Source organism: Alligator mississippiensis, chromosome 4, assembly GCF_030867095.1.
Source record: "Alligator mississippiensis isolate rAllMis1 chromosome 4, rAllMis1, whole genome shotgun sequence".
Classification (NCBI taxonomy): domain Eukaryota; kingdom Metazoa; phylum Chordata; order Crocodylia; family Alligatoridae; genus Alligator; species Alligator mississippiensis.
In genome coordinates this window covers 104,845,385-105,133,742 of record NC_081827.1, presented here as the reverse complement: position 1 = coordinate 105,133,742, position 288,358 = coordinate 104,845,385, and the positions used below count along the sequence as shown (strand labels likewise).

General features: G+C 44.0%; 4 long non-coding RNA genes across 4 annotated transcripts; 3 read left to right on the top strand and 1 right to left on the bottom strand.

Annotated features, from left to right (window-relative positions):
* The first annotated feature begins 12,492 nt into the window (after window positions 1-12,492).
* On the top strand, window positions 12,493-42,611 carry LOC109283649 (uncharacterized). Its single transcript, XR_002090908.2, has 5 exons — window positions 12,493-12,556; window positions 27,410-27,471; window positions 29,335-29,359; window positions 41,084-41,119; window positions 42,597-42,611. It is a non-coding gene; the product is annotated as an uncharacterized LOC109283649 (long non-coding RNA).
* A 2,111-nt stretch (window positions 42,612-44,722) lies between these two features.
* Window positions 44,723-47,972, top strand: LOC132250141 (uncharacterized). The gene is made up of 2 exons (XR_009461738.1): window positions 44,723-44,766; window positions 46,889-47,972. It is a non-coding gene; the product is annotated as an uncharacterized LOC132250141 (long non-coding RNA).
* Window positions 47,973-70,832: 22,860 nt separating this feature from the next.
* Window positions 70,833-226,634, top strand: LOC106739985 (uncharacterized). Its single transcript, XR_009461737.1, has 5 exons — window positions 70,833-71,193; window positions 97,910-98,016; window positions 113,919-113,958; window positions 114,621-114,680; window positions 223,239-226,634. It is a non-coding gene; the product is annotated as an uncharacterized LOC106739985 (long non-coding RNA).
* On the bottom strand, window positions 150,029-163,409 carry LOC106738156 (uncharacterized). The gene is made up of 3 exons (XR_002090906.2): window positions 163,206-163,409; window positions 155,457-155,529; window positions 150,029-153,553 (listed from the first exon to the last, which is right to left on the bottom strand). It is a non-coding gene; the product is annotated as an uncharacterized LOC106738156 (long non-coding RNA).
* Window positions 226,635-288,358: the final 61,724 nt, after the last annotated feature.

Sequence of the window (288,358 nt, the reverse complement as noted above, 5' to 3'; positions counted from 1 at the left end):
CTATGTTTGATTTATAGCACAGCATAACATTGCCAAGGTCAGTAATTTTCAGTAAATAAATCAAGAAACATTGGCTTAGCTTTCAAAAAATGTTACCTTTTACTGCAAGACATGGAGCCAGATTCTTCTCTCAGATACACCACTGTAAATCAGGAGTGCATCATTGCCAAATCTTGCAGTTTTATTGTAAGCCTCACAGTATTTGTGTTTTTTATAAAACCCTGGAGTCATCAAAACTTGGCTTTCATTATTTCTGTAACAAATTAATTTCTAGCTCTTCTAGCTTTTCTCCATAACCAGAAAATGCAACACTAGTATAAACTAAAAATTCAGAAACTAACAGAAACACACACATCCCACTTCAAATGCAATTTAATTTTTAAAGCCAAATTCAGGATTTTTTGGAGTCCAAGTCTGATTTATGAATGCTTGCGGTTGCCATTACTGGGTAACTCCATTTATGTCTTGAGGACACAGATGGGTCTCAGTTTTCAGTGAATTGTTTCTCTTCTAGAATTAAATGGATGAAATTGGAGTTAGTTTTTTACACAACACCTGCAACTTTAATCTTTTTCCATGTTTGTCTCTGGTGTACTTCCACTTGTCTTTATGCTTCCTAAGAGATACATGTAGGTTACAAGCTGACACTATGCTACTGATGAATGCTTCACATTTACATGGATGTAAATAAGAGGAGAATCTCTCCCTACATGGAGGAGTAAAGATGATGACATAGAAAACAACACATATCTACATAGTGCAGTTGCTTTACTATTTGCTTTATTTTGGTGCATGACATCATACAAACATAAACATAAATATTAAAGACTCTTTAAGTGGCTTCCCTCAAAATCTACTTGTAGATGATGACCAAAGTCTGCATTCTGCTTTAAATATGATATTAAGAATGTGCTTTTGTTGTTTGTCAGTCAATAGAAAACAGTAATATTTTGAAAGGAATTTGGCATGCACGGGTGTCTTTTTTTGAATGGATGTTCTGGAAATTATTTTAAGTCAATAGTCATTTGAAAGAAACTTCTGTTTATCCTGCCTTATGTGACAACAGCTTCAACGAATCAAACTGATTAGCATCTCCTAGTACCAAAACATGTATTTTGATAGAGAGGGGCTATTTAGACAAACATACAGTTCTTTACTTTTAAACATGACTAGTGGTAACTAAAGCAGATTTGCTTTTTATTCAGTAAAATAACATGATGTTTGTCTGGACCAGTCAGAATTACTGCTGCTGTACAAATATTGGCAAATATATAATTGTAGCTCTCTAGGAGGTTTTTCCCAAAAGGATAGACAGTTATAGTGAAGCTATGAAGCCCCACATCGGTGGTTGGCAAGGTTTTCTGGTTCTGGGCTGGAATGGGACAGGTCAGGTTCAAGGCAGGTCAGTGCTAGGACCTGACCACTTCCTCCACTTCTCCCCACTACCCAGCTGCAACACAGGCAAAAGCTGTCTGCTGCCAAAGCTCCCCAGCTTTGTGACCCAGATCCAGTGGCTCAGTGAGCTGGATCCAGCTTGTGGGCCATAGGTTGCCAACTGCTGCTGTACATTAGTGGTGCTCAACCTTCTGGCCCCACAGGCCAGATGAGTGGTGAGGGGCCAGGCAATGTTATGCTGCACTGTAAATCAAACATAGTGTGAACCTTTCTGAAATAGTGGATCCCATGTGCAGGGTCAAGCTATGGATCTGATCCAGTGCAGGGTTGGCATGCAGCATCAGTCTGTGAGCACGATCTGGAACACGAGCCCAGCCGCATGTCTAGCTGCAGACATCAGCCCAACATTATGTGCGTCCTGACACCACTCAACAGATCCAATAGTGGAGTGACCCCCATACTGGCCCCACCATTGCCATCACAATCTAACTTGTAGGTCTGCCCGTGTGATCACCCCATGGATCCATAAATTTGTCAGCAAGGGAGTAACAATTAATATTACTACTGCTCCCCTGATGCCAAATTTTTGGACCTGTGGGGAGACCCTCAGGCTGGCTGGCATGGCCTTCCAGTCCGGATCTGGCCTGTGGGCCAGAGGTTGAGCACCACTGCTCTACATCATTGACGATGAGGACAGTGTAGCTATGTTGACTTATATTGTGTGAGGACCTAGCTCACATGTCTGTGTTTAGAGCTAGCCTTCATGTTAAAGGAGAACTGCTATGTAATTTGGATTCGTTAACAGTAAGGGGTAAAAGCTAATGAATGTGAATGGAAGGCTTTGAAAGAAGTATAAATCAAGAACACTTCTATGAGGAAAATTAATTATTGGGAAGAGTCCACTGGAGAGGAAAAGTGCGATAGTAGGTGTCAGATACCAGAAGGAAGAAAATGGAGAGTTGGCATAGATTGGAGTGCAGGAAATAGCTGATATTTGAAACTGAATGTCTTTCTCATTTTTAACAGATGGCCCTTGCATTCAGGAAACAAGTATCTTGTGTAGGGGTGGGGCAATGAAGTAATGAAGCAATGAAGGCTATTAGCTGAATGAAGGAGGCATTGCCAGAGACTTAGCTGTACCCTGTCCAAAGGATCTTTATCTGAGTAGTGCTCCATTTCAGATTTACTTCCCCCAGGCAAGGAGATGTGTGTTCCTGCAGTGCTATAGTCTAGATAATAGCATGCTGTACAGTTACTTTGCCATTTTAGGCCTCAATCCATCAAAAAGATTTTAGCACATACTGGAGTCCAAGTTAATGGTACTAAATCATGTGCCTGAAGTTAAACACATGCTTATCTTCATTTCTTAAGAGGAGTAGGCTTCCGAGTTGGGACCTCAGTATTGTGCCTGCTTAGTGATTCTTTCTATACTGACTGTCTACAGGTGCACGTGGTTTTCTTTTTATTTTATCATTTGCTTCTTGTCAGTAAGAACTGATTTTGTTATAACTTGCAGCTAACTCTTATTTGGGGTGGCTCCTGGAGTGGTCTAAAAGTACAGGGAAAATTAAAGTTTCCTCAACTTAAATAGCTTTTAGCTTCTTTCATTCCTTGGCATCTCTAAGAACTTTTTTCCAACTACTCAGCTGGTCTAATGAAAGATATCACATCTACTCAAAGAACCTTGCCTGCCTCACAAACCAAGCTTTTGGAAGAATTTAGGAATCTTCCATATGCAATCTAAGAATCTCTTCATCTGTCGATGTGTGGAACATGGCAGCCATAACTATTGACACTACCTAAATTGTTTGGATGGGGAATCAAGGAAATTGTACCCAGTTAAATTTAAATTCCTTTTACAAATTTTTGGTACTCATATTAGAGGTTGGTTGAGGCATTTGAGTCCCATACTCTTCCCTAAAGTATTATGGGATGCACCCATATGTAGTGGAACAATCTATGCAGGCCAGGGACTCTACTGAAGATGTCCAGAGAAGTCTTCCTCTTCTCTTCAGTCTTCCTGTGTCACTTCAAATGTAACTGAATTTGAGAGGGGATAAATTGGAGCTCCCAGGCCTGAATGCTTAGTAAATATTGCAAGCAAGTGTTGCTATCATCAGTATTTTTTGGATGGTTCAAGCATAGATTGCTTGTAAGCATCTATCTCTGAAGTCCACGTTGCTCCTTATATTACTGCCCTACTCAGATAAAACTTTCATTAACTCAATGAGAGCATGAGGACCACGGCTCACACTGAATCATCTTTCTGGCTTTAGCATAAAAATATTTCTGCAAGTGGGTAGTTCCCAAGATCTCCAGGCAAATTCTTAATTCTTTGCCAGCTTGTCTGCCAGCTTACACACTAAATCTTAGAAATGTCAATGTATGTCTGGTCAGTCAGTCACAGCAAAAACACTGATCTGTGAACATCAGGGTTGGAGAAGGATTTTCTTTCTTGCACCTACCAATATCATAATACTAGGAGTTGGCGAATGGGGCACAAGCCCTGGGTGCCACCTTAGAGGGGACTTCAGAATAGAGGCCACCTTGGGAGTCTTGCCTTTCTCACCGAAGAATCCAGTATTTCCCAGAAGTTGGCAACAGTCTGCCTTGTCCCCATACTTCTTCCTCAGCCTCTTTTATTTCTGCTGAATTTACTGTTGCCACTTGCTGCAGGTGATGACAATAAATAGTATTCAGAGCAGGGGGGAGCAGCAGTAGGGAGGTGGGAGAAGGTAAGCTCCCCTGCAGCAGCAGCATCTCCTTTCTCCACCCCTGCCACACACTACCCCCGCCTCCTAATGGTAGCAGCTATTTCTAATAATGGGGAATAGCTATTGGTAAACACTAGCCCAGGGCACAAACCTTGCCAGTTACCCCTCTGGTACCTGCTTTGTACTTTTGCTGATCTAAGCTCTGGAAAGTTTATTCCTGACCTTGCTTGTTTGCTTGCAAAACAGCTAACAATTACAGCCCAAGAAGTTTGGCCTTTAAAATGCAAGATTTTTGGATATTAAACACAGTGATCAAGTTTTGTCAAAACTCTTGCCAAATTTATTACTGTTCATTTTGAACCTTTTCAGATGTTTGAAAAAAGGCAAGTACTTTAACTGACAGGAACTTCAAATTGCTAGTTTCTTCAGGCAATCAGTAAGTGCTGATTTACTGACTGGAGAGGAGTCTAGGGCCATGGACAGATACCGCTATAAAGCTTTAAGCTATAGCTTGTAGCTATAAAGAAGCTGAATGAACAGATGTGTATGCCCCCTGTAGCGCTACAAAAATCATGGAAATGCTACAGAATGTTCCTGCTTGAAACAGGAACTTCTCTGTGGCACTACGTTTTTAGCGTCATGAGTAACATGTCTAATTACATGTAGTGCTACAGGAGGTCTCTTGGTCCCCCAGCATCCCACAGTGCATTGCTCTTTCCCCCCTCCCACTGTCCAAGTTGGGGAAGGAGAGGGGCAGCAGTCGGTTGCTCACTGCGGCAAGCTGTCAGAGGGCCTATTGCTGGCCTAGAACACAGCAAATTTACTTGGGATCCCTGCTGCTGCCACCATGGTGGCAGAAACTGGTGCTGTTGTCACAGTGGTGGCAGAAGCAAAGATGGCTGCTGGTGCCATGGGGACAGTGACAGGCACCAGTGCCCAATGGTGGGCTCATTGACAGTCAACTGGTCCCTCACTCTCCAGCTGGGAAAGGAAGGCTGTTAGTGTTCGGGCTCCCTGACAGACAACTCTGGAGGCTGGCAGAATACAGAAGCACTCTTTACCAAATCCTGGCTCAACAGCATGCCTTTACAGCAATTTTTGTAGTGTTCCATCCAAGGGGCTGTGAATGTATGTACACCTCTGATAAGGCTATGTTTTTGATGCTCTGTAAAGTGCTGAGGCTTTTGTAGCATTATACTTGAACGTTTGTCCATGGCTCTTTGGGGCTAGTAATGAAAATGCTGCCTTATCTGTTCAATGCTGACCACAGGATTGCTTCTTAGTTTCTGCAAGGCATTTTAGGGACTGGTACTGTCTCGCTGAATTCAATGACCAGGTCCTCAGCTAGTGTAAACCCATTTCTGCTTCAGACTAGGTTAAAGTTTGGCTCAACAATGGGAATTTTATCTCTGATTCAGTGGGAGCAGTAACAGGCTGCTCAGGTTAAAGATTTCCTACCTTTACAAAAGGAAAATCCTATTGGCTTCCTGACTTTCTCTTTCAAAAGAGAACAATTCTTGCCTTTTTCAAAAGAGAGCAACTAAAAAGAAAAAAAAGAAGTGTTTTAAATTGGCTTTAATGAGCCATTTTTGAGCCAATGAGGTAATGATGTTAATGTTGTTTTTTCTATAAAAGATCTGGCATCCCCTTTCTATTTATTAATCTATTTTGTTAAAACAATATTCAAAAGCAGTCTGCTTTCTTATTGTGGAGGAGAGAACAGGTAGATTTTTCTGTTGGGTTCTATCTATTTTTGCAGTTTGGTGCTATCTTATTACGTTACAATTTTAAAGAAGGGCGAATAAATCATTTAAAGCTAAACTGCAGCTAGATTTTGTATGACTGCTCAGTAGAAGATTGTCCAGAATTGCAGCCCAGCAATTCAATGGAATAGTGAAGGGCTACTGCTGAGATCCTTTGACTAGAAGCACTGCATCCCACAAGGACAAGAAAGTGAGTGAGGGGAGGACATGCATTCAGAGGCCTATGGATCCTCTCTCTCTTGTTGCCAGCAAGCAGGGCAAACTGGACATACAAAGAAGAGCTTATGAAACACCCTGATTAATGATACAGCAATTTTCATGCTCCCTTGTGGCATGGTGGCTTTGCATGGCCTCCTAGAGTTAAGGGCTATTAACACAATTTAGTTCCTAAAGTTCAGTTTAAAATCTTTTTCTAGTTGAAGTATTTTGGAGGGGGTTAACTACATCTAATAACCCCTGGGCAGTGACAAATGATGATAATTTATACTGACTGACTGAAAATTAAGCATGTCCTTTGAATTTGTTACTCTGTCTCACTGCTTCCAACCCCCTGCGGCTGGTTTGCCTTGGCCTTCAGTTCTGTCTTGTCTTTTTTGATTATAAGCTGTTTGGAGCAAGGTTTGTTATTTATTATATGTTGGTACTGTCCCTAGCACAAAGTGGCTCCCAACTGGTGTGCTGCAATATAAATGTTTATCATCATCATTATAAAAACTTGGGGCTATTTTTCAAACTCATTTTTGTTACTGATTTGTTTTTGTTTGGGTTCTGCTTGTGCAATCGCTTTCCAATTTTTGAAAGATTTTGTTTTTGTTTTTATTAAAAATGGAAGGTGGCCTTAAGAATGACAGTGGGGTTTCTGAAAATTATCCAGGACATTGTTAATGTGCAAAACTTGGTATCAGTTCCTGTCACTAAATGACTGATACAGCTACTGCCATCACAACAGCATTTCTTAAGTTAAAGACTGAGGACCTGGTCACACAGCTCTTATTTAGGTGAGAATTCATTACTTGTCTAGGAAACTCCATTGACTTCAGTAGAACTATTTGGCAGTGGCAACTTTTCACATGAGTAAGGATTACGTAATAATCAGGTCTTGATAACCTTAGCTACTAATATTGTGATATAGAGCTTTTATAAAAAAAGATAAAACCTTGTACTTCTAATTACATAGGATTTTATTTCCCTAAAGAAACAAGCACTTCAAGTTGGCTCTACTGTGACTTTCTCTGCTTGCACTAAGGGGATAGACTGAAGCCTCTTCCCTAACAAAACTATCCCCTTCACACTTATATGGAAGTTAATGGCTGAATAGTCACAAAATAAAAAAAAAAAAAAAATATAAAAATGATAATGTTAAGTGGCTGACTGACCCAGCATTAGTAATTCGGGCTTGCTAACCATACCATCAGAATGCCACTGAAGAAATTTAAAACCAACCCAGGTTTAAGTTTGGATGCTCAGTTAGCTAGTAGTTGAACCCTGAAATACTAGAATTGAGAACCCAACACGAATCACACATTTAAGATGGTTACATTTTGCTCCAAATATATTTATAGAGCAATTAAGGCAGGAAAGTTTTGCTTGAATTGAACTACACTTGTAAGCTTCCTTTAGGGAAGATTAATCCCTGGATATCAAGTGCTGGTGAAGGAGTAAGATTGTTCAGGGACACTATATATTTGAGAACATCTGTATCTGCAAACATCCTTTAAGAGAAGAAAAAGAGTCTAATATAAATTTGCATGTATTTTGTATACTTGCATAAACTGAGGCACAAACCATTAGAATCATGTTTTGGCATAATGTCGAGGAAGAATGCATAGGGTTCTCTATGTGGATAGTTTAAATTAAGAGAGAAGCAAGGTAAGTAATAGGCTTTTAAACATTCTTATGCTACGAGGGACTATTTCTTAAGCACACACATCTCTCTAGGGTCATTTAAAATCCTTTTACTAAGTCTACAGCCCACACAGGCACCAGCTGAAGACTGGCTAGGTTTTCTACTGAGCCAGTAGAAAAAGAGAAAGCAGTAGACTTTACAAGTGTGCTTATCTTGGTAACTTTTTTTGATCTCATGTACTGAGGATCTATCACCTGACTGTCGCTTTAATTCAGTCAATTTCAGTTTCAATTAAGGGAAAGAAAAACTAAGTTATTTCCTCTGTAATCTGGGACTTCACTGATAGAGATTTTGGGAGTCAATACTGATAGCCGATTTTTAAGGAGGTATATCGGCCAATACCAATCTGATTTCCAATATGCAGCCTGGCACCTTGAAAAGCTGCGTCCAGCTGGTAAGTCTGTGTTGGAAGGGGAGGGAAGGGTGTGGGGGTGGCAGATCGAGGCCCAGTGGTGAAGGAGGGAATGGAGCTGGGGCAGCGACTGGGGCAGGCCCTGCCCAGAAATGGGGGGGAGGGATGCAGGACAGAGGGACAGCTTGTGCAGGGGGAACGGGGGTGGGATGGGGTGTGGCTTTCACTGCTGCGCGCACCTCAGGAGGGCATGGAGGGGGCAGGGCATGCCCCCAGATCTGTGCATGGGGTGGGCTGCAGCTGTGGGCTGGGGCCAGGGCTGTGCTGAGCTCTTCCTGGTGGGGGCTGGGCCAGGCTGCGCTTTGGGTGGGCAGTGGCAGCACTGGGATGGGGGCTATAGGGGTGGCTGCAGCCACCCCAAAATTTGCCATAGCTCCCCTTTTCATTGCTGCTGCCGCCCACCCCAAGTGCAGCCCTGGCCCCAGCCTGCAGCGGCAGCCCACCCTGCTCGTGCTTTGTGCAAATCTGGGCCCCCCCTGCAATCCCCCATGCCTTCCCAGGATGCATGCAGTGGCGGGAGCCACCCCCCCCCCTGCATCCTCCAAACAAGCCATGGCTCTGTCTTGCACCCACCCTGTCCCGCCCCAGTTGGGCAGCACCTTCCCCAGCCCCACTCCCTCCCTCCCCCTGTGGGCCTTGATCTGCGCATCCCACACCTCTTCACTCGCCCATCTCATTTCACCACAACAGACTTACTAGCTGGGTGCAGCTCTCCAAGCTGCTGAGCTGTGCTCCTCACTGCTTATGTGTTGCGCTGCAGCCGCATATGCACGGGTATTTATTGGTCAAATTATTGGCCACATCAGGCCAATTTCTAATACAGTTAATTTTCTTTATATCAGTGCTGATCTGATATTGGACCTATGTATCAGTGGACCTCTACTGTAATCTTTTTGAAATTCTCAGTGAAGTCACTGGAAACTTTGCAGTTATATCTGTGGACCAGCTCTATGTCTTCTGAAGCCAAATGTGGCGCATGAGGTATGTGAAAGCAGACAAAATAAAATTCACGAAGTGTCATTCCTTTAGTTACTTGGAACAGATTTTTTTTTAAAAAAGAGTATTTGATTTTGCTATAAATCACTTTCAACAATGAAATGGAGGGGAACACCAAATTTGTGTGGAACATAGATACATTGGGATAAAATAGAATTGTCTTTTGAAATGAGAGATTTTTGAGAGGTGTACACACACGTATTTCCTTTTTAAATTCTTCCCTCTCTCTCTCAGGCCTTGGGGGCCTATATTGCTGTAACCACAGCCTTCCATCTCCTTTTATCTTGTGCAGTCTCCTTTCACCTTGTCGCATCTTTGCCTATTTCTCCTGCTTGAATTAAAAATAAAATAATTTAATTTTAATGTTATTTGATCTTCAGGATCCTGTTTGTGTGTGGCTATGAATCCATGGAGTTTGGGGAAACAGTGGGAGACCAGAACTAGGATGGAGATACCCAGTCTTCCTAGAGACTGGACTACTGTTCCCAAAAGTGTCCCAGTAGGTCGTAGGTTGGTTCAGTACTGTTTCTTATGTGGGCAGGGGAACAACATAGTGCAAGGAAGTCTACATCAGATTTCTCCCCAAAAGCCACCTCTCATCATTTTTAATGTGTGAAGAAATGCCTTGTTCTTCTGTATTCAGCAGTTATGCTTTATGCCATATTCAGCAGATTATTAAAAAAAAATGTTGACTACTCCATTGGGTGTCTTTTTTGCATCCCCTGATGCAAAACTGCCCCTGGATATTATTTACTTATTCATTAACCCTGTGAATATTAAGTAACCTATAGTTCAGACTTACTTTCCTTTCAGTGTTTTCCCCCTGAGGACTTATTCTGTCATAAAAAATCACTTTGGGCTAAGGCCTGGCATACAGAATCTCAGACTGGGCATTTATTTAAAAAAATATTACTGGGTCTCAGAAAATCTCTGTATTGGAGATGTAAGGGTGAAATATTTTATTGTTATATGCTTTCTACTGTGCTTCTATGAAGATCTTTTCTGTTAGTGATGTCTTACTCTGCAATTCTGGCTGGTAGCTAAAGACCTGGAAACAGGTTTTTGATTCTTGTCATTATATAGAAAACACTGATGGCAAAGCTACCCATGTCTGACATTCAGATAACAGTTCCTTGCTGTTTTTTTTGGATGATGACTCTGAAGCCTGCTTCTAAGCCCTGAAAAGGAAGCATTGCACACCACATCTATACTGATATGTTATACTATACCAGCTAGTGTGTTTGCCCAGTGCAAATGGCTGTTGCTATTATATTCTGACTTTAAATTAATTTAAAGGATTATGTAACAATAAGGCTACAGTACATATTTTGAAAATATTCACCTGCCCTGGACAGAAGAAAAGCCAAGTAGCTGAAAAAATAGAACTCCAGTGGGACCACTACAGATTGTGGGAATAAAGAAGTCACTTGGAAATGGTACAAATGCACTTTGTAGGTTTCTGGTATTGCCTGATACTGGTTTAGGAAGTAAATACCTACTTTTAATCAACCGAAGAGGATTTCAGGTATGTGTGAAACAGTTAGAAGAGAACTACTGAAGGAAACAAAACTTATAATGTTAAGTTGGATTTTGTATTCTTCATGACGCTAGTCATTATTTTGACTTGACTTGAAGTTCTACATGCCCAGTCTGCACTGAAGGAAAGATGGACTGGGGCATACTGTGGAACAAGTTGACTCATAGTTTATATTGGTAGCATGTAGGAAGTTACTTTGTGTTCTGCAAACTCAAATGTAAATGCATCTGTATATTTTAATTTACCTCAAAATGTGTCCACCAGTGCATGAAAGAAATGGGAAAAGTGTTCAGAGAAAGGACACCAGTTCTCTGAAGGTCTCTCTCAGGTGAGGACAAAGGCTCAACGTAGACCCTGGAAGCTGCACTGAGGGATATGGACTGGAAGTCTAGATACCTAGAAGATTGCGCACACACATTGATAACTGAATATGATCTGAGGGCAGTTGCCTGAAAGCTGTGTGTATCATGTACTCCAGTGTATAGATTTAGCTGAAAGGGCCTGAACCTTACTGATGACAGCTAAGCAATCTGTGGGGTATGTTTGTTGGCTTATTCTGTTTTTCCCTTAGGCTTTTCTTAGCAGATAGAAGACTCTCCAGGCATCTCATCTCTCCTGCGCCTTGTCTATTAAGGCTGTCTCTTTGTCCCGTGTCAGGTTGTGTGCTGCATGTTTTGGGAAGTGGGGTGGCAGGGATAACGGGGGTGGGGTGGGGAGGGTTACAAGCAACCCATCTGCCTAGATGGAGGGAAACGTTGAACCACAGGCTGCCACCCTTTTCTCCCCTTGAGTGGGGTGGGAGAGGGAGGGCTGGTGCCCTCCAGCATCTCCCCTGCCTGCCACATCTGCATTCCCACACAGCTCGGCGCCAGAAGGGACACCAGGTACAAAGGGCTGCAAGTGGCCTATGAGTGAGAAGCGAATACATACTGGCAGCGTAAAACCCCTAGTACTGAAACTGATGCCATTGAAAACTCCTTTCCAGACATATCCCAAAGAACGGCCATAAGGCAAAGGTATAAAACGTCTAGTATTGAAGCTGATGTCACTGGGTATGTTTGGAAAGGGGTTTTCAAAGGGACGGCCAAAAGGCAAAGGTGCTTTTTAAAGTAGAGCTCATGGAACTGACATGAAGTTGCATTCAAAGAAAGGAAAGAATTGCAACTTTCTTTTATAACTGGTATTTTAATGCAGCAGCTGGCGACCTTCCTAGGCTGCAGGCTGGAGTGACTCAACCTGTGGGACGCAGGTGGAGGGGCAGGCGCCCCCAGCCAAGGGGGGAACAAACCCCTGCCACTCAAATCTGACCCCCTTGTCGCCGCCACCCCGCCTTCCTGCAGCTGTGGAGGGGCCACAACGCTCAGCCACGTTCCTATTGTAAGCCTGTGGGCAGGAAGCCCAGGAGGTAGTCGGCAGGCAGGGGTTTTCGGTGGGGTCTTTGATTAGACCCAGCCAAGAGCTGGGGGAAAGTTCTTTGTCTTGAGAAAGGGTGTAGGGGAACCTCCATGTCCCCCGCACCTCGTGAAGCCAGGTGCCAGCAGGGTCGGGGGGCTACAAAGGAGCTCCTCAAAGCGGGCGCGGGCGCGGGCGCTCCTGCGCTTGAAGTCCCGCTCGCGCCGCGCCGGCCAGTGGGAAGGGCGGCCCCAGGTGCCGGCCTCGCTGATTGGGCCTCGGCTGTTTCCTAGGCGATGGGCGGGGATTGCTGGGAGAGGAGCGCGGTGCTTTAGCCGCCGGGCGGCCCGCGGCATCCCGCTCCCCCTCCCCCGCCCCCGCCCGCCCGCCCGCCCGCCATGGGCTGCGGGAACTCCACGGCCACCAGCGCGGGCGGCAGAGGTAGGTAGGGGCAGGGGCAGGTGCTGCTGGGGCTGGGGAGGGGGCAGCATCAGTGCAGGGAGGGGGGAGACGGGGGCTTGAGAAAGGGCAGAGTCAAGGCGAAGCAGCTGTCCTCGCCGGGAAGGAGGGGAGCTGGCCCGGCTCTACAACTGCATGGACACTCGCTTTCCCTTGGCCGGGGCAGGAGGGAGAACGGCCCCGGCGCTGGGCTGTGGGGGGGATGCCCCCTGCTGCCTTTATCCTGCCAGAAAGGGGATCGTGCTCTCCCTCGCGTGCTCTCTCTGGTTTGTTTAAGCTAGCGCTTGTTCCCGGGCTTCCCAAATCCCTTCCGAATAGCGGGGCAGAGGCGGGAGCTATCCAGGATGTGTTTTGCAGAGTCTGCTGTGTAAAGGTCCCCATGCGAGGCAGGGCACTGGGAAGATGATGCCTTCCCACGACCGAAGCCCGCACCTGTACGAGGCCCAGGTCTGAAGATTTAAGGAAAAAAGCAGAAGATATATATATATATCTGTAGGCTGCATGAGGAGTGTTGGGTGTGGTGTCATCTGTAGCTGGCTTGTAGATAAGCTCCGGGTTTCCCTGCAGTCAAGTCTTTCTGTGTTTGGTGGCTGGAGCCCCAAGGGTTTTTTGGGTTTTTTTGCCCGGTTCATGGGACAATTGCACTTTTGTTTTTAGAGTCTCGGACACAGCCTGGGGATGACGAAGATCTGTGTTTTTACATTCATCTCAGTCTGAACGGCATTTTTATCCCCAGCAATATTCTGGTTTCCCTTCATAAAAAACCTGATCTGTAGCCCTTGGATGTCAACGCAAGTCACTGTATTGACTGCAGTGGTCTTTAGATCACCTGCAGAAAGCATCTGCCTTTCTAGAGACACGGTCAGTGACAGTTCAGTGTCTCAGGTAGCCTTCAAGTCTGGGGTGTAATCTCCACCCTCTTCACTTCCCTCAGAGGCTAGGAATGCCACTTTTGTAATAACTTCTTGAACCCTCCTCTACCTCCTGCTTGTCTAAGAAGCTGGCTCTTGTGCCTACATTGAGGTTTCCTTTGTGCATTCTGCATTAATAATGCATCCATCTAACTGTATCAGTGGATTGATTGTTGTTATTTTGAGACTAGATTTGCTGTTTGTGGTTGTTTCTGCTGACATAGCCCTTCCTCCCCTTCACCTTTAAAACATTTGGCAAACATTGAGCTACTTATCGAAGCACTCTAATTCCCCCCCTCCCCCCCATTCACTTTTATTTGTTGTTAGGACATCTGTAATTGCTTGAAACCATTTACCAAAGTGGAGATAGATTCAATTAGAAAAATATTGCAGCTGGTTCTGCTCTCAGTTTCACTAGATTTACATTGAGTCATCTATATTGACTTCAATGGCTTCTGATTTACAGAAGTGTGAGTGTGTAATTCTGAGCATGAATTATATTGACCCTTCATTCTCTGAGCTGATTGTAGTTGAGTTTGTGTGAAGTACTTGCTGGTCTTCTCATTAAATCCTCAGACTATATGTTCATTGTTTTAGGGGTCTGTTCTCCCATTAAAGCTTGTGCGAGTCCTGCTTATATCAGTGAGTGAAGTGAATGTGAATACATCAGAGGTCTTGTCACTACTCAAGTTCTAACAGTATAATTTCACTTGTATCACTGAGACCTGCTATAAGTGATTCTGTAAACTGCAGTCACTAGAAGTCACTCTAATTTACAACTGCTACAAGTGCATGCAGATGGGAATTACATCAAGCTAGTGACTGGTAAACGCATTTCACATCCATCATAGGCTGGATCCAGTTTCTTTGTGGGCTGGATATAGCTCGCAGGTAGTAGGTTGCCAAGCCCTGGTCTAGGCTATTTTCATTTAAGTCAGCTAATTGCCAGTTAACTTGAATTAGCAAATTTTTTTGTCAGTGTCCAGATGCGTCACAAACATTTGTTCCAGGACAGAAACGGGAAAACCCAAACAGGCTGTCATTTGAAAAAGTGTTAGCTAACTCACAATACGTAACAGATAACACTAGCAGAGTCTCCCTATGCCTGAGGAAGGGTGTTTGTGCCCGAAAGCTTGCAAAGAACTTTTCCATCTGTTTAGTTGGTCTAATAAAAGATAGCACATCTACCCAAAGAACCTTGCTGGCTAACTCTCAAAGCATTTACAAATGTGGTAGCTGAACAGTTAAACTGGGTTAAAAGCTCAAGGTTAGAACCACCCAGTGTGTGAATAAAAAGGTATTTTAGGACATTTTTAGATGTGTGAGAGATGCAATGCCAGGCGCTTTTGAAAGTGCGCTGCATCGTGTGCATTTGTATCAACAGAGAAATGCATGCCAGCACTGGGAAAATGGTGGCGGTGCGCTTTTGAACAAAAACACATTGATTAATCAAGTCTGCTCCAAAGTGCCGATCTCTGGCGTGTTACAGCACGAAAAGGTGCATGTATCAATGCCCTTAGGTCCCATTAATGCTGGTAAACTAATACCTCTAGTGATGGATTTTCTATATACATAAACACTTAAACTGGAAAGACAGATCTTTCAGAGCTGGATTCTTGTCCTAATTGCACTAGTGTAAGTTGGGTCTAACTGCTGAAATCAGCGAAGTTACAAAGGTATATGCAAGTGTTGCTATGAGTATGAAGAGAATAAATACTGGTGGTATAAAACCCCAGTACTGAATGTTATGTCATTTAAAACTCCTTTCAAAACATCGAAAAAATGGCCAAAAGGCAAACATACTTTTTAAAGTACATCTAATAAAAATGAAATGAAGTTTAATTCAAAGAAAAGAAATAATTGCAACTTTCTATTATCACTTTGGTGTTTTAAAGCAGTAGTTGGTAACCTTTTTAGTTTGCAGGCTGGAGTGACTCAGTTCTGTCAGAGGCAGGTGGACTGGCAGGTGCTAGTACCCTGCCACTGTTGCTTTTCTCTGCAGCAGCACAGGAAACCCACAGCTAGGGCTTTTGCCCACAGCAGTAGGGAAAAGTGACTGCTGCTGAAACCCTAAACCACTGAATGCCACCAAAGCCTCACATCTTCAGGCTGTCCCTGTTTTAAAGAAAAAGGGCATTTCTATTACATTATAGAAAAGTGCTGTTTATATACACATTAATGTTATGGTTGTAAAGTACCACTCACTGTATCTTGAAGAGTAACCTTATGACTGTATTACAGTCAGTAATGTCAAAGCTAGCATTGCATAACATGTAATTAACCTGGAACACTCTTTGTCATATTATCATAGAATCATAGAAGTAGGGGTCAGAAGGGACCTCATAGATCTTCAAGTCCGACCCCCTGCCTGGGCAGGAGGGAAACTGGGCTCAAGTGACCCCAGCCAGGTAGGCATCGAGCCGCTTCTTGAAGACCCCCAGGGTAGGAGCCAGCACCACTTCCCTTGGAAGTTGGTTCCAGATCCTAGCCGCCCTAACTGTGAAGTAGTTCCTATGGATGTCTAATCTAAACCTACTCTCCAACAACTTGTGGCCATTATTCCTTGTTATCCCGGGGGTTGCTAGGGGAAACAAGGTCTCCCCCAAACTCTTCTGGTCCCCCCTAGTGAGTTTATAGACGGTCTATATGTTACGAAGTCTAATATTTTAGTCAGTTTTACATCGTGGATTAGCTGTGTAGGCATGGTGCTCCACTCCTTCCTCTGGTAAATTCCCATTGAAATTAAGTATGTTTTACTTGAGTTGGGACTATGTATAATTGTGTAATCTTCCCAATGTATGCAGTAAGCCACCTTCAGTTTTTCTTGGTGGAATAACATGGCACGGGTATCAAACCTGAGGGTCAGGATGATCTACCCTAAGAGATGGGTTGTAGCAGAAACAAAATGCTTTCCTATGATACTTTTTCCAGTATGCTACTGCTCAGTATTACAGTATTAGGAAGTTAGCATCTTGTGTAGATGTGCCCGTTGTGTCATTCCACCCAACTGTTGGATAAAAACAGTGTTCTTTTTCTTTAGCACTAAAAAGACTGAGGTTGGTTCCTGGTTTGTTTTTTTTCCCTGATAGTGAAGGTCACCATAAATTTAGGCCTACAACAGTTGGTTTGAATCCAAATTTGAATTTCAATTGTTATAATGACATACTGCTCCAGACCGAGGAGAATATTTTTTTTTCTTTTTGCTGCCTTCAAACTGATATGTTAAGTGATTTTAAGTCTTCTCTAGAGGTCACCTGGCTGGGGTTGTCTGACTCCAGATGTCTTTCCTGCTTATGCAGGGGGCTGGACCTGATGATCCTTTGGGGCCCCTTCCAGCCCTATGATTCTATGAATGCAGAGGGATTAAACCTTCCAAAGCATTGGCAAGTATTAGGAAGGATCTGAGATTTAATGGATCATTAGTCTGCTGAGCCATTGCCATTTCTGTGATCCAGTAAACTGAAGTATGCATTTCTTTTCAAAACTCCCAGCAGTTCTAAGCTTTAGTTATGCATGAAGTTGATTTAGAAACATTCTTCTTATCCATATGAGTTCTTACCCCTAAGCTGTCATTTTCCTGTCTATTTTCTGAAGATTTTTAAAAACTTCAAAGTGCCTCTTTTTTTGTGCCCTTATACAATGGGCCCTTAAACGTTAATTTGTTCAGCTTCTCCCAGGTTAGCATTTTTCCCTCTGTTCCCGTGTTTTCTTTGCTAAAAATTTGCCTAAAATTGCATGTCCTTCCACTGCCAGTGGTAGGAGTAGCAGTGGTCTAAAATTTAGGACATTTGATGGTTGTGGGAGACCTAACCTTCAGTCAAGAAGGTAGAAATTGCTAGCCTGTGTAGGCTTATATATGCAAAAAAGTGGAAGTTAACCATGAAAATTGAAGTTAGTTTGCAAATTTCCCAGCAAGTCATTTTAAAATTTCTGTTCAAAATCTTAATAATTTTTAAAATTAGAGTTTAAACAGCCAATATTTCATGCCATATACTAAATTGGTACTAGATGAATATACTAAATTGGGGCTGTCTAACTGTGTGGCCAGAGGTCCCATGCCTCAGGGGTCACACCAATGGGGGCTACACTTGTGGGGACCATGCCCCTGGAGCCACAGATTGCATGCCTTCTTCCTCATGCTGTATTGCACACCAGGGCACTCTCCCTACCCCCTGCTGTGCTGCATATCCAGATGCTTGCACTTTGCTGGTCCTGCCCCCCCTCCCCCTTCCCCCATGACTAGGGACAGACATTACACATAAACTGGTTTAAGTGATCAGAAACTGGTTTACACCTGTAACAGAACAGATGTTCCATGCACATAAACCAGTATGAAAATGGCTGAAACTGGTTTGAGATAAACCTGGTTGAACATAGTATCAGACTTGAGTAATTTGGGTCAAACTGGTTTATGCAGTGTCTGTCCCAGACCCCCTGCTAGTTTAAGAAAAAATAGGCTCCCCAGCATCCTGGTATGCTCTCTGGGCTGGGCAGGGCTCTCTGCTCCACAGCAGGGCTGGCCCTTCCCTTCTACTCCCTGGCTGTAGCTCTGGCAGAGACTGCAGGCATCTGCCTGCTTTCTCCCTGCTAAGCAGGGATTATTTCCCCCACCCCTCTGCCTTATGCAGATACCTCAGCATTAGCTAGCAGACCACATGCTGTCTACAGTCCTGGCTGTGGGAGACAACAAAGGCAGACAGGCTTTTTGGAGCTAACCAACAGGTAGCCTAATGTCCTTCCTTTGAAAAGCTGTTTAAGAAGATCTTGAACTAATTGATAGAGGCTTTGTTTTCTTAATGGGTTAATAAACACTGTGTTAGGGGTGATAAACATTCCCTGATGGGCTGCTCAGGAGAGGAGGGGGCGGGCAGGGGGGACACACAATCCCTAATAAGAGTGTCCTGCTGGGGCCTGGCCATGCCTCCCCTCAGCTCAGCACTGAAAGCAGAGGGAGGGCTTCTCTAGCGCCCCCTGGCTTCTAGCCTGAGGCACTGCAGGCATGTGCCTGCATTTTTTTTCAGTTCAGAGAGGATGTCTGTATGGTTACAAACCGGTTTAGCCTAGCCAGTTTGGACTAACCTGCAAAGATTGAATCAATTCAGGCTCAGGTTTTTTGAATGTCTGTCCCTAGCCCATGTGTTTGGGTGCTCCCCCCCCAACCCTGCTTCACTGCATCTAGGTGCCCACTCTTGCCCTAAGCTTCCTGTCCATGAGCTCCCCTGCTGCATCCTGCCTCTCGGGCACTGTGGGATCCTGGGTCCTCCAACTCCAGCTCTGCACTGCACCACCTTGCTCACTGTGGTAGGAAACGGGAAGCCAGAGGGAGAGGGAGCCTAGAGATCCTGGCTATTCCTGCAGGTGGAGCAATGGGGGATTGGCAGCCAGGTGAGAGCCAGGTAGGGGCCACAATTTAACCCCTGGAGGGCTGCATGTGTACCATAGGTTGCTAGTTCAACAGCCCTGTAGTAAATTACTTTTTATTTTTCTCCACCTCTGTAGTAAATCACTTTTTTTATTTTTCTCCACCTTTCTTTGGCTCAGACCTAACCTATTAGTTTGCCCCTAATTAGGCTATATATGTTCCCAGTTATCCTCATGTAAATTTGGGTTAAACCCATTATAATCCATTGCACTTGCTCCATTTTATCATGAGATAACTGAAGATGGAGTTTGGCCCAGATTTCCTTTGTCTGTACATTGTAGTGGGAGCCAGAAAACAAGCATGTGACAAAAAACTCAGTTGCAACAATATCCGTATAGTTAGTGGTTGCATGTATGTGTTTGTGTGTGATTGTGTGTGTGGGCATTTGTTTGTGTGAAATGTTTAGTTCTTGTGTTTTTATTTTTTAATAATACCAAAACAATTTGGAAGAAAAATTCAGGGAAAATATTTGAAAAATTATTTCCTAGCCAGGTCTCATAACCAGATATCTATAACAATAGATATTTATAACAGATATCTATAACAATACTAGGGTTTTATTTATCACAGAAGAATATAAACTGTCATTCATGCAACAGCTTTCTGCATCCAGAATACTTTTACTATAATTCTACAGGAATGTTCAGTACCAAGCTTCTGTTGTTTTAAAACCTATACTAACCATCCTGATGAATTAAATTGGTTTCAAGATATGTTTCTGTCCTCTTTAATTTGCAACTGTTTTAAATGACACATACTGGTTGTGTCTGCAGTGATGCTTTTCTCAACAGAGAATGTTTTCCTTTTATAATCACTTGGGTTCAATGCTACAAATGTCTGAATGTACTTCATTTATTCCTGAGGGTGGAATCTGAACCCCCCCTCCTTCCTGCAGCTGTGGAAGGGCCAAAACATACAGCCATGGTCCTATTGTAAGTGTGTAGGAAGAAAACACAGAAGGTATATAGGGGAACTTTGTGCCGTGCACTTTGCAAAGCCAAAATTTTAGTTGTTTGCAGGGTATAGGGGTATCTGTAGAGTTTTCTCTAAGTGGTTGGAGCAGTGACATTAACATAGCTAGTGGGTCTAAATTGTATGACACCACTTGTTACAGACTTGTCAAGCTTAGAAACATAGTGGCTGTAATACTAGCACCAGAAAGATGCCTTGGGCCTTCTGTGAATGGATACCTTCAAGAGTGTTATGTATAAGTTGTCATATTTTCCCAGTGATGGCAGGAAAGAACAGCAGAACTGGAGGCAGTTCTGAATAAACAAGCTTTATCATTCTGTAAGCTTAACTCCTTAATCTTTTGAGAACTACACATGGTACCAGTGGGGTATGAAGAAAAAAAAAGGAGTGGGGTGCAAAGAAAAAGAAAAAAAGGAGCATCTCAGAATTCTAGAGGAGTTAAAACTGTCCAGCAATGCAACAGAAAATGGGAAGAAATTTAAGCAGAGCTTCGCCATATATATGATGGCCAGTGGAGCTACAGAGAAGGAAGATTCACTGACGGTAGCTATTTTTTTTAAATATAGCAAGCCCAGAAGCTCTGTCTCTTTATGATAGCCTATAACTGTCAGAAGCAGAGCAGAAAATCTATGGCACAGTAATAAAAAAGTTTGAGGAATATTGTATAGTCAAACAAAATGAAGCATTTGAACATTATAATTTCCACACGAAACAACATAAAGAATGTGAGACAACAGAGGAGTTTGTCAAAGACCTCAGACTGCTGAGACAGATATGCAAATTTGGAGACATAAAAAAAGTCTATGATCAGAGACCAAATAGTGTTGGGTATATGGGATACAAGTCTCAGGAAAAGCCTGCTAGAGGATCCCGAGCTTAATTTGGAAAAGGCAGTTAGAATGTGCCAAGTGGCTGAACTAACAAATGCCAGGCTGCAGAAGCTGGAGGGAAAAACAGAACAAGCTGAACGAGACAAGATTACAAGACTGCAAAAACCAAAGGCAACACACAAACAATACAGAAAGGAAGACCTCACTATGAAGCCGACAAGTGGAGGCCAAAGAGAATTGCTTGAAGAAACAATGGTCAGCTGCAGATGCTATGGGCGTTACCACAAACTCATGCAATGCCCTGCATTTGGTAAGCAGTGCATTTGGTAACTCTCACTTTGCAAGAGTTTGCAGAAAGGAGCAGAATGCACCACACAAGAAACAGCAGATGCATGCTGTATGCAACATGGAAAAGGAAGAATTCTTCATTGGCATAATGCAAGAAGTTCATTCTTCTGTGGATTGGACAATCACCCTGGACACCTATGGACTAATGGTAACTTTTAAAGTAGATACAGGGGCACAGGTCAATGTAATACCAGAATACATTTAAAAAAATGAAAACTAAACCTGGGTACTATGAGAATAAGAAAGTGAGACTTAAAACATATAATGGGAACATGATTGCAACCAAGGGTGTTTGTATACTGCATGTTAGACACAAGGGTAATATAAGTAAGAATTCAGTTTGTAACAGTCCCAGGAAAGCTAGTGTCAATTATTGGGTTACGAATGTGTAAAACTCTAGGTTTGATTAAGAGAATGGATGCCATTGAGAGACTAGAAAGCAAGAGCATAGAAAAAGCATTTTATGATGTGTTTCAAGGCATAGGGAAACTGTCAACTAAGCTAGAATTAAGAGAATCAAATACTGTCACCATACATGCTCCAAGAAATGTTCCCCTTGTACTGAGGAAGAAACTGAAAAAGGAATTAGATAGATTAGCTAACATGGACATAATAGAAAAAGTAGAGCAACCAACTGCTTGTGTTTATTCATTGGTCATAATAGGAAAAAAAAAAAAAAAAGATGGATCTTTGAGATTGTCTGGATCCAAAGCAAATGAACAGGTACATCAAAAGGGAATGTTTTCCCATTCCCATCAGGGAAGAGGTTTTTGGCAACATGGCAGAAGCTGTATATTTCTCCACTTCAGATGTCTCTTCTCGGTTTTGGCAAGTTCCCCTAGAAAAGAATAGCGCTAGATTATGTACCTTCAATATGTCCTTCGGAAGGTGTTGCTTTCATAGGTTTCCTTTTGGACTGTGTTCTGCATCTGAAATATTTCATGGAAAGGTACAACAAATGTTTGACGGTCTTGATGGAGCTATGATTTATATTCATGATACGTTTGTTTGGAGAAGTACTGTGGAAGACCATGACTTGAGGTGAAGAAAGGCACTAGAAAGAGCTCACAGAGCAGGTTTGAAACTGAACAAACAAAAATGCACATTCAGGATCAAAGAAATAACATATCTGGGAGAAAAGCTCACTGAAAAAGGGGTGCAAATCAATCCTGGAAGAGTTAAAGCATTAGATACATGCCACCCCTTACAGATCAGGAAGGAGTTCAAAGTTTGCTGGGAATGATCAGTTTTGTAGAGAAATAGCTACCAAACTTAGCAGAGCAGACCAAACACCTTAGATCACTCCTACAAAAGAGCGCTCAGTGGATATGGGAACTTGAAGATGAAGCTGAATTTAAAAACTTGAAGGAAAAAATAATGAAAGCTTCAGTATTGAAATACTATGACCCTAGAAGACCCATTAAGTTGTCAACAGATGCTTCTAAAGAAGGCATTGGAGCAGCTTTGCTTCAAAAGCTTGGGGCTAGCTGGAGATCAGTAGCATATGCATCTAGGGCACTCTAAGTCGGTGTCTATATGCATAAATTGAGAAAAAGTTTAACCCTGGTAAATAGCTGTAAGAAATTTAATATATTCATCTATGGGCAGCCTGTGAGAGCTGAAACTGATCATAAACCTCTGATAACTACAGCAAAGAAAGGGTCATCAGATATGCCACCCAGATTACAGAGACTCTTCTTTCAACTGCAAATGTATGATCTGGACATACAGTACATGCCAGGAAAGCATCTACTTATTGCAGATGCATTGTCCAGAGCATATGACAATGGAAAATGACACAATTTCAGACTCAGACATAGTACATGTTAATCTAATTAAAAGAATGATTCCTGTCACAGAGAAAATGTGGGCTCTAATTGCAGAAGCTACATTGCAAAAAGTGATAGCTATTTGTGCTGGTTGGCCTGGAAAACATATACCTAGCCCCTACTCTCAGTTTAAGGAAGGTGGTATCAGTACTGGATGGCATTTTGTTCAAAGGCTCATGACTTGTTGTTCCAGCAGTCCTAACGAAAGACATGTTAAACAGAATATGTGAGAGGCATCTAAGCATTGAATAATGCAGAAAGAGAGCGAGGGGTGCTTTATACTGGTTCAGCATAAATAATGACATAGAAGATGCTGTAAAGGCTTGTATAACATGCCTAAACTACAGATTAGTGCAAAGAAAAGAGCCCTTGATGGTCATGGAGAAGCCCATAACTCTGTGGTATCAAGTAGGCATTGATTTATTCATACATGCAGGAAAAAATTATGCATTAGTGCTGGATTATTATTCTCACTATCCTGAAATTGCATTGCTTGAAAACACAACAGCAAACCATGTCATAACTCGCATCAAATTGATTTTTGCTACACACAGGATTCCACAAATTGTGAGAACAGACAACGGACCTCAATTCAGCTGTCTTGAGTTTAAAGAGTTTGCAAACAAATATGGATTCTGTTACAGTACGACAAGTCCTAAATACTCACAACCCAATGATCTGGTGGCAAATGGAGTAAAATAGTGAAGAAATTGGTGAAAAAGCTACAGATTCACACACCAGTGTTTACTTGTACTCTTAAATTACAAGGCAACACCCATGAAAGATGGATTGTTCCCAGCAGAAATGCTGTTTAACAGGAAACTCAAAACCAGGTTGCCAAATCTGGCAGATGATGCTCATCCGAATGAAAAGCAAGATGTGAAAACATAAAAAAAAATTTGACAAACTCAAACAAAAATGGTAGTATGACCGGGGTTCCAGGGAGTTACCATAATTGCACAACAACGGTATGTGCTTATTTCCAATGGACAAATGTGGAAACAAAAAGCGCTAGTTTCCCGTGAAGGAGCTCTCAGATCCTACAAAGTAGTTACACTGGAAGGACTGTTGTTAAGAAGGAACAGATGACACTTGCAGCTTGTAAAGGGGAGAAAAGAAGGAGCATCACAAAAGTCACCAAAGGAAACAGAGCTAACATCAAAGCAACAAGAAACGACAGAAGAGATTGAAAATGACACAGAAGTAGAGACATATGAATGAGAAAACCAAACAAGAACTGAACCAATAAGGATTGCGAATGCGGAGAAGCTGAGAAGATCACTTGGAGCTAAAAAGCCAAACCAAAGACTAATAGAGACCTGTTAAAATGTGCTTCATCTATGGGTTGAACTAAACTGCCAATGCTAGTATTATATGGGGATATGTTACAAGTAAAGGTGTTGGCTACAAATGTCCAACTCGGGATTCTTAAAATTATAGTTTATTAGGCGGATTGAAACACTGTAATCATAAACCTTGAGGCTGGTCCCCCCCCCCACACACAGTAACAGTCTACAGAGTCAGGTATACCTATCCTACAAGCTCTGGAGTCTGTCATTGAGGCTTCTTTCAGCCTGGTGTTATCTTCCAGAAGGGGGTCACCGGCTGGTCCTTCTGGCTGGACAGGTCTGGTCGAGTTGGAGATCAAGAGGGCGCCCCTGAGGGTCGCTTTTCACTGCCTTTTATCTGTCCTTGGCAGACTTTGGTGACTTCCCAGTTTTCAGGTTTGCCCAATCCAGGGGTCGTTGACCCTCGTGGGACTTCCCCCCCCTCGGTGGCTACTGGATGGCATCTGTCAGCCCCAGGGGTCGTCCGCATGTACATGCAGGTTTGGGAGTCCATTGATGAATTTTGAATAGGGCTCTGGGAGCGGTTGATCTGGAGATACTCAGCCCAAAAGTTGGTCCCTGGCATTGATTAACTCAGGCCAGGGCTTCTAGCCCCTGATCAGTGAGGTTTAGAGATTTCCCGGTTGTTACATTGTCTTCTATTGAGTTCTTCGGTTGGTTGATCTGCAGCTTCCCAGGTGTTAATTGCTGTGTGCTACCTTGTTACACATTCAATCACTGATTCACTCCCTCTTTCAGGGGCCAGCTTGATACAGAGAAGGACAGTTTGATTCCTGCCCTTGTTAACATTGTTACAATGTATAACTTACTAAAACACATTTAGTTGAAAGTTGAAAGGTGAGGAGTATAAAATATAAGCTACAAATGCCATGGCACACAAATAGATAAAAATACCAAAATACAAGGGGAGATACAAAATGCACACAAACAAATTTCAAAACACAATTCCTTATCTTAAAGTGAAAGAAAGAGGAAGGAAGAAAAGGTAGAAGAGGAAAAACATATCCAAGTAGGGGAGAGCAACTGCAGGCAGGAGGAAAAGGGGGCTTTCTGCTACAAAGGGGGAAGGTGTGTGAATACCTTTAAGAGTGTTATGTATAAGTTGTTACCTTTGCCTAGGGATTGCAGGAGGGAACAGCAGAACTAGAGGCAAGGTACTGCTCTCTGAATAAACAACCTTTATCGTTCTATAAGCTTAACTCCTTAATTTTTTGAGACCTACACATCCTGCACCCTGTCTTTGAGGGTAAGTGTGTTCTCTTCCAGCATCTAATTCCCAAAGGCACCCTTTTCTAGGCATGTCCAGATGAGCGCAGCTGTGATATGTGGCGCCGCAAACACGTCTGCAGTGCCACATATCGCACATTCAGATGTTTTCTGCGCTGCAAGAGAGTGCTGCCCATGCATGCACTGCTTTGCTTTTTTTTTTTCCTGTGGGTTTTTTTGACCCCTGGATTGACCCGTGGGAGAAGAAAAAGCAGAACAGTGCACGCATGGGCAGTGTGTGCAGCTCGAAAGCAGAGCTACACTGCCAGCCAGGATTTGTGTGGCAGAATTGCTGCTGCTGCAGCCCTGGGAGGCCCCCAGGACCCCAGGTAAGGCTGCTGGGGTCAGCCCAGTGTTGGACCCAGCCTCCTCTACCCCACCTGGGGTAACTTGCCACATACCAAAGCGCGTGTGGCACAGGTGTTCCCCGGAGGCAGGTGTCAGCAGTGCAAGGTGCACTGCTGCTACTTGTCTCCAGGGAACCAAACATATACATCGTGTGGATGTGGCCTCTGCATGCAAAAATTGTTATCTCAATCTTTGGAAGTAGCAGGTAAATATGGTAATTTAATAACAATGTGCTACTTGGGTGTCAGAAGGAGGCCATGTCCCATTGATGACTTCTGACACACAGAATTTGAACAAGTTTAAACTAATGTGGTTTATTTATAAATGCAACAGGTAGAAAAAGATTTGCAGTGAAGGAGCAGAAGTGAGGCAGTGGGATGCTTTTTTATTTGTACAACTTAAAATACAGTCTGATTGGCTTTTAAAATAGAAACATCTGCCTGTATAAGTTAAGATGCAGCTCAGGTCTATTTTGAGATGTAACATGCTTATAATGAATGTGTAGATAATATGGTGAAAATCATCTAAGAAATTTTATAAAGGATGCCAGGATACTCATGTAAGTGGCTTTTGTCCGCAAGCTTAAAACAGTTCCAGTAAGAGAACTATTTTCATATCCACTTTAAACATTTACATGTGTTTTTTATCAGATGTTTATATTGGTATTTAAAAAAAAATGGATTAGGACAAGATTCTTCTTTCATTTTTGCCTATGCAAATCAGAAATAGCACCTCTGAAATCAGTGGTGTCTTCTTGGCTTAATAAGATTTTAACGTTTAGTGAGAGAAGAATCAGGGTCTTTAGGGCTTGGAAAACAACAATAAAAATGGAAAAACAAACGTGTCTTTCTACTTGATGCAAATTTATTTCTGTCAGTCATAATTCAGTTGGTATTTTTGTAGCAGGCACATTTTCCAAGAGTGGAGCAGAGTTGTAGCCAGGTGACACCCACCAACATCAAAGGAGTTAGGCTGCTGAAGCCCATACAATGCTTAGAACTGTTGTAGCTGTTGACTTAGAGATTTGAGTAGATCTCCTTGGACATGCCAAACATGCTATGCAGAAAAAAATCCAGCTCAAAGTTCAGTTGTTATGGTAGGCACATGTCATTCTTAGCATACACCTATTGTCATGTAGGTATAGTGGCAGTGGTCCCAGTGGCAGTACATATTGGTCTATGTGCCATTCTGCACTAATGCAGCTATACTGCTGCGGATTTTGTAGTTGGTATGCACAGAGCAGGTGTGGTGTGTCCCAGCATGGTGGAACCATGACTCGGGATGGTATTTCTTTGTGCCATATAGGCTTACCCAGGGTGATGCCAAACTTTTCGCTCAGGACTTGGGCTTCAGGTTTCACTGAAACTCGGGATAGAATCATGAAAAGGGTCACTCAAATTTCTGAACCCTTTTGCAGAACTAACTCATGTTTGCTATGGACTTGGGTTGATGTGTGATTTCGAGTGAGAACCATAGGAAACTCATGGTTCTGATGTAAGGCAGCCAAAGTTAATAGCTTCTCTCCCTTCCTTCCTTCCCCCCTCTAAATTTTTCTTTTAGATTCAGGTTTCATTTGGACCTAAAGCTCAGGCTCTGTGAACCCAAGAGAACCAGTACTTAAGGTAACTTTGTACAGCCAAGGCCCCACAGAAAGAAACTGTATGATAAAGGAGTGTGATCATACAAGGATGGAAAGAGGGGTGGATGCTTTTTGTCCCTTGAGACTAGCCTCTGAAAAGGTTCTTCCAGTAGCTTGTAAGTCACAGGGCTGGCTTTTCAGACGCGTATGTTGTTTATGAATCATTGCCAGCACGTAATGCTCGGGAACTTCAGAATGTTGCCTGTTCAAATGAAACCAGGACCTTGACAGATACAGATCTAAAGCGAGGAACTCCCTAAAACTGTACCAAGGTTCCTCTCCAGTGATGCTTTACCTGTAGGCTAATTGTTCAGCTATGCGGTTCATAGAGATCCTGGAAACAAAAGAGGCATGTGAACATGTGCAAGCCCTTTGATTTTAAATCTTTTCTAGCAATGGAGGGTAAGGGGTAGTCAAGCAATAAATAGTAGAAGCAGAATTGCATTCAGAATTGAGAGAGAGTTTGCCTACATGTACAGAAGTCAATTTTCCATACTGGTGCATGACATTGGGAAGTCTCAAAGCACTGACTGGTTAGATGAAGGTTTTAAAATTAGATTATAGACCATATATTCTTGCATACAGTAATGAGGACAGTGCTATGTTAGTGTTCTATAGCAATTTTACACAAAAAAAAAAAAGTTTTCTAAAAAGCAAAGAGCAACATGTGGGAGGAAGAATGCTGTAAAATACTTTTAGGCTGGCATCCCTAACTTCTTTCTAATGAACTTAGGTTTCTCCCAACTGCTTCCTGAGAGGAGTAGAGGAGGGAAAGGGGTTTCCAATGATTGTCTCAGTCCAGTTAAATACTTGTGCAATAAAAGTGAACTAGGAAGGCTGAGATGCACAACTGCAGTTTGCCTTACATGCAATGAAGTTTAATTGAGGCGACTTCTCCCATTTAAAAAATATTTTGAAGTCACTCACGTGTATTAAGTGACAGCTTTAGACCGCTTTAAAAATCATCACGTATATAGGCACCCAGTATTTTAAATTCACAGAAAAGATCTTTGATTGCTCATTTGAATGACATACTTGGCTGTTTAGTAAGAGCAGGAAGTCAGTCACACTTAAGTGACCCTTCCTCTTCCAGTATGTGGCAGCTGTGGTTAGAAAATCAACTTATGAAATCATGGAGCCAGATTGCAATGTTTGCCTTTTTTTTAAAAAAAAAAAAAAGAAAAAGAAAAAATAGGATAAATTAGAGAGAGCTTGTTTTATTTAGATGTCTGGAGGTTTTGATGGAGTATATCCTAATGTTTATATTATTTCAGTCTAGTTGTTTCTTAAAGCTTTGTTTATCCGGCAGTGAGAAAGGGACAGCATTTCAAACACATGCAGTGCCAAACCTATAACCAATTCAAACAGCATGTTCACAAAAAAAGTAAATAGACATTTCAAAATACTTGCTGGGTTAGCTGAGGCAACTTTATAACAGATCAAAGTCAGAAGACTGAGTAAGGCAATGCATGAAAAATCAGAACACTGAAATTTAGCTTATGTGAGAAATGAGAAATACAAATTTGTCCTCAGCTGGTATAAATAGATAAAGGTTCTTAGAAGCTTTACATGCAGTTTACCATCAATGCCCACTGATAGTCTGACCCAGAGGCCTAAGTGGGACAGACTTCAAGGGTAAAAAGGACAGTCATGAAATTAAGAATAATCTGTTTACTTGGTAATAAATATAGCCTTTCCATACACCTTCACTGTGTATTGTATGTGTATATATGTGCATGTGCAAAAGGGGAGGAGGTGGGAAGATGAATAGATGACTTTTTGTGTAATATTAGCTTAAGGTGATCATGCTGTCACAATGTAAACACATGCTTTTTCTTTACTTTAGGTACTGCAGGGACAGCAAAAGATGTGTAAGTACTTTTAATAGTTTATACAGTTTCAAAACCAATTCGGAATGATTTATAATCTCATTAGAATGACAGTTCATTTTGTTAGACTTAGTACTTTGGCTAATACCCAGTGTGGAATCAGAGCCACTCGACACTGGTTTACATGTCATCTACTAATAATTTCTACTACCCTAATAGAGACAGCAGGTTTCTAGTTTGTCTCCCTCTTGAAAGGCTTCCCCTTTGTATCTCTGACAACAGAGAGTGGTCTTTCCTCTCCATCTTGCAAGACACCTGTCTCCTGTGACTGTATCCCTTGTATTTTGTCCCCCCTCTCACCCTCCTCCCTCTTCTCCTATAGGTACCAGTACATCTCTCCTCAAAGTATATGTCTTTGGGGAATAAAACACTCATATAGATCTCCTCCACTCCCTATAAGGTATATAGGAAACACCTTGTGTACTTTTCTCTGTTTGAGGGATGCTAGGTACCCCAAGCAGTCTCCCTCTGGAAAGCAGACTTCAGCCACATTCTTAGACCCAGATGTGTTCTTTGCCACTGAAGGAACACAGTGTGATGGCTTTTCATGGTTTGATTCTTCCCCATCTATTGGCAGTATTCTTCTTTCTTCCACATATTCCTGAAGACAACACCCCCAACCCGCTGAAAAGAAGGCCCCAACCTTTTTTGCTCTTACTTCTGTCTTAGTGAAGAAGAGAAGCAGGAGGTTATCTGTTCAGAGCCTGATTTTCACCCTTGGGGCAGAAATTTATAGGAGCCATTTCACTCAACTTATTCTTCTGCCAGTGCAGAAAGCCTTTAGAAAGACTTCCCAAGGCCTCTGTTGCTTCTCTCTGTTTCAGGAGAAAGACTCTTTATTGCTAGAGTTTGTAGCCAAGTAATCTAAAAAAATGTTTGACATTGTCAGAAAAGCTTATGTCATAGCTAATCCTGAATCTACTTGAACAGCATCATGCATCTTTTAGATTTTCAGTGTCAGTAATTAGAAAATGAAAGGGCTACTTAAGACAAGTTTATGAGGGAAAATCCTCTTGACATAGTATACTAGATTATGTCCATGCCTTAATTATTTTATATATGAAGGAACTGATCTTCATTTGTACTAAGGTCCCTTTTACATTGTTCTGGCAGCATAAAACAGTCTTAGTGTCAATGTGAATCAGGCCCCAAATCCATAAAAGGCAAATAGATTTTTGTCCATTATCTTTACAAATCAGGACTGTTGTACTGTATGACACTTACCGCTAACTGGCCACTTCTACATAAGACTCTACTGAGCAGTAGCTTGTTGCTACTGTGCAGTAGTGTTAGAAAAAAAACTGTGGGGACACTACTGCACAGTAACACCAGTTACTGCGCAGTCATTTAGTATTTGGTTATGCAAGTACTAAATGACTGTGTTGTAAGAATTGCACAGTCTGCCGCTCATGTAGATGTGGCCATTTAGTACTTTTTATTGTGTACTAACCACCCACCACCCCTCCCAGCCACCCTTCCACCACACTAGCGAAGCATCCCTTAATCATATTCGCTCCTTGGAGCAGTTTGAAGTTAGTTCAACATGTGTTAGGTAATAGGATTTGGAGATGCTCCCCTCCAGAAAAGGTCTAACCTTGCCTCGCCACAGTGGCGCTTAGTATCTGCTTTACTGCTTAAATACACAGACACTAGTGCTGCACATACAGTTAGCGCATGCAGTGTTACAAGTAACAATACCCAAAGGAACTGTCAGCAATGATTGTGGTCAGTTCTGGAACTATTACTCACTCAAATAATCAGTGTAATCAATGAAATGACTTGATAGTATCATAGTAGTTGCAAATAGTAGTTGCAGGAATGGGCCTTTTAGTCAGACAACAGAAACACAAATCCACAGAAATGAGTTAGACCAGGGGTCAACAACCCTTGAGCTTTGGCAGGCTGAATTAATGGAGCTCAGGCTAAGATGTACTTCTGCCTGCAACCTGGCCCACTCTGCCAAGTGTCACCCCCATACTGTGGATTGCGTTGCCGCCAAAAGCTGTTGCCCTGCTTCTGACTTGCTTGCCACCAACCCACTTTCATCCTGGCTCTGCAAGCCAGTTACACACCCTTTGCAAGTCAGATCAGACCTGTGCGCCATATGTTGCTGATCCCTGAGTTAGAGTAATGACAGTCAGAATAGTTTTCCCTCTTTACATATTTTTAGTGCCAGATTTTTTTTAAAGAAACCAGATAAAGATTTTGGTTTGTGAAAATGAGCAAAGTGGATAAATATTTCATAGATTTCATAGACATTAGGGCTGGAAGGGACCTCGGAAGATCATCGAGTCCAGCCCCCCGCCCAAAGGGCAGGACGTCAGCTGGGGTCATAGGATCCCAGCAAGATAAGCATCCAGTTTCATCTTGAAGGTGTTCAATGAAGGTGCTTGAACAACCTCCGGCAGCAGGCCATTCCAGACCTTGGGGGCTCGGATAGTAAAGAAATTCTTCCTTATATCCAGCCTGAAACGATCTTGTAGTAGTTTGTGACCATTCGTCCTCGTCATCCCTTGGGGCGCTCTGGTGAACAAACGTTCCCCTAGATACTGGTGATCACCCCTGATAAACTTGTAGGTGGCCATCAGATCAGCCCTGAGCCTGCGCTTTTCCAGCCTAAAGAGCCCCAGGGCTCTCAGCCTGTCATCGTAGGGTCTGCTTCCCTGATCATGCGCGTGGCTCTTCTCTGGACTCTCTCAAGCTTCTCTACATCCTTTTTGAATTGTGGAGCCCAAAACTGGACGCAGTACTCCAGCTGCGGCCTCACTAAGGCCGAGTACAGGGGGAGAATGACGTCCCGGGATTTGCTTGAGAACGTCCCGGGATTTGCTTGAGAAAATATAACCAGAATCATAGGTTTAAAATAACCTTTTTAATACCTTCTCAATTTCATCAGCTAATGATAATTAAAAGTTTGTTTAAAAATGGACTTATGCCAGCGTTGGTCCTGATCCAGCAAAGGATTTTATCACATGCTTAAATTGAAGCACGTCTAGTACCATTGAATTCCTAGTCCAGTTAATTAAATGAGACAGATATTTTGAATTCAGTGGCACTACCTATGTGCTTTAAGTTAAGTATGTGCTGGATCAGGTTCACTGATGCAGCACTCTGTGGATAAAGGACTGGATGCAGGACAAGAGACCTAGCTACTATTCCAGCGTCTGCTACTGCTTTTCTGGGTGACTTTGATCAAGTCCTTTTCCTTTCTGTGCCTCTGCTTCCTTATCTGTAAATTGTTTTCTCCTAGAGTAATTTCATCTGAGGGCTGATCCAGCAGCCGTAGAGTCAATGGGAATTTTGCTATTGACTTCAAATGGAATATATGTCAGCCCCTCACCTAGAAATGGCCTAAAACAGCAATTCTCAAACTCTGACAGATTGCGCACCACCAATTTAAAATGATACAACCTTAAGTACCACCAGCAAATTTTTCATGCACATACGTAACAGAGTAGGTATTAAAATAACATCAAAACCTTTCATAATCATAAAACATTGTTTTATCAGTTACTGTAGCCATATAAAACAATTGTAAATTGGAAAAAAGACAAGTTTGTGTGGGGGGGGGTTGGGAGGTGTGTGTATGGTAGTATGTGTGGGGAGTTTGTGAGGGGGTGTGGTTGTGGGTGGGTGGGTGGGTGTGTGTGTGTGTGTGTGTGTGTGTGGGGAAGTATAGATAATGTTGGGGGATTGTGTATATGTGGGGGTTATGGGGGCAGGGTGTGGGTGTGTGGGGTTTGTGGGGTGTGAGGTAGGATGGTGGGGTGTAGGGACCCCTGCACTCCCACCATGGCACAGGAATAGGTGGGGGTGCTCAGGGCACAGGCACTAGAGCAAGCCCTCCCTTCCCTTCAGCAGTGGGCCAAAGGCTGGAGGGAAGCTGAGCTGAGGGGGACGGGGTGTGGCCGGGCCCTGGCAGGCTGCTAAGTATGATTGGGGAGGGGTTTAATCCCCTCCCTCCCCTTTGCCTGAGCCTGCTGTTCCACACCCCTGCCCCCTCCACTCCAGCAGGGAAAAGTCTGGCTGGGGGGTTGCTCCACCCCCGCCAGGCACACAGACAGGTTTTGCACCCCCACCTCTGTTAGCCAGCCCTCACTGCTCTGGCTAGAGAGCAGAGTGACAGGGCCGACCCTGCTTTGCTGCAGCAGACAGCACAGCCCAGCCCAGTGGAAAGCATGCTGGGGGACTGGGATTTAACTTGAATTAGGAAGGGGTCTGGGACAGAAGTTCCATAAACCGGTTTGACCTAAATCAGTAGGGTCTGATACTACATTCAACCAGGTTTATCTTAAACCAGTTTTGGGCACTTTGAAACTGGTTTATGCGCACTGAGTTTCTGTTCTGTTACAGGTTTAAACAAGTTTCTGATCACTTAAACCAGTTTATGTGTAACTTCTGTCCCTAGCCAAAAAGGATGGTGATTTCTCTGTGGATGGAGGATACAGTAAGGACATAATGGCCTTAAATTGCAACACGGGGAACTTAGGTTGTCTATTAGGAAAGAGTCTCACTATGAGTGTGGTTAAGCAGTGAATTAGATAATCTAGAAGGGTTGTGGAATCTCTATCCCTTGAAGATTTAAGAGCAGATCAGATGAAAATTTGAGCAGGGGGGCTGGACTAGATGAGGTCCCTTCCACCTCAGTTTTTATTTGATTCTATGAAATTATTGGCTTAGAACATAGAAGCAAAAGTAGTCTTCTGATGGGGGGGGGGGAAGCCCTGAGACTTTTTTTTTTTTGTCCATAGGAGAACTTGGTTATAATGAGACAAATTATGGCTAGAAGCGTGAAAATATGACGGAAACAAACAGAAAGATTTGGTATTGAAAAGCGTGAGCTCGCTCTGCTCGGCTCCTCCCCTTTAAAATACGGAGCGTTCATAACTACTATAAGGAAACGCTTCATAGAAATGAAGAAGTGGTGAAGGAAAAGTATGTGTTGGAAAACAAATTAATGATAATTATGTACAGAAATGTAATTTAATTTAAATAAGCAGTGACAGAGGGATGAAAGGCTACTTCCAAATGCCGGAAAAATACACAAGATTGAAAACAGTAGCTTCATCTTTCCAAGAACCATCTTGAAATTAAGAATCTGACATTGTCAGATTGTATGAAGTGCATTGAATCAATTTAAGGTGGGAGTGGAAGCTGAGTGAGAGGAATGTTAATAGTAAAAGAATGTTACAGAATCTATGGATTGGATATAAATTACTACTACAACTCTAAATATGGGGATAAGGAAAACATGGACAGATCGCCGTATTTTAAACATTTCACAGTTTTGTTTGAAAAATGGCAACTTCTTTGCACCTTAAAATGCTGTGGGATAGAGGGATGTGGAAATAGATGACTTCAGAATCACTATCACAAGTTTTAATCATAGTTTTAAATGTACCAGTAGGACAAGAGACCTCTTGGAGAAGGAGGAACTTCAGTGGAAGTGAATTTTTTTTCTAGCTAAAAATAGGATGTGGGGTTTCTGTTGCATCCATGTAGAAGCAATGGAACATTTCTCTATCTGAGCTATCCGTTTAAAAATAAGATGTTATTTTTCTTCCAGTTGATGCCAAGGTCTGAGGGATGATGGAATGACACAGATGCAGACCCCAATCGCACAGTATTGGTTGGATTCTCTGGTCAGCTATGTTCTCTTTGAGCTATGCAGATAGGACAAAACAAATTAACTATCCTGGCAATTCCCCTTGAGAATTTGCCTTAATGTGGGGGGAATTCTCACTGGTAAAATCGGTCCGTAGAGGAGAATGCCATGAAGAACGGCTGCTTGCCCCTGCATCATAGCCAGAACTCCTCCTTCTTCATTCCCTTTTGAATTTCCACATCTCTATTTGCCTGCCTCTTCTCTTTTGTAATGGATTACAGTGACGATAGGTGATTTCTCACACCCTGAGCTAGGCAATCCTAGTCCTGGACTATTTTTGTCTTAGCACACTGAGTAGAAGAGCAGTTGCAAAAAACAATTTGGCTTGTACCCATTAAGTATTACTAATTATTATTACAATTATTTAAAGGAATAATCAAAACATATACTCTGTGGATTGTAGATTGAGATTTTTCTACCCAGTCAGAAAATGTTTAGGTCCCTTCCAGCCCTAAGTACTATGATACTATGATGTCAATAATAGTCCACATCAGGGCTCTCCAACTTTTTGAATTACAAGAGGCTGCAGGTCCCTCAGCCATACAGCATGCGGCCCTCACATGAGCTACCCACCACCTCTTGCACCACACAGCATGGTGTTGCATGTAGTCTTGTGTGCACTTGGATGTGCCACGCAGCCCGCACGCTACACAGTGGGCAACTCCTGCAGAACTGCACTGGTGTGGATGCCATATGGGTTCCCTAGGTCCTCCTCTGAACCATCCAGCCATAAGCTCTGTCAGCCCCATGGGCTGCACAGCACTGCTCCAACCTGCCCCAGAGGCAGGTAGTGGAAGATGGAGGAAGGAGGGGTAGGGCAGGCATTTGGGTGGCAGCAGCAAGAAACTAAAGGGTGAACTGGTGACTGGACAAGAAGCCATGAACTTCAGCTTAGGCCCTTGAGGGCTGTATGTGGCCTGCAGGCTACCACTTGGACAGGCCTGGTCCAGATGATGCTCAATTATGAAGTATTTCTAGGACTGCGGAACATTACCTTAATAGATTAACAAGCTTTTTTCTAACCTTTTGACCTGTATTTCCTTTAGGACCAATTCTGTTGTTCCCTTGGATAAATTTTTAAAGAAGAGCCTCTGGCAGACACAATTGACATTGTCATGAGTGGGTGTTTTGTTCTGGATTAAGGGCAATCTAGAATATGGGGGTTGTTTACAGCCATTGGAGGGGGTAAAGACTAATGATTCTTTAACAGAACTGATCACTTGGAAGATTTTGGGCTTTTCAGGTGTTTCTATCTTGCACTAAAAATATGTGCCTCAATAATACCCTTTGCTTTGTGCACACAGCTACCACTGACCTGAGTGGGAGTTGTATTGGAATAAATAAATGTAGTGCAGGGCCAATAGTTTAATGGAATGGACCGTTATGACCTGATCACTGTGAATTCCACCGCTGAGTAAATTATTGTTGCATAATGGCCTATACCAATGGTTATCAACCTTTTTTTATTTGCGGACCCCAAAAAAATTTCGAGTGGAGGTGTTGGACCTCTTTGGAAATTGAGTGGAGGTGCAGGTCCCTTTGAATGGTAAGCGTGGGTATTCACATACTTTTGATTGATCATAGTAATCTTTTGCAGACCCCATAGACAGTCTGTGGACCCCCAGGGGCCCATGGGCCACAGGTTCAAAACCACTGGCCTAGACTACCCAGAGATAGGTGAGAAAGCAAACATGTCTTTGAGACTCATATCTTTGAGCCCCACAGCAGAAAGCAGGAAGGTTTTTATTACTGTCACTTTGAAGGACAGTATAGAGGTAAAGCCTAAAGACTAGCTCAATCTAGATAATGCTAAGCATTGCAAGGAACATTAAATAACAAGATGGCACTGATAAAAATATGGCTGGCTCAAATTATTCTCAGGCCTAAAAAGATTTGTATATTCCTATTAGCTATCACAACATGTGTAGGCAAACCGTTAAAGCCCTTCTGAGGGAAGAAAAACTGTCAGACATGAAATAGTTCACAAAATCTTCAGTGTTCCTTTAGTAGGTCTCTTTTGCTTTTGTCAGCTTACTCCCAAAGAGCCAAATGGAGATCTAGTAGACAGACAGGTTTTATTTTTACAGTTATTATTTTCAGCCACACGGCTGTAAATCCAGAGACGCAGCTCAGAACCATATGTGCAATCAGCCTTCTGTGCAAGTGGTGTGGGATAGATTTAGTCATCTCCTTGGCACTGCGCTCCCCAGTTTTCCAAGTCTTGCAGAGTTCTCTCTGAGCAATTAGGGGTTTGTCTGAAGAAGTGAAGAGGGACTTACAGCCCAGTCCCGTTAGCAATTTACACACCCAAGTGGCACTTGCATAGCTACAAATGTGAAATATAATTTTTCAGGACTCATGGTAGATAGAGGTGATATCTTTTATTAGATCAACTAGATTTTTGCAAAAAAACATTTCTTTAATTGCAAGCTTTCGGGCACAAACACCCTTCTTCAGGCATAGGAGAAAAGGTAGTCTTTTCTCCTATGCTTGGAGAAGGGTGTTTGTGCCCGAAAGCTTGCAATTAAAGAAAATTATTTTGCAAGATCCACAAACAGCAAAAAAGAAATGTTCTGCAAAAAAGAAATGTTTTTTTGCAAAACAGGTGGCAGTTATGTGGCTTTTAGATTCTATTCCCATCTAGGTGCATGCTCCGAGGGGCTTCTCTGCATTTTGCATTTAATATGTGTTGGATAAACAGCAGTGGGATAATTTCTGTTCCACTGGGATCCAGGCTGGGACCAGAGACCATGGCCCTCTCCTTTCTAGTGCAGTGTCAGTCTCCCCAGGTGCATTTACATGTGAAATTAAGGTAAATCAATAAACTCTGGGGCACTTTCAGCTGGAGTCAACTGCTCCCGGGTGCATGTACCCAGGACAGCAGCACTTTGAGCCAGGGTAGAGCAGACCTCGGCTGGCAGTGGGCAAATGGGGGTCAGCCCCAGGCTCTGGATGGCGGTGTCGGGCAGCAGAGGGGCTGTCTGGGACATGAGGGTCAGGCAGGAATCTGGCCTCTGGCTGGCTAGGGTGACTAGGCACAATTTATGCCTGTGGTTCCCATCCACATATGCATTGGATTGCATATAATGAGTCCACTATAAGATAGTATTGTCCCCAATAATACTATTTTATGGCAGAGTTAATTAGTTTACTGTACCCTAATACGGGCACATGTGTAGATTGTGACGCTTTACTGCAGAGCTAATTGGTCTACTCCACAGTAAAGCACACATGTAGATACACCCCACGAATTACAAAGCCAGGCTCCCTCCAGCTTGCGTTCCTTCTGGCCCTGCATACTTTCCACTCCTGGTTGCTAAGTGGCCTAGATTCACCGGGGTGGTAGAGGGTGCTTTGCCAAGTCCTGGCCTTGTGGTTGGGGCCCTTACTGCCAAGGGGTATTATTCTTTGATAGTGAGGCTTCACTAGATTGCCATTGTTGTCTGTCAAGATACTGGGGGCATATATGGGGCATTTTGTAGGGCAGGCCGGTCCACCTGGTGGCCCTTGGTTCACATATGGCTCAAGAGGCTAATGCTTGGCACCCTGATTCCCACCCAGTTTCCACTCTCTCCATTGTGCCAGCTGCAGCAGCAGCAGTGGGGGTCTCTGGGCTTTTCCAGCTTCTGCTTTCTGCCCTGTAGTGCCAGGGGACCCTACAGCTGTAGAGCTGTGGGAGGGGGCCACTGTGCATGGAAGCAGGGGGATGCCCATGCAGTGCATGGCCCAGCGGCCTGTGGCTTGCGCTGGTGTGGCTCATGTGAAACGTGGCCTTTCCAGTTGTGCGGCCCACAGAGCATGCAGCCCTCAGCTGTTTAGAAGTTGGACATCCTTGCTATAGTATATTCCATAAGAAAGAATGAACTGGACCAGAGTAACAGCAGAGGTTCCATAAAGCTATGCATCATAGCTCATTGCATGTTAAATTGACTGAAGGGGTGAATTCTTTGCACTTTGCTAGCGTTCCATCACTGAGGAGTAAGAGAGCTGCTTCTCTCTTTGTATGTTTATGTGACTACCACTTGGAAAGAAGTTCAGTGTGTTAGGTAAATATTTCTGTTCTGCAATATTTTTGCTGCACTTATTGTTCCTTCTCAGGAGGATGTTGCTGTGTTTTGTCTCTGTATTGAAGGCCACATTTTGCATGTTATCTATTTTTTGTGCCAGCATCCCATTGACTTCATTCAGTCAATAATAGGATACTGGACAGAAAGTATATTTACATTTCAAAATAAGTTATTAGTGATGGAAACATTATAAACCACTGTTTGATTCTGCAGTTCAGAATTGCCTTCTAAGGACTAAATTGTGGATTAACCACTGCTTCTGAGTAAGGAACCACCTACAATTTCATAGGCCCATGGAGAGGCCAGAGACCAAATGATAACGAAGCCTATGTCTACTCTGTACAGATAGACTATGTGTGTTAGTAACTAGGTGCAAGTACTTGGCCAAATGTAGCCTGAGTAAATGCATTCCAACAACAAAACCTTACCTGAGTGATTGTGTTCTCCCCAGGATTTTTGCATGTCCCTGTGTATGTCTATGTCCGAGTGTACATCTCATGGCTCTTTGTGCTGAGATGCTCTAGGATTCTTTCCCAATTAGATGTGTCAATTAGCTCTCCATTTGGGGGGATTATGGGAAGAGCATTGGAGGACTATCAGTATGCAAGTAAGCTTGCCTGCAACCTTACTGCAAAGTGGGTGAGTTCCAGTCCAAGCTAAAGCATAGCTTGGATATCAATGTGTATCCTAGCTGTGCAAACCAGCACAGATCCTGAGTGCAAGTAAGCAATTGCTTTACGATCTCCCAAGTGAATGAGAAGGTGGGAGTTGGAATTGGGCAAAAACCCATTGAGAAGCACAGGCTGAGTTTATAGTGTGGACATACTTTCAGGGAGTAACATTTTAGTTATTGATTTTCCTCCACTCCTGGTCCCAGTTACTTTTTCCTGCACACCCCCCTGCTTTACTTGTGTCTTGTGGTTGTGTCAGAGTTGACTGCACTTTTAGTAATAGGTTGTATACTGGATTTTTATAGGATGGGCTGGATAACGATGACCCTTCCCCTGGTGCAGAGTTGGATTTGATGATCTCTGGAGGTCCCTTCCAACCCTTCTTTTCTATGTTTCTAGGAGCTGAGTTCTGCTAGCCAATACATTGATGGTGGAGTCAGTCCATGTAGTATATGGCGGGATGTAAGATTAGCCTAAGTTAATAATAAAATATATAGTTCATTTATAAAGGACTATGTAACTGAGTTAAAATAAGATTATACCATTTTTTAAGAACCCTGCTTTAAGGAGGGGGTTAGCATTTTGTTTTGCAGAAAGGCTCTAGAAGACCTTTAGACAGGAGAGTTATGAAAATCAGTCTCTCATTTGTCCTCCTTTACATGGCAGAAATTCCTTTCTTTTGTAGAGTGGTAGCTTAGTTCCATTCCTCTAACCCAGTGATTTTCAATCTTTTTAGGCTGCTGATACCTCTCTGTAACTCCTGTGAATTGAGCAGCACCCACATTTGATAACTAATTTATTGGAGCATTAATTCCTGGCAGGACTGAGAAATGAGCTCTTAGATCCCTGTTGAAGAGCGGGGCAGGGACAATCCTATGTGTACCTTCTTGCACCAGAGCTGGCCATGGACAAGTCTGTGCTTAGCTCCTCACACAGAGGAAGTGGGGATGAGTGGGCAGTAAGGTCTTCACAGACAGGCTGGCTGGGGCAAATGTGAGCTGTGTGCTCATTCAGATGCATTTTACCTGGGCTTGGGACTGGCATCTCCAGTAAGGTGCAGTGGTTAAAGTTTATGAAAGTCTAGTTCACATTACTGCCAATCCCTATTCTTACACACATTATCGGTGAGCACTCAGTGCCCCCCCCCCCCCCCCCCCCATATAAATAGCTGTTCACACTATGGGTTAGTTGGATTAATCAATGAGTGAGCATATCTTTGTCTCCTGCTCCAAATAAACAGAAGGCAAATGCAATATTTTTAAGAAACCACCTGCTAATGAGTTGTGTATTTTTGGCATTACAGGACAGAAGAATCGGTATCAGATGATGACAAAAGGAGGTAGGTTTTCTATTTAGATTGGCTTTAATTTGAGTATCTGGGATTGAATTTTGCCATCAAAAATGGATCACCCCTTGGCCTGTCAGAAAAAAAACAACAAAGGGAGAGGAAGATGGTGAAGACAATGGCATGAAGACCCCTTTGTGGATTTCCTTCCCTTTCATTCAGTTTTGGGGAGAGGGGTTTGTCTGCCCACAGAACAGCCCGCATCCAGATCTCACAGAATCTGCTGGCAGACCAGCACCATTGGTGCAGGAGACCTTTGCCTTCAGGCTAACTGTGGCTCCTGACTCTTAGAGTCAGGCCACTAGTGACTCCCTTAGGCTGGGACTGGCCTGAAGACATTTGTATATATTAGAGGATATTCTGCAGGAAGAAGTATGTAACACTGTTGTTATAGACTGTATTGTAATATCTGAGGAATCACTGCTGGGCTGGAAAGGAGAAGAAAGATGTATGTCTCACCCCAGCTGTGCTGTTCAGACTTCCCTCTGAGCTGCAGAGTCTGCCAGTCGTCTGCCTTTCATAGTTGTTAGGGACTAGAAGGGACCTACAGATAATTGTGTCCAGCCCCCCTGCATTTGGGCAGGAAAGACTGCTGGGATCAGATGACTTCAGCAAGATGGACATCAAGACGCTTTTTGAAGATCACCAGGGTGGATGACTGTACTGTACCACCTCTGGGGGGCAGCCTGTTTCAAACCCTCGACCGACTTGTGAAGAAGTTTTTCCTTATTTGTCAGTGTCTATGTGATCAGCATAGCCTATGTATGATATAACAAGTGGATCTGACCATGCCAGACCCTCTTAAAAGTAGTTTCCCAATACCACTGATACCTTCCTTTTGTCCATCCACTGTTTGCACTTTTCTCCCCCATGGATCCTAGACTCATGGGACATTTTCTTTTGGGCTGTGATGAGGAGGGTAGATGTGGACCCTGCTCATCTTTCCATTTGCAGATAGTCCCCTTATTGTATGGCTTTGGGGAGGCAGGTGCAGACTCATTTTACAAAAAATGGTGCAGTGGTGTGCACCTTTTGTTGGTGTGCATTGTGTAAAGGACTGGGTTAAATTGTTTCAGTAGTATAAATTGCTATTAGGTTGTCTTGTATCTATCCTGATGAGAGAGTCAATCTGTGCTAGTAGGAAGCAAGAGCTCTGTCAGAAGGCATTTGCTTGCATGTAAAGGTTGGAATTTGATGGAAAATGTGCTCATTCCATAGCATGAATCCTTCCTTTAAAAAGAGGGTAATTATTTTGCCAAGCAAGGGCTCTCAATATTAATGAAAACTTACCATATTTAGAATGAAGCATTCAATAGTCAGTGGAAATGAGGGATTTAATCCTAAAACTAGTTATGAAGTACCCTCAGTTTGTCTGTCTATGGCCTTAGTAATGCTGCTGTTTAATGTAGACATCACACATAGAAGCATTTTACCTCTGTGGCATGACTTCTTCACTTGTTTCTTCATTAAGGAATTATGGGGGTGTCTATGTTGGTCTGCCATCAGATGTTCCTGCCATGATTTCCAGTCAGACAAAGACTGCACCTAAAGGTACTTATATAGTATAGATTGCATTTTCTTTGTACACTCATTTCTGCCTTTTGTTTCGGAAAGACTTGTTCTTATTCGTTTAAAATTGCCATCCATCTACTGTAGCTGAGTAATCATAAAGCAGTAATTTGCATCTTGCCGTGCTATTTTTGCAGTGCGTTCTCTCTTGTGGACAGCTTTAGCATAATTTCTTAGTGTTTTTTAGTGTTTTTTGATTAAAAACCCCTCCACTCCAAACCCACTCCAAACTGTCAGGGTTAAGAGATGGTAATATATGTTTATGGAGCTTCTCCATTCACCATTTATTGTTTTGAAGGTATTTATTGAAATTGTGCTGAATTTCAATAATAGCAAGGTAGCAAAGGCCCAATTTCAGCTTGATTTCTGCTCTCTCTTATGCTGAACCCACAGCAAATTGTTTTGTTCATTTTGTAGTTTTCAGGCAAAGGAAGAAGTGTTAGCTACACAGATACTGTACTTGCTTGACAAGATAGTGATTTAATTAGTACATTGTCATCTGTAGGGGTGAGGGAATATGAGGAAGAAGGGGCAGAGAAGAATACTTTTTTGGTTGCTTTCTTTTATGGAGTAAATAAATGTGGGTTAGAATGAAGTTGGGTTGGTCAAGAGTGGAGAGGAAGATGCCTTCCTTGGTCAGAGGCAGGAAAGCAGGAGAGAATGTGGAGTGGATTGCTTTAAATTTTTTTTGAGGGAAGGTGGTAGAATTTGTTTTGCTCCATCTTGCTATTTTAATATTTTATTCTGTTTCTGTATTTTTTATCTTGTATTGTAACCTGCCTTGAGCCTTTTTAAGGAAGGGTGGCATATAAATCTAATAAATAAATACAGTAATAAGTAAACACTGAAGTGTCTAATATTTTTTTATATTTAATAAAACACTGTTAGTACATACATGCTTGGCACGGAGCACAACAGGGTCTTAACTCCTGACTGAGCCTCTTAGGGCTGCTGCTGTATAGGTGGTTGTTGCTCTTAATTACAGTAAAGCTATATAAGCTGCATTGTTATTACTTTGGGCATTTTTACATGTGCGCTTGATGCAGCACCAGGCACTTTTAATTAGCGAGCCGCACTAATTAAAAGTGCCTGCATGTCACGTGTATTAGTGGTGCAGCCATGCGGAGAAAATAGTGGCGGGGTGCTTTGAGCTAAAGCACATTGAATGTGTTTTATTTCAAAGTGCACTGCTGCCATTTTATCAGCAAAGGTTCCCCACATACGTGTAAGTTAGGGCTGTGCAAAGCTTTGGTCGCTGATTTGATTTGGCCTGATTTGGCGGCCAGATCTCTGAATCCAAATTGAATCAGGAAACCCATTAATCTCTCTGAATTGAATCAGAAGCCTCCGATTTAGATTTAGAGAGATTCGATGATTCGGACATAGACACAGCTTTATGTGTGTTTTCTACCTACCTCGGTACCAGGTGGCTCGTGAATGCTGAGATGGTGGGGCAGATGGAACGTCTCATGGGAGCATGGGGGGACCCCAGTGCGCTCGGGAGTGGAACCAGAAGTGGACCAGGAGCATTTCCAGTCCACATCCATCACAGAGCATGCAGGGACCCACGCCCCTGGCTTGGCAACTGTTGCCTCCTGGGTCGGGGGGGGGGGCACCTGTGGAGGGGGCTGGAAGTACCTCAAGCCAGGAGTGGACCCATAAGTGGACTGAAAGTACTTCCCCACCGTCTCAGCGTTCCCTACCGTCTCAGCGTTCATGAGCCACACCTGATACCTTGATGTATGTAGAAAAAACATACGAAGCTGCATCTATGGCCGAATTGCTGATTCTCCAAATCGGAATTGAATCTTCAGATTCAGATTCGGCCAAATCAAATCGGGACAGTGATCCAAATCAAGTAATCAAATCACTCTCCTCCGAATCAGGCTGGATCTGAATTGAATATGGCCTGCTTTGCACACCCCCAGTGTAAGCATCCTAAGTGATTTGCCTTGAATATTATTATATGATGTTTTAGATATAACAGTGTTACATTTTCTAATTGTATTTGCCTTTCATTTTCCTTTTAAGATTAGAAGAAAATAAACTCATCAAGATTCAATCAGCGGGAGGTACAGTATGATTAAATGAATGCTATATACCTGGAATAACCAAGTCTAGGGCTGTCCAACTTCTGGGCAGCCAGAGGACATGTGGAACTTGGGCCCCAGACCTGGGAGTTGTGCAGAGTGGGCACCACCCCTTCCCCTCACCATGTGCACAACCCAGCTTCCACCCTGCTGTTTGCACAGTTCCACCCTGCTGGCCACATGTGCCATGTGGGCAGCTGGTCCTACAAAAGGGGCAGCCCAGCTGATCCTTGTTGCGTGGGCAGAACCCCCACCCTCTCCCAGCTTCATTCATGTACAAGCAGTCCACCTGCTGCACACAGACAGCACACGGACAACCTGGCTCCCTTTGTTTAGTGTATAACTTGCACAGCCTGGCTCCCTTCCCTTGGAGTAGGGGGCAGGATCCAGAAGCCATAAGAGCAGGGAGGGGGATTCTGGAGACCACTGCCACTAATTCTAGAGCAATGGGTGGATTGGTGGCTGGGCAGGAGTCCCTGGGCCACATGTTAAACCTTCACAGGCTGTGTGTATCTTGTGGGCTCCCAGTTAGACCGCTGTGCTTTAGTTAACAAGAATGTAAGTGACTGTACTTGATGTTTCAGGGCAGTATCAGGTGAGACTTATTTTACAGTACTGATAAACGCAGTATAAATCACCTAGAGCAGGGGCTAGGCAACTTTTTTTGGCTGCAGTGCCGAAAAAACCACAATATCTACCTTGGAAGGTGCTGGAGTGCCAACATGCCAGAGCCTGGAGCAGCTGTTTGCAGCCTCATGGCTGCAGATGGGCCACAGAGCCCAGTCTCCTTGCAGCAGGGCTTGCAGCCTCCCAGCTGCGTGCTGGGAGTAGCTTGGGCTCCATGGCTGGCAGTAGCTGCTTAGAGCCCAGGCTGGTGGTGGTGTGCCAAGCAAAATGGCCTTGTGTGCCACGCTCAGCACACATGCCGGGGGATGCTGACCCCTGACCAAGAGGCTGAAATAAGGTCCGAAAGCCTCCTGTGAGAGGCTGTGTGTCCTCCACTCCCATCTGCTTCACGGGGGCCAGGGATGCTCAACACTTCACAAAATAAGGTCAGCAGACTTGAAGAAACTTGACATGGAAGCATGTAGATTGTGACTACTGTACTTACTTTTAGTGCACAATGTCAAAGGGCTACGATGAGATTTGGCACCAAATATATATTTAGAAAGTGAAGTATGTATATGTATATATGAGCCCTTCTACATGTTCAAATTAAAGCTGGGTAGAAACCAGCTATAGATTTGTTACACATTTTTCAAGCACCAACTTTATATCTTGCTGGCTCTTTTTATAGCTGGATAGTAATTTTTATCCTGTGTTAATTGCTTTTCATGTGTGGCTGGTCTAAATGTATTGTGTGAGTAACCCATTAATTGCATAATTTATGTAACGTGTAGCAAGGGCCTATAAAAGTGAAATATTGGACTACTTCCATGGACTTGTCTTACTGATATAAATGGCATCTTTGACTTGATCTTTCAAAGTACAAACTAGGGGTGGGGTATGTTTTTCTTTTTCTTTTGACATTTTCAACTATTTTTTATTTACTTTTTTAAATTTACATTTTTCCATGGATAATTTGGATTTTTTTCAGAAAAGTTTTACTTTCTTGGTGGTGGACTTTCAACAAAACCCTCAAAATGTAGTATAGGAGGCAGGCCCTTTGCACAAGAAAGTTAGATGAAAACTCATTTTTTCATTAAAAGTCAGTTTTGACAAAGTATTTAACCAGTCTTATTGCTGAGCACACTGTTTTCAATCCAGATCTAACTGTGTGAATGATTCCCATTGACTCCACTGGAACTACTTATTTCAAGTTATGCCCTTGAAATAGGGTCCTTCTTCTACTTCCATTGACTTCTTGAGGTAAAGCATCAAGCCCTTGCTTATTGAATCAGGGTCTGATCTTGCAAAGACTTACACATGTGAGCATCTTTATACATGTAAAAGGTCCTGCTGAGCTCTATGTGGCGATGCTTATATCCATGTGTGTTTGCAAGGTCTGGCAAAAGCACAGTTAATGGGTTGTGTTTAATGGCTTTACAGCATTGTTCTTTCTCACCATCTAAAGCTGTTTAATTTCTTCCCTTCTTTTCATCAGTCATCTGCCTAGACTACTCATCAAAGTCTGAGAGAGCTGCCTTTCAGCAGAAGATTTTTATATTTATATAGCCTTCCAGATAGCAACTTCAGAGCACCAAAAATCTTAACTGTTGCAAGTTACAACTACGGGTAAAGTTTAATGTTACAAAATGGAATAAATTTTACTCTGCTGGTTGCATTATGGGACCTCCTGCTGTCATCTAGTGAAAAAGGAGTCAATGAACTCATGTTGGATATTTCTGCACAAGAGCTAACTTTGACCTGCAACATATTTCACTTTAGCCATATTGCAGATTTAATCTATTACGCCACATATTTTTTTCCAACAATTTTTTATAGCTTTTATATAGAAAATCATGATTACTGTTCACTTAATAGTTCTTATAGTATGCTATTGTATATTATTAATTTACTTCAGAGTAATATATTTGACATGTTTGCAGCTTTTTAGTAATAATGCCATTTCAAATATTTTTGCTGTGAAACTTAAAGCATAGAAGCAGACAGGCATAAGGTCATTAGGTTTTTATGGTTACTACTGTCAATTTTATACAATGAACCAAGTGATGAAATCCTGTTTTTACCTTTGAAAAGATATTATTGCTCAAGGGGAATTTATTTGAATAGGTATATTGCAATTTTTAAATATTTAAAAAAAATGCCTGTCACTGTTTCTTTCAGCTTTATCTCTTCACAAAGTGTTACAAACCTAAACAGACATTTATTTTGTGTCTTCCATTCTATGTAATATCATATTGACATTTTCTTACACAAAGATGGTAGCAATGATGTTGCCAGAAGTATCTACATTAACAACCAGGTCCGCATATTCCCCTGAGGAATTTTTATCAGTTTCCTATGTACTTCTAGTTCATCTCTAAGCTTTTCCTTATGTATGGTAAATTGTGGCAGGGTGAATGTTTTGTCACTTCATTGTATTGTAGTGTTAAATGATTGATGGGAATCTTTAAAATTCATTAACTTCATAAGAACTGTAGGTTTCCCATAAACCACCAAACTAATTGTACATTTCCATATTTCCACATGAACATGTATTTACATTATTAAAGCATTTTGCATAATTCTTTAGTCAAATTCCTTTTCTAACAGGACATTATTATGGCACATGACCAAAACAAAAGAAAAAGTAGGAACATGTGGACAGCAAAAAGAGAAGCATTTAAAGTTATACTTTGCCCTCCATGGTATGTGCATTTCTCATTGATTTCACCAAAAACCTATCAAGACTGGTAAAGGACCATTAATTATGAATCCAAAAAACTTAAAACACTGGTTTTAAGGCATATAGTAGATTGGTAGGAGAGAATCCCTTAAATCCTTTTAAGCTAAATGTTATTTATTAAAATAACTACCACTCTCATGATTGCTCTCATGTGAATATCAGCCTTTTTTTTTTTTTTTAATGCTTCCCTTTTCTCAAAGGCAAACACATACCTGACAGCTGAGCTGTAACACCTTCTAATAAGCAGTCTCTGACTTGGAAAATTAGAATAATGGATATCTGTACAAGTAAAGTAGATATTAGACATCTTGTTCTTATAAACTTACAAAAATTTCTTGATAAGAAAGAGTTGGGGCTCTTCATTAGTGTTTTAATGTAAAGTAGGGACATAACTGTTACATCACCTGGTTCCATAAGGACTGCTGATCTTTAAGCAGCTCGGGAAACATTAGGTTTATTCAGATGGCTCAGAAGTGGGCTCTGAACTATGACACAAATGTATTTTGGACATCTGTCAGTCACCCTGATACCACATTAGTTTAGCTGCAGTTCAAGAAAGCAACAAGGGATTAACTAGTACCCTGTCTGCATACTCCTGTGTTTGGGAAGAATCATCAAAAAGGTGGAGATGGCTAAAGTCTATCCATACTTGTCCTGTACCAGCATCCTAGACCACACACACGACTAAGAAATCAAGAATCAGATATGAAGTACTCTTGGGAGAGTAATATGTACCAAGAATCCATGACTTATTGCTGTTACTGTTGCTGTATGTTGCTATTTCCTGTTTTATGATGTTTAATATGTTTCTCAGAAGCTAACAGGTGTTCAGCCTCTTGCAGGATCAGCTTGTTAGTGATTTGGCCTCTGACTATATAGTTTTCTGGCTTTCTTAGCATTTTTGTTCCTCTTCATCTTTTCCCCTTCACAGCTTCTTGTACAACTGCCAAATGCTTAGGTACTCTGGATCGGATTCACAAATGGTACAGAACAACATAGCTCCCTTGACTACAATGGAGCTGCCCCATTTTGGCCAGCTAAGATCTATACCGTGTAGATGCCCTTTCATTGAATTGCAGCTTTCCAAAGACCCACAGATTTAGAAATGACACTATTATAGGGCCTCTGGTTATGACTGAGAAAAAACTGAAATTCCGACTGTAACATTTGGTTCTTCATGATTCAATGGTGCTTTTTGTGAGGGTAGGTATATTAACCTTACCATCATAGGGTGAGGGTAATACACCTACCATCATGGCCAAATTCTAATTCAGAGGACTGCGTTCTGACTATCAACATGCTCAGCCTGGTATTTCATAAATTAAAAAAAATTGGAGGAAGAATTTTTCTCTTGAATAGGGAAATGGAGAAGAATCAATGTGTCATAGATGCCAGTCATTACCCTGGATGCGTCTTTGGAAGGTATTCTGACACCATGGTGATGGAGGTAGTATATGAAACAAAATAGAATACAAAGAATAGTGAAAGGTATCATTTGTATTAAAAGGCATATTGCTTTTTTAAATGGTATTTGTTAAAAAACTGAATCAGAATTTGTTAAGAAAAAGGAGTTAAATGTTATGGTAGGTGATAATGTTGTGATGCTTCCATTGAGAAATGGCGCTACAGCATTCAGTTTTTGTTTAGCTAGTGGTAGGAACATCCTGGAACTATAGCAATTTAGTTAAGGTAACCATGGCTTCAGAGTGAGGTCAGTCTTCAAAATCTTGTGATTTGGCTTTGCCATTTTGAGACAGCCCCAAAACACTCTACCTGAGCTCACTTATAACAACCCTTTCACTAGAAAATCTCCTGAAATGAAAAAGAAAACATTGGTGCATGAGATCATTTGGACAATCTCAGCACAGCTGGGATATTTAATTTTCAGTTAACTCTCATTTATTTCAATTAAAACAAATCAAGCATATTTTTAGCTTCTAAAAACACTTGGCACTAGGTGTAAAACTGGACCTATATTTTTCATCAAGTTTTATCATAGGGGGAGTGGCCACAGGAAGCCCTGTGCCTTAGAAACAGGCCTTTGAATCATATTTCCTATTCTGTTTCTAGACTGGAGGGGTAGTCATTTACAGCTGGTCTATAACATCAAGAAAAAATTAGGCTACTGTGCAGTTACTGCTACGCCCAGAACCAGTGTCTGCATAGTCAGCGTAAGGGTGTACTTTCCCCCTCTCCCCCTTACATAGGTGTGTCACATTCTAGTTCATCTTGTCTTTTCCTTAAATGCTACAGCAGGGTTCTAAATATACTACATTGTACAGCTGTATGTATTCAGTTGAATCTATATGTTGCGAGGATACTGGAGTTCAGATTTCTTTGCTTAGACATGAAGTCATGCGGATGAATGCTTCCTCCTTGGTTTTCTCACTTTCAGCTCAGAAAGAACAGATTGTTTAGTGGAAAATCGTATATGAAGTAAAAATATATATATATATATATATATTGCCTATTATTGCTTTTGTCCTTATTAAAGCAAGCTTGGCTGTATTTTAATTGGGCATGGTTTTTCATTAGCTCAGCACCAACAGGAAGGAAGATAATGATTGGAAAGGAAAGCTGGTTCCCAAAAGAAAGCAAACAAGAGGGAGCTTGATTCTGCAGCATGGAGCGGAGGGCACTCTGGTGGAAGGAAGGGATTTTGGGGTTCTGCTCTCAACTACCAACAGTATTTATGCCTTTTTTAAAAATCTAATGGCTCTTTAGTGAAACATACATAAATAACATTGGGAACTGGACCAAGGGCTCCATTCTTCTCAGGGTAGCACCTACCTCGGTGGGCTACAAGGTCTGTTCCCTCTTGCTTATTCTCTTTTAGGTCCCATGATTCTGACATTCCCCTGTACCCAGTGACCCAGGTTCAACACAAAGGAGGGAACATGCCTTCAAAAACCTGCCTAGCCAGTACCCTGGTGATAACAGAACTTTTCTGCAACGTGGGAAGTGTTGACTTTCAACCTCTTCAGACTGAGTGGAGCCTAGAATCCAGGCCTCCAAATTTCTGGCTCAGTGTCCTATCTATTCAGACTTTGGACAAAAGGTAGGTGGATCCCCCACTCACCTTTTTGATGACTCAAGTGAATTAAGGCTAAAAGGAAGGCATCTTACAAGGGGAGATGGATTTATGGTGTTCCAGGAGCTTGAACAGGGTAGATTATATCTACATTATGGAGGCAGTCTGTCAAAGCTGGGCCCTTGCTAAGCACATATCACTACCCTGCTCCTGCCTGTGCACTCCAAACTTGGAAGTGTCCCTGTTAAGCTGTTTTGGGGTCATCCCAAGTCAGTGTTATCAATTGTGCTGGAAACTCAGGTCTTGAGAGTAGCTGCATAGAGATTCCCCAGAGTGACTTCAAGGTCACCTTTCTGGACTTGGAGTGTACACACAGGAGTGGGTAGATGAGACATGTGTGGGAACAGCCCAGCCTGTGACATGCTACCACTGCCATGTAAACCTATTCTTGAAGGGCTAAAAGCTGCTTAGGCGCCACATAGATATTTTGGAGGCAGCATAGGATCAGAGGCTTTATGTACAATTAACTTTTATTAACATCTTATTTGTGGAGATGCAGAAGTGGTACCTCTAATATGAATTTGTGTAAAATTTTATGATAGTAGTAGCTCTTCAAAATCTCATATATTTTTGAAACTTTGCATTGAATTTTTCAAAGTGTAGCTTTAATTATCTGGGTCAAATGGTAGATTTCACTCAGAGGTACCATTAAAGAGAAAGAAGGCTCACATCATACTTAAAGCCTCAGAGCAGGGATCAAGTGGGACTTTCTTCATTGGGATAAAATTCATCTCTATTCAGAGATCCCAAGCAAAGGCCTTTGTCCCAGTAAAATGTCAGGGTGAAATCCTGGCTTTACTGAAGTTGATGATAGAACTCCTGTTGACTTGATTTCACCCTGTGTCCATGGTGAACAAGACTTCAAAATATCAGGTCATAATTGAAATGACATAAATTGTTTTACTAAAGGCACGTTTACACAAGATGTTAACTGTACAGTAGGCTAATTAGCTGTGCAATAAACGTCTTGACATCTATATATGCACCCCTACTAGGCTGGAGTAAACTAATTTACTCTGCAGCAAGATAGTACTTGTAAATACTATCCTACTGTGGAGTTTTTTCCTCTGCAGCAGTGGATGTGTAGACTCTGCCCTGGCAGGCTGGTACACAAGTGTGCCAGCCAGCCCCTCTGCAGCACATTGAGCTGGGAGGAGCAGCCCTAGTCTGGCAGATTGACCCCCACAGCCCCTGTCAGTCAGAGCTGCTCCAACCTGGCTCAACATACTATGGTCCCAGATGCATGTGAAGATGTGGTGCCCGGGAGCAGTGAACTCCAGAGTTTATTCATGTGCATTAATTACACTTGTAGACACACCCTAAATCACCACAGTATCACCCTCTACCCACAAGAGCCTAGTGATTCTTAAGCAGACAAGGTTCCTTGGGTGAATTTGATATCTTTTATTAGACCAACCCAAATAGTTGGAGAAAAGTTATTAAGCAAGCTTTCAGGTTCAAAAACCCTTTGTCAGGCTAAGGAAGTTTCAGCAGTTGGTGTGTGCTCTTCCTGGATGGAAGTGATTCTTAATATACTTCCCAAGCAGTAGGTGAGTCACAGCCAGCCTGTTTTCTGAAAAGTAGACTTCCATCTAGTTCCCATAGCAATCAGATGTGACAATTATTTCAGATTGCTACTCCAGTTCCTCCAAAGTATGTGCCTACTAAAACAGCCCTTATATGGCTATAGTTCCAGAGAAGTTTATAGTGCTTCATCACTTCCAATTGACACAAAATTGAGCACTTTAAATGGATTGGTCCTGACAGAGGAGGGTCTGTAGGGCACATTTTTATTTGGCTATAGAGTTAAATAAAAGTATGCAGTGACAATGTATTTTCATCTCTATGCAGCAGTTCTATATCAGTATGGCAAAGAATCTTTAAAATATGGAATAAATAGCTCAAATTTTTTCTAGAAGAGAGCTCTGCATGTGATATGTAACAAAGCACAATTTCACCCTTTGTGTTCAACTTCCTTTCACTTATTTTACATTCGCCAAACATAGGAGTTCTTAAAGGACAGCTAAATCTTGCTTTTGGATTGGCGCTTAGTCATGTTAAGTGGACAGCTGTGTGCCTATTTGAATATTCCTTGAAAACTCGGTCCTGATTGTTGATAGGGGTCAAATGATGCATGATGGCAAAAATTATTGCATAAAATTAAATCTTGTTAGACTGTGACTATAGAAAATATAAATTAGAAATGTTTATTGAGGCAGATTCTGTAGGATGGGGATAAACAATATTACACTAGAAATGGAGTGATTAGATAGAAAAAAAAGTGGTAGATTATGCAGCACAAATGGGGATGCGAAAGTGAGCTGGAAAACTTGAATGAGGTAAAAAGGGGCTCTAAAAGGATAGGCCACCTCCTTCAATCATCTTTTGAAATTAGCTCAAGAAGTAAGTTACAGTGTTAAGGTGTTGTGGCAGGAGGAAAGGGCTTGGTTCATTGATTTGATCTGACTGAAATCATCTAGGTTGTATATCTCCCCTGGTACAGGAATTGTCTCTTTTGTCTTTGTCTACCTTGTGCGTCTATGATGTAAATATACACTACTGTTACTACTTTCATTTATGTTGCTTGCAGCATTCTGCTCATATTTAATTGTTGTAATTATTTAGGAAAATTACCTTACTTTTGAAAACCACTTTGATAGCTGGAAGTGTGACAGCACCCATCCCTGAGGATGGCAATTAGTGCCTCCTGGAGGCTCCACTAATTCTGCTCTACTTGCAGAAGTATCAGCAGCCCCCTCAGCTCTATTGCAGCTGTTGTTTAACCTACTGCCTTAAGCCAAGCCCTTTTAGTCTCTCTCTCTTACCAGCTTGCCCCTGTTAAGTGGCCTGTGGCTTTTTTTCCCCTTTTGTCTGCCTTTCTCTCATTGCTGGCCTGCATGCAGCTATATCTTTCATTCTTGAAATAACAGGGATTCTGGACCTCTGTTACAGAAGATGATAGCAGGCAAGGTAGATTGCAACACAGGCAAAAGAGAGAGGGGTGTTGAATCTTAACAATAACAAGGATAGCAGCAAATATTAGTTATGCAAATAGAATAAAAATTTGAATACAAGTTAGGGAAATGTTTAAAAGTGTCGGAATAGCTTAATAGTAGGAGAACTCAAAGATGTTTATTAAGTTAAGTGGCAAGCAATACATCTGTAAGCTATCTAGTCTTTATTACAACTCCTTTAGTTTATAGTTATGCCATCCATGTCAACATTTTTCATATAGATAATGAATTACTGTCTAAGGATTTGTTTTTTATGACAGACAACTTAATGCCTTCTTTGAGAATTAGTGGTCTAGTTGGGTAGTTCTTATTTTTGGGATTTGATTCCTATGTTAAAGAAGGCAGCAGTGAGGCTAAAAACTCTGAATTTGCTGCATACTCTTTGATGTCTGGATTTCATGACAGCTAGAGCCTTAGCTGACATCTTGGTGTCTTAAGCAACAGCTCCAACAATACAAGTTCAGAGTTAACGGGAGTCCTGAAAAAGGCTCCATTTGAGAGAGAGAGATGGATTCAAAGAGCTTACGTTCAATAGCTGTCTGGAAAACCAGGAGTAGTATATAGTAAACCAATTTTGGTAGGGAATTTAATTTTAATGCCAGTTAGGGGGAATGGAGCAACTGTAACTTTCAAAACTTTCCTGCTTAATAGATTAATAATATTTGGAGAATTTAGCCTGAACTAGCATAAGAACTTTGCTTATGATGTTATTGTTTGTATGATATTTAATTCTTGAGAGACCCAAGAATTCTAATGAAAAGAACTTTGAAATCTCAAATGTGGAAAGAATCTCTGATTTGTCGTAATAGGGCATGTCTATATGTGTATTTAAGTGCAAGTAAATTTAATGCGCATTAAGCTAGTGCACATTACGCAGTTTTTGGCATGTGTCCACATGTGCAGGGACTTGGCACTGAAGTTAGTGTCAAGTCCCTGCAAGCTTGCCATGTGCCCCAAGTGGCTGGGCAGACCCGGTACTAAAGTTAGTGCCAGGTTGTGTTTACACACACATTTTGTAGGTATCAAATTTAGGCATGATAATAGCCTAATTTAGCCATTTTTAATGCACATTAAGGGTGTGCACCTGTAATGCACATTAAGTTGGGCTAATGCACATAACGTATTTTGTGTCAATGTGCCCATAGTGTACCAAGAACAGTACCATATCTTGAGTTGTATACCTTAAATTTCAACAAGGGAAACCGATTTCTCAGGTGAACGGGGAAAAATTAATCAGCCTGCAGTCCTTCATACATGTGCATATTCCCAATCATGATGCCAGGGAGACAGGTGTAAAGCTGAATCCTAGTTGCTAGTTCTATAATAAGGACTTTCAAAATATGCATTCTTACACTTGAAAAGCTCTTATTCCTTAATATACCATAATAAGTTATAGTAATGCATAGCAACAGCCCTTTGTTTTCAGCAAAACTTCAATTTTGTAGTAAGTCCTTATGGTTCCTCTCTCTGCTTTTTTCTCCTATTCAAGGGTAATGAAAATAACAGTTATACATGATTTTTCAGTGTTACTTCCCAAAGCTGCTCGTACTAATTTTTTATTTTTTTGGCTTTAATAAGCCTCATACTTCTTCCTCAGATTCATCTTTGGACCTCTGTTTTTTGTTTGTTTGTTTGTTTGTTTTTTTTCAAACCTGTAAGGTACAAAATCACAGCCTGTTTCTACACTGCATTCTGCTTTTTGTTATGTCCTGCAGAATGAGAATAAAACACTGCCATTGGCCTAGGAGAGTAGGGAAGATTCTGTAATTTCATTCATTTACTTTGTATGAGTATAAATTATAACAAAAAGCACAAGGCAGTGCAGCATCTAATCAGTGGTTTAGTATTGGGCAATTCACATATTAGACATTACACACAGCTGAGACTTTTGTTCTGTCATTGCACTTTACAAAGGAAGCAGTTGTAACCTTCTGGAAATTTCACTAAAGCAGCTCCTTATCTTGGCTACATTTCTTTCAATAAAGTTGTGCCAATTTATACCATCTGAACATTTTTTCCCATTGAGCAGTGACTTACAACTGTTTTAGACTCAAGGTACCCCTTGGTAGGCTCATTACAACCCTCATAACATTTCGCCTCTTACTTTCCACTTGTCTTTTGACTATGAAAATATAATAGAGCAGTTTTTCTGTTGCAAAGAATTCAGAAAGACCACAACAGGTCAGAATGTTTTTAACACTATGGATTTGTATTTGAAATCTCTGGGTTTATCTTGTGAGTCACATTTGCAACACTAACATTGAATCGTGTTTGCATACCTAAGATTGTCTGGCACCCTGGAGCTCCCTTGAAAAGCTCTCAAGGTGCCCCAGAGCACTGCGGCACCCCAGTTGACAATCACTGCCATAGATTTTCTACTGGGCTGCGGCTGATCTGCATGGATCACAGGCAAGGTAAAAAGATGACTGGAAGTTCCTATCTGTATTTCTCTGTTATTGTAGTGTTGTCGCCACCAAAAGTCTGCTCTTATATAAATAGGTGGAAATTGCCTAAGAGTGTTGAAAAAGCAGCTGTGGACTGGTATGGCAAAAGAGCATCTCAGTCACCTTCTTTTTGCCGGACATACTCTACTGCCATGAAAAACAGGAAGCAGGGAGTGGAAGTAGTATACAAGTCTTTGTATTGGCTTTATATAAACCCCACATTAGGTGATCCTCCCTGGGCTGTTTCAGTAATTTTACAGTCAAAATATGCTAGCGATGAGATGCCAGGACAGTCAGGAGTGTTAGGAATAAGTTCTAAAGAAAACTTACATTTCTGTATTCATCACAGTTAGAGTCTATAGATTGTTTCCTTACGTTTATAAAAATAAGTTAAATAAAGAAATTTCCAACATTAAAATTGAGCCTAAGAAATGATTTTCCAAATTCTCTCCATCTTCCATGTAGCTGAAACGTTATGCATTTTATTCCTCACTTTTACAAACATGTCATCAGAAAAAGGTAGTGATTAAAAGTCTACCTTGTTTTATAACGGTAGTGTTTTACCCTTGCCCTGCAAAGCCATGTCATCCAGCCCGGGGCTTCTCACGGGTCTGGAAATTTGGCAGTGGGGGAGCAGCGGCTGCATCAGTTGCAGGGGAGCTCTATAGGACAGATGACATAGCCAGTGCTAATCACTGGGCCACGGCTGAGCTGGCATGTGAGATCACTGTGGCTACATCCGATGCATGGAGTTGCACCTGTACGCTGACCCTGTGTGTGGGATCCAGCCCATGGGCTGTACCTATGCCACTCATCCTGCCCAGAAGGTTGAATACCACCGGTTTAGAACATTACCTTCAAATGTTAGCACAAGGATCATTCTGATATAAGTCATTCAGTTCTAGGGCATGCAGTTATTTATATTCATCTTCAGAATTATTTAGAGGCTTTATTTTAATGAATGTGCTTGAATACTGTGATTCAATAAGTTGGCTGGCAGTACTCAAGTGAGGAACTATTTCATTTTAGAAAATAGTTTAACAATGCAAACAGTATCACTTAGTTGTGACAAAATTGTATTTTTGGACTGTAGTTAAAAGTAATTAAATTGTTTTCTACAACTTTGCTCCTTAAAGAGTTCTTTTAAAAGATGTTTGAAAACTGCAGTGTAAGCTTTATACGTATGTCATAGTTGGATTACAGTTATATACTTGTATTGTTGTTTAAGCCATGAAAATAAATCTCTCAAGATTGGCTTCTTTTTAAGACTCATTCTTTTTGAGCACAAAGGTGATCCCTTGTAACTATAGTCAAGGCTGTCTCTCCTACTGATGCAGCTATTCTCCTGTAGATAATAGCATCCTCTCTTCTCTGTGATGCTTTGAGGAGCTTGGTAAAAGCAAAATGGTTTTTCAGGTAAACAAGTACCACCGGTTGTGTGTTTACACAGCATCTGGCTCAGTTTGGCTATTATTGCACTATAAATAGCATTAAAAAAGGCTTTCAATGTTGAATCCTCAAGCAACCAGAATAGTCAAATTATGCCCTCAAAAGTTAGAAAACACCAGAATTAAGATTGATTTTGCAACTTTCTTTTTAGTCTCTAGTCCCCATATGCATTATGATACAGTCCTTAATAACATGATAACATATTCTGGTTTCCCACTGGATCCTTAGTGATTAAGTAGTTGAAGCATTTTAAAACAAGCTGCAATATGAATTCAAGTATGAAAATGAATGTTTTTTTTTCCCTTTGCAGACAAGGTTCTTTAGGTATATCTGATATCTTTTATTAGACCAACTAAAATAGTTGGTCTAATAAAAGATATCGGATTTATCCAAAGAACCTTGTCTGTCTATGTCCTTAGAACAACATGGCTACAACCTACACCCCTGAAACGTTGTTTTTTCCTTGGAATTTTGTGGAGATATTTATTTCACAGTTTGCTGTCAGCCACTTTAAAGGCAAGGCTGAAAACTTATTTATGAGACATTTTCACAAATTGGCAAAAATATTAACTTTTACTTATTTTGATGCAAATGTGTATCCAGTTCTGAACATTCAGAAAGTTCAAGTTCTTCCTTAAAAGAAATGTTCTTTTCTATCTAGTAGAGTGCAAAACTGAAAAGGCCCAATTGGGTTGTTCTTTTCAATTTCCTATGAAAATACAAAAACACGATGTATGTTCTTAGATTATTCTGTTTGGCCCTAGTTTTAATTTATTAGCAATCCAAAGCTCTTCATGTTGTTAAAATGAATTAAAATAGCCTTAAAAATAATAGGCAGGCTAGCACTTCCATTGCTTCTCAGAAATTAGGCCAAGGTACAGGCAGGATTTGCAGAAAGGTAGCTGTCGCGTTCCATTAGACAGAAGTTAACCTGTTGCAGGAGTGGCATTAGAAAGGTGTCCCATATGTTAGAAGACCCAAGGCAACCCTATTGCAGAAAACTTTACTTTCTGGAATTTGTGCTTTTAAAACTTTGCATTGGTTAAAGTTATTTACACATGGGAAAAAAAAGCCAAAAATAAATATTCTCACAATTTTTTTTTTAATGTGATTTGTTGCATATATAGTTCTAATGCTAAAAATAGGCATATGGGACTGACAGTTAATAGCGCCAGTATTAATTATGCCACATATTTGTTAGTCGTGGCTAAATTAGGCCCAGCGTTAAAAAATAGCTTCTAATTTTGAATGTCCAATTTAAATACCAGTGGGCCTGATTTTAAGAATGGAGCTTTCATTTTTCAGCACATCTGGAAAAATCCAAACCAAGCATCTAAAATCAAGTGGAGAGAAGGGGCTTAGGATATCTTAACATACAACTCAGAGCATTTGACAATAAGCAAGAAAACAAGTTACTTCAAGATAGGTCACGATGGCTGACTATTAATTTCTGCTTTAGGTTGGGGCCCTCCTCTGTTGTTTTTTTTAAGTACTTCTTTTTCTTGGTGGGAGAAACAGACATCTTAGCATTAGAAGTTATTAAAGAGCCTTTTTGTTCTGGTGTTCTGCTTTTTAAAAGTCTTGGAACCTGTCACAAGGTTACTAGAAATAGCTTGGAAATTAGGTTTTTCTGAAGGAACCAACTAAGTACTGATTATGTCCCCATTCAAAAACAGCTGTATTTATTCTTTTGTAATTCTGGAAGAATAGACACAGCCCAGCCCCTAGTTTAAGCAGTGCCCTTTAAACAGACATGGTGCAAACTTGCACACAGCTCTGCATCAGTGCTCAGTTATACACTGCTCTTGTAGGAGCTTTCCTTTTATTTAGAAGAAAGATTCCAGCTAAGCCTCACTTTTTGGACTGAATAGCTGCTTGTCTGTGAGTGCACCTGTGCAGAAAATCACTGCAGCAATTAACCTATGCTTTTTTGACTTTCTGTACAAGTCAAATCATTTCAAGGACCAAAATGAAACTGAGTTTCCAATTCTGCTTCCACTGAGATTTGGCTGGTTAGGAAGCTAGATTTATAGATGCATCTAAGCATGGAGCTTTAAACCATAATAAATAAGACTCCTTGCACATGTGATTGCTTTGCTTTGATTTTAAGGACATGAGCTCAGCTTGAAACTCTTCCGCCTGGATGCTGCCAAATGGTCGAGGTAAAAACCCCTGAGCCCCTGTCTGGTGGAGAATTCCACTGTCCCAAGAATGCAGAGTACAAAAACCCTAAAACTTGATTTGGTCAAACAAAATGGGTTTAATTTTGTGGCCAGGTTTTGCCTATTGTAAGAACTATGATTTAAAGGCTCACATATTCTCCTTCGTGACCTGGAAAAGGATTTAACTGACAAAGGAAAGAAAAATAATTTTCAGTGCCTACTTTGTGCTCAACCTTGGGTCTGGTTGGTGTTGGTAGATATTAAAAAATGTATCTTCCACAGTTCCTCAACCAAGGAAGGACCTTTGCACTCAGATCCTCAAATTGATGCACTCACATAGATTACTATTGCGGCAAGCTTGATCCAGTCTGAGATTCAACCACTCCAGATATGGAGCTAGTTGGTCAGGTTCCTCTGGAGAGCTGCCTGAATTTGTACCTGCTCCATCATCCATGGGGATTGTCACTTTGGGGGAGAAAACTTTGACAGCTCCACAAAAATAGGAGGAGCAGGAAGGTCACAAAGACCCCTCTCAGAAGAGTCTTAAGGTAAGAAAAAGGCAGAGGGTTGAGGGATGAGGGGTCAGTGGTCCATGAAGGGATACAAATCCCATGGGAAAGGAGGGGCCACAGAAATACATAAGAGGCCTCAGGTATGTGACATATGTGTAGGGGTGGTAGTAAGTGGCAGAAGCACATGAGGGTATGGTAGGGACATAAAAGAGCACAAGATTTTAGAGGTACACAAGGGGAAATCAGGAAGTCAGATGTACTTGGTGGGGTTGGATGTAGGCTAAAGATGTCCAGAGGCCCGTCATAGGATTTTGGGGACAGAAGAATATAGAGGCAATAGGAGCCCAAAGAGGATGTTAAGGATTGAAGGGTTTTCATTGGCACTTAGCTTTGTGGGGTGGGGTTGAGTCTCTGAGGTTCTTAGGGTGGATCTTTGGCAAAACCCAGGGCCCTGAAAAGGTTTGGAGTTAGGTAGTCACTGTCTGAGGGAGCTAGGGGTTTGGATGGAGGGCAGTGACTGAGATGAACCCTTCTTGGTGGGTATCATGGAGGTGCTAGGGCTTTGGGAATAGTGACTTTCTGGTCAGGGAAAAAGGAGACAGATGTTTGCAATGGGAGACCAGATGCTGGAGGACAGCTGGTTGCATGGGGTATGGGACTGAGGTAATTTGTTGCTCAGTGAAAGCAAAGAAGGGCTTAGAAGGAGGCATGCACATTGGGTGTTTACTGGGAAAGCTGGAACTTTTTTGAACACGTGGAAATTCCACCTTTCTTTTGGCTTTTGTGGTATGCAACACTTTGAGTCTTTGTTGAGTTCAGATATCTTTTAACTTCAAGAGGAACTCACAAACATATCAGCCTGAGCCCCACAATGAAACCTGGAAAAGACTGAGGGGAAAAAACAACCTTTTCCAGATGTTGTTGACCCTCAGAGAAAATTTTAAGGGTTTGAATTTAACAGCCTTTGACAGCCTCTGTTCCCAGCAAAATGAGTCCTTTACTTCAAATTGGAATACTGTCAGTAAATAAAGAATAACACTGTATTCTTTTTTGACCCCACTCCCCCCATCAGACTGAGGTTTACAACACCACTTGATTAAACTAAGACAGTCCTGGTCATTCTTGTGCTATGTCACGGTCAGGCTGGAACTTGCTAATAAATATTTAATGGAGTTATCCTTTCCTAGACTGCTTTGTCACCCGTTACTTGGTTCCTATTAGACTACTTCAGTTAGCCTTGCTTACATGTACATGGCATAACTTAGGTCTTTAGACTGTGCTAAATTTACTGAAACTATAGCTTAAGCTACAAGAATTCAAACTTAACTTAAAGGTCTACACAGCTGTAGTGTAACTAGTGACGTACTACCAGGGCATGAGCCCTGATGCTGATATAAAGGGGGTGCCAGAGTGGACTGAAAGGGGGTGCCACCTTATTGTGCTGCTCAGTCCAGGGATGTCCCTTGCTGATGGTGATAGGAATCAGTGGTACTTGGGGGTCAGGCCAGTAGGTGGGGGTTCATTTTTCTGTTCCCCTCGGTAGCCTCATGCTGCTCACAGAGGCCACTGGAGGGTGGGGGTGGGGAATCCATGCAGCCAGCCACCAGAGGGTTCATGCAGCATCTCTATTGCAGCTGCTGCCTTGCTTGTCTGGGCAGTGGGGGTACACTGCTATGCTGCTGCACCAGGTTATGCAACCAGGTGTTGCTTTCGTTACCCCTTAGTTGTTACCCCTTGTATCTGCCTAGGGCACAAACATTACTATTTATCCCTTTGCTACATGGGTCTCAGTGATATGCCAGGAATTGTATGAACCCTGAAGTCCTTGAAAGAGATCCAGGGACTATTCCAACTGCAACTGTGTAGTGGCTAATGAATTTCTGAGCCCTCTCCTCAGCTCTCCTGTATTCAACACTTACCTTTCCATACAGCAAAGTACGCTGGGGAGGATGAGCAAAGTATATAGGGCAGTTCCTTACCTAAGGAGACAGAGGGTAAGGATTGGGCATCCTAGAAGAAGTCTGGGTAGCAGGATCCAGATAGTGAGCTGGATGACTCAGGCACAGAACCACAGGAAAAGAAGTTGCGTTTTGAGGGCTAATTTGGAGGAGATCCAGGAGAGAGCAAGGAAAACCAGGTACTTTGGGTGAGGAGGAAGGGAGGCTTTGGCAACAGGACTGGGCATTTGTTTTCATTCTTTTAGAGCCCCAAAGATATTGTAGGGAATGGATGGAGCTCTATAAGGAAATGAACATGTACTGTTGGGGGAGGATTATTTTTATTGACCCCTTCTACTGAGAAGAAATGGTTTTGAAAGGGGATTGTCTGTGCAATGTCTGAGCAACTATAAGTTGCTATAGGAATGTGTGTCGCCTGTAAGTCACAAGACTCCTTTCACAGTCCAAGGTGGAAAGGAAGAATTTCCTGAGTTTAGGAAGACTGCTCTTAGTCACAGGAGGAAAAACTCCCGAAGGAGAATGATGCTTTGGAGGCTTTTGACTGCCATTGTTTTAAATGCTCCACCAGGGGGCAGTATCGCTTCAGCAGCGATTGGGTTGCTTTGCACCTTTTTTTAACTGTGCTACTGGCATGTGTTGTTGATGCAGTTCTGAATTCCAACCCCCAGGATGATGATTTTTGATGCGAATAAAAATTACGGTAAACAGTATAGAAGATTTAGATCTTGGGGTTTATATTTAGAAAAAATAATGTTATGTTTTACTGTAATGGAAAATGAGATATAGCTAAAATTAAAAAACTTTTAGTCTTTTATAGAGGTAAAAAAGAAAGTAAAATACTTTAATATAACCAGCGCTGCATGTATCTTATTTAAATGTTACATAAATATAAATGTTACATGTAATTTAAATGTTACATTTAAAATGTTACTTTTTAAAGAGTTGACTGTGGGAAGAAAGTCTGGAATATGCTTGTCACTTAGTAGTGAACTTGATTTGTTTAAATGCACTTTAGATATGTGGTGAATAGAATAAAATACGTAATAAACAGCACAGAGTGAGTAGGCTTTAATTCAAGTGACCATCAGTGAAAAGGCAATATTTATCAACAACCAGCACTCTATGGATTCTCAGATCAGAGGCATTAGCAGGGCAGCTCTTTACCCTGGCCAGGGGCTCTGCATAGGGAAGCACTGGCTGGTGAGCTGTTAACAGTGATAGGGGCATGGCCAGCTGTGGTAGCAGCTATTTTTGTGTTTTCCCCTTCCCCTCCCTGCCTCCTTCCTCCCACCCTGGCTGCCACTGCGGTCATCTCCCCTTCATTATACTGTGTTTTATGTCTCAGATACTGTGTTTGTACCAGTTCTAAGCATGGGGAGCTTGTTATGTTTCAGATACCTCTGTAAGGTCACAGTTGGCAAATGTTGGCAGTCAGCTGCGATCAGTACAGTGCATGTAGTACATTTTCATTCTGGGACATGTAGTAGATATAGTGTCACTATTTTGTTGTTGTGGTCTCTCTTAGTGACTTGTCTGCTTGCTAAGTCTCTTGCTTTTAATAATGCCCAAGTCATTTGTATCTGCTGAAACGTGATAAGAGGACATGCTTGAGTGCCTTACAGTTCTTTCTTTGTACGTGGGTCATACTTTGAGATGTGCCTAAGAAATGTTCAGTGTTCCCAACCCTGAGTTCAGCCCAGGACTGTCTTAGCCATTGGCAAATGCTAGTGCTGCCTTAACTTATCCTGGCAATAATGATCCCTGACAGGCTATTCTACTAGCCCAAGACCACCAGATTAGTATACTCTAGTCCATAGTTGGGTGGGAGGCTGACAAAGAAAACTGAGCGTGCTATAGGAAATGTTGACTCCATTTTGAAAGCAGTCCCATTTTCTTTTCATGAAGAGATACAGGGTCACAAACTGAGCCCCATTATGCTGACTTTCTGTGATACAGACACCTGTCTATTAGTAAATGGAGTGAGACCATCAATTCTATTTCACATAGGCCAATCCTTGAGTCATGGTTCCCACTTGAGCTGGATTTGAAATGGTATTGTAGAAATGAATAACTCCTACATCCCATTGCCAGTTCTCTGAGCATCCCAATCTGTCTCTGGCAGTACTGGGCATGTTTTTCTTTCTGACATTTCCCATCATGTCTGTGGTTTAATCTAGCAAACCCAGTACTGGATGAGCTAGGCTGTTTCAGTCATCGTTCAGTCTATTAATAAAACTCGCTTGTGAAATTTTTTACTGTGACACATAATGATATTAGAAGAAATAAATACAACAGTAGGAGAATTCCACTCAGTTAAGTAGGAAAAGGATTAACATAAATATTTGGGGGTACTCATTTCATGGTAATAAAACAGATTTCCATAGACATATGTCTTTTCATATCTTGACATGGACTAAATACTCTGTATATCAGTTGCCTTCCAATTTTTAAAGCTATTGAGGAGAACTGGTGACCAAACATAAAAAACTAGTAAGTGTGTTTTGGTGCATGGAAAGCAATGTCTTCAGAAGTCTGTGGAAAATCTTCCCATGTACTTTAGGTAAATTGCAGAATCTTACACTATCATTTACAAAATTGTTTGCTAGTTCACTTTCTGAACCAGTTGTTTCTTGAGTCACTTATGCATATATAATGCCTTTTACTTCTAAGCACTTTGCAGAATTGTAGTTTATACATTTAGGGAATTGCTTCACTTCACCAATCATCAAAATGGGCCCTGACTTGGGCAAAAGTAATCATCATAAAGGCATTGTAATGAATACAGAAAAAAAACACAACCCAGTATAATATAACATAATTCTCCTCCTGATGGGACAAAAGGTGACGGAGGTTAGTCATATTTCTTTGTGTAGTACTGGAAGATGCATAGATATGGTGGGGATAAGGGTGGCATAGAAACCTAGATAGGATAGGGATTATCAGGCATCATTACCCAACAGGTTAGGGATCGAGGTGAATGAAGGAAGAATAGACAAAATGTAGTAACCATATTAATGTACTTTATTATTGTACAATTGCCAGATATTGAGGAGTATTTAGTATCCTTAGTTAAAAATGAAAGCATTCTGATTCTTGTCACACTGTTCATACAGATATAACTCTGTTACCTCACTGGGATTACATCAGAAGTACACATGCAATTTAATGCAAAGCAATAAACTCTGGACCAGTTTGAGTAAAAGAAAACTACTTCTGGGTGCAGTGCCTACATGTGCACCTCAAACAGCAGCAATTTGAACCAGGTCAGAGCAGGCTGGGGCTGTCAGGGCACTAGGAGTCAGGCCTGGGTTCCAGGTGGTGATGTTGGGTGGTAAAGGGACTGACTGGGGCACGAGGGTGCTAAAAGTCCAAATCTGTATGGTTAGGTGGCAGGCAGAAATCTGGCCCCCAGCTGCCTGAGTTGACCGGGTGCAATTTATGCCTGTAGTTAGTGTTTACATGTGCATTTAATAATAGGAAATTACCCTGGCATAAGACAGTACTGTCCCTAATGTTAATTAATTTACTGGGGCCTAATACCTTTGCATGTGTAGACAGTGACACTTAATTCCGCAGCTAATTAGCCTACCCTGCAGTTAAATGCATGTGTAGACATAGCCAGGGAGAGCAGGATTAAGATCAGATTCTTAATGACTGCAAGTGGTCAGGATTCTACAGAGAAGTAACAACATCGAAAGGGTTCCTTTTGACAGGCAGAAGGACTAGATATAAAAATGCATGTACCCTGTATACCGCTAAAGAATCCCTACCCACTGCCAATACCCATGTGACATTTACTTTTACATCTTATCTTAAAGATAGTACCTCTAGTGTTATCATCTTGCATTGGCAGTTAAGCTGTTGTGATGGCTCAGTTTAACTACAAATTATTAATACTACTTCCTACCTCAACCTGGAGAGGTCCACTCATGTCATACTAGGCTTGGCCCAGATGAGTTTCTCAGAGATGATCAAAATCACAGTCTGCAGTCCTGTGTTGGCCCTCCCAATGTTCAGATTGTCAGGTGTCATTTTAACTGATCAAAGACTTGGCGACAATTACAAAACCAACCGAAATTAATGCATTTTTTTCTGTTACCTTTAGTACCCGTTGGGCACCACTGCTTCTTTCTATGAAAGTTGAAAGCAATGTTGTGTAAGTAACCTGGTAAATATTGTACCAACTAATTCTAATATCAGCTCTAAGGTGAGACCAAAGGTGGAAAAAAAAGAATAGTCAAAAGTTACCAGAATTTGCTTGAACCAGCTAAAGTTCAAACTGACTTTTATGAAAAGGACCTGCCAGCTTCGATTTCTGTTCCAATTCAGAGGCACATGCCAGGTTTCAGCTCAAAAAGGAGAGGGACTTAAAATTCACTTATATCATTTAGGTGCAGGTCCTTGAAAATATTTGTTTTGAGTAGAAACACTATCTCAAGCTTAATTTGAGATTCCAGTATACATTGGTCTGGTGTGTTCTAATTTAATCTTTTGGAAGATATTTATAAATGTACTAGTTAATTATTTTGAAACTTGATAGTGATCCCTAAAATAAAGTATGAGCAGGCAAAAGAGAAGCCATTAAGTCATATATACTGTTCTTCTAAAGTATCTGGTACTGGCCAGTGTCAGAGAAAGCTTCCTGGACTAGCAGACCACTAACATGATCCAGTATAGCAATTCTGATGTTCCTGTATTTTCTGTTGATCATCAAAATACCTTGAGTGAAAGAGAGTCTGGAGCTAAAATGTCAGAAATGTGAAGAGAAGGGAGACCACCCTGAATTTCAATAACAACTCATAATAAAATCTTGGCTTTTTAAAAGTTCCTTGGCTGCTTTCTAAGCTTGTGCTATTCCTTCAGTAGAGAAAGCACTTCCACTGTCTTTAAATCATAAAGTGTGCATTGTATTTTTATTAAGTGGTCTTTAAAGCTCTGCAATGTGCTGAATGGGAGAGAATGAGGATCACAAAAGAGCACTGAGAATAAAACTTGAGAAATTAATTAATTAGCATGCCAATGAGTGATGTAAGGTTTGTGATATTAAATTATGGTTGGATTAGCATTCTCATTTTTTTTTCTGTCGCAATATGCTCCTAAGTGCTATTTTTTGGGAACAATTATCCTGTCTTTGCAAATGCACAATCACTTTTATAGCACTCATGGCATATTTTCCAAGTTGGATTGAACTTCACAGCCACTTTTGTAAATTAAACTATTGCAGTATTTTGCAACTAGTGGGCCAGGTTCAGCTGTACTAGAACCTGAAGCCACTTCACAGCAGACCAGGCTAAGTCTGACTTTGGTTCTGTATCTTTAGGGTCAAATTGTAACCTGCGTTTGTGCTACTGTGCAGGAGGGAAATGCACAGAAGAGGGAGAGAAGACTTCTTCCAAGATCACCAAGGTTAGAGAAAGGTCTGATCCTTTCAGGGGTAAATGACATAGAGGACACAGGACCTCATTTCTACACGAGCCTGCATAGCAGGGATAGCACATCAGGGCAACAGACTGCACCCTCTGGGGCAGCAACAGCCACAGTATAGATTGTATCTGGACAAACGGTACAATTTATCCCTTAGCTGCTAAACCCGGGGAAGGGGGGATGTATAATGCTATTTGGTGGGAAAATACAAAATAATTAAGTTGTAGAGATAACCAGAAGAGAGTACCATCTTGTGGCTAGATCACAGGACTAGGGTCTGAGAAGTTTGTTGGAAGAGGGATGGGACGGGAGTGAGCTCAGTGAAAAAAGAGCATGTAGAGAAGCAGCATAAAAGGAGCTGGAAAGGACTCAAAGTTAGGTGGGCCAGACGTCCCACTGGAAATTTAGTGAGAGCAGAAGTTGGGCTTTAAGCTTTCCACAAAGCCTTTTTATTTCTATTAAGGCTAGAGAGAAAGTAAAAGTGCCCATAAACTCTTGGCTAGACACTGAGAGTCTTTCTTACTTGGAAGAGCGCTTGTTCATGAAAACCATTCCATTAGCTTTCACGAGACAACTCAATACGAGTAAGGGCTGCAAAAGCTCTTCAGAGGAGTGTTAGTTAGAGGGAACATGGGCTAGTTTAATGAACCCAATATTTTTTTTTATTTTTTTTTTGACAATCTGTTTTCTGAGGGCCTGATCCCAAGCCCATTGAAGTCAATGGGAGTCGTTCCTTTGGATCAGAAAACAAGATTTGTGCTAACGGGTGTATTTTTGTTGTTGGTTGTTTTTTGGGAGGGTTTTTCTGCATTTTTATTTCCACTTAACAGCAAATGTCTATTTTAAAAGAAGGCACAAGCAATTAGAGCTAGCGAAACTTCTCTGTGAATAAATTGCAAACAGAAATATGCTAGTGGCACAAAGGGATTGTGTATTAATAGGGACTAATTAATGGACCTAGTGTGGTGCCATAGTGGAAACAGCACAGCTATTTGTTAAATGTGAATTAGTCCCCAAAGGTGTTTGGAAGTTAGTGCCAATTAACTACTTGAATGCCTTAGAAATATGCAAATAGCAAAGGAACATTTCAGTTGGTGTGCACCATAAATCCTGCTGTTTTTGCCATTATGTACACTGAAAATAATAGCCTGATGTAACCTCTCCCCACTCCACTACAAAGCTGCAATGGATTGGTCCTTCAGAATGTGGCCATCTGGTATTTCCCTCAGTTGATCTCCACTGGTCTATATTTTGAACAGGATAGTGCATTAGGAGAAATTTCCAGAATATTTTTTAAAATGGCAAAACAAGTCTGTACTATTATTAATGACAGGAGTTGCATCTTTACCTGAGAGCTTCCTTCAGTTATGAGTGCACAGCTGACAGACCTAGAATAAAAAGAGGATCCCTGCCACAAGGGACTTGCACAAGCTCTTGTTGCCACTGCCTTCAGGGTAAAAGAGCATGACCATCTGAAGACTGCTCAATGATTTATTTCCCTAACCTAGCACCATCACCTAGTATAGAATAGGAGCATTTTCCAGTTTGTGAATACCATTTCAGCTCAGTTTATGTTGAGAGCTTTGCTGCAAACAAACAATTTGTTGCTGTTAACTGTGTCTGCCAAACTTGCTTGCAGCATATAAGCTGCAGTATCCCAGCTGCGGGGGTTCATGGTGCATCCATGGGACTGGGAGCCCTGTCAGCTGAGGGGACTTCCAGTCACAGGATCTTGCTTCTTGGCAGTGCAGGGAGAGTCCCTTGCACCAACAATAAGGTGTGATGGGATTTGGTTTGCAATTCCACAATCCTGCCTCCTGCCATGCACATGTGGCATGGCAGGACATACATGATCATGTGGATTGCATATTAGATCCCATCATGCCCATTATACCTGCATGTGTAGAGGAGTTGCCTAAAATGTTACTGCTCTGTCTCCATTCTCAATACTGATACAATGTCAACAGGTCTTCTCTGAAAGCTATATATGATTCTTTGGGGAAATAGTCTTCCCTAGTTCTATGCTGATGGAATTAGCCTGGGGAATACTGCCCCTTGCAGTGCAAAGAATCTCTCAGGTTACTTACATATTTTCATGATGTCCGACCATGAATTTTATTGGTTGGACCTTTTTGTTTCATAGGTCTCTGCACACTGGACGCTTTCAGTCCCACTGGATATGTTTGGAATGATGATTGCTGGAAAGGATAAAAAAGCAGACAATGATATAGCTTCCAGGATTTAAGACCATTCATTTTTTCAGGATCTGTTTTAGGGCTGTAATTCTGCATAGTATTTAAGTAATCCCTCTTCAGCCAAGCTGTTAAGTAGATGCCTAATTTTAAGCATATGCCTTTGTCAAAGGGCTGACTGGCACAACAATGTAACAAGACAGCCTTTTTGTTCAGGCCCTTTGACACATGATGCTAATAGTGGGATCAATATGGGTCTATTTCTAACTGGCTGAAGGACAACTGGCTGAAAGCCTGGACAGACATCATATCACCTGTCTGCTTCTATGGAAGTGAGGAGGAGCAGCCTCTGGCAGCTGACACAGAACCAGTGCAGATCAGGAGAATCCCCTTGGTGATAGCATTGGTGCTGTATTCATTTAAGTTCACAACTATAGCTTTAATTTTTTTAATCAGTTTCCCATTTGGGAAAAACAGATACCAAACAACAATAAACCAAAACATACATTTGAAATGGTCAGTGTCAAACATTTGCTTAGGTAAGAAAGTACTAGCTAACCCTCTTCTCCTTGCTGACTCCCTCCTTTTGTTACCCTTCTAAGCAAGAGACTAACATGCCACAGGTGTTGCAGTTGCAGTTGTTAATGGCCCTTGCTAACAGTGCATGGTCTCCTGGTGTGTGTAGCTGAGCTATAATCACCCCAAACTATAAACTAAGCTCTGAAGGTCATTTTGCCTTTTCTCATGGTTCTTGGTCATCCTGTCATCAGCTTTGTTGAATTGGGATAGACTGCTGGATTTGGGTCCAAAGGAGGTAATTTATATTTTCATTTTTGTCTTTGAAGTGTAGCTCAGCTTATGTTGATGATATACATTCTGATTGCCCAGAACCAAGAGCTTAGATGCATGAGTTTGTTTTAGTGCCACTACAACAGCAGTATCCTTGTTTTCCAGTTTGATTTGTACTTTTTTTTAAAGCAAAAAAGCAAGACTTCTCGGGTGTTACCTTTTCAACTATACAAACGAATCTAAATCTGGGAGTTTTTAACTAAAATGATGCTTGGGTGAATTATATTTTCCTTGTAGCTGTTGCATTTTTTTCATTTAAAAGATGTTCACTAACTTTTCATACATGGATTATCTTTATTACATAAATAGAAGTATCACTCTTTTTGAAGCCTGGCCAGACAGACAAAATGGTTTGCAAACCCTGCAGCTGGTAGTTTGTAAGGGTGTTTTTTCTTTTCATACATATCTTCAGCTCACTCACCTGTCTTTACTTTTATGTGCTTTGGAGTGGATCCCTTTGCATTCTCAGACTGGAAGTATGCCCAACCTGCTGTGAGAGCAATGTAATTGATCTTTTAACTTCTGGTCCACACAGATGTGATGATGTGGACGTGACATGACTTTAGTTTTCTTGGGGTTGTGTGTTGGGTGAGCAGGTGTGGGGTCCAGCATGTATGATCTGTTCAGCTTTACAGGCTAGCTTCTTTTGAAGAGGCATTTCAATAGGCATAGTTGTGATATTGGTCATCTGAAGCCAGGAACTTAATGAAAACCAGGCAGACAAACTGGGAGAGAACTCGGAGAAGAACAGCAAAAATAACAAAATGCTTTCAAAATTAAGACTTTTGAGCTAAAGGCAAAGAAAACTGAGCAAGCTCAGCCTACAAAGAGGAAACTATGGGCAAACCATAAACCTTTATTTTTGCATGAAAAAGTGTTACAAAAGGTACAAGGATTAAGTGTAACCTAGATGTAACAGCAAGCTCCTAATTAACTATATCCTCTTAGCACTTCATTGAATATAGCCTAGTACAAGTACATGTTTAGCAATGCCCTAGTATTAAAGCTGCATGGGGTTGGGTAGGGTGGTTGACCAGCATCAAATATTTGCTAATCCCAGAGCATGGTGAAGAAAATGACAGCCAACTCAAAGGGCAGTCATTAATAGCTTGATGTCAAACTAAGAAGTGTTATGTAGTTACGTTGTGGGGTATCCAGGGATCTGTCCTGGTTCTAGTACTTTTTAGTATCTTCATTGATAAATTTGATCAACTTTGATAAATTGGAGCAGTGGACACAAATAAGTAAGATGGAATTCAGTAAGGCAAATGCAAAGTAAAATGTTTAAAAGGACTAATGAAAGGCACAAATACAAAATAGTTAACAACTGACCAGGCTGCAATACCTTTCTTTACCCGGCAGTTATAACAGATTGCAGACACAATATGAATTAAAATTATAATATAGTTGAAAAAAGCTAACAACATACTGGGGTGTATTAACAGGAGTATTGCATGCCAGTATCACAAAGAAGTCTTACATTCTGTTCAGCGGTATTGAGGCCTGACTCGGTAGTGCCTGTTTTTGGGTACCAGGCTTCAAGAACGATGTAAACAAATTGGAAAGAGTTGAGAGATCTCACAGCCAGGGGAAATGCTGTAACCACTGGACTGAGATTTGGATTATTGCTGTATTGCTGAGTTATTCATGTTGCCTCTACCAAGAACAGTGTCAGCTCTAAATGCAGGGGTGGGGTCACAGCTGAGAATGTGGAGTTAAGTGTAGCTAGACTTCTTTTGGGCAGGGGTTAGACTGTCCATTGTCTTAGCATTTCCTACTGGCTAGTTTAGGCATCTTTCAGCTCAGCTTGCTGCCTTCTACGGAGTCCACTTTGAGGCACTTCTCTTCCCAGCCGTTGTACCGGGATCCTGCATTGAGAGTTCCACTGGGTGGCAGGGCCCCTGAAAGTTGGGCATTGCATATCTGAAAGCAGTATCTTTTGAGGTTCTACTACCTATAGTAATACTGATTAAACAGGTAGAGCAAGAAGGCCATCTTTTCACTGTGATCTGTGGTTGGAGCATGTTGGGTACATGCTTTGATGTTGGTTGGCATTTTTAAAACAGTTGGTGCTTTTTCTATTAGATGCAACTTGTGGGCCTGAATGACCTGGAATGCAGCTGTTGAAGTCAACTAGCTCTACCTAGGTGGGCTGGCATCCTCCATAATATACCATAATATATTGTGTTAATCATTATCTTGTATTCCTATTTAGCCTTATTTTAATCATAAATTATATTATGATTAAAATAAGGCTAAATAGCCTGCAAGCTGCAGCAGGAAAAATGTTGATTTAATATTGTGTACATATCAACTGTATAATTATCAGATTATTAAGGTGGGGAACAAGCTGCTGAGTATTATGGTGACATTTAGGGCTGTTTGAAACAGCACTGTTTCGTTTTGACTTCTGTGTCACCATTTCAAAGGGACAGTGTTTCATTTCACTGTTTGAAAGCACTGTTCCTTTCCCTCTTGTCAAAACTGTTTTGCTGTTTTGATGCAGCTTCGACACATTTCGACATTTCACCCATAGGCTATAATGGTGAATCATGAAAATGCCTATAACTTGGTCATTTCTTGACTGATTTGGATGAAAATTACAAGGATGGTAGCCCCTTCAGAGGGCATGAAGCCTGCCAAGTTTCAAGGAGATGGGTTTAGGGATTTCTGGGAAACTGCACCTCAGACTGTTCAAAGAAAAACTCATATCACCTGCTGGTAGCTGCAGCCTGCTGTCATCCTGTGCACAGATCTGGGTGCCTGTGCCGCCCTAGGAGGGCTGCAGGGCTGTGTCAGACTCTTCCTGGGGGGGTACGGGCCCCTGGATCTGCGTGTGGGATGACAACAGGCTGCCACTGCTAGCTGGGGCCAGAGCCAGCGCCAGCACCCGAGCCTGCCTGGCACAGACTGCACCAAGTGCCAAGAAGAACCCAGTGCTGGCGTTGGTACCAGCTGACGGCAGCAGCATGCTGCCATCCTGCGTGCAGATCTGGGGGTCTGTGCCCCCCGGGGGGGCTGTGCCGGACTCCTCCTGGGGGGAGCGGGCCCCTGGATCTGCATGTGGGATGACAGCAGGCTGCTGCTGCTGGCTGGGGCCAGGGCCAGCACTGGGTTCTTCCCAGTGCTCAGTGCATGCTGCACTGGACAGACTCAGGTGCTGGCCCCAGCTGGCAGCAGCAGCCTGCTGTCATCCCATGTGCAGATCCGGGGGCCTGTGCCCCCTAGGAAGAGTCTGGCACAGCTCTGCAGCCCACCCGCCCAGCCCTATGATCACTTCCCCAGCTCTTCTTGGGGGCACAGGCCCTCAGATCTGCGTGCAGGGTTTCAGCAGGTTGCCTACTGAAACCCTGCACGCAGGTCTGGGGGCATGCACCCCCCAGGAAGAGCTGGGGAAGCGATCGGGGAGCTAGATGTCAATATCGGAGCAGTCCTCCCCCACTCCTTAGTTTCTGTTTAGCTTCAAGCAAGCCTGGCTTTGAAACTCGAAATGTTTTGAAACGTTTTGAGTACCCTTGTTTCGTTTTGAAGCTGTTTCGAAGCCTTTTGTTTCATTTCGATTTTGCGGTTTTGAGTTTGAAATGTGTCGAAACAGCTTCAAAACAAAATGCCCATTGAAATTTTGCACAGCCCTAGTGACATCACCTTTCCTGGGGAACTGGGGGACATTCCTGCATCTCCTAATGGTTCTATTACAGTCCCTCCCTTCCCTGCAGAAAACAGCATGAATGATTAATTGGGTCCATGTATTAATGATGCTACTGATGCTAATGTCATTATGTTTCAGAGCAGGACCACATGGTAAGGTGTTTCTAGTGGAGGAGTTGGTTTATGGGTTCCATAATGATCATTGGTTCCATATGCAAGTCCCATGGCACCAAGAGGGATCTGACTATGCTGTGTGACCCCCCCAAATCCTGCAACAGTTGATCAGTCAAGGCTAGAAGTCCTCCCAGGCCTAGTAACCTGTGGTCTCATATGTTTAAGGCACACTAGTTTCTATAGTCAATTGCACATGAGAGAATAAGGGGCCTAAAATAACAGACAGCTGCAGTTAAGCCCTCAATTTGTATTCCCAGGTATGCACTGTCTTTGACTGAAGTCTGGGCTGGGACATGAACTTTCCTATAGCAAGATGCCTTTAATTGCTCTGCTACTATGTTCCTCATGGGTAGAGGAACAGGATCAAGTTACAGCATGACTGATTTAAAGAAATGGGGTTGGCCTTTAGCACTGATACACTTGATGGACTAGCATAGTAGATATCCATATTCTAAGTTCTTGAATGCTTCCTTTCTTTTCTGCTAGATACTGCTCTAAATCATATGGGTCAGTGTAGCTTTAGAAGCCGATGAAATATGAGCTGAACCATGACCTTGTAAATGAGCTTCAGTTGATACTCTGAGAGAAGAGGTTCAGGTAATATATGTATGAGAGAGGCTGGTGTTGTTAGTCCCACTTTTCCTTACAGATGAGGTTGAGTGTTTACTATAAGATGGTGGCTTGATGGACAACTTTTATGGAATGTACAAAGAGCGGAGTTATAATGGCGGATAGTTTGCAATGCACTGGAGCAAAATCTCATGCTTAGATAATGTAACAAATACTCTGCAGATTGAATGCTGAGAATCACTGTGCCAACAACCAAAATGGCTGTTGGTTGCCCTAATCCACTCATTTCATAAACATAATCCAAAAGCCCACTGAAATCAGTGGAAAGGACTGATTGACTTCAGCAGGCTTTGGCTGAGGCCCTGTATCTTGAAATTCCTAAGTCACCTGCTCCTCAAAGAATTGTTCTGGAGGTACCCATAGATGATGGTGTTTTGAAACCATAATTTTCCCTTTCAGGATAATTACAGATTTAAAAATCATTTAACATATTTGTGGTCTGACTCCAATGCCTATTGAAGCAGACTGTGTTCTTAATGCTGCCATCCATTGACTTTGGATCGCCCCTTTGGACACGCAGCACCACTGGGCCAGTGCCAATAAGATATTTTGAGGCAAGAATAAATAGCAATTAGGAGGGCATGAAGAAATCAATAACATAGAGGGAGAGGGATCTGGGGACAAATACTTAACATGTCAAATACTTAACATACTGGCTGGCTATTAAGTACATTAATTGGTCCTGGCCTGTTTTAATTTCAGTGCTATTGAGTATACAACTTGAATGTCTGTCAGGAATATAGAAACCTGACAATGTAATACTCAGAAAGCAGTAGAGAATTTCAACAATGGTATCTGTCAGTTGCTTTTGGAAATTCTCTGAAAGTGATGAAGAAAGATGGTATTTTTGGCCTTGAGATCAAAGAGATAAATTTATTTAGAAAAGTAGCTAGGGAAACAAAGAAAAAGTACTGGAATCTAACAATTTGTAGAAATGGGCCAGTTAATCTCTGAAATCCCCATAGTATCATGCTGCAAGATCCAGTAGAATACCCTTCTGTTATGGTATATTGAAGATGACAGAAAGCTATTGATACTTCCCTTGGCCTGGGGATATAAACTTGAATTGTTTTGTCTCATTACAACATGCAGTTACATCCTTAAGAGTACATTAGAAATGAATAGAGAAAAGGGAAATGTATTGCATGGAAAATTTACTGTGGCATTGTGCATAGCATATATACCCACAGGTTTTATACATTGTGTAAAACTTTAGGTTGTTTAAATGGTTAAGTTGCAGTGGTACACTTGGCTGACTCATGTTGATGGCATGTTTATCTTTAATGCTTTTTAATGATTCTGTAATTTTAATGCTAACAGACCATTCCTGTGGTTTTCTTTATTATATGGAACCTGAATGCTATTTTCTAAGTCATCTTGGCATCAGCTTCCAGCTGGATGAGAGAATTGATTGAGGGTTATAAAGAATATGCTACTGAGTACGCACAAAGTGGATAATGTTAAAGCCAATGTTCTGTAGCCACGGGGTTAACACTATTACTGGGGTTAATGAATTCTGATGTTGCTCATTTTTAATCCCTGCCTTCTGTGCAACACTGTGCTTGGATCAGAGTTATGCTATGTAGATACAAAATAGAAGGAGCTTTAAGCAGTGTGCTGTGCTGAATGGGAGCATCTGGAAGATGGTGACCATTTATATACTTGTCAGAATGTCCTTGTTTACCTTTAGAAGAAATTTGGTTGAAAGTGACCTCAAGCCAACATGGTACTGAGCACTCAGACCTTGGTTCAGCATAGCAGTTAAATATATGCACAACATTTAAACACGTAACAGGATTTAGTTTAAAGTTTAAGCATGGACTTGAGTGTTTTGGTGGTTATGCTCCCACTGGGGGCACTTTGAAGGGCCCACTAATAATATAATGCTCCACTAAAGAAAGAAATAATGTTCACATTCAACCCTGTAAACAACTGCTGTGTGCTTAATTCTATTAAAATAAAGGATCTTTTTTTCAGCTTCATTCTGAAATCTGTTTTCAGGACTTAGTCCTCTACCTATTGAAATCAGTGGTAAAAAGTCACATTGACATCACTGGGGCAGGACCAGGCCCTTCATTTTTGACAAGGAAGTCCTACAGAGCTGGACTATTTATGGGTGAATAATGTTCTCTGGGCTGAGACTGTCTAAATGTTCTGGGTGCTGGCATTCTCTGCAAGGAGCACAGTGGAAGAATGCTCCCCCTGATTAGCAGTGGAAGAGTGGCAGAAGAATTACACACTGCCTCAGGGCTAGAGTGATTTCCTACTCTTTGTAAAACCAGGCAGTGTTGTAACACTAGTTGGGTGAACAGGGCACAAGCCCCAGGTACTGCGCAAGTGGGGGGAGTATGACAGAATGGAGGTAGCAGGGCATTGCACCCTCTCATCCCCTGTCCCCTGTCATTACCCATCGCCTCTCTTCTCCCCCACCCCAACTCTGGCAGCAGGGAGAGCAGAGCAGCAGTGATCACTGGTGTCCTGTGATCTCCTCATAGAAAAATTGGCCAGCTGAGGCCTCAGCTACATCACAGTCCAATGGCTGGGGAATTAGCTCCAAGGTCAGATCCAGGGAGTGGTAATAGATGGAAGTAAATCATTGTGGTGTGCCATGACCAGTGGGGTCCCCCAAGGCTCCATCCTTGGACCTATACTCTTTAACATCTTTATTAATGATGTAGACACTGGTATCAGAAGCGGACTGGCCAAGTTCGCTGATGACACCAAACTTTGGGGTAAAGTGTCCGTACCTGAGGATAGGCTGGTGATCCAGGCTGACCTAGACAGGCTCAGAAAATGGACAGACAAAAACCTGATGGCATTCAACACCAAAAAATGCAAGGTACTCCACCTTGGGGAAAAAAACCAGCAGCATGCTTATAGGCTTGGCAGCACTACGCTTGCTAGCACCATGGCAGAAAGGGGCTTGGGGGTCATGATTGACCACAAGCTGAATATGAGCCACCAATGCAATGTTGCAGCTGGTAAAGTGAGCAAAACTCTGGCTTGCATCCATAGATGCTTCTCAAGCAAATCCCAGGATGTCATCCTCCTGCTGCACTCCACCTTGGTGAGGCTGCAGCTGGAGTACTGCATCCAATTCTGGGCTCCACAATTTAAAAAGGATGTGGAGAAGCTTGAGAGACTCCAGAGGAGAGCCATGCACATGATCAGAGGGCAGAAGAATAGGGATTATGGGACTCTTCATCCTAGAAAACCGCAGGCTCAGGAGGGACCTGGTGGCTGCCTATAAGTATATAAGGAGTTTACATCAGGATCTGGGGGAACACCTGTTCACCAGAGCCCCCCAAGGGATGACAAGGTCAAACAGTCAAAACTTCTCCAAGACCGTTTCAGGCTGGACATAAGGAAGAACTTCTTTACCCTCTAAGCCCCCAAAGCCTGAAACAGACTGCCTCCAGAGTTGATGCAAGCACCTACTTTGGAGTTCTTTGAGACATTTGGACGTTTATCTTGCTGGGGTCTTGTGACCCCAGCTAACTTCCTGCCCCTGGGGCAGGGGGCTGGACTTGATGATCTTCTGAGTTCCCTTCTAGCCCTAATGTCTGAGAGATCTATGAAACGTATGATGTAGTAGAATGGCATGCAACAGGGTTCTGATGGCTTCAATAATACCATTTTGGATGTAATGTTCTAAAAACCTTGACTATTCTTGTCTCATATTATTTTTATGTATAATATGAGACACTAGTACAGTCAAGGAGAGAGATAGATATAGATAGATAGCCTGTTTATGGTGAACAAAATGGCTGGAAATTGCCATAGAGCAAATGTACAGTTTTAACATCTGAAGCAAAACTTTCCCCGGCACCTCACTTCAGAAATGTGGTAGCATATTTTCGGGTATGTGTGCACCTTCTTAGTACAAACTATATATATTTAAATAGACCACATACCACACAGCTGCACTTGTCTGGATATGGTCTGTGATTGCATAAAGCCCCACTTTTCCAAGGACTCCTGGTCCATACACACACCCTCCATCTGATCAGTGAGGGTGAATCCTCATTTCCATCTCCATGGTCTTCTCTGACTGGTCAGGGGATCATAGCACAGACAGAATTCCCTTACCAACCCTCCATTAGTTCCTAAATAGCAAATAGCTGTTTGTTTCATCTTGTCTCGTTCAGCTCATGTGAAACTCTCATCAGAGGCTAGGAAAACTCACAAATGAGTCAGGAATGAAATCACTGGGTGCATCCAGATGAGCACACATATGCAGTTTGCAGTGCTGCAGAACCTTCTGTGACACTGCAAACTGCACATACCACACATGCAGGAATTCGCTGTGCTGCTGATTTGCAGCATGATGGGGGTGGTTTTTGACAACAGGAGATCCTGGTGTCAAAAACCACCCCACAGGGGTGTTCCCCAGGAACAACAAGCAAGGACACAAATATGTGCCACTGCTATTTGTCTCTGGGGAACACACGTTCCTGCACATGGGGATGTGTGAGAGTTACAAACAGACATAATACTACCCTAAGACATGTCTGAAGGTAAGTCAAAGCAGGAATGCTTGGGAAGGCAGATGGAGTAAATCTTCCACTTGCTATTTCAAAAAGATACTCCTATAAAACTTACAGATAAGTCCTGTGAAGAGGTTAAATAACTGCCTAGGGTCAGACAAGAAAATCTGTGTAAGAACCCAGATGAGAACACAGGAGCTAAGTTCCTGGCTCCCAGTGTACTTAAATCCCCTTTCACAACTGACCTATTGTATTTAACTTCCAAATTTCTTTCACAGCAGCTTTCCCCCTGAAGATCCTACAGTTTAATATGCTCTCTTGACAGTTCACTCATCAGTAAAATCTGTTTTACTTCCCAAATTTGGGATAAATAGGAAATATATATAAATTCATTAAAAAAAAAAATAGAATTCCCTGTAAAATGAGTTAAATATGTAGCACCAAACTAACTTGTAAAGGAATCCCAAGGAATAGTTACTCCAGGTCATATTAAACAATAGGTGTCCAAGTAAAGAGCCTGAGGTAATGGTATGTCTTGACTAAAGAAGACCCACCCTAGAACATATGAAGACGGACCCTCCATCTGTGTTCACTATGCTGCTCACATTTTCTATAGTTCTGACCACCCCTGAGCTACATTAAAACTAATACAAACACGTATATTTGTTGACCAAATAAGAAAATGTACTTACATGATGTATACAGTTTACCTAGGGCCTGCTTCCCTAATAAATTATGTTTTCTTTACTAAAAGGAAAACTATACATGAATAACTCTTCTAGAAGACTGTATAATTTATTATTCAAAACAAATTTCATAAAACAGAACACCATTTTCCCCAAATTACACACAGGAAAGAACTGAAAATGTAAAAAATTGAAATAACTCATGTGAAGTCAAACACTTGAGCATTTGCAAACCCTGACTCCCAAGCACTGCCCTATTCAATGGGTCATTAAATTAAAGATTTTTACACTATTTTGACATTATTCATTTTCCATTTAACATCCTTCACATATGGAAAAATTATGCTAAAAAATAAACCAGCAAGTGGTCTCCCCTACAGAATACTTGCAAGCATCCAGTTCTTAGGTCTGACTATTGGCACTCGAGGAATATTGTATACACAAGTTCTTTGACATAGGTTTGAAGCAGAAAATGCTTCCACATGTACACAACTAGGAAACAAGCTTGCCTTGATCTTAACATTTTGCTGTCATTCATAAAGAAGGCAGGGTAGACTTGGTACACGCATACACACACACACATACATATATACACACCCCATTAGCTTTCATGAGCCCAAGCTGATGTCATCATAACTTCAATGTTATCCACGAAGACATTTTTAGTTCCGTAATTCAGCTTTCCTATAACAAAACTACAAGATGTTTCAAACTTTATTTCTGTCTTTCTGTTTGCTAGCCAGGAATAATATACCACGAAGAATATTGCAAGAATGTTACATGAAAGAAAGTAAACTTTTGTTAAGTCTACAACAAATAGCATTTTAGCTTACAAACATACAGCCATGGCAGCTAGGGGTGCGCAAAGCGGGCCCTATTCGATTCGGATTTGGCCCGAATTGGGGACAGTGATTCAATTTGTTGATTCAACAGATTGAATCACTGTCCCCGATTTGGGCTGAATCCAAATTGAATGGGGGTGGGGGGGACGCCACGTGCTCAGTGGCAAACCCCAAAGTGAACTGGAAGTACTTCTGGTCCACTTTGGAGTCTGCCAGTGAGCACGCTGGAGGGGCCCCCTGCACTCTCCCGGCACAGTGATCAGCCACAGGGGGACCCCAAGTGCCCCCCCCCCGACCCAGGAAGCACCAGTTGCCGAGCTGAGGAGAAGGGGGGGGGCCCTCAGTGCTCCCCGGCAGACCCAGAAGTGCACTGGAAGTGCTTCTAGTCCACTTCTGGGTCTGCTGTCAAGCACGCTAGGGAACCCCCAGCATTTCTGTGGGACGCTCCATGTGCCCCAGCATTGTAGCATTCACGAGCCGCCTGGTACCTAGAGGCATGTAGAAAAAACATTTAGAGCTGTGTCTATGTCCAAATCACTGAATCTTTCCAAATCTCTCCAATTCAATTCAGAGAGATTAAAGAGTCCTCCAATTCAATTTAGATTTGGAGATTTGGCAACTGAATCAGGACAAATCAAATCAGGGACCGAAGCTTCGCACAGCCTTAATGAGTTCCCATTCAGATACTGGATACTGCTCTCACTCCAACTACAGAGAAGAAAATTTCAGGACTGGCCTCAAATTCAGGGAAGATTGTGGGCAACAGGTCAAGAAATGAAACTACCCATCACTGCTCAAGTTTTTAGCTTCCATTTTTCCTTTACTACCAGTAGATTCAGCTGTGCCAGAATCTACCCAAGATCCTGCACCATCCAGAATCACCGCAGCTCAGGGCACAGTGAGGCCAGAGCCAGATTCAGAGTGATCATGTATATAAATCATGAACATTGCACTCAAACAGCCCAACTGCAGAAGCAAGGGTAGCTGTATGCAGTGACCCTCTGGATCTAGGACAGTTAATGGCTTGTAGGTTCAAACACATCAGCCACCACCATTTGTGTAACCTAGACAGAAGCATAACTGTCCAGCTTTGTGCAAGGCTTTTTTAAAATCAAGATATCAATCTCTTCTCCCTTGTCCAGGTGATATGTCACCTGGTCATAGAAGGAGATAAGATTGGTCAGGCAAGACCTACCTGCAACAAACCCATGTTGGCTATCCCTCAAGATGTTGCCATCATCCAGTTTGTCAAGAGTGGTCTCTTTGATAAATTTTTCCAAGATCTTCCCCAGGATAGAGGCCAGGCTGATAGGGCTGCAATTCCCCGGATCTACTTTCCTCCCTTTCTTGAAGCTAGGAACCACGTTGGTCTTCTTCCAATCTTCAGGCATTTGACCTGAATGCCACGAGTTCTTGAAGATCCATGCGAGTGACTGAGCTATGATGCCTGCCAGCTCCTTAAGTACCCTGGGGTGTAAACTGTCTGGGCCAGCTGACTTGAAGGTGTTCATCCTGTCAAGGTGTTCCTTCACATGGTCTACATTGATGAAGGGTAACAATTCTCCATCACCCTGGCCATCCCGTACTGTATTGAGCAAAGCCGTCCCTTGGGGCTGCTGAAAAACCAATGCAAAATGCCCATTAAACAGGTTGGCTTTTTCCTGGGCATCGGTTGTCATTTGTCCCATTTGGATTAATGGGGTCCAATGTTACCCTTGCTTTTCCTCTGGCTCCCCACATATCTAAAAAAGGACTTTTTATTGTCTTCAATACGTGTAGCCAGCTGGAGTTCAGTCGCAGCCTTGGCTTTCCTGGTTCACTCCCTATAGGTCCGGACCAGTGCAGAATACTTATCCTTTGAGGTGGTTCCAGTCTTCCATCCTTTATAGGCCTTTCTTTTTAGTCACAGGAGGTCTGTTAGTTCCCTGCAGAGCCACGGGGACTGCTGTTCCCTTTTCCTGCCTTTCCTCCGAGACGAGATAGACATTGGTTGTGCTTCCAGGATCTCTATCTTGAGGAGTAACCACTCATCCTGAACTCCCCTCCCCTTCGGGTCATGGTCCCTTAGGGCCTTGCCAACAAGCCTTCCGAGCTTGTCAAAGTCAGCTTTCCTGAAGTCAAGGACTTCTGCATTGCTGACTGACTTGCCAGCTTTATGGTGGATAGTGAAGATGATCAGCTCGTGGTCACTGTCTCCCAGTTTCACTTGGATCATTAGGTTGCTGACTAGGTCATCCCCCATTGCCAGTACCAGGTCGAGCAGCGCTTTGCCTCTGGTCGGTCAATAGATTTCTTGAGTCAAGCTTTGCGACTTCGGATTTGGCTGAGTGCTCTTCCCACAAGATGTCTGGGTAGTTGAAGTCTCCCATGACAACCATGCACCTGGAGTGGGCTGCCTCAGCCAGTTCCTTGGTGAATTCCTGATTGAGCTCTTGATCCTGATTAGGAGGTCTGTAGTAGACTTCTACCATTGTGTCCCCTGTACCATGTTCACCACAGATTTTTTTTTTTAACCCAGAGAGTCTCCAGTCATCCACCTTGGATGTCAATGTTGGCTTGCAGGGATGTGTAGTTTTCCTTGACATAGAGAGCTACACCCCCGCCCCTTTTGTCTACATGATCTCTCCTGTACAATGTATAGCCATCTATACCTGTGGCCTAGTCATAGGTGGAGTCCCACCAGGTCTCTGTTATCCCTATGAGATCAAACTCATTCTTGTTTAGCAGGAGGACAGGTTCTTCCTGTGTGTTTCCCCAAGCTCCTGGCATTGGTATACAGGCACGTAAGTGACCCACTGGAGGCCCTAGTCTTCCCTATACATCGTTCTGGGGCTGGTGTAGGGGTGGATTCTCTTGAGTGCCTTGGCCTGCTGGATTTGCAAAAGTTACCCAGTGGGCTTGCTGTGGCGGTAGTCCCCATATCCCCTGGTGGGCTTAGTTTAAAGCCTGGTCAGGCTTTAAACTAAGGGATCCTCCTCTCCCTCCTCAGCTCATAACCCAAAACCAGGAGGATCGAGAAAAACACCACCTGTGCTCCCAGCCCCCTAAGCCCCGCTCCCAAAACCCTGTAGCCTCTCATGACCCAGCTGGGATTGCTCTGAGCCGTGTCATTCATGCCCACATGGATAAGGAGCATAGGGTAGTGGTCGGTGGGCCAGATGAGCTTTGGGATCCTCTCAGCTACATCCCAAATATGGGCTTCCGGGAAGCAGCAGGCCTCCCAGGCTAAGGGGTCGAGGTGGCAGGTTGCACCCTCAGTCCCCTTCAGGCGGGAGTCTCCCACGACAACCACTCTACTTGTGGCCTTAGGGAGAGCAGGGGCGGTAGCTGTGAATGAGCCTCCATTGCCTGCAGGAGCTGGCAGCTCTGCAGGCTCTACTGGGGCTGCAAGAGGTTCATACTTGTTGCAAAGCTCCAATGAGGAGGGGGCCCTGGTGCAGTGGGCCTTGGGGCTGTTGACCACCTTGGTCCAACCCTCTGGCTGGACAGTATGGGAGTCCTTGAGTTCTGCCTGAAAGGGTGTAAAGGGCCTGGCAGTAGGTATCTATCTCTTGCTCACCATCACTGATGACATGCTGTCTCTGGACCGTGGCCTGGAGCTCCTTTACCTGGGGCCCTAGAGACCCCGAAGTGGAGCAAACCTTGCAAGGGGAGGTGGCCATGCTGCTGGTTGCATATGCCTAGAAATGTGCCAGGCAGCTGAGAGCCAGAGGCTCTGTGTGTGTGGAGCCCAGAACCATGGGTTCTGTCTGGGTGGAGACCTCTGAGGTGCCAGACAGGGAGGCCTCAGGCTCTGAGGGGTCCCTCATGGTGCGGCGTGTGGCCATCCACATTGTGCCACTGATGGTCTGGCTACTGCTGTGCCTACCTACCCTGCAGCTCACTCTCAGGGCTTCGGGCCCTCCTGTGTGAGCTCCCGTGCTAACTTGCACGCCTGTTTGCATGTCCTGTTTGCGAGGCTTCAGTTGCGTGGCTCTCTGGGGGCTGGGTGAAGTAGGAGCTGGGGGGGGGGGGGCATGTCCCTCTTCAGCTCCACTCAGCTGCCCCACAGCTGACTGGGTTTGGGGTCCCTCCCTGCCCTGCCACGGGCCCCACCTACCTCTTACTGTGCTGGGGGTCTGGTTCGGAGTCCTTTGGGGGATCCGAGGGGTCCCTGTTATAGTAATCAATTAAACTGATGAATTATTAGAATCTGGTCATGATCTAGTCCAGTACCCTGTTAAGGCAGGATCATCCTTGACTAAACCACCTCAGTCAAATGCCTGTCTATAAGCATTGCCTACTTATTGCACACATTGCAGGTCTATATGTATATGTAGTGTACAGAGCAACAGTATGGGATATCTTGTCCAGAGATCATAAAAATGATTTCCAATGATCATTGTTCCAGTGGAACAGGATATTAGACAGCAAACTCTTAGGTTGTTTTGTTATGGTGTTTAGTTAAGTGCTAACTGGGAGGCATTTGGATCCAGATGTGGTCTTCAATGTACACATCTATTTCTTAAAACAGATAAGAAGAGGCCATCTGCAAGCAATTAAGGCAAGTATAATCATGTGAAGAAATATGTTCAGCATATATATATATTTTTCAACAGCAGCAGTTCCAGTTCCTAGCCAGATGGCATATGTATGTACCCTGCTGCATGCAAGAAGCAGAGAGAGAAAGTAGTGGGTGTTGGTTTACTTGCTTTTGAGAACAAAGTTTAAATTCAAACACCTTCTGATGGCTGTTCCATTTGCCAACATGACAGTTGCAGGAAAAATAAAAGGTAGGCAGTGATAGTCTCAAACAAGGGAAATAGCTTCTTAATATGAAGGTATTTACAGGGGCCAGATCCTTTGCTGGTGTGCATTGTCTATTGATAATACTGACTCTGCTGACTTATGCTAGCAGAAGAGCAGCAAGAATTTTGACAGGGTACAGTTGGTGAGGAAATGGTCAAAAAGGCTGGGCAATCAGGAGAGCAAAGCTTTTGTTAGCTCAGAATTGCTGAAAAGTTTAAATACAGGACAAAGGAAACAAGTTTTCTAAAAGAAGCGAATACCTTCACCCCTCCTGACTGAAAATGATGAAAATAAGAGAGACAGAGATGTGGTCTAGAGGCTTGATCCAATTTCCATTTAAATCAATGGAAAGGCTGTCATCAACTTCAGTGGTAGATGGACTGGGCCCAAAGTATTTAACCATAGCCAGGGCCTGAAGAATACTAAGCTAGTCTCTGACACTGATGTTCTCCCTCAGGCTTTCTGCGTTCAGGCAGAGACACCACTCGTGCTGCACAAAGAGTGCATAGGTATCCCTGCTTGGCAGACCTGCCAGGCTGTTGTTTCCTTATGCCTTTGATTTATTTTTTTTTTTTTAAATGCTTGGAAAGTGGCATGTGCATAAGCACCAGAAACCAGGACATATGTTTCCCTATGCTTTCACTGAAACTGACTGAAAGATGCAAGGAATATCAGGTTTTTGGGTGACTGCGCATCGGGTCTGACAGATTTGCTCCCCCCCCATCCTCACAAAAAACAGTGAGTTTGGAGAGTAGACTATCACTGATCATGAGAGTGCCTTTGTGATTACTGATTGGCGAGGTCAAAATCATAACCTGTCTGTAAAAACTTATTGCTGCAGCCAGTTTTATAAATAAGACCCATACGTTTTTACTTTCTTCTTTCCTCACTGACAAATCAAAGTGATTCAATCTTCTCCTTTGCCTGTGTAGCAGCTTTTGATAGAGATCAGCACTTGAAAATAGTGGAAACTACAATTTTTGTAAAGAGTTAACAAATTATCAACCAAACAGCCCACCAGAACTCTTGGAAAACTTGCAAAATCCTTTCAGGATGGGTTGAAACACTAGCTGTCTCAGTGAAGCATTTTTACTGGATCCCTTCACATCAAATAAAACACACCTCTGGGCAAACTTGTGTTTCAGTATTTTTAATAAGGGAAGATATTGTATCCCTGCTGAGGAAACAAGGATTTAACATTTTATAACTGGCTGCCAAAAAAAAGAAGGTATTAATAGAATCCTCTTCAGAGCAAAAATGGGAAAACTTAATCGAAGTGGGAATTTTGGCAAATCTAAGCAAAGGAACTTTAATCAACAATGACCATGGTTAGCTTCAGTGGTAGAAGTGGCAATTTTATTCCAAGAAATTCCTGTAAGATTTGATTCAAGTTAAAAATTCGACAACTATGCTTTTTATTTGGGTGGGAAGATCTTTCTAATAAATGAACCATTCCATCAGCCCCCAGAATATATCTTGTGATATAAACCAGAAGGTGAGGAAAGGGAGCAGTTAGAACTTCACATTAGATGCTCTTTTATTTACTTGTGATCAATCATATTTTGCTTTCTATGGGCACGTCCACACATGCAGGCGTGGGCACTTGCAGCAGCTCAAATAGCAGTGGCACAAACTTGTGCTGGAGATTTGTGCCTCAGCATACATGCCTGAACAGGCACTTTGGTATGGGGCAAATTGTGCCACTTGGGGCAAAATGGCCCTGCCCAGCTCCTACTGGGTGTTCAGCCAGGGGAAGCTAGAGACTGGGGCCAACACTTGTGCTGTCCCCAGCAGTATACAAAGCTGCCCTGGTGAGCGGCTCAGGGTTACTTGCCCTCAGGAGCTTCTGAGGCCCAGCCAGTTGGTACCTGGGGACGTGAGCCCCTTATGCCAGCTGGACTGCTGAAGCAACTCTAACCTAGAGTAGCCTGTGCATCCTCTGCCTATTGTAGCAGTCTGGCAGTAGGGGCTGCTGCCTGACTGTGACCTGCTGCCACCTGCGACAATGTCAGCTCTCTTGGAGCTGCGGCCCTGTGACTGCATGCCTGCTAGATCTGGACACCTGCCTGGGCTGTGGTATGGGCCCTGTAGCAGAGCCTCCTGCACTTCTGGGCCAGCAGCCACTGGGCCGTGTTTGCACAGTTGGCCTCCAGGCCGAACTGCTGTCATGTCTTCTAGTGCTTCTGCCCTGCCATCTGGGCAGCTATCGCTTAGATGTGCTCATTGTGGTAGTCCGCTTTGAACTGACAAAGCATGTCCTCCCGGCCCGAAATGGCCAGGTCAGCCACCTCATTTGCCCTCCAGCTGGTCCTGGCTCTGGGCAGGCTCCTTTGCCTGGGTCTCACCACTTGTGTCGCCAGCAGGGATCCTGGCGTTCCCTGTTTAAAAATTGCAAATTCTCTGATTAAAAAAACCCCAAATTCTATAATTAAAATACCAAAAATAGAGTTCTTGTGTGATTAAAATGAAACACCACTATATATAGAGAGATCAGTTGGGCAATGTTTTATTGATATATTTGCAATTTTTAAGTTATTTGGAAGCCTACCAGTGCCTCCATCATCGTAATAAACAAATTCTAAATATCTGTACACTTTAGTGTTTGTTTTTGGCTTTTTATCATAGAAAAATCAGAGCTGCCCTTGCCCCTTTTGCTCACCAGCACATGGGGCACTGAGCAGCACTGATATGACAGTGCCATGCCTCTGCCCTTGCCCCTGACTAATCCCACAGCCTCCTTCCCAGCAGCTCCATTCCAGCACCAGGACATTAGTCCAGCTGAAGCTGTTCCACCTGCTGCTTTGTTGCTGGCTCTAGTGGCCTCTTCTACTTGGAGCACTCCCCCACCCCAAACCCCCATCTCTCTCTCTCTCTCTCTCTCTCTCTCTCTCTTTCTTGCTCTCTCTCTCACACACCCCTGCTGCCACCTCCATCCCATCACACTTCCCAAGTAGTTCCTGGGACCAGGAGCCTCCCCAGGCTTGAGCCAAGTGTCTCAACACTGGTGTGGGCATGGAGCAGGGCTGCAGTGTGGCACTTGCCCCCGCAGCTATGGCTCCTGCTAGCAGGTCCTGTCCTGTCATATTTGGCTGGCTGGGGATGCAGGGTATAAGATTTGTGGGGGGATGTGGGGGGTTGGGGGGTTTGTGGGTGGGTATGGAGCTTGTGTGGGGGTTTGGGGAGGTGTGGGGTTTGTGGCTGGTTATGTAGGTGGGGGGTTTGTGGGGGTGGTTTCTTGGGTATGGGGGGGAATGCTTGGGAGGAGTGGGACCCCCACTTACCCCCTACATAGTGCCTAGCCCCCTGTCAGCAGCAGCAATGGCTGTCTAGCACTCAGGGCCTGCTGCTGGCAGGGTCTCTGTGTGGTACAGCACAGCACGGCCCTGGCCACCTGTGCCACATGCTGTGGCCCCAGCCCAGGGGCGTGTGCCTTCAGGCAGGACCAGGCCACTCCTGCTGTCACCTGGACTTCGGGCACCGCACACATGGGCTGCACATTGGACCAGGTCGGGTCTTGCCTCCAAGTGCCCCACATGCCATTGGACTGGGCCAGCTCCATGGAGACAGGGCCCAGCCTGGCCTGATGCATGGCCCCTGGGTGCAGTGCCACCGGGACCCCAGGTGACAGCAAGAGTGGCCCGGTAGTGCCCAAAGGTTCATGCCCCTGGGCTGGGTTGGGCTGGGCCTGTGACACGTGGCATAGGTGTTGCTGGGTCTCAAGCGACCAGAGCCATACTGTACCATGTAGGGAGCTCTGCCAGCAGTAGGCCCTGAGTGCCTGATGGCAGCTGCTGCTGTTGGGGGCGCTGCTTGCCATGCAGGAGGCAGGTAGGCAGGGGCCCACCCCTCCCATTTGGTACCCCTCTCCCCCCATACACACACAGTCCTCCCACACACAATCCTACCCACAGCTTCCCCACCCCCATGTCCCTACTTACCAGGGCCAGTACCTGGGTCAGGGTCACTGCTGCAGCCTTGCCCCACTCCTATTTGCCCCAGCATGCTGAGCCAGCATGCTGCAACAGCAGGGGAAGGGGGCAGGCATAGAGACATGCTGGCCGGGTACCAGAGTGTCTCTCTGGAGGATCCAGACTCTGGTTGCTTCAGGGCATGCTCCAGGAGCTGCTTTTTTTTTTTTTTTTCCCCCCCCCACGGGTATTTTTTTTGTTGATACCAGGATTTGATACAGTGCTGCCTTGAGATGAACAACAGACATGTGCACACTTTTCTGGGTGTGTTCCATGAGATCATATGGAGACTTAAGGTGGGATAAGTAAACTGAACTTTTTCTCAAACCAGAACCTCTGAAACTAGCTCAACTCAGTTCAACTAAATTGTTCACCAGTCCTTGTCTCCTTTACTTCTGACGAACTTCCAGCACATCTGTCTTCCCTCTGTTGAACCTGAACTAGTTCTTTCTTCTGCTTCTCTTCCCTGAAATTTGAAAGGAGGACCCATCAGGATTCTGTAGAATGATGGAGACTAGATGGCTGTTGGGTACAGAGGCTTTTTCATTAAAAGGGCTATTGGACTGGATGGGAAAGGGAAGCAGATGTGAGTGAGGACGGGAAAGAAGGACTCATGGGTATGAGACCCCAGTTCAACAAAACACTTCAACAAAGCTTTTAAAAACATGCTGAACTGAGAGCTAGATGACTGGGCTAGTTCCAGGAGTATTTTGGGAGGAGGAGTATTGCTTAAGTTTTTGAAGGTTTGCTTTTGGGTCTGAACAAGGACTGTTTCCTGAGGCTCGCTTATCTAATTCAGAGAGATCAACACAGGCCAACTTGATATCACAACTCAGCTTTGCTTCTTATTGTAGCTGCAGGGTTATTAGACAAAAGCCTGAACAAAGCATCAACTCCTGAAACTAAAGTTTTGCCACTTGTTTTGAGCCACATCTTCAGGAGTGTCCAAACAGGACTTGGAAGGTATGAGCACAAGGTGGGGTTTCTTTAGTATTATGGTGCTTTGGAACTGTGTCAGTTAGAGGTCAACTTGACCTTCAGCACTCCTGGAAAGGACCTCAGGGTTCTTGAAGTTTTCTGGAAATGTATGGCTTCAAGAAGTTACTGCAACAGGTTAATATAAGATAGAAATGCCCTGGCCATCTCCTCTGTCTTCCAGTAATGTCTTGTGTACCTATAACTTGGGAATTCTTCCTTTGCAAGTAGGAGGCCTCAGGAAGCTGATTTAAGGCAGCTTTGTAGTACAAAGTGATTTTTAAAAGGGGTTGAGGATTTGGTCCCATGTGTAACTATCTGTTTACTAAGCATATTGCAATGCACAGTATTTTCAGGTTTTTACTTCAGCAGCTTTCATGGAACTATAAACATTAAAGATTGCTCTTTCAAATGAATTTTTCATGAGTTGGCACAAACTCTAGTATTTTTTTTTTTTTTACTATTGAAGTATGAATGTCATGAAACAGTATAAGTCATCAAGGTTTAATTCAGAGTCAGACAACAGTAATATTAATGAGACTTAGAAACCTGTCAAATTCATCTGTTGTTTAAGTTCAGGAAACAAAAGCAGGATTTAATTTTTCTAACTGTGATTTTTGATTCCTGTCAAATTTGAAGGAGTTATGGATTGCTGAAAAATTTGCTTCCTCCAAAAGTTTATTCAACAATAATAATGAAAACCAGTAAGAGTAGTCTCTCTCATGGAGGTCTTGTAATGGAAACAACCTCACATGGACATTAGAGATATGAAACTTTTCAATGAAACAGCATGGGGTTAGGGTAAGAATGGGGACTAATTCCCACGGGGATGAATTAGTGCTCAAGGAACTCTAAACTTGCTAAAATCTTATCAGCATCTTTCTTTACAAGATGGAATCTCCCCTTCCTCCTATTTCCCTCACATATAGAAATAAGTCTTCTCTTCATTGTTTTAAGCTGTAAATTTCACACCTTCTCAGGTACACAGAAGAAAGCCAGAGGAAAGGAGGAGTGGTGTGTGTGCGGTGTTTGAGGAGAGGTAGAACCTTTGTTTCTCAAACATTGAAACTTTGTTAAGGTGGTTTGGGATCACTGGTCCTCATTCGCATCTGACTCATGCTAATGGCTCCACTTGCCACATCTTGGGAAACCACTTTTATAACTGGGCTGAACTTAGTAAGTGAGGACTATTCTTGTCATTAAGAGCTGTCCTCTGGTCATCACAATGGCAGCTTCAGCAGAAGAAGATATTTCCCAACAGCAAAGCTGGTGGAAGAAGAGGACAGTAACCACAAGCATTACCTTGGGAGAGGTGAAGGCTAAGGGAGTAAACCCTGAAGAAAATCCAGAGTGGAGCCCCTAAGATGGTACTGGTTAGGCAATTATTTAGTCTTCCTTCCTGCAACTTTTCCAGCTCCACATCATATTGGTTCTATCTTTCCAGTGGATAAGCTGGAAAAGTTGAGAGTGTGATTCTGACACTTGGGCAACTCTTGATGACCTAGAAAATGCCCACGCTTTTGCACCCTGGAGAGGTTACTCCAGATTTGCCAACATGTTGAAACAAATGGGAGCCAATGGTTACCAGTTAAGTCATGGATTGATTGGTGTAGATCCAGGTGCCAAGGATTGTTTCCGAAGATGGGAGAGGTCATTGAACCTCACTGGAAAACTACTGCCTGCCTCAAGCTGGGCAGCCCCCAACCAAAAAGGTGTTTCCCCACCATAGTCTGCTGTTTCAATGGGTGCTTGGAACTTAGAGATTCAACTTGAGAGCAAACTGCTATCGTGTGCCACAAACTACTACAAAAAATGTGAGGAAAGCTGTCTCTCAATTCATCAAAATTCTTTCCAGGGCTCTATCATCTCTTAAGCCACGAAATACTGCTGAGGGGAAATGGGTTCAGCTCAAAGAAGCCATCTATGCAACTGCCTTCAACTCTTGTGGTACCTTGCATTGCAGCTCAAATGACTGGTTCAATGAGAACTCATCTGAAATAATTCCACTCACAGAAAAGAAATGGTCCGCTCTTCTTAAATATATGCGTAATGTTAGCCACTCCAATTTGCAGGTGCTTTGAGAGATCTGGCAAAAGGTAAAACTTACAGCGAGACAGTGTGCAAATGATTACTGGCTACAACTGTATGAAAATATCCAAGAAGATGCTGACTGAGGTGACAAGCAAACAATGTATGGGGCATGAAGAAAGCTCTCAGGCCTGTTCCGAGGAAGAACACCCCTTTAAAATCCTTCATAGGCAGTCATCAATAACTGCAATAAACAGACAGGTTGAACATTACTCAGAACTCTCCTCTTGTAAAAATGTGGTCCTTGACTCCCCTCTCAATGTACTTGAAGACCTCTCAACCCTGACAGTGTTTGGCCATGAACCTACTATAGATGGAGTAGAAAAAGCCATTGATCAGCTTGCTTGTGGTAAAGCCCCAGGTGCAGATTGCATATTGGTTGAAATTAAATATGGTGAATCCATTCTCCTTCCCCATCTGCACAAATTAATATGTATGTGTTGGAGAGAAGGTGAAGTTCCTCAAGGCATGAAGAATGTGATCATAGTCACTCTACAAAAGCAAAGGTGATACGAGTGACTGCAGTAACTACTGCGGTATGTCCTTACTTTGCATCATTGGGAAGCTGTTTGCTCAAGTCGTCCTGCTAAGACTGCAGACCCTTGTGGGACGGAGTCTACCCCGAGTCTCAATGTGGTTTCAGATCCAAGTGATCCACGATGGATATGATATTTTCCTTGAGACAGATACAATAAAAGTGCTGTGAACAAAGGAAATCTCTGTATAAAGCATTTATTGATCTCATCAAATTTTTGATCTTGTCAGCAAAGATGGTTTGTTTTGAATCCTGAAGAAGATTGGCTGCCCTCCTAAGCACCTGAGCATCATCAAGTCCTTCTACATTGGTATGCATGGAATGGTGCAGTTCTATGGGTTATGTTCGGAAGAATTTGCAATCAAGTGTGGTGTCAAACAGGGCTGTGTCCTAGCTCCAACACTTTTTGGAATTTTCTTTACTGTCCTACTCCAAATATGCATTCAGTGGCTCTTTGGAAAGAGTATACCTTCAGATCAGATCTGATGGGAAAAGCTTTAACCTTGCTCATCTTGAAGTGCAAATGAAAACCCCAGAAGTTCTTGCCTGTGAAATGCTCTTTGCCGATGATGCAACAATTGTTAGTCATTCAGAAATAGGACTGCAAAGTCTCATGGGTTGCTTTTTTTGTGCTTGTGGCTATTTTGGTTTGACCATTAGCCTAAAGAAGACCGTAGTCATAGGTCAAAAAGTTGACTGCTTCCTAAAGTTAGAATAAATGATGAAAACCTGGAAGTAGTTGAAAAAATTCACTTACTTGGGCTCCACCATCTTGCAGAATCTTGGCTTGGAAGCCAAAATTAACATTTGCATCAGAAAGGCAGGCAATGCCATGGCTAAATGTCAAAAGAGAGCTTGGAAAAATGGAGTGCTCACTCTATTGACAAAGATGTCAATCTATAGCACTTGCATACTTAGCTCTCTATTGTAGAGCAGTGAAACATGGACTCCTTATGCCAAGGAAGAAAGAAAACTGAACAGTTTCCATTTTTGATGTCTCTGCTGTATCCTGGACATAACAAGGTGTGAAAAAAATCTCCAACTTCTCTGTTCTGGAATGGACCAAGTTACCCAGTATGTTTGTGCTCCTGAGACAGATGCCTCAATTGGTTAGGACATGTGAATCATATAAGCGATGGTGGAATCCCCAAGGACATACTCTATGGTGAGCTGGCCACTGGCAAACATCAACTTGGATGGCCCAAACTACATTTTGTTGATGTCTGCAAGAAAACCTTCATGAACTGCATGTTGATGTCCAACTGTGGGTATCAATTGCTTTGAACCTCTGTGAATGGAAAGCCACTGTGAAGCAGGGCCTATATCACTTCGAGATGGAGAGGGCCAGTGTTGAGAGAGAAGAGGTGTCAGAGGAAGGCAAGACAAGACTGTACTCAACATGCCAGCACAGGCTCAACCAAATTTATATGTGCAGCTTGCCGGAGGGTCTACTTTTTGCACACAGGACTCCTCAGCCACTCAAGAAGCTGTGGTGGTACTTGGTAACCCACCAAAGGTGCAATATATATGGTCTCCCAAGACTGGCTGCCAATTAGATATAGATATATCTATATAATTTTTTAAAAACAAAAATCCTAAATTTATTCTTGTGCTTTGTTTTGTGGTATATAGAATTACACTGAGAATCAGCACTGCAAGAGAAAAGGTATTCTTCCAAAGAAAGTTTTACAGTCCAGCAAAAATGAAGAGGTTTTTTTTCTGTGACTCCTCATGGATTTTTATGCAAGTCCACCTCTGGTGTATAATTGAGTAATATCAACATGGCTGTTTTGACAGCTTAGGACTTCTTTGGGGGAGCTACAGAGAAAGAAAATACTCTCCAGCCTTGTCCAGCAGAGGCTGCTGTTATGTAAGATAGTGTCAAGATGGGAGAGGAGAATACTGAAGCCATAGAGAATGATTATTATTCAGTGAACATAGTGCTTCTACAGTGCATTGTAAGTGCTCTGCTTTATTGTACAGAGCTAATGTGCATACATGTGTATTTGGTACTATGAATTCATGTTCTGTATATTGGACAACTTTTTAGATTTTCATTCACAATCTGTGCCATTGATATTTCTATCCGAATAAATCAGTTCTGCACAGAAAATTCTTCCATGCACATGCACACGCATGCTACAGTATACTAAAAATAAAATCACTGGCATCTTCTGTTAATGACCAAAAGTGAACAGTGAATTATGGGCAGTGTGCTAAGCTTAAATACAATTCTTTTTCACCTTGTAAACACTAACATAACTGTATAAGCATAGTGGTTTTTGTTTTGGGAAGCTATCCCTTTTGGCTGGAAAAATACCTAATTCAGTCTTCTCCAGACTGAACAAGAATGGATGCCCAGACCAGGATGTTTTCAAAGAGCTAGTATCACAGACAGGTCAATAGGAAGTACCCTGCATGCAAAGATAAGAAAGCTGTATCTAGATTATCTTCCTAACAAAAATGCCCCCTTTCTAACCATTTGTCTCATTGAACTCTGCATACCTGACATAGCAGAATATATTAAATTAATGATCCATTGCTGACTTCTACTTTTCCTTTTAATACATGGGAATGGAGAGAGAAAGTTTACACTAGAATGCCTTGGTGAAGGTTAGCTACTGTGTCCCTGTCCCCTTATTGTAACTGATTTTTTTTTTCTTTTTTGCCCCTGTTCTTCAGTACCAGTTTTCTGTGTCATAATTAGTCATTTTTTTAGGTTTCAGGTGGCTGGATGCTTCTGTGCAGATAAGTGGGGTAACATTTTATCACCAAACAAACTAAATGCTCAATTGTTAAAGAATCCTTAATATCTTAATAGTAGTATTTCTTTGCTTCACTGCAACAACAAGGCCTGAACCAAACAACTGTCAGGCATTGCTGGCCTTTAATTTCTTTGGGATCTGTTTGTTGTACAAGAAATGCCTGTAGGTGCCTACTTAAGTCCTGAGCAGAGCTGTCCCTAGGGGTGGGCAGGGCCCAGGGCATATCAGCCTGTGCAGGGCCCGGTGGCGAGCAGCCAGAGCTGGCAGAGCGGAGGGGGCAGGGTGGTGGCGAGCCATTGGCGTGCAGTGGCAGCGTCACGTGGTGGCTGCAATGGGGCCTGTAAGGCACTGTCCATGGGGCCCCCCAAAGCATGAGGCTCAGGGCGGTCACCCTGATTTGCCCCCACAGGGATGACCCTGGTCCTGAGGTTGTAGTCATTATGGGTATCATGAAAGGGAAAGGCCCATTCCCCTAAACTAAGACAGAAATCCAAATCTAGATGAATAAAGTAGAAGATAACTTTGGTTGTATAAATAGTATTTTGGGTCACTTGCACAGACTTTAGAACCTAGTCCTCCTGGGGACGCATGTAACTCCATGTAATCATTAAAAAATGACAGAGGATGAGATTCCTCTCACACTTTTGCTTAACAGTCTAGTGGTTAGGGCACTTGACCAGAGTGGGAGACCCAGGTTCTAGGCACCCCTTTTGCCGAGAAGGGCCTACATCTTGGACTTCCCACAAAATGCCCTAATCAGCATACCATGGGCTAAGCAGAGCCAAGAGTGCCCTCCATCCCTCCTGTTGGAACTGCCCTATTGGACAGCCAGGAGTGGAAGATACGTTAGGGCCAGAAGGAAAGTAACCCAAGGTCACCTGGCTTTATGGCTCATTGAGAAATGTACTGTCATGGAAGGGAGGAGTCCCTTGAGTTAGGGCTTCCAATCTTCCCTCCATTAGTATTTTGTGCTTTCTTTTCAAGAGTCTCTGGACAAAATAGACATGACAATGGTGGGGGTAGATGCATGCTGAGGACCCTGAACAGTGTCCATCTTACTGACCACATTCCCTCTGGCTTGGTCTCCCTCTGGAGATGCACATATTTCAGAATAGCCAAGAGCCCACTCCTCTGGAATTGGGGCGATGCAACTTCAAGACCTTCCTTTTGCTTGTTTAGACTGCAGGTCTCCTGCATCTCAGGTGAGTGCATGGATCATGTATGGGGGTGGAGGGAGGAGCTAAGGAGGAAGAAGTAGTTTTAGTCTCCCTGTTACAGCTATTTTACTTTATATGAATAATGTAAGGGCCTTGTTACACATTTAATTTTAGGCAGCTCCTGCAGCTCTTAATCCCTGGATTGTCCACATATTAATAGACTAGTTTTACGCACAGTTTGGGTAGCTTAAAGTTACACCACTATAGGGCAGGTTTATCTCTGATCCATGTTACCCAGATCATGCTCCCTTTATGTGTGGCCATTCCCCACAGATGAGCCACCCAAGTTGCAGTCCTCCAGCATCCCAGGATGCAGTATCCCCTCCCCTACCATGCTGTACTGTGGGGACAAACTTTCCACCCCTGAACTCTACTGCCCATGGGGAGATTTTAGAACCAAGACAAATGCTCCACCAGCCCTTCAGGATATGACCTTCCCACCCCCAGGAGTGCAATCCCATGAAAACAACCTGCAGAGCACATGCTAGCTTGCCAGGTTGAAGGGCATGGACGGGTCCAGGAGTGGGGTCTAGGGGAGATGCAGGGGGGAGGAACAAAGTAGGGTGCCAGATCAGGTTCCAATGAACTGGGGCTTCCTTCCTGGGGCAGGGGCAATAGCTCCCACAAATCATCTTCCCTCACTGATCCCACCTCCCAGCCACACCGGGAAGCATAATCAGGACGTCCCACACTTCAATCCCAGTGTATTATGATGTGAGACCTTTTTTAATTTACTTCCTCTTTATTTCTTTTAATTTTTTTAACTTGTTTTTATTTTATTTTTCAGTGGCTGGCTTCCTTTATTTCACCACCCTTTCCCGACCCTCATTAGAAAACCACCTTCCATTTGATTACCCACCCCCATCCCATTAACTCTGTGACAAGTCAGCTGTGCAGGTGACGCAGTTAGAAAAGGTTTTTATTAGGGCTGTGCAAAATTTTTACCGCTCTTTGGTTTCAGTGGTGTTTCGAGCATTTAAATGCTTGAAGCTCCAAATCCAAAATGAAATGGGAGACACGTTGAAACATTTGCAATGAAACGAAACAAGTTGAAACATTTCAAATATGTTTTGGCGTTTCGAAGGTGTTTCGAAGCTGAGGTTGCAGGGACAGAGAAAATAAGGCGAGGGAGGGGAAAGAAGTGGGGAACAGACTGACATCTGTAGATGGTCAGTGTCTGCCAACTGTCTCTGAGGTCCCTTCCAATCTGAGTGCTCTGGGGGGAGGGACCTAAAAAATTTAAAGACCACCTATAAGCCTGTGGGTACCAAAGTTGTCAGCTTTTGTCTGTCTTTCTCTTGCTAGAAACCAGCATCTGAAAGGCACTGACTCTGACTGCTTTCTAGCTGCTACTGTCTACCTAGGGAGTATATCTTCTACTTGCAAAGGATTGGATAGGATACAGCGTACACTGACAGCTTCTTTACTAGTATTACTAGTATTGTTATCCCTATATCATTTCTTTTTTTCCTATACTGATTCCTTTGAAATTATTCTTTTTTTTTTTTTTACCTGAAGAAAAAGAAGTGCCTGAAGAGTAGGAGTTTTGAAGTGATGGGAGCCCAAGAAGGGTGGCTGTGCCTTAAGGAAACGATTCTTCGGGCACAAAGCAAGACGATCCCCGAGCGAGGCAAAAGAGGGAAAGGGGCCAGGAGGCTTCCCTGGCTGACCAGAGAAATCCAGGGCAGCCTAAGGGTCAAAAGGGGAGCACATAAAAAGTGGAAACAGGGAGAGATCACCAAAGACGAATATACCTCCTCAGCTCATGCTTGTAGGGAGGCAGTTAGACGGGCCAAAGCTACCATGGAGCTGAGGATAGCAACCCAAGTAAAAGACAACAAGAAATTGTTTTTTAGATATATAGGGAGTAAAAGGAAGGCCCAGGGAGGAATAGGACCCCTGATAAATGGGCAGAAACAATTGGTGACGGACAGGGGGGACAAGGCTGAACTCCTCAACGAGTTCTTTGCCTCAGTGTTCCTAAGTGAGGGGCACGACAAGTCTCTCACTGGGGTTGTAGAGAGGCAGCAGCAAGGCACCAGACTTCCATACGTAGACCCTGAGATGGTGCAGAGTCATTTGGAAGAACTGGATACCTTTAAGTCGGCAGGCCTGGATGAGCTCCATCCAAGGGTGCTGAAGGCACTGGCCGACATCATTGCAGAGCCACTGGCGGGAATATTTGAAAGCTCGTGGCGCATGGGCCAAGTCCTGGAGGACTGGAAAAGGGCCAATGTGGTCCCCATTTTCAAAAAGGGGAGGAAGGAGGACCCGGGCAACTATAGGCCAGCCAGTCTCACCTCCATCCTTGGCAAAGTCTTTGAAAAAATTATCAAGGCTCACATTTGTGAGAGCCCGGCAGGACAAATTATGCTGAGGGAAAACCAGCACGGGTTTGTGGCAGGCAGATCGTGCCTGACCAATCTAGTTTCTTTTTATGACCAGGTTATGAAATGCCTGGACACAGGAGGAGGGGTGGATGTCATATACTTAGACTTCAGGAAGGCCTTCGATACGGTATCCCACCCCATACTGGTGAACAAGTTAAGAGGCTGTGACTTGGATGACTACACAGTCCGGTGGGTGGCTAATTGGCTGGAGGGTCGCACCCAGAGAGTTGTGGTGGATGGGTCGGTTTCAACCTGGAAGGGTGTGGGCAGTGGGGTCCCGCAGGGTTCGGTCCTTGGACCGATACTCTTTAATGTCTTCATCAGTGACTTGGACGAGGGATTGAAATGTACTCTGTCCAAGTTTGCAGATGACACAAAGCTGTGGGGAGAAGTGGACACGCTGGAGGGCAGGGAACAGCTGCAAGCAGACCTGGACAGGTTGGACAAGTGGGCAGAAAACAACAGAATGCAGTTCAACAAGGAGAAATGCAAAGTGCTGCACCTAGGGAGGAAAAATGTCCAGCACACCTACAGCCTAGGGAATGACCTGCTGGGTGGCACGGAAGTGGAAAGGGATCTTGGAGTCCTAGTGGACTCCAAGATGAACATGAGTCGGCAGCGTGACGAAGCCATCAAAAAAGCCAATGGCACTTTATCGTGCATCAGCAGATGCATGACGAATAGGTCCAAGGAGGTGATACTTCCCCTCTATCGGCGCTGGTCAGACCGCAGTTGGAGTACTGCATGCAATTCTGGGCGCCACACTTCAAGAAGGATGAGGATAACCTGGAGAGGGTCCAGAGAAGGGCCACTTGTATGGTTAAGGGCCTACAGACCAAGCCATATGAGGAGAGACTAGAGAAACTGGACCTTTTCAGCCTCCGCAAGAGAAGGTTGAGAGGCGACCTTGTAGCTGCCTATAAGTTCATCACGGGGGCACAGAAGGGAATTGGTGAGTATTTATTCACCAAGGCGCCCCCGGGGGTTACAAGAAATAATGGCCACAAGCTAGCAGAGAGCAGATTTAGATTGGACATTAGGAAGAACTTCTTCACAGTTAGAGTGGCCAAGGTCTGGAACGGGCTCCCAAGGGAGGTGGTGTTCTCCCCTACCGTGGGGGTCTTCAAGAGGAGGTTAGATGAGTATCTAGCTGGGGTCATCTAGACCCAGCACTCTTTCCTGCTTATGCAGGGGGTCGGACTCGATGATCTATTGAGGTCCCTTCCAACCCTAACATCTATGAATCTATGAAAATCTGTTTTGCCTGACAGTGTGATCACTGAACATTGTTCAGGAAAGCACAGCATAGATTAGATAAGATTGTACACACAGATACCTACATATACACAAACTACACACAGTCGGACACCTTTTCCAGCACAGGAAAACATGAAGCATGCTGGAAAGGCTAGTACTGCCAAATCCGGGAGGGGAGTAAGAGTGGGCAGAGGGAAAGGTGTCAGTTCCCAAGCTGAGACGCAGCCTTTTTTCAACCAGCCATGAGGCTTCTGCTGGTACTGGGAGCAAGGAGGTTGTAGCAGTGCCTGCAGATGCACCCCCTGTAACATCAGCTATGATAATAAACCCCAGCACCAGCAGCACAGCCTCTTCCACCCCAATTGCATGTCCCAGCATGAGCCTCCCACTTCCAGTCTTAGAGGAGCTCAATCTTGAAGTAGGGAACCTCAGCTTGATAGCACAAGAAATTCTGGGCAGGAGGGGGAAGCAGAGTTTCTGCTTCACACCCCTCAAAGTTCCCCTAAAGCCAGGTCTCCTTCCCCAGAAGGGACAAGCTCATTTCCAGGTGCAGGCAGGTGGCAGGCTACATCCACTGGAGCATCAAGGTGGGCAAGATGCTGCAGGAGAAACAGGCAGAGCTGAACATCCTGCAGCACAAAATCATGCAAGATGTGGAGACTCGGTGGACCTCCATACCTGATGCTTGAGAGGCTGGTGGAGCAACAGAAGGCCATCCATAAGATGGCCCTGCTCAGGGAGATTGGGCCCAGTGGCCCCCTTAAAGATGAGTGGGATACCATCTCCCAGATCTTGCTGGTCCTCAAGCCCTTCCTTGAGGCCACTGAGACCCTCAGCACTGTCAATGCCCTCCTTAGCCAGCTGCTCCCTGTAGTGAGGGAACTTCTGAACCAAGTGGAGAACTTCTAGGGGATCAGTGTTTCTGAGTGGGGCAAGCCACTCTCACCAGATGTGCAGGCACTGGCGAGACAGCTGAAGGAGGGCATCAGAAAATGGCTTGATCCCTTGTGGTCCAGTACGGTCCACATGCTGGCCGCTGTGTGTGACTCAAGAGTGAAGGGGAGTGTATGCGGCAGCAGAACCCTGGATCACTGGACTGAGGTGCTGGTGAACAGTCATGGAGGCAGAAGACCAGAGTTGGGAGCATGTGGAAGAGAGGTCCACTGTCCCATGTCAGCACACCACCTACCAGCCAGTCTCCTCCTCCACCATACGTGCTGCTAATGTGGGTCAAGGGCATGGCTTCCATGGTGGGGTCCAGAAGCACCAGACCCCACCATCAGGCAGGAAGCGCTCAGGCCTTGGTGGCTGCCTATCTTGCCGAGGATGTGGAGCTGCTGCTGTGCGACCCCTTGGTCTACTGGGCAAGCCACAGCCAGATGTGGCAGGATCTGGCCACAGTTGCCTGGGAACACGTGTCCTGTCCACTGACCAGTGTTCCAATTGAGAGGGTGTTCAGCATTGCTGGTGATATTGTGAAACCCCACCACACCTCTTTGGATCCTGGTATGGTAGAGCAGCTGGTGTTCCTCAAGGTGATCCTCCTGCTGCTGGGGTTCCCCAAGTTCCAGGTGCAGATGGAGTGAGTGCCACCCTCCTCACTCTATCCACACCTATTTCCTTTTGGCTTCTGGTTTCTGACCTATTTAATGCCCCACTCTGAGCTGGAGGCGGCACTTGCTGCATCACCAGCCAGCAGGGGAAGAACATGTCCCTGTTGAGCTCCCATGGCAGGACAAACTTGGAGGTATGGGATGGGTCTCTGGGGAAGGAGGCAGCCCCAGGTCCTGGGGATGACCTAAAACTGCACCCTGCCAGGGTTGGGAGGCCTGGTGGGACTGCCAGTGGTGTGGCAGCTCCCAGGAAATGCCAGGACCAAGGAAAGGAGGGTAGAAGGTGCCTTATAACCTCCAGCCACCACATGCACGCACAGTCCTGGCTGGGGAAAGCCCAGACCTCTAAGATCTTTGAGAGGCCTGAGGCTTGCTGGTTGCAGTGGAGTCGTGAGGCTCCAGGTGAGTTCAACTTAACTGCCTGGGATGCCATCTGCGAGGCATGGGCCGAAGTGTAGGGAAGGTACAGAGTTACAGAATCACACACCAGGCAGACAAGGGTCTTTGGGACAATCTGAGATCTTTTAGTAGACCAACTGAATAGTTGGAGAAATATATCTTGGCAAGCTTTCATGTTGAAAAACTGTTCATCAGGCTGAGGAAGCATCTGCAGTTGGTATGTGTGTGTGCTCTTCCTGGATGGAAGGAGTAGTAAAGAAGCCAAAGGCCTGCATGCAATGAGGCAAGAAAGCTAGTCAGTGAAAATGGAAATGGGGGTGTCAGAGGGTGAGGGGTAGACTTGGGTTGTGGGGAAGGAGGATTTAGCAGGTAAAAGTGGAGAGGTACCTGGGGAGTCAGATGTCTGGCAGGTTGTAGTGTGTCAGAATTCCAATGTCTATATTGAGTCCAGACAAGGTTCCTTGGGTGAATTAGATATCTTTTATTAAACCAACCCAAATAGTTGGAGAATAGTTATTAAGCAAGCTTTCGAGTTCAAAAACCCTTCGTCAGGCTAAGGAAGTTTTAGCAGTTGGCGTGTGCTCTTCCTGGATGGAATGAAAAGTAAAGAAGCCAGGGGCTGGGCTGGGCTGGGCTGGGGAGTCAGTTGCCAGGCAGATGATAATGTATCAAAAATCCAATGTCTATGTTTAGTCCATGATCTCTAGTATCCAGCAGGTTGATGAAATGGAGCTCATAGGCTGGTCTCTGGGAAGTGTTGTGTAAGTTTCCCTTGAGGACCAGGACTGAGAGATTGGAGAGAGAGCGGCCCTCCTGTGAGAAATGTGCCCCCACCGGTAATTGGGTATTTCTGTCTTTGATAGATTTCCGGTGTGCGTTCATTCTGGTGCGCAGTTGTTATTTGGTCTCTCCTATGTATTTTCCATCAGGGCATTTGGTACATTGGATGAGGTATATTTACATTTCTGGAGGTGCAGCTGTAAGATCCAGGGATGCTGATGGCTCTGTTGTGGGGTGTAGTAATAGTGGAGGTGGTGGAGATGTGTTGGCAGGTTTTGCATTTCTTGTCCTGGCACGGTCTGGATCCTTTTGGTGTGTTCTGGGCTTGGGGAAGTTTGCTTCTAGTGATGAGGTTGGCGAGGTTCAGTGCTTGTTTGAAGGCTAGGATGGGTGTCTCTGGGAAGATCTTTTTAAGAATACGGTCTCTGTCTAGTATGGGTTGCAATTTTTTGAAGATTTTCTGTACAGGTTCAAGGGATGGGTGATAGGTCATAACCAGCAGTGTGCGATTTGTGGGGGGTTTTCTTCTGTACTGCAGCAGTTCTTCACATGGCATCCGGGTGGCTCTTTCAAATATGCAAATTGAGTCCATGAGTTTCTGTATCCAGGAGGTTGATGAAGTGAAGTTCATAGGCTCATCTGTGAAAAGTGGTTTGTAAATTCCCTTTGAGGATCAGGCCCGAGAGATTGGAGACAGGTAGTTAGGTGTTCTTGTCTTTGATAGATTTTCAGTGTGTGCTCATTCTGGTGTGCAGCTGTTGCTTGGTGTATCCTATGTATTTTCCATCAGTAAAATGGAGGTATGTATTGTGAAGATATCTCCATACTAGAGATATTGTTGTCAGGTTTTTGCATATATTGTCATGGCATGGCCTGGATCCATTTGGTGTGTTTTGGGCTGTAGGAAGCTGGCTTCTGGTGATGGGGTTAGCGAGGTTCAGTGCTTGTTTGAATTTATAAACCACTTTTCACAGATGAGCCTCTGAACTGTTCTTCATCCACCTCCAAGGTACAGAAACTTGTAGGCTCAATATAGACACTGTTATTCTGACACACTACAACCTGTTGGACATCTGACTCCCCAGGTACCTCTCTACTTTTACCTGCTACATGCCCCTTCCCCCCACCCCCCATCCCAGCCTGTCCCTCATCCCCTGATGGTCCCTCACCCCCTGATGTCTCCATTTCCACTTTCATTGACTGGCTTTCTTGCCTTCATTGCATGCAGCCTCTGGTTTCTTTACTATTCCTTCCATCCAGGAAGAGCGCACACACCAACTGTAAGTGCTTCCTCAGCCTGATGAAAGGTTTTTAACCCAAAAGCTTGCTAAGATATTTTTCTCCACCTATTCAGCTGGCAGAGCCATCACTAGCAGGGAGAGAATCGGGGTAACAGCCCTGGGCCTTGCACTTTGGAGGGCCCCGTGGAGCTGGGTGGAGCGGCTGCAGTGACTGCTTCATGTTTGGCTGCTCACTATGCCCATCCCCTGCAGCCACTGCTGATGGTGGCTTCTTCACATCTGGGGCATGTGGGATTGGGATGGGGGTGGGGCCCCACGCGGGCTGATTTGCTTCAGCCCTGTACCCTGCTCAGGTCGGCTCTGTTGGTTGGTCCACTAAAAGATATTAGATTAACCCAAAGAACCTTGTCTGCCATTTCCTTAGACCAACACAACTACTACTTACACCCCTAACACCTGTCCCCAGTCAGCTGACTGGAAGGAGGCAAGGCCCTGGGCACATATAAGCCCCAGGGCTGGGGCTGGCAGGGAGAGTTCTCTGGCAGCTGCTTGAGAAGAAGCTCCTGCAGGAAAGGAAAGAAAGGCTCTGTGAGTGTTTGGCTGCCTGAGATGCTAGTGCTTCTGTGCTGCTTACCTGTTGTTATTTAAAGTGATGGACTGGACTGAGGCTGTAGGGGAGGAGACCGCATTGGGGCACACTACCATGTCGTGTAGAGGCCCCAGTGCCAATGTGGGCACAGCAACAGGGGAATAGAGAGCCCAGCAACAATAGGAGATAGAGTGAAACCGAGACCTCATTACAGGGATGATATCGATATACTGTCTGTGAGGCTTGGGGCATGGTAAAGGGTGGTTGGAGCCATGCATCTAGCCCATAAGGCTTAGGTTGTCCCTTTGAGGCACCTACTTAGAGAGGGTCCCAGCAAGGGGTTCAAGAACCTATAGGGTTTAGTGAGGTCCATTAGGACTGTGACTGAGCTGAAGTTTGAGGGCAGCCTCTCTATCTGTTATCTTTTCCAACAAGATATAGTGGCAGGTGGGAAGAGAAGGCGCCCGCAGGGCAGAGCTGGCACAGTCACAGGGCCCTAGGGGTATCATGGCCATCTCTAGGGACCCTACTCTGTGACAAAGTGCAGTTTCCCAGAAACCTCTGCACCTATTTCCTTGAAATGTGGCAGGCTTCAGGCTTCATGACCTCAGCAAGGGCTACCATGCCCGCTATTTTCACCTTGCTCCACCTCTCTTACACACACACACACCACGAGTTTTGCTTGTCAGCACCTTGAGGTGCAGTTTCCCAGAAAACCCTGCACCTATCTCCTTGAAACTTGGCAGCCTTCACGCCCTCAGAAGGGGCTACCATTCTTGGAATTTTCATCAGAATCAGACAAGAAATGACAAAGGTGTAGGCATTTTAGTCATTCCCTATTATAGCCTATGGCTGAAACACCAAAACAGTGTCGAAACAGTTTCAACTGAAATGAAATTAAACCGATTCAAAATGCCGAAAGAAATCACTGTCCTGTTGAAACACTGAATCCAAAACCGAAACGAAATGCAGGTGTTTCACACAGGCCTAGTTTTTATCCTTAAGATGTGACTGCTCCAAACTTGAGCTAGCACCGATCACATTTTGAACAGCTCAAAGTGCAATGTGTAACAAATTATTGGAACAGAGAATTGAACCATAGTTGTCCACATCACTAGTGATTTGACCTAATTCTTGGTCTATTTGCTATTACGGGTAGGGTGTCACATCTTTAAAAACTTTGGAAGTTTGGTATTTGTTCTGATGCAAAACAGACATAGTTTGAAAATACACATTTTTACCAGCGGGAGAATAACTTGCTACACAACTGTATACACAGCTCGCCTCTAGGTGGTTTCTGCTATGTAAAGATAATAATTTCTTTCCTCTCCCTTTGTTGGTTTATAGTTTCCCCACTTGGACTCTGCATCACCATAACTTTTGAACTGATAGTTTACTGTTACTTTTAACAGTTCAGAACAATTGCCCTTCACTTAGCCCTCAGAACTAAGGAAAGGGTGGAGCCTTTTGCCCTATAGAAAGGTCAGGAGATTAATCTGGCCCTCCGCATGATCTTTTCTGTGTAACACAGCTCAGTCTTTCCAATGGTCTAGAGTTTATCTCTAATTCCCTTTTATAGTAGACATTCATCCTCCTGAGGACCAGTTTGGTAACTACTTACAAGAGCTCACAGGAATACTCCTACCAATTATTTTTCATGTGAATCATTTTTACTAATGGGCACAATCCCATTAAATTTGATGAAACATTATGAAAGTAAGAATTCCTCATAGGGATAGAAGTTTGTAGGATCAGGGTTTAAGTGTAGACTCCCTACTTCTCCACTGAAGTGTTTTACCTGGTCTACAGACTATCTTGATTCTGACAGTGATGGTTTCCTGTTCCTCTGGGCCATTCCATTTAAATCTGTCTTGAATAGTAAGAGTACTTTATTTGGCAGTTCTGAGTAAAGATTCTCCTGGTTCTAAGATCTCCCCTTCTTTCTAAAGTTAATTCTTGCTACTGTGCATCTCAGCTTTCATTTATTCTTGCTATCACTTTGTAGTACCTGATTTTTGAGTACTTGGCTTTAAGTAGCAGTTGTGTCCTTTTTCCTTCTGGAGAGCACCTTGAAGAGAATTACCTCCAAAAGATATAGCAAGTACCAGTCCATTAGGTTTTAAAGAATGGGTGATTCTTAGATCTAACTGATCTTATTTCTGCCAGTGGAATACTCATAGGAGCATAGGATACAAAAAAAAAAAAAAAAAGGATTTACCTGACCAGAATCTGGTACCTTCCTATTGGAGATACTATGCCATAAAATCACTTGTCATAAATTGAGCTCCATCTCCTAAAACTAGCTAGAATTTGCTGCCACTATGCGAACAGGAAAACTGTTTTAGAGCGTCATTGTTCTGTTGGTTAGGAAACTTCAAATAAATTTAAATTTATTCCTCGCCAGTTCATATCCATTTGTTCTCATACCACCATTGTCCTTTAGCTTGCATAGCTCTTCTCCCTCCTTGGTGTTTACTTCTCTACCCCTGTATATTTCTAGAGATCAATTGTATTCACTCTTGGCCTTCATTTTGCTTGGCTCTCCATTCCTAGGCTTTATCTACTCTCACATGATCAGCGCTCCACTTCCCTGATTATCCTAATAGTCCTTCTCTGCAGCAATTTCAATATAAATTAAGCTTTCTTGAACATGAGTGGCCAGTATACTGTGTTTCAAATGAAGTCTTACCAATGCACTAATGCTTCTGCCTAGTGGGGAACACCTCAGCTAATGCATCCTAGGATTGTTTTTCCCCTTTTCATGGTTACAGCACATACACAGTACATAGTCATCCCGTGATCAGCTAGTACCCTAGGTCCTCTTCCGTCTGCTCAGTCGCTTCCAATAGATGAGTTTGGAGTGTAGAATTTTAATTTTGGCTATTAGTCCTCTGGTGCAAAACCTTGCATTTTGTACTATAGAATTCCAACCTACCTCTGTTACTTCTGTCCTCTAGGTAAGTCATTCTTTCTGTATGATACCCCAATCTTTTGTATTGACTATCACAACTAGCTTGCTCTCCCGCCCCTCAACCCTTTTCTTTTGTATTTTTGTCTCATACTCCATTTTTCGCCCATCTGTTCACAGCTATAAAGGGGCATATCTACCCAGCCTTCAACAATTGTGCCATCAACAAATTTCCTATATTTTTGTGCCAAGGTCTTTAATGAAAAGAACTCCTAGGCCACCTCTATGCTTTATATTTATGCTACAATTAACCTGTTAATTGTGGTGTAAGTGGCAAGGGTGTTATATTTGCACCCAATTTAAAGAAATACGTAATGGCAAACCAGTCATAAAAATGTTCTATATTATATGGCTGATTTGTACGGTGCCTTAAATTGAATGTGTGGCAGGCCTGGGGCTGGAATGGATGATCAGCCGATTGTCAGCCCTAGCTTTGGACCTGCAGGCCATCCGGCTTTCAACTTGGCAATGCAGAGAGAGCCTGGGATCAGAATTGAGCTAATCACCTTGAAGTGAAAAGACGTGCCATTCTTTATTTCCTGAATGTACTGGTCCTTTTGTCTGTGCTTGGGATTTTTGTGTATTTATTTATTTTATTTTGCTAAGAAATTAATAATGATGTCTTGTGACCTCTACACAGAACTCAGGACCCAGAATCTCCTGGGTTCTAGTTCTGCCTCTGACACTGACTTGCTTGTCTTGCAAGTCACTTAATCAATTTGTGCTATAGTCTCTTCTTCCATAAAACTGGTTGCACTACTAACTGATACATACTGATTTTCCAAGAGTGTTGGAAGGATTGGATTCACTTGTTAATTAGCATATGAAGATGAAAAAGTGCTTTTTAAGTGTTAAGTTTTTATTTAAAAATTTCAGAATTGTATCAGTTTTTTTTTACAATTGGTACATAAGTTTGTAAAAGGGCTACAACCTTCTGATATCATATTTATAGGTAGGAGCAGTCCAAAAGTAGCTACTTCTGTCGGTTAGCTAGTCCATCAGACTGGTTCTCTGAATGTTCCTAATCATGTTTTAATACACTCTCCACTGCTTATCTCTGTCTGTCATGGGAGCATAAAGGAAAGGACCTGAGTTCACTGTTTATGATAACTACACTGTCAAAAACGGTGTTAATTGTAGGCTCTAAATAGTTCTACACTTAAGAAAATAAATACTTATAATGACCTAGTTATATGGGAAGGGAATGACTCGCTACAAGAGGTGACTGAATGAAGTGGTGTCTGAACACAATAAGACTTAAAGAAATGGGGGAAAGGTTGTGAGTTGATTAGTGTATAATTGTTAATGGCTAGGGCAAGAGAATTTGCAGCTGCCTAACAAGTCTTTTGGGACTAGGGGGGCTACCGGTATGAAGTAACTTGCAGAGCATAGTTAATTTTTTTTCATTGCTTTGAAAAACTGCCCATTACTTTTAGAGGCAACAATATAACTAGACAGTTACAATTATAAATGTAGTTAGTCACAATTGAAGGAAATTAGCCAGAACAAATCAAAGAAAATATATTGCCTTAAAAACACAGATGAAATTATTTATACAATCATATTTACTTGCATACACACCATCTCAAATAATACACATGCTTTATTTAGGGAAGGAAGAATGAAATAAAAAATTTTAAAAAAGATTTTTTCTGAATGTTAACTTCCACAGCATGGGCTCAACATGGCTGAAGGCTGGCCTCAGGCAGGATGGGTGGAGGCCACTCTTCAGCATCACTCAGTTTCTAGCTGCAGCTTCAGAACTAAAGTTCCACTGCTCCGCAGCTGTAATAGGGTTAAAACTGTGACACTGAAGGCTGCGCTGTGCTGGGAGAAAAGCATGACCCATGACAGCCATTACAAGAAGCTATTACATGCTTCAATTGCAGTGCAGAAAATCAGCTTCTCTGCTTTAGACACGTTCTCCCAATTTTGGAGGGCTGATTTTAGGGAAATGTGTGTAATATGGGAACAAATATGGAAACTGGAATGACAGGGTTGGAGGAGACAATCTACTCCAACCTCTTGCAGAGAGGAATGTTTTGCTATACTCAACCCATCCCAGACAGATGCCTATCCACCCTCTTTTTGAAAACCTCCAATAGGAAATTCTATAGCTTCCTTAAATCGCTTGTTTTGTTCTGCCTTTCCTACAGTTACTAAGAACTCATATCTTTGTGGCAAATTAAGAAACAAATTTGGACACCTATGCTGCAGGCAGATGAGCATGGACGTTCAGTATGTGGTGCCACAGACCCATCTGCAGCGCCGCACATGCAGGCATTCCGGATGCTGTGGGTTTTTTTGACCCTGGGAGATCCCAGGGTAAAAAAAAAACCACACCAAAAAAAAGTGGGGCAGCGCATGTGGTGGAGTGTGCACAGCCCAAAACTGGAGCCTGGCCAGCTGGAGCTATGGTCTGGCTGCCAGCCAGGCTCCCAGCTGCAGGAGTGCCATGGCTGCAGCTGTCCGAGGCCCCCAGGACCCCAGATAAGAGCGCGCATGGCATGGGCGTTCCCTGGGGACAAGTATCAGCGGCATGAGGTGTGCTGCCGCAACCTGTCCCTGGGGAAACAAATGTCTGCTCTTGTCTGGACGTGGCCCTAAGGTGCAAACAGATACATTTGCATTCCACTAGATACCTAAGTGGATTAGGCATCTATCTCCCATTGAAAACTGTTGGACATTCCCTTGCCATTAAGGAGGAACAGAAGAAGGTTCAGTTCTAATGTGTGGTTATAGAGTGTGTTTTCCTGCACTTGTTATTGAACTTCAGTCAGCACTGGTAAGAGCCCATCAAATGAGTGGTGTCACATTTTGCCTTGTATCAGGACTTCAGGGGGGCCATGTCCTTGACTGTACCTCAGAGCTCTAAATTGTATCCAGTGCCAGTGATCCCGTGTACAAGGTAACTCATCCTTCCTTAGCTGTATGAGGAGGTATGCCTCATATGCTTGGCCTTAGAATATGAAGCAGCTGATTTTAGGATTCTCATGTATGGGAAAATCCCCAGAGTTGTCAAACTGACTTTTAAAACCATTTTGTGCCCTCAAAGCAGCAGAAAGCAGTCTTAAAGGCCCACAGAATTTAGCACAGCATATCCATGGCAGAGGACGCAGTTTGCAGTCTTTCAGTAGAGATTGTAATATCACTAATAATAATAACAAAAGTCTCGGTTCTCTGATTTCTTTGACACACTTCTATACAGTGGAGACCTGTCGTCTTCTCATGACTTGCTTCCTTTTTCATATTTCTGATTCTCAATCTCTTTCAGTCATGGTTGTGACCATTTTAAATATGTGTTCTAGTTATCTGAGTTGTTGCCCACAAGATCTGCAAGCTTAACAGTTGTTGGCTTGGCTTGGCAGTTGATGTGATTTTCATGCTCTCCTTGGTTTCAGAGCATCAACAGCCACCAACCTCCTAGTGAAATGAAAAATCTTCCCACTTTCTACATTTTTCACATGGCTCCCTTCTCGAGTGGTTTTAAGGGACTCCACCAGCAGTTTTGATATATCTGTGTCCAAGGTTGACTTTGATGCTGTTATGGAGTAAGTTACTCATTTTAAATGTAATCAATCTGCAAAGTCTCACTGCTGTCCAAGAGCAGATTTTTCAGACATACCCAGTTGACTTAGGCCATGCCTATACCATTGACTTCTCAACTCTATCTTCGGCTGAGGAAAAAAAAAATAAAGCCCTTCCCACTTGCTCCCAGTCAGGCTCAACAGAACTCTAATCTTGTAGAGCAATGGATAACAATGAACCTGAACCATCCCCAACCCTGGCCCTCCAGTGCTGCTTTCACTCTCTTGAAACAGAAAACAGTAACATGGCCTTGGGGGCAAGCAGTCAGGGTCACTCCAAACTGCCTATTCTGCACAGTTTCTGATTCCTGGCATCCTTGAGTAGGTGGGGCTTTGTGGGTGGTGGGCTCGGTGTCAGAGAGGCCTTCCAGACATGCTGTAGGTATCCAAATCACTGGAAAATTTAACACCCTCCTCTTCCCCAAAGTAATATGTCTTCTTGTGGCTACAGCCCAAATCTCATGAATTGGGATACAATGTCAATGAGGTTAAAAAACTTTTCCATTTTTCTTGTATATTTTCTTTTTCAGTCTGTATTTTAGCTAATTATCAGCAGAATAGTTTTCAGAACAACTTAAAACAAATAATAGAGATCACATTTATCCAAAGAACCTTGTTTGCCTAAGGCTGGGTCAGGCATTTCTGACTGGGATGTTCAGAAAGATCTCCAAAATAATAAGGTGCTTTTCCCAAAATAGCCTCTGCACGTTGCAGGGTTATTGTAGTTGGCATTGATAAAGACTTCATGTTCAAAACCTTGTCACAAGTTATTACATGCTGTCTTCTGGCTCTGAGCTGGATTGTTCTAAAAAGAGCAACTTCAGTGATAAAGCAGCAGTTAAGCAACTGGCACATGCACACAGTAACCTTGCCATGGTAAATGATACATTCTTCTGTAAACCGATTCTTCTCTATATTTTACTTTGTGTATTAGTTTGGAAAAAAATAACTACCTTCCCTTCCATATGTGGAATTGGAATTCAATCTGTGAGGTTTACTATGTTGTCTTTGATCTCTGCAGCATCAGTAGAAATAAAAAAGTACTTTTTTTTTTTTTTTTTAGATGAAATCTGCTACAGAACTTAAAAGATCCCAAGAGAATGGTGAGCTCTAGAAGAGTTATCTCTTATGAGAAATCTCAGAACCCTGACTCAAGCATGGGAAGTTTCTGTTTGGCTCATGACATATTTGATGCTCTCTCGGGGGCTCTTTTAGTTTTCTTTCGAGGTGGAGGTTGTACACATAATGTGTTTCACTGTAACAGAGATCTGACATATAGGAATTCTGGTAAGAAATGAGACGTGATCTGGCTTCGGTTAAAGGTCATTACCTTTTCATATGACAGAGGGTTGTAGCCACTGGTTTTGGAGGCTTTTATTACTCGCACTACTTCATCTTGAATAAGCCCTCTGAAGCTTAATGGAAGAATAGCAGTGTAAAACCAGTGCAAGAAAAGAAACAAGATCCTAGTGAATCAAGACCTTAGCAAACCTAACTACAACAGGGCAGATACTATTAAGTTATTTTTCACCTTGCTACCCTTTGGCAGGCAAAAACTTCCAAAAGAAATGCCTTCTCTTTAAGGCTCACAGGGAAGGAGTTTGATTGAAAAACTCTTGCTCTTTATTTGGTTACTCACTGAAGCCAACCAGGAATCCTAGAGGTGCAAGGAGTAAGGAATAACAGCTAAGTTGCAGAAGCATCAAAGTTCTGTATCCCAACCCTTATAATATACTACTCGATAACTACGGGTATCATTTTACAGGGAGGCTGGCTCATGGAGAGGTGAAGTGACTCATCCCAGGATCCATAGGGAGTCAGATAAGTGAGTGGTGAATTTTGTGTGCAACTTCACTTAACTCAGAAATTGTGTTTAAAAATGTGAGTAGCCAGAGAGCTTTCTAATCATGAGACAAGTTTTGAAAAAATGCAACATTGGTGTAATAGGCTACAGTCAAACCACTGCTACTTCCATGTTGAACATCTTTCCTCATTACACACAGACCTGCTTGCACGGTCTAACAGGTTTGGACAAAGATAACGTTCTACCAGAGCGATATTTTTAAACTCGAATGTTTAAATTGCTTTCCTTTTTGGTAATTGGCATATGTAAATCAAAGGGAAATACATTTGCAGTCACATACATTCACAGAAGTTTAGGGCTGGAAGGGACCTCATGAAATCAGTGGGTCCAGCCCCCCTGCTCTGGGCAGGAAAGACTGCTGGGGGTCAAATAACCCCAGCAAGATGTGCATCCAGGCTCCTTTTGAAGATCTCCAGGGCCTTTAGAGTAGTAGCTTGTATGCCAGAATCGGAAAGTGACCAACAGCTGTTTTAACTTTCTTTCTGGCTGAAATCAAGGCACTTCCCCCACCACATTTTGAAGTCCCTGATTCATGACTAGCTTTCCTTTACTGATGACACACAGTACCAGTAGGTTAAATAGCCTGTATAAAGGCAATTAAAGCCCTAAACCAAAACTACTTACATTTTAAAATATCTTAAAAGTTGTTTTCAACATCAAATGCGAAGATATGAACTATACTTTAGATAGAACATGCAGCATTTTTTCCCTCTTTTTTTTCCCATTTCAATGAGGCCAAGACAGACTTGTTTAATGCTCTCACCAAAAGCGTATTGGTGTCTAGCAGCAAAACAAACACAGTGGAATACATGAGTGGTACATGAGTGAGTTTGGCCTAAGTGCCGAAGGGTCAGATCCACTTAAAGACTATTACGCATGGTGATATTTGGCATTTTTCATATTTCTGATTCTCTATCTCTTTCAGTCATGGTTGTGACCATTTTAAATATGTGTTCTAGTTATCTGAGTTGTTGTTCTAACTTTTAGGCATCAGCCCCCTGGAGTATTTACTAATCTCCATTAGCCCCCTAAGTTCTCTATACAATGAATGGGGAAAGAGAGGTGTTTAGGAATGGGGAATCAAAATAACCTTCATGCTGAGCAGGTGATGGTTAAGCTAGCACTGAAGAAAGGTGCATCTGAAATCCTCCTCTTTCCTGGACATAAAATGGTTGCACCTGGGGTATATGCAGAACAGAACTTCAGTTGCAGAGGTGCTTTAATAGTGAAAGCTTGTGGATCCTGTGGGTCTTGGTTACCTAACTGTGGTTAAAAGGAATCCATATGGATTGCAGTCTTGGAATTAAGACTAGCCCAAAACAGGATTTAAATATCTAAAGTGCAAATTAAGCACTCTTGAAAATTGAACCCAATGCATAGTATTAAATTAATTCTCATGGATGTTAAGTCCTTACAATTCTTACTTTTTAAGTACTGCCTAGCAAAGTAATTGCAACAGAGGTTCTTACCACTTTTCTAATTGTGAGTGGACTTTCCCAGATGTACTTCAGAATCTTTTCCATTGGTTCTCACTGAACTTCAAGCTAAGCACTGCAGAAACTGACCCAATGATTTGCACAATGATTTTCAGTCGGGGTGTTGTCAAACTCTGGGGCTCTGTGGGATATTTTTAAGAATGCAATGCAATATTAGCACACTTAGGGCCTTGGGACCAGTTACATTTAGGATGTGATTAAGGTATTAGTTGTCCTATAGATTGTAACCCGGCCACACATTAAAGCCAATTTATGGTGTAATGTGTTTCTAAATGTCCATGGGGCACTTCAACTAAAGCTCATCAAATGAGCTTTAACTAAAGTGCTCCTGTAGCCATTTTGAAATGCAAGGGGGCTTACTGCACATGCTGCTGAGGTGATGCAAAAGTGTTCTAATTTAAACACAGAGCAGACTCGATTAATTGAGTCTGCTCTGATGCATTCTAATTCGAATGCATTGGAGCACATCTATAGGCAGCCCTGGAGATCAGAGGCAGTGGTGGCCTTAGGGGTTTTGGGGCACTGGGCAAGAGAGTCATTTGGGGCACCTTAGAGGCTTAATTTTGATGACCTATAAGCAAGTCAGACATTTTCAATTTCACTTTGCCTCATCCATGAAACTGCAATGAAAGTATCTTAATACTATATTGATAATACAAATATTCAGTGTAATTTTTATTTTTAAAAAGTGTGGGGCCCTGGGCAGTCGCCCAGTTTGCCCTCCCCTAAGGTTGCTACTGTCAGAGGCTCCCAAAATCAACCTACAGGGAAAGAAAGCCTTCTCCATCTCCATTTCTGCCCCCAGACTGTACTGGGGCCATTAGGAGTTCCTGATCTCATCTAGATCTGACAATCAGATGATTGCCAGCCCCAGCTGGACCTGTAGGCACTCTTCTTTCAACTTGCCAGGCTCCCCCTGCCCTAGCAAGTAACAGCACAGTGGGATCTGATCCCAAGAATCAAGCTTCCTGCCATGCACATGTAGCATCCATTGCCTACGTGTCATATCATGCCATTAAATGAACATGTGCTAGGAGCCTTAGGTGTGCAAATGCTTACAAGCGAGTCATCATAAGAGAAACCCATAGATTTCAAATAGGAAAACATAGTATACCTAGAAATTAAAATAGTGACTATGTCTAAAGATGACATGCCACATTTTGAGATGAACCTTATCCAGAACCTGAACCATAGCTCTTAACTCGTACATAGTCTTTGAGCCATAGAGGTATTTAAATTAAACTTCAAATTATACATAGCAACGTCATGTCTGCCAAATGCAAAGATACGCATAATAGCTAGAGTTAAGATGCATACATTTAATATAGATAGCACTTTATATAATACCGAGTTCTCCTCTAAGTAGGTTTTTAATTAAAGCTGGGTTGATTGGTATGGAGGACTGGAATTAGAAGATGGCTGTTATATTTGATAAATCTTAAACCTCAAATATATACACTTTATGCAAAGCATAAGATTATTGACGGAGTAATGTCAAATTGAAGGCTTAGCATCAAAGCAAGTCTTCTGCTGTGTTGTCCATGGTAGTATATGTCATTGAGCAATCCCAAAAGACACCACAAGCCTAATTCTGTTCATAGTCAAACCCAGTGGCATGACTAGGGCAAGATGACTGGGGCAGCTACACTGGATACTGATGTGGGGGAGGGTGGAAAGAAAATACAGTTGCTGTCACCGTGATCATGGTGTTGGTGGCAGCCAGAAGTCCTGGGTGTCCTGCCATATTGTTAGCAGTTCCTGACTTAGGGAACTCTTGACTATTAAAGCTATGTGCAACTCAAGGAAGTCTTGAACTTGCTTTGTGTATATTAGTATAATACCATACATGTGCTAGAAGTAGAATGAATGCTAAAAGTTTTCTGTATTACAGGACTGAATGATTGAATTAATGGACTCCTTATTTCTTCATAAACTGTAACCTCCTATGTATTTAAGAACTGGATGTAAACACAATCAACTAACAAACTTTATAATTTTACTTTCAGCAGTGTTTTGTTTGTTTTATACTCTGTTTTGGCTAATAACACTTCCAGTAGGTCTGTAGTCCAGGCAAAGAAATGCATTCTAAGAGCCATGACACATTTGGCAGGTAGAACTGACTGATTAAAATTAGTTAACCAACATTCATCTGGTAACCTATTCTTCACATTGCTTAGTGAGGGTTTCTGTGACAAAGGATTTTTGGCTTCTATATTTCTTATAATAAATAATTTTCTAGTCTTCTGTAAAAAAAAAAAAAAATAAATATCAAAATCTCAGAATGTTTGAACTTGAAGTAATATAAATAGACACATTTTTAAGAAGTTTTCACCACACATGACAGAGCTGAATAACTTTTGTTTATTAATAGAGCAATTCTAAGACTGTTTTTATTTCAAAAAGTTAGTTAGTGGTAAGGTTTTAATTTTCTTCAGTGTCCTTTGGATTAGGGCCCTACAGATTACTATACTGTTTTTGTATATGGTAGATTGTTCTTTGGCGTAGATGCCAATCAGTGCTCATTGCCCTTCTATAAAATATGATATAATACAGTATAAATTAGTGGTCTCAGTACAGGTGTGACTAGGTGAAACGATCTGTTTTATTAGGCAGGAAGTCAGACTAAATGATTATATAATGATTGCTTCTGACTTGAATATTTTTCATTATTTGTTTGATAGAACACAGGGTAATTTAATTTTTGAAGAATTCTTTCTGATAATATGCCTTAAAATGTTACCTTCTCTGAAAGTTTAAAATTGTAATAGTTAATCCCAAGAAAATCCACTACTGACGTTTTTTTGGGATTTTTTTTTTTTTTAGACTCAGAACAATATAAGCTGAATCTTATTACATCTGGCATTACCCAAACCCATGAAAAACACATTTTAGTAATCCATTCTGGTACCCAGGATGACTGAGTAGAAATTCATGTTTGGCTTGGGCATTTTTAGAATAAATTGTTTTGGATCACAGTGATCTGCAGCTGGGCAAATTGGTGGTGTTGAAACTTATATATAGTATAATAGAATAAAACTAAGTTGCATTTTTCAATAATCAGAGAACAAGAAAGGCCTTCAAAGATCCATTCCTGAAGTTTCTGGTTTTATCAGGGTATTTGGTCTCTTCGGTTCAGTGCCTAGTAAAAATAGTTCAGATTTAATAAGGTACAGATGTTGACATATTCACTCACCTTCATCATTGCATGGATGCATTTCATACTGAATTTCACCTAAGGAATTTTTTACTTTAAAGATAATAATCAAAAACACTTCTGGCTTCCCATTGGGATCATTTTTTTTTTTTTTTTAAGATCAAAGATGCCCCATCAACATTATGACTTGTGATGGAAAGTTATGATTTTTTTAAACTTACTAATGAAAAGATTAATGTGGCATAACTATGGTAATTTTAGCACCTTGGTGTCTTAACTTTGTTTAGGACTTACATTATTTAGGAGGAATCACAGAAGTATGTCCTAAAATCTTTGTTTCGGGCTATCAGCAAAAGCAGCCCTCTATAATAAAGTTAGGATCCTGTTTCAATATAATTAAATATATTTTCTTGATGAATACATTCCAAGCATTCCTTGAAAATACTTCCTTTCTCATGTATGGAAAGCCTCATGTTTACATTTCAAACAACGTCATTAGTGCACAGCCCACTACTTTATTTTTAATGATACATCAGATCTGGAAATTCCTCAATTTAGTTTAATAAGACTAAGGGGCAAATTTTCAAAGTAGCATGCAGGAGGTACACCCACAAAATCCATATAATGGCTAACAGATTTTCTGCTTTACTTTGAAGATATATACCCACTTTATACTGAGCATGCTACATAGACCGTAATAGATTAGATTAGCACTGATTAAAAAAAATGAAACACTTTAGGAAAGCATGCTGCTTTTAAGAAGAAGAACTTTTCAGTATGGTTACTGTAAAGGACAAGTCAGTGAGAGATGGTTGAAAAGATGAAGGGAATTATTCACTTCTTGAATCATGGGGATTTAGATGCTTAGCTCTCTTTAATACTAATCCATTGCAATCCCCACACATTGGGTTAGAGAGAATCCCCAAAAGACAGTGGAACAATAGAATAAATATAATGTTAGTTACTGTGTGTGTGGCCATAGTAATTGGACAAAAGTAGCAAATTATCCTTCGGGAGAAATAAAAGTTGGGGCAAGGTCATAAAAGATGAAGTGCTCCATAATTGTTCTCTCAGGACAATAGAAAGAGGTTTCCCAGATTTCACCCACTCCTGGACACTACATATCACATGAATTTACAATCTTGTCTTTCCACCAGATGTTTGTTTAACTCTATCTAGGAATGCCAAATAGCCCCGATAAGGAACTGGAGATGTAAAGCCATTTTTCACATATAAGTGTATTACAAATGCTACCTATCTAGGTTTTAGTGATATACCAGTGCCATGGTATATAAATACCCTACTCCTGTAAGACTGTCAGTATTGTGGAATTTATTAATTGCTACTTGGCCCTTGAAAAATGTGATTTAATAAAAAGTAGTTATTTTTACTGTTAGGCATCCAAAGGCCCTAGCAGGGCCTTGAGAGAGAAATTTGGGGGCCTAAAGCATCTTAATAGGTTCCCTCCACCTTCCATTTTAGAAACAGGAAATGGAAAATGATCTGATTTTGGTGGCCTTGAAAGCTTGGGGATCTGGTACAACTGTACCTGCATTCCCCGCTGCTCCTTCTTCATAGACTTTGGACACCAGTCTAAGGGAGCTCTAGTAATTGTTCTCTAAATACATTTATTAGGGAGGGTAGGGATAGGATGGATACAGGAACTGTGTGAGGTGTTGAACAGGAACATCCTGGCAAGTATGTTTGTGGCAGAGACAGATTAAGGTGTATTGGGGCCCTGGACAAACACAAAATTGGAGGCCCCCCAACTGGGTTACTGGAGGTGGGGAAGGGTCTCTTTCCCCTCCTGGTGCTGGCAGGGGAGGCTGGGTGGACTCCACAGGGCCGGGGGTGAGGAGGTGGCACATGCCCGCCTCTTCTCCCTGCTCTGCCCCCTCTCTTCCGCCATGGCTGAATGTGTACACACACACACAGGTGTGCGTACAGATGGGTGTGCACTCTGCTCTCACTCTCTCTCTGCACGTGGACCCACAGATGCAAACACACTCTCCCTGCTGTGAACACAGATGCAGAGACATGCACACACCCAGACAAACACTTTCCCCTCACAGGACCTCCCCCTTCCCACACTCTCGATCACTCTGAGGCAGCCCCCCCTGTCCTCCAGCCCTTTACCATGAGGTGCCTGTGGCTCCGTCTAGTTCCCTGACCAGCCTCTATTAAACTTACCTGCAGGGAGCTGCTGCCTGGCTGTGTCCCAACAATCTTGCGAGGTCCCTTGAAGCCTTAATGTCTATGAATTTATTAAATCTATGTGGCCTTGTGGCCTTGCAGATGCACAGGGCTGAGCCAGGCTGGGAGTGCTGCACCATGGCTCTGAGGGTGGGCAGCAGCACTAGGAGGGTGGCTATGGGGCAGGTAGATCATACAAAAAAGTTCAGCCAGAATGAGTGGCAATAAATGTAGCTACTGCAACAGGACTACTTAAGAGCTGGTTATGTCAGAAGCTATTATTCCCTGACAAGATCCCCATTAATGTGGAGTTAAGGTTGAGACTGTAGTAATTTAGAATAAAATGCAACACAGGGCTGTTTATAGTAATTGTAAAGTATAGCACTTTAAACCCAGAAAGGTCAGAATTAAGGTTAAATTTAAGAGGTCCAAACATAGTAAAGCATGGAACTATGCAGTTAAATATATTCACTGTAGTGATGATTCTGGTTACTATACAGCTTTGGTCAGTATATAATGTTTATTGATTCAACTGATTTTTAAAAACATATTGAATTCTCCCTGCCACAAGGTGTCTTTTATTAGGGTTGCCAAATCTCTATCCATTAACAATTCTCTATGCAAAACTGAGCTCTTTCAAGAAGTAGACTAACTGGAAGGGGATGAACAGAGCATTAGCTCTAGGTGTCAACTTAGGGCGCTAACAGAAGTGACATTTGTTGCATGATCAACCCCCTGAATGCACTCTATAGCCTTGCTGTGACATACATGCATGGCTGCAGAGTGTTTTAAAAGTGGCCAGTCGTGACAAATTAACTATCATCTAATGAGGGTTCAGCTGAGGACTCATGAAAGTAGAGCACTTTAAGGAACTTGTGTTCCTTAGGGTCAATTGTCAGTGCAATTGGGCCTGCATTGATTCAGCTCAGCCTTCCCCTTGGTGCTGTCTGAAGAAAGGGAGGGGAGACAAGAGAGGGGGAGGGAGTTGTGGCCTGGGGTTTGTCCAAACTGAGCTGAGGGTGTGTGGATTGGAACCACCCCCCCAACCACCCCCTTCCAGCTCAGGTTGGGAAAACCTCAGCCTGCAGCTCCCCCTCTTCTCCCCGTGGGGGGCAGGGCTAGGGGGGAGAGATTGCAGGTAGGCTTCTCCACTGGATTGGCTCCAAAGTGGATTGGTTCCCAACAGACAAATGTCTGTTGGGTTGGGGGATTGTTCTCACTCATGATGCTTTATGTGAAGTGCTGTGGGTTAGAGCAGGGACTTACATATCTGTCAGCACCCTTAGAGGGGATGCTTGTATGAGCCCCTTCAACCAGGAAGCAGTCAGGAGTATTTCTCCATGTGGGGGGCAGGGGAAGAAGAGCAAATGGAGCACTAGGAGATGTCTCCAGAGAGCCCGTGCCAGCTAGGCTGCTGCAACAATGTGCAGCGAGCTTGTTCCTTAGCTGCAGCAACCTAAGCCCAACCTGCCCCTGCTGCCTGAGTCCAGAGAGCAGGAGGAGGTAAGATTCTGCTCCCCTGCCCCAACTCCTTCTCCAATGATCAGCATAATTCCCCATCCAAATCTCTGCCTGAGGTGCTGAAAGTGATCCCTGTACCTGTGCTTTCAAGGGCAAGGATACAAAAATCAGGAAGGCCAAAGTGCAACTGGAGTTGCAGCTAGCAAGGAACATGAAGGGTACCAAGAAGGGTTTCTACAAGTATGTCAGCAGCAAGAGGAAGATCAGGGAAAGGGTGGGTGCCTTACCGAATGGGGGAGGCAAACTAGTAAAAGATGATACAGAAAAGGTTGAAGTATTTGAGGCCTTTTTTACCTTAGTCTTCACAGGCAAGGTCAGCTATCAGACTACTACACCTGGCAGCACAGTTTGGGGAGGGGGTGAGGAAGCAACAGTGGTAAAAGACCAGGTGAGGGACTATTTAGAAAAGCTGGGTGTGTACAAGTCAATGGGGCTGAATGTGATGCATCCAGGGATGCTGAGGGAGTTGGCCTATGTGACTGCAGAACTGCTGGGCATTATCTTTTGAAAACTTGTGGCTACTGGGAGAGATCCTGCATGATTGCAAAAGGGCAAATATAGTGCCCATCTTGAAGAAAAGGAAGAAGGAGGATCCAGGGAACTACAGTCTGGTTAGCCTCACATCAATCCTTTGAAAAATCATGGAGCAGGTCCTCAAGGAATCCATTTCTAGGGGACTGACTAGTGCAGCTCTGCAGAAAAGGACCTGGGGGTTACAATGGACAATCAGTTGAATATGAGCCAACAGTGTGCCTCTGTTGCGAAGAAGGTTAATGCCATACTGCCATACTGGCTGTATTAGTGTTGCCAGCAGCTCGAAGGAAGTGATTCTTCCCCTCTAGTTGGCACTGGTGAGGCCACATCTGGAGTATTTTGTCCAGTTTTGCCCCCCCCCACAGAAAGGATGTGAACAAATTGGAGTAAGCCTAGCAGAAGTCAACAAAAATAGTTTGGGGGCTGGGGCACATGGCTTCTGAGGAGAGGCTGAGGTAACTGGGCTTATTTAGTCTGCAGAAGAGAAAACTGAGAGGGTATTTAATAGTAGCCTTCAACTATCTAAAGGGTGTTTCCAAAGAGGATGGAGCTAGACTGTTCTCAGTGGTGGCAGATGACAGAACAAGGAGCAATGGTCTCAAGTTGCAGCAAGGGAAGTTTAGGTTAGATATCAGGAAAAAATTTCTCACTAGGAGTGTAGTAAAGCATTGGAATAAGTTATCCAGAGAGGCTGTGGAATCTCCATCCTTGGAGGTTTTTAAGACGCAGCTGGTTTCATGGTTTCATAGTTGGTAGGGTCAGAAGGGACCTGAGCAGATCATCAAGTCCGACCTCCTGCCATGGCAGGAAAAAGTACTGGGGTCAAACGACCCTGTCAAGGTGTTCATCCAGCCTCCTTTTAAAGACCCCCAGGGTAGGAGCCAGCACCACTTCTCTTGGAAGTTGGTTCCAGATCCTAGTTGCCCTGACAGTGAAGTGGCACCTCCTGATATCTAGCCTGAATCTACTCTCTGCCAGCTTGTGAACGTTATTTCTTGTCACTTCTGGTAGTGCTTGGGGGAACAGGGACTCTTGCAATACCTGCTGGTCCCCCCCGACTAGTTTGTAAATGGCCACTAGATCCCCCCTCAGTCTTCTCTTGTGGAGGCGGAACAGATTCAGGTCCCTCAGCCTCTCCTCATAGGGCCTGCCCTGCTGCCCCTGATCATGCAGGTGGCCCTCCTCTGAACCCTCTTCATGTTGTCCACATACCTCCTGAAGTGCGGTGCCCAGAACTGGATGCAGTACTCCAACTGCGGGCTAACTAGTGTCACATAGAGGGGGAGGATCACGTCGTTGGACCTGCTTGAGATGCATCTGTGGATGCATGACAAGGTACAGTTGGCCTTCCTGACTGCATCCCCACATCGGCGGCTCATGTTCATTTTGGCACCTATAATGCCTCTAAGATCCTTTTCTGCCTCTGCCCTGACGAGAAGGGACTATTGAAAAGTCTCAGTTTGCCATAGGGATCTTGGGGCCACCCCGGTCGGGTGGCCGCCCTGACGAGAAGGGAGTTCCCCAGCCTGTACGTGTGCTGCTGGTTCTTCCTCCCCAGGTGCAGCACCTTGCACTTGTCAGTGTTGAAACCCATCCTGTTCTCATACTCCCACCTCTGTAATCTGTCCAGGTCTGATTGCAGCCTATTCCTTCCTTCTAGTGTGCCCACTTCTCCCCACATCTTAGTGTCATCTGCGAATTTGAACAGGGTGCTTTTTACCCCCTCGTCCAAGTCGCTGATGGAGATGTTGAACAGTGCGGGCCTGAGGACCAAGCCCTGCGGAACCCCACTGCCCACATCCCTACAGGTTGAATAAGACCCGTCCACCACCAGTCTCTGGGTACAGCCGTCCAGCCAACTAGTGACCCATCTGACTGTGTAGGTATTGACACCACAGCCTCCTAGTTTTTTAATGAGAATGATGTGAGAGACAGTGTCGAAAGTCTTCCTAAAGTTCAGAAAGACTACGTCCACTGCTACACCTGCATCTAAGGATTTTGTGACCTGGTCATAGAAGGCCACCGGGTTGGTCTGACAGGACTTGCCTCTAACGAACCCATGTTGGTTGCCCCTAAGCATAATCTCCCCTGCTGGCCCCTCGCGAACATGCACCAGGATAATTCTCTCAAAAAGCTTACTCAGGACTGAGGTAAGACTAATTGGCCTATAGTTTCCTGGGTCCTCCTTCCTCCCTTTTTTGAAAATGGGAACCACAGTGACCCTTTTCCAGTCCTCTGGCACAATGCCAGAGCACCATGAGTGCTCACAAAGCTGTGCCAGGGGTCCTGCAATGACCTCTGCTAATTCCCTCAGCACTCTGGGGTGGAGATCGTCAGGACCAGCTGATTTAGATATGTCCAGTCCCTCCAGAAGTTCCCCGAGTAGGTCCTCACTGACCCTAGGCCTGGGTGCACCTCCCCTGGGGCCTATGGCAGTCCCAGTGGGGGGGGTGACCCGTTCCCTGCTCAGAAAAATGGAACCAAAGAAATTGTTAAATAGCTCTGCTGTCTGGTGCAATGACCAGATTTCCTAGCATGTCCTGCAGAGGACCCACGTTACCCAGTACCTTCTTTTTACCCCCAATGTATTTAAAAAAGGACTTCATGTTGTCCTTGATCTGGGTAGCTAGTCCCAGTTCCATCTCCACCTTGGCCTTCTTGACCGCCCCCCTACAGCCCCGAGCAACAGAGTTATAGTCCTCCCTGGTGATGGCCCCTCCCTTCCATTGGGTGTACGCCTCCTTTTTAGCTAGGAGACATTCCTGGATGCTTTTGGTGAGCCATGGGGGCTTTTGCGCCCTCTTGCCTCCTTTGATCCGTGTTGGGATTACCTCCCTTTGGGCTTGGAGGATCGTCTCCTTAAGGAACGACCACTCTTCTTGGACACCCGACTCCTGTCCCCTCCACTCTGGGACCTCAGTGTCTCCCCGACTACTCTCCTTACCACATTGAAATCCACCCTCTTGTCTAGGATGGAATCTGCCATCTTAGACAGATCCTTAGATTCATAGATGTTAGGGTCGGAAGGGACCTCAATAGATCATCGAGTCCGACCCCCTGCATAAGCAGGAAAGAGTGCTGGGTCTAGATGACCCCAGCTAGATACTCATCTAACCTCCTCTTGAAGACCCCCAGGGTAGGGGAGAGCACCACCTCCCTTGGGAGCCCGTTCCAGACCTTGGCCACTCGAACTGTGAAGAAGTTCTTCCTAATGTCTAGTCTAAATCTGCTCTCTGCTAGCTTGTGGCCATTGTTTCTTGTAACCCCCGGGGGCGCCTTGGTGAATAAATACTCACCAATTCCCTTCTGTGCCCCCGTGATGAACTTATAGGCAGCCACAAGGTCGCCTCTCAACCTTCTCTTGCGGAGGCTGAAAAGGTCCAGTTTCTCTAGTCTCTCCTCGTAGGGCTTGGTCTGCAGGCCCTTGACTATACGAGCTACCCTTCTCTGGACCCTCTCCAGGTTATCCACATCCCTTTTGAAGTGTGGCGCCCAGAATTGCACGCAGTACCCCAACTGCGGTCTGACCAGCGCCTGATAGAGGGCAAGTATCACCTCCTTGGACCTATTCGTCATGCATCTGCTGATGCACGATAAAGTGCCATTGGCTTTTTTGATGACTTCGTCACGCTGCCGACTCATGTTCATCTTGGAGTCCACTAGGACTCCAAGATCTCTTTCCACCTCTGTGCCGCCCAGCAGGTCATTCCCTAGGCTGTAGGTGTGCTGGACATTCTTCCTCCCTAGGTGGAGCACTTTGCATTTCTCCTTGTTGAACTGCATTCTGTTGTTTTCTGCCCACTTGTCCAACCTGTCCAGGTCTGCTTGTAGTTGTTCCCTGCCCTCCGGCGTGTCCACTTCTCCCCATAGCTTTGTGTCATCTGCAAACTTGGACAGAGTACATTTCACTCCCTCGTCCAAGTCACTGATGAAGACATTAAAGAGTATCAGTCCAAGGACCGAACCCTGCGGGACCCCACTGCCCACACCCTTCCAGGTCGAAGCCGACCCATCCACCACAACTCTCTGGGTGCGACCCTCCAGCCAATTCGCCACCCACTGGACTGTGTAGTCATCCAAGTCACAGCCTCTTAACTAGTTCACCAGTATGGGGTGGGATACCGTATCGAAGGCCTTCCTGAAGTCTAAATATACAACATCCATCCCTCCTCCTGTGTCCAGGCGTTTCATAACCTGGTCATAAAAAGAGACTAGATTTGTCAGGCACGATCTGCCTGCCATGAACCCGCGCTGGTTTCCCCTCAGCATAATTTGTCCTGCCGGGCTCTCACAAATGTGAGCCTTGATAATTTTTTCAAAGACTTTGCCAAGGATGGAGGTGAGACTGGCTGGCCTATAGTTGCCCGGGTCCTCCTTCCTCCCCTTTTTGAAAATGGGGACCACGTTGGCCCTTTTCCAGTCCTCCGGGACTTGGCCGTGCACCACGAGTGCTCGAATATTCCCGCCAGTGGCTCTGCGATGATGTCGGCCAGTGCCTTCAGCACCCTCGGATGGAGCTCATCTGGGCCTGCCGACTTAAAGGCATCCAGTTCTTCCAAGTGACTCTGCACCATCTCAGGGTCTACGCATGGCAGTCTGGCACCTTGCTGCTGCCTCTCTACAACCCCAGTGAGAGACTTGTCGTGCCCCTCTCTTAGGAACACTGAGGCAAAGAACTCGTTGAGGAGTTCAGCCTTGTCCCCCCTGTCCATCACCAATTGTTTCTGCCCATTTAGCAGGGGTCCTATTCCTCCCCGGGTCTTCCTTTTACTCCCTATATATCTAAAAAACAATTTCTTGTTGTCTTTTACTTGGGTTGCCATCCTCAGCTCCATGGTAGCTTTGGCCCGTCTAATTGCCTCCCTACAAGTACGAGCAGAGGAGGTATATTCGTCTTTGGTGATCTCTCCCTGTTTCCACTTTTTATGTGCTCCCCTTTTGGCCCTTAGGCCGCCCTGGATTTCTGTGGTCAGCCAGGGAAGCCTCCTGGCCCCTTTCCCTCTTTTGCCTCACTCGGGAATCGTCTTGCTTTGTGCCCGAAGGATTGTTTCCTTAAGGCACAGCCACCCTTCTTGGGCTCCCATCACTTCAAAACTCCTACTTTGCAGTGCATCCTTGACTAATCGCCTGAGTTCATTGAGATCAGCTTTCCTAAAGTCTAGCACTTTCACCCTACTAGTTACCGTACCCACTCAGCGTCTTATGGTGAATTCTATTATTAGGTGATCACTGTCCCCCAGATGGCTACTGATCTGGAGGTCCCCTACCATGTCATCCCCCGTTGCCAATACCAGATCCAGTATGGCATTCCCCCTAGTGGGACCGTGTACCTCCTGTGTCAGGTGGAGGTCCTGTACACAGGTTAGAAACCTTCGTGAGCGGTGGGACTTTGCTGTCTGTGACTCCCAGCAGATGTCCGGGTAATTTAGGTCCCCCATGACTACCGCTTCTTTAGCTTTTATGGTCTCCGAGAGTTGCCTCAGGAGCTCCGAATCTCTTTCTTCCCCTTGGTGTGGGGGTCTGTAGCAGACCCCTACCACCAAATCCCTTTCTCCTTGCCCCCCATGTAGCCTAACCCACAATCCTTCTACTTCCTCATCCTTGGATTCTGTCTTGATGAGGGTTGATGTATATTGCTCACTGACATAGAGCGCAACCCCTCCCCCTTTCTTCCCCACCCTGTCCTTTCTGTACAATCTATAGCCCTCAATATGTACTGCCCAGTCGTGGGATGAATCCCACCAGGTTTCTGTTAGCCCCTTGGTTGGGATGATGTAGTTGGACTAGATGTCCTCCTGCTTTGTGCAGTGGGTTGGACTAGATGTCCTCCTGAGGTCCCTTCCAGCCCTAATTTTCCACAATTCTATTATTCTATGAAAATTCTTATAATGTTTGCAAACTGAGCACTACTTTGCCCCCAGTCCTCCTGTGAGCCAATAGCAATTTTGAAATAGGGCAGTTTAAAAAAAAATTCCTGATGGTAGAACATTGTTTGGCAGCCTCTGATGAAGCTTCAGTTGTGAAAAATAGGAGGGGAAATAATCATCAATCCTAAAATGGTTTAAATGTAATTATGAATAGGATTCCAGGGAGTTAAAGTTCTGTGGGAAGTTTGAAGACCCTCTTATTCTGTTAAGCTCATTCATATATAATTGTTCAATAAAGAATGCTGAATTTATTAAAGGATACATTCAAATTCATTTTAAACTCAAGTTAACATGTACTCATCAATTCTTAAAATTTAACCTGTACTCTAAGAATACGTTCTCTAATTTTGAGGAGTATATCATAAAATGGGTGAATTCTGAAAATACGATGAAAATACGATCTCTTTAGAATAGAAATAAAATGGAATATAGATTCTAGACCTTGAACCTAATTTCTTTGAAATCAGGGGATGGTTTATCAATGATTGAGTTCTTGTAAGATCAATTCCATTAATGAGTAATTTATTTTATTTTATGCCTGTGTAACACCCACACATACCTGGGTTGGGTATGGTAAAGTGTATGCTTTTGGTTTTTTTGTATTGTGGAGGGGGGTTTTTTGTGTGTGTTATTATCTGGGCAAGATGGACCCTGTTGTCCTTGACGTGCTCTGCACATGGAAAGCTGGGGGCTGTCTCTGGGTAAAATATGTAAAATCCTCTGGCCTCATTAGCCAAAGGAAGCAGAAGATTCTCCAGGCAGACTGAACAAGAGAGAGGCTGGAGTGTGGCATTCCCTAATTGGACAAGTCTTGTCCAATGTCACATAAGCTATATAAGAACAACTCAGCTAAGGTTTTTCTCTCTTCCTCCTGGGCTGCTAAGAGCTTCACAGCTCAATTGGGAGCCATAAAAACTGTTCCCCATGTGGGGGGTCCCCATCCCCCCCTTCATTGGAGAGGCAAGCGAAAGCTATTTGAAGGGAAAGCCTCAGGGAAATGGAGAGGAAGTCTGTCTCAGAGTTTGAAACCCCCTATTTTCTCCCCCCATCTTTTTTTTCTTTGAGCGGGATAATACCATGGGGTGTCAATCCCTGGAGCAAATTTATCAGAAATGGAGTCTTGGTAGTTTTGCCGGCAGTTTTAGCCACACAGGCCTTGAGTGGGATAATAGCACACGGGTATTAATCCCTAGAGCAGACTGACCAGGAATGGGGTCCTGGCAGTTACTGGCCTCATGGGCCTGGCCCCCACTGTTTTGTAATTGTAGTGTCTTAACATAGTGGTATAGCTGAGACTGGATGTCCAGGTTGAAGCCATAAGCCTGGGCCCTTTTTGCTGTTTCATAGCTATTGCATTTCAGCCTCGCTGCACGGCTGAACCCCAGCCATATGTTTGGCTGGCAGATTTGGGTCAGGGTGAAAACTGGCATGGTTTGGGCCTGGGTGAGACCTGGCAATTCTTGTTATTGATCCAGGCCTCAGTGCAGTCCAGGTCTGGCTGGGTTTTGCTGCCCAGTTCAGGCCCAGAGAGATAGGCTTGGGCCTCCTTTTTTCCTTTGTGTAGTTTGTCCCAACCAAGCAGTGTGGTTAAGTACTAGATGTAGTTCAGGCCCAAGCCAAGATAGGCCTTACCTTCCTTTTGGGGTTTGGGGTTTTTTTTTTTTGTAGTTTTCTGCCCAGCAGAGCTGGGATTGAGACTAGAAATTTTGGGGTGCAGTCTTCTGATGAAAGCTGCAGTTAATCCCTCAATGTCACCATGGGGCAGTGGAGGTCAGTACTCTACCACGTCTCTAGGAGCAATGGAGCCCCTTGCAGTGCAGAAGGACCCACGCTCTTGAGCACCTCCCTCCAGCACTGTGAACCTAAGGATCAGCTCGCAGGACTCCCTGGGCTGGGTCCCCCTCTCCAGCTCATAGCTGAAGGGCAGGTATAGGGGTGCAGGCCCTCAGAGCTACCTTTTGGGGAGCCCCAAGTCCCAGACTGTCTGGGCATGGATGAAGCCTCCCCAAGAGGGTGCCACCTATAGACTTTGCTTTGTCATCAATAGTGTTTTAAAATTAGATTTAGTATTTTCTTTTGTTTTTGTTGGTTTTTATTCTTTAGACTAAATTTGGGATGTTGTGCTTACATTGATTGTTTTGTTTATACGGCATGCCCCAGCAAATTTAGTGTTCCCAGATTTCTGGGTGGGGGCTTAAGCTACTGGTATAATTTATGGGGTATGTCAAAATGTGAACCCACCCCTTTTTGCTGCAGACCAGTGCCTGGCAGAAAGGTTATACTTGTGAAACATGGACAATTGTTACAGTGTTGCAGTAAAGTAAGCAAGATAATTTCACCTGTGTTTGACAGCATGTATAGGATCATAGGAAAACAAGGCTGGAAGGGACCTCACAAAGTCATCTAGTCCAGCCCCCTGCTTAAAGCAGGTTAATGTCTGACTAGGCCATCCATTAGCAAAATATCTGTCTAATCTGCTTTTGAAAATCTCCAAGCATGGAGATCCCACAACTTCTATCAGTAGCTTGTTCCAATGCCTGACCGCTCTCATACTTGGAAGTTCCTCCTAATCTCCAACCTAAATTTCCCCTGCTGCAGCTTGAGGCTGTTGCTCCTGGTCCTGTCCCCTACATCACAGAACAAAGCCTATCTCCATCCTCTCTATAATCGCCCTTCAGCTATCTGAAGACTGTTATTAAATCCCCACTCAGGGTTTTTTAGTCTGGAGAAGAGAAGAGTAAGTTATTTCAGCCTTTCCTTATAAGTCTTGCCTCTGAGCCCCCTAATAATTTTTGTTGCCCTGAGCTGGACTCTTTCCAAAATGTCAACATCATGATGTGATTCCCCAAAACTGGACACAGTACGGCAGGAGAGGGCTTGCCAGTGCTGAAGAGAGACTGGATGTGCAAGTGACATTCCTGTTAATACAACCCGGTATGCTGTTGACTTTTTTTGCAACAAGAGCACACTGCTGGCTCATTCAGCTTATGGTCCACCATAACTGCCAGGTCCTTCTCTGAAGTAATGCTGCCTAGTCAGTCATTCTCCAGTCTGTATTTCTGCATGAAATTATTATGTCCCATGTGCAGGACTTTGCATCTGACCATGTTGAATTTCATCTGATTGATTGTAGACCACTTTTCCAGTGCATCCAGGTCACTTTGGATCCTAGCCCTCTCCTCTGGAGTGTCTGCAGTTCTATCCAACTTGGTGTCATCTGCAAATTTGTTAGCCCACACTTGATCTCATCATCCAAATCATTAATGAATTTGGATGGTAAAGGGTAGATGGAAATTACTCATTCTATTGAATTTAATTTTATTAGCAGAATATTAAAAAGCCTACTAATGGATTTGAATTTCATGTTTAACGTTTTAGTTCATGCTAACGTGCCTGTTTTGTTAATATTGTGACAATTGAAAAAAAACCCACACCCAATTGCTGTTTCCTAAAGACTTAGGAGATTTTTCCAATGGTCTGCCAAAAATTCATTCATAATTTTAGGAACCAACCTCTAGTTTCAGTGAAGTCATTGGAACTATTGCTATTGACTTGCATAGTCTGAGGCTTTGGCCTCAAGGACATGCTAATACGTTAGGGTAGAGTTTTGATGGTGTCTGGAAAGTAATTGCTGCCCATGGGAATTTAGAGATTCATGATTGACCCTTTGTGAAATTTCCAAAGACTCAAAAAGAAACCAAAGCAGGGTATGATCAGGTATCTAACAATAGCTTGTAAGCCTTGCCATAAATGCCTAACTTCTAAAAAAAGTAGAATGGATGTGTTTTGAAAATCAGTCTTTTCTGCTGTGCAAAGAGAATCCCAGCCTTGAATCCATAGGCTGTCTCTTGCAGAGAAGCTTACGTTTGCTTAAATCTGTAATTCTTTACTTTGATCGTGGTCCATGTGTATAAGATGATCCAACCAGTCTGTCACTTGTGACTTAAACCTTGAGTGTTATAAATAAATGCCATGCAACTGCTGGCTAAATGGCAAATCGGAACATTAAGATGATTAAGAGAAAGCAGAGTGTCAGTCCAAGTACAATAAAGCTAATATCATTCAGTCCACTGTAATTTAAAACAGCTGTTGGCTGGCCCTGGCTTGTGATATAATAGGCCAAATTCTTGGACACTGAGTTATTCTTAGAAATATGCATGCAGGCATTGGCAAGCCTTGTCGTAAGCTGCCTGTTGCCAGCACCCTGTCAGTAGCATGTGCCAGCAGATCTAAGAGCTATTGTTCTAACTTATGAAAAATAACTTCAAGTTTTAATTTCAAATTACCCAAAGGCCAGGGGGATATGGGAGCCAATATCCTTTAAACCAAGCCTTACACAAGCGAATAATAATTTTAACAATGTTATTCAATGAAGACAAAAGTTGACATTCTGCTCATTCATCACAACTTATATGGTGCGATTAACATGGCCTCATCAAATTGTAGGTGGCAAGAAGAAAATGTGTGTGGTGGGGAACAGCATACATAAAAAGGCTAAATATTAAGATAACCTAGGCAGGTGCTATACCTCTTAACTGGTCTGACGTAAACTCTTATATATGCATTAAAGGTTGGTCCAGTAAAATGTATCCTGTCACCATTTTTATCCATCTACTCTTTGAAAGACTGGTACAGCTACTGACATTTCCTGTGTAATATCAGTTAAGCAAACAAAAACATAAGTGAAATTTTCAGTGAAAACATTTGATAGGAAGCTGAGCTACTTCAACACTGACCAGGCCGTTGACTTCAAAAAGCAGCACTGTTGCCCAAGTGGGTTTCTCTGTTAGTATGTGGCATCAACTAAATATGCTTTTTCTTTGACAGGGAAACTTTTTCCTTTCTTTCTTTTTCATTTTCCCTCCCATAGACTTAACTGGATTTCTTACATTTAGAACTACTTGCTGGCTCTTGCACAGAAAAGAGGGTGGAGAGAACACTGAATGATGAAGCAGGAGCGTTTCTTCATGCAGTTCATGTAACATACTCATGCTCTAATAATGTATGTGAAAGCATTTGTAATTCTTTTTATTGCTGTAGTGCACAAGAGTCCTACTGGTGAACCAGGACCGCATATTATTAGCTGCAGAGGTGACACGTAGGGGGTGCACGCGGGTGCATGTGCACCCCCTGAGCATGATGGTGCACCCCCTACAAAAAGGTGGGTGTCACCACTTGCCACCCTGCTGCTGACATGGCTGGCGGCATCTACAGGCTCTCCATGATTGCCTCTGGCCACTGCCACTGGTGGAGTCTGCGGGTGGTCACCGATGGGCACTTGCCACCCTGCCCCCACCGCTGACAGTATCAGCAGTGTCTGCAGGAGCTCCCACTTGCTGCCACCATGCTCCTGCTGCTGCTGCCGTGCCCCTCCAGCTGCTGGGGGCATGTGTCGTCCATGATTAGCTGGCAGGGAAAGGTGGCACTTTAGGGCATTTTATACATGTGGTGGGGAGGGGTGCTTTAATTAAGTGGCTCTGAGAGCTGCTGTAATTAAAGTGCTCAGAGCGTCATGTGTATCAGTGTTCCCATGCTGAAAAATGACAACGGGGATGCTTTAACTAAAGCTTGTTTGATGAGCTTTAGTTAAAGTGCCTCCACCATCGTTTTTCAGCATGGGGATGCTGATACACATGATGCTGGAGTCTGCTGGAGCACGATAATTACCACACTCTGTGCTGTGATTACAGTGCATTGGAGCAGCCTTGTTGCACATGTATAGGTGCCCTTAGAGACTAACTGGTTCCAAGAAGCATTAGCTTTTGTAAGAAGCAGCCTATTTTGTCTGATAAAGAGATGTAGGCTGTTGCCTATAAAAGCTTATGCCTCCCTGAATGAATTACTCTGTGGTGCCCTGCCTTCTGTCTGACTTCGGACTTACAAGGCTAGCTACCACTTTATTGTTAGGTAGGTTGGCAGCACCTAGAAACTCCAGCTAAGATTTGGAGTCCATTATGCTAGTTACTGTACAAAATACATGTGGGCAGATTCTGTCTTTTACTAAGAGTTTATGAGCTGAACAGACCAGACAAAATGGGAAAAAGAATATAATAATTTTACAGATGAGGACTTGAGCCTTGGATGGGGTAGTTGTCTTGCAGATGAAGTGTCTCGTATTGCTGGGAACTGAACCTAGATTGTATTCCAGTCCGGGATATTATAACTCCAAGATCATCCTTCCTGGCAGTGCTTGAAAAATTTATCTGTGTTTTGTACAATAGCAGGGATTTGAGAGAAGATTATTTAGGCTAAGCTTTCAGACTTCTGTATACCTTGGGTATTTCATCGTATGGGAAACGTTTTCAAAAGTACCTCAGTTGCTTTAGTGCTAGTTTGAGAAAGGGAGATAGAACAACATCTCCCTCCCAAGGGAAAAGTCTTATGCATTAGTTTATAGGCTATAGTGGAGGAAAGGAGGCAGCTTGGCTTCCTATTGAAGCTGTGCTACTGCGCTGAAAATAATTTGAGTTTCATTGGGTCATAGGGAGTGAACACAAGAGGGTGCTCAACTCTGTAGCATCATGGTTGGTTAGGGCACTCACCTGGGGAAAGGGAACACCTGGCTTGGGTTCCAGTATTTGTTCCAAGGATTGCGCCTTATAAAATACATAAACAAAGCATCATTGAGCAGGGACTGGAACCCAGCTGTTCACTTGGACTCTTTTTGTTCATTGGTTTAAACAGGAGGTTGAATAGTTTACAGTCTGGTGGTTAATGCTTTCTTCTAGGAGATAGTGGAGGTAGGGAAATGGAACTGGGCCTAGGTTTTCTATTTTCTCATGAGCATTCTAACTGCTGGGCCATCATATCAAGGGGTAGAGAACCACTGCGACGTATTTTGAAAGAAAGCAGTGGTGCCGCAGCATCTATGAGTATGTTCAGTATGTTCTAAGGCAGGGGTGGGCAATTATTTCGGGCAGAGGGCCACTTACCAAGTTTTGGCAAGCTGTTGAGGGCCACATGGGTAGCCCCACCCCCTGACAGGTGCCACGCCCCCTGGTTGCCATCTTGGGACCAGAAGTCCTGCCTCTAACCTCTGACTTTTGCCACTGGAAGTCCCTCCCCTTGCCCTTGGAAATACTCTTTTGGGGAAGAGTGTTTGCCATCTTAGGGGAAAAAAAGCAAATTACATACTAAAAATCAAACACCCATAATAATATATTTTAATTTAATTAGAAAAACCTTTTTGTCCTGATTCATGGGCATTTGTGGTGTATATGCAGAAGTGATTGCATATGGGGGTTTGTGTGTGTGTGTGTGTGTGTGTGTGTGGGTATGGATGTGGGTATGGGAGCCATGTAGTGCAGAGTGGCTGGGCAGGAAACTGGGGAAAGCAGTGGAGGGGAGTGGAAGCGAGCAGGAGCATGGGGCCTGGACCAATGTCCCAGGGCCAGTGTCAGCGGAGTCCAGAGTGGGGCAGTAGAACGCGGGCGCAAGCTGGCAGGGATCTGTGGAGCTGGGCTGGGCTGCATCAGTAGGGAAAGTGGGGAGCTGGCCTGGCTCCATAGAAGCCCTGCTAGCCAGGACCTTGCGCTCCTGCTGCCCTGCTCTGGGCTCCACTAGCATTGGCCCTGGGACACTGGTGCTGCCACTGGCTCCCACAAGCCCATTCACTCGCGCTGCCCCTGCCCCAGGCCTGCGGTACAGGCGGGGAGCAGTACATAGTTCGGACCCTGTGCTTGCCTGTGGGGAAGGAGCTGGTGCTCAGCCCAGGGGAAAAGTGGTCCCCCGTAGCCAGTGGCCCATCCTGCAGCTGCTCACAGCCTACATGGGGCTGTCCTGCCTCTCCACCACATCACTGTCACCCCGTGGGGCAGCGGTGGCAATGGAGAGCAGGCAGAGGCAGCTCTGTGTGGGCTCCAAGTGACTGCAGCATGGAGCACTTGCCACAGGGAAGGGAGTGGCTGCTCTTTCTCCATTGCCTGGGCTTGCCCATTGGGGTTACGGTGTTGCAGCAGCAGCTTGGCAGAAGCTGCTGCTCTGCATGGAGGAAAACACCCCCATCCCTCACCGCTGCTGCTTGGCAGTGTTTACTGCGGCCGCCCACCTGGAACCTCCGCTACACTAGGCTGTGGTGCAGCTGCTTCACCACTGCCACTGCCACCGCCACCACAGAGGTGGTGGTGAAGCACCTGCACCACAGCCTAGCATGGTGCAGGTGGGTCGCCGCAGCACACACTGCCAAGCAGCAGCGGGGTGGGGGGTGCTTTCCTCTGCACCGAGTAGCAGCTTCTGGTCCTAGGGCCAGCGCCGGTGGGGCCTAGAGCAGGGTGGCAGGAGTGTGGGGTCCCAGCAACAAGGGGCCTCTCCCTGCTGGTGCAGCCCAGCTCAGCTCTAGAGATCCCTGCCAACCCACACCCTGCACTCCTACAACACTTCTCTGGGCCCTGCTGGTGCTGGCCTCAGGACATTGGCACAGGCTCCATGCTCGCGCTCACTTCCACTCCCCTCCTGCCCCCACTGCTGCTTTCCCACCCACCTGCCAGCTCCCTGCTGCATGGTTGGACTGTGGGGCTCAGCAGGAGGTGGCCTGGCCCTGAGGACTGGGACAATTCCCTCGGTCCTCCCCTGCCCCCCCTTCTTACCTGAATTTCCAGCACTGGCACAGCCATGAACAGCCGCACGGTCTCAGGCCAGAAGCCCCTGCTGTTGCAGGAGCCTGCCAGGGCTTCCCCTGGCTTATACTGCCCCTGGCTTCTGTCATCTTTGACAGGAACCAGGGGTAGATAAATATTAATTTTCTAAATTTTTTAGGGTCCCCTTGGGCTGGATAAGATGGCCTGGCAGGACGGATTTGGCCCGTAGGCTGTATTTTGCCCGCCTCTACCCTAAGGCCTACCAGTTTGAGCACCTCAGAGGGCTTAGGCCGAGAAGCATTTCATTTCTGGATTTTTTATTTTATTTTTTTTTAGGCATAATGTAGATCAAGGGTGAGCAAAAATATGGTCTGCAGGTTGAATCCAGCCTGGTAACAGATTTGATCTGGTCCACAAGTGGACGGCCGCCAGCTCATTGGATCTGGCCTGTGGGTGGCTGACAGCTTCAGCTGCTGCGTGGTGCTGGGCAGGTAGGCAGGAATGTTTCTGCCCAGCATCAGTTGTTGATGCAGTGGCATCAGCTGTGGGTCCAGCTGGGGTTTCTGCCACAGTGGGATGGGTATCAGCATCAGCTGTGAATACTAACATCGGGCTCAGAAGCCCTGATGCAGAACCTGTTGGTGGTGTCCAGAGCTGACGCTGCCACCCTCTCAGCATGGTGGAAGCTTCTGCCAGTAGCATCAGCTGTGGACACAGGCAGGAGCGTTGCACTCTGGGTAGGTGTCAGCATCAGCTGTGACATTGCTGGCAGGTTCTGTGTTGGGGCTCCGGAACCTGCTGGCTGCACCCAAAGCTGCAGCCACCTGCTTGCTGTAGCAGAAGTCCCTGTCTGTGTCCACAGCTGAGCTTTGGGGGTCCTGGCAAGCTAAAGCTGTGGTTGGGTTTGGCCAGGATGGAGGGAGGGGGAGAGAGATGGGGGCAGGGAGAGAGAGAGAGATGGATGTGGCCCTTGACAGGTCCCCCCAAATTCATTAGGAGGATTTCCAGCCAAAATAAGTGCCCACCCCTGATGTAGGTAGTTTGATGCTCAGCCTTATCAAGACAGTGTCACTTTCATGCCACTTCTGTGTATGTGCCACAAACAAATCTTTCAGGATCGTGGGGACCTCCAAAAGTTTAGGCAGCTCCACGATTAGATAACAGATGAGTAGGGTCTTTGTAATGATGACATAAAATGGAATTAATGTACCTAGTTCCTTTTTGGGATCTAGTGCTAAGTCCCACTGACTTTTAATGACACACAGGTTCCTAAGTGACTGAGTCAGTTTTGAAAATTGTACCTAAGAAGTCTGAGAGACATGTGTATTAGTTTGCAGTTCATTAGTACTCTGGGGAATTTGGTGGTTTCAGTTCACAGGGATTAGGGTAAATGTTTTCTTTGTTATAGTCTGTGCAGAGCGGAGTTTGACCAAAGCAGAACTCAAATGCTTAGTTTTATCTTATTTCCTGTTTTGTTGCAAAAGTTTTGCATAGAGCTAGCTGTGAAATAATGCACAAAAGCCATAGGAGCATTTGCATTAAAAAATAGTACTACCATCCTTAGTAGGCCTGTGCGAAGTGGCTAGGATTCACTTCGGATTTGTATTTGGCCAATTTGGGGGACAGTGATTTGATTTGGTGATTCGAATCACTGTCCCAAATCAATTCAGCCAAATCAGCCAGGCATATCCCCTGCCCGCTTTCTGAGGATGGCAATGGCTGCCCCAGCTCTTGGCTCTTCGGGGAAAAAAAAAAGAGCGGGTGCTGCCGGCCAGGTGAGGGTGATCTCCACTGCCCCACGCTGCACAAGGGGGCCTTTCTTTTTTCTTAAAGGGCTGGAGCTGGCCAGAGCAGGACACCTGTGGGGGGGACTGAGGGAGCGAGGAGGGGGTCAGAGGGTTCATGGCAGAGCCCCCCATGCAGTATGGGGGAGTGGGGGGCAGCAGAGATTACCCCCCTGCCCGGCAGCACCCAGTGAGTACCAGGGCTTTTCTTTAAAGGGCTGGGAGCTGAGGCAGGTGGGGCAGCCATGGGGGGGGCTGGGGGAGTGGGCGGGGGTCGGGGGGCTGGGGAAGCGGGGGAGTCAGGGGGGCTGGCAGAGGTCCCCTCATGGTCCCTTCCCCTAGCCCCCCCACCCCTAGTACCTACCAGCTCAGAGTCTTGCTGCAGCTCCCTGCTGCAGCCTCCAGGGTCTGCTCAAATCATCAAACTCTCTGAATCTTTTTCGAAGATTCGGACAGCTTTGAATCAAGTCGGACCTTTTCATTGGTCCCCGATTTGATTTGGCCAGCAAATCGGGCCAAATGTGCTCTGAATTCAATCACCACCTGAAGCTTTGCACCGCCCCAATGCTTACGGATAAAGTTTGGTAACTCAAGAGTTCTGGTGTAACCCAGTGGCTAGAATATTAATTGTGGTTTATCAGAGGTTCTCAGTCTTCTGCTAATTGCAGTACAAACCTACCTGTAGCCAGACAAGAAGCTTCTTTCAGATGCAGGCTCCTTGTTAAATCAGAATTTAGGACATGTAGCTAACAACTGAGAGCTTTTAGGCATTTCTTTGTACGAATGAAGAACAAACTATACAAATACCCAGTAAGACTACTTGCTAGAACTTTTGGAAGCTGAATTATTTCTACTATAGAAAAATGATAAGAATTAAACAGTGATCTGCACTGTACTACTCAAGATAACTAATTGCTTCACAGTATATGTAAACCAAGTCTCCCAGGATGAAGTGGTATGCCAGTAATGTAGATGGAGAAACTGAGGCATAGAGGATTTAAGTGGCAATACAGGAAGCCTGTGGCAGAGCCAAGTAATTAACACAACTCCTGGTCTATGCTGTAGTTGCTAGATGAAAAATTCTTCCTTCTCTTGCCTCATCTCTTGCCTTGTGAATCACAACAGGGGATGTGTAAAATTTCAAACTTGTGAAAGACTATCTAGCAAGCAAGTAGGTTTTTTTAACTCCATATTCACTCTTTCCAGGGATTTATTTAAATACTCTGGGACTTTGTATACATCATGATTCTGGATAGCAAGCTTCACATTCCAAGATTTGTTTAATAATGATACAGTTCGACAGAATTTTCTCTTCCTCTCCTCCCCCATATTTTTTTCTTTGCTTCTCCCCCTCTCAGGGGAATCCAAGAGTATGTTATGTAGTGCTCTGTTTTGATAGTTACTTAGTTTCCCTAATTTAAAAGACCTTTATTATCCAGTTAATGAGAGTTTTAATTTTTTTTTTTGCTTTCCTTTGCTGTTACTCTGATAATGGACCAAATTCTGCTCTCACTTACCTTTGTAAATTCATTGTGCTGATGGCAGTTATGCTACCTTATAATGGAGCAGAATTTCCCTCACTGTGGCCAGCGTAGCTTGTGTTTTGAGAGATTATGACCAAGGCATCCGTGCTGATTCAGATCTGTTTGAAAATATCAAGGAATGCTGACAATTGAGTCAAATGTAAATGGGTGCAAACTCTCACCACTGACAATTTTATGGGCTTTGTTGTGAATGCTCTGGAGAGTACATGGTGATAACATGGAGCTGCCTGCCAATATGGAAATACTTCAAGGAAGCCTTATGATTTTCCTTGGTTAGAAAATGTGCTGCCTTCACATTCTGAGAAATTTCTGCAAGCAGGAAAAGACAAATGCACACACTGGAGCATTTCTTAGTAGCTCAGATTGAGAGGTTTTATTAAAACCCCCCCCCCAAAACATAACAAAACCATTTTTTGGAAGTGACTGCAATGCAAAAACTGTGGCTCTGAGCTTTGAAGCTTTACTGATCAGTCGCATCAAAGTTTTCTTAGCTCTTTACCTGTGTTTCTGGCTGCTGGTGGTGGGTAATTTGCTAGGTAATTGAAAAAAAAAATTCAGTTCAGGCTCCCAAAAACAAACTTGAAAAGCAGAGAAGGTGGATAAGGACCCCAACTTGGTTATACTTCTATAAAGAAACATACATCTGAGGCCAATCTGGAGCCACATGTAGAAATATGAATGAATGGATAGATACCTGGAAGTAAGATTGCTGACTTTATAGCTATGTAGTTGACTTAAAGCAACAGTAGGAAGAAACTTAGGGCGTTTGTACACATGACAAAATTTACCCTTTTTGTGATTTAACTGCATTATGATTTGCACATGCAGGTTTTTCTGGCAATTTAAATGTCTTTTTGGTGGTTTACAGTAAAACACATCTGGGTATATTTTAGTTTGGATCACCAGGAATTAAACTGATGCGTCCATGGATCAGACACAAGAAAACAGAAATACATTCAAAGGTGTGTAATGAGCCCCTTTGTCCACCAGATGCTGCAACTTGTGTAGTTCACCCCTTTGTCCACCAGATGTCGCTTTGAATTGCAGATAGGAGGGAAAGAGGATACCTGCACTTCTTAGGTAATTGGGTGTAATGTGTTTGTTTGGTTGCTAGGTGTTGCACACCAGATGTTGTGGTCCACCCAGCCTAGCATAAATCAACCTTTGTCCTCCTGTATGGAAACCTGACCACCCCCCAGGCATACCCAGGGTGACAATGGTATCATCACCCCATAATCTGCCCCTGGTTCCATCCATGTATGAAGAATTGCTTGATCACCTAAAGGGCTGAGGGATACAGGCTGATAACCTGTATTGGTATACAGGCAAAAGGAATCAGAACTCATGGTGTAGATGATGTCTTTTATTAGACCAATTGCATATTTGCAAACATGTATTTATTTGTAAACTTTTGGGCACATTCACCCTCCCTTTCATTTGCTTTCAGAGTGAATGGCTCCCTCCTGATCACAGGATTTTAGCCTATAGCCTTCATTCACAAGTTCATCTCACAGTCAGACCCATGGCAGCAGGCAGCCCTTAATGAGAATAGCACCGCCACCATATAATCTGCCCCTGGTTCAATCCAGGAATGAAGAACCACTTGGGTACATAAAGGGGGCACCATGGACTGCTTTCACTTGCCCTTAAGTCAGACAGAGAAAATGATGCTTGCCTTCTCACAGCATTGAATGCAGTCTGCAGCTGTTGCCATGCTGCATAATTTTTTTTCCTTGTGCTGGCTGCCACACCATTTGTGATTGCACAAGGTCACCCCAAAGTCAGGCCCATGGCAGCAGGCAGCCATTAATGAGGATGTCACTGCCTAATCTGCCATGTCCTGGACTGCTTTCAGATACCGTTAACGCAACTGGTGCCTGCCCTTTCATAGCACTGAGTGCAGCCCATAACTAGCACGCTTCATAATAAAGTTCTTTTTTTCCTTTATGCTGCCATGCCAGTCATGATTGCACAGGTTCACACCACAGTCAGGCCCATGGGTGCTCTTGTCTTGCTGACAGCAGGCAGCCAGACCTTACTGATGATGTCACTGTAATTGGGGTTACTGTATTTCCAGTTAAAAAAAAGAGGTGCCCTGGTCTAACCCATTCTATTGTCCCTCACTCCAAGGCATAGCCCCCTGAACCATCCAGCAGCCCCTAACTCATGACCCTGGCACATCTGGCCCTGCCTGTGCCCCTCACTCCTAACCCACAGTACCCTGCCACCTTGTGCCATGCTGTTGCCTCATGGGGATTTACTGTTTTTTCCAGTTTTACAAGTTAAGCAACCCTCCCTAATGTTGCAAACAACTGTTGATCTGGCACTGATGACAACAAAGCCAGGAACAAAGCTCTTGGGAACCTGGTCTGATGATCTCCTACTGGCTGCCCACATTGAAGAAAAAAAAAAAGACAGAAAAGTTTTTTTACATAATTAACCGTTACTGATTTATTAAGCATAATTTACATAACCAAACATCACAGCATTTACAAGGCAACCATTATCAAGAAGCAGTACTCTTCAACTTTTTAAACCTCAGGCAATATCCAATGGGTGTCATTACAAGAACTTTTCTTACCAGGAAGCAATAACCATAGGCATTGTTTATGCTTCAATCAACAAACAAGCGATAACCAATAATAACCGATAACTGATAATATCAATAATCAGCAACTATCACTGCCCATTAGAAATACTGGCTTTCTATGTTTCTGCGCCGGACTGCCCTTCTCTATCCCTGTCTTGTGATGCCTCCTGCTATGTTACCTGGCCAACACTCAGCCACAGATGCAATGTGCCTGTCTTGCTATCTCCTACAACCACATTGCGCAGGTACTGATGGCACTGACGATCCTATCTGTTTGGGCATCATTGTCAGGCTTCCTACATGGTCTGTGTTTTTTCTGTAGTGGTGGCATAAGCAGAGCTGAAAATCAAGGAATGTGTGGAATTATTCTGTGCTCTGTGAATCAGATGAGCAGATAAGAAAAGCTCTGGAAAAGCCACCAAGAAAGGCTTGCCTGCCTGTCCAAGTCGTTGGACTGCAGGCCCTGAATGGCTGCAAAAAATTCACCAGTAGAACCTATCTGCTTTGCATTGCCCTTCACCTTCCTGCATGACAATCCAATCTCCCCCAACCTGTTAGTTTAGTTGTCATCTGAATTAACTCTCGCCCCACTCCTCCCGCAAGTCATAGCTCAGCCTAATCTCAGGTGTCAATTCACATGTTAGGTGACTTAAAGGTTCCCCTTGGCTTAACACACCAGTTGTGGAAGATGATGTCCCAGGTCTCTCCTTTTTGATGGACTCATCAAGGGCCAGTACTAGTGAGCTGCTGCTGTCTGTTTCACTTGAGGCAGCAGGACTCACAATCAGACCTGTGGTCGGTGAGCTCTTAGGAGCAGAGAGTGGCTTGGATACCTCTAGTCATCTCATTGCTTGGCGTTTGACTACCTCCATTAATGGTTGGAGGTACTGATAATGCATAATGTTATGCATGGTGGTGCGTTCCAATGAGCTCTTGCTACTTCACGTCAGAAAGCAGCTCTCATATTCTTGGACTTTACCCTGCATTGGACTGTTGTCTTGTTATGCCTCTGCTGGGCAAGTCTCCTGGAGACATGCAGGTAGATGTGCAAGGACATCCTTGGGCTGTTGCCGATGCCAAACTGGCTTAACACCTCAGGGTCCCTCAGCACCTGCACCATGCTCTTTGTTTCTGCATAGGACCAAGTTGTTCTAGTCTTACACACCCTGGTTAGCTCTCTTCTCTCCCTGGTCTTCTCTTTTCTCAGTATCAGACATCTCAAATCAATAAGGGGTACCCATACTCGGGCCCCTGTGCCCTCAATTTATCGGTTCATCAAGTTTGGGAAAGTTCTGTCCTCACCCCTCATTTTGGTACAAAAAGTTTGTACAATGGACATGCTGGTGCCATCCTGGCAACTTTGTTTCTTTTGGGCATACTGGCTAGGGACAGACATTCAAAAAGCCTGAGCCTGAATTAATTCAATCTTTGCAGGTTAGTTTAACCTGGCTAGGCTGAATTGATTTGAAACCAGACAGACATTCTTTCTGGACTAAGGAAATTCAGGAATATGCCTGCAGTGGCTCAGGCTAGAAGCTGGGGGGGGGGGGGGGGAGGAGGGCATTAGAGCAGCCCTCCCTTCCCTTCTGTAGGGAGCGGAGCTGAGGGGGGGCATGGCCAGGCAACGACAGGACTCTCTTATTAGGGAGGTCTGTCTGCACAGTCCCAGGCCACTTGCCAAATACACCTGCCAAACCTTTATGGGCAGTCACTTTCCTTTTCAATGGGCTGAGGTCCCTGCTGTGGCAGATGGGAGGGAGGAGGGGATTTCCTGCTTGCGCAGTGAGTGGGATAGGGCAGGTAGGGAAGGGGGAACCCAGGCAAACCTTGCTGTATCCAGTCTGTGCCAGAGGCTTGCACAGCATTAGCTAGCGTACCACATGCTGGCTATGGTCCGTGTTGTGGGAGACGGGAGGAAGGGATCTCTGCTTAAGCAGCAAGTGGAGGTGGTGGCGGGAGGAGGGCCTCCTGGCCACTGTGTCTGACGAGTTGACTTCCCATTCTTGTTGCGGGCCACCATGCACAATCAAGCCACAATCTGAGAAAAAGGGACTGGAATTGTTGCTGAGCATCTTATCTGTGAAATGTTGCAAAGTTGCACAAAGGGCTTCTGTCTCTTGGCTCTCCAGAGCCATTTGTATGTGGGAGAGAGTCCATCTCTGAGTACAGAACACCTCAAGGTTACATGCTAAATATATAAATTATGTTTAAATATGAACATCTAAGTTTCTATATGTCTGACTTCAGCTTCCCTGAGTGTTCTAGACAAAGGGTGCCACTTGCCAAACCCACCTGCCAAATCTTTATGGGCGGTAACTTTCTTTTTCAATGTGGGATATTATCTGGCTACTTTACATTTCTAATAGGGCAGTTATCACAAACTCAGTCCAGGCTGCCTGGCTTTGTTTTCCTGCTGCAACAACAGGAGCAGTTGACAGAGAGGTTTGTTAAAAGTTTACCACTGTTCTTCTCCCTCCCTTTCCCCACAGGTCCACTTCTGGACCCACAGTCCACTTCTGGGGAATTAAGTCTCTTCATTTCTCTCGTTACCACTCTGAGTCTGAGGCAAGCCAGGGAATGTTTGGCTTTGCTTACATCACCCAATACCCAGATTCAGGCATTATTAACCCTTCCCAATAACGAAGGCAGACAAGGAAGGGAAAATATATTTTTATTACACCCAAGAACTTACTAAAATGACAAAAAAAATACCATGGGATGCCTACTCGCTGGGTCGCTGTTTCCAAAGATGCAGCGCCTAACAAATAGGAACCCCTCTCCCATCAATTGATTTTCTTTCCCAACCATGTACCCCTGTCTGATCTGCTCTTTGCTGCTTCCTGAATAGTAGTGGTACTCTCCTGGCCCTGCTAGTATTGGGGCACCCCTCAGTTGAAAGCAATATGGGTGGAGAAACAGGCTCAGTGATAACTCTCCTGGCTACTTCTTGGACAGAGGCAAGCTGAGTGGAGCTCATGTGCACTTTGTGGGGGGCATCTGCTTATGAATAGGAGGCTTGTTCACATGCTTAAGGACATGACCCTTAATCAATGCGTATATCTCCTAGAGTTCTGCATAACACTTCATGGCCAGCTGAAGAAGCTGGTTTGTGCGGTCTAGGAGCTGCTTCTGGAATACAATGCATTTATAAATGATCTGGAGTTGGGTGTTATAAGTGGACTGACTAAGTTTGCTGACGACATCAAAGTATGGGGAAGTGCAGTCACTCTAGAGGATAAGCGAACAATCCAGGCCAACCTTGACAGGCCTACAAGGTAGGTGGATCAAAACCTGATGGCATTCAACGTCAAGAAATGCAAGGTGCTCCACCTTGAGAGAAATAACCTACACCGCGCTTAGAGGCTTGGCAGTGCTACGCTAGCTAGCACCATGTCTGAAAGAGACTTGGGGGTCATGACTGACCACAAGATGAACATGAGCCACCCATGTGATGCCACAGCTGGCAAAGCAAACAAAACTCTGGCCTGCATCTTCCAATGCATTTCAGACAAGACCTGGGAAGTTATCCTCCAACTTTACGTGGCCTTGGTGAGACCACAGCTGGAATACTGTGTCCAGTTCTGGGCTCCACAATTCAGAAAGGATGTGGAGAAGCTCAGAGTCCAGAGAAGAGCCATGCAAATGATTGGAGGACAAGAAAGCAGGCCTTATGAGGAGAGGCTGAGAGACATGGGACTCTTTAGCCTGGAAAGTGTAGGCTCAGGGGTGACTTGGTGGCAGCCCAAAAGTATATAAGGGGTGTGCATCAGGAACTGGGAGAACATCTGTTCACCAGAGCATCCCATGGGAAGACGAGGCCCAGTGGTCACAAACTCTTAGAAAATCGTTTTAGGCTGGACATAAGGAAAAACTTCTTTACTGTCTGAGTCTCCAGAGCCTGATATAGTCTCCCCCCAGAGGTAGTGCAGGCACCTACTCTGTATTCCTTTAAGAAACACTTGGATGCCTATCTTGGTGGGATCATTTGACCCCTATTGACTGCCTGCCCTTTGGGCAGGGGCTGGACCCGATGATCTTGCAAGGTCCCTTCCAGCCCTAATGTCTATGAAATCTATGAAATAATGTTGGCCATGCTTTGCATCTCCTGCTGATCATCTACCCTAAGCACCTCCTGGACTTCATCCCACCAGTCATGCACAGCAGTCACTCAGGATTCTGCAGCCTCCACCAAAACCTCCATCATGCTTTCTCTGGAGCATTGCTGCCTGTGGCGGTATTCCCACATTCACTCCAATGTGACTGTATTTTTTTTTATTGCATTTATAAATAAAAGGTTGTAATGTATCAAGTTCCTCCAAGATGTGGCGTGTTTTTTTCATGAGTGGTGATGGTGAGTGGTGGAGGGGGGGGGGGGTCTACCTATGGGCAGCTGTGGTTTCCTGCGGTTACTTGAATGATGAATAGCTGGCTGCCACTGGGGACTGCAGCAGGGCATGGGGGTGGGGAGGGAGTAGCTGCCCAGGTTGGGGAGGGGGCTTGTTGTTTGCAGACTGCCAGGTACAGCACTTGAGCCAAAGCACAGTTGTGGGGGACACATCCACATACGACTCACAGCCCAACAGCCAGCACTGGTCTATACCCTTAGCTAGCCTAGCCTCCCTGGATGGACCATGTCCTGTGAAGGGTCAATGAAACCACTCATTGGCCCAGCTGGGAGGAGTGGGGGGGTTGGGATGAGCCTGCAGGAGTCTGCAGCTTGGCAGGGTGGCCTGCTAAAACTCCAGCAGGAGCACCCGTGGCTATGAGACTGAAAAAGAGGGAGGACAATTATCAAGATTAGAATAGAGACAGTTCAAAAGTAATGTGATTGTGGCAGGAGCAACTTCAGGGTCGCTGTGCTCTCCCCTGTCGCCTCCTTTACTGTGCCAAGCTTCGGACTTGCACCCTCCTATTCTCTCCTGCCACAACTTTGATTGTATATGAGTTCTTTATAGGGAGGCTACCTTTCTTTTGCTTGGCTACAGTTCTCCTGCTTCAGGTGTTCTGTGTCCCCAAGCCTTGTGGGCTATGTGTGTACAACACTGTCTTGGCCTACACCCCTCTGGCGCTCGGGCCCTCCGTGGCCCTGTCTCTCTCTGGGCCCTTCTCTGCAATGCGGCCCTCTCACAGGGCCCTTCTCTGCAATGCGGCCCTCTCACAGGGCTCACCGCACCGCTACCCCCTCTTCTGGGGTTTCTCAACCGCCCCGCTCTGAAGCTGGGGTCTGTACACCCCGAACACTGTGCCCTCACTGGGGCTGGGGTCCTCACACTACCGTGAGTCCCCTATGAGGCCTCCTCCATCCCCTTATAGCCTCACCCAAACCACCGGTGTAACAATAGCAAACATAAATCGTAACATGAACACCAGCCTCTTGGCAACAACTTAAACATAAGCCACTAGCTATAACTAGGCTCAGGCCTACCGGGTTTTCTCTCCTACCGTGGTGACCAATGCTGCTCTGGCCTTCAGGTTTTTCTCTCTCCTGACAGGGAGCTTCTTCATCCTTAGCTGCTGGTAGGCAACTGACTCTGGCTTCCTGCTTGTGCTTTATATAGGGGCCAGGCCCTGCCCCTTTTTTCAGCTGGCTAGGCAGGTGTAAGCCATTAGCTCCCTTTGGTTGCCTCAGCAACTGGCACCTGAAGGGTTATCCCAGCGCTTCTAGTAGCAGGCACCCTAGTGCCCTGCTACAGTGATAATTAATAACTGAATAGACATGGAAATAGAAATATAGTAAATGCTGTTATCTGGCTCTTTACCATCCAGAATGCTCTATTAACCAGCATCTGTCTGACTGTGGCACCTCCGGTTTTGCCTTTGCAAGCCAAGTCCTACCTCTTCCTCATGGACCACAGCCAGGGGCAAAGCAGCCTCCATGGGGCCCCCCTCCCTGTCTTCTGGCACACCAGATTTGGCAGGAGGGGTGGTGACCCAAACAGGCAAAGACGCCTCCAACCGGCTGAGCTGGAGATAAATATAACTCTCAGATAACTGGCATATTTGATTAGCCGGCACCCCCATTCCCCATGGATGCCGGATAACAGAGATTTTACTGTAGAACAGACATACAATAGAATAGAATTGATTAATAGAATATACAATAGAGAGTAGTGAACAGAGTAGAGAATATAGAAGACAGGATAGAGAGAATAGATAATATTGAATATAGAATATATTAGAATATAGAATAGGAATAGGATAGAATATAGTATAAAGTAATGAAAGTTTCTTTTTGTTGTTTCTGCAGGTTGTCTATTTCATATTTATTTAATCTTACATGTATATAAGTACTTATCATTTATTTATTTTGTAAATAAGGCAGAAAAGGCAAATTTATATTTTTATAATGTGTGTTTAATTTTTTTTGCGATAGTATTATTATTTTATAAATTTTTAATGCTGTTTATATTTATATACCCAAGTAAAGTGCCAATAATATTTTCAGGAAGCAAATAATGGTTTCAATTTTATACAGTTATTTCTGGATATGCTGTGATGGAACTCCACACCATGCTGCTGCTCCACATGATGCAGCTCCATGCCATGCTGTGTGCTCAGCCAGCAGGTCTGGCATTAAGAGTGGGGGGCTATAGCCACCCCAGAATTGCACAGAGCTGTGCACACAGCTGCGCGTATCTGGGTTATTATCCATGGAAACTCCTGGGCCACACTATCACACAGTGCAGCTACTTCAGGGTCTCCATGGAAACTGGCTCAAGATGCAAGGGCGGGGGCTGCTGGGAAATGTAGTCCATAAACAGAAGAAAGAAACATGGAGGGACAAACCCCAAAGTCCCTGTGTCTGCCTAGCCTCGAACATTCAGTTATGTGCAACTCTGGCCCGGATGGCCAGTGGCGTTTGCCCTACCGTTTCCTGTGGGCTGTTGAGAAGATGTTTACTCCTGGTGCGGTCTCCCCCAGTCTCTCCTGCCACAACTTTGAATATTTTATCAGTGGGGGGGCTGACCAGTTGGGGTCTCTCAGCAGCAGAGCGTTCATTTGGCGGTCTTCTGCAGGGCTCCACCTCCCCTACACCCCGACCTCACACCAAGCCTTGGCGGATCAGTGTAGTTTTCCTGGCTATGCTCCCAACACCGTTGTGTCCCTAGCTATGGCTGCCTGTGTGGCCCTCTCCTGTCTAATGTACAAGCTCCTACAGGGTGACTCGCTTGGATGGTGCCGGATTGCCTGAGAGGTCTCCCTTGGGTCACAAGGCCGGCCCCCCTTCCCCAGGACTAGGAGCCTGACCCAGGCCTCAAGCAACGATAGAGCTCAAAGGAGCTCTTGCCTCCATCATCCTGCCTGCACCCCCTGGACATGCCCCTCAAGCCCTCCAAAAAGGGGGAAACACAAAGAACATATTAAAAAACCCCACTACCATGTTACAAGGGACCTGTGCAGTCCCTTCCCAGGTCCTTATGCCAGGATACCAGCCGCCCACCTCCCTCTGAATTTTGTTGTGGGTTATACCATGTGTGGGGCTGGGGTAGCCTGTGATACCAGGCACAGCTTGTCTGCCCCGTCACCCAGCCTCCCGTCTCTCCAGGCACCTTGCAGCCCTTTTGCAGCCACCTGACCACTCTTCACATGCAGGGTTGGCACCCTGCCTCTTCTGGCCTCACTCTGCAGCCCCTCACGCTGCCTTCATCTGATGCCTCCTGGAGGGCGTGTCTCTTCCGCCTCCCTGGTACTCTCAACGGTCCCACCTGCTGTGGTGTGGAAAGTTGTGTTCGTCTCTCCGGCCCCTCTGTCGGTGCTGCTGGCATCAGGATCCCCTTCCATCTCCTGGCTCCTTTTGACACCTTCTCCATTGTTAGGAGCACCTTCTGGTTCCTGGCTCCTTTCGCTGCCGCCGATGCTGTCAGGAGCAGTTTCTGGCTCCCGGCTCCCCTTGGAGAGTTGACCTCCACTGGGGCAGGGAGCATCTGCAGCTCTCTCACCCAGAGGGGCTTCCAGAGGGCACCCAGTGTTGGTGCCTTCGCCGGCCCCGGTCTCTCTCCTCCTCCACCTTCGCCGGTGGTCCACTTTATTCTCGCTGGCCGGTGATTGTCGATGACGTCACCAGCTGGCCGCAGCTGTGTAAAGGCATGGCTTATGATCTGTGCGGGTCTTTCCCCTGGTTCCGGCTGCGCCATGGGTCCTGCTGCAGCCGTGGGTCCTGCTGCAGGTAAGTGTTGCTCTTTATTTTTTTTGGCTTCCTTTTTCCTGGGGGGCTTCTGCCCCTGAGGGTCCCCATTTGTACTTTGGGGCCCTCTCTCCTGTTCTTCCCTGTGACACTCCCCATGCCCCCGACTACTACTGTGTGGTACCCTGCAGTGGTGGTGGTCCATGGACCAGGCAACAGATAAGGAGAGAAGCAGCAGCAGCAAATGGTAAGTTTGCAATTGAGGGTGTGTGACACCTCTTCTTAGTACTTTAATATTTTGGGGTAACTTTCATGTTTCTTATAATTGCCTTCCAGAAACCCCTTGCATGGTGGATGCTGCTTTCTAGAGCCACTCCCAGGGTCTTATTTTTTAAAAAGACATTTATTTTCTTAAAGGCATTTCTTACTAAGAGCTATTTATTTTGTTGTATACTGCATTTTATATTGTTTTTTTAAATGTATATAGTCCTGTCCTTAAAAAAAAAGTTAAATAAAGATTAAAAATAAAGATGTGGCGTGTTTTCTTTCATAGGCAGAATGGCATGGCAGTTCAAATGGTTTGGGGGTGTGGGAGAGGATGCAAGTGGCTTGGCATGGGAATCAATGCCAACCACAGGCCACCTGGAGTCCTCATGGTGCTGAGAGTTGGAAGTGCCAGGTGGGGCTGGGGGGCTGCAAGGGGCAGGGCACCTATGGGTGGATAGGCAAAGCTGTGCAGTGTGGGCATAGGGCAAGGCACATGGTGGGATGGAGTGGGGCTGCATGGTGCAGGGATGGGGGCTGTGTGGTCCGAGGGTGCAGTAGGTGTGTGTAGAGCAATGGCTGGGGCTGGGGCAATGGCTGTAGGCATGGGGAGGGGTGGGGTGGTAGAGCACACATGAAGGATCCCCTGCAGTAGGCTGACAGCACTTGCCCCCACTGGTCCAGGGATTAATGGTTTGACAGCACCTCCTGCTGTAATCTAGTACCAAAGGCAACAGTAGGCTGGATTGTTATGTGGCTCCCTCTGCTTTAATTTAATGTGAATTGCATACTGATCTTAATTCAATTTAAAGGCTGTCACCTTTATACATTGACACCTCAATTTAAAACAAACCATTTTAAATGTAATAAACCTATTTAATTTAATGAGGATTAAACCCCATCACATGTAGAAGCACCCATTAAGCTTATGAAAAACTGGGAGGGAGAAGAGGAGAGAATTGAAGTGACACTACACTTAACTAGGTCATATTATTCCTTCCAAATAAAATCCATCAGGAGGAAACTTTTGGGGGAGAAATTCTGTGAAGATACATGTGGGCAGGCAAACATGAACTTCTGGAGAGCTTCATCTATTGAATCTGTTAAGATGATAAAATCCAAATACCTGCGATAAGAGACAATGCAAGTTAACTGAAGAGGTGAATCCAGACAGGGTGTCATAAGCTAAATGTTTTATTTGTTTTGGTACTTGTACGTTTTCTGCATTATGTTGATATGTTTAATTGCAGCATACTATCCAGTAGGGCTGTGCAAAATGGCACCATTCCGTTTCGACTTGCGTTTCAATGGAACAGCATTTTGTTTTGAAGTTTGTTTTGATTTGACACTGCTGCTCCGTTTCATTTTGTGGAAACTGTTTCGCTGTTTTAATGCTGTTCTGCCATTTCACCCATAGGCTATAATGGGGAAGCTCGAAACAGCCTATAACTTTGTCATTTCTAGCCTGATTTGGATGAAACTTGCAGGAATGGTAGCCCCTTCTGAGGGCACAAAGCCTGCCAAGTGTCAGGGAGATTGAGATGCAGGTTCCCTGAAACCCCTGCACCTAAGTCTTGAAAGCAAAACTCATATCATGTCTATGTGTTAAGCAGGGTCAAAACTGCAGGCATCCTAGCCCCTGCTGAGGCAATGAAGCCTGCCAAGTTTCAAGGAGATAGGTGCAGGGGTTTGGCAGAAATTGCACCTCAAGTTGTGGCCAAGCAAAATTTGTAACTTGAGTGACACTGTGTGTGTGTTAAGGCGCAGCAGGGTAAAAGCTGCAGGGGTGGTAGCACCTGCTGAGGCCACAAAGCCTGCCAGCTGTTAAGGAGACAGGTCGAGGGGGACTCTGGGTTCTGGGGCCCTGCACCTCTGACTGCTGACAGGCAAAACTTGTGACATGGGTGCTTGTGTAACTGTGTTTGTCTTGGGGAATGGGGTGAAAACTGCAGGCCTGCTAGGCTCTGCTGCGGCCACGAAGCCTGCCAGCTGCCAAGGAGATAGGTGCAGGGGGAGTCTGGGTTCTGGGGCCCTGCACCTGTAGCTGCTGACAGGCAAAACTCGTGACATGGGTGAGTGATGCTGTGTGTGTGTTAAGGTGCACCCTCACTCAACTGACACCAAGACAGAAAGCAGGGCAGTTCAAATAATGCTGCTTTTTATGCAGTTTTTCCATCTCTCCCCCAGAGCACTGGGATTGGAAGAGACCTCAGGAAAGGATGACAGTCACTGGCCAGCTGCACAGTCAATAATGAGAGCACTCCTTCCCCCCACCCCATTCCCCCTCTTCCTCCTCCCTCTCCTTACTTTAGTTTCTGCTTTCCTGCAGGCAATTCCAGCTTGAGCTTCGAAATTCGAAACATTTAGAACATTTCTAAATGTTTCAACTTGCCTTGTTTTGTTTTGAGGCTGTTTCGAAGCTCTCTGTTTCATTTCAATTTCACTGTTTCAAGTTTGAAATGAGTCAAAACAAAACTGCCAGTGAAATTTTGCACAGCCATACCATCCAGCCACTAAATTTTTCTGTGCATTTTAGAGAATCCACTAACCTCTTAATCACTAGGACATCCTTTTTAGTGAATAAAGGAGTGAAGATAAAACTCCACCTGTGTGGAGGTCTATTTGTGTATTGTAACTATAGCAGATTTCTTTAATAAATACCTGTTCATGAAACATATAAGCATTCAGAAATGAAATGTTTAATTTCTGAATTGCAATTTTAGTTGGGGACCTGGAAAAATGTGTAACTAAGTTTCTTGCTAATCAGTAATCCTGAAAAACTGAATAGTTTTTACAACTTCACAAATGATGGCCGGTAAATAAACTAGTGTCCCAGGTAGGACTTGATTTTTTTTCTTGTTTTTTAAATCTATAAACTTACCATTGCCTTTTAGAAGAGTTCTGAAATGTAATCTGTTTCATGAAAAAAATATTTCTATAACATTTGCATCATGTCATAAACCATTTTATACAGAGAGAAAAGAAGGAACATCTGTGCAATTCATATTTATTTTCCCAACATCACTTACCATAAAATAAAAGCAAAGATAGACGGGGGCTATTTTGTAATTTCTCTGCAGCTGCTTGTGTAGATGTGTGGCACTGCCAAAAAGGAAACCAAAAGCAAGAATCAAATAACTACTAAGATCTAAACAACATGGAGAAAAATAACATTGAAATGAAAAGACAGTTTTTTGTTTTGTTTTGTTTTACATGATTTATTATAATTACAACACATTCCAGTATAACAGACTATATAATATTTTCCAATGCAAAGCAGACAGCAAGTCGGTAGAAGATTTCCAATGAGCAGGTTTGACGATCTTAGACCCTTGGACTAATTTTAATGCCTCCACATAAAAGAGTATTGTCAGCTAATTCCTTTTGACACTCTTCCAGCCCGTGCACCTGTGATAACTCTATTGTAGGGTTGTGGCTAGGCATTTGCCTCCTTAAAGATTGCTCATCCTTTTTGAAGTCTAGTGAAAGAAATTGCTACATTGTTTACCAATGAGATAATCAGGACAGATCCTGTGTTGAATGCTTGGCAATTAATATTCCCAGTCCCTGGGAAATTCCTGTTCCTCCACTTACAAACCAGTCTAATTCCCAATTAATGTATCTCATCTTTCTACATGTTACCTTGCTGAAGGCCCTGTTTCAGCCAAGTACTTGTGCATTGGCTCAACTCTTAAAATGTGCTCTGGGCTTATTGGAGTCTATAAGACTTAAGTCAAGAGCCCCACTGTACAAACCATCATAGTTGATGTGAAGGCAGGTTCTGCCACAAGCTTTAAACATTGCATGTGCTGCCCATCTGGGTTGGAGATGCAGTGATATAAAAGCTGAGGTGCTGGGACTTGGGGCTGGGGAGTCTATTCCTGGCCCTGTTACCCTGCACCTCTGGCTTTAAATCATGCAAAGGGCAACCCATCCAGGCTGCAAGCACATGAGTTGATTTAAAACTTGGGAGGCTGCCTATTGACAGTCTGTTCCCTTCACAGGGAGAGGAAAGGGCAGGCTGTCCAAGTAATGAACTACCCTGAGGGTGGGGTGGCCCAGAGAGCAGCTGTCTAGTGCCTCCTGGCTGGAGAGCTCACCTGGGATCTCCAGGCAGGGGGCTGATATACATGTACACTCAAGCTCCTGGGCTTTTTTTTCCGTATCAGTAAGAATTTCCCTGAAACTTATCAGTAGAAATGAGTGCCTGTTAGCAGCCTATGACTTGCAGCCTATGCTCAAATTCTGTTTTGTTTCCTATTTTAAAATCCTACAAAATTGCAATCATAGTTATCCTTTAACATATATATATATTAACGTGTAAAGCCATAAGAACATATGAATTTCTGTACTCAGACCCCCCAGCCCAGCATCCTGTCATTGATGGTAGCAAGCAGTAGATGATTTAGAGGAAGAACATAAGAAACGGAGATGTGCAGAGTGACCCATCTCCTGTCATACCCTCCTTGTTACCAGCAGTTCTAAACTTGGGTCACATGCTCAAAAGAAAGATAATATCAGAATCAAGGTTAATTAAGTTGGGATCCCATGACTTCATGCATTATGAGACAGCCTTTAAATACTTGGTCATATACTGGTTTTTTACCAAACACTTGATGCCCCGTCTACTAGACAAACCTACCTCCCAAAACGCAGACAAAGAATTACATTCATCCACTGGAAATGACTCATATGAATTTTAATAAACAAAACAAATGCATTTGTTTTCATCTGCTATTTTGTTTTCTTATGCTAAAAATCAATTAGTCCTTCAGGAAAATACAGGACACTTGTTTCCCATGATGGCTCTGGATGCTAAAGTCCTCACGGTGCTCTTTCTGGATAAGGACTGGTGAAAACAGTCGCTAAAAATCCTTTCTTGTCTTGTTGAGGGCAGATGCTTGTGCCTAGTTGTGCTGTCAAAAAGCCTAGAGCAATCTAGGGAAAAGGCAGCAATTATCTGTCAAACTTAAATACATAATACAAAATATAATGGTGAACTGAGAATCAGATTATACTCCTGTGCCATGTCCCAGCTTGATCTCTGGATGCGCCTGGTCCCAATAAATGCTATAAACCTCTGTCAGATATAATAATGGGCTCTGTTTGCCAAGTTTGCTTGGTAATCAACTTTATAGAGAGGAGGGCGAATCTACTGCAAACCCACAGGAAAGCTTTACTATAGCCTGTTTTTTCTGCCTTTCTTAAAGGTTAACTCCAGACAACTGAGAGGGGGGCAACGTCCCTTGTCCTGGCTTTACTGAGATCTTAGAATTCAACAATGCAAGCTGCTTTTCAGTGAAAGAGCAATCAGTGAGGAACAGCTCGGATTTAAACCAAACCTATGAAAACAAAAATGACTGATTTGCGACTGAGTCTGTCCTTGAAAGTGTCCAGCTCAGATCCAGCATGTTGGAACTGTCAGCACTTTTTCAAAATGACCCTGTAATAAGCATGCTAGTAAAACAGATTTGTTAAAAGATATAGCAAACCCTCCCATGGAAGCTCTGGGGTGTATCAAGCTCTAATGACCGTCTGTCTCCTTGTTGCTTAAAGACTGGTTGCAAATAAGCCTTTTTGTTCATCATCATAATCATGTATGTTAAATGGACCAGAGATAAATGTCAACCACTCAGCCAGCTCCACTAAACAGAAAATACACTATTCATCAAGTTGTCATTAAGAAATGCTGATGGTAAATGCATTGGCTGTTTTGGTGAATATACATTCGTTATACCTCATTAGGTGATTCTGTGTCTGGCTAGGCTTTGTGACAAGTGCTGGATATTTGAAGCTTTCTGGGAAACTCCTAAAGTAGTGAGTTCCATGTTGTACTTGCACTGACTCAACTCCCAACGTGCTTCCCCAAGCCCTTCCTTACGCTCTTGGAAAGGCAAGTTCCTTTTTTCCAAGTCATGTATTTAACCATTTGTTTAGCATGTCCTAACACTTCATCCTTTTTGAGAGTTTACATAGGAGAAAGAGTGTTATTTATAGCTCACCAAATGGTTAGATGGAGTGTTTGGCTATATGGAAGTTGATATTTATTTTTATTTTTGCTTTCTGGGAAAGCACTCAGAATCATCTGAATGAGGAAGGAACAGCAGAGTTACAACCCCTTTTTGCATGACAATGAGAACAAAGGTTCAGAGCCTCCAGTGCAGGTCTTTCCAAAGCAACACTACCATGATCTAGTTGTAATAATGGTTAAGCTTCCCTGGTTTAAAGGCGAGCTGTAGGGAATATAGAAAGAAGGGAAAGGCTTGCAGTTCTGTGGCAATAGGATTCTGAGAGTCTAACTTGATTTTGGGTAAGATCAGGGGGAAGATTGGTGTGCAAAGGTTGAGCTCTGTTGCCTCCTTCCCTGGGGCTCCGTGGTGGTGTTTTTGAACTGTGGATCTAGATGTGGGACCAGAGGGCAGGGAGTTGTGGGGGAGAGGCTGGGTAAGGAGCTGACTTAGGTGGAGGGAATATGTTTTATCCTCCTTCAGTAGCACAACATATATTTTACGGAGGTCAGAATGTGTTCCATCTCTCTGATGACACAACCATAGGAAACGTCTGCAAAGAAATCCTTTTTGGTAGCCTCTTTCCACTAGAGGCTCTGACCCTTTGTTCTCATGGTCATGCAAGAAGGGGTTCTAACTCTGCTGCTCATTTCTCATTCAGGACATTATGGATAATCTATTTTAAGGGGTAATCTATTTTAAGGAGGTTTGAGGCTTGTTTAGCTTTTAAAGATCAGGCTGTCACTCAGTTCCCCTTCAAGACATTACTGCTACATGTAGCTGGATAAGGGTGGAGTTTTCAGAGAGAGGCAAAAAAGGGAGTATCATGGCTGTTCTAGTACTGTTCGCATGAATAAAGAAACTTCTTTGTTAAAGTGGCCCCTGACTCGGTGAACTGAACTTGGTGACAGAGAGTAATTTTAAATTGTGTCCTACAGTGAATATGAAAACCATGGAGTTTATTTTGCGGATGTTAATGATGAGGTCATGCTTCTTATTTGCAATGTAGGTGGGGATGATTGCACATGTAATAGTCAGGTACCTGGGGAGACGAGATGGTTAAGGAGCAGCAGTTAAAATTGGAGAAGATGAAAGAACAGGTAAGGATTACATACCAATATACCTGGGTGATATTTTGGAGGAAATGATAGTTGGTAAGCTAACAGACAAGGGAAGTAGGAAATAGGGAAGAGTTTAAAGTAAAAAATGATATGGTTTTGAAGAATGCAGACAAATATAAGGTCTCAGTCAAGGAAGGAGCTAAAAATAGGAAAGGTAGATTTTTTTTTTTGCCTGAGAGAATCCTTATTAAAGGAAGGTGAGACAAAGCCACAAACTCACAGATTGGCAAAGTCTGATGAAGAGGGTGAAAAAGAAAGCACTATATAGGTTGTCAAAAGTTACTTTTGGGGCTGATGGAAAACATGGGGTTACTGTCCTATATGACATTTTAATATTTCAATGCTTTAAAAAAAAAAAAATCTTTAAGTTTGAACCACAAACATCCTTGAATGTCTATCAATTAGTCAAAGGAAACTGGGTACATTTTAAAGATTCAATTGTCCTTTCATTCCACAGTTTGTCTTCCTTTGCAGCACGTTGATATTGATGGATAGTTTGTTGACTTCTGAACCTTAAATTAACATTTTGAGTTGTGTCTCATGTTGGAGGAAAAAGCATGTGCATGAGAGAAGGAACAATTTCAAAGATGCTGTGAGGCAATGGATGGCAGTAAGCCATTAATTATGTGCAGAGAAATAATAATAGATACGTCTTTTTATTTTTTTTACAGAGGTGAGCTATTGAATAAAATGAATAGCTGCTATAGAGAAAGTACAACCCCACATAACCACCTCTGCTTTTATAGCTCCTTTATAAAGTCATTAAAAAAGATTAATGTAGCTTTGATAGAATGCATCTGTGTGCTGGAATGATGGTCGTTTGGGGAGTATGTAAACTGCACCCAAATCACATTAGCTCCAACTATTCATTATTGCTTAGAGAGCATGTTAGCTGCACACGGTACTTTATAAGACATGGAAAAGTGTGACTTATGTCCTGAAAAGCTTATCCTGATCCAGTGCCTACTGAAATCAGATGGAGTCTCTCCATTGACTTCTTTGAGGGTTGCATCAGATCGTATTAGGGTATTATATGATAGAATGGTTCTTGTTATACTCTGGACACCTCATTAATCACAGTACTTTAGGAACAAATTCAAAGGTGAGTAAATACTGTTGAATACTTACATAGAGTACTTACCAGGGTATTGTGGGCCATTGTTTGGGAACCATTGTTCTAGACTCACAGCTGCTTATTTAGATTCAGGTCATTTTACAGATTACAGTTTATAATCACTCTGCCCCAATGTGTCAACACAATTCCAGCTAATCTGAATGTGATCAATCTAGGTTATTTTTTAAAAATATGTATTTGGAAAGCCTATGCAGTTTTTGGGTTTTTTTGCAATTCTCCCTCAGAACAAATGCTTCAGACTTTAATTCAACATAGCACTTAAGCTTATGCTTACTTTTAAGCACACTGGTCTTCCCTGAATCAGAGTCTACCTTTTAGGAAGGTAAAGAAATAAATTAAATTCCAGTAGCTCAGCCACTCTTCAGCAACCTTCACTAACAAAGCAATAGTGTTCTCATCCAGGAGAGATAAATATTGGGTCAGGAAACTTATTCAATGTCTGGCTGAAGAGTTTTGTGTTTTTTTTTAACTAGCAGTGAAAAAAACACAATGGGTTTTTGTTGTTTTTTTAGTTTGTTGACAGAGTCTCTTGCACGACTGTAACATGGGGCAGCGTGACTTTGGACAGCAGACGTACAACAAACAGTTTATTTGCTGAAGAAAGCCAGACATTCTTTGTCCTTGGCAGGCAATTTGTAAGGTTAGGGGGAATCATGCTGGGGACTAGAGTGCTGTAAATAAATAAAATAAATAAAAGCTCTCGCATGGCCCACAAGGAGCTTATTGGCCTTTTTGCAGGACAGCTGTTGTTCAGTTATTTTGCTCCACTATATGTGGTTGACAAGCAACAGCAGGCCACCCTCAGTGAAGAATGGTTCTGGTTTGTCAGCTGCTGCTTACCCAGTCCACTGCCTCTGCTTACACAAGATCAGATGTTTCTGTGCAGTCTAGAGCAGGGAGGTAGTGTGAGGAAGGGAAGAAGGACCAGAAATGTGTGTGAAATATCCCCTGAAAGTACAGTTATCCTGTCTGACCCCCAGGCTGGGATGTGGGAAGCAGGCCATATCAAAGTAGGTGGCAAATCTCTGATGATTAATAACTCAGAGATTTAAGGGCCAGAAAACAGGAAATATAGAATTTCTCTTATGTACGTGGTTGATCATTAGCTGCTGTGGATTAGCGTTAAGTCCATCAAAGTAAAAGGAACTGCGCACATTGAGACCAGCTGAAGACCTGGCCTACAGACCATAGTTATGAGTAAGACGGAAGAAAACGAAGTTTTGTACATAAACAAAAGGATAACAGAAAAAAAACAGATATGTTAAAGTTTGCATTGCATGTTCTTTATACAGCTGGATGTCTCTGATTCTCCTTAGCCGGATGTTTAGGGCAAGCACACCCATTGGAGTCCAAAGACATGCTCAAGAGACATTCTGAGTTGGAAAATGTCTATAATGCTAGCCTGAGTTGATGGAGATGTTAATTACAGAGTAATTCTATTTCAATTTTTGATGCATGCTTGCTTACCAGAAAAAGCTCTGCAGAAAACTACACTGTTGCATTTGAGTTGTGATGGACGTGAAAAAACCCCTTAATTTCTTCCTTGGAAGGCATCCTTTTATCAGTAGGATGCTGATGCTACTTCACATCTCAAAAATAGGAAATGGTGGTGGCACTTTGGAGAGTCCAACATGAGAGGAAATGCCTACTGGAGGGCAGACTCTTTCTGTATTCTGTTTTGTTCTGTACAGGTTCCTATACCATTTTTCAGCACTGCAGTACCCCAATATATTTCTGCAGTGCATTCCTGTACCTACATGACAAACATCTATCATCCATTGTAACTCTCTGCCTCATCTTCTCTGAGATGAGAATCATGTGGAGAATGGAGGGGCTAAGGAAGAGATCAGTGCTTAGGCTAAATGATACAATGTCCCGGAGCCTTTGGACCTGATTCTCATTTACATTAATGTTACTATTCTCTAGTGGCAGTTTAAAATGGTCTGAAAGTGAGCCTGAACTATATTCACATCTCCTTTAAGATTTTTTTTAACACTTCTAGAAGGCATGCGTAAAGTGGCTTTAGTATAAATGAGAACCAGACTTTGACTTACATGAACAATGTGAAGGAAAGCAGGAAAAATTATTAAAAGTAGTTTCCACTTAACCCCACACCACTAAATCATGTTATTCGACACATCCTTGAGAGAGCTAACTGTGGATACTGCAGTGCATTTTTAAATAGTATTGTTACTTGACTCCTGCAGGTTTAAAAAATAGCTAAAATCCTAACATTATTTTGTTACCTTAGCCATATCCACCTTCTACATATATATAGTCCATAGAGATGTCTGGCTGAAAAACAGAGAAAGTTTACTCAGTCTTTCCATTGTAGGTTTTCATCAGGACCACTATCCTCATACTCACTCTACAGACAGACTGGTGAACCATAACAGCATATGGTTCACCCTTTTTCTTAACACAGTTCACCTCAGCAAAAAAGAATCACATCTTACACATTACTAGTTGTCCACAAACAGCATGTCCCCCCATCTGTCATCTCTAAGGACTTACCAAAATCACGATTTTGTGCTTTTCACGGAAATTGTGATTTTCGTGGAAATCATGGTTTTGGGCAGGCCCCACAAAAAATGTGGGGTCTGCGCTTTTGGTGCGTTTCTTGAGGAAAAAAATAACAACTCACTGAAAATAAAATGCTGGTTCCCTGTGAGGAGCTAGCAGTCTTTGTGGCTACTGTGACCTGGTTGCACAGTCCGCTGGGAGGGGAAGGGGGCAGGAGGGCTGCTGGCATGGCAACATGGCTACTGTCTCTGCCCCTCACCACTGATTGGCTGTGAGTGCTGTCCATCATACAATCCTGCCTCTTGTCATCAATCAGTGGTGAGGGGGTGGGGCTGCATAATGGACAGTCCTTGTGGCCAATCAGCAGTGAAGATGAGGCCGCTGGTTCTCTCAGCCATTCAGAGGTGAGGGGATTTGGGGGGGGCACAAAAATGGCTGCCAGCCCAGGCATCTGCCTGCAAAATCAGGCAGCAGCCAGCTCCCAGCTTCAGTAGACCCTGAATCATCTTGCTGTAGTTCAGAAAGCTTATTCTGCCTCATGCACTCAGTCTGTAAAAGGCCTTTTGCTTATTCCCTCAATAAGAGCCTTTTCAGCCACATACTAGCGATCCACTATTACCTCACCTTCTCAACACAAAATGGCCATGAGCCTTGGCATGCACCGTATACGTGAATGAGACTTTGACTTCCACCCTGCTCCACTTCTTCACAGTGGAGCAGGAAGATCTGGCTTGCATAGGAGGCTCTGCTTGGCTGCATCATTGAGGCCCCCTCTACACGTTACAGATATTGTATAATTAACTGGCGACCAGCTACACATGCAAAGTAACTATCACACAATAAAAAAATTCCAACTAGCTATAAAGTCAGACCTTGAAAATGTGTACTAACTTTAAAACTGGTTGCTATCGAGTTTTAATTTGCATGTATAGCAGGGTCTGCCCTGAGGCTGGGAGTCCCGTCAGCTGACGGCTCCCAACTGCAGGGGTGCACCTTGCCCAGCGTAAAGCTCCTAGGCTCTGGGGATTGAGGCAGCTGCAATCCTCAAGGCTCAGAAGTGTTTGAAAACCCTGGGGATGTGGCTGCTATGATCCCTAGGGCTCTGGGGTGTGGGAAACCCCTAGGGCTGGAGGATTACTCCTGTGGTGATCCTCCAACCCTGGGAGTTTCCTGCACCTCCTGGGGTGAGGGGAATCATGCCTGTGGCAATCTCCCCATCTTGGGAGTTTCCCCCATCCCCAGGGTGGAGAGACTGCCACAGCAGCAGTCCTTCCGCCCCTGGGGTTTCATGCACCTCTGGGATGTGGGAATCACAATTCCCTGCCATGGGGGTATGGGACACTCCTACAGCTGGGAACCTCTCAGCTGGGGTGTATGGGGCTCCCAGCCACAGGAGCTTCTCTCCAGTGCATGAATTGGGTTCCTCCTGTACTGGCAATAAGGCACGATGGGGTCTAATGTATGATTCAACAATTACACCTCCTGCCATGCACATGTGGCATGGCAGGATGTATGATTTTGTGAATCAAGCATTAGATTTCATCATGCCATTATCTGCATGTGTAGGGGGTGCCTGAAGTTCACTCAAGAGACTCTGTCACCTATCTCCCCATGCTTCCTCATGGTATGAACTATGTTAGGTGATATGACCTGAGATGCTTGAAATCTGTGGATGCACATTGTAGTTAATGTATGGAGGTCTTGCAAGCTGGGGCACTTGTACATGTGATGGAGGTTTAACCCCAAGGTTTTATTTTATGCCCCTGAAATTAAATTGGTGGGGTTTTTAATTGAAACCCACAGTTTAAATTTTTCCATTATGTTATGGCAAAGGGCCCAATCCTTTTTTTTTTTCTTCCCCCCAGAGGAACCTGCCTGTCTCTCCCATGGCGGGGGCAAGCTGGCAGTGGGCCGAGTGGCCCCTGAGCTGTAGAGGGTCCCTCCCTCTGTGGTGGCGGCACTCCCCAGGGTCACCTGGGCGGGTTGCTGGTGGTTCAACTCTTCCCCGAGCTCACCGGGGCTTCCAGCACCTTGTGAACTGTCCTTGCTGCTTCACTGCCTGGGACAGGCCAAAAATGGGCTGGCATGCCCCTTAAGCAATGCTGGGAAGTGAAAGAAGGGTGGCTGGGTTTGCTGGCAGCTGGAGAAGGCAGCAGGGATGGTGTACAGGGCACTGGAAGCCCACCAAACCCACGTTTCCCTAAGCCCACCCAGGTTTCCAGTGCCCCATTCACTGTCCCCGCCATGGGTGACTGGTGCCTCCAAAGTCTGGTGGGGCACCAGCAGCCAACTGCTAACCGGCCATTTGCAGCACTGGTGGCAAAACTGAAAGTGCCACTGGTGCTTTTCAGTGCTGGTTGGCGCCAATCTCATGGGGGGGGGTACTAGCCAGTGCTTCACTTGGTGCCCCACTCCCTGGCCAGTGAGGGCCAATCTCAGGGGGGGCACATGCCCCCCCTTGCCTTCCCTACATGTTGCCTATGATCCTCGCTACCTTCTCTGGCTGCCAGCACACTCAGCTGCCCTCCTGCCACCTTCCTGCACTGCCCCAGGGACAAGCCAGCCCATTCCTGGATGGTCCCAGGCCAAAATCTCAAGGGTACAAACCTAGGATCTGTAATCCTTCCAGTCTGTATACAGAGATTCCCCTATACCTCCTATAGGCTGAGACACTGGGCAAATGTCCTCATACAACTAATGATCACACTATTGAAATGAATGTATTCAACCAGGAAGTGGAATCTAGTAATATAGAGACTGATAGACTGAGGGGAGAGAATGTAGTGATAAAAGTTCATTAGTTGCACATTTCCTGCTTTTTAAATGCTCTGTAGGTTTCTTCTTATAACTTTCTGTACTACATTTCTATTGAAAGGAAATATATTCTTAACCTGAACTTTATCTTAAGAGTGCTTTATCTGAGAATTTGTTTGGTTTGCAGCCAAGGCAAACAGGCACCCTTGTGGGCTGTGAGAGAATAATGATTGGGGGTTTTGCTGGCATTAAAGGAAGCACTTATGGCCGTATTGCAGAAAAGTCAGGATTGGTCACTCATTTGTATTTTGTTAAAGGTGCTACCACTGCATCGTAGGCTTCTAGAATTCTTTTTGGAAATAAAATTAGCAACTGCATTATTTTGGATGATGGAGCAAGGAATCCTTAAGCTTCCTTAAATAATAATTAAAAAATCTCCCCTCTGCTATCTTCTAGTTGCCTCTAAATTTTGCAAGATTCACTCAATTGTGATTTGTTTTACCACAGTCTGTCCCACGTACCAGAACATCACCCACATCTCAGTATTGGGTGATTTGCCCCTTCCCAGAGAGCACTTACATTACATAAGAGAGAATTTAAGAGCAACACTCAGCTGCAGTGTTGTTGTTTATAGACAAAAAGGTCAGCCAGCATTTCTGGCTTGTATCAGTGGGGGTGGCCGAAGCGTATGGTAGCACTGAGCTGCATTGCGATGCTGTTACTGGAGAGAAAAGTATGCCTGAGCCAGCCTTGTTGCTGGTGTAATAGTTGTGGTGTCATGTGCCTTATTTCAAGCATGTTATTTATATACTTCTGTAAATAAAGCTGCAGCCTTTTCCTTCTGATAAATGATGTGGAAAACATTTAGAAATTAACATGAACTGGGGAGGAAGTGGGAGTTTGTCACAGCTGATGTTTACCGGTATCCCAATGTATTTAACTATGTAAGGGAGAAGAGAATTTTTCTGAAAAGTGATCATTTTTAATCCTCAACCATCCCTTCTTCCTCCACCCAGCTCCCATAGTGCATGCCAAGTTTTGTTTTCAAACATTCCGGAAGTGCTCTTATGGCTTATAACTGAAGAAAAACTCCAATGTTAGTAGACTTACCTCATTAGGCTGGGCTGTGGAGCCATTCTCTTCTCTGATCCATCTCAGCTGTGTGCTTCCTTACCCAGTGGTGCAAATCCAGGGCTTTAATTCCCTCTCTTTTTGCTTCCCTTTTTTTTCTAATGTTTCCCCATGTCCAGAAGTGTAACGAAGACTATGATCCCATTTCCTTGTGCCCTGAGCCTTGAAATTGAATGCCAGTCTTTTAGTAAAAGTTATCCGCAAAGCATGGTTGACCTATCACATGAATAAAATAGTCTTACAGAGCTATATGAACCTTCTTTTTGTGGATTATTTCTTTATTTTTTATTCTGTTTTGTAAAGAAGGAAACAAAGAAGTAATATTAAGACGTATATAAATCATGGGGGAAAGTTTAGTGAGGAAAGTGATAGCTGCAGCGCATGGTGGAAAATAATAACTTATTGCATGTGCTTATAAAAATGATACATACTGATTGGATTTAGAACTCTGGCAATTAGTAAGCTTCCTTTGGCAGAGTTGCTTGCACTGGGCTTGATCCAACCTTAACTGAAGCCAATAAGAAGCTTGCCATGGGCTTTAAAATACCAGTCTGTGCTGGAAATTATTTCACTGAAAGTGGCAATGTGTGAAGTTCCAGACTGACTGTCTCTGTGAATCCAGATTAAATTTGCTCAATGTATTAATAAAAGGATTCTCTCTCCCTTCTTCAATGGTTAGCCATTGAGGGTCAGTCAAAGTCATACTGTTGCTTGGCTTCTTGAGCATTGTTGCTGACAATACAATTTCTTCTGGTCACATTCTGAACATGTGAATATTGTGACAGCCCATTATTTTTATATTCCACCCTCACAGTCATACCTAGTCATCTCCATCATACCTCTTTTATCCTAACAACTCTACAGATACGTTAGAAGGAATAACACCCAGTTTACTCTTATGATCTATTGCCTTTTCAATGCTAACAGCAGTAAAAAGTAACAAATACTGAGGTAAGCCTAGTAGATACTGAAAACACATAGGAAATTTTATATAGTCACTCTTCTGAGTAAAAATGCACTTTGTGGAGAGGATTGATCCTTTCAATTGTCATATAATGAAATAAAAGAAACCCATATATGGTCTTCAGTTTTCTAACAATTTTGTGTATTCATGTGTGTGTGTGGTCTAGCCTCCTGTGCAATTAAGTCATAGCCTAACCCAGATTTTCCCATTGTTTTACATTTAAATCATGCTGAATAGTGAATAATGCATTAAGCTCTCCAGTCTCCTTGCTTTCCCTCTGGGATGTTTATAATTTACCAACTAAAATGATAAAGGTTTTAGAGCCAATTTTCAGTATTCCCTCCCTGTTTGGAGGCTTGAGAGAACACAGGCTTGCCATCACCATATAAATCAACTTTTCAAGAGGAAAGAGAATAAGTAGATCATTATTCATAAAAAAAAACAACAAAAAAACTTGAAATAATCTAAGCCTGAAACAGCTGGGAAGACTACTAAACTTAGTGGAAAGTTTTACATAATAAAGCAATGAGAAGTTTGATTTGATGCTTCCTTTTACAGTTCCTTTTCCTCTCAAGCAATTCATGGCTACTCACTGCAGTGTTAAACTGCTCTAGGTATCAACGCAGTACAGCATTTAGGAGCTGGTTTCAGATCTAAACAGAGTAGCTGGGCTACCCAAGGTCCCTGTAAAATTTGGAGGCTTGCAGCAGCCCAAAATATATCTGGTCCTCTTTCTGGTCAGGACTTTTTAAGGCACAATCATGTCACCCCAATCCTGTTCAATGTGCCCATGAGAATGTTGCATGCTATTATGGACTGGTGTAGTATTAGTATACAGATGATACTAAACTCTCCATCTGCTCGTCTTTGAACTAGGATTCTGTGGTTTCCATGACTTCTCAGTGCTTGACTTAAGAACCTGGATTCAAATTAAATCCTTATTAGATGGAGGTGGTTTTCCTGGATAGGAGAAAACATCTTAAGGAGTTGATGGAAGTATTATTGTTCCCTTTAATGAATGTGAATGGTTTTTGTCTTAGTTTATGATCTTAGCATTTTATTGGGTCTGTTCTTTCTAGGTAATAGTGTCCCAAAGAGCTATTTTTTCTTTCACTTCAAATGACTGCATGCTTTCTTCTATGATGTCAGCCTCCCCACCACTAGCCTCTTCTTTTGTCATGCCCAGACTGGTTTGCTGTAACGCACACTATACCATTAAGCCTTTCAGAAACTTTAATGCATATCAAATGAAATGTCTTGCTGTTAGATAGGGATAAAGTTATTTGATGATGCATGACTTGTGCTCCACATTGCTTCCCAGTTTGGCTATAGTTGGAGATATTGACTTAATTATCATTTGTAAAACCTTAAATGGTTAGGGAGTTGGTTATCTTGGTAACCACTTCTCTCTACTCTTCCACAGTACTTATAATCGGCTGGAACACTGTTACTCTCAGGGGTTAAACTCCATGGAGAAGGTGTTGGGGTATTTTCTTTGGAGGTACTGGCTTTGGAGTTTGCTTACTTTAGGAGCCCGTGTCTAGCCATTTTCATATCCCTCCTGTATGACTTTTTTCTGAATTTCAGAGTTTTCAAAGAAGTCTTTCAGGATATTGGATGACTGTTTCCAACCAATTTCCTTTAGTACTGGTTTATTGCCAGACTTGGATTAGGACATGTACCATATTTTCTCACATGCAACACACACCTTTTTCCCAAAAAACAGGTGCTGAAAATTGGAGTGTGTATTATATGTGAGGGCATATGGTAAAAGCAGGTTCTGCTTGTTACTGGGTGAAAGAAAAAGCAAAGTCTAGACATGATCCTCAGAGAGCAGAAAAATGAGATGGCTTGGCTCCCTAGCCACTGCTATTCAGTTACTTACTACATGGAAAGATCTTTTCTTTTTCATTTGCCTTTCAAAATCAAGGTGTTATTCTGATGTCCATTGTATGAAAGAAAACAAAGTATTTGTGCTTTGTCTGATTCCTGTTGGCACCTGTAATGCCACAGGCTATGTAAAAAATAGTGCTATTGCCTGAAGAGAGGCTGATAAAGTCTGTGAATGGGAAAACAAATGCAAGAATTGGTATGTTTTTAATTTTTTATGGTGCATAGCCCTTTTGCTGATGTGCACATAAGACATTTTTGTAATATATAAAAAAATAGCCAGACTACTGCCAAGATTATCCTCATGTTGTGATGGAAACATTGTAGTCAGAGTTCTAGACAAGTAACAAACGTGGCAGAAACACATCCTATCCATTGCCAGGAATCTCCAGATCCAGAGATTGGTCAAGAAGGACTCCTAAATTCCCAGCAGCTCTTACCAGTACTTCTGGTCATGGGTTTAATGGTTTTACAAATGGCAGGATAAATAGGGCATATAGATTACCATTATCTCCTACAACTTGGTTAGATTAACATAATAGCTCTTGTGCGTCTGTTTTGCAATCTCTTCAGATCAGTGTTCAAGAGAATACATAGAACAACAGGCATGTAAGAGGATGATTATCCTTTTATTCCAAGGTGATGTTATAGCAAACTAACTGTAGTTAATTCATCTCAGTGCCTGGGATTCTTACACAAGCTGTTTTTGAACTAAATTATCTGGTATCTTAGATTGCCATTAGTAACTCTCTTGGAAACAGAAGGAAGTGGGACCTTTGTAGTGTTTGTTTGCTTTTAGGTTCACGTGAATGCGTTTTGAACTCCTTAAGTTCTTGCAGTCCTTCAGTAAGTATCCCACATTACATTGCTTCATACCTGAACAGGCAGTTAGAATGAGCCCAATTTTTATACCAAGTTATGATGAGTTCATTCCATGTCAGGGGACCAGACTTGATGATCTTATAGGCCCCTTCCAGTCTTTCTATCTATGATTCTATGATTCCCTCCAAAGGATGGCATGCTTATTATAGTAACCCAACCTATGTATAAGATGTAAAAGACCAAGAACATTTCATACAGGGACTTCCACTTCAGTCTATCTCATACAGACAAGCCAGACATTCAATAGGAGAATGCTTCTGAGTGTACCAGGGGCAATGTGTAGGGGGAGCACATGCACCCCCTCAGCGCAGTGGTGAACCCCTTACAAAAAGGGGGTGCAGGTGGTCTCCGCTTGCCACCCTGCTGCTGATACCACCAGCTGCATCTGCAGGCAGTCCGTGATCCCCTGGTCAGTACTCACCACCCTGCCACTGACAGCGCTGGCAGCGTCTGCAGGAGCTCCCCTGCTTACCGCTGCCACGCTCCTGCTGCTGCTGTGCTGCGGCTGCCGGGGGCACGCCTCATTCATGGAGTGTACCATTTACAGGATATTGTGAGTACAGTACTTCTAAATTTGCCCAGGTCTCAGCTTGCTGAAAATGGACATTGTTTGTGTTCACTTGCTTTTATTAATAAAGCAACATGTTACATATTGTATTTGTTTCTTTAAGCTCAACAAATTCACTTTTGCTATAGCGCAGTTGAAAAATGTAATTAAAATATGACTCTTCCCATGCAATTAATACCCTATTAATTCAGACAAAAACCCACCTCTGTCCGTACAGCATTCTTGGCCTACAATATCCCCCAGTCTCAAAATAGGGGCACAACATATCCCCATGACCCTTTTTCCTTGACCACTTGAGGGCATGCTTTGACAGATGCAGTCTATCCATCAATGTCTAACACTCAGAAAGTTTCTCCATTTCCTGCCCAACCCATCCTCCCTTCTTCCCACGGATACTGTATAGAGTACAACCAGTGTTTTGTCTGAAATTCTTTACATTCAGAAGTCAGACAATTCTAAGATCCAGGCATTTATATTTCAGTATCTGAATAGTATTTTTCTTCCATCAACAATTTAGTGCTACCAGCCACAGATGCTGATGAAAAATATATCAGGCTAGGACTAAAGAAGTCACACCTCTCAGCCTCACGCTGTTTATCTCAAAGATTTTACTTTATAAATACTAGAATATTTATTTTCCTGCCTGACATCCATGAGGCAGTTCAGCAATTTAACTGTACTCAAGCACAGCTTTCATGAGCCAGCCTTAATTGCATAGCAGCATGCCACAAAAACAAAGATTAGGCATTATTATCAAGGAACCAATTTTGCATTTTTCTCCTCTGACTGGTTCTGTGTAAAATATAGGGCACTATCTCATCCTGGCTCTACATAAATTTCTCAGTTGTCACAATGCCCATACTAAACTATTCAGCTTTTCTCAGCAGTTGGAAACTGTAGCATTTATTTGTGTCTACTGAGGCTAAATGTGTTATCAGCTCACTCCCTGGTTACACTGTATATTTTTTTAAACGTTGGACAACTTTGAATTTAACATAGCAGTAGCTGTGAAAAGTATTTTACCCATTAACAAAGAAATGTGATATAAGTGCAACATAAAGAAAGCATACACAAATTACCAGGGTTTTGGCCAGGTGCATTCTTTTTTCTTTTTATGGTTCATATTCAAATCTTTCAAATAGCATTGCATTTAATGGGGGAGGCAACTTAGTGACAGATGATGCAGAAAAGCCTGAAGTAGTCAATGTCTTTTTCACCTCAGTCTTCACAGACAAGGTCAGGTCCCAGACTACTGCACCTGGCAGCACAGTTTGGGCAGCAGGTGAGAAGCCAACTGTGATGAAAGAACAGGTTAGGGGCTATTTAGAAAAGCTGGGTGTGTGTAAGTCCATGCGATGCACCCAATGGTGCTGAAGGAGTTGGCTGATGTGATTGCAGAGCCACTGGCTGTTATATTTGAAAATGTGTGGTGATTGGGAGAGGTCCCAGATAATTGGAAAAGGGTAAATGTAGTGCCCAACTTTAAGGAAGGGAAGAAGAAGGACCCAGGGAGCTACAGACCAGTCAGCCTGACTTCAGCCCCTGGAAAAAGCATGGAGCAGCTCCTCAAGAAATCCATTTCTAAGCACTTGGAGGAGAAGCAGGTGATTAGGAACAGTCAGCATGGATTCCCAGGGGCAAGTCATGCCTGACCAAGCTGATGCCTTCTATGATGAGATGAGTGGCTCTGTGGAGGTGGGAAGAGCAGTAGACATGCTTGACTTTAGCAAGGCCTTTGATACTGTCTCCCACAACATTCTACAAGCAAGCTAAGTAATTGCAGGTTGGATGAATGGACTGGATCATTGGGGTCAAAGGGTAGTAATCAATGGCTTGATCTTTCCCAGGCAGTATCAAGTGGAGTGCCTCAGATGGAAAATGGGATTGAGTGCACCCTCAGCATGTTTGCAGATAATACCAAACTGGGGGAGTAGTCGATATGCTGGAAGGTAAGTCTAGGAATCAGAGAGACCTTGACATATTGGAGAACTGGGCCAAAAAAAATCTCATGAGGTTCAGTAAAGACAAGTGCTAAGTCCTGCACTTAGGACTGTAGAACCCCATGCATTGGTACAGGCTGAGGACCAACTGGCTAGGCAGCAGTTCTTCAGAAAAGGGCGGGGGAGAGGGAGGTGGTGGTGGTGGTGGGGGGGGTTATAGTGGACAATAAGTTGAATATGAGCCAACAGAGTGCTCTTGTTGCAAAGAAGGCATATTGGGTTACATTAGTAGGAGCATTGCCAGCAGACCAAGGGAAGGGATTATTTCCCTCTGTTCAGCACTGGTGAGGCCACATCTGGAGTACTATGTCCAGTTTTGGGCCCCCCACTACAGAAAGAATGTGGACAAATTGGAGAGAGTCTAGGGGAGGGCAACAAAAATGGTTAGGGGGCTTGGGGCACATGACCAGAGGAGGAGCTGAGGAAACTGAGCTTATTTAGTTTGGAGAAGAGAAGACTGAGGGGAAATTTAATAGAAGTCTTAAATTCCCGAAGGGTGATTCAGAAGAGAATGGAGCTGGGCCATTCTCAGTGATAGCAGATGACAGAACAAGGGAGCAATGGTCTTGAGTTGCAGCAAGGGAAGTTTAGATTAAAAATATGGAGAAAACTTTGTCACGGGGAGAGTAGTAAAGCACTGAAACAGGTCACCTAGAGTGGTTGTTGATTCTTGATCCTTGGAGGTTTTTAAGATGCAGCTAGACAAAGCCTTGGCTTGGCTTGATGTAGTTGGAAATGGTCCTGCTTTGAGCAAAGGGTTGGATTAGATGACCTCCTGAGGTCCCTTCCAAGCCTAATTTTCCATGATTCTATGAAATAGTGTCCAGTCTGTAAGAAGGACCTGATTCAAAGCCTAAGGCTGCTGATGAGAGTCTTTTTATTGACTGTAATGAACTTGAGTAAGGCTGTGGATTTGCACTATTGCCAATGGTAGTCTACCATTTTTTGTAATGTGCAATAAACATACAAGACAAACTAAAATTTAAAATGCCATTTCTAGTATGTATGTAACTCTTATTAGCCTGAGTTATCTTACATCAGGGATTAAGTCACCTGGATGCTTGCTAGGCAGCATACAGTTTCTCACAATTTGTTTGAGGATAATTGTCTGGGAAGAGGACCCTCCAATGCTAAATGTTACCACACAGTGGGAGACGTCTCTCTCTGTGCTGAGCAATAGTCTTGACAGAGTAAAGGATTCCCAGTACTGTGCTCGTAGGAGTGACTCCTGGTATGAGTAAGAGCTCATATGCTATTTGACAGCCCCCAAGCAACTAATCCGTGGAAGTGGAGAAGTTACATTGTTTGGTTCTAGGGGCTGTTTTAGATTATGGGTCTGCCAAGTAGAGATCCCAAGGTCCTGGGCAGTAGAAGGAAACAAGCTAGTGTTTCTTGCTTCCATGGAGTTTAAATCTGCAAGGGATCATACCATCATCTGTCTGACCTCCTTTATACTACAGGGTATTACATTTTATCAAGCTGCTCCTATTTTAACCAATACATCTGCATGAAACTAAAGCATGTTGGGTGTTATGTGCCCCAGGAAGATGCTATCAATGCCAGGTCCCTGAAATGACAGGAGGTGAATTTAGAGAGAACTGCCTAAGTATTCCTAGCAGGCTATCCATGTCTCCTTTTCAGAGAGATTTTCAAAGTGGTTGTAGACCAAGATAGCCAATGGCAAGAGTGGCGGAAAAGAGCTGTTCCTTGGCTATGATGATAGATGTGCAGTTTGGGCAGAAGGGATTACCTGCAAAGCAATTATACCAGAAAGTACTTTACTGCATGCTACCAACTTCCTTAAGAGCAGGAAAGGACTTCCAGCAAGAACCTAAAATCAGCTTGAGCCTGAGGTGCAGTAATGCATCAGTTGTGAAAAGAACAAGGGTGAAATCCTGTGCCCATTTCACTTGATGGGAGTTTTGCTATTGACTACAATGGGATCAGAGTTTCATTTGTATTTTCCAATGGACAGGATTTTACTGGATTCTATCCATTCCTCCCCCACTTCCCCCTCAGTTTCAAAACCTAGATATAACCTAGACAATTTGCAAGTAATTTTATCATCCATCTCCACCAATTTAGATCTAATTCTTCTTATAATACAGTAGTACTTAACTCATCTGGTCTTACTGGTTGGATCACTGATGCGGGGCTAGTCCAGGTTGGATCTACAGCTGGGAAGCCATATCATTTGGCCTGCAGAACCAGAATTTGATAGCAGCAGCATTTATTACTGCAGTACCAAGAGCTTCAGCAGCTACTGCTCTTCCTGTTGCTAAATTTTCAGCCTCACAGGCCAGGTAACTTGACTCCATGCTCAGGATCTGGCCCACAGGGCTCTCCACAGGATCAGAGTTCATTGCCTGACTTCCTGTTAATTTCTGGAACCACAGCAATTAATGCTACCACTGCTCGCCATGCTACCAAATTTCCAGACCTGAGGGAAGCCCTGTAGTCCAGATCTGGACTGTGAGCTATATCTTGGTCACTTCTGTTATAATACATTCAGAAGTGACATATGTATCCCATTAAAAATAGTCTTCAAGTCATGACACAACCTAGCAACAACATTTGATATTTGGGGCATTTATACATATATTTTTTTCCTGCGATGCGCCGGAGATCGGCTGCTTAAGAGCAGAGTCTGTTCCACATGCGAGCTGATGCGAACTGCACTGCACCGCGTGCAATTGTATAAACGGCAAAATGTGCATCAGCGCACAGAAAATGGCAGTGGTGCACTTTTGAACTAAAGCACCTTCCATGTGTTTTAGTTCAAAAGCTCACTGTCGCCATTTGCTCGGTGCTGACATGCGTTTCGCCACTTATACAACTGCAAGTGTTGCAGCACCAGGCACTTTTCAAAGTGCGCAGCACTGTGGCACTTCTATGTGTAAAAATGTGTAAAAATCAATATGTTTCTACAATAACTGACCCACTAATATGGAGGTCATCTCAGTAATGTCCTATGTCGCTCTTCATTCTTCTTCCCAAGGAGTTCAAGATCTACCTCATATCTTTATAAACATGATTTTTAGGAGCAACTTACATAATAAATGCTACCCTGGTATAATTAAATATGGTTTGTTGCAAATTCCTGCTCCAGTTTGCCTCTGGCTATAATATGGAGCCTGGGTTTGCTGGGAGATATTTTTAGTGGTGGGCAAGACATTAAACACCTTGAATTCTGGCAGATATGGTTGTGGATATGTTGGACAGTTTCATTTAAAGTTTGTGATGTAGTATAAATGTGTTTAAAAAGGGTGAATCCCATTCTTTCTTGAAGTTTCAATTGAGTTGGTAGGATTGTGTAGGGATGCCAAAATCTACCTTCATGAGTTAGTTTGGAGGATCAGGGTCTTATTTCCTGGGTGATCTAGGCCTCACATTGAATTAGTGGTCCATCTTTTTTTCCCTTTTTTTGTAAAAAGTGGTGTACATGTTGAGGGCAGGGAGAGGGAGGAAACAGTGTGCGCTGCTATTGTTCTTATTAACGTATGTTACAGTAGCACCTCGGATCCATAACCAGGGGCAGGACTCTATTGTGCGAGGCACTGAAAAGAGGTAGAGCTGTGTTACCTGTTCTCATAATTTTAGCATGGATATTCTGATACTTGTTGCTTTTTGTAAACCCCAGCTCCTACAGTCCTGTGCTTATGAGAAAAATATCAGCTTTCACTGAAAAATTCTTAAGTTTTAGCACTTAAGGAAAAAGCTGGGAAAGGTAATTGAAAAACACATTATTTTAGGCTCAAAGAAAAAAAGGTATACAAATAATTAAAAAAAGAAAAAAAAAAGAATCCTAACACTTTAAGGATGTCAGTCTCATGGTTTTTTGGCCTCTGATCCTGGAGACATGAAAGAACTACATTCTACTGCTGTAAATTCCCCCAGCTGTTTCATTTGCATTTTAATCCTTATTTCTTGCCCCAAGGTATCTAGTGCTGTTGTGTAGCTCAGTGGGAGAAGATTTTTGCATCCCTGTCCCTTAGCTATGTTTCCTGTGAAATTTCAGGAGTTTCATAGGAAATGTAGCCTAAATGTAGGAAAACAAGATTCTTCTTCCATGAGGCTGCACTTAATGCAGGGAAGCAACTGAGTAGTCCAGGAGTTCTTACAATCTGGATGCATTTTAAAAAAATAAACAAAAAACTATATTTGGTCAAAGAGTATATCCCCCTGCTAGCATCTCCTAGAATTAATAAAAAATGGAGTGTTCATTGACTGAGTGGAGAAATTACATTCAGATCACATAATGTCTAAAGCCTAGCTGGATGCTGTGAACTGACTCTGGTCTTTGCTAAATGGAGCAGGGTGCCCTCCTGTCTGCTAGAAAATATCTGAGGAAAGAGGATTGCATCATTATTAATTAAAGAAATGGGTCAGTATGATTTGCAGCCTTCCAGATCTTTGTCCTTTTTTATGGATAACAGAGATTGTGGTCTTCATCCCGGTGGAAAGAAAAATCCCTGTGGTTGGAACCACATTACGTAGTACTCACCAAAATTGGCGCTAGTACAAATCTCTTTATAAAGTGATAAATGTGTCTGGGCCAGGAGCTCTGTTGAGTTTGGTGACTATGCACGTATCACCCTGTTGCCTCCCCAGAGAGAGTTTAATATATCTAAATGCAGAGAGGCTGCCAGGTCAAGAGAGAGAGGAGTCATGTAGGCTCCAAATATGCATCTCTATCAGGCTGTGTGACACTGACAACCTTACAGTGTCTCATTAAAAGGCTTCAAACTGTTTGACATGTCTGGGGTCCCTGTCTGTGGCCTCACCCACAACATTAGTTATTTGGTCAGTTCTGTGCTGCTGTATTTGATTCAGCTGCTATAAGACATGAGTTGTATCTGTCATATGTACTATGTGTCTCAATAAGCTTGAGTGTTATATCTAAGCAAATGTCTTGTTTTTTTTCAACTACCAGATTATTCAGTTTCCCCCAGGCTGCTATCAAAGACTACAGCCGTGCTTGCTTTCCTGTTTTTTATTTGTGCTTGTGATGATCTTCTAAACACTGACAGATATTTCTCTTCTTAAGTCTAAACATCAGCCACTCTCTATTTTTGCAGCCCACAAACATACTCCCTCTTTAATATTTCCTGTGATTCATTCTAGCTCTTGCTGATAGAGTAGCCCTTGAAAGCTACTCAGATGCCTACAATTAGGGTGTATATTGGTGACCCTAGAGGGCACTAGCCATCCATAATGTCCCAGTTTACCCCCCAGGGGGTGGTTGCATTGACTTTGAGTGGCATGAGCTTTGGTAGTGAAATCCCAGTATGAATTTTCAGAGTCCCAGTTGAGTTGATCCTCCCTGACTTGAAGTAAACAAGTGCATTTGAGCCTAGTAAAATCCCAAGCCATAAGAAGAGATTGAGATATTCTATTAGGGCAGTGGTCCCCAAAGCTGGGGACATGATTTCACATGGGTTTATAGCTCTTACAAGTAGGGTCACAGGCCTGACAGCAATTCAGCTGCAGAAGTGGAGCTTGCCATGTGAAGTACAACCAGAAGTGGGAATGCTAGTGGAAAAGTATGGGGATGGCTGTTTTAGGGGATAAAGAAAGGATGTTGTCTCAAGGATTTGAAGTGGTGATTTTGGGCAAGCCTTAAGCAAACTGTTGCCTGTGAATGCAGGGGAATGGACTCAGTGGTCCAGGAGGCTCCTTCCAGTCTTGCATTCCTAGGACCAAGAGATTCATAGATGTTAGGGGCTGGAAGGGACCTCACGAGATCATCAGGTCCAGCCCCCCTGCACTTGGGCAGAGATGGGAGTTGCTTGGTGTTCATATACAATTTATATTAGTCACTTAAGGTGCCTCTAAGGGGTACAGCATTTTTCATGTTTATGTTGTCCTAGTTGCATTAACAATCCCCATAAAATAAACCTGAAACCTAAATTAGGATTATTCTCTGCTCATACTGGGGCCATATCTAGTTTTTAAATTTACCATACCAGGCTGTGGCATCTTCAGACATGTCATGTGGCTGTTTATGTGCCACTGACCGGGCTGGAAACTGTGTAGCTACAACTGCGTGCTGCCAAGAATAGGTTAACTATCTCTACCTCTTAGCAGTCCTAACTACCCTGCCCTGAGCACCACCTCAGCACAGCCACACTGCTTTTAGCCTGAGAATTAGTGTGCATGTAGCCACAGTGTATTTGTGTGTGGCATTCACAGCAAAATAAAACCCATTCATGTGTTGTGATATTTAACCAGTACCACCAGTATAGTCTCAATGCTCAAGAGTCGTATTTTCCAGTATACCCCACAGACACATAGGCTATGAGAAGAAATTGAGAAAGAAGTCATGAAGGAAAGCTTCTCAAGCTAATGGTGGCTGAGAGAGTAAATTAGCTGTCAAGGACTATCCAGATGTAAATCTGGGTATACAACTAGGGGGTGCAACAGAATAGATGATGTGAAGGAAATGAAAAGACACTTGCAATGGGACTTTACTCAGAACTTTTTCTCATTTATTTTTCCTCAGTGAATAGCCAGTAGCTTGATATGCAACTCCACGTATGCAATATTTCAAGACCAATAAAAGGCAAATGTGTAAGATGACACATAGCCAATCATTATCCAAACCTTTAAGTGCTATTCTCTCAGTATGTTCATGCCTTTGTTCTCTAAAATATGCTTGTAATGCTCACCTCCCAAAGACAGTAGCAGCCTGTATACACAGCTCCAGGAGTCTTCCCTGATTTGCATGTGTGTTGTATCCAGGACTATCCAAGGATATAACAAAGTCAATAAAGGCAAAGGAAAGTGTGCAAATGGATCTTCCTTTGAATGGAATAAAATATAAAATTACTGTTGATAAAGTCTCCAGATCTTATGGTATTTGTTGGGGTGGTAAATGAGGACACATCACTGATATGGGGTAATCAGGCTTACTCAGTGACCATGACACAACCAAACAAGGCAGGTTTTAATATAGGTAAATGTAAGATCATGCATTTTAGGAATAAAGAAGGTGTGTCACATACATTGGATGGTGGACTCTATCCAGGAAAGCAGTGACTTGGAAAGGGAAGTAGGCATGACCACCTTTAGCATGGGTTCTCAATAAGAGGACACTGTTCTAAAAGGGATGGTCCAATCTTTGGATGTATAAGTACAGAAATGTTGACCAGAAGCAGAGTAGTCCTACACTAACCAGAAATAACTGGTTGCGTACTGTGTTTAGTTCTGGTGCTCATGTTTCAAAAAGGATGTTGAAAACTCTTCAGGGAAGAGTTACAAGAGTGATTTTTATTCTGGAAAATGTGTTACAATGAGAGACTTAAGGAACTTAGTCCAGTTTGTTTGTCAAAGGGAAGGGTGAGGGGCTACTGGATCAGCTTAGAAATCTCCACACAGGGCAAATATATCTTATCCTATAGGGCAGTGATCACCAACCAGTGGATCTCAATCCACCAGTAGATCTCAGAGCCTCTTGGAGTCTATTCAAGGCTGCGGTATGGGGCTGAGTGCCTGTGTGCGTGCATAGGTCTGGCCCAGCAGGTCAGTCTGTGGGGGAGGGAAGGGGCAGGGGCTAGATTGAGGCCTCTGCAGTGAGGGACAGTGCCACAGAGGCAGGAGCCAGGTGGGACCTACCTACTGGGGACTTGCTCCCTCAAATAATTTTTTCTCCCTCTGCCTCGATCTGCTCCACCTTCATTCCCCACGGACTTACCTGCTGGGTGGGGGTGGCATTGGCGCATGGTGTATCTTGGGTTTCTTTTAAATGCCAAAGGTGTTCTCCTACTTTAAAAGTTTGGAGACCACTGTTATAGGGCCTTATAACCTAGCAGTCAAGGCATTTAAAGATCCAGTGGTGGAAGCTGAATTTAGAAGAATTCCAACTAGAAATAAAACTCAAATTCTTATCTGTGAAGGTAACTGCCCATTGAAACAGCTAACCAAGGATGTGGTAAAGCCTCCGACACGTGAAAACTAAATAAAGACATGCCGTAGCTCAACCACAAGTCACTGGGCTTGATGTCAGGATCACTGGGTGAAATTCTGTGGCCTGGGTTATGCAAAAGGCCAGACTAGATGTCAGAATGCTCTGTTCTGAGCTTAAACTCCATGAATCAACATTTAGCAAGGATGTAGAAGAATTACTAGGGGACCAGAAGCAGAATAATTAAATGACCGCAATACTTCCAGAAAAGGTTCACATCAAAGGATGCAATCATTTTTAAGAAACAGCACAGATACAGAGGAAGAGGTTCCCCCCACCTCCAACTTGGCGTCCTGCCCATTGGTTGACTTTGAGCTGAGAAATAAAGCTGGCCCTTATACTGAAGGGTCATGAGATCATTTTGGATTAAATTTACTGGAAAATTACTGGAGTTCCAAGGTGGGCTTATCCTAAAGTGTACTTGACTTCCAAAGTACATTCATCAGTCTTTACTGACCTTTGTAGTAGTGCAATAAAGCATGGTCTTGAGCAGAACATATTTACCCAAATGGTATATGAACAAAATCAGGATTATAGCCAAACATATGTCATTATGACTGATGAGTTCAAAATAAACACAGGCATGAGATAAGAAATAGCTGTGTTCTTATTCCTACTTTATGTGGTTGCACACTCAGCGGATGACAGGAAATGACATGTTAGGTATGAGTTAAAATGAGTCATCTGCTGTTATGACTAGCAAAAGTTGAAGTGCAAAGTAGTAGAGCCTAGGAATTTCAGAACTTTCAGTCCAGGGATGTGTATATATATCTATGTAAACTATGGCCCTGTTCCAGGAAACTGTTCTGTGAAGATACACCCTTGCACCTGTGTGGAGCACCATTATCTTCAGCTCTTCAGTGTAGGAGTCTACCCTTATAAGCAGTTTGCAGTATTAGAACATTTTGGACAATTGTAAAATTGAGTATAATTAAAAACCTATAGGCACTGAAAGGCATAGAGCAGTGGTTTTCAACCTTTTTTCATTTACGGACCCATACAAATTTTTGAATAGAGGTGTGGACCCCTTTGAATTGTAAGTGTGGATATTCACATATTTTTGATCAGTCATAGTCATCTTTCATGGACACCTTAGACATACCCTGTGGATGTTCAGGGGTTTTCAGAACACAGGTTGAAAATCACAGGCATAGAGGAATGACTGGTATCTTTTTTCATTATGCCATGTGGCTCAAAGGCCTAATAGTAAATAAGTCCAAAAGACAGGGCCTAGTCCATTAAATGCTTATTCTCAAATTTAACTTTACTCACAGCAGGATGTGAATAAGGATGTGGATAAGTATCTGCAGAGATATATCATAAAATCATAGAAAATTAGGGTTTGAAGGGACCTCAGGAGGTCATCTAGTCCAACCCTTGCTCAAAGCAGGACCTTTCTCAACTATATAATCCCAGCCAAGGATTTGTCTAGCTGGATCTTAAAAGCCTCCAAGGATCAAGATTATACCACCTCTCTGAGTAACCTGTTCAAGTGCTTTACTACCCTCCTCATGAGAGAGCTTTCCTGATATCTAACCTTGTAAGATTTCTGTTGATCCAGTCCTCCAATTTGTAAAAGTCTTTCTGATTCCTAGTTCTACCTTCCAGCATATCTACTGCTCCCCTCAGCTTGGTGTCATCTGCAAACTTGCTGAGGGTGCACTCCATCTCATCTTCCAGGTCACTGATGAAAATGTTGAACACTCCACTTGACAACAGGTGCCACATAGACATTGAGCCATTGATTACTACCATTTGAACCCAATGATCCAGCCAGTTTTCTATCTACCTTACAGTCCATTCATCCAAACTGTACTTCCTTAGCTTGCTTGAGAGAATGTTTTGGGAGACCATATCAAAAACCTTGCTAAAGTCAAGGTATATCACAGAATAATAGAAAATTAGGGTTGGAAGGGACCTCAGGAGGTCATCCACACCAAACCCCTACTCAGAGCAGGACCATCCCCAACTAGATTATCCCAGCCAAGGCTTTGTCTAGCTGGGTCTTAAAAACCTCCAAGGATGGAGAGTCCACCACCTCTCTGGGCAACCTGTTTCAGTGCTTTACTACCTTCTTAGTGAGAAAGTTGTTCTTAACATCTAACCTAAACTTCCCTTGCTGCAACTTGAGACCATTGCTCCTTCTTCTATCATCTGCCATGACTGCGAACAGTTAGCCATCCTCTTTGGAGCCACCCTTCAGGTAGTTGAAGGTTGTTATTAAATCCCCTCTGTCTTTTCTTCTCCAGACTAAATAAGCCCAGCTCCCTCAGCCTCTCCTAAGAAGCTATGTGTCCCAGCCCCCTAACCATTTTTCTTGCCCTCTGCTGGACTCCCTTCAATTTGTCTACTTCCTTTCTGTAGTGGATGGCCCAAAACTGGACACAGTACTCCAGATGTGGTCTCACCAGTGCTGAATAGATGGGAATAATCACTTCCCTTGATCTGCTGGCAACACTCCTACCAATGCAGACCAGTATGCCATTAGTCTTCTTTGCAACAACGGCAAACTGCTGGCTCATATCCAGCTTATTCTCCACCCAAAGGACCTGTAATCCACTGGTCCTTTTCTGCAAAGTTGCTGCCTAGCCAATAATTCCCAGCCTGTGCCAGTGCATGGGATTGTTCTGTCCTCAGTGCAGGACTTTGCACTTGTCCTTATTGAACCTCATGAGATTTCTTTCATCCCAATCCTCCAATTTGTCTAGGTCTCTCTGAATCCTAACCCTACCCTCCAGCATATCTACTACACCCCCACCCCCACAAGCCCTGCTCCTGGGATGTGGCAGTGCAGGGTAGTGGGTGATGGTGCTCTGTCCCCCCTAGGGCCTTCTCAAGGACCTCCAGGGGTACATGTACCCCTGGTTGACAACCTCTGCTCTATGCCATCTTTCAGGTCATTGATAAAGATATTGAACAAAATCAGCCCCAGACCGACCCCTGGGGCACTCCATTTGATACTGGCTGTGGACTAGTCATTGACTACTACCCTCTGAGCCTGATGATTCAGCCAGTTTTCTATCCACCTTATGTTCCATGTATCCAATTCGTAGTTCCTTAGCTTGCCTGAGAGAATGTTGTGGGAGACCATATTAAAGCCTTGCTAAAGTCAAGGTATATCACATCCACTACTCTTCCTGTATCCACAGAGCCAGTCATCTCATCATAGAAGGCAATCAGGTTGGGCAGGCATGACTTGCCTGTGTTGAATCCATGCTGACTGTTCCTAATCAACTTCTTCTCCTCCAGGTACTTAGAAATGGATTCCTTGAGGATCTGCACCATGCTTTTTCCAGGAACTGATGTGAGGCTGACCGGTTTGCAGTTCCCTGGATCCTCCTTCTTCCCTTTCTTTAAGATGGGCACTGTATTTGCCCTTTTACAATCATCCAGATTACAAATATATCAGGGGTGAGCATCAGGGGCTAGGTGAACACCTATTCACCAAAGTGCCCCAGGGGAAAACCAGGACAAACAGTCCTAAACTCCTAGAAAAAGGTTTCAGACTGGATATAAGGAAAATGGTTTATGTGACAAGGCTCTGGAATAGACTCCCAGTGAGGGTGGTGCAGGCACCTAACCTAGAGATCTTCAAAATGAGACTGGATGCATACCTTGCTGGTGTTACTTGACCCCAGCAGTCTTTCCTGCCCAGAGCAGGGTGGGGTGGACCCAATGATCTCATGAGGTCCCTTCCAGCCCTAAACTTCTATGAATTTGTGAATCCAGGTTGTCTCTCAGCTGCCACAAGTTTTCAAAGCTAATGGCTAGTGGCTCTGCAATCACATTGGCCAGCTCCCTCAGCATTCTTGGGTGCATCTCATTCAGCCCAATGGACTTGTACACATCCCGCTTTTCTAAATAGTCCCTTGCCTGCTCTTTTACCAGTTGGCTGTTCACCTCCTCCCCAAACCATGGGCGACTAGTGCCTCTTGAGTCAGCAACTGGGGGGGCCCATGGCTGATCTCACTTCCAGAAGTCACGTGGCCACTTCTGGAAGTGGTGTGGCAGCTTTTACTGGCAGCCCTGCTCCCCGGCTGGTGCTCGTGGCAGGGGGGCACCAGTGCTCCTGCTTGCCCCCCTGTCCATCGCCTAAACAGGGAGTGTGGCCTGACAGGGGGTGCACCAGCACTCTTGGGGTGCATGTGTACCTCCGTGAATGCTCTATGTGTCACCACTGCCCCAAACTGTGCTGCCAGGTGCAGCAGTTTGGGAACTGACTTTACCTTTGAAGAATGTTAGGAAAGCTAAGGTGGACATAGAGCTAGGTCTAGCGTCCAAGATCAAGGATAATAAAAAGTCCTTTTTCAAATATATAGGGAGGATGAAGAAGGCACTGGGAAATGTGGGGCCCCTGCAAGATACGCTGGGCAATCTGGTGGTCGCGCCAGAAGAGAAGGCAGACATCTTTAACAAATTCTTCATCTCCGTTTTCTTGTGCAAGGACTGGGACTCCCCCACCGTGATTCAAGACGGACTTGAGGGGAACGCCCCAAGACCTAAGGTTGAGGAGGACTGGGTTAGAGTGCTTCTGGAGGGGCTGGACGTTTTCAAGTCAGCAGGTCCGGATGCTCTCCACCCCAGGGTGTTGAGGGAGCTAGCAGGGGTTATTGCAGGGCCCTTGGCACGGCTTTATGAGCACTTGTGGTGCTTGGGCCAGGTGCCAGATGATTGGAAGATAGCCAATGTGGTCCCCATCTTTAAGAAAGGGAGGAGGGAGGACCCGGGCAACTATAGGCCTGTCAGTCTTACCTCAATCCTGGAGAAACTCTTTGAGAAGATCATCAAGGAGCACATCTGTGATGGGCTGGCATCAGGGGCGATGCTGAGGGGCAACCAGCACGGTTTCATTAGGGGCAGGTCATGTCAGACCAACCTGATTGCCTTTTATGATCAGGTCACAAAAGCATTGGATGCAGGTGTCGCCGTGGATGTAGTTTTTCTGGACTTCAGCAAGGCCTTTGACACTGTCTTTCACCCCATCCTCATTAAAAACTAGGCGACTGTGGCATTTATGCCTACAAGGTCAGATGGATTGCTAATTGGCTGAAGGGTCATACTCAGAGGGTGGTGATGGACGGGTCATATTCAACTTGGGGGGAAGTGGGCAGCAGAGTCCCCCAGGGCTCGGTCCTTGGGCCCACGCTGTTCAATTTCTTTATCAGCGATTTGGACGATGGGGTGAAAAGCAACCTGTTCAAATTTGCTGATGATACCAAAATTTGGGGTGAGGTGGGCATGCTGGTAGGGAGGGAAAGACTGCAGAAAGACCTGGATAGGTTGCAAGGGTGGGCTGACAAAAACAGGATGCGTTTCAATACGGATAAGTGCAGGGTGCTGCACTTGGGCAGTAGTAACCGGCAACACACTTATAAGATGGGAAACTCCCTCCTTGAGAGCACGGAGGCAGAAAGGGATCTTGGAGTCATCACTGACTCCAAGAAGAACATGGGCTGACAATGTGAGATCACGGTCGGCAGGGCTAACCGGACCCTATCGTGCATCCACAGGTGCATCTCAAGTAGGGCCAAGGAGGTGATCCTCCCCCTCTACACGACACTGGTCAGGCCACAGCTGGAGTACTGTGTCCAGTTCTGGGCACCCCACTTGAAGAGGGATGTGGACAACATGGAAAGGGTCCAGAGGAGGGCCACCCATATGATCCGGGGACAGCAGGGCAGACCCTACAATGGGAGGCTACAGGACCTGAACCTGTTCAGCCTTCACAAGAGAAGGCTGAGGGGGGACCTTATGGTTGTCTATAAACTGACTAGGGGGGACCAGAAGGGTTTGGGGGAGACCTTGTTTCCCCTAGTGCCCCCCTGGATAACAAGAAATAACGGCCACAAGGTGTTGGAGAGTAGGTTTAGATTAGACATCCGTAGGAACTACTTCACAGTTAAGGCGGCTAGGATCTGGAACCGACTTCCAAGGGAAGTGGTGCTGGCTCCTATTCTGGGGGTCTTTAAGAAGCGGCAAGATGCCTACCTGGCTGGGGTCACTTGAGCCCAGTTTCTCTCCTGACCAGGCAGGGGTCAGACTTGAAGATCTACAAGGTCTCTTCCGAACCTACTTCTATGATTCTATGAAAAAGGCATTGAGTACTTCAGCCTTTCCACATCATTTGTTACTAGGTTGCTTCTCCTGTTCAGTTAGGGACCCACACTTTCCCTGATCCTCCTCTTGTTGCTGACATACTTGTAGAAACACATCTTGTTACCTTTCATGTCCCTTGCTAGCTGCAACACCAATTGTGCTTTGGCCTTCCTGATTTCATCCCTGCATGCCCAAGCAATATTCTTATACCCCTTCCTAGTGATTTGTCCAAGTTTCCACTTCTTGTAAACTTCCTTTTTGTGTTTTAGCTCACTGAAGAGTTCCTTGTTATGCCAAGGTGGTCTTCTGCCATACTTACTAGTCCTTCTGTGCACTGGGATGATTTGTTCTTGTGCCCTCAGTATGGTTTCTTAAAAATACAACCAGTTCTCTTGGACTCATTTCCCCCTCAGACCAGCCTCCCAGGGGCTCCTGCCCATCAGTTCCCTGAGCACGTTGAAGTCTGCTTTTCTGAAGTCCAGCATTCCTACTCTGCTGCTCTCCTTCCTTCCTTCCCTCAAGATCCTGAACTCAATCATCTCTTGGTCACTAGTGCCCAAGCTGCCATCCACTACTACATTCCCCACCAATTCTTCCTTGTTTGTCACCAGCAGGTCAAGAAGAGCACAGCCCATAGTTGGTCTCTCCAACACTTGCACCAGGAAGTTGTCCCCAACACTCTTCAAAACTTCCTAGATTGCCAGTGCAATAGAGATCTTCAAAATGAGACTGGATGCATACCTTGCTGGTGTTACTTGACCCCAGCAGTCTTTCCTGCCCAGAGCAGGGGGGGTGGACCCAATGATCTCATGAGGTCCCTTCCAGCCCTAAACTTCTATGAATCTGTGAATCCAGGATGTCTCCCAGCTGCCACAAGTTTTCAAAGCTAATGGCTAGTGGCTCTGCAATCACATTGGCCAGCTCCCTCAGCATTCTTGGGTGCATCTCATTCAGCCCAATGAACGTGTACACATCCCGCTTTTCTAAATAGTCCTTTGCCTGCTCTTTTACCAGTTGGTAAATGCTGTATTGCCTTCCTAGAAGATGTCAGGGTGATTGAAGTCCCCCATGAGATCCCAGGGCCTGTGAGTGGGAAGCATCTGCCAGCTGTTTGAAGACAGCCTCTACCTCATCCTCCTGGTCTGGTGGTCTATAGCCAGTGCCATAGCAATGAAGTTTGGTGCCCAGGGCAAAGCCTGCAGCAGCAGCCCGCCCTTGCCCTGCACACCGATCTGGGGGGCACACTCCCCCCATGCTTGCCCAGGAGTGCAGGAGTGCACACAGCAATGGAAGCTACCCTTCCCCTATCCCTGCGTCCCCCAAATGAGCCACTCCTGGCTCCGTCCTGTGCCCCACCCTGGCTGGGTAGTGCCTGTTGGTGCCCCTTCACTTTGGCCCCCTGGGATGGTTGCCCCGCTCACCCCACTCCCCGTCCTTGCTTGTCCTTCCCGAACAGTTTGTACCCATCCATGACAGTGCTCCAGTCATGCAAGCTATCTCACCAAGTCTCTGTTATTCCAATCACATCAAATTTCCATGACTGTGTGAGAACTTCCAATTCTTTCTGCTTGTTTCCCAGGCTCTGTGAATTTGTGTATAGGCACCTGAGGTAACTAGCCAATTGCCCAACTTTTTCAGGAAGAATGAGAAGGCCTCCCCTTGTGCTCCCTTCAGGTCACCCTATTCCCCACTTACCTCAGGGCTTTGGTCTCCATCCCATGGTGAACTTAGTTTAAAGCCCTCCTCAATAGGTTAGTGAGTCTGTCTGTGAAGCTGCTCTTCCCTCTCTTTGTCAGGTGAATCCTGTTTCCTCCTCCTTCATTTTAGAACAACATCCCATGGTCAAAGAAGCCAAACCCCTGTTGGCAACACCATCTGTGCAGCCATGTATTGATCATGTAGAGGTATAAAATAGCTGACAAGGTATCAAGAGACTAGAAGCACTCTATATACAATGTCAGAAATGTCTGCTTGGAATAGGATGGTTTGACTTTGTCCCCCTGGATTGGAAATGATTCCTACATAATTACTACTGGGCATTCTTTGGTCACCTTGCCCACTGAAGACCAGAAATGAGATCAGAAAAGGACACAGACCTGCTCCAGGCTAGAAGCAGCCACAAGACCATCCTTGGTTCACCTTGTTAAATTGTATCACCTAGGGCTGGCCAACATGTAGCATGGGTGCCAAAAGTGGCACTGGAACCCTCTGCGTGTAACATGCAGCAGATTGAGGAGGAGACAAGCAGCATGGCAGCAGATGGGGCAGGGGCTAGCAAAGCAGCAAATCAGGTAGGCAGCACAGGGAAGGAAGCAAAAAGCTAACCAGCACATCTGGAAGGGAATGTAGGGATGGAAACAGAACAGCAGTAGATCAGGAAGGAGATGGAGATTGGAGTGACACTTGGGGAAGGTGCAGTTCTCATTTTTGTACACCTGCCAAAAAGTTTGGCCCACAGTAATATCAGCAACCTTTCCACAGTTCTTTAAAGCCATGCTGTGCAGACACAGATGGTCAGCACTTATGGCCTCTGTTGTCTAAGCATAATTGTGGTCCTTTAGCAAAAAATAAGCTGGGGTTGTGGAACCAGGACATGACTGGGCTTGCATCAATTTAAATTCCTTCCCTCCCTGGCCTTTGTAACTATTTTAGTTGGTCTAATAAAAGGTATCGGATTTACCCAAAAAACCTTGTCTGCCTATGTCCTTAGACCAACACGGCTACAACCAATACCCCTGAGCTTGAAAATGAAACCTATAAAACATTATTGCTGTCACCAGTCCTCATATTAGTAATCATATCCACAATATAGAAAAATCTGGTGATGAGTTTGAAAGCTATGTACGTGGTGGTTGGGAATATAGGGTAGCATAATGATCAGACCAGTGATTCTCAGCCAGGGTGCCAATAGGAATCCATGGTGTTAATAACATTCTGACATGTTCTGATCTTTGAGTTCTTCACAACAGAATTGCTGTATTTTTTTTTCTCCAGTTAAAAAATGAGTGAAAACTAAGAGCTAGCATTTTCTGATGGGTGCCTGGAGTTTAATGAGTGGTACCTGAATCTAAAAAAGGTTGAGAAACACTGGATTAGACCATAGAGTTGGGTATTGAAGTCCTAGTTTCATTTTTCCCTTGCTTTGCCAACCCACCCTGGAAGCTGTTTTGAGCACCATGACCTAAGGTTGTATTCTCTCTAGTCTCTCCCTAGTCCTCCTCTTCACCTCCCACCCTCCCCACCATTTGCCTCACAGTGTGTTCACAACTCATCTTGGCACTGAAGAATGTAAGCACAGGAAGTCTACCATCAGCCCTTTGGCACCCGACTTCCTAAAAGGCAAGGAAAGACAAATAATGGATGTGATTCAGACAATGATTCTGTTTGAGTTCCCCATTCCTGTTCCTTTAGGAATCAATCTGCCCACTAGTTGTCCCTACTTTTGTGCTTCCTACATGTTATACTCAAAATATTGCAGTAGTATTTCAAGGATTTGGGGGGGGGGGGGGTTGGTTGGCAGTTTTTGTTTCTTTATGTTTTTCTCTTGTTTTTTTAATTTCACAGAAAAACTTTGAAAGGAAAATTGTTTAGTGTAGACCTGAAGTGAAAATGGTTACAATGTTTTTTTTAATTTTTAAGTTCATGAAAAAAACAACCCCCCCCCCCCCAAAAAAAAAACAAAAACAAAAAACCCAATAGTTTTAAGCACAAGTTGGCTTACAGTCTCCATTGATTTTCATGGAGAGCTCTGGGCTTATATTACATTGAGCCTTATTGTAACTCACTTGTAAACTGAAGGTTATCATACTTCCCTTGACCCTTGGAAGACTAAATTCATTGGTTTATATTGCCCTGTTGCTCCCAGTCCTGTGCAGAGGTTGTCGTGCAGTGTTGCTGTCCACCTAGTAACCCAGGAAAGAACTGTTACTCAGAGAGTCACAATTCCTTCTCTGCTTGTATGCTGCCTGATCAGTGGCAGACTGCCACTCCTTCACTGGCTCAGCTGTGCTGGCTGATGAACTATGAGTTGGAGACAGTAGCATTGCTCATCTTCTTCTTTTCTGTGCCCAGTCTCCCCACACCTGAACTGCAAGGGGAACTACCATGAGAACAGGCCCCTGTTCTCCCTCTTCATTCACAATAAGTTTATCAAGAGCCTCTTCTGGGAAGGAGTGACCCCTTTTGGCTCAAGGGATCATTGCATCCATGGTCCATGATCTTTGCCATTAATGCTTGCAAAGCACATTGAGATCCTTAGATGAAAGGAGATCTGTATAAATGCAAGGTGCTGCATTTATAATTAAATACTTTACTTGTTCTAGCACATTTTTCTTTCTAATTTTCCATATTCATTACTTTGATGTATCCAGGATATCAATAGGGGAAGCAGTGAAGTCTAATCTAATCTCTCATAGACGCTCCTACTTGATTTTACATGTTTACGCATCCTTTAAAAATGTAGCTATCAAAATATTTCTACATAATCATATGTGCCCAAGGGCATGCTTTAAGCTGGTGACTATTCAGCATTTGTACTTAAGTCCATAAAGAGTCCTGAGGGATCAGAGGGAGAGTTTGGGGTAGGATTTAAATAAAAATAAAATTAAAAAGAGAACAGTCTGCTTTGATATCCCCTGGTGTTTTTCTCCCTACACCATGAAAGGGAAGGAACTTGTAAAGAAGATCATAGTACTGGGACAAAACTTCATTTGGTGTAAATCACTGATGTTTCACCAAAATCAGCAAAGTGGCATTGATTCACAAAGTTAAGACTCTTTCCAAGACCCCCTTGCGCAAATTATGGATGGTCCCTTCTTTCAAGAAGCTTGTGTTGTAACATCTATTTATTTCTGTAGGAACCAAATATTTGGAGACATCCTTTGTTTCATTTTGAACATAAAAAAGATCTACAGCATTCAGACAGACTCTCCTGCCTCCCTCCCTGCTCAAAGCCAGATTGCATGCACCTGCTGGAAAATGTTCAAACTGAAACTTGTGGGTAGGAGAATCTAGTTTGCCCAGAATCTCCTCTGGGATTCTTTGGGAGTAGTAAGTTTTGTAATTTAGCCTTGAAGATCTTCAGTATTTTGAAAGCCGTTATCTACAAGGGGATAATGCTCCTTTTGAGTATGGGAGGGGAAAAAATTAAATGCCCTTAAAGAGAATTTATCAGGACTTTGGAACCCACAGAGAGAATGGTTGTGGTCAGGGATCCCTTAGTATTTCTGTGAGTGATGGCCAATTTTCTTTCAAGGTGCTGCAAATTTAATTATTTAATCAAGCTAAATTATTCCCCTTTCTCCTCACCACAGAGTACAAAATTAAACACAGCCTTTCATTAGAGCTGTTATTGCCTCTGTATTTGACCTAGAGTTTGGGGAACCATTAAGTTGTCTGAGATTCTGATTTAATAAGGGTAGAAGAATTAAAAAGGACAAAGAGAAACCTGACTAATTGGCAATTCCAAGAGATTGTTGTAATCAGCCAATGGGAATTTTACAAGGTATGAAGTTTTTGCTTTATTTAACTCCTCCTACATTCTTTCTCTGATGTTTGCTTGGTAAACCTGCTGGTATAAAGATCGATTCGGAGGAGATTTGGCCTGATTTGGTGGCTGAATCGTTGAATCCAAATTGAATCAGGGGACCAATTAAAAGGTCTGAAATGATTCAAAGCTCTCCGAATCTTCAGAAAAGATTCAGAGAGCTTTGATGATACGGGCAGTCCCCGGTGGCTGCAGCAGGGAGCTGCAGCTGACTCTGAGCTGGTAAGTACTAGGGGTGGAAGAGGGAGGAAGGTACCATGGGGGGGACCCCTGCCAGCCCCCCCTGCTCCCCCAGTTCCCTCCACTTCCCCCAGCACCCCCCATGGCTGTCCCCCCCACCCCAGCTCCAGCCCTTTAAAGAAAAGCCTCAGTAGTCACTGGGTGCTGCCAGATGGGGGGGCAATCCCCACTGCCCCCCCACTGCCCCACACTGCATGGGGGGCTCTGCATGAACCCCCTGAGCCCCACTTGCTCCCCCAACCCCACCTGGGCCAACTCTGGCCTTTTAAGAAAAAAAAAAATGAGAAAAGCCTCAAGACTCACTGCTTCTGCAGTGGCCTCATGCAGAGCCCCCGACATGGCACAGGGTAGCGGAGGGCAGTGGAGATCGTCCCTGCCAGCAGGAGCGGTGAGTGCAGGGCTTTTCTCATTTTTTTTTTTTCTTAAAGGGCTGGAGCTGGCCTGGGCAGGGCAGCTGTGGGGGGGTGGGGGAGCAAAGTGGGGTTGGGGGGCTTGTGGAGAGCCCCCTATGCAGTGTGGGGCAGTGGGGGGCAGCAGGGATTGCCCTCCCACCAGGCAGTACAGGCTGAGTTGGGGCTTTTTTCCCCAAAGAGCTGGGAGCTGGGGTGGGCGGGGCAGCCATTGCAAGGCTGCAGGGGATGGGCCTGGCTGATTCAGAGATTGGGCAGCAGCCAAATCTCTGAATCAGATTCAGCTGAATCGAATTGGGACAGTGATTCGAATCACTGAACTGAATCACTGTCCCCTGAATTGGCCGAATCCGAAGCTAATGCTAGCCGCTTCACACAGGCCTACCTGCTACCATTTTTAAGTGCGGGGACACTGATCCACAAGATGCAGAAGGCTTCTGGAGCACAGCAATTGCCACACTCCTGCAGACTTGTTTAATCAAGTCTGCTCCTATGTGCTAGAATTCCAGCGTATTGGAGCAGCCTTGGTGCTTGTGTATAGGCACCCGGGGTACTAAATTAATGTGCATTAGGCTGCCGTAATATGCAGTAGCACAAGCACATGCTTTTTAGTTGATGCTTAATGCACAGTAGTCTATTTTACTGCACATTAGTATAATAGCATGTTTTTTTTATGCGCTACTTTAATGCACAGTAAAATAAGCTACTGTGCATTAAAGTGCACGTGTAGGTGCACCCACTGAAAGGAAATGAATCGGACGATAGTTCTTGGCAACAGTTCCAGATGCAGTACAGAGCTGGGGCAAACAAGCCCTAGAAGCCTGTTTTTTCAACCCCAGATTCTACCTATACATAGACAAATGTGTGTGCATAAATATATGTCTAGATATGAAGCACATGCAAATAACTGCATGCACCTCTGAATAATCCTTCCACATTACTCGCACCAGAGTTTGCTTCTTTGAAATGTTTCCTCTGAGTAGTTTTTTGTGTGCAAATGATGATGTTAAACATTTTAAAATGTGTATGTAGGTGCTTATACCTGCAAAGCATATGTACATGTATGTGTGCAGGCAATTTTGTATGCTTATGCAGAGAAATCAGGTAGGAGATGTGCTAAAATTTGGTCCTGGGATTCAGTGTTCAATGAAGGCAGACATCCTATATACTTACATAAATGTGTGCCAGAAGTCTGCATCAAGCAAATACCATTAACAGTCAACACTGATTAGTGGTTATTCTGCGGTAGATACGAGATCCTATGATTATCCCCTAGTCTAAGTATAGCAAAATATATGGAATTTTAGATAACGCAGCATGGTAACTGCTGTCAGAGATCAACTCTTCAAGAATGACCACTGTAGTGTTGACTAAATGCTTCTGAAGGGTCTTGTCCAAAGTCTGGTCTTTCAATGGGATGATGTAGTGGGATGTTGCAGACCTCACAATGCTGGAAGACACTTGCGTCTTCATGAATTCTCTTGTAGGATCAGGACCTCAAAAAACAAGGACAGCAGTTGCCTTTTTGTAAAAGGCAGTATTAATTTTTTGGGTCCTGGGACTTGACTTCTGTGTATCTACACAAGACGTTTATTGTGGAGTTGACTAATTAGCTCCACAGTAAATGTCTCCACATCTACATCTGCAGCATTATTAGGCCACAGTAAACTAATGAACTCTGTCAGAGGATAGTGCTTGTATTTACAAGTACTATCCTGCTGCAGAGTTATTTACTGCACAGCAACACACATGTAGATCCTGATGGGGCTGGTTGGGGCACAAGGGTGCTTCAGTGCAGGGGCTACCTGCTGGTGAGATCCAGACTGAAGCACCCTTGTGCCCCAGCCAGCCCCTTTTCAGCATGTTGAGCCGGCTTGGAGCAGCCCTGGGCTGGCAGACTGACTCCCTGGATCCTCTGCCAGCTGGAGCTGCTCCGACCCAATTCAATGTACTGAGGTCCCGGGAATATGTTCAAACAGCACACCCAGGAGCAATAAACTCTGGCATGATATGCACCAAAGTTTATTGCTGTGAGTTAATTGCACATGTAGATACACTCACAGAGTTTTAGTCCAAAGCAAAAGGAGTGAGTGGGTTCAGAAAGGGAGATTTCCTGAGACACTGCAGTCTGGGCTTCAAGGTTACTCCTTTTGTCCATCGCAGAGACCTGTGAAACACAGTAACCCAGTCAGTCCTGACAGATGAATTTATGCTTTTCCCCATTCACCTGGAGATGAACTCTTTAATAAGAGTTGACCAAACCTGTGTGGTTTTACTTTGTAAGAGTTTCATGTGATTCCCCCCACCGCCACACCCCACATATGCTTTCACCTCATATAAGTCAATATGTCTTAAGTTTCAGGTTTAAATGAACCCTTAAACTCGAAGTAAAACTCAACCACAACTGCAAGTGCAACTTCAGGGGTGCTGAAATGCTTATGAACTGGACCTGGCTAAAAATTCCTAATGAAACACAAAGCCAGGTACATTTTACCTGGTTACTACTTCCAGAAAACAATTTTTGCATATACTCTTATTTTGAATGGGATGTTTTACTTTTCCTTTTCCTTTCTTGATATCAAACAAAGCATCTCTGAAATGCATCTTCAAAGCATTCCTAGAATGATGAGATTTGATGGTATTTCCGTGGCTAATGATTGGCTAGTGCACAGGAAACTCCTTTCTAAGCTCCCATGCACCTCAACAGCTTATTAATGTGAATCCTGGGCCTTGTAAGGTGTACATTTGTGGTGTGAAAGAAGACTTGATATTCTAACCACATGGCAAACAAACAGAGCAAAATCCCTCTTCAGAGAACATTCACAAAAATGTATTTTCATGTGCTAATTCTCCTGGTCTCTTTTTGGTTAAAGAGCATTTTATTAGTCTGGGCAGAAAGTCAAAGTAGTGTAGTTTGCTGTAGATGTTCTTTTTAAAAATAAAACAATCTGGAGCCCAGGAGTCTTCATGTTGTAAGTGGGAGATAAGTGACAACTTTCTGCAGTATGTGATAAAGACCCTAATTTAGGTTTAAAGAACACAGATAATGCTTCTAAAATGTTTTTTTTAACATTGGCTATCCTCCATGGTTCTTGTTACATAATTACACCCCCTGCATGTCTAACTGAAAGACACTGGCACCTAGCAAATTATACAGTAAAGTTATCAGGCATGTTCAATTAGAAAGAAAAGAAATTTGACAAATATTAATGCGGATCCATAGCTTTTTAAAGTCAGAATGGATCATCCAGCTGGCTCTCTATTTTAGCACAAGTCAAAGGACATCTCTATGTCAAACCCAATAACATCTGTTGGAGCTATAGCAAATCTTCAAGCCAATCTTACTGAAAGAGTGCATGTGAGAGAGAATTCACCATAATTCTTCAGGAAGTTATTTAAAGTGTGAACTCCAGGAAAGGCTGAGAGAAGGACACAATAGTCTGGTCATTAGGGCACTAGTCTGGGTAGGAGGCTCAAGCCCAGACCCTGTTCTGCTTGATTCAGTGCAGTGCTTTGAACATGGGTCTCCCCCAAATGAGGTGAGTGCCCCAGGCCCTGAAACTGCTATTCTGGTCTTTCTCTCTTCTTTCCTTTGGCAAATTATTGTGAAATGCTCTGGTTTTGTTCTGAAGTGAAATGAAAACAAATTTTGAAGCCTAAAAATCTTTTCTGAAATGGAACTGCTGTTTTCTGGCCAGCCCTACATATCACATCTAAAAAGCAGAACCTGTAGCATAACGACTGATTGAGTCAAACCTGATAAAAGCTGATTGCACATTCCTTTCCCATTAGTCAACTGGCTGCTTTTTCTTTAACAGATCAGGACTTTTTGGACTATTTGTTCCTTCCTAGGCTGAGAGAGATTCTTTCAGTTGTCCCCGTTAGGCATGTTGGGAAAGTAAGGTTCCTATTAGCTAAATGCGGTACACTTTTCCCTACCTTCTGACACGTTGTCTGTTTTGTGCCAGTTCATATGCTAAAGAACAGATCAAAATATGCTAGAGATGATTGTGTCTCATAACGCAAAGCAAATCCTATTCCTTTCTATCGCAGTTTATATAATAGCCATCTGGCTCAGATGTTGAAAAACTGTGCTTTCAATTACAAGGTGCTGGTTTTGTAAACCTTTGTTTTGTGTGTGGGAGCGCTACATCAGGAGACAGAAAATATGAAAGAAAAACAGTTTAAAGGCACTGTAGCCAATTCACTAATGGTTAGATGTTCAAAACTCATGCTCAGGCCTAGATCCTCAGCTGGTGTTAATCAGCCTATCTCCTCTAACTTCAATGAATCTACTGTGATTTGCAACAAACTGAGATCTGAACTATGATTTCTTTTTTCTATCATGCCCTTAAAACAGGCACTAGTTTTTCAGAGTAGCACCAAGATTTTTGAGCAGTCAAGGACAAACTGCACAGCAGTTAATCCTCAGACAATGTGCCACTTCTTACAGCACCTACCGTGGTGATGAGGTAGGACTTGGCAGCCTACTCCTTCACTGCTGTACACCATTTTTACATCTGCATTACTGTGCTGAACCCAATGGAGTTAAACTGGGGTAAAGCAAGGGATAATCACTCAGACTTTGTAAGAGCAAAGTTGTACTGCAGTTTACTATTTGGCTGCCATGTTGAGTGAAATCTACCTTCCGGTATAAAAGATCATGGCCTAGGACTGGAATCATACTGAGAGCAGCCTGCCTGATATCTGTGGAAAATCACTATTAAATCTCCAGACTTTCCATCAAATGAATCCTACCTTAGGGAAAGCCAATAACCAGAAGTACAAATCAAACTGGGGACTCCCATCAGCTTCCATGGAGTTCACCGTGTTGGGAAGCTAGAGCCACTGGGAAAAGTCCTCATCCCACTCAAGGAGAAAATCTCTCATTGACTCCAGTGGGACCTGGATAAGCCCATTCTGAATAAGGTTCATTACCCAACTGGTTTCTTCACCTTTTCTAGCACTCTGTATTCACGTCCATCCCCAGTAAGCAGCTTTCTTCCTTGACCGAGCTTCCATAGGGAAGAATTATGTATAATAGCCTGCTTCCTTGCCAAACTGAAAACTGTCTTGGCAAACGTAATTGTATTTTAAACCTATTTTTAATATTGCCACTGTTCTGGAAAAGTGCAAAGGTTACATATTTTAGCAATATTGTTTTTTTTTATTATTATGATGTTACTTTCAGTTTAAATCTTTTGGAACTTCAGCTAGATGAGGAATGTTACCTCATCTTAAACAGGACTTCAGGATTCCATGTTCAGATCTTGTAGGCAATATTCAAAGTCTCAGCCTTTGCAGCTGCTTCCCTTCTTTTATTAATTTATCTGCTGCCTTGAATCCTGTGTCCCACTGTCAGCAAGAGTTTTCTGTCTCTGGAAGGATTTGTCTTTGGGATGATTGGATTTGTATCTTGGCTAGATGGCTGAAATTGCACATAGCATCTAGTTCACATCAAGGCTGCTCAATTGGTGGCTCACGGGCTGCATTTGGCCAGTGATGGGGTTAACATCATCCCTCCACCCTGGCCTCCTACCTAGCCACTGCTACCTTTATTGCTCCTACTGCTGCAGCAGCAGTGGCTGGGCTTTCTGGGGCAGGGCAGCACAACAGGAGACCCAGTGAACTCCCTGCCCACGCTGGAGTGACAGCAAGAGCGGTTGGTCAGGGTGCTTGTGCTGCTCACGCGGCACTGACAGAAGTGGTGGGGCTCACTCAGCAAGGGGGCTTGTGCAACAGAGTGGGGGGTGGAGGGGCCTCTGTCCCATAGTGGTGACATCAGGGGGAGCACATTGCTTGTGTGGCAGGGGAGGTTCATCCTTCTCGCATGGCAGCAGTGGGAGGGAAAATTGCCCACATGGTGGTGGCAACAGTAGAAACTCGCACTGCTGCATGGTGAGGGGTGCACACAGTGGGGGTCTCCAGGAACCTGTGAGGTCCCTGCAGAGTGAAGCCTGCACAGTGTGCAGCCTTGGGTCTGTGACCTATGCAGTTCATGGCCCCCAACCTCTCTGAACTTGGATGACCCTGAATTCATATAAGAACATAAGAAATGGTATACTGAATCAGACCAATGGTCCATCTAGCCCATCTCTGACAGTGGCAGAAGTGGATATTATACAGGGAGAGCACTGAACTGGATATCCCTAGAGTTAGCTTCCCATATTCAGTACCCTCCCTGGCATCTACCATTTCTTGGGCCAGAGATGCCAGAGGAAGCATCTCCAATCATTCAATTCAATAGCTATTAATATTATATATCATCCATGAATTTACCCTTTTTGAACTTGGGTATGCTGTCTACCCCCACCACCTCCTGCGGCAATGAATTCCACAAGTTAGCTACACATGTCATAAAAAAGTACTTTCTCTTGTTAGGTTTAAACCTGTCACCTACTAATTTCAGCGGGTGCCCCTTAGTTTTAGTATTCTGGGTCCTGGTGAACAACAGTGCCCTGTTCACTTGGTCTACACCCTTGCTTTTATAGACTTCTACACCTGCTTCTTTCCTGCTTCCAGTACCCTCAGCTTTCCTTTTTCCAAACTGAAGAGTCCCAGACTTTTTTGTCCTTCCTGGTATGGCCAGTGCTCCGGACCCATGATCATTTTGGTTTTATAGAGACTTCAGACACACTGAGCATTAGCTCTGAAAACTTGGAAGGTCTTCAAATAACATCACAGGCCATCAAAAAGGAGTGAATTCAGCAACTTCCCAGCCACTACTGAAGTTTCTCATTTTGGGATCACCTTTTGGAAGAACTTTTTCTTTTTGTTAGCTGGCCCTTTTAATGAGGGGGATACCAACAGTTGTAACTGCAGGCCAGTCATATTACCCGCGGCTTCTGTTTTGCGGTATCTCCTTCTCTTCCAGAGGGTGAGTCCTGAGAGCTCCTGTTTTGTCTTCTCTGACTTCTGAAAACAGGACAATTCTTCACCCCTACAAACTGGTTGCTTGGGATGTTTGTTTCTGGGAGATGAGAAAATGGGCATCTAACATCTGTATGTGTAGATGCCCAAAAGGTGCCTGGATAGACTCTTTTAACCTCCTGCAACAAAAGTTATCACTATTGGTAGATGCACATAAGCTATTACATATAGCTTCAACAGATGCTACACAGATATAACAACAACAACAACAGAGACTGCAAAGTCATTAGCTTGACTTAAAATCATCCTGAGCTTTTAAGTGGTATGTGGAGGACAGTTTCAAGCTTTTCTCTATAACTGTGAGAGCTACAAACTTAATTTGGTATGAAAGAACCTGACATTCTCCCCAGTGGGCTTGACTGGAATAGCTGGGGCTTGAATCAAAACAGCAAATATGGGCAGTTTTGGAAACACTGCTCTGCCTTTTCTATGACAGGGAATGGAAGAGCAGATACTAGAATAATTTTTCACTTTAAAGTTTCCAAGATCATAATCATCAGGAACTATGGGTTCCTGCTGCATCAGGCCTTCCTGTTTTGATTTTTCTTCTGGTTTTTTTTCTTCCTTTAGCCCCTCACCTAAACAACTTCTACTATCCTCACATGCTTATTGCATTGATTTATATCTCCAGTCCTCAAATTAAATAAATCTGTTTATAAGGAATGGTCTATACCACTTCATGCCATTTGCATTCAGCTTTTTTCCTCATTATAAGCAGGTAATTCACTTTTTCCACACTTCTGGTAAGAGGTGTACCAGTAAACTGGCTGAGTAATGCTTGCTAAGTTGAATAAATTTCATTTTTGAGAGACATCAGACAAAGAAATGGAGACATATGGCAAAGCAAGTTATAATGGAAAGTTAGTAAGAAAATGACTGTTCAGTTAGGGCCTGCTACTCATTAAAGTTCTCAGTGGGTACGGTGGAAGTGGGATTGAGCTCTTACTTTAGACTGGGCAAAGATTTCTTAGTTACTTGCTGCTGGGGTGAGATTTTTATTATGCAGGGATAAGGTACAATGAAATGTCCACAGAAGGACTATTCCACTAGGCGCTTGGTTTGTAAAGAACTCTTTTTTTTTTTGGAACTGGCTCATTTTGTGGTGTAACATACATGAGATACGCTTATCTGCTTATTTTGAATTTGTAGTGCAGTGTTAATTTGGAGTTCTGGGACTAAAAGGATATGGATATTCTCCCATATAACAGATCTAATATTACTATAAAACCCTGTCTTAAAGTGGTTCTGTCTCATATCCTTAAGTATAAAATGCTCTGAAAGTGTGAACTGATTCAAAACATAGCTACATTATCAGTGCCCAGGAAGATTTGCATTGAGAAAGCTGCCACCATTCTAAGAAAGTTTGCAGACATCCTTTGAGTCATGGGTGAATTGTTTATGCATTGGAGATGATAAATAGAAACGGGACCAAATGGAATAATTCAAATCCAGATCTCAAGCACCCTCAGTCTGGATCCAGGGTTTTAGTCTGGTTGATTACAGAGATGCAAGCCAAATGTAAAATTCAGTTCTGTGCCGAAAGCATCCCATAGCCTGGTTAGTGGAAACCATCAGTGCATAAATCAAGGCTTAACTCAAGTTTCAGGTTAGCTTTTGCTGTTCAGTCTTAGTGCTTATAAATGCTTTATCCATTTAAAATAATGTCAGTCTCAGTGTTTATGGAGCTGTGGAAATGCTGAGCTGAATACATTCACCTTAATGAAGAAACACTGGAAACCACTGGGAATGTGCCAGTGTCAACTAATATTATTAAACTAAGAACTTATTTGGTATTGCTGAGGTAAAGAAAATTGCACCCAATTTATTGCTTGTGGTCAGTCATTTAACAAAATAGTTTTGTCTTGGATGGAAAATACCAGCTTTATTATCGATTACCTAAGAAAAATTGAATCTCTTCAAAAAGATTTCCTCATGTCTTGTTGTGAAGCAGAAATGGGCTGATGGATTTAGTAGAAATTTGCTTTAGTGGCACCCTGCAGCTTCAAGGTACTTTACTAATATGCATTTGCTTGGTTGCTGCAAATCCAACCCTAATCAGATTTTAAGTAGCAAGATCACGCTGAATATCCTCTGGCATAAGTTAGAGCAACTTTGGGCCCACTCTAACTTGAAACATTGGGTGACTGTTCCTAAGGAGTCACTTAGAAATTCCTCAGTAGCACTATTTAGTCCAGGCTGAGTTCTGCACTAATGCAGATACTGCTTCCAGTACCAAAGCTCATTTGGGTATCTATAAAGCAGTGAAGACATATCCTTACTAGGGAGGATCAAGTGGTTTGTATCTCTGCCTTCTCTGCCCTCAGATATTCCTGGATGTAGGGGGCTAAGGAACAGCTGGCAAAGATTAATGTTCCTCTGTTTTTGGGTATTCTTCAGATGGCTTTAAAGGCAAATCTAAGTTTCTTTTGTTTCTCTGGAACCTCCTCATTAGAGCACATGAACAATGATTGGAAGAATCAGTTTTGTTGGTGCTGTGTTCACTGCTCAGTAAGTTTTATGTAATGTAAATAAATGAAATCATTACTGTTTAGGTAAAAGTCACTTTGTTAAATGTATTTAATTTTATTTGGCAGAATCTTTTTTTTCTTGTGGTGCAAGAATTTTATTAATAAACTTGGTCAAAGCTGCCTACAATGTATGGGTGACAAGGTACAGCTGTTAGCCATAGGATTTTTTTTGTGGGGGTTTTTTTTTGTTGCCATTTTGGTCAACAATTAATGGTCACAAACCTTTGGTGTAAGATATTTTAGGAAGACTGTTTTAAACTGAAGTAGAGCTCTGCTGGAACTGACACTAGTGTAAAAATAGAATAAGTGTGACTCAGCACAAAATGAATATGGCCTTTGACATATAACTAATGACTTGAGTACAATAGGCTTGTTATTACTGCTAGAGTTTGTGCTTATGTTGACTTTTTAAAAGAAAATCACCCCTTCACATGGGTAAATTTAATGAGAAAAGTTAGATTTGTTTTCATTATGATGACCTATGCAGAGATCAGCCCTGAAAAAAAGGATGTACAGTCTTTTGGGGACAGCTGGAGACCGATTGGGATGGGTTTTATCCTGCATGTGAGGGTGGGATTCCACCATAGTTAAAATAACTAAACAGCCAGGCTCCATTGTGGCTTAGACTAATACAAATATATGCAAACTCCGCTGATTTCACTGGAGTCACTCCAAATTTACATCAGCCTAATGGAGTGTGGAATTTCATCCCTGATCTCTTCATTCAAGTTCATGGTAAGCCTTTTCTTTTTTCCACCCACCCTTTCAGTTTTCTCTTTCACATTATCATCTGCTCCTAGTAGTTGGGAGGGCATTACAAGCCATGAGTGCCTTTGTTGCGGTAAACCACTTCCTCTTCATGTCTCCTATGTACTTGCCTTGTCAGTGCAGAATAAACTCTGTTTGGTATCCAAAAATAGGATAACATCTCTTTCTCTGCATCTGTCTGACTGAGCATCTGCAAGGTCTATTATTCTGGGTGCATTTAACCTGGCCTGGCACCAGAAAACATTATCTCAATTCCCAGAATACCCTAGGATGTAATTAGATGTCAAATCACCATGCACAGACATAGGCAGACTCTACTGCAGCTTGCCACAAGGTTACATTTTTTCTCTTCTCTGTAAGGAAAAGCTAGTGTTTCTTTTGATGTATAAACATGGGAGGGCAAATGATACAATAGGCTGGTGTCTATTGCACAGTGCACATTTTTTATACTGAGAGAATGGTCCTTCTCTGCCATACTGCAGCCTAGCCAGTCATTCTCTAATCTGTATTTGTGCATGCAATTATTCTGTGCCAAGTACAAGACTTTGTGCTTGTCCTTGCTGAATCTCATCTGATTGATTATGGACAATGAGTCATCATGCTGAGACATCACCAGGGCTGATTACTGCACCTGAGTGGAAAGCTGTGGGCTGCAGGGGAGGAGGAGCCCCAGAGAAATCATGCCAATGCAGTTACATTTGGACCCTCAGGGAGCCATTGATCACTACCTCCAGACCATTTCTTCAGGCTGTCCAAGTCATTCTGGAGCCTAGCTCTATCCTTTAGAGTATCTACAAATCCACCCAACTAGGTGTCATCTACACATTTTCTAAGCATGCCCTTGATCCCATTTTGCAAATCATTAATGAAGATATTAAACAATACTGGACCCAAGACAGACCTTGGGGGAACCCCACTTGATACCTCCTTCCTACTAGACATTGAGATATCAATGATGACTTGAGTATGATGATCTAACCAGTTATGTATCCACCTTATAGTACTTTCATCTAGTCTGTATTTCCTTAGCTTGTTATATTGTGGCAGACGGTGTCAAAAGGCTTGCTAAAGTCAAGAGCATATCACATCTGCTGCCCCATCTACAGAGCCTGTTACCTTATCAAAGAAGGAAATCAGGTTGGTTAAGCATGACCTGCTTTGGGGAGTCCATGCTGGCTTTTCCTGATCACTTTGTTCTCCTCTAGGTTTCAACTTATTGAACAGATTGCTGTCTAGCCAGGCTGGTGTCTTGTTACACTTCCCATTCTTCCACTGCATCAAGATAGCTTGCTCTTTTTCCCTTAAAAGAGCCTCCCTAAAGTATACCAGTTGTCCTGGACTACTTTTTGCCTCAGACTTGCCTCCCAGGAGATCCTGCCAACCAGGTTCCTGAGTTCATTAAAGTCTGCTTTTTTGAAGTCCAGTGTGTTTATTCTGGTGCTCTCCTTTCTTCCTTCTCTTAGGATCTTGAACCAAGATCTCGTTACCAGGTTACCTTCCACATTTTCAATCACTTCCTTCTTGTTTGTGAGCAGTAAGTGTAGAAGAGCTTCTCCCCTAGTTTGCCTATCTATCATGTCTATCAAAAATTATCCCTAATACATTGGAAGAATGTTCTGGACTGGTTGTATACTGCTGTGTTTTCTTCCCAGGAGATATTCCAATAATTGAAGTCCCCCATAAAAATCAAGTCCTTCAATTTTGAAACTTCTATCAGTTGTTTAAAAAATCAAGTCACTTAAGCCTACAGAACTAATTTCTCAGCAACTTGTGGAAATGACTCCTAATAAGTGCATTAGGAAAAAGATGGAATTCAACACCTATCTGGAAGTAATCCGTGTCTTAAAGGATCAGACCCTATGCAAGGTGCTGGGCTAACAATTCAGTCTCAGAGGCACCATGTGCAAGTAATTCATTATAGGTGAACTTCAAACTCATGCTGAGTGCAGTTCTCCTTTTACTCCTTTTAAGTGGCATCTAAGTGGCATACAAGACTTATACTACCCCATGTCACCGTGAGGAATTTTACCCTAATTCAGGGAAGCTAAATTAAAAATGTGTGGATTATGCAAGCAAAAGAGCTCCCTGCAGTATGTCTCCACTGCAGAGTTAATGTGAGTTATCTACATCTCCCTAGATTTAGCTTACCTGAAATGGGAGAGGCCACACTATAAAATAACACTTGGGTTCCTGTGTCCATACTGGCAAGGTGATGCCAGGTGTGCAGTGCTATGTCACCTGGAATCATTTCTGCTGGTTCTTAGCCCTGCAGCAAGCTGGGGTGCTTTATGATTTGTTTCCTAATAAAGGGTGAGAGAATTTGTCCATCTTATCTGGGCATGGGGAGGCAATTGTCTGAAGGGCTGGCAGCACTTAGCTGTGTCTACTAGAGCTGTGTGAAGCTTTGGTCCCTAATTCTATTCAGCTGAGATTCAGCCCAATTTGATGGCCAAATCTCTGAATCTGAATCAAATCAGGAGACCCTTTAATCTCGGAAAGATTTGGCGATTCAGACATAGACACAGCTTTAAATGTTTTTTCTACATACCTCAAGGTACCAAGCGGTTCATGAATGCTGTGATGCTGGGACAGATGGAGCATCCCATAGGAGCGTGGGGTGGGGAGGGTCCCCAGCACGCTTGGCAACAGACCTGGAAGTGGACCAGAAGCACTAACAGGTTCCCCTCCCCCCCCCCCCCCGCAGCACCCCCGGCTTGGCAACTGGTACTTTCTGGTCAGGGGAGGGGGGTCCTGGAGTCCCCCTGTGGCCAATCACTGAGCTGGGCCTCCCCCCCGCCCCCGCACTCCTGTGGGATGCTTCATCTGCCCCAGCATCTCAGCATTCACGAGCTGTGCCTGGTATCTCGAGGTATGTAGAAAAAACATTTAAAGCTGTGTCTATGGCCGAATCGCTGATTCTCTGAATCAGTATCGAATCTTTAGATTCGGATTCAGCCGAATTGAATAGGGGACAGTGATCCAAATCAATGAATTGAATCACTGTCCCTGATTCAGGCCAAATCTGGATCGAATACAGCCCGTTTCGCACACCCTGGGTGTCCACTCTGCAGAATTAGCTGCTAATGAGTTGTTTTTACTTAAGCTTAAGTCAGAAGGCCATCTTGGGCCAGGCAGCTCTGGTTAGAAAGCACCACTACATTTGAGTTAAGGAGACTGCATGTGAAGGGTACTTGAGTTACTGACAATCCACTAGTTACAAGTTGAGGTAGCTCCAGTGAAAATAAGCCCTTAGTGATACCCTGAAGATTAGGGTGGGAAAAAAGGATCCTGTGGAACAAGATGTATTTGACATAGGGTATCGGAGATCTTCACTTTTTTAGCTCCCTGAAAACTATTTAAGTACTTTAAAATAAACAGAACAACATGATTTAAAGCAGACACGTGTGACAACAATCAGGTTTCATCTCTGTTTTGAATCTACTTAAACCATAACACTGCATTCAGAGCTCAAAGGAATTACAAACTGGATAAGGAGTTTGCTGGTTAGTTAGCAGCTTCAGAAAGGAAGTGGGTTTATGCATATGTTGTAGGACTGGATAAAATGGCTTGGTTAAAGCATTGAAAATTAAAATAAAAGCCAAATGAAATAAAATGTGCACTGTTAGACTCTGATGAATCCAGTATTTTGGAAACGAATTTCCAAAAATTCTGAAAGTATAATTGTATCATATACTGCTTTGATAATAACAGTGTTAAATGCAGTCCCAGATCATGTATCATTGATTAAGCTGGACAGCAGGTTTTGAAGTTTTTTGGCTGTCTCAAAAGAATTGAAAGTAGAGTATGTACATTTTTGTAGAATTATTTTTACTGGTAAACTTTCTGGAGCCTCTTTTTACCCAGGAACCAAAGAACCATGCTTGCTAAGACACACAGGCATGATTCCCCATTATCTTGTTAACTGCAGAGTTATTTACAGCAATGCAGAATAAGTATGGACAGCACCATGCTATCACTTAGCACTGGTGTTAATGGCTACTGATACAGCTGATGCTGAATCATTGAAGGCAGTGTCAAAACTCTGATAGATTTCAGTGTTTCAGGGCAATGGGCAATAATGCCCAGGGAACCCTGTATGGTCTAGGTTAGGGATATTATTACACAATCAGGACATAAAATGGTAAATTACTTATGGCAAGGTGCCTTTCTACCTAGGTCTATGACACTATGAAACAAGTATTAAAAATAACATGAAGGGTGCCTCTAAGTGGCTTGGTTCAGACCAACAGCCAGAAGTGCAGATGGTTGTTAATGATATTTGCAGATTGTTATTATTATAATTTTATGTATGTCAGCCTCCATTTGCAGCTGCTGTGGTATACCTGCTACCTTCCATTACCACTTATTTCAGTGGGAGTGGAGGGCATTCAACACAGTGAATGTATCTCAGAGGTTTTACCATTTTAGGTAAACATAGCATGACAAAAGAAGAAAAAGGACTGGGAAAGGTGGGCCGATGGAGAGAGGGAGGGTTTTGAGAGTAAGAACATGTGATACCGTTGTTACTATGCACAGCTTGAGTGGAATTCACCTTGCTGTTTATCCTTTGCAATACTTGTGCTCTACTTAAACTCACAAAATACAGTTTTAAGTGTTGCACAAGACTCTGCCAATGGGGGAATTTCACCTCTTGTGGATTAATTTTTTCTTTCTATCTGGGTTTGCAAAATTGGGTGGGAAATCTCACCAGGGACCTTTTCCATGATACTCCTGACACTGATTGGGCACGCCAGACTTTTTAGTAGATCTTTCTTCAGTATTTTGGTGTTCCTTCCCAAAGATGCCAGCGCACCCAAGATAAGCAGTGTTGTATAAAAGAGAAAAATACCTCTAGGGAAATGTCCTCCAAGCCTTTTACAAATGCAGACACTGTGGTTTTTTGTAAGTAGGGGGCAGGGGAGGCAAGGCTGAAGGAGTGGGGAGGGGACCATGGGGCGACCCCTGCCAGGCCCCATCCCTGGCTTGCTCCCTCAGCCCCGCAACCCCCGCCTGCTCACCGAGCCCCCACATAGCTGCCCTGCCCACCCCAGCTCCCGGCCCTTTAAAAAATAGCCCCATTCACTGGCTGCTGCTAGGTGGGGGGGGAGGGGGCGATCCCTGTTGCCCCCCCACTGCCCCACACTGCATGGGGGGCTCTGTCACAAGCCCCCCAACTCCTGCCCCCGCTCCTCCATGGCTGCTCCGCCCACCTGAGCTCTGGCCCTTTAAGAACCCCCCCCCAAAATGCCCTGGGCTCACCAGCTCCTGCAGTGGCCTCAGGGCTTCAGGGGACTCATGGACAACTCCCCCATGTGGTGCAGGGTAGCAGGGGCCAGCGGGGACCACCCCCAGCTGAGCAGGAACCTGTGAACGAGGGGGGGGTTCTTAAAGAGCCGGAGCTGGGGCAGCCATGAGGGGGGGTTGGAACAGGGGGTGGAGGGGGGCTTGTGCAGAGCCCCCCATGCAGCGTGGGGCAGTGGAGATCAGCGGGGATTGCCTCCCACCCGGCAGCACCCAGTGAGTTAGGGCTTTTTTTTTTTTTTCAAAGTGCCGGGAGCTGGGGTGAGCAGGGCAGCCATTGCCTGGGGTGGGAGAGCAGGCGGAGGATGGGCCTGTGTGAGTTGGAGATTCAGCAGCAGCTGAATCTCTGAATCAGATTCGGCTGAATCGGTCTGGGACAGTGATTTGAATCACCGTATCAAATCACTGTCCCCTGAATTGGCTGAATCGGAATCCAAAGTGAATACTAGCTGCTTCGCACAGGCCTAATCCACATGCCTTCTAAAGATGTGTGGTGAGCTGTGCTCTCACAAGGCAGCTACATGGCTCTGAGTGCTTCCTCCTTAGGTAAGCCTAAGTCACATAATTGTCGCCGGGCAAAAACCCATGATTAGTGGACATTAGATACCAGAAGAGGAAGGCCCTCAATGTTTTAGTCCAAAAGCCAGGGCACTTGTCTAGGAAACAGGAGGTCAAAGTTCAGACCTACACAGCTGTGACTTGGCACTAGAGGGCTGGCGAGCAGACAGGATGGAGCTACAGCTGTGAGTTGCTGCTATAGGGCTGGTGAGCCAGGACAGGCTCCTATCCCTGCTCAAAGTGTGAGAGAGAGGTTGGCGAGGCAGGAACATGAAGCTGGAAGGCAGAATTAATGGGATGACGATGGGTAATGAAATGGGAGGTGGAAAAGAGATGGAGGTAAGGCAAAGGTGGTGAAATGAAGGAAGTCAGCCACTGAAGGATAAAATAAAAAGAAAAAAAAAAGAATTTAAAAAGAAACAAAGAGGAAGTAGATTAAAGAAGGTCTCGTGTTTTAATAATTTGGGATTTGGGATTGGGGTGTGGGGGTGCTTATTGTGCTTCCCAGGATGGCTGGGAGCAGGGAGTGGTGAGGGAAGTCACTTTTTGGGGAGCTACTGCTCCTGCCCTGGGAAGGAAGCCTTAGCTCATGGGAACCCAATCTGGCCCCCTACCTTGTTCTCCCCTCTCAACCCTCTTAGACCCCACTCCTGGACCTGTTTATATCCTGCAGCCTCCCTAGCTGGCATGTGCTCTGCAGGTTGTTGGCACGTAGTTGCATCCCTGGGGGCAGGAAGATCACACCACCTGGGGTGGGAGGGGGAGTTGGCTTGGTGACAGAACTGCCCTTGGGCAGTAGAGTCCAGGGGTGCAAAGTCTGTCCACACAGAACAGGAGGGTGGGGGAGGGAACACTGCATCCCAGGATGCTGGAGGAGTGCAACTTGGGCAGCTCATCTGTGGGGAGTGGCCACACATTAATGTAACATGAGCTGTGTAACATGGATCAGAGATAAATCTGCCCTGGAGTGGCATAACTTTAAGATGCCTAAAGTATGCTTAAAACAAACTAAAACTAGTTTCAGGTGTTAACTTGTGGACAGTCCAGGGGTTAAAAGCTCCAGGATTCACCTTAATTAATGTGTAACAAGGCCTTAATATTCTTTTATAAATTTACAAGGTAGGAGAATTCACCACCTCTTCAAGTGACTGTATTCCAGTATGTAACCATACTCACAATTCGAAAGTTCTTTCTAACATCCAATCTAAATTTCCCTTGTTGCAATTTAAGACCATTATTTTTCGTCTTGTTCCCTGCAACCCAAGAAAATAGTTTATTACCATCCCCTTTATTACTACCCTTCAAGTATTTGAAGACTGTTACCAAATCTCCCCTCTGTCTTTCCTTCTCTGGAAAAAATAATCCCAGTTCTTTCAGACTTTTCTGGTAAGTCATATTTCCCCGATCTCTAGTAATTTTTTTTTAGCTCTCCCCCTGGACTCTTTCTAATTTGACCATATCTTTCTTGAAGTGCAGTGCCCAAAACCGGACACAATATTCCTCACCCATGCTGAACAGAATGGATGAATCACTTCCTTCACTGTGCAAGTGACAGCCTAGTTAATACAGCCCATCATGCTATTGACCTTCTTTACAACAATAGCATCTACTGACTTATATTCAGGTTATGGTCCACTATAAGCACCATATTCTTGTCTTTAGTACTACAACCTATCCAGCTGTTTCCCAGTCTGTGTTTGTATCTGTGATTTTTTCCATCCTAAGTGCAGGTCTTTGCATTTGTCCTTATTGAAGTTAATTAATTTAATTTCAGACTCAAGGTCCTTCTGAAACCTAACCCTATCCTCCAGTCTTTCTGCAACTCCACCCAACTTGGTGACATCAGCATATTTGCTAACTGTGCTCTCAGTCTCATCCTCCAAATCATCAACAAAGATATTAGACAACACCTGACTTGGACAAACCCTGGGGAACCCCACTTGATACCTCCTCTCAAGTTGCATTACTATGCAGCCAGTTACGTGTCCACCTTACAGTATTTTCAGCCAGACTGTATTTCCATATGTAATCCTGCTTTTTTTTTTATATATATATATATATATATATATATATATATATATATATATATATATAGTTGGTCATACGGTCTACTGTAAAATTTGCATACCCTCATTTGCCATGCAGGTTCAAAAGGTTAAGGGCCTGTTTGTGCCTATTCCCTGCTTTGTGCCTTAATAAATTAAATATAAGGGGCCTCTGGGGGGTGCAAATCTTTTTGTCATTGGCCAGATCATTATGTCGCTGGGCCCCCTCCCTCATTGTTTCCATTTGGAAGGCATGCATGGGCTGTAGGAGACAGTTGTATGGGAGGTTGGCAGTCACTGTCCTGAGCTGAAGAGAGCCCAGGGAGAGTCCAGCCTGGAGTCACTTTTGGGGGGCACTTTTGCTGGGGCTGATGAAACCCTCACTAATAAAGGACAGCTGAAGCTGTCCTCTTCATAAAACCAACAGATGAAATCCCACAGGGGGTACACTTAGAAGTGACCCTGAGCAGCAAGAGCAGTGGAGACCCCAGTAGCACTTTCAGAGCAGTAGAGCTGAACCAAGTCTGAGGGATGGCAGGCAGCGATCCTGAGAAACAGCAGGCAGCACACCTCAATGCCAACACCAGCAGCATTTGCATAACGGCAGCAGGTAGGGGTGATCTGAGGCAGTAAGCCTCAGAAGCAAACCCAAGCTGCATTCACAGAGATGTGGCAGTGATCCCAAGCTGCTACAACGGTCCTTACAGAGAGGTGGAGGGCAGTAAAACTAAGAAGGGACAGGTGGCACACTTCAGCACCCACCCTGAGCACCATGTCCCAAAGTGGCAGTGGCAACCTCGGGTAGTGATCGCAAAAAGTGGCACTCCCCAAAGTGGCGACTACCCTGAATGGTGATCCTCAAAGGCAGTAGAGACCCAATGCAGTGGACCCCAAGCAACACTCCCAGAGCAGTGGTGTGTGATGCAACTTCCATGGTGACAGCTAGTGAGAAAATCTTCCCTAGAAATCTGAGAAGAAACTCCTCTTCTCTTGCCTCGTCCCTCCCCACCTCTCTCCCTGAACTGGGCGAGTTAAGCAACTCTCGGAGTAGGGAGATTTCAGTTAAAATTGCAACCAAAACCCCAGAAATTTTAATATTTTAAAGTGTTTTGTATTGAGGTATTTAAATACTTTAATGTGTTTAATATTTTAGGGGTTTTGCTATTTTGGGGTGTTTAACATTTGCAGTAATATTTAAGGTATTTAATATTTACAAGTGATGGACACATGGGGTGTTATCAATATTTGGGGTGTTGTTTTAATAGTTAGGGTGTTTTATAGTTGTTATGTTTGATCAGGTTTAGTTATTTTCTTCCATTTAATAAACTTTTATATTCAGCTTGGTCTCCAAATGGCAAGCAAGTGGGAAAGTTGGTCTTTCAGGATACTCCAGTAAAGGTTGATTTTGCCAGATTTCTGGGTGGGGGCTTAAGCCAAAACCCTCCAGATGTGAACTTGGCCTTTGTATTGCCACCAGGGCTTGGCAGAAGGGTTACACTTAGCTTACTAATGGGCACGTCACGGGAGACTGTTATCTCTGAGTTTCTTATCTAGCCACAAAACCTGTCATCTTGTTGTAAAAGGAAATCAAGTTGATCAGCCCTGACTTGCTCTTGGTAAATCAATGTTGGCTTTTCCTGATCACCTTCTTATCTTCTGGGTACTTAGAGCTTGAGATAGATCATCAAGGAATCTACTTCATAATCTTTCCAAGAAAGAGAGATATATGGGGCCAGGAGGACATGATCAGGACAGAGGGTATGTGGCTTAGTGTGAAACAGCAGGCTTGTCTTTTCAAGAATCTACATGTGGATTCAACCCTAAGCCTGGCACTCTTAGCCTGTCAAGATCTGAGGAAACTGTGTCAAACTCAGAGAGTCAGAGGAGGTGGGTGAGAAAAGAAAGAGTCACTGCCATTCCTTTTTCTCTTTGTAACACAGAATACTTGGATACCATGGTGATGGGTGCAGTATACAGACCTGGTGACAACAAAATGGGACAGAACAGAATAGTGTGCACCAATATATAACCTGACCTACCGCTTGTCAGATTCACTTTCTCTTATTTTCCTCTTTCCTCTCAGCTTTGTCTCCTGTGTTCTCTTTCTTTTTCCTTTTTTAATGATTAATCTTTAAGTACTACATGAATCACATAGCCAAAAAGAAAACAGAAGGTTGCCTCTGCAGTATGATATACAGCCACTATATGGCAGTCAAGATATGAATTTTATTATGTCTACTGAAAGATCACATTTTGATCTCAATTGTGCTTTATCAAATTATTCTGGATTTAAATTCCTGGACTGTAAGTAAGATCCCAGTGTGGTCAGACATTTCTTACACTTTCTAATATTGAGAATGATTCATAGACACTAGGGCTGGAAGGGACCTCGGAAGATCGAGTCCAGCCCCTACCCCAGGGGGATCATAGGATCCCAGCAAGATAAATATCCAAATGGCTCTTGAAGGTGTTCAAGGTAGGCGCTTGAACCATCTTCAGTGGCAGTCTATTCCAAACCTTGGGGGCTTGGACAGTAAAAAAAGTTCTTCCTTATGTTCAGCCTGAAATGGTCATGGAGGAGTTTGTGACTGTTCGACCTTGTCATCCCTTGGGGTGCTTCGGTGAACAAACATTCCCCCAGATCCTGGTGAGCACCCCTGATAAACTTATAGGTGGCCACCAGATCACCCCTGAGCCTGCACTTTTCCAGACTGAAGAATCCCATGGCTCTCAGCCTCTCTTCATAAGACCTGTTTTCCTGACCTCTGATCATGCACATGGCTCTCTGCACTCTCTCAAGCTTCTCCACATCCTTTTTGAATTGTGGAGCCCAAAACTGGACACAGTACTCCAGCTGTGGCCTCTCCAAGGCCGAGTACAACGGGAGAATGACATCCTGGGATTTACTTGAGAAGCATCAGGTCAGCATTTTGCTCACTTTACTAGCTGCAGCATCACATTGAAGGCTCATGTTCATCTTGTGGTCAATCATGACCCCCAAGTCCTTTTCATCTCTAGTGCTAACCAGCGTAGCACTGCCGAGCCTATAAGCATGCTACAGGTTTTTCCTCCTAAGTTGGAGAACCTTACATTTTTCAGTGTTGAACGCCATCAGGTTCTCGTCCGCCCATTTCCTGAGCCTGTCAAGGTCAACTTGGATTGCCCTCCTGTCCTCAGGTGTGGATGCTTTACCCCAGAGTTTCATGTCATTGGCGAACTTGGCCAGTCTGCTTCTGACACCAATGTCTACATCATTAATGAAGATGTTAAATAGTATAGGTCCAAGGACAGAGCCTTGAGGGACCCCACTGGTCACAGCACACTACGATGATTGACTTCCATCAACCACCACCCTCTGGGTCCTACCTCTGAGCCAATTCCTCAGCCAGCGGATCTTGGTGCAGCCAAGGCCACAGCCAGTTTTGCCAAGAGGTGATCATGGGTTACCAGATCAAAGGATTTTTTAAAGTCAAGATATATGACATCAATCTCTTCTCCCTTGTCCAGGTGATAGGTCACCTGGTCGTAAAAGGAAATGAGATTAGTCAAGCAAGACCTACCTACAACAGACCCGTGCTGGCTATCCCTCAGGATGTTGCTGTCAGCCAGTCTGCTAAGAATGGCCTCTGATAATCTTTTCTAAGACCTTCCCTGGGATAGAGGTCAGGCTGATGGGCCTGTAGTTTGCCGGATCTACTTTCCTCCTTTTCTTGAAGATACGCCCCACATGGGCCTTCTTCCAATCTTTGGGCACTTCACCAGAGCACCAGGAGGTCTTGAAGATCCCTGCCAGGGACTAGGCTATGATGCTTGCCAGTTCCTTGAGTACCCTGGGGTGTAGACTGTCAGGGCCAGCTGACTTGAAGTTATCCAGCTTCTCAAGGTGTTCCTTCACAAGGTCAGCATTGATGGAGGGTAAGGAATCCCCCTCACCCAGGCCTCCCTGTCCCATAGTGGGCAGGGGGGTCCCATGGGACTGGTGAAAAACCGACGCAAAGTACCCATTTAGCAAGTTTGCTTTTTCCTGGGCGTCAGTTGTCAGTTGTCCCATCTGGTTTAGCAGGGGTTCAATGTTGCCCTTGCCCTTGCTTTTTCTCTGGCTCCCCACATATCTAAAAAAGGACTTTTTATTGTCCTTGATATTTGTAGCTAGCTGGAGTTCTGTCTATCTGGTCCAGAGCGGGCTGTGGTCATGGAAGCCAAAGCCTTCCCGATGACACCAGCGCCACAGTCTTTGGTTCACTACCTGGATCCTCCTCTCCTTCCTAGGCCCATAGCCTGAGACTGGGAGGATTGAAGAGAACACCACCTGCACCCCCAACCCCTTTAGCCCCGCTCCCAAATCCCTGTAGTGCTTCATGACCCGGCTGGAAGTGCTCCAAACCGTGTCATTCATGCCCACATGGATAAGGAGCATAGGGTAGTGGTCAGTGGACCAGAGGAGTTCAGGGATCTTCTCCACAATGTCCCTGATATGGACACCTTGGGAAGCAGCAGACATCCTGGGCTACGGGGTCAGGGAGGCAGAATGTCTCCTCAGTCCCCTTCAGGATGGAGTCTCCCATATCAAACACTTTGCCTTTTGTCTTAGGGAGAGCAGGGGCGGTAGCTACAGTTGAGCCTGCGCTGCCTGCAGGAGGTGGCAACTTAGCAGGCTCTGCTGGGGCTGCAAGAGGTTCACACCTGTTGCAGAGCTCCAGCGAGGCGGGGACCTTGGTGCGGCGGGCCAATGGTTTCCTTGTTTGCTTATAACAGGCATTCGTTTATTTTGCTTCCCTTCTCTCTCACTTCTCTACCCAAACTTTTTTTTTAGCAATAGAAGAAAAATATTGATACATGCAGTCTCAGCATGCTTTATTCATTTCTGTAAGCATTCCTCAAAACACATCAGTAGAATTTTTTGAAGTCACTTAAACCTTCAGACAAAAAAATCTGTAACAGTTTATATTCACAAACAGTCCACATTTAAACAGTTTTGGCAAATATTTTTCCCTATTGTACCAAGTTTAATAAAAAAATAGAACTTAATTACAAAAGGATAAATATGACAACAGATATTTACAGAAGAAGGAGAGGTGTTATTATGAAAAGGCTATTTTCTCCCACAGTCTTCCAAACAGGAACTGTACAACTGCATGTGCGAAAGTATTAAAGCAACATACATAAACCTACCTCTGAGAGACATACTTGCCCAAGCATTCTCGCAATACCTGTGTATCTGTGGGTTCATCTACATGAGACACTTTACTGCACATTAGACTGATCTAATGCACAGCAAGGTGTCACTGTCTACACGATTTTGCAAAAAATCTTCTTGGTCTAATAAAATACATCATTTTTACTACGAGTCCTGAGTGCCTTTCACTTTACATGCACTTTGATTGCCTTTTCCTCTAGACCAATATGGCTGCAACCTAGATACCTATAAAGTGAAACTAATTCAGCATGGTAATATTTCATGCTCCTCTTCACACAGGAGTAAGGGACCACCTAGGTCCAAGACAGTGGTGAATCAGGCTCATAGGTATTTGTACATTATGATGGATGAGTTTGCAGGCCTCTCAGTTGGAAGTTCTAGGTATATAGGATGGGTTGAGGGGTTACAGATTGTCTCAACTCTCAGCTTGACTTGGGTGCTTTCCTCCCTATCCTTCAGCATGACTTTATTAGCCTACACACTTCATTTCCCTTCTGTTTTCTGGGACTCATTCCCCACTGGCCTTTAGTATCCAGTCGTATTTCAAAATCCTGTGTGCTGTGCAACTGTTTGCAGATGTCTTGTATCTACTGTCACGGCGGAGTCCTCTAGGAGGGCCGTGACCTCCTCGAGGTCCCTCGCCCCGTGTCAAGGCCGGCCCAAGGCACCCTCTTATTCTCGCCCGCCACGTCTTTGATGATTGCATATATAGTTGGGAGGCTGCCTATGACTCCCTGGGCACGGCTACTCGGGAGCTCTGTCCCCGCGTGTTCCTGGACCCCTGGGGTCTCCCGATACGGTGGGCGTTCCCTGGACACCCTAGCCTTATAGGCTATGCGTGGCTCCTACCACCCCTAATACCACGCCCCAAGCCTCGCAGATGTAATAGACGTTGGTGTGTCAACACGCCCGCTTCCCGGGCCTCCTCTATAGTCTAGCCCACTCTGGGCTCTCTCTAGTACCCAGCCTCTCACTGGGACTCTCGTCCACTCTGGGACTTCCTCTCTGGACACCAGTCTTTTGGGCCCACCGCACTACTACCCTCTCTGATACGGGCTCACCGCGCTGCTACTCCCCGTCCTCTCGGAGGCAACCGCAGCACCTTGCCCTTCTCTGGGATGCTGTGCCACTAACCCCTTCCGTTGGGGTCCACCGCAGCACCATGCCCCTGTCCTGGTTTCCCTGCAGTGCAGGCCTATTACCGGGTCCGCCCCGCCCGTTCTGGGCTCCTCAATATGGCCCCGCTCCAGGGCTGGGGTCTATGCACCCCGCAAGTGATGCCCTTGCTGGCATCTGCTGCACCCATCCTGGGCTCCCTAATATGGCGCTCCCCCTCTTTGGGGCTCGCCGTGCCCACCTCAGGCTCCTCAATAGATCAGTATGGCACTCCCCCTCTTTGGGGCTCACTGTGCCCACCTCGGGCTCCCTGATAAAATCGCCCCTCTCTCTGGGGCTGTCTACATACCCCGCACATAACCTGGGGTCTCTATTCCCCATCCGCAACCCACTGGTTGCGCCCGCAACCCACTGGTTGCGCTCCTTGCCGCCAGTTGCGCCTGCACTGGCGCAGTGAGAATAATGCGCCCTCCTGGCGCTAGACTGCGCCCTCACTGGCGCTGGGGCCTCACACTCCCTTGTGAGTCCCCGCTGAGGCCTCCTCCAACCCCTACAGCCTCACCCAAACCTCCGGTGTAATACAAACATTAACCAAACACAACACAAGCCTCCTGGCTGTAACTCAAAACACAACCCAAAGCCGCCTGGCTATAACTTAACATCATGGCTTAACTCCACTGGAGCGGTACTTGCTGTTAGCCCCGTGAGCTCCTGCCTCTCTGGCTGCTGGCCGAGAGCTGCCAGCCTGCCTTCAGCCCTGGGCTTTATAAGGGCCAGGCCCTGCCCCCTTCTGGCCAGCTGATCCTTATCGGTTGCCCTGGCAACCTGAAGCTGTGCTAGTTATCCTGGCAACCCTCAGCTGCGGCTGTGTTCAGCCAGGGCTCTCTCTCTCCCCCTGGCAGTTTCTCCTCTCTAGGAGCAGGCACTAAGGTGCCCTGCGACATCTACCATGATAAAGGTGTCAATTTTGGATCCTAAACAACACGTTTCCTCCATCCACACCCTTGTGTAGTTGACTGAAAATCCCAGTATAATTTCTTTAATCTAACCTCTCATTGGGAGTCAGGGATGTCACCTTTCTAGATACAGAATGCATACTTACCTTTGTCTAATCTACTGTCTATCATTTACCATAGAACTCAAGACAGTCTGCCCATGAAGCTGGGTTGGTATTAGTATTATATTGTAGTAGCATGTAGGAGCCTTGGTCATCATGAGCAAAGATCTTGTTCTAGTCCCTGTACAAACAGAGAAGAAAATGACAATCCCTGCTCCAATTGACATCTCATATCTAACAGACAGTAGATAAAGTGTAACTCCAGAATAGACACTGTGCCACTGTGACAGGAACTTTAGCAATTGGTAAGGCTTATAGCATTTATTCCATTGACCTTCCCAACCAATGACTTCAAATATTTCTTAAACTGTGTTTATAAGTCTGATGTTAGTGGGGTGGTAAGCAGGTAAGGGCAACAGAAGTAAGTTTGTTTTTGAATGCAATCCCTTGAGTGTGTATATACTTGTTTAATAAATTACATGGAATGATGGATTATTTGAATTTGCATCTATCTACACTTAGCTGTTTATTTCCCTGCCTTCAAAACCTAGGTTATATTTTTAAGTGTAACAATTCTTGATATGAATATTTCACCTTTGCCACTAATCAGCAATTATTTTAAAGAATAAAGAAGATTGCTTATTAATATTAAAGCTTCCAAACTTTGAAAACATTTGAGCAGCTTTCAATTTCAAATCTACTTTACCTCTCCAAGGATCCTAAGTCTGGCTTTTCCAAATTTGCCTAATATTATTTTTGAATGACAAACATTTAAGTGTAAAACCATATTTGTTACCATGTACTCCTTCCCATTATTTGAAGCATTTGAATGGCTAGGGAAAGATATGGAGGACAAACAATTTATTCTGATAACTTTCTAATCAGGAAGACATTAAATAAATCAGGAGCAACAATACGTCTAATCAATTTTGATGTTCTGTACCCAGTAATTTTGCTTACTCCCAAAGAGCATGATCCCCATGAAACATGAGTATATTAGCTGCCTGATATACCTTTCATGTGCTAAGTACTGTTTTCATTGTAAAGGTATTTGGCAGTCTAAAACAGGAGCTGATCGTTGTATCGCATGACATCATTCCAAATGTTTTAGTAGTTACAAACTCTTTTTCTCTGGACAGTGAAAGATACTGATCATAGCCGAGTTCAAGGGATGTGTCAATGATATATTTATTTTTAAATGATCTCCCTATTCTGAAGCCACATTCTCTTCTCAAATCATCACGCATGTATGCTTAATAGGACTGTAACAAGAAAGTGCTTTGGAATTTTAATTAACAAACTAGTTGTGAATAAATCATCGTGTACTAAGTAGTATAAAGGTAACATGCTAAATATTCTGTTGTGCTACTGTTTGTGCTGGGATTGGTATTACAGAGGAAAGGAGAGGCTTGGCATATTGCACATTCCATGTTTGTAGTCAACTCGGCTTAAAAAGATAAAGTACAATCTGTTGCTTGCTATCAGTAATGAGAAATGAAGCTTGATAATTTTGAAGTAATGTTTAGATTGCCATTCCTGGACTATTACATGGAGTTGATAGTGCTGGGAGAAGGGATGTATTTTTTCTTTTTCTCTCTCTTTTTCACTGTAATAAATTTTGGATTAATGACACTGAAGGCTTCAAAATCGGTTTTGTTCTAAGCTTGGCTAGGTAGCAGGCAAAAACCAATGCCTGATTTGCAATGAGCTAGCATTGTGTTACTTCCAAAAAATGCCTTCTGGTATGGCAGTGAAGAGTTATAGATGTGCATGGATGGCAATAGAAAAATAATGTGTGTTTATAAATGGGATAAATGGCCAGGATTAGCTACCTGACACATACATGAATTTTTGTTCAGGCCTAATTCTGCTTTACACTCATTAGGCCTCTTTGCATTGCTATATTCTGGCAGTGTAAAGGGCCTTTGTTTAAATAAAAATCTGGCCCTAAGAATCCAGGCAGCTGCATATTCCTATTAAGCAAGGATTGCATTGATCAGTCTAGCCTGGTTCCCTGGTCATGAATGGGAATTTGCAGGGGCAACATTTTGGCCAGACATAGACTTTAAAATCTTTTTTTTTCTTTAAAAAAGTGAAAATCTGTATTGGAAGCATCAGACTGAGAACTCCAGCACTTAACCTGTCTGGGTTGGGGATAATAAACATTTCCTAATGTGAGCCTTTGATGGACTCAGGAATGGTTATGTTACTGAATAACTTTGTAAAAGTGTATTGTGCTTAACACTACTGTGTGGCTGGTCCACAGAAGATAGCTACTTGCTAATGCTTCCAGATAAAAGCCATAGGGTAATATTTTCAAAATGACCTAAGTCACTTTATTTTCAAAAGTCACTTAGGTGCTTTTAAATATTGTGGCATTTGCCCTCCAACTCAAACAGTAGAGCAATGTGCTCCAATGCTGACATGACCAATTTCAAGCCCTTCTTATGACCCATAGAGGGAGCTGTTTCAATTAGTATAATCTATTTTGCTCATTTTGACTACCTTTGTAAGCATAAATGGCATTGCAAGTCAGTAAAAATGGCTTCAAAGGTAGGCATAGGAACTGATGAAAGATTTTAGAAGGTTTAGCAAGTAAAGAAGCAATCTAGCCATCAATGGCTGCAACTTTGGGAATGGGTATCACTATTAATATGGCTAAGTATGCTATTAATGTCAGGGATCCATTTGGAATAAGGGTTGCAAGATGAATAAGCCAGTTCTTGAAAGTTTGATTTTTTTTTTCAGCTGATTGAAGTATCCAGCACTAGATTTAGGAGAAGCTGAAAGAAACTGCTTCTCCCTTTGCAATCTGTCTTGGCTGGTATCTCAGGAAAGGGTTAGTTTTAAAGGTACCATTGGACATATTGAGCATATTTCAGTGCCCAATGCCATAGACCCCAAATTTCATTGATGAAAAATACCAAGTTTCCTTTCTTTGCTAAGTACTTTGTCCAGGCAGACATTTGGCCCTTGAGAAGCCACCATACGAAAGGTATTTTTTCACAGGGAAGGAACTGAATTTTTGCACATAATATGCTTGCAGAGAATGAAGGCAGACAAGGTTCTTTGGGTGAATCTGGTATCTTTTATTAGACCAACTTAAATAGTTGGAAAAAATATTTTAGCAAGCTTTCAGGTTTAAAAACCCTTCTTCAGGCTGAGGAAGCCTCTGCAGTTGGTGTGCGCTCTTCCAGAGGCTTCCTTAGCCTGATGAAGGGTTTTTAAACCCCGAAAGCTTGCTAAAATTTTTTCTCCCAACTCTTTAAGTTGGGGGAATAATAATAAAAGAATAAATAATAATAATAAAAGATATCAAATTCACTCAAAGAACCTTGTCTGCCTATGTCCTGAGACCAACACGGCTACAACCTACACCCCTGCAGAGAATAAAGTAATTTGTTCCAAACAAAAGGTTGGGGGGAAGTATGCTTGGTCATAGAAGCAGAACTATGTTAACAGGGGCCACACATAGCAAACCAGGGTAGTTGAAGAACTGTCTTTATTAAGACATCACATCACATCCAGAGGGTACCCTGCTTCTGATATTCCCCAAGACTGATTGATACCCCACAGCAAGAGCCCTGACATAGCAAGCAGGAAAAACATAGGGAGGTCACAGAGTGGTCAGTATTCAAAAGGGACAGATGCCAAAAGAATGTGCCCAGACAGAGCTGATACTTGCTACAGCCTTAAAAGGTCTTAGCTAAAGGAATTCTTACTGAAGGGGTAAGAAATTTCCTGTGTCTTGTACTGGAAGAGTTTGGAAACAAAGACACTTGTGGGAGTAAAATGTTCTACCCCACATGACCATTCCCTAGCCTCACTCGTGGATCCTGCATAATCCTCTTTGTTGGCAGTGAGTCTGTCCATCTATGTTCATGCTTTTTCTGAGTGTCATGTTAGCTTTTAAAGTTGTGGATCACCCAATGATTTATTTATTTTTTACTATTAATATCTTACCCCTCCCTAACTGTTGTGCAAGAGTCTTTTGTACTGGGACTTAATGCCAGATGTTAAATGATTTCTTATCAATAAAATAAAAGCCATTTACCAGAATTTTTCCTGTCCCCCTCTACAGATCAGAAGCTAATAGGCAGCAGAGAAAATGAAAATAGTGAATTTTTTTCATCTCCCCTAGACAAATGACAGCAAAAGACTGTGACATCTGCAAAGTGGAGGGAAGTGAAATAAAAGACCCAGGAAAAGTCACTGCTGTTGGCAGTTAACATGGGCAGCAGCCCAGAAGAATATAAACCTGAGCAGATGGGAGGAAGACACTGGAGGATTATTCATGTGACATAAGCAATAATGAGGGAATTTGTACACCTTGTTCTGCTGGAGAAAACCCTGTGATTGTGAGGGAGGGAGCAGATGAGAAGAATCAATGCATGGATCCTACATTGCCCAGGTGGAGTCATGTCATGTGTGCAAATAAATTATCTCAACTGTTTGAAAGCCTGTTTGGAATGGGTCAGCAGTCCAAGAATGATCTGTGTTTCCCTGGTTAGTCTCTTGCAGTGATGGCGTCATAGAGCCACTGACAGCTTGTTCCTAAGGTGCTGTCTCTGAGATAAATTTTTGTTTCATCAAAAGGGTCACCCCAGGATAACTCACAGGAAAATCATGCTGGGGTTCTTTGTGGGAAGATCCATTTTAGCATCCTGGGCATGGGCTATCTTTTGGATAGAGATTTCTGGATTTCATATCCGGAAAGAGGGCACATGACAGAAAAGAATGGGGACATTAGGCTACTGAAAAATAACTAACTCTGTCCTGATCTGGAAAGGCTGGTGAAGTTAGTGCAGCTTGAAAATTGGGTTGTGTGAAAAGCAGGCAGGGAATAGAGTGGCTCCAAGAACATGGGCCTATAAATGAGTTAATACAATGGTTCAGAACCCAATCTTACTTTTCTCTCGGCTGCTCCATAATAACTGTGGATGGGCATTATCTTACCTTAAGAGAAAAGTGTTCCTCTTTCAGTGACAGCTGAGCTACCCTGGGAAAGCTTTCACTTACTGCAGGGTAAGAGTATGCACTCAGGCCTTTAATTGTTAAAACACTAGTCCCAAAAAGTTTTCATGCATGATACTTCTGTGATCTTGGTGGATCTGTGTCAGGAGACCTGTGGTATCAATCCAAAAATACAATTTAGCATCAAGTATCTCCTTAAAAGTACTCTGCTGAATTGTTTCAAATATTGTGTCAAGCACTTCTGAGAATCTAGCCAACACAGCCGAAGCTGACCAGTGGAAACACCCAGAGGTGAGACCAAACAGATCACTGCTTTTTCTGAAGAACTCCGAGGGATCATTGTACATCCCAAGAATGCTCCACATGAAGTTGAATGCCAATAAATCCATCTTTCTTTCTCATAGACCAGCATTTTCCATTCCTGTGCCTGACTGTGCAAGGACCATGTGTCAGACATCCATAAACACTATATGAGATCAGCCTGCGTTGTGGCTGTTGCTGAAAGGGAAAGGCAAAATGGGGACTGTAATGCCAGGGCCAGAGGCACAAAAAATAATACAGAAAAATCAAACCTTTCATCAAAGCCTTGGAACTTTGACAATGTCTTCCATTTGGGAAGAAGCAGTTTCACAGACATAATCCTTCACCCTTTCAGTTTCAATCCAGTGTCTCACTATTCCCCTCCCTCCCCACCCTTCCTCCCCGTTACTGCTTTCAACGCTGCTTATTTGACTTGGCATTCCTGAGTTGTATGTATATCTGGCTCTTTTTACTGGAGGTTTTGAACTTCCTTGCTAGAAGGGCTGGGGGGGTTACAGTGGACAATAAGCTGAATATGAGCCAGCAATGTGCCCTTTTTGTGAAGACGGCTAATGGCATATTGGGCAGCATTAGTAGGAGTGCTGCCAGCAGATCAAGGGAAGTGATTATTCCCTTCTTGACAATGGTGAGGCCACATGTGAAGTACTGTGTCCAGTTTTGAGCCCTCCATTTCAGAAAGTATGCAGATAAATTGGAGAGAGTCCAGCAGAGGGCAATAAAAATGGCTAGGAGGCTTGGGCACATGACTTCTTAGGAGAGGCTGAGGGAACTGGGTTTATTTAGTCTAGAGAAGAGAAGACTGAGGGGGGATTTAATAGCAGCTTTCAGCTACCTGAAGGGAGGGTTGAAAGAGGATGGAGCTGGACTGTTCTCAGTGGTGGCAGATGACAGAACAAGGAGCAATGGTCTCAAGTTGCAGCAAGGGAAGTTTAAGTTAGATATTAGGAAGAACTTCCCCACTAGGAGAGAAGTAAAACACTGTAACAGGTTACCCAGAGATGTGGTAGAGTCTCCATCCTTGGGGGGGTTTAAGACATGGCTAGACAAAGCCTTGCCTGGTTTGAGATAGTTGAGGACAGTCCTGCTTTGAGCAGGGGGTTGGACTAGATAACCTCCGGGGGTCCCTTTCAAGCCTCATTTTCTATGATTCTGTGATTCTATAAGACTCTGTAACTATTTCTCAGGGATGGAGGAACATTTACTTTATGGTTTTAAAATGTTGCATGGGTCCTTAATTATTGTCTATATATTCCCTAAATCCTTTCAATCCCCCCAATAATTGTATCCTTAATATTATAACAATATGTTCAACTTTAACCATTGAATCATACACTTGTTTGCTTCTGTATGTCTAATGCATTGCAGGTACCAGGGTCTCCTTGCATTCTGGATGCAATGTTCATAAGGCATTGCCTTATAGAGATGGAGAAAAATGCCACTGAGTGGAGTCTAAGACTTTGCAGTGCTTGGCAAAAATCCCTTTATAAACATTAATGCAATAAACCTCATAACAGTCATACTTTGCACTTCTATTTTATTTTATAGCAGTTCAGTAAGCTGGAAAATACTTCCAGAAGTTAAATAATATCTCAATGACTTAGCTGGGGAAGAAGGATATGGGCTTCTGGAACAGGTTAATCCCTCACTAGAACAAAAATAAATGGACTGGGATTAAGGACATTCTATCCTAATCTATTTTATACACAGTATCATACAAAATTCCTGTTAATCTTGAGCAACAAAGGATAGAGCAGGAAGAGCAACAGCTTCAAGTATATAAACACACTAAGCATTATTTCCAGTAAACCAGTAAAACATAGTTGTGAGTGAGTTTACATTTTCCAGTTCTCTATTCTCTTCTATCACATCACTTTATTCTCAATTGTGGTGTATTTGACTATATATGTTAACCTATAACCTCAAAGACCTGAAATACTTTTGACCTTGACCCATGACTCAGATTTGTCTCTAGAAAAGCAGGACTTCCAGCACAGTCCTAAGAGCTTAGTTGATCACAGTTGGAGAAGGTATAATGAAAGGCAATCTTGAAACTAAATGTTTGTTAAAAGCCCCATTGCTGTGCTATATATATATATGCACTGTAATGAATTTATTATATCAAAAATTAAAAATGTATCAAATTAAAATTTAAAAACCTTTAAAAATACCAATAAAATATGCTCCTGTTCATCAAATTTTATGATTTTTCTGTTTCCTTGTTTTTGTCCATCCGTCCATCCAGCCGCCTACCCACCCCCCTGTTTGTCCTTCGTTTCTGACTAGATTTAAAAGGCCTAAAGATGACTAACAATTATGAAACCTCTGATTAATCATCTTTATTCTTAGATTTCTGCAGAACTTTATTTTTAGAGTAATGGCAATGCTATTAAGATCAGAAATTTTTAGACCCTTGTGACAAAGTGTTTAGGTGTTAGTTTCCAGTACTACAGGATTTGTGTTCTGGGAAGCTGCTCTCTTTAGCAAACCGTTGTTTTCTGGAATATGAAAATAGAATAGAATGCATGTTCTATTGCCTGGACCTGCTCTTTGATCTTCAAATGATTTTTATTTTGCTTATGTGAACATTTCTTCCAACTAATTTTTGGTCTCAGAACTCCAGTTGCCTTGTAACTCAGTTCTTTATGTATTTTGCAACATTAAAACCGCCTCTGCAGCTCATCCATTCCAGTTGCTAAAGTAAGGACAGATGCTCAAAATAGGGGCCCTCTACATTTTTTCTGTGGCATACTACAGGTGCAAAACATTCCTCTGAGTAACCCATATGTAGGTGTATTTTAAAATTAAGATAGATTAAGTTCTTTAGTTAACAAGCTGTGGTTGCTCTGAGGTGGTCCAGTGAAAAATGATAGTTGATCAGCTAAGACCACATGAAGGAAAGATGTGGTAATGTTAGCATGTGTTTTTACTGTAACCAGAACCTCAAAAGCAGATTTTGGCATAACTGGTATCACGTGGCAACTTTCAGTTCTGTCGGAGGATATTTGGTGGCATCACATATATTATGGAACAAAATCCTTGATGTTAACCTAAAAATTCTTCCACTCCAGTTCCAATTTAGATGGTTGATAACTCTGATGGACCACCTTGCTCTGACTCCCCACACTGCTGCTTTCATTACAGACTGAACTCACTCTTTATATAAAATCCTTTTTTTAGCTTCTGGCAGATTTCACGAAAGCGTAGTCATGGCAGCCCAGTGGGCTGTCTGAACGAAACAGGCTGTTGTGGGGAACAGAGACTGAACGATATTAAAGTACTTCAACGTGACTATCATTTCTTCATCTGGTCTTACGGGAAATGTAAACTTCTACAAATGAAATGGGGATTCTCAGCAGTTGCATAAAACTGCATGGGAACATCAGCAGTAAGTGTGAGTGTGGGTTGTTAGTGCATCACATGCCTAAAATACCCACTTTAAGCCTTTTATTAAAAATCCATTATCAAGTGGAAGACCCTCCTTCAGAAGGTAATACAGGTGGTTTGAGCTTGAGCTTTCAAACTAATAGAAGGTGAAATGAGGCAGATAGATGTTAGAAGTTTCAATAACATATGTATTGGGCAGGGAAACCATATGCTTCAGGCATGATGGCTGCCTATAGAGGTATTGGTTCACGTCCTAATTAGAACGCTCCAACATCATATGAGGAGAGGCTGAAAGACTTGGGACTGTTTAGCCTGGAGAAGAGAAGACTCAGAGGGGACTTGGTGGCAGCCTATAAGTATATCAGGGGTGTACATCAAGGCCTGGGGGAGCATCTATTCAACAAGGCCCCCCAGAGGAGGACAAAAAATAGTGGGCACAAATTGATTGAAGATCACTTCAGACTAGACATAAGGAAAAACTTATTTAGAAGTCGAGTGCCGAGGGTTTGGAACAGACTCCGCTCAGAGGTGGTACAGTTGCCCATCCTGGTGCTCTTCAAAAAGTGTCTTGACACCCACCTTGCTGAGGTCATCTGACCCCAACCGTCTTTCCTGCCCATGTGCAGGGGGGCTGAACCTGATAATCTGTAAAGTCCCTTCCAGATCCTAGCAACTACGAGACCACCATGTGTATTAAGCTCTTCAAATGAGCTTTAGTTAAAGTGCCTCCACCGTCATTTTAAAATATGGGGGGCGTAATGCATGTGACAGTGGGCCATTTTAATTAGACAAGCTGTTGGGGAACCGCACTAATAAAAACAGCTCCTCCCCACCCCTATATAAGTATAGGCAAGCTGTCATGATAACTCCAAAAGCAGAAGCAGTAGTCATGTGATTGTGATGCTGCATGTGGCCTCTGCTTCTGTGATCTTACTGATTACACACAGCCTCAGCCTGATGCATCCATGCCACTTGGGTATCAAAGATTGCACACAAAAATGTGGGGTATCTCTGTATGACATTACCTTGTGCCATATAAACCTACCTGTGGGCTTTGCAACTGAGAAGAGAACTTTATTTTCTAGGCATTCTCTTTTGCTGTGTGTGAAGTTTACTGCCTATAATCTACACAAGCATAATGAATGATAGGCATTTTTGTGGATGAGAGAGAAGTTAGGTGTCTGCTAAGAAAGCCAAAGGAAAGTGTGCTCAAACAGTTGTATCAGGGTCCAGAGATCAAAACCTACTAGGTTCTATGCTTAGCTTTGTTGCTGGATCATTTTGAAATTTGTGGCCTTGTGTATGAATACACAGGCCACAAATTGTGTATGAATCAAGGCCTTGTGGCCTTGAATATGTACACCAATATATAGTTAATACATGTGTGAAGTTTGGAAGTTGTGAGCTACCAGATGCCAGAGCTACACACGTAAAATTGCAGTTTTTGAACATTTGATCTCAAATAAATTTATTTCATAATGTAATTCATTTGAAAGAGATATGAGCTTGAAGGCCATATTTTCCTCTCATTTATTCCCAGTGCAGTCACATGGGTGAAACTGGGCTTGATGTAATACTAGGTTAGCTCTTCTGATTTCAGGGAAGTTGCATCTGATTTAGGCTCATTTAAATTATACCAGAACCTGATCCCAAGGGCAGATATTAATTAAGAGCTTCTGCTTGTTTCTGAGTAATTTACCAGAAGGTTCACTTCTTTAGTCACATTCTGAACTTTCATTTCCATTGTTAAAACTGTTTGACTTGGAAATGTCTCCCTCTCAAGCAGGGTTTTCCCTCTGCTCAATTAAGCCAGGACTCCTAATCCAGTGTTTATGACATCATAGTTTGTTACTATGGGGATAACTAAGTGACCACAACTTCAGTGACTACACTGCAGATTTAAATAGTTGCGGGGTGGGGTGGGGAGGGAAGGGGTGATTTTGAGGGAGAACAATCAGTTGTAAGATGAATTTATCTTTCTAAAGCATATACAAGCAAGTGGTAGGATGTTGATAAGCACAAATTAGAAAGCATACAGCCTATTTTCTGCATTTAAGGATTCCTATAATTTCAAATCCCTTAATATAAGCAGAGGAAGACATAGTTATGAGCTGTCTTAATGATTTAAAATTCTTAGTTATTGGTCTTGTGACAATCCTAGGTATTATGACATGCGCCCTGCAAAAAATGACTAGTGCCTTTGTTCATAGCTATTACTCCATTAGGTTTATTTTTAATGATGCTTCCATTTTTTTGCAGATTACTGAAAAGTGGAAAGAGATGATAGATCATGGTTTAGCTTTGTCCATTTATCTTTTTCTGTGTAGTTTTCTATTTTAATTTTCTGATGCATAAAAACCCGCACTGGCTCAGAAATTATTTCTCTGAGTGTGGTGTACCTAAGCTTTCTTCTGATATACTGAGATTTTGTCTTAAATAAGTTTTGCAGTAATATATTTTAAATTACTAGATCATTCTTCTAGCTGTGTAAGCTAGAAGAATGATCTAGTAATTTAGGGTGTTTTTGGCCCTTATGCATAGGCTGCGGTTCTAGATCTTTGTGCTATGGGTGTATAAATGTGCATGCAGGCAGGATGTGGCTTAATGAGATAGCTGTTTCACTGAGAGGGGACCCTGGTTCTAGCCTGGAGCCTTGCTCCTGGTGGCCACATTCATACAAGTTAGTGCATTTCTGTTGTGGCATCTCAAAGCAGTTTGAGATGCTGCAGGAGGCACACCATGAACTAAAAAATGTTTTCCATGCTAAATATTTGCAGCACCAACTCTAAGTTTGATACCAGGGAATCCTGGTATCAAAAGAATACATGCAAGAAAAAAGCAGTGTGGGGTGTGCTCCTGGAGTATGCCTGGAAGCAACTGGAAGCTGGGTCCTCCAAGGTGGGTGATGGGCAGGGGGGGATTGAGGTGGCCACAGGGCCCATGGGTATCAGTAATCACTGCAGGGCCTGAAAGCAGAATGTCAAGACCTGGATGCGGAGGCAAGCCTGGCCCTGGCCTTCCTCCCACAAAGGGAGGCTTAGGAGCTCCGCAACGACCCAGTGCTGTCCTGGCCAGAAAAACTCCAGCACCCATTTCTGGAGCCCTGCCAGGACCTCAGAGGGCACAGGCAGGATGTGTAAATGGTGTCAGAGCATGGACAGGACCAGCTGGTTTAGCACCAGCACTCTCCCAGTTGACCCAGGCAGAGTAGGCTGCTGAGTACAATGCCTGGCAGGCCTCCACCTGCACCAGGTCGCCTGAGTCCTGGACCTCAAGGAGTACGTCGTTGGCATATGCTGATAGGACTAGCTGCACTGCCAACTCCTGAACCATCAACCCCACCACCCACCTCTGCAGGAGGATGAGGAAGGGCTCCAGAGCCAAGGCGTATAGCTGGCCTGACAGTGGGCAGCCTTGATGCACTCCTCTCCTGAATGGGATGGGCTCCATCAGAGTCCAGTTGAGCTTGACCAAACTCTGCAGAGGCATACAGCACTTGGAGATCCTGCACAAAGTGGGGACTGAAACCAAAGGCCCGCAGCATGCCTGTGAGGTACCCATGATCCACTCTGTCAAATGCCTTCTCCTGGTCCAGGGACAGGAGGGCAAAAGACAGGCCCTCCTAGTGCACTCCAGGAGGTCCTGAACCAGGTACAGGTTGTTGAAGATGGATTATCTGGGTACCATGTATGTCTGGTTGGGATGGATCACGTCCATCAGCATGGACCACAGGCACAGTGAGATGGCCTTTGCTGCCACCTTATAGTCCATGCAGATGAGGGATATGGGATGCCAGCTCCTCAGGTTGCAGGGATACCCCTTCTTTGGCAGGAGGGTCAACATAGCCCTCTGGCACGACAGGAGGAGTTCCCCACTTCCCTCAGATTCAGCCCAGACTGCAGCAAAGCCCGAGGACATCTGAGGATGTCCCAGAAGGCCCGGTAGAATGCCGCAGTCAACCCATCGATGCTCAGCGCCTTGTTGCCAGGCATCAGGCGGAGGGCAGCTGAAAACTTGGTCAGAGTGAGAGGAGCAGCTGACCTGTAGGAGTCCCTCCTACAAGGTCTGACAGGCTTCGGTGTCCGTTTGCTCCAGGGAGAAGAGCTCTTCGTAGAAGGCCCACATGCACTGGCGCATCTCACCTGGATCCGTGAGGGGGGTACTCTGAGGGGGGTGCCATCACCCACCAGAAAGCAGGTGATGTACCTCTTGGCCCCCTGCCTCCTCTCTAGGGCACAGAAGTGGGAACCGTGGTCCGTCTCCCAAAGGAGCTGGACATGCAAGCAGACAAATGCACAAAGTGACAAGGATGCTGTCAAAATCTCCCCAGTGGTCAAAGGTGAGCTGTACCTTGCTGGTGGACAATCTTGTGTAGTCGCAGAAATGCAAATAGCTCATCCCTGGGGACCTCCTGGACTGAAAGGTCCACAGGCTCCATGGAGCCTGCTGGTTCTCGGGCATCCTCCTCCTGGTCCTAGGGCTCAGTGGGCTCCTAAGGTACCATCTGAATCCCCTGGTCTGCTAAGACCCCAGACTCTGGTTGGGATTGGGAGAGCTCTGCAGCGCCTTGGGACAGGGGCAGGGTAAGTGTGGGGATGGGGCTCCTTCACAAGATGGTAGGGTAGAGCTGGAGCCCCAGGGGGTCTGTGCAGGGTCCCTGACAAGATTGGCCTGTTGATTAGGGGACCCTACCCTGACTCCCTCTGGTGGGGGACCATGGGACAGGCTGGAAGTGAGGTTTTTCTGGGAGGGGGAGGGAAGAGAACTGTCAGGCACCGGTGTGGCCTTGGTGTCTGTCCTGGTGTCCTGAAAAAGGGGACCTCCCTCCTCAGGACTCACTGGGGTGAGCTCTAGGGACCCTGTCTCTCCCAGTTCATCAGGGGGCGGGGGGTGGTTCTGTTACTGGACCTTCCTTTGGGTCATCTGAGGCCTCAGTGCCCATGGCCTCAGGGGGTAGGCCCTGGCTAGTGGAGTGAGGGGCTTCCTCCATGGGCTTCTGTTCAGGATGACCCAGCAGCCCCGAAACCTCCACGGGGATCACCTGTTTGATCTTTCCTGGGGGTGGAAAGTCAGGTGCAGCTGGGGAGGCCCCCGGAAGCTGGGCCACTCCTTCCTCCCCGTGTGGTGGCCTTAGGAGGGGGGGAGGAGTCCTCTATGTCAGAGGGCTCAAGCTGTGCCTTCCTCTTAGCTTTGCGCCCAAAGGGAACCTGCACCCACTCAACTATGGGGTGGTCCTCAGGTGGGCAGGCTCCAGTAGGACAAGATGAGGGTTGGGGGCAGTGGGGCAGCTATAGCAGGGGCATGACTAGGGGCAGGCAGGCCTCACTCCCTCTCTCCCCTTGGCTGCTGCTGCCCTCCCCAGGACCCTGCCAAACTTGGTTTGGGAGCGGGGTCCCCATAGCTCACAGGGGGATTGGATGATGTGGCTGGGGTGCCACAAGGGCTTAAGGGGGGAGGGGTGTCAGTGGTAGGGACACCCCTCTCACCAGTGGGACCTGTGGATGCCCTCTCTTCTTGGCTGATGAGGCACTTTTGACACAAGCACCCCTGGCTGTAGCACTGGAAGCATTGCAGGTCCCCCAGCATATAGAAAACCCTCACCAGGCCCCCTGAAAAGGACTCTCAAGGCACCCCTCAGCCTCCAGCCATGTTTCTGCCACAAGCTGGATTACAACGTGGCAATGGAAAGAGCACACATAGCAGAGGCTGGGGTTTTGGCACCCCAGCGAGGGGGCCACCACAGGGGAGATAACTCTCCCCAGGGTTTGGAGCTGGGGGAGCAGGGCCCAATTAGGGATATAGGGAGGGATGGAGCTGAGGACCACCCTGGTCTCCAGCTCTTCTAGGGGTTCAAGGAGAACGTACTCACCCTCCACCACAAGCCCCCTCTCCACCACCTTTTGTGTGGCAGCATCTGAGGCAAGGAAAAACACCCCCTTGCCATGAAAGCAGGAGGCCACCATGATCTTGGGGGCCCCCACTACCCAAGCCAGGGCCTGCACCCAGGTGTCAAAGTGCAGGTTCTCCTGCTTGGGCAGTTAGCACTTCACCCTGTGCCTGTGGGTGAGTGCCAGAAAGGGGGCCCCAATGCCCGAGCTGGAAGGGCCAGCGGTCGAGGCTTCAGGCCCTCTGGCTTTGGGTCACCCCACAGCCGCCTGTGTATAACTGCGGTTCTCCTGCAGGGGGGCCACACTGGCGAGGCTGGGGATAGGGCCAGGCTGAGTGGGTGTGCTGGCTGGTGTAGTGCATCTGGTCCCTTCAGGCACTGGTGGTCTAGGCTTGGGGGTGGGGCCCTGGCCCTTCCCACTCCCAGCTATGGAGGCAGCTGAAGATGAGCCTTTCTCACTGCCCTTGCCCTTGGTTGCTGATGGTGGGCTTGGGAACCCCTCTGGGTGGGGCCTGGCCAGTGGAGACCTCCTGGCCCTGTTGACTCCCTGCCAGAGTCCCGCCTGCCCCTGCAGCAGAGGTTGCAGGCTTCTCTACCCCTGGAGGAGGTTGGTCAGACTCTGCCTCCGAGGTGTGGAAGGCAGGGGCATGCATCCCCTTGGGGGCTTGGCTGGGATCTGCCCCCATAGTGGGGGCTGCAGCAAGTTCTGTGGGGGCATTTCCCCCCCCCCAGAAGGTTCCTGCCCTGCCATAACTTCACATTAGGGAGGGGAAAACAATAAAGAAAACAAAAATATACAGTGGGGCTGGTGAATCTAATAGGGGCAGGCTGGGGTTGTGGGGAAAATGGCGGGTAAGGAGGCTGAAGCTCACTCAACTACAGCCCCACAGGAAAAAAACTGGGAGGGATATGCTTGGGGAATGTGTGTGTGTGGGGGAGGGGTGGAAATACACACACAAGGGCTGGGGAGACTTGAGCTGGCTTACTCAGCCACACAACAAACACTAGGGCAGGGGGAGTGGACCACAGGACTTACCACACAAGGGCAAAAACACACAGGGAAAGCTGCTGAGGCAGATGTACAAGATGGCTGGAGTGGTAGAAGGACTTTGTTTGTTACAGATCAGTCCAGGAGCCCCTCAGGCCTCCAGCCAGGCACTCAGCAACAGAGCAATAGGCATGAGAACAAAGCAGGATCAGATGCAGTGAAGCAGCTGTGGGGAAGTGCATGAGCAATCAGTCAATTAGGGAGTAATTCAGTGCAGGTGTGGTGTTGAATGGTGCAAGGTGGTGCAGCAGGGAATCTCCCTTTCTCCTAAGAGAGGGCAGCAGCAGAACAGATGGCAGCAGTAGCAGCAGTGGCGGTAGCAGCCATCCAGTTCAGCCACTCAGGGTGTGCTTCAGGTGGAAGTGGAGGTGAAGGGTGGACGGTGGCCTGCAAAGGCAGCTGGGGCATGTAAGACACCTTTAGGCTCCAGCAGTGATGGTGGGGTAGCTGCCCACAGGCAGTTCAGACTCCCTCCCCAGGCTGTCCCCTGACCGTGGCTTGGTGGTGGGCTGGGCAGCAGGCCGGAACAGGGGTGCAGGGGCTGGGGTGTGGTGCTGGGCTGCAGTGTAGTGCAGTGGGCCCCTCCCCAACGGGGCGCAGCAGCATGCAGTAGAGGACCCCTCCTGTGGGGGGCAGGGAACCAACAGGAGCAGCAGCAGCCCAAGGCAGGAAGGCCAACTTACCCCAAAAGCTCCAAGAACAAGCCAGCAGCTGGCTGGAGCCAGAGGCAGGAAGGAGCCTGGTCATCTCCCCAGAAGCTTCTAAGACCAAGCTTGTAGCAACCAGCAACAGCAGCAGCCTAGAACAGGAAGGGGCATGGCCAACTTCCTCCCAGTTCCTGTCTATTTGTAACATTCAAATACCACGCGCCCTAAGCCCTACTCAGCTAACTAGTAGCCCCTATTGTATGGGGCTAATGAGTAAATGCTACAACAAAATACTTGGGGCAACAAAGACAAAAAACAGGACATGAGTGAAGTGAGGGTCAAAGGGTCAAAACATGAAAATGAGTGCACCTAAGAGGACACCGACCAGAGCCCCCCCAGGCTGTCCCAGAAGCTCCTGAGAGCAAGTAGCCCTGAGCTACAGCTTTTTATACTGCTGGGGCCAGCAGGTGCTGGTCCCAGTTTCTAGCTCCCTGTGGCTGAAGATCTGGGAGGAGCTGGGCAGGGTCAGTTTGCTCCAAGTAGCACAATTTGCCCCACACCAAAGTGGATGTTCAGGCATGTGTGCTGAGGCACAAATCTCTGGCACAAATTTATGCTACTGCTACTTGAGCTACTGCAAGTACATGTGCCTGCATATGTGGATGTGTCTACTTACTAGGGGCAGAATTTTTTGCATTACTCTCTGTTCAATGCCTATTAAATGCAAAGGGCAATGGTTCAGCTTGAAAGGAAACAGTACAGAGATGGGATCAAAAATGGGGTCCAAACTGTACACTGTTAAATTAGGGTAATAGCAATATAAGCGCAGCAACTTCATTGATGGAGAACACAATTTAACCCATCATGTATTAGTCATCTCTCACCTGGAATTATTTTTGAAAAAAATATCTTTTTAAACCTTGCCATATTTAGTTGCATGCTGTGATGATAGGAGTCACCAGGTGGTGCTGTTACTCATTACGGTACAAGTTCTGGTTTTTACTATAGCACCAGAGAACAGTCTTTGAAGAAATACTGTACTCTTGTCAGATTTGTGATGGAGTTCCTTTTTGTGAGGAGCTGTAGCAAAGAGCAAGGAAGTTAGTTCTCTGCCTTACTCTAACTAGAGGCAATGCTTCTTGGCAATTAGACTTTAGTATCTAGGCTGACGTTCATTAAAAGAGGAATTGACCACATGCCATTTGTGCCCAGCTGTGTTCGAAGATTTGTGTATGTGGCATGAAATATATAAATTGTACGACGACCTTACCCAGACTTGGCAATGCCAGTTTCTCCCCCAGATAGGAAGCTGTCCTGGAGGACTGCAAAATGTGCTACTGTTCAGTAGAAAGCAACTCTATTTTGTAAAGGAACATAATATCATGGCCCAGATTTTCAAATGAAATGGCCAACTTCTCAATTCCAGCAAAGCATAATATGATATTGAAGGGTAAATGTGCCTGCTGCTGCATACTGTTGGCCCTCACACATAGCTCCTTGACCCCTTAAAGAAATTTCAGTAGCCCTTGGAGCCACACCTTCCATACTTAAAATATATATGTAGTAATGTTCTTGCAGCCCATTGCCTTCCCTGGCATGCTTCCTTATAGTGAAAGTACTTCTTGCCTCGGGCCAGATCTCTTAGCCCAGCAACATTAAGAGACCATGAAAGAATGGAAATTCTAACTTTGGGGTCAGGCAGATGAACCCATATTTATGCACTTTATATGATGATTAATTTTCAAGCACTTGCTATCTCCATTGACTAAACTAGGACACTTTTATTCAAGTACTTAAATGTGGGCTTAAATGCCTAATTTTTGGCACCTAGGTATGAATATGTTACTTACACTATTTTTCCTCAAGTGATATCTCTATGCCCTGAGACATCCTTTAAATCTCCTCAAGGTTGGTATGTCCCTGGAGTTTTCTCTCTGCACTGTTCAGTGGAGGGATTCTTGTGGTCAGCCTCTGATATGTCTTCTAACAGCTTTCCTACAGGAAGCCAATCATGGCAGATGCTCTGGCTTCATTCTTAGTGCATATCCCAGATGCTTCTGTGCTTGGTTTTTTCTGGATAAATGGAGATAAGGTGTTGTTGCAATCTTGGCATTTCTTATCAAGTCATTCCATGGAATACCTAGTATCTTCCTGTAGCATTTGTTTTCAATGACATTTTAGATGTCAGGCTCTACCTTTGGTAGATTTTCAGCTTTCCTATCAACATGTGAAAGTGGAAATAACATTTGAATTGAAGCTGTGCAGTTGGATCTTTTTTCAGTTGTAGATATTTGATGACCAAATCTTGAGAAAGCATCTCCACCTTGCTAGTTTGGAACATCATTTCCCATCAGATATCTCTATAGCCTTTTATGTTACTGCCAAGTTGTGTGAATTGACCCAGGTCTCGTATATTCCTTTGCCTTCTCACTAATGCTTAAGTTGTGTATTGCACCCTAATGACATAGTGGTGGTCAAATTGCCTCAGCCATTACTTTATACAATACTTCTAAGCTTGATATCTTCATTAATTTATGATCTCAGACATCAGCCCAGTGATAAGGGAAGGTCAACTTTAGTTCAGTTCCCATTTTTTAACCTAAAGAATTGATTATATTTAATAATAAAATTACATTAGTCCTTTTGAACTCTATCCATGATTCGAGGGATAAAAAAAATCCAATCTTTCAAGGAATTTTGAAGTTTTGATAGCATCTGTCTCTTCAGGATTGCACATTTGTCTATTAGCCACATTACCATGTATTTTCCTGGATTATTTAGATTCCTAGATGTTAAGGCTTTAAGGGGACCACTGCAACCATCCAACTTGATCACTTATACAATATATGTCCTAAAATATCACCCCATGTTTCCTTTAGTGGAAGGGCTTGTTTTTCTCTTCTTTATAGGCTTCAACTAACTTCCCACAAAATATTAATGGGAAGCTCTGCAGCAGAAAGTAAATCAATAGATTTTTCTCCCCTTTGTGTCTACTTATGACAAGTTTTCCATCATATCATATTTTCTATCAGTGGACTGACAGCCATCAATACACCCAAGGTCTCTACCCCATTCACAAATGGGTGGGCAGTAATATTTTGTTGGATAAGCTTATGAAGGCTGAAATACCCCCAGATTCTTCAGATGCCTATTGAATTACTACTGCACTTGTATTCCACAGACAGTTAACAAAAGAGAGACCTTCCTTCCCCCTCAAAAGTCACTTCAAACACTGCACCTGGCTGTAATCTTTCCTACTTGAACTAATTGGTACTTGCGGTGGTATATGGGAAAAGGCCTCTTTGGTTAATAATGGCATTTTGAACTACAAAGTGATTTCCTAACATTAAGTTGTTTGATTCAGCCTATATGTTACAATGATTTTCATTTGCAGGAACTGTGATTCTCTAGTACTTTAGGAAAAATAAATGTGGTCCTGATGAGGTAGTAGGATTAGAAAGCTCCCTGAAAGACTCAGCAAAGAAAATCAGATGTTGTTCACTGAGATATGTGCACACATGAGAAGTGGGGAAACTTTATTATTTTCATTGTTTTGAAATGTGTATTATTGCATTATTTGTGTCAAAAAATAAATCACACCTCATTTCCTTGGTTATACAATGCACACAAGTACTGATTTATTTTCCCTAATCTTTTATGTTTTTGCTTCTTTTAAGTATGTATATATATATATATATATGAAATTTGTCAGGCTTGACATTTTCCAACTGCAGTAGACTCCCTTTTAGAAAGATACCTAATCTGAATTTGAGGACTTCAAACAGAGAATAGGGTTACACTGTTATCTGTCCACAGTTTATGCCAGAATAGCCATTTTGCTCAGGACAGCCATTTACAACCACTCCATTACCTAGCTGTGAGGTACAGTAACACCTGCCTGCAGTCTGAATTATCCCAAGATAAGCTGTATGTCTGTCTGTGACATATGAGGTATAAATGTAATTTCTATCATTGTACAAAACCAATGCAAATTACATTAGGGTATGTGGTCATCTGTCTATGTCCTCCATCAGGTCAGTGAGAGGGGACTTGTTTGAGCAAAGAATTGTGGAAACTAAGCACTACTTATTAATTTTCTTTTTGCAAAAGGGCCTACATTGTCTGGGGGGTGCAGGAGGGGGAGGGGAAGGAAAGGTAGCTGGCAGCAAATGGCTGAGATTCTCTTTTCTTATAGCAGTCGCTTCACAGCATCTGATGAAGGAAGCCCTCTGCTTTAGTCAGTCTATAAGGTGCAAATTTACCCTGCCTTCTACCTGAGATTCTCTTGTCATATGCTTTTCTGTGGCTATTCTGCCACCCCACCTCTCATGCTGTGTACAGAGCAAATGAACAGGGAGATAAACATCCCATGGGATTGCCTGTGAAGGATCCCACTGGCTTCCATGACACTGTGCATGCTATCAGTTGCATAGTTGGGGCCCTACTCAGCTTTCTCATTTCACATTTCCATTAACAAATAAAAGCATGTACAAGGCCAACTTCTGCCCTTGGCCATACATGCAAATACCTCACTTTGGTTTCAGTTGAAGCTCCATACACATGCTGAATGGAAGAATTTGGCCCATAGTAAACAGCCTTTCTCCTCCCTGTTGTGCTCCAAAGCAATAATGTATGTGCTATTTATCTATCAGGCATTTCTAGAGTGTCCATTTCTGAGGCCTGCCTTTGCTGAAGTGAGGTGGGGGAAGCTTAGAGAAAGAGGTTTAACATTCCAGCTGTGCCCTGGATTCCCTCAGAGTCAGGTCAGCTATCCCCTCTATATGTCAAAACAATCTGACTTTAAAAGGCTGAAATATCCCTTGCTGAGCTGTTTCAGTCATGGGCGATATTACATACAGTAGAGAGATTATCTTGATGCATTCCATCTGGTTATGTCCATTGTTGATTGGGTGGAGATTGGTCTGATTTAATTGCCAACAGATACCTTTATTTCTAGGACTGTTTAATTAAAACAATTCTCTTCCTGCATTGCATGTAAAGCCCTTAATAAAGTAATTGCATGCAGAAGTGCCTGGATTACATTTGCTGTTTCTGCAATCCACCTGTATCAATGATCTTTGCCAGAATTTTTTTTTAATAGAGATGTTGCTTGAGGCATTACCTAGTGCATCTGAGCTATGAAAAAGAACCCTTGTCATCATTACCGTCATATCAAAGGAACAGTGTTGTTTGTATAAAGATTATAGAAATACCTTCCTGGATTAGAGTATATATCTGTAAAACACATCTTACAAAATTCCCTGTTTTTTTCCATCCCACTCAAGGCACATAGCAACACTGAAACCCACAGAAATTGCTCAGTACTCACAGAATGAAAGATCATTTCAATCACACTGTCAAACAGCTCAGTTAAATATAATTATTTTAAAGACCAAGGAATAGATTAACAGAATACTGAAAAAGACCTTAGCAAAATTCAGTGTGCTCAAAGAAGTAAGGAAGTAACATGATTCATTCCCCTTCCCCCCTACCACCTTTTTTTTTTAAATGCATTTTTGGTTTCATACATACAGTATACCTGTACACCTCCATGGGCACGGTCAGTACTTTTAGGCAATACTCACTAGGGCCCCTAGTTTACTGAAAGAATTGTATTGACTTCAGTGGATTTCAGATAATGTTCACAGCAAAGGGTGATTTTGGATAGCTTCTTATTATGCCTACAAACTAGATATTAATGACATCTTCTTTTGCTTCCAATTGATTTCAACAGTTTATAGAGATCAGCATCCTCTTCCTCCCTGACCTCCTTGCAGCAACACTTCCTCGCTAACCTACCCTTATCAGCTATCCTTGTGAGGCCAGCTGATGTGAGGGAAATATTACTAAGAAGTCTGTTCTGCTTCCCCATCCCATGGCTCCCCCCATAATTCACATTAATAATAAGCATCTAAGGTTGATTCTGTAGTAAGCTCCCATGGATTTAGGGCTCATAGGATGGTGGGGACCTTTGTGCAGAAAGTTTTACATGCATGTGATAAGAGATTTCACAAGTCTTGACAAATGTCTCATACAACTGTGCAAGGCCAGCCTGAAAGCCCTTCTATGGCAGGTTTGAGTGACCAACTTGAATGCTGATGAAAACAGTGTAACATTTTTCAAGGCACCTACAGCCTATTTAAATAATGGCCTAGTATTTGGGGGGGTGCAGCAGGCCTCTCTGTGTAGCAAAATGAAGGTATGGTTTTAACACAGGTGGCTTCATTCCATGTAGTTTAGGTAACAGTTGCAGTAAAGACCTGCTGGCAATGACTTCTGTATAGGCTGGCAATAGTAGCGTGGACCTAGGGTTCCTAGTAGGCTTGTACAGGCCAGGCAGAAGACTTCACTGGTCTTACGTGTGTTAACTAATGCACTGAAGACTGGGAAAGCAGCCGGCCTTGATGACATACTTACCAAACCAATCAAGCAGTTCAGACCCCAGACTCAAGAATGGCTCCTCTGCCTATACAACTCATGCACAACCAGTCAAAACAATTCCAAAGATATAGCAACATGTTCAGGTAGTGGCATTTCTAAATCCAGGGAAAGATCCCTCTGACTCAAAGAGCTTCAGACCTATCTCTCTGCTGTACCACATATACAAATTCTATGGACAACTGACACTGAACTGGCTTGCCACATATGTGGATAAACACCTAATCCATGAACAGGGTAACTTTCTCCCTGGAAAATTAATGAGCCAGTTGCTCAGTCTCACTCAACATATTGAAGATGATTTTGAAAGAGGCCAAATCACTGGACCTCTGTTAGTCAACCTAACATCCACCTATGATACAGTTAACCACCAGTGACTCCTCCAGAAGACCCTGGAAATGACAAAGCATCTATACCTAACAGAACTGATATGAACCCTGCTTGAAAACAGATTTTTCTTGTCAAGCTGGATGGGAAGTGAAGCAGATGGAGACAACAGATCAATGGCCTCCACCAAAGAAGTGTGCTTGCACCCATTATATATCATCTATACGAATGACCAACCAATTGATTTGGAAACAAAATGTTTCATCAATGCAGATGATCTGTACATAACAGCCCAAAACACTGGCTTTGGCCATGTCAAAAAATCCCTCAGTGAGGCATTAATTGGCCTAACCTCATACTACATTGAAAACCAATTATGTGCCAACCCAGCAAAAACACAACCCATTTGAAAAATCATGAGGCCAACTGCCAACTCAACATTACATGGTCTGGGACCCCACTATCCCACGGTCCAAATCCAGTTTACCTTGGCGTCACCCTTGATCAAACCTTCTCATACAAAGAACACATCATGAAGACAAAAGCAAAAGTAAGTACTCATAACAACATCTATATAAGCTCACCAACTCAAAATGGGGAGCAAGCCCTTCAACGATCCAAGCCATTGCTCTGACTCTCAGCTTCTCCTCTGCTGAGTATGCATGCCCTGTATGGGAGAGATTCATATATGCTAAGCACCTTGACCCCATTCTGAATGATAGCTGCCAGTGCATCACAGGATGTCTGAACCCCACCAGCCTAATCAGTGTGTACCTGCTGGCTGGCATCACTCTGCCTGACATCAGAAGAGCAGTGTCCAGCAGGAAAGAATGATCAAGAGAAACTGAAGACATGAGACACCCCTGTACAACCATCCCATAGCATACAAACAACTGAAGTCATGCAGGAGCTTCCTTACAAGCACCCAATCTCTCAATGCCATATCCAAGGAGACATAACTACAGATGTGGAATGAGAGGCTGAAGAAAATCTTTGGCAGCAAAAAAATGGACATTCCAGCAGCCACATCCTTACCACCAGGGGCTGACAAACCATGGTAAAGGTGGTGATGTCTCAATTGTCTACATACTGGAGTTGGACATTCCAAGTAATTAATGAAGAAGTGGGGCTAGACCATTGGTTCAACCACCTGTGACTATGGCACAGCGCCTCAGACTGTGCAACCCTCGCTGCAATGCCTGCTACTTGAAGGCACGTGTACAATGAAAGATCTTGCAAAGTATAATAACTGAGCACAAGGATGTGTAACAAAACTGTCAAATGTGGTGTCAAAATGGTCAAATGAGAAGAAGACATGTATTAACTAGATGACAGTTACCATGGGTAGGCCTGTACTATAGTCACATCTACACTGCAAGTCTCATTCAAAGGCAATAGGACTGAGGCCTAATGGCCAGGCTTTCAAAGGTGTTTAGGTTCCTAAAGGTGGAATATAGGAGCCTAGTGGGATTTTTACCTGGGTAGGTTAGTTGCTTATCTCTCATTTCCAATCTGCCACTCAAAAATTGCCCCTTTAGCCATGTCTTCCTGCTAAGCCCAGGACCATTGTTGAGAAATGAGGCCCACTCACTCTCTTCTACTCCATACCTGCCAAACCTGGCGGAGTAAACAGCTTAGAGGCATCTGGATTGGTATTTTGTTGCCAGGCTTTGGCGCACACAAACTAGGTTGGGGGTGGGGCTTGTTTCTTGGCATTGGTTCCTGGCTCAATGGGGAGAACAGACACGGGCCAAGTTGCTTTCGAAAATGGGACTTCCATATAAGTCACTTAAGCACTTCTGAAAATGTTGTTTTTCCTCTGACACGGGGAAGCAAAACCTTGTCTGCCACTTCTTTGCCTGGAAAGAATGAGAATCAGCATGTTAGGTTTTAAAGTGATGTCTCATCCTGACATGTGGGGATTTGAAGTGATTACTGTGGGTATTCATTGAAGTTGTGTGTTTAACTTTCTGCAAACCATGCAAGTAACTGATCTGAATTGTCATCATGTTTCATTTTTTGCTTTTTCAGACAAATCTGTTGAGTTGGGTTTTTTTTTCAAATATATATATTTTTAAAGGATACTTCCTTTTCTTAAAAGAAACTAATTTGTATAGGGACTGCCACATTTTAAATGGGACTTAAAGGAAGTATCACTAAGCTGCTCCAGCAGCAATATGCATGCCCTCTGTGGATGTTGGTTATCACAAATGGAAATACACAACAAGCAATATAACTACAAGATATTTACAGGCAGGCACCCACAGCTCCCTGGTCTCTTTAACATCCACAGATGTGCTGCTGTTGCCTTCCTTTCCAGCTCCACAGTATTTCAAAATCACATGCTCCTGTCTCATTGGATCCCTTTGAGATAGTATCTTGGAATTCCTCTCAAATACCTCATTTGATTGGAAATTCCATAACGAAACAAAAAGATGTTGCTTCTTGGAGGAAACAGGTTTTCCCTAGGGGACTATAAGATGAGTGTTCCCAAACACTCAGCCCCATGCTATGTTTCTGGTAACATGTGCTGTGTTAGGGCCCCAAAACTGTAGTTTCCGGTTCAGCGTGTTCTGAAAAAAAAAAATCCCCGCTATAAATCTTTGCTTATGAACAATGAGCTCACAAAATCTAGAGAGACTCAAACAAGAGAATGTCAAACAGGACGAAAGGGAGGGGCAGAGGGAGGCAGCCGATTTTGGAACCTTTTTCTTTCCTCTCTGTTACGCAGCTAAAAATAACAGAAAATTAAACTTTGACACAAATATTGAAAGTTGATTCAAGATATGAATTGGTAGTAGAGGGGCAAAACCCTCCCATTGGCAGAGAAGCAGTATATAAATCAGGAAAAATCAACAGAGAATTTAATCAAAACATGTGTTGTGCACAGTTTCCACTGGCACTCTGATACTGAGGCAAGAGTTATGGCTGAGTTCAGTAGTAAGAAATCAATAGTTTTTAATTCTGTCTGCCCTCTCAGGTCTTTTTGATAGCCGCTGAACAATCCACAGAACAACATATGTAACATGCTGCCTGCAGAAACAAAACATTTGTAGGGATTCAGAAGAGCCACCTGACAAAATATTGCTAAAAATAGTATTATTTTACAACTGAAGAAAAAGAGCCTAATATTCTAGACAGAAAGTCCCTTGTATTTTATCACATTAGGAGCCAACAGAAAGTATATTGTTATAATTTACCACCATCTGCATCATTCCAGGTTCCTGTAACAATCTGCCGTGCTATTCTACCCTGTTGCGCCTACGCATTGCAGAACACGCGGAGTGTAAGACTGTGCACTTCGTAGAGATGTTTTCTATGCTTTGGTACAATGGGGTAGCAGTATTTTAGAGGTGAGGCTAACTTTTCACCTGGGCCAGAACACAGTTTACTGAAGCTGACCGGAGAAACCAATGGTATCTCTAAGTCACTTTTCTGTATTTCCTAATCATGCCATGAAAATGAACCTTTTCCTCATGTAAAGTAGAACAGTATATGGCAGGAGGGCTCAATACCCAGCCCACAGGCCAGGTGTGGCCCCCAGTGCTGTGTCATCTGTGGCAGGGAAGTGGTGGCATTGCTCCCCTCCAGCCACATTTCTGGACCTGGGTGGAGCTCTGGGCCCTGTGTGCTAGATTGGGTGCCTGAACTCTACATGTGGGACTGGGGGGGGGGTGTAACATGGCTTTGATCCTGGTGCACAGGTGGTGTGGAGGGAGGGGGCAATGGTGCCAAGCCCCAGGACCCAATTCCAGTGCATAGAGATCAGTCTAGCCCACAGACCAGCTCCAAACCCCTCATCTGGTCCATGGAGCCAAAAGCTGGAGCACCACTAGCCTAAAGCATATACTTACTATAGCTATAATGGATTCTTTTGTGCCATTGTGTTGGCGAGCATTGCAGGAGTGAATTGTGCCTGGCCCCTCCAGTCTTATACCTACCTTTCTTACTGTTCCTGTGACCTACATCTGGCTATGAAATGGCAAACCCCAGCTGCTGCCCCTTGTATAATAACTGGGGATGGGCAACTGGGGCATCAGCCCCAAGTGCTGGCATAGAAGGGGCACAAGGACAGCAGCTACCACCATTGCCCACCTGGCCACTGCTGCCACTGCTCTTATTATGCTTCTGGCTGTTGCTTGTACTTCAAGGCCCAAGTCTGCTGCCAAGAGAAGAGACTTCCCCCGTCAAAGGATAATTTTGTAATGAGCTAATGCAGATATCGTTGGATGGAATTCTCATTCTAGCTGAAACGTTTACATCTTTCACATATGTGGATGGTTGAAATAAGGATGATGTTGCCAGTCAGGGAATGGGGTGTCACTCCTGTAAGCAGATGTCTGTTCTATGAAAGAGTTGGCCCTATCCCTCCAGTGACTTTCTGTTTCATGTGAACTTAATGCTGCGCGTTTTTGTTACATAAATATTCCAGCAGCTTTCCTCAGCAATGTCCATGTCCCAGTATGGTAAGTGCTTTTTATTTAGCACTGAACTGGTACATAGGTCTCCTTTCTGCCCCCTTGACACTCATCTGAACTGCGAATTCTATGGCAGAGCAGCTTAACAAATACAAAATATGCCTCAAGATGCCAACCAAAAAAACACCTCTAAGCACAGATGACAGTTTTTGTGTTCACTTTGGATTCAGCAGTCTCTTATCATCCTGTGTAAATTAACAATGCTTTGAGTGTGTCAGTATAATTATTTTTAACTCCAGTCAGATAGTTTTGCTTGACAGGGCTTTAGCTAATTAATAATCAGGCCCTTCTCCATTTCTCATTCTCAAGAAGCTGGGAAATGCCATAGATCAGACACATTAGCTTTTATCTAGCAATGTATGTACTCTGACAAGTCTTATTGGTTCATTACAAATGTAGCCTTGTCACCATAGAGATAAGACAAATTCTGATAAATCACCAGAAAACCTTATGGAATACGTTTTAAGATAATACCTCTATATTTTAATGGTCATAGAAGCTGGGGCTGTAAGCTCGCATCTTAAGAATAAACAGTAACAAAAGTGAAGAAAGAAATCACATTCTTTAATTTAAAGGCTTCTCATTTTATTAAGGATTGTAAGCTTTGTGCTGCATTTGTCTACGTGCCCCTGTACCAGTTCCAGTGGCTAGGCATTTTACTTACTGTGAATCACAGCCTTCCTTTCTTTTTTAGAAATAAATGTTTTGTTGTGTTTTGTTTTGAACTATTCCTAACATACTTTGGTCTGGTCTCTTCTCGGGTCAAGCTGTGTCAGAGTAGTCCTGATTAGAGCATAGAAAAATGTATGTGAAAATAACTCCTATTGATTTGCTTTGCACATATGCTGGATCCCTTGTAGTTGCTTTTAAATTAATATTTAGGCATGAAAGTTATCTTATTCTCTAGAAATGTATATTATTGTATAGGATCCATAAGCATGCTGAGGGCCATGTTCAGAATTGTCTCATTAGTTCCATAGTTTCTAGGGTCGGAAGGGACCTGAACAGATCATCAAGTCCGACCCCCTGCCCTGGGCAAGAATGAGCACTGGGATTATAATACCCCAACCAGATATCTATCCAACTTCCTCTTGAAGACCCCCAAGGTAGGGGAGAGCACCACCTCCCTTGGGAGCCCATTCCAGAGCCTGGCAGCCCTAACCGTAAAGTAATGCCTCCTGATATCAAGCCTGAATCTGCTCTCAATCAATTTGTGGCTGTTATTCCTTGTTATCCCAAGTGGTGCCCGAGGGAATAGAGCCTCACCTATTTTCCACTGGTACCCCCTAGTGAGTTTATAGATGGCCACCAGATCCCCTCTCAGTCTTCTCTTGTGGAGGATGAATAGATTCAGGCACTTTAGTCTATCTTCGTAGGGCCTGGCCTGCTGCCCCCGACCATGCAAGTGGCCCTCCTCTGGACCCTCTCAAGGTTAGCCACATCCCTCTTCAAGTGCAGCACCCAGAACTGGATGCAGTACTCCAACTGTGGCCTGACCAGCACCACATAGAGGGGAAGGATCACCTCCCTGGACCTGCTTGTGATGAATCTGTAGATGCACGACAAGGTGTGGTTAGCCTTACTGACCGCTTCCTCGCATTGGCAGTTCATGTCCATCTTAGAGTCAGCAATGACTCCAAGATCCCTTTCAGCCACTGTGTTGTTGAGAAGGGTGTTCCCCAGCCTATAGGTATGTTGCAGGTTCCTTCTCCCTAGATGCAGCACCTTGTACGTGTCTGCGTTGAATTCCACTGTATTCTCATCCACCCACCTCGTAACCTGTCTAGATCTAGTTGGATTCTGTCCCTCCCCTCCAGTGTGCCCACTTCTCCTCACATCTTTGTGTCATCAGCGAATTTGGACAGTGTGCTTTCCACGCCCACCTCCAAGTCACTGATAAAGATGTTGAATACCACAGGCCCAAGGACCGAACCCCAGGAAACTCCTTTGCCCACATCCCTTCAGGTCGAAAACGACACGCCCACCACCACTCTCTGGGTTCGACAATTGAGCCAATTTGCCACCCATCTGACTGTGTAGGCATTAGTGCCGCAGTTGCCTAGTTTTTTTATGAGCATGGGGTGAGAAACAGTGTCAAAGGCCTTCCTGAAGTCCAGGTAGACGACATCTACCTCAACTCCCACATCCAAGGACTTTGTGACCTGGTCGTAAAAGGAAACAAGGTTAGTTAGGCAGGATCTGCCCGCAATGAACCTGTGTTGGTTGCCCCTGAGTATTACCTCCCCACAGATGTACTTCTTGATAATTTTCTTGATTACCTAATCTTGATAGTTACCTAATCTCAATTACCTAATCTTGATAATTAGGTGCATCAAAGGTATTTAGGTGCATTTCAGCAACCTAAGCCCTGACAATTCAAAATGGCCATGCACCAACTCATACAAAACTTATTCATAGATTCATAGATGTTAGGGTCGGAAGGGACCTCAATAGATCATCGAGTCCGACCCCCTGCATAAGCAGGAAAGAGTGCTGGGTCTAGATGACCCCAGCTAGATACTCGTCTAACCTCCTCTTGAAGACCCCCAGGGTAGGGGAGAGCACCACCTCCCTTGGGAGCCTGTTCCAGACCTTGGCCACTCGAACTGTGAAGAAGTTCTTCCTAATGTCCAATCTAAATCTGCTCTCTGCTAGCTTGTGGCCATTGTTTCTTGTAACCCCCGGGGGCGCCTTGGTGAATAAAACCTCACCAATTCCCTTCTGTGCCCCCGTGATGAACTTATAGGCAGCCACCAGGTCGCCTCTCAACCTTCTCTTGCAGAGGCTGAAAAGGTCCAGTTTCTCTAGTCTCTCCTCGTAGGGCTTGGACTGCAGGCCCTTGACCATACGAGTTGCCCTTCTCTGGACCCTCTCCAGGTTATCCTCATCCTTCTTGAAGTGTGGCGCCCAGAATTGCACGCAGTACTCCAACTGCGGTCTGACCAGCGCCCTATAGAGGGGAAGTATCACCTCCTTGGACCTATTCGTCATGCAATTATTATTACTCCCTTAAGTGCCCTGTTCACTTCCATTTTGGAATTTCAAGTTACCAAACCACATCTATTGAGGTATACACCCATGCTCAGAACTCACCCAGAGTTGCCACCCCTTGAGCACTGCAATCCTGCATAAGCTTCTTCACAATTTACATAGTACATTAAAAGCACATAAAATCCTGGATAGGCCCTAACCATTAGGTAGACAAAACCCACAGATAACTCATATAGCACCAAATTCAGCTGAAAGCCTATGGTGGTACTACTGCCCACCTTTTCCCCAATGTTTACTGGTGAGGGCCTTCACCCAGGACAAGGAAAATCTGGGTTCTTAATCCTCTCTAGCCTGAGGGAACTCAAACCCACAAGTCCCACTCCTCAAGAGAGGGCTATCCTTGCCAGCCTCATTTTCCCCATCCCAGCACCCCCACCCACTGCCTCTTCCCTTCCCAGCCCACAGCTCTAGTGTCGGTGCAACCCTCTTCACACTGCCTATATTTTCAAGGCAAGCATCTGTTAGAAGTAGGGGAGGGCCAAAAGAACACAGTGGCAGCCCATGGCTGGGAGGGGGAGGAGGCTACAGATGAGCCAAAAAGCCCTAACAGGAGCTCCCTGCAGGATACTGTGTTCTGGTTCAGTTGTATTCTATCTGTACATCAAGCTCCCTGTTGCTTACTTTTTACTGATGGCTCATTTTTATGGACTTCATGGACAGACATTTTTGCCCTATTTTTTACAGGCTGTCCATAAATGTAGACAGTTGGCAACCCTGGGAGCGTAGATTCCAGTCTCTGCTGCTAAGTTTATTTCTGTTTCTGTTTGGGTTTTTTTAAAGCCAGTGACTTTATAATGTCAACTAGTATAAACTGTGCTGGAAGACCGTGACCAGAACCCAAGACTCCCGCATTTCTGTTAGGCTACTGCTGTTAGGCTACTGTTTGCTCTCAGCACTGTCTACCCATTTACATTTCACACAATGAGCGCACCCAGGAGAGCAAGCTTGTTGGCACATTCTCAGCACTGCACTAATACAGCTACATCTGTTTCAGGGTATAGTGTTCATGGAACGAGCATGCTGTATCTCAATACAGCACTCCTTAGCTTGGTTCTTGACAGTGTAGACATTCCATAAGAGTGCAGATATACTGCATGTGAGCCCTTATCTGAAGACTTTATAATCTAGTATTACATATGACACAGTGGATAGAATTTCTAGACACATTTAAGGGGCTTAAAGGTTTCTTTAAATGGGACTTAGGGCCCTGGTTATTAAGGAATTCAGACATTTTTTAAAATGGGACCAAGTCTTTAAAAAAGTTTATACAGTATTGTCACAATGAAGAATACAGACATGCATTGTGAGCATGGAAAGGCAGAGCTAAAGATAACAGTTTCTCAATAGACAATAAATCTGGCTTACATTTTTCTAGCACTTTTTAATGCAAGTAGATCTGAGATTTTTTTTTTAAATCTGTGGTCCACATGTAATGCTTTTTCTTGTGCAAAAGACAGTAGGAGAAAATTTTAAATTTTGTAGATCTCTTTTTGCATTTCACACTAGTCACCAGCAAGCACAGAAAGATCGATGGAAACAGGGCTGGACACAGGCATGGGCGAACCGGGTGGCCGCCTGGGGCTTGGACAGGAAGGGGGCCCGAAAATGGTAAGTTTTTTATTATTATGATCATTATCTCTGGCAAAGTTGGGGCTGATACTAAAAGTTCACCCAGGGCCACCAGGAGTATAGGTACAGTGCTGGATGGGAATAGTTCTAAATAACAGCATTAACTTACTATTTATTCATTTAAGCTTAATAAATGAAAAACTGAAAATGCTGAGAAACTTAGAATAGCTTAGTTTTGCCTACATTTTAAAAATTAGTCAGTTTTTAAATATAAAAAATCAGAAATCTATCAGTTATACAAATTCCAAAAAGTTTAACCCAAAAATTTCAATACAAGGTCCATATAAAATTATTACAACTCTTTGAATTCTACTTATCTACTTGAAGAAAAAGCTCTGCAAGTTTCAATAGGGCACCATTCTCTTAAGATTTCTTTCTTGCTTTGAATACAGATGTCAGTTTAATTTTAGCTATGGAACTTCTATGATATAAATATCCCCCTTTTCATCACTGTTCTGTGAAGAATAAACTCTGCAGTTTGGCCTATCAACACCAGCCTGTATGGGTCTGATCCAAAGCCCATAGAACCAAATGGAAGGACTCCTGCTAAAGTCCATGACATTTGGATTGGGCCCTACATAATTATCTGTTTCAAAATGAAAGGTAGTAAAGAAAACAGAACACTTGACCTTGACAAAGGTGGCACCTGTTGTCATTGTTATTGCCAGTGTTTAGGTAATTTAATACTTTCTAGTTTACTCAGGTTCTCAAAGAAAGTGGAGATACTTGCTAATATTCTTTTAAATCATTCACAATGTACCATAAGTATGCATATCTCTTCTTATAATATAAATTAGAAAATATAACGTAGTTGTTATATCAAACCCACTTACTACATGTATAGTCATTTTGGCTATCTTCAGCAAATTGAATAATGCCAACATTCCAAGCAGTGTGGTATGCGTGAATGTTTGGGAGAGGGGAGTACGGATTTAAAATTCATTTAAATTGAAAAACAGCAGCTGCACATTTCTGTAAATGATTGTTTTCAGTACCATAAGCCACATCCTTTCAAATTTCCTCTGCTTGGCCACATCATTGAAATGAAGTGTCATAGCTGGTTAAGTCACTTTGACATCATCCTGATGATGTGTCAAGCACAGGAAATTTGAAAGGACAGGGCTCACTAAGGTCTTACCCTAACTTGCCTGCTTGTGACAATTCCACCCCCATCCCCACTCCCTCCCTCTTTTAGCTTCAAGGGTTTTTTTAAATGTTGTTAACTCTTAAAATACCTAGAAAGCTAATCCTACTGGAAGGATGAGGTTAGCATTTTGTGGGCCATGTGCCTTTCTTTAAAGGCTGAAAATTTTCAAAACCCCAATTTACTTTATGAAAATGGGGACCTACATCTACTTGACAATATTCAAGTTCTCAGCCAAAAACCAAATAGGACAAATCCTCACCTGGTATGAATCAGTGTAGCTCCAGTGCAGTCAAGATGGAACATAGGACTAAAAGGGATCTCCAGAGTCATTAAGGCCCACTATCACAGCCATATCCTATAATCCCTTTCATGAATTTTAAGCCCATCTCAAAACTAATTTGGTATTTTGACCCTAGTGCTCCAACTTGAAGGCCGTTCCAGAACATTAGTTCTCTGTTGGTTAGAAACCTTCTACTTTCCAACTGTAAATTTATTTCATGGCTGTTTATATCCATTTGTTTTTGAGCCAACGTTGTTGTTTAGCTTAAATAGCTCTTTGTCCTCTCTGGTATTTACCCCACTGGTGTATTTATAGACAGCAATCCCATCCCTTCTCAGCCTTTTTTTTGTATCAGACTAAACAAGCCAAATTCTTTTAGTCTCCTCTTGTAAGATGGGTTCCTTTTTTCTCTGATCATCCTGGTAGCCTTCTTTATACCTGTTCTAGTCTGAGCTCATCTTTCTTGAACATGGGTGAACAGAACTGTATACAGTATTCTAAATGAGGTCTCAATGAAGCAGAATACACTGGCACTAATACTTCCCTATGGCTAATGGAAATATCTGAAAGGATATATCACTTTTGCCTTTTTTCATGGCCCCTTTACACTGATGGCTTATAGTAACTCTGGGATCAACTAACATACCAGATCTTTCTCCTCCTTTGTCATTTCCAGCAACAAGCTCCTAAGTCCATGACTTTGCATTTGTCCTCTTAAATTTCATTCAATTTCTACTATGCCATTACTGAAGATTATGCAGTTCATAGATTCATAGATGCTAGGGTCACGCCCTCGGTGAGCCCAGGGGCACAATGCGGATGGCCACACACCACACCCTGACGGTCCCCTCAGAATATGAAGCCTCCCCCTCTGGCACCTCAGAGGTTTCCACCGAGATGGAACCCATGGTTCTGGGCTCCAGGCAGGTGGAGCCTCTGGCTCTCGGCTGCGGGGGCTGCCTGGCACATTTCTAGGCACATAGAACCAGGAGCATGGCCATCTCTCCTTGTGAGGTTTGCTTCACTTAGGAGTCTCTGGGGTGCCAGATAGATGAGCTCCAGGCTGCAGTCCAGAGACTATGTGCTATTAGGGATGGTGAGCAGGAGATAGACTCCTTCTGCCAGGCCCTTCACCCCCCTGGAGGTTGAGGGTAGACCAAGGTCACCTTCCAGGACAAGGGAGGACTCAAGGACTCCCATACTATCCAGCCAGGGGGTTGGACCAAGGTAGTCAGTAGCCCCAAGGCCCACTGCACCAGGGTCCCCTCCCCTCTGAAGCTTTGCAACAGGTATGAACCTCTTGCAGCCCCAGTAGAGCCTGCAGGGCTGCCAACTCCTGCAGGCAATGGAGGCTTACTCACAGCTACCACCCCTGCTCTCCCTAAGGCCACATGTAGAGTGGTCGTCATGGGAGACTCCCTCCTGAGTGGGACTGAGGGCATAATCTGCCACCCTGACTCCTTATCTTGGGAGGTCTGCTGCTTCTCGGGAGCCCATATCCGGGACATAGCTGAGAGGATCCCAAAGCTCATTCGGCCCACCAGCCACTACCCTATGCTCCTTATCCATGTGGGCATGAATGACACAGATCGGAGCAATCCCAGCCAGGTCATGAGAGGCTACAGGGCTTTGGGAGCGAGGCTTAGGGGGCTGTAGGAGCAGGTGGTGTTTACCTCGATCCTCCTGGGTTTGGGTTATGGGCTGAGGAGGGAGAGGAGGATCAAGGTAGTTAACCAAAGACTGCGGCACTGGTGTCATTGTGAAGGCTTTGGCTTCCATGATCACAGTCCGCTGTTTGGTGAGAGAGGCAGTGGTCTGCTGGAGAGAGATTGCCTCCACCTCACTGCACTGGGGAGGAGGCTCTTCTCAGCTGGACTGGCTGACCTGCTCAATCGGGCTTTAAACTAAGCCCCCTGGGGGATATGGGGACTACTGCCACAGCAAACCCACTGGGCAACTTTTGTAAATCTAGCAGGATAAGGCACTCAAGAGAACCCACCCCTACAAACACACCGGAATGATGTGTAGGGAAGACTAGGGCCTCCAATGGGACACTTATGTGCCTATACACCAATGCCAGGAACTTGGGGAACAGGTCCTCCTGCTAAACAAGAATGACTATGATCTCATAGGGATAAAGGAGACCTGGTAGGGCTCCACCTATGACTAGGCCACAGGTATAGATGGCTATACCTTGTACAGGAAAGATCATGTAGACAAAAGGGGCGGGGGTATAGCTGTCTATGTCAAGGAAAGCTACATGTCCCTGCAAACCGACATTGGCATCCAGGGTGGATGACTGGAGACTCTCTGGGTTAAAATCTATGGTGAACCAGGAACAGGGGACACAATGGTAGGAGTCTATTACAGACCTCCTAACCAGGATCAAGAGCTCGACCAGGAATTTGCCAAGGATCTGGTTGAGGCTGCACACTCCCGGTGCATGGTTGTCATGGGAGACTTCGACTACCCAGACATCTCATGGGAAGAGCAGTCAGCCAAATCCAAATGGTAGCAAAGCTTCCTCACGTATGTGGATGAGCCCTATCTGACCCAAGAAGTCTATGGACCAACAAGAGGCAAAGTGCTGCTCGACCTGGTACTGGCAATGGGGGATGATCTAGTCAGTGACCTAATAACTGAAGGGAAACTGGGAGACAGTGACCACGAGCTGATCACATTCACTATCCACCATAAAGCTGGCAAGTCAGTCAACAATGCAGAAGTCCTCGACCTCAGGAAAGCTGACTTTGACAAGGTCAGAAGGCTTGTTGGCAAGGCCCTAAGAGACCATGCCCCGAAGCGGGGGTGAGTTCAGGATGAGTGGTTACTTCTCAAGATAGAGATCCTGGAAGCACAAGCAATGTCTATCTCGTCTTGGAGGAAAGGCAGCAAAAGGGCACAGCAGCCCCCTTGGCTCTGCAGGGAACTAGCGGACCTCCTGTGACTAAAAAGAAAGGCCTATAAAGGATGGAAGACTGGAACCACCTCAAAGGATGAGTATTCTGCACTGGTCCAGACCTGTAGGGAGTGAACCAGGAAAGCCAAGGCTGCAACTGGCTACACATATCGAAGACAATAAAAAGTCCTTTTTTAGACATGTGGGGAGCTGGAGGAAAAGCAAGGGTAACATTGGACCCCGCTAAACCAAATGGGACAAGTGACAGCTGATGCCCAGGAAAAAGCCCACCTGCTTAATGGGCATTTTGTGTTGGTTTTTCACCATTCCCAAGGGACGGCCCTGCTCAATACGGTACGGGACGGCCAGGATGAAGGAGAATTGTTACCCTATGTCAATGTAGACCATGTGAAGGAACACCTTGAGAGGCTGGACACCTTTAAGTCAGCTGGCCCAGACAGTTTACACCCCAGGGTACTTAAGGAGCTGGCAAGCTTCGTAGCTCAGCCACTAGCACGGATCTTCGAGAACTTGTGGCACTCAGGTCAAGTGCTCAAAGACTGGAAGAAGGCCAATGTGGTGCCTATCTTCAAGAAAGGCAGGAAAGTAGATCTGGGGAACTATAGTCCTGTCAGCCTGGCCTCTATCCTGGGCAAGATCTTGGAAAAAATTGTCAAAGAGATCATTCTTGACAAACTGGCTGATGGCAACATCCTGAGGGATAGCCAGCATGGGTTTGTTGTGGGTAGGTCCTGCCTGACCAATCTTATCTCCTTCTATGACCAGGTGACATATCACCTGGATAAGGGAGAATAGATTGCCATCATATAACCCGATATTAAAAAAGCCTTTGATCTGGTGTAACATGATCTCCTCATCTAAAAATTGGCCAACTGTGGCCTCGGCTACATCACAGTCCGATGGCTGGGGATTTGGCTTTGAGGTCGGACCAAGAGAGTGGTAATAGACGGAAGTAAATCATCGTAGTGCACCATGACCAGTGGGGCTCCATCTTCGGGCCTACACTTTTTAACATCTTTATTAATGATGCAGATGTTGGTATCAGAAGCGGACTGGCCAAGTTTGCTGATGACACCAAACTTTGAGGTAAAGCGTCCACACCTGAGGATAGGCTGGTGATTCAGGCTGACCTAGACAGGCTCAGAAAATGGGCGGATGAAAACCTAATGGTGTTCAACACCGAAAAATGCAAGGTACTCCACCTTAAGGAAAAAAAACCCACAGCATGCTTATAGGCTTGGCAGTGCTATGCTTGCTAGCACCACGGCTGAAAGGGACTTGAGGGTCATGCTTGACCACAAGATGAATATGAGCCACCAATGTGATGTGCAGCTAGTAAAGTGAACAAAGCTCTGGCTTGCATCCATAGATGCTTCTCAAGCAAATCCCAGGATGTCATCCTCCCTCTGTACTTGGCCTTGGTGAGGCTGCAGCTGGAGTACTGCATCCAATTCTGGGCTCCACAATTTAAAAAGCATGTGGAGAAGCTTGAGAAAGCCCAGAGGAGAGCCATGAGCATGATCAGAGGGCAGGAGAACAGGCCTTGTGATGAGAGGCTGAGAGCCATAGGACTTCTCAGCCTGGAAAAGTGCAGGCTCAGGGGGGACCTGGTGGCTGCTTATAAGTATATAAGGGGTGTACATCAGGATCTTGGGGAATGCCTGTTCACCAGACCACCCCAAGGGACAACAAGATCAAATGGCCACAAGCTCCTCCAAGACTGTTTCAGGCTGGACATAAGGAAGAACTTTATCGTCCAAGCCCCAAAGGCCTGGAACAGACTGCCTCCAGAGGTGGTGCGAGCACCTACTCTGGACTCCTTTAAGAGACGTTTGGACATTTATCTTTGCTGGGATCCTTTGACCCCAGCTGACTTCCTGCCCCTGAGGCAGGGGGCTGGACTCGATGATCTTCCCAGGTCCCTTCCAGCCCTAATGTCTATGAAATCTATGAAGGAAGGGGAGAGCACCACCTTCCTTGGAAGCCCATTCCAGATTCTGGCAACCCTAACCGTGAAAAAGCTCTTTCTGATGTCCAACCTACATCTACTCTCTATCAGTTTATGGCCATTATTCCTGGTTATTCCAAAGGTCCTCTGGTAAACAGAGAATCTCCTATTCCCTGCTGCCTCTCTCCTCCCCCTGGTGAATTTGTATACTGCTACAAGACCTCTCTTCAGCCTTCTCTTGTGGAGGCTGAAAAGGTCCAGGTCCCTCAGCCTTTCCTCATAGGGTCTTCTCTGCAAGCCTCTAACCATATGAGAGGCCCTCCTCTGGACCCTCTCAAGGTTGTCCACATCCTTCTTGAATTGCGGTGCCCAGAATTGGATGCAGTACTCCAGCTTTGGCCCGACCAGTGCCGCATAAAGTGGAAGCATCACCTCCCTGGACCTGTTCATGATGCACCTACTAATACATGACAAAGTCCAGTTAGCTCTGCTAATTACTTCATCACATTGATGACTCATATTCATCTTGGAGTTGACAACAACTCCAAGATCTCTTTCTGCTGCTGTGCTGCTGAGAAGGTCCTCCCCCAGCCTATAGGTGTGCTGGTGATTCCCTCACCCTAGGTGCAGCACCTTGCACTTGTCCTTGTTTAACTGACCACTGTTGTTCTCTGCCCACTTCTCTAACCTGTCCAGGTTCTGCCTGGATTTGGTTTATTCCCATCAATGTATTTACTTTGCCCCGATGTTTGGTGTCATCTGTGAATTTGGACAGGGTGCTTTCCATGCCCTCATCCAGGTCACTGATGAAGATATTGAACAGCACCAGCCCAAGGACTGAGCCTTGGGGGACCCCACTGCCCACATCTTTCCAGGTCAATACCGACCTATCCACCACCACTCTCTGAGTACAACCCTTAAGCCAATTTGCCCCACACATGACTGTGTAATCATCTATGGCACAGCTGTTCAATTTGTTTATGAGAATAGGATGGGATGCTACGTTCTTTTTGTATGATGTTCTGATCCTCTGGGTGCATCTACACATGCAATTAGTATGTAGCAATAAACTCTGATGCAGTTCACGCTGGAGTCAGCTGCTCCTGGGCATAGCATCCGCATGTGTGCCTGAGACGGCAGCAGTTTGAGCTGGGACAGAGCAGCCCTGGGCTGCAGGTGGTAGCATTGGGCATTGTAGGGGTTGGCTGTAGCACAAGGGTGCTACAGTGCACGGTTAGGTGGCAGACAGTCCCACACTGTAGCACCCTTGTGCCCCAGCCAGCCTGGGTCACAGTCTACATGTGCATTTGAGCTCATGTAATTACTCCGTTCTGGGATAGTACTTTTCCCCGTCAGTACTATCCTAAATTGGAGTTAATTAATTTAATGAATCATAATTCCATCGCGTGTGTAGACTGTGACACTTTATTGTGGGGCTAGTGAACTCCATGGTAAAGTGCATGTGTAGATGTGTGCCAATGTTATTACTGTAAATATTAAATACAACTGAGCTGAAGAGCAGTCCTTGAGGAATTATACTCATTTTCTCTCTCCAGTGTGATACTTCTCTGTTCAACACAAGCCATTGTTCACTTTAACCAGTTCTTTAACCACCTTACACTCATTCTATTAAAGCTGACCTTTTCCATCTTATCAAATAATTCTCTCATATGGCATTCTATCAACTGTTTTACTAAATTTCATATAGAGTAGATCTGTTACATTTCCTGTTTAGAAAATTATCTTATGTAAGAAAGATAGCAGGTCAGTCTTCCATGCTGTACATTTGGTAGATCTGTATTGCACTATGACCTATTTTCTATTGAGTTTCATGCCTATAATTATTCTTTTATTCAAAATTTATTGTAAAGTCTTGCATAATATTGAGGTCAGACTAACAGGTATATTGGTGTCCAGATTACTTCTCCCTCTTTTTAAATATGAGCCATATTTGCTATTCTCTAGGTATAGAGTTCTACCACTGACATGATAGATTTATTTAAAATCCTTGCTATTTCATCTATCGTTTCATGCCCCAGTTCTTTCAAAATAGTCCCTTTTTGAAAATATAAGTAAAGTATTCATTTATCCCTAAATTACTGGGTATCTCTGAATTATCTTTAATATCTTACCCTTTCTCATTGCATCAGAGCTCTATTCCTTTCTTTGTTCTTTTATTTATATTGCTATTTGCTTTAATTTCCTTTGCAAGTTCTAACAGATTGGTTTTTGGGAATTCTCATTTTATCCCTATAATTCCTAAATATAAAGACATTCCTTTTTTGGCTGACCAGTCCTTTTTACCCAATTTTTGTAGGCTTCCTGCTTATTCCTAATATAATTTCTGAGGGAGTTATTTATCCAGTTTGGTCTGGAGCCCTAGTTTTTCCCCTATGCATATGATAAAAGTTCCATATAGTATTTGACTTAAATAGATTCCAGGCTCCCTCCATATTCAGCTCTCCGAGCCCTACTGTCCTATTGAATATTCTATCTAGTTCCCTTAATTTCTAAATGTTCATCCTCTTAAAAACTATAACTTAAGCTAAAAATAGACTGTATCTTCATTTAATTTAACCAGAGTCAACCCATGATCACATAATCAAAATTATTTATTATTACCACATCTTTTATAAATTCTTTACTATATACCAAGACCAATTTCAAACAAGAGTTGATCAGTTAAGTGGCTTTTTGTTGAAGAAATCTTCCTGCTTTCACATAAAGAAATATTTGGGCCCTACCATTTTTGTTTACATTTATTCTCCAATCTACAGCTTGGAAGTGAAAGTTTCCTGTAATGATCTTGGACTCAGAGGGTGTGTCTACATGAACATTTAAGTGTTTCTAAACTTAATGCGCATTTGCCTAATGTCATTTAGGCGCGCGTCTCCATGTGCATGTGCTAAGGCACATTAACACATTATGCAGACCGGCTTGGGATGTTAGTCTCAGGTCAGTCGAAACACAGAGCATTAATACGCCTTAGCATGTCTACACATGCATTAAGGCACCTTAGCTATTCATGCCTAAATTTGATACCTACTTTTGCAGGTATCAAATTTAGGCATGAACAGCCTAAAATTGCCATTTTTAAGGTGCATTAAGGGTGGGTGCATGTAAACCTGCAGCCTTAATGCACTGTAAAAAATGGCTAATGTGCCTTAATTTGGCATATGTAGACACACCCATAGTTTGTATGGTCCTTTCTAGACTGATTGCCTCATCATTTTATTGCAGTCCAGATGAGAACAGTAGGTCTGGTTCTCTTTTTAAAATGGTAAAATTATGTCTTTATTTCACTGTGGTCACTTCTGATTTACATCAGTGAAGCATGAGGGGTGAATCAGATCTACAGTTTTCAAATTTGACCAGTGATATTTATTTCCTCAAAGCAAAATAAACATAACTCTAAACTCTGGATTATATGGTTCAAAAACCTGTAATGTTGGTGTAGTTCCCTCCCTTTCCCTAATTACTGCTAATTATATTGTTAAATCATATCAGTGAGTAGGCTGTGTCTGACCCCTATATTCAAAGTGCCCTGTGCCTGAACTTTTCAAAACTGGTACAGAATCTTCCCCTAAAGTTTACAGTACAAATGGTTAGTGGAAATAAAGTGGCATTAGGAATGTTTTTGCTAACTGTGCCAGTTCAAACCCACATAAGTCATGCATTGAATTGTTATGGTTTGCAAAGAGATGTTTCTGTTTTATTTTTTAAAGCATTAATTAAATGACATATAAACAACCTAGGCGAGAGAGAATGCCAAAATGGACATTATAAAAATGTTCACTTTGGTATTAATTCCATGTTTATGGGGCATCTCATGTCTCTAAAACCTCCCTTGACCACTATTAATCATAACCTATCAAGTGCATTCATCACATTTTTTCCTATCATACAGTGAAGAATGTCTTATTAATTAAAGGGTCAAAAAATTGGAAAGGTTCCTTTTCACTCCTATTGTTTTGTAGAACAGGAAATGATAAAATTCAGGCAGTAAATCCATTGCTTTCCAAGTAATGTTCTTTTTTGGAAAGCAGACCTGAGTCAGATTAAAAGCAAAAGCCATTTTACAAATATTGGGCCAAATCTGGCTCATGTTACTTTTTCATATAGTTCCGTTAAACCCAGTAGAGCTGCAAAAGCAGGATCCAGCCCATTAGCACTTGCGCTGCAAAATCTGTGACTATTATTGGAGGCATTTTAATTAAACCCAGCATTAAAATTCCAGTTTTTGGGACATCTACAACCAATAATTAGCAGCAAGAGGTTTTTCAAACCTCAAAAGGAATTGTTTGGGTGATACGCTATACGTGGTTTATAGATTTAAAATCCCTGGGGTTTACTTTTCTGGGAAAAGAAAGATAAATTTCTGTTTTAATGTTAAATGACTTGAGTTCTCAGTTCATTCCCTACTGGACAGCAGTCCACATTTCAAAAAGCTAAAATGTAGTCCTAATTTATGACAGCTGGTTTCTTTACAATAGGATTGGATTTTTATAGAGCTCCATTCATTTTTGAGGTATCCCAAAGTACTTAACAATAAGCAGTTGCTGCCAAGCTCTGTGGTCTATTGAAGCCAATCACAATTTTGTTTGACTAAGGGCCCCGGAATTTGGCTCTTAGTTAATGGCAATGTAGTGACTGTATATGCAAACACTAGCCATTCTGCACCTAGAAATAGCTCACATGGACACTAAAACTTTTTAAAATATGGGCAGTATGCTGACTGAAATTATGGGCTATCCTTGTATCATTTCAAAAAAGGTGCTAGATTTTTAACTTCAATTTGGACTGCAGTCAAATAGAGAAGAAGACACCTTTGTTTAACAACTTACCTGGATAATAGCATTTTCAGTCAATGCTGCTGTCGTCTCCCTACTTTCTGTATTGTTTATATTGGCTATGAATGTAGGCTCTTGTGTCACACCCTGAGTCTTGGACTGAACTCAAAAGCCAATGTAAATGTAATGCAATTGCATGCACTCTTTATTCGGTAGTCAGTTTGAGGGAAGCTAAAATGAAGATGGAAACCTCTCGCTAATGAGAATGGCGATCCCATCATGTCAGGGCAAGGTCCACTGCTTATTCATTGCCTACTTAGCAGAGCTGGTTCAAGTACATTGGGAGCTCCTTGACAACTACACCCTGGATTAACAAGATTCCACATGCAGTTTTCTTTCCTTCCCTAATGTCTATTGTTTTAGCTTTAATACTAAACCTTTACACTTTTTTTTTTTAATATCTTTAAAATGGTTAAAAAGGATATCATTCTTCGTGCTTCTTAGTGCATACAGTAACCTCTGATGAGCATGGGATAGGAAGAAACTTCTCCTACATGTAGGTTATCTTATAATTGTCTGCAGAGATATCCTCCTCTTTCCTCCAGAAGAGAAGATACAATTGGCATGAGGGCATTGCAATAGTGGAGTAAGTATTCTGATCTAATGCAGGAGCTCCCATGTTCATATAGCAGGGTACTCAATTTACCTTTGACACAAGTACATAATATTGGAAGGACCTCCTGGATCATGATGTCCAGTGCTTTGCTATTGCAGGCAACCACTTTGTAAAATCTGGTATTTAAAATTGGGCCCATTTAAAATAAATGGACCAAATCTTTCCTTGACTTGCATCCGCGCAACTTCAGTAACATTACGAGAGTTTCACAGGGTAGAATTTGGTGGTCTTTAAATACTCAAATCCAGACCACAATATCACTTTTAAACTGGGAATAATGTAAAGGGTAGGGTTGTTTTTTTCCAGAGTAATGGCACAAAACCAGAAACATTTTCTTTTGAAACAAAGAAGGCTGCACACCATATTCTAGACAGTCACATGCATACTGAGCTGATTGCACTAGCATTGATGTGGTTTGCTCAGATTTACAGTGGTACATCCAAGATCTAAATCAAACAAAAAAATTAAACCTAATATTGCCTTTCAATGGCATAATCTCGCTAGACTAAATTAATCTGAGGAGTAATTTTATTGAGTGGAGTTACACTAAGGGTGATCCTTTTTTCTGTTGTGTTCATATGAGTTCATTTCATTGTATATGAAAGCACATTTTGGCCAAATATTAGAGTTTTAATAATTAAAACAGCTTTATGAAATAGTGGGAGGATTAATCGGCTCTGGAGAATATGGACAGATTGTAACTACCATCACCTGACTAGAAATCCAGGACAGAGATATGAAGAATGTTTTGCACAGGTGAAGGGCAGTTTACATCACTTTTAAGTATTTAAAAGAAGGGCAAAGAGATAAAGAAAGATAAGAAATGGGTAAGAATCGCAGAACACAGGGGGAGTCCCAGGAGAAACATTCAAAGTGTGAGGGTATGAGATGGAATTAGTAGAAAGGGAAGTTAAAAGCAAAATGTTAATAGATTTTAAAGTCTGATGGACCATTATTATCATCTAGTCTGAACCACTGCATGGGAAATGCCAGAGAACACGTAATGGAAAAGTAATAGCAAGAATGGGATGGTATAAGAAGATGAGACGACAAGAGGAGGTATTACGAAAAGAAAAGCCATGTAAGGTAAAGAAAACAGGGTCCCTGAGAGAGCATATATATTACAACGTCTTCCAATTCATACTTAACAACTGCCAAGGGCTGATACTATTTTCCAGAAAACATTTTTCCACTTCTCTTGTTAAGCAAGGGGAAGCAGAATGCACCATTAACCTTACAATAATCATTTTCAGTTGATTAACATTTGGCCCAAGCACTCCGTTTTCTTGTTGTAAGTAGCATTTGGGAGCTCACATCTGTTACGAAAAGCAGGTAAACACAGGGATTGTTTGCTGCTATTTTTCTCAATAGGCAAAATTAAGAAGTCCTTTCTCAGTGTTTTATCCATCCTTATTTTGACAACCTCCTATTCACTTCAGTACAAGCTTGCATGGGTTGAGATTTAGTTTTTGTCTGGGTATGGATAATTATGTTGGTTTCCACAAAAGAATTCTTTCATATGCTTAAAGGAGCTTTATCCCCTAATGCAGGACCATGAGATCTCTCTTGGTTTCCTGCTCACTTTAATCACTGACCCTTCCACAATTCCTCTTCAGAACAATCCTCAGATTTCTGGTTTCTTTGTAACCAGATATATCAGTCTGATCAAGTGAAAAATCCAGGTGTCTATTCAGATTTGCTGTTCTGTTGCTTGTATCCCTTCATGTGCCCTTCCACGCACATTACTTCCCTGTTCCCACTGGTAAGCAGAATGGGAAATGTAATAATTCATTAGCTGTGTGTAAAAGAGGGAAAGCTGAAATTTCACTTTGCAGTAATTGAGTGCTGTGACATAGCAAGCCCATGTGTTTGGTACACTTTATCTTGTACTTTAGAAGTTGTCTGTTGAAGGAGGAAAAATGGCACTCAGCTAGAAAGGAACTTTCTACCCATTTTCTCTGGTGTACTTCAAGAAGCAGGTAAACATCTTTTCATATTTCTAGTAGCTTTGCTGCCATCTAGTATTTTGCTTTTAGCTTCCTCAAAATTATTGCACCAAACCCTGCAACCCCAGGAACTGGCATAAGGAGCCAGCAAGGGAAATTCCCACTTTTATGTAGGGGAGTCTGGGGATTAGGGTCACAAGCCAATGGGCTAGGGAGAAAGGGACAGGTACTGGTGAATAAACATTAACATTAAGTTACATATGAATAGGATCTAGGTAATAGGTAATAAACAGTGACATTGTGGTGAAGCAAAAAGAAAGTGCAGGATAACATAGGGCCCCTTCAGGATGGACTAGGGCAACTGGTAACCGATAAGATGGCCAAAGCGGAGCTTCTAAATTATTTCTTTGGATCTGTGTTCCTGGACACGAATACAAGCATGCATCCCAGTGGGACTTTAGGTAAGCACAAGCTAGATACCAACCCACCAACTATTAGCACTGACATAGTAAAGGGGCAACCTGGAGGGCTTGAATGTATTTAAGTCAACAGGCCCTGATGATCTTCATCCTAGGATACTTAGGGAATTAGCTGGCGTAGTGGAATAGCGGATCCGCTGGCGCAACTGTTTGAGCACTCATGGTGTTCAGGACAGGTTCTGGAGGACTGGAAAATGGCCAATGTGGTCCCTATTTTCAAGAAGGGGAGGAAGGAGGAACCAGGTAACTATAGGCCGATTAGCCTCACTTCTATCCTTGGCAAGACCTTTGAGAAAATTGTTAAGGATCACGTTTGTGGGGGACCAGCAGGTAAAATAATGCTAAGGGGCAACCAGCATGGGTTCATAGCAGGCAGATGCTGCCTGACTAACCTGGTTTCTTTTTATGACCAGGTCACAAAATGCTTGGATGAAGGAATAGAGGTAGATGTTATTTACTTAGATTTTAAAAAGGCCTTTGATACAGTGTCACACCCAATTCTTATAAATAAACGAAACAGTTGCAATATAGATTATTATACAGTCTGGTGGGTGGAAAATTGGCTTTTGGGAAGCACCCAGAGAGTGGTGGTGGATGGGTCAGTTTCTACCTGGAGAAATGTGGGCAGCGGAGTCCCCCAAGGCTCTATCCTGGGTCTGGTACTTTTCAATATCTTCATTAGTGACTTGGGTGCGGGAATAGAAAGCCTCCTGTCCAAGTTTTCAGACGACACCAAACTATGGGGTTAGGTTAACAAACTAGAGGACAGGGAGCAAATCCAGGTTGATTTGGACAGAATGGGGAAGTGGGCCAAACAGCATAGGATGCAGTTTAACAAAGGTAAGTGCCATGTGTTGCACCTAGGGAGGAAGAATCATTAACACTCCTATAGCCTGGGAGGTACCTTTCTAAGTAGCACAACTGAGGTAAGGGATCTTGGAGTCATAGTCGACTCCAAAATTAACATGAGTCACCAGTGTGATGAAGTAATAAGTAAAGCTAACTGCATTCTTTTTTTGCATAAGTAGGTGCATCACAAACAGGTCTAGGGAGGTGAAACTTCCCCTCTATGTGACTCCCTGCAGCTGGAGTACTGTGTCCAGTTTTGGGCACCACACTTCACGAGGGATGTAGATAACCTGGAAAGGGTTCAGAGGAGGGCCACTCATCTGGTTAAAGGCCTACAGAAAAAACCCTACGAGGACCAATTGAGGGACTCTTCAGCCTCTGCAAGAAAAGGCTGAGAGGTGATCTTGTGGCCGTCTACAAAGTCATCAGGGCGGGGCAGCAGGAAATAGGGGATACGATGTTTACCAGGGTGCCCATCATGGTAACTAGAAACAATGGTCACAAACTGAAGGAGAGCAAATTTAGACTGGACATCAGGAAAAAATTCTTTACAGTGAGGGTTGCCAAAATATGGAATACGCTTCCAAGGGAGGTGGTGCTGTCCCCTTCCTTGGAGATATTTAAGAGGAGATTGGACAAACACCTGGCTGGGGTCATGTGGCCCCAGCACTCTTTCCTGCCCAGGGCAGAGGGTCAGACTTGATGATCTAATAGGTCCCTTCTGACCCTAAAATCTATGAATCGATGAACCCAAGAACAGGTGACATGTAGAGAACGCTAATACTGCAGTATATGCACTTGAGAAACCTTAAACCCTCCCACAACTCCAGAAGACTCCCAACCAGCCTCTGGTCCCAAAAACACTTAATCCAATTGCCATCTGCCAGGGCTCCCATGTCTGAGCCCCACTGCTGCATCTTGCAGTCTTGGCTCTGCCACTCCTTCTGAGTCTCCAGCCACGTGTCTCTCTCAGCTGTGCCATCCCACACTCCATCACTGCTTTCCTGCTTCCTTCACCCCTGCATCCTTCTGGATATTGTAGTGCACTTTACAGTTCCTTTTTACAGTCCCCCAGAGGCTTCTGAGACCTGTAGTTTACAACATTATACTACATGACTTTCAACATTACAGTCCATTACATCATTTATACGTTTCATGACCTGTAAGAAGAATTATGATAATCTTATCCACCTCCAGATCTAGGATTTTAAAAAAAAGCTTGTGTGTTTGTTTGTGTGTGGGTGGTGGGGTGGGGGGGACTTTGGGGCTGGCAGGATGTGGCAGGTGCCACTGGCTGCCCAGCCAGCTTGAGAAGAGGGACCAGACAACCTTGTTCCAACAGGATCAGGCCCTTGGCTGATGCAGTATGTGCCACTGACTGCCCACCCAGCTGAGGAGGAGGGACCAGGCCTTCCATTTCTGCTATTGGCCACCTCACCCCCCACCCTACTCCCAGATCCATCCCTGATCTCATCTAACCTCCACAAGTCAGAGAATATGAAAATATCTGGTCCTGTATTCTGTGCTAACCATGAGGACTCAGAGCTTGTTCATACGAGGTCAGCAGCAGGTCTCATGGCGGACAAGACTGAGCATGTTGTGCCCACCCAAGTCATCTACTTCTTGTGTGTGACTTCAGAAAGGCGACTCTTCCAACCATTTAAGAGTAGATCCATCAACATTACTGTAATGTTTCAGAGTGTTCTCTCTCCCTGGTGGACCATATAGAGGGCAGTCAGTTAATATATGCTGTGCTGTCTGATCTCCTTTGCCATAGGGGCATGATGGTGAGTTTGTAAGGCCCACTTTATGTTTGATTTTATTGAAGGCTCCATAGACTGATCACAGTCAATGTAGGTTTACCCAGGCCTTACATGGGAGTTTATAACCAGGAGGATGTGTGGATGGTAGCTGTATATATTTGTGTAGTGGGGTGTGGTTGTTATTCCATTGCTCTTCCCACCTTCCCTGGGGCCATGATGACAGTATGGTGTCTTCTGCTTCCTCTATGATGTTTCTGATGGATATGAAGACAGCACTATCTCACATTAAAACAGGCAAAGCTGATGGCCCTGACCACATTTTTCCTGAACATCTCACCAAACTTGGGCCTATAGCCCAAGACTGGCTATGCAGCTTTCTGTCAACATGCGTGCATCATTGCAAGATACCAAAAGTCTGGTGCAAGGCCAACATCATCGCAATACAGAAGCCAGAGAAAGACCCAACAGACCCAAAGAGCTATAAATCCATATCACTTCTATCAGTGGCCTACAAATGCCTAGAGCAGCTTATCCTGAACTGGATCACACCAATTGTTGACTGTAAGAGGGGAGGCAAAAGCCCCTCCAAGTGTGGCCCGGACCCTTGCCCGACGCGCCCCAGCACTTACCTTAGGAGCTGGGATGAGCAGCAGGTGGAAGAAGATGCCAACACAGGCTTGGGCAGTTCCACAGCTGCCTGAGCCTATGCATTGACAAATACTGGGGGCGTGGCTTCTGAGCAGTGCGGGTCACTCAAAAGGCAGCCAGGGATTCAGCTTAAATCAGTGACAGGCCCTCAAGTAGTGGAGGAGCTCCTTCAATGGGTCTTCTGGATGGGTTTGCCTGGCGAGATCGTTACAGACCAGGGTATGAACTTTATGTTGCGTGTTATGAAAGGCCTTTTTTGGGTCCTGCGCATAAAGCACCTACGTATGTCAATATATCACCCCCAGACAAATGGTCTAGTAGAGCAATTTAATGGGACCCTTAATGCCATGCTTCGGTGCTGCACGCAGGAAGACCCATGGTGGTGGGACCTGCTGATTCCCCCACTTCTGTTCACCATAAGGGAAGCACCTCAGACGTCATTGGGCTTTGCCCCATTTGAGCTGGTTTTTGGGCATACCCCACAGGGTTTATTGGATGTGGTTTGGGAAATATGGGAGAGAACAGAGGGAAAAGGAGACCCTCCATCTCAGTACGTACAGACACTGAAGGAGAGGCTGCGGAAGGCAAACCAGGTGGCTGGGGACAACCTGAGGGAGGCCCAGAAATGGCAAAAACATCAGTATGATAAGAACACGGGAGAGCATGAATTTCACATAGGACAAAGGGTACTAGTACTACTACCTAGCTCCACAAGCAAGTTCCCGATCTGTTGGCAAGGGCCAACAGAAAGACAGGAGCTGGGGAGGGCCCTAGACGACCCAGCAGGGGAAGGAGTCTCCATAGGCCAAAGCCTCATGATTGAGCAGAGGGGACAACTGGCAAGAATAGTGTGGGATTTTGCCAATGTATTCAGCGACATACCAGGGAAGGCCCAGGGTGTAATCCATAAGACCGTGACACCCGAAGAAGCCATAATGAGGGAAAGGTGGAAGCATATACCCTACCATCAATATCCAGTGGTAAGAGAAGAAATAAGGAAAATGCTGGAACAAGGAATTATCAGGGAGTCCAGGAGTCCCCGGCGTAGCCTTATAGTAACGGTCCCAAAGGCCAACAGGACATTGCAGTTGTGTATCGACTTCCGCAAAGTCAACACCATAACACAATTTGATGCTTTCCCTATGCCCCAAGTGAAATAATTGCTGGAAAGAAATAGGTCAGGCACGGTTTATATCCACTTTTGACCTGGCCAAGGGGTATTGGGAAATACCTTTGCATCTGGAAGATAGGGCCAAGACGGCATTTGGGACCCCATGGGGACTGTACAAGGTCTGCAGGATGCCCTTTGGCCTCAGTGGGGCAGCAGCAACCTTCCAAAGGTTGATGGATTGGGTACTGGCTACTCAAAAGGCAGCCGGGGATTCAGCTGAGCCAGCGCCAGGAAGCCAGGGGCAGAACATCGGCTGGGAGATGGTGGTTGCAGAGCCAGTAGGCTCCAACTCCAGCCACCCCAACAGGGAGCTGGGCATCTGCCAGAGCACCCTGACAGGTGAGGTAGAGGGCAGTCTCAGGGGCCGACAGGGGCAATGAAGCCCCACTGAGGGGCAGCAGCCACAAGGGACGCCACCAGGGAGCAGCAGGGCTTCGACCAGGAGCTTAGGGGATGGCTCCTCAAGCCTGCAGGTGTTCCCAGACAGCCCTGAAGTGGATACAGCACAGGGGATCATGAGCCCCCAGAAGGGGGAAGTAGGTGATGCCAGCTGGAAGGACCAGGACAACTGGACCACAGGTCGGCCAGGCCCTAGGGAGGTGATGTCAGAACAGTTGGTAGAGGCTGGGCACAGGGCAGTTGCCTGTACCCACGCCTACTAAGATAAAGGGGTCGGACGAGTCTCCCCAAGGGATAGCGGGCCAAGAGAGAGAGAATCTCGGAAGCCCCGCTGACAGGAGCTGGTAATTTTCAGTTGAGACAGTTTGGCCCCGGACAGGGCAAGTTTAATTTCTCAGAGGAGGGGAAGCCAACACAGAGATGAGGGGCGGACCCCTGAAGATTCACAGCCAGGAAGGCCCGTCCCTTCCAAGGCAGGCAGCGTAGGAAGACCTGCGGGGAGTAGCATCTACCCAGGCCAAGGACGTGGTAAGGGTGGGGTAAAGGGGAGGTTTGGAGCCCCACAAAGACACCCCAGGGCTGAGACCCCTTTGGGTCACCGACAGGAAACTGCCTCCCCAACAACAACATCAAAGACATGGCAGGAGAGAAGGGGCAGCGCCCAGACCATCTTGGTGGCACCGAAACTGGGTCTCACCCTGACATTGCTGGGGGGCAAGGCACCAACAAAGAGGGCACCAAAACCTTATAACACCTACCAGAGACATTGGCCAACAGCTGCCACATGAGCAAGCAGGTATCAGAAGAAACTAATCAACCCTTGACTGTGTAGCAGCTCTTACAACTGATATTGAGAGAGCCTTTGAGAATCGAGAAAAGGTTAAAGTGGTTTTAATTGACCTAACAACAGCTTACGACAGTTTGGCACCCAGGTCTTCAGTATAAAATACTTACCACACTACCAGGCAGAAATCTGGTTAACTTCATTATGGAGATAATCTTGAATTGGTCCTTTACTTTGAGTACATCGTGCAGAAAGACAAGTTGTCAAAAGAGACTCGGGAACAGAGTACCACAAGGCTCTGTCCTAGCTCCTACCCTGTTTAACATCTACACAGGAGACTATGTAAGCACCACATCGACCAAATACATTTATAGAGATGACCCATGGCACTTGCTGCTGCCAGTAATAACATATCATCAATACAGGCCAAACTGAACTGTGACATGGAACTCATAGCTTTCTACCTAAAACAGTGGCAATTGAAGCTGAATATACAGAAGACCACCTCAACACTTTTTCACCTGAACAATCATGCCACGAATGCCAAGATGAGAGTTGTTGTGGAGGAAGAAATTTTACCCTGTGAGAACATACCGACCTACCTGGGTGTCACTCTAGAGAGAAGCCTAACCTTCCACCACCACCCAAGTCCACTGATGTGCTCCAGAGCATGAAGTTCTCCTGTAAGGTTGCTCTGGACCCAGCCCCAGCAGCTGCTCTCAGACCTGCCAAAGACCAAGGGCTCGAGAATGGGTCTCATGGGCAAACTTTCAGCTCAGGAGTATAGCAGCAGCCTTGGGTGGGCAAAGCACACTGAGTCCTACCCTCCCTGAGATCCACCATGAATGCTGCATAGATAAGCCATGCTCCCCCCAGCAGACAGGCCCTTACTTCTTTGGACTCCTGGCCCCAAAGCAGCAAAGCCTTTAGGTACATGTGTAATTTTAATCAGGTGGTTTAAGTTCCATTGAAATTGGTTGGACTCAAATACCGTAGATGCTTGCTAAATCAGGGCATAGGGAAACATATCTTAAATCTATAGTCATTGAAGGCCAGATTCTCTTTTCAGTTTTACTGCTGTGTAACTGGAGTAACTCAGCTAAAATACACTTATCTATACTGGCCAAGTACAGCCATTACACTTTTACCAGTATAAGTGATCATAAATCAGTCTATACCCATAACAGAAATTTCCCCCACATAGACTGGTTTAAAAATTGTGGAATCTGGTCTAAGATTTGTCCCCATCACCAAAGGGCGAATGTTTTGTTTCTGTTCACTACTGATCTAAACCACACTGCTTACAGAAAATTGCATAAATTAGATTGACTCTGCTTAAGGCTTTTGGAATGGGGCCTACTCCCTGTGTTTAATGTTGGTATAATGGAAAGGAGGATCTGACACACACTGGAATAACTTCAGTGGTGCTTTGCCAGTTTACACCAGCTGAAGATTTGGCCCCTAATCTTTTATGTGGCAATAAGAAGGCAATAAGAAATAAATACTGCCAATACTCCTAATTCCTATTAGAGATTTTATTTAATCAGTTCAAATTCTCATTTACAGATTGTATCATTTATTGGTCCTGTCCATTGACTGGATACACCACTATAGCTGCTGAAAGCGTGAACTAATTTAATCTAGATATTAGCCTTAAAAAATCCAAAATTCACCTAATCCCACTGCTTCCAAACATTGACCCTAGCTGTGTTCTTTATGAAACGTTTTTATATTTAAAGGTACTTGCAGTGTGGTAGAGAGAATTCACTTTTATTCCTTCCACTGATGTGTGGAAAAGGCAGCATTAAATGCAGTTGTGGATTCAGAAATGTTTGTGGCAGGCTGAGTCTTCAGATTTACATGACACATGGAAATTGTGAACTGTTAGGTATGATTTCAAATCTTTAGGATAGGATTTCACTTTTTTTATAAAATGCAAATTTATTCCATTTGCTATGTTATTAGGTTTAATTTGAAATGTTACACTGAGGGGGAAGGGCCTGGAATCCTCATGTGTTACAAAACTGGTACTGCATGGGATAATAGATATATATTTGTTTAGTTTTCTTCCTTAAGATTTCTTCCAGATGCTTCATGAACTGCAGTTGCTAGGTAGGCCAGTCATAAAGGAAATTTTCTCTTTCCAAAGGAGTGCAAAGGGGAAAGAGAAGTGAAGAATGGTTGAAGGTGGCTTAGGAAATAGAGGTTCAAAGTCTTCATCAACACAAGCAGAGAGATGAAAATCCCAGTACATGTGGACTAGTGTTTGGTGATCATAGTAGCGTATAGAGTTCTCCATTACACTAAACTCTGCACCATGTGGCAGCCTCCATCTGTATCAAAACTGGAGGTACTAGAGATAGAAGCAAGAGCCATGATAAGGCTCTGTGATTAGGTGTTGACATCCACTGTGAATTGTGTGCAGTAGGAGCTACATAACAAACACTTTCCCAGTGGGTTACAGAAATGTATAGTAAGAGACAGTCCTTGTCCCATAGAACTTCACTGTAAATAGGACATACACACAAAAGTGAGAGAAAGGAAGTGTCTCAATTTGGGGATGGACTAGTAAAGTAAAATGGGCAGATCTTTCCCTAACAGGTTAATGGGCAGATCAGGTTAATGGGCAGATCTTTCCCTAAGAGCTCAACACTCCTTGCTATGATGGGTGTGATTGTATGCCAAGTTTTGTGGAAACTAACAATTTCAGCTGGGTGCCATGAGAACTGTGCTCATCTGTAAATACAGCCATAAGTGATTGCTCAGTGTTGCCCAGGTTGTCTGCAAGAAACTATTATTTTAAATATTTCCTAACCATGATGTTGCCATCCTAACCTCCCCTAAACCCCAGCAGCATCCTGTGGATTTGCAGAGGGGAAATCTACAGAGTTGAGTTATATTGTCATTATCAGATCACTAGCCAGAAGACATCAAGTGAGACATTGGAATTCATTTAAGATGTCAAGTTAGCTTCAGACCGGAGTCCCTGAGGAAAAATTGCAGTTAGTAGAATATAACCTGTTAGCACAGCTCACCAGCAAAGAGATTAATTTTGGCTGTAAAAGCTGTTTTCACAGTTGTAGCTTTTTATTCCATAGCATTACCCAAAATTTATAGAAACACATGAAAAAAGTTCTATGGATTTCCAGTTCAGAAGGAAACTGCAAACAGCTCAGATCATCCTGGTTTTCCATTGTTATGCATTACGCAGAGGAAAAGTAGTTGAGCTTTCTGGTAATTATGCCTATAAATAGGAAAACAGACATCTTCTAATCCCCTCCAATGTAATTGATCACTGCATATCTTGGACATATGTTGTGCTAGTTTAAAAGAATGAAACAGCCAATAAAACTTGTTAGCCCATAACAATATGCTGTGCAATGGGGCATACACATGTTAGGAAGGAAATAGGGTTGGGTGTTTCTATGGAGATTAGAATGAACCGCTCTCATTTCCTATGTGGAGCTGTAATTAACAAAAGAATACATTTAATGAGCTGTTGTTTTTCCAAGGACAGTTCCAGCTGGGGCTGTGCTTTATTTCTGTCACAGAGTTGTGTGGGTCTGAGCTGCCGAAAGACTCCATGGCAAACATGTTTTCTCTCTCTCTCTCATACACGTGCATGGAAGGTACCAGCCTGGAAAGAGAAAGAGACTGAAACTAGTATTTTTCCATATGAAAGGGAGAGGGCAATCAATGAAGGTTTCCCCATGCTACCCTGCCATGTGCCTTTACCCCTACCCAGAGATTACGTATAAGGGCAATATTGGAATTCATTTTTCAAGATTTATTTCCTTGGCCCTCTGCCCAGACTGCCCAAAAGAGTGGGAAGGGATTCAAATGGAGCTAGCAATTTGCTAATGGGGGTACCTGTCCACTAGGAAGTGGTCTGAGACCCTCAACTCCTTTCACAAAACGCACCAAACACCCATTTAGTGGTAGTAGCTGTGGGTTTAGATTTGAACTGATGATCCCAGAGGAGGGAACTCTCTAAACCCTGTTGCTAATCCCCTGAGCCTTTGAGAGCAGAGAGAAGAGAGTCCTTAAACATAAAGCCTTCTGCTTCCCATTTTAGCCGTGCTGTGCTAAGCCCTTCCTCTGATGCTGTGTCAAGATGGAATGGGTTATGTTTTAAAATGACAGATTTTTAAACAAAGCTCTCATTTTCTTCTTTTACCTCCCAGCTGCAGACTTACAGTCCTGTTCTTCATTTTGAGCGATGATTTGGTAACAATATCCCAATAAAATCATCCTTTTCCTTTTGCTCACACCCTCTGCTAACTTTCCAGTAGATTCTCAGGACTATTTCCCTTTATGCACAGTACATATGCAACCAGGCAACTGCAGGTTTTAGCAATTAAACATAGTTCTGCATTCTGTTTCACCCTACAACAAGTGGAATTGCCCTGCATGTGTAACTGCAGGAAGTAGAGGGAAGGAGGAGGGCCCTCCTACCTTTTAGCTCCACAGTCTGGTGTGTAGCTCAGGGGTCAGCAAGCTTTTAGGAGAGGTGAGCTGAAATAATGCAGATCAGCCCAAAGTAGGTTGGCACTTCTGATCCAGCCACTGCCACCATCTTTTCTCCCCACTGCCACATTGCCCTGCTGCACCCACCTGCTGGCACCTGGTCTGGGCGATCCTGGGGGGGTGCAGTGCAGCTGCGGAGGGAAGCACTGGGACCTGCACAGCAGCTCAGGAGCTGTGCGATCCAGTGGCAGCTTGTGCAGGCAGGCTCAACTGAAGAAGAAAAAAAAAGCAGCAAGGAGCCTAATCTTTTTTTTTCTCCCCCTCCTGAAGACTGCCTGCCTACCTGCTTGAGCTATGCAGGGGGGCCCAGTGCTTCTCTCCGTGGCTGTGGGGGGTGCTTTCCTCCACGGCTGCAGCACCCTCCAGGACCGCTCAGGGTGCTGCCTTGGGGGTGCTGCTGCCGCAGAGGGAAACACTGGCCCTCCTGCAGCTCAGAAACCACCCAGCCTGCCGGCAGCTTGCCTCCCCACCACCATGGAAGAGACAAGTAAGGATCGGGCCCCCACCCTTGTGTATATGCCACGGGGGTTTAAGTCAGTTTAGGTCTCCCTACATTGAAATGGTGGAAACAGTGCATTTTTTAAAACCCACCATTTCAGTGTAGGGAGAACTAAACTAAATTAAACCCCCGTTGTGTGTACAAGCACCCAATGACTCTGAGCCTCAGCCCTCTAGACCCAAGCATCCTGAATCTGGAAGGGGCAACCTGGGCTCTTCATGGTTCATCCCTATAAATAGTAACTATGTAACAGTATCTACCAGAGTCAGTGACAATGACACCTAACATTTGACAAAGCATTTGTGGTCCCAAACAGTTGGCCTGGGCTCATTTCTACAGGCATCTGTTATGGTATCTCTATAGTAGTGGAGGCCAACTGCTTGGGCAGGTGTGCCACAAGTTAAGCCTCACTCCCTCCCCAAGTGCTGTTCTGATGCCCTCCTAGAGGCATATCTGTTGGGGTTTGCACCCTTGGGCACCAGAGTGGAGGCAGAACACAGCTGCAAGAAGTATCACTGTCAAAAGCCAGGTTAATACTTCCCTGATCCTTCAACTGCTGCAGCTTTATATGGTGAGTGAGGATCCAAAGCCTTGAATTTGATGGTAGCTGCAAGGCCAGAGAAGGGTAAACTTGGCTCTTAGCAGTGACACCTCCTCTCATCCTGCCTTCTCACAGCTGGAGACTCAAGTCCCCTGCCTCTGTTCCAGTGCCTTCTTTTACTGAGCACCTGGGGCTTGTGTGCCACAAAGCAGCTGTCCATACCACTTGTGACACATGTCACAGGTTGGCAACTCCTGGACTAGAGCCTCTTTAATGGGGTCACCCAGACTTCTGAATCCAGAGCATCTAGGCTTTGAGGATGTCCATGCTTGGGATCTGGATCATAGCTTTGGCCCATCTCTGCTATCCCATAGCAGTTTTTCATACAACAGCACTGGAGAATGTAAATAACTTTAGTGACTCTTTTATGAGGCCCTAAGAAGAACTCACACTACAGGGGCGATAACATTTAATAGCACAGAAGTAGGATCCTCAGGGACTGTGCAGTCTGAGGTGTCAAGGATATGTCACAACAATGGGATTTATGCAGCGCACTTGAATATTACCCTTTTAAACTCCCTCCATTCTAGCACAATGTTTTACTTTTCAAAGCTACAGGAACTGCACTAACAGGAACTTTGGTGGGTGGCCTGTGTGGGCGAGGGAGGACTGTTGTAGGAATCACATGGTTTGATTCTTATGTCATGATGTGGCTAACCAACCTGAGTTCCCCAAGCAGTACACATTTAACAGCTCTCTAAAGCCCACCTGTACTAACATGATGCATTAGCATTCTGCTACTTACATGTAGCTGTATGACTGATCTGTAAGGCAACCTTACGTCTCCAAAGAGACTCGTGGCCTGATCACTGTTCTATGCCCTTTGCAAAGGGGTGAGGGGCACACTACAATATCCGAAAGGAGGAGTTTTACTCCCCTTTCTCCTTCGTATTACACAGCTGAAAAGCCTTTCCAAGGGGCAGTGCTGTGGAGGATTGTGCCCTGTCCATCTGCAGGGCCATTATGTTAAGGCAGAGGTCATTTGGCCTGCGGCAGCCTTGTTTCCCTTCATTAATCATGAAAGCAAGTTGGATTTTGAGGGGAGGCACAGAACCTCACTAGCATTCACACCAGTATCGCAACGGTCCACACTGAAGGTTGAAGTACAGCAAAAGGCAGTGCAGTGACAACATGTTTCAGTGATGTTAACATGGTGGTGTAATAAAGGCACCAAGCTAGAGCATTAGGAAACCCTACTTTAATCCAGGGCTGTCCAACTCGTAAGTGGACAGGGGCTGTATGCTGATTCAGACTGCACCATCTGGGGCCACATACCATATGGACAGTACCCGTGCAAGCCACAGACCCCTGGGCTGCTCACCACCCACTGCCACTGCATTGTGCTGCATGGGTATCACTACTGCATCATGCACAGGATGCTTTGTCTCCCACCCTCAGTTCTTCAGCTGTGTATCTCCCTGTATCTCCTTCTGCACAGGTACTCTGGGCTCTGGGTTCTGGATCTAGGAGATCCCAGCTACTGCTTCAGCGGAAGTGTGTGGGGGAGCAGCAGCCAAGTAGGAGCCCAGGGGCCACAAATATACCTTTTGGGGGGCCTCATATGGCCTCCAGGCTGCCAACTGGACAGAACTGCTTTAAACAAATTGCCCCATGGCATGGCCCAAGACATTTGAGGGCTTTTCTACCTAACCTTGTCGGCATGGGTACATGACTCTGAGAGAAGAATGCCAGCTGAAGGAGGTCTGGTGCTGAGCTGAGAAACTTTCTCTGGCAGTCTGACTGTTTCCCATTTCTTAAACAAGCAGGACTCTGCATTCTTGTAAACTAAAAGAGCTGAATCAAAATACCTGACTCTGCCACTCATTTCTCCTCCTCACCAGAACAACCTGCAGGATCCCAAATATTGGATAGCAGCTTGCATCAAGAAATGTAATGTGTGACAGGACTCAGTCATACAACCATGGCATGGTGGTGGAAAGGTACAACTGTGTTGCTGCAGCTGAGCTCAATGGACACTAGTGATGGGCTTCTGCAAGGGAGCTCAGTTCCTTTTCATTTGCACCCTTAAAGTGCTCAGGGGGTGCATCTACACAAGATGCTAACTGTGCAGTAGCCTAATTCTACTGTGCAGTAGCGCATGGGACAAAAGCCATGCTAATATGCTACTGAGTGGTAGTATTAGGCTACTGCCCAGTTAGCATCACTAAAAAGCTGTGCACCAGCACTACTGCGCAGGAGTATTAGTTACTGCACATTGATTTAGTACTTTATTATGCAAGTGTAGCCCATGTAACTCGAGTATATACTTTCCTTCTCCAATTGAAGGGGACTGGTAGCTGGCAGGTGTGCTGTGGGGTGGGAACTGCAGACCGCTCAGTTTCCCTCCGTCCCTATAGAACCAGGCCAGGACAATCAGGGGACTTAACTATATACACATTTATTTACATTAACTTATCACAAGGGAAAGGAACATGGATACAAACATACGTACAATGTGTATATATATTTATAAGATATCTAAACCAGTAACATAAACAATACCCTCTGGGTAAATGACATAAAACCTTATACCAGTGCTCCAGATACAGGTAAGTCATAGGTAAGTATCTGATCTGAAACAGATAAACCCCAAAGATAAATTTAATCCCAAGGGGAAACCCCAATACCCTTGGACTTCTCCAAAGCCCTACAAGGAAGCTGGTAACTTTAGGGGGGCCCTCTCAGTGGCACCTCCACTTTCTGGATCCCTTATTTAACCAGGGGGGACTCCCCCTCTCCTGTGGGAATCCTTTTTTCCCTGCAACTCACGGCTCCCAGGCCTGGAGGGTGATCCATGTCCTCTGCGCCAGGCTGCTCTCTCACCTGCAGTGGGCTTCAGGGGGGGTGTCACTGTCCCTTGGAACAGGGCTCTGCTGTGCAGGGCTTCTGGGGCCTCTGGCTCAGCCCTGTCGACTGGCTTAGTAGCCCAAGCACCATCTGGCTCCCTGGACTCAACCTTTTGCTATGGGTCGGAGGTCTGGGCTGCCTCGTGCAGCACCAGGCTCGGTCCACTCCTGGACCCTCTGTGCAGCACCTCCTGCACCAAGCTCCCAGCCTCGTTCTGGGCGCTGAGGACCTGAGCCGCCCAAGTACTCCAAAGGTCCTACTATGTGCACCAGCCTATGCACTGTGTCTCTGGCCACACAGCAGAGGTTGCAGACCTGAGCCGCCTCATGCAGCTCCCAAGGTCTGGATACCATGTGCCGTGCTGCACACTGAGAGCCTAGCTGCTGGAGCCGTCCACCGTTCCCTGCTGATGGAAGTCTTCAGGGGCGCTTCTGGGCTATTGCTTCACCCTGCTGAGCAGCTCTCCTCAGCCCTTCATAGCCCCGCTCTCCTCTCTTCTCTGTCCCGGATGTTCTCCCCTCACGCTGGGCATGCAGCCCCTTTTATACTCTCCAGGGCTCCGCCCCTGAAGTCTTCCAGACCCCACAGTGTTGCAGTCTGCAATCAGGTCTAGGGTAGTGGCGGGGGGGGGGACACGACTCCTCTCCCCCTCCCCTCAGGAAAGGGACGTGGCTTAACTGCTCTTGCTGCCTCCTGATTGGTGGATGGGCTCCACCAATCAAAACAGCAAGATTTCAAGCCTGGGACTCAACCCAAGCTCTAAAAGGCAAGCCTGCTACACTAGTACTAAACAATGTACAGTAACTATAGCATATTAATGAATGTGTAGATGCACCGAGGGTGGTGCTGCAGGCAGTGCTCAGCCCAAGGTCCTTAGTGCTTACTGGTAACAACAGTTATGAGAATGAGATTGTGTACTCTTGAACACTCCAGTAAGAGTACAGTGGTACCCCACAGGCAGTCTGGTAGAACAGATGCAACAGTGGTCACCAACACAAGGGCAAACAGAAAGTTCTCAGATGAGCACTGAACATAACCTAAAATTGACTAATAAAGCTAAACCTTAAAGAAATTGTCCCTAAAAACAACACCAATTCTAAGTCTTAGCCAAAACAAACTAACCAAATATGTTCAGAATCCTTCTTCAGTATGGCTGAGCTCTCCTATATTAGGCTGAATGTGATAGTAACACAGTAGATTGTGCATGTGAATAGTAGGGCTGTGTGAAGCTTTGGTCCCTGATTTGATTTGGTGGAGATTCGGCTCGATTCGGTTGCTGAATCTCCAAATCCGAATCGAATCAGGAGACCCTTTAATTTCTCTGAATCGAATCGGAACCTGATTTTGAATAGCATTATGACTAGCACAATGCTGCATGCCCCCAAACTCTCTTTGGCCATAAAGTCATCAGATTTCACAAGCTAATCTTTAGGCCAGGGGAGTAATTTTGTAGCAGAATTGAGGAGATGATAGTTATCCAATAGATGGCTCACATTCCCCTGAGTCCTTTCAAGAGCAATTATTTTAGCAACAGGCTGCTGGGGAGAGCTAACACATTGCTTTGCTACCAAAGGTACCATCATTCTGGACTTGCCTAATTGCAACCAACGATCAATTCCTTGTTACCCTTCTGTGTCTCCAGCTGCAACTGGGAGGGTAAATAAAAAAGCAGTCACTGAGATTCAGAGCACTTTGTGCAATCTGGTGTGGGCATTTAGATGGTGTTTATTTTAAAAAGCTATTATCAACCAGCTGCTCATAAACTCTGTTATGCATTGCAGGATTTTTTATACTATGTAATTGCCTTGCCTCTCTAAATGCATATTCCACTGGTTTGAATTAGCTGCTAGCTCTTACTGATTATGGCCATCATTCATCTAGACCAATTCAAATCTGAGATGACTAACGGTAGTGATGTCATCCATTTAAGAACAGACCCTGTGGGGTGGAGAAATGCTGTCCTCAAGACAAGGCTAAGCTTGTCTTTTGTCTGTCTCCCTGGTGTCTGACAAAATATGTAGTGTGTGCAAAAAAAAAAAAAGACTTCTCCTTATCTTGCAAGTAACATTTATGGCAGTTACAGTGTCATTTGGTACTTTAATTGCCATTTACAACTAGCTTAGCCCCTGTGTATACTTTCAGTGGGATGGATTTACCGTTTAACTCAATAAATTTACAGAGAACATTCTTTATATCTGCTATGTCTGTGGACATCTCCTTCTTAACATCTGTGACCTATTATGTGATGTTTCTTCTGGCTCTCTAGTAAACAGAAACCATATGAAAGTTCAGTGTCAGTGCATCTTCAGACCTACCTAATACTGGCCTGGATGTTAAGACTGGAGAACTACTGAACAGTGAAGCTAAATAAAACATTGATGTAACTTGTATATAGAAGAATTTTGAGACCATTTAAACAATGACAGACAAAACCAACTTGTTTTCTTTGAAAGACAATATGTGTTGCTAAGGCAATGGAAATCTGCAAGAAATGTTGGCAAAACTTGCAAGGATTTCATCCTAAAGCTTCTAAATCTGCAGGTGGGAGAGAGAGAGAGTTCCAAACTTGGTTGATTATCTCAAAAGGATTTTTATTTTTTTGGTTCCTCTTCTTAATTCTTTGGCCACACTCTTACAATTTGAATGCCAGATAACTTGGTATGATCAGAAGAAAGTGTTTGCCAAAATAGGCATTTCCTTATGAAGCAGAAGAACAAGTAGATGTTGCAGCCTTGGTGGCATCAGTGTCCAATGTAAAGCTAGTGCATGTATGGAACATGCTCATACACAACAATACACAAGTTAGAAAAATGACTTCCAGAAAGACTGCCTGGCACCTCCTGGCTCATGTTTTTCTTTTACTGAACTTAAAAGTTCAATAAGAACAGCAGTTGTCATTAGTAGGGACCTATCTAATTCATGGAGGCCGTGTCCAGATTGCATGGTCCTGGTGTGGCATCAGGTGCTGTTTTTGTTGCAGAACATGGCAGACCTCCCCCCCATTGCTTTGATTGGCTGAGGGGCCCTGGATGTCCTGCCCCTCCCCAGAGATTGACAGGTGGCATGGGAGGGTCCACTGCACTCCACCATGAAAATTTAACCCCCCCACCCCTCCGTGCTTTAGGACATCAGGCCTCTGTTTACAGCTTTCTTCCCCCCTTCACCCAACTCCCCCGTTTTCCCGCTTTTATGCAGTCCCTGTGTTTTTTCACGGGGACTTACCAAACTTGCGGTTCCTGCAAAAATTGTGAAATCGTGACTGTGGTAGGTCCCTAGTCATTACACACTACCCATGCTACTATGTTGCAGTAATTTGTAGCATGGCCATCACTCAAATCTTCAAACTTGCCATCTGCAAGTAGTTAATATTCCTACAGTGTCTTCAGTGGGTGAAATTCACTGCTGCTCTTAGTCAACATAAGGCTTATCCATCACTTAGGCCTGATTTCTACCCTACAGTTCCTATAATCAGGGTAGACATTAGGTTAATTTTTTTGCAATAGAAACATTTTAAACTGATGAATGCTGATCAGATTGAAAAGGTCACTTTACCATTCCAAAAGCATTAGTGAAGAAGTTAATTTTTAAGTTGTCCCAATAATAAATGTTTTGGGGGGAGAGTAGTGGGTGAACTGTCATGCCAGGTTGTGGGCAGCCAGGTCAGGGGCCATTCAAGGAATAAGGCCCCAGCCTGGGTCAGGAAGAGTGAACAGAATCCAGGTACAGGCCAGGTCAGGAAGCCAGGAGGTCAGTCCAAGAACTGGGTCTGGGAACCAGCCAAGTCAGGAAGCCAGAGGATCAGGCAGAACATGGAGTCATAGGGTGAGCTAGATCTAGTAGCCAAGAGATCAAGCAGAGATGAGAAATGGAACACAAGCCAGCAGGAACCGCACGGTAGTCTGGGAACAGGTTAAGCCCTGTTACCCAGACACTTTCTGTTTCTGTGCAGGGGTTCAAATAGAGGGAAGTGGAGGATCAGCTGACCCCAACTGACCACTTTAGTGGGTGGGTGGCAAGGCCTTGATGGAGGGTCTAGCCAGCCATGGCCAGCACTAACAAGTGATCTTATCAGAAAACAGCTCTACCACATAAATCATAACAAACAGGCAGCTACACAACATTGTAATAAAAACGTAGATGACTTTTTCTAAACCATTTGGTATTTTGTGGCATACAGCATGTTCTGCACAATGATTACAGATTCCAAGGGACTCCCCAGTCCACCCACTCTTCAGGATTGGAATTTTAATGGCTCTGATCTTTCATCAGATATCATGGTGTTTATTTTAGCTCTTTGCTTCCTTTGCAACCATTGTGTCTGCATACAGGTTTGGCATATAAGCTGATGACAGTCAAGCCTTTCAGAAGTCTTGCCAAGGCACTTGAATCATCAGTTATCCAAGCTGGCATGAGATAAATTTATCAGCAGAAAGATTTCTGGAAAGGAAATGGCATGTTTGTATGAGTTTTTGCACAGAGTTGATGGTACAAACAAGACTAAATGATGGAGAGATTCTGTTTACAAGAACATTCACTTATGTGTGCTTGTATCAAGCCTAGTCTAAAGGACTTTACCAGGAACCAGGTGCCCTTCTGTGGATATGTCAAATGAGAAATGTGAGGAATACTTAAATGTGCTTTGTTTTTGTTTTAATGTTCTTAAATGTACAGATTTTGTGGCTAGAATGACCACTTTAGTCATCTAGTTTGACCATCCACTTTGCCTGATTCAGGTCATCAAGATAGAGCTGTAATAATGATAATTTATTTTTATTTTTACAAGCAATGCCTGATATTTGATCAGGGAACATACAGTCCATGTGATAAACTATGTTAAATACCGTCTCTCACAGCAACTGATATTGAAATAGTATTCCTTTTTCATAAATACTATAGAATAGATGCTTCCTGTATTTAAGATGATAAATGTTTGGTTTGTTCCCCCTCCTCACCATCTGAAATTATGCTCTAAGAGCTCATAGAAAAGGAGAGACTAGTAGTCAAGCATAGTGCCAAGAGGCATCTCCTAAACTTCCCTGCCTGTCCCACTCGATCCTGATCCTGCAGTACCCTGCTATTGTAATCCAGAAGGTCTCGTTGAGTAGAAACTGCCACCTCTGCCAAATTGGTTCAGTGGTTTTGGGTAGCAGGGTCTAGGAAAACCAAACCCACTTGCAGTTGTGAACTAAAATAGGACTTGACTGGAGGACACAACATGATAATCTAGTTCAATATATCCACTGGTTCTGTATGAAATAAACCTTGAATTAAATATGCTGTGAGTCTAGTATTGCTCAGCTGGGTTCTTATTAGGAATGGAATCAAGTCCTGTATCTTTGCAAGTGGGAGAAATTATGAATATATTTATAAGGATCTTAAAAGCTGTGCTGATTTCATTTCCCAAGTTTTGCAGTTTCAATTTCTTCTAAAATCCAGTTTGTTTCCAAAAACCTTGCGCACATGCTCTTTGTCACAACATCCCACCCAGGAGAATGAAAACTCCAGTGGTATTATATGCAGATTCCAGGGTACTTGTTTATCATGGAGGCATCAGTCCCTTACCATTCACCAGGGAGATTTGAAAGATTCATGGTCTGGGGTATGAATACCTTAAAATTGGGACTTCCCTAATTTCTCTCCCTGCGTCATACTCCTACAGCTTCAGTAATCAAAGGTGCTAGAGATGGAGAAAGGGGTTGGAGGTATAATACATTCTTTGTGACAGGCCCTTCAGGCCCTTCACTTTGGAACCAGCTTCCATCTTTGGTCCAATACACAGTTGATCTTTAGGGTAGGTACAGCCCTGTGTATTTGCCTGAGCCTGGGAAGAAGGCTGGGTTTGTTGGAGACAACTGTTTTTGGGAAATGGGACATCTGGCAGAGAAAGTGCCACCTAGGGAATGGTATTAAGGAGTACAAATACTGTAGATTTTTTGGATAGTTTGATGTTGATTTTCATTTTGTTATCCTGTGTTTTTTTTCACAAGTGATTTGAAAGGTGCCCAAAATAGTAAATGGGTACCTTTTATAGTTTAATTATAAGTCTAAACGTATAAAAATATTCATAGAGTCCTAATAGGATCTTCTGGAAGCATTCAATAGTCATGGGTTAGCCAGAGAGTTTGTGTTCAGTTACATTTTGGATGTTATAGTCCAAGGGTGTGGAGAGCAGAGGGATAAATTGAGTCCTCTCTCAAGAGTGTTAGGGGACCTAGGTTCTTGAGAATGTGAGAGCTCTGAGGACTACAACTAAACCCAGCTACATTAAAATAAAGCTTGTCTGGAATAAATCCACACCCCTATTAGGTTTGGATTAAACCCAAACTTGATTTGAATTACATTTGGTTTAAGACGCATACAGTTCTCGTTATCCCTGGGTCAAAGCTATCATGGATGTGTTGCAGAAGCCTACTAAAATCTTGCAACCCTAAATGCCTCATATAAATCAAGCAGAGAACCTTTTTCCTCTAGAGAAGTTAAATAAAGTTCCACACATTTCTTCACAGACTCTAACTAACTTCATTCTGTTTGGTTGCCTCACACACAAAAATAAAAGTGAGATTAGGAGACAAGCAGGAAGGAGGGAAATAATCTTCTGTCTTCTAAATGTGTCAGTAGATTAAATAAAAATAACTACAATGTTTTTAACTTCATTGTGGGTCATGGTCATGTTGACTTAAAGTTAGACCTTTTGAAGGTTTCTATTGGCAAGCTTTTGTAGAAATTTTCTGTGGAGTTTAATAGGGTTAAAACACTGAAGTGCTATTTAACAGGGATTGACAAATTATTTTTAAAAAGATAATTGAGATTTTAAAAGCCAGATAAGGGATGTGACCTGTGCATAGCAACCCTTGAAATGAATAGAAGTCACATTGTTAAATCCTCTAGAAGAAGATTCTCAAAGGCAAAAATGGGATTTGACACCTCAGTTGCATTTACTTTCAATGGGAGGAAAGCTCCTTGATGCTCTTTGTGCATATCAAAAGTTAATTGCATTGAGGCTAGGTTTTTCAGAGGAGCCTAAGGAAGATAGCGTGTTAAACTTCCAAGAGCAACAAATTCTGATTATACCTGGCTGTGCCTACTTGAGTGGCGGGCTGCACAGGAAGCAGTGTTACTGTGTAGTACCGTCACCACATGGTTTTTTCCCGATGCTACTGCGCAGTAGTGTTGCATCATGGTTAGTGCCCAGCAATGCTACTGTGCCATAGTGTCTCATGTAGATGCGCCCCCAAGGTATAATTCTCTGACAGATTCTACAGGAGGATTTAAACAATCTACAGATGGGCTAACGTTTCCCTTTAAGCTCTACAGAACACATCCATGAGCAGTATAAGGTTAAGATATATCATCATGGGGCACATGATTCACCTAAGGTTAATGGCCTACAATTATGTATAATCACTTCTAGTGCAGCATATGTATTTAATGTGTGTCATAAAATCAGTGAGTGTATTCAAAATTGCTGTTACTTCCCAATGATTTATGATGTATGTTTTTGACATCTTCAGGTATGTAATCATTTGCCTAGTGTTGCTAAGCAAAACAGAGGCAAGCGGATGCAGTAATAATACATTTGAGGAAAGGGTCATATTTCTGCACGGATAATGCCTGATAGAAGTTAAGTGATACAGCATTAAAGAACTTTCAAGACAGACAGCATGTCAGAAGAGAAATCAGGTTAGTATAGAATCAAAGACACTGAAACAGTCTTTCCTGGTTCCTTTTCTATAGTAAATCATGCACTGACTCTGGAAGATGGATTCTGTTAATTTAAGTACTTTTCCAGGGTGCCTTTTATATTGCAGACTGGAAGTTTTTAACGATATGCTATTTATGACTTTCCATAACCCTACAAAATTGGTTTTCTTTAATAGAAGAAAACCCACTTCAGACACAACGTATACAGTAAATGGATCAAATTCTGGTCTCAGTTACAACCAGGCAACCCTCACTCTCCCATTCATAGCCTGTGCAATAACTGAATTTAGCAGAGATTGTGGATTAAAGATGTAGGGTTCCAAATTCCACCCTTAGATGCATGTGTGTGGCTACAACTGAAATCAATGGAAGTCTGTATATGCATCCAAGGGCAGACTTTGGCTCATGATTTTTATTGTTCTCCCACAGAACAAAATTGATTCCAGTGTTACATTTCTCAAAGATATTCCTACAGCATGCATCAAACTGTTGGCCAGAATCCTCTGTTCTGGAGGGTGGCTTTGAGAAATGTGTGTGTTCTGGTTAGTTTGGGCCCATTTGAATCATTCTCAGGCTTCTTTTAAGTTTCTTTTTTTTTTTTTAACTATTTTCTTTATGATAGATTTAAATATAAGCTTGTCTTTATTTCCAAAGCAGATGAACTGTAAAAGTCTTTCATACCTACTGCATTCTTTAACCAGTTCCAACTAATTTATATGGTAATGATAACATGGACCAGATTCACCTGCAGATGACCTGCAGCCTCATTGGGTCCAACAGATTAATAAGAATTTATATCAACTAAGAATCAGACACTGGGCCTGTAAAATCATGCCAAGGATCTTACATGAAGGCCAGTAGATAGAGAGTTAATAATGCCCTACCCCTCATTCTGTTTTAGCTAGGCTGCAGCAATCAAGCAAAGCTGGTAGCTGACAAGGAAACTAATGAGAGTCCTTCAGGTGCACTGAGTTAAATCATCAACCCCCTTTAAATCAGCTCCTTTAAAAGAAAAAGGGATCCACCTTCTGAGGAGATGTAT